Source organism: Neodiprion virginianus, chromosome 3 (genome assembly GCF_021901495.1).
Source record: "Neodiprion virginianus isolate iyNeoVirg1 chromosome 3, iyNeoVirg1.1, whole genome shotgun sequence".
Taxonomy (NCBI): Eukaryota; Metazoa; Arthropoda; class Insecta; order Hymenoptera; family Diprionidae; genus Neodiprion; species Neodiprion virginianus.
This window is the reverse complement of record NC_060879.1, coordinates 38,948,139-39,191,931: the sequence shown is the minus strand read 5'-3', so window position 1 is coordinate 39,191,931 and position 243,793 is coordinate 38,948,139. Positions and strand designations below refer to the sequence as shown.

Sequence of the window (243,793 nt, the reverse complement as noted above, 5' to 3'; positions counted from 1 at the left end):
ATTGTAAACATGAACCATGAACCACGGAGCGCTTATCCTGGAAGTCGAGTTTCACCGCGTAGCGGACCCGAAGCGCGGGATCCGGGAGGTTGAGAACCCGGTACTCGAAATACGTAGCGGACCCGAAGCGCGGGATCCGGGAGGTTGAGAACCCGGTACTCGAAGTTTGCGGAGCGCGACTCTCAACCGTCCGCTCTACTGCGCGGTTGTTACCAGACTGAGGAACTCGGCTAGCCGATTTTAGATTGGTGACGTCACTTTCCGAACATTCGAAAATTTAAACTTTGGTTTCGAACTGTAATACTAGGTATGATGATGTATGATGTATGATGTATGATGTATGATGTACGATGTATGATGTATGATATATGATGATATGATATGATGTATAATGATTCTAGTGTTCACATTTCATACAAGAAATACACACCTTATCTGTCCTGCCGATTCCAGACTCAAGCGGCCAGGCCCTTCGATGGTCAGCCGTTGACTGAAGATATATCCTTTACTTAACGGGTCAGCCGATAACGCTGCCGTTCTGCGACAGTTGGATGATGAAAAATTTTGCTCGTATCTTTCAAATGTGTGTTAAAATACACTCGAAGTGTTAAGAAGCTTCGTTCTTTCTCTTCCTATCACCTTTTCAGGTCTTTAAATCACTACGCAGCGTTAAATACTATCTCATATACGAAGCATCCATTTCATCTCGTTCAAAATTAGCGCATCCGTGATGTATTACAGTTACTCTGAATTTTTTTCCATCCGAATACTTTTCGAAAAACAATTTTGCTTCTCTACCCAACGTAGATACTTCACTCTCGACTAGCTAGAACAGCGTTTTGGTTATATGCCTACGAAAATTCAAGATCGAGAGAGCAAATGAAAAGTTGTTGAAATAATTATGAATACTAATGTTATGGAATACATCGAGCGCGCGTCGAATAGAATCCCATTTGGAAGTGAATAATTCTTCTCTTTTCATATAATAGCTAATCTAGTAATATAGGTAAATAGGATGGTTGGAGGTGTTCGGAAATGGTAGGATATTTCAAAAGTTAAGGCTGACACCCACTGCACCGCGGCGGACCGCGGCGGACCGCGGCGCAGTTACCGTGAGATGCGCCCACTATAGTCGCGTGACCACCCGCCGATACTGTTTCTACGAAAAAGAGATATTTATCAATTATCTGATGACCACGATTTGTCTCAGTCGTCATGGGCACACAATAAATAATCATGCATATTTGCCACTATTTCTTGATTACTCATTATGGATGAAGAAGTGTTTAACACGAAATAAAATTACTAACAATTGTCCATCATAAATTCGATAAAAAGGAAAAAAGGATTAAAAATCAACCGACAATGCTCATCTTTCGCCAGAATTTTTGTTTCTACCTAAACTATTTCGGGTGTGGCTCGTTGGAAAATCGTACATTTTTTTATTTTGAAACACCCTATTATACATATAATATATGTATAGTAAAAATGAAATAAATTTTAGCTCAAAATATACTCTCTCATTTCTTATGCATAAAAATTAATACGCAAAATAAAAAACAGTCTTCATGAAATCAGCATCATACCCGAACAATGAGAAAAAAATAAATTTTTTACATAAAATAATCCGTTGATCATAACTTGTTGTTCTAAAACTCACATTTACTTAAATTTCTTTAAAAATGAAGTAATTACTTGCGTAACATTTATTTAATATCCGTAGGATTTATTTAAGATGTAAAAATGAATACATTTATTTTTCGCAAGAACAGCGGAGAGAATGAAAAGAATCCTTGTAAACCATAACCATTTACATCAAAGTAACGCAGGTTTCCCTATTTTTATACTTGGGATGAATTTCGGCATCGGTCGGGTGTTCAGACTAGACGACGGCGATGCGCGGCGATGCGCGGCGCACCGCCGAAATATTCCCAACCTGGAACTCGCGAAAAATTGCCGCGGTCCGCCGCGGTCCGCCGCGGTCCGCCGCCGTCTAGTGTGAACACCTATATGGATAACTGTATGAGCGAAAATTTCGCCGCCGTCCGCCGCCGTCCGCCGCGGTCTAGTCGGCGTCAGCCTTCATACTCACAGTGCACAAATCCTCGTCATCCTCGTCCACCTTGTTCTCCTCGCCTTGCTCCTCGTCCACCTCCGAACACCTCCACCCACCGCCAACCACCTCCAGTAACCATCGATAACCACCTCGGGTTATACCTGGAATAGTAATAATCATTTTAAGTATTACAACACATCAAAAATATTGTGCATCGGAACTTTGGTTTCGAACTACTAAGTATGATGTATGATGTATGATGATGTATGATGATATGATATGATGTATAATGATTTCAGTTTCTACATTTCAGACAAGAAACACGCACTTTATCTTTCCTGCCGATTCCAGACTCAATCAGCTAGGCCCTTTGATGGTCAGCCGTTCACTAAAGATATATTCTTCAGTTGCAAAAATCAGCATTTCGATTCTATGCCTACGAAAATTCAATATCGAGAGAGCAAGTGAAAGGTTGTTGGAATAATTACGAATATTAATGTTGTAAAATACATGGTGGATCAGGGGGACTAAGAGGACGAAGGTGGTTGGAGACGTTCGGAAATGGTAGAAGCTGGTAGGTGGAGGTTGGAGGTGACAGGGGGTGGTAGCAAGTGGTCGGCGGCATTTGGAGGTGGAAGGAGGTGACAGGAGGTGCGTGGAGGTGATTGAAGGGGGTAGGAAGTGTTTGGCGGTGGTCGGAAGTGATCGGCGGTGGTTGAGGAGCACGACGATAACGTGGACGATGCGGGGGGGGGGGGGCGGAGGAGGAGCAGGCGGAGGACGGGGCGAGGTGGACGAGGAGGACGAACGTGGTCGGAGATGGTAGATGGTGGTTGGAGGTGCTTGGAGGTTGTTGCGGTCGTTGGCGGTCGACGCGGTGGTCGTCGGAGGCGTCTGGCGGTTGACGCGGTTGCGCGTCTTCTCACGGGGATGATCGAGCTGATCGACAATTCTAAGTAGCAGTCGCTAAGTAGTCTCACGTACTCATTTTGTACCGACACAATCTTAAGCTTCCATACCGACACTACTTTGGCTGCTACGAATGTCGGTGCGAGCCCGTTAGGTAGAGTCGATAGAGCAGAACCCTCCTACTCTCTCAGGCCCACCTGGGCCCATTTGCCCGACGAAAACTGGTCACAAATATTTACCCAGGGGTATTCGTCCTTATATTCTTCAGTCAACGTCCCCGGCAACGCTCGTAGAATAGTTTGCTGATATTGCGCGTTCACCGTGAATGCGAGACAACAAACGAACAACAGACGATAACCAATGCTGTTTAGTTTCGGTGATCAACGTTCTCAGGCTGTGCGATGATTGGTTGTAGTCTGTTGGTTATCGCTTAGTCGCGCAGGTCTGAAAATTGTGGATTCACCGTGGATCCAATCTGCGAGTCCCGTCGTACGGATGTAAATAGTGTTCTTTTTAATAATATTATTGTTTGTATTACTTAACGAAATATTTTTCGTTTGTATTGACGAGAGTGAAAATTAATGGATTTGACAGAATTGTTGAATAAATGCGCATTGGCGAATAAACGTAAAGTATACCAGCCAATCTTCGAATAAATACTTAGCAAGAATGATATGATGACGATATTAACACGAATCGTTGATCGTATTGTTGACATCATGACACTTGTTTACCTTTATAGCCGACGAAAAAAGCGTCCATGAACTCGAGAGGAAGGAGGACGAGCTATTTCAAAAAATATACAGAGAATGGAAAGGGACCAAGGCTGAAGACAAGGATCTAACCTATAAAGTCATACCAAAGTTTTATTTCAAGGTATATTACAGTCAATATTCTACAGGTATTTAAAAATTGAAATATACGAATCTTTGATTCAAATCTTCCACACGCCCACAATTGCACTTCGAATTCGACTTCGTTACTTACGGTCTTTAATTCGGTAAAAATTTTAGTTACCGAAAGAGGATGAAATCTTACCACAGAAATTACGAGAAGAAACGCGAGCCTTATTTCTTCAAAAACGGTCTCGCCAATTGCTCGATAACAATGAGCTCAAGGCTCTGTGGGTACTTTTGGACAAACACCACAGTGAACCAATCTTAGGGGACGAGCAATTGATCAATTATGAGGATTTCAAAAAAGTTGGTGCTCTCGCAGGCTCGAAATGTGCTCCTTACTTTACAGCGGTTGTTTTTGCCAAGCTGCAGCAAGGCGATCCTCACGGGCGCATTAGTATCATGGCATTGTTCAACTATGTCATGAGGAAAGTCTGGCTTCACCAAACTCGTATTGGTTTATCCCTTTACGATGTCACTGGACAGGGATACCTCAGAGAGTCTGTAAGAATCGACCCCATATTATTGTCAGTTACTTGAAAAATTACTGGGAATTCTTAAAGCAGACTAAACATTTTAATAACATTACGATTTCCTTTCAGGACTTGGAGAATTATATTTTGGAACTAATTCCCACGCTACCACAGCTTGAAGGGCTTGAGAAATCTTTTCATTCGTTCTACGTTTGTACCGCAGTTAGAAAATTCCTCTTTTTCCTAGACCCACTGAGGACAGGAAGAGTGAGAATACAAGACATTTTAGCATGTAGTTTTCTTGATGACCTTTTAGAGTTGCGTGACGAGGATCTGCCCAAGGATCTTCAAGAAGCCAACTGGTTCTCTGCACCGTCCGCCCTGAAAGTTTATGGTCAATATTTAAATCTCGATCGAGATCATAATGGCATGCTCAACAAAGAAGAACTCTCTGGGTAAAAATAATTACGTAACATTTTGATTTAATCGTTGAAGACTTTTTCTAAACAAAAAATGCCGTTGTTCTCGTGTTACTTACTTTTCATTTTGTGATATAATTTCATTTTGTGCAGCTATGGTACAGGTACGCTCACCGGAGTCTTTCTTGAGAGGGTCTTCCAGGAGTGTTTGACTTACGAGGGTGAGATGGACTATAAAACGTATTTGGACTTCGTCCTGGCTCTGGAAAACCGTCACGAACCACAAAGTCTCCACTACTTATTCCGTATTCTCGATATTAATAACTGTGGATACCTCGATACTTTCTGCCTCAATTACTTCTTTCGGGTATGTTGATGTATGATTATTATTAACGTTCTGTAAACCTGATTTTAACTTGATTAGTAGGCGATTATAACAATTTATAATTTAATACTTTCAATTCATGGTCTAGGCGATCCAAGAGCAAATGACGATGCATGGTCAGGAGCCAGTAAGTTTTGAAGATGTTAAGGATGAAATATTTGACATGGTAAAACCAGCTGATCCCTGCAAAATCACGCTACAAGATCTTTTATCGTGGTGAGTAAATTGCGAATTGTTGTAATCGTGATAGAAAAATTATACTCGTACTCCAGTTGGATCGGCGATTGGATTGCCCTTTCATCTGACAATTGTCATTCCTGTTTCCGTTACAGTGGACAAGGCGATACTATGGTCAGTATTTTGATAGAATTCCACGGGTTCTGGGCTTACGAAAATCGAGAAGCTATGGCAGCGGATAATGGAGATGAGTCCTCCCACGTTTGACGCACCAGTATTTTAAATACGCTACGCATTGTCCGATCAGAATTTTGATACATTTTCATCAATATTTCATTTTTGATTAATGGTACAGTTTTAAATATATCTAAATAATTTTCACCCAACCGTGAAATGAATATTGTAGAAAAAACTATGTAACAACAGTAGTAGGAATGAATAACAGAATTATGATTGTGAATTTGGTACACCATTTTCTTTTTTTTTTTTTTTTACAAAATTCATTTATTAAGGCCCACAATAGTGGATTTCGTTTTTAAAGGTTTGTACAGGAGGGGGAAAGGTTCTTTTTTATACAAAATATAATATGTAAACGGTAATATCTTAGTTCTCACGTACCATGTAAGATAGTACATTCATGGCAACGCGCTTCGCTATTTCTTTTACTTTACATATACGTAATACGTTCTTTGCTCTCCAGTTTTTTAATTTGAAAATTGAAATCTACTATATAGCCTGCGTGCGATGTATAATACAAGAACAACATGAGTTCAACATAAACCACGATTCAAATCAGTTCGTTCGTGGTTTTTTAATAATAATAATAATAATAATAATAATATAAATGGGACGGTTTCCCTATGTTCAATAATAATTTAACTTATACTTTCGTTAAGTGCTAGACAACAATATTACATATAGTTTACAACAACTCGTTTCATTTAGCGAGTTACTGTTTCTCATTATTTTATTTTCCTAAAATTCTTTCGCTTCAATTTCCAAAAACAATGCACTAAACACAGTGAAACCAGACCGACTTAATTGTGGCAGTCTATTTTTTGATTATAACAAAAATTGTTATCATTATGGTTATCCTTAATATTATTATCATTAAAATTATATACCTATGTGTATGTACAAGGCTACACAAGCACAGATTAATTTCTTTTCGTTCTAGTCTTCTTTTATTGTTATTCTGTACAATTCAGCAACGTGCGTATAAAGCTAGATGGAAATCCTGGCACAGGCAAAATTATCTATGTACAGATTTATTTCCTGCTTCCTCGTGCTTACTTGAATAAAAATTTATTTTTCACCAAATATTATATGTACCTGTATTCAATCATCAATAATACAGCTCAACACCTCGTCGTATACGATACATTCTAAATCTTCTTTTACTTTACACTCGTTTTGTCCCGTATAACATAGTTACAGCATACGTATATATTTATTAAAAACTAATCGTTTATCATACTGTACAAAAGTGGCAATGCAGTAAGGCAAGATGTAGTTTCATTTATATGTATATTGATCGGTATATTAAATTCCATTTCACTGACGAATGAAATTTTTGGAACGTTATATATGTATATGGCCACTTTTTCATATCTATCTAAAAGCTTTACAATGAAATACTGAGTATATTTCGAACTTTTGCGTCGGTCGCGACATTATATTACGCGTCTCGACCAAAATCACAACGTACGTATATATTTGTATTCAACGCTCATACCCGCGCTATGCGAGGTTCCTCAGTGAGTTCAGTAATCGCGAGTCCGATCCTACATAACGTATCGATAAGTCCTAGGAGTTCAGTCGTTTCTTATTCTCAATTATATATACTCATATTTACACCGTTAATAATATGTATATCGTCGCATCGTTAAAACAAATCCACACCGCATCGGTCACTGGTCAACAAAGTGATTTATAAATATCCGAATCACGCACACTTCACCAGCTTCGTAGCTGCCGCGTAGCAGCAGTCCAAAGTCACGGATACCTACTACAGTTAAAATTTGAAACATTGTCCTATTAATTTATCTCCCACCCCCCTTCAGCCTAGATCCTCAGCTCCGAATCCGCAACCGGCATGCCGCGCTGCGGCCCTTGGCTCGACCGCTGGGCCCCGGGGGGGACGAGGGGACTTATGCTGGGACTCCTGGTCGCGAGGGGCGAGAGAGAGGGAGAAAAGCTGGGGCTTAGGGCGGCCGACGGGAAGGTCGATCCGTCGTGGCTGATCGGCGACCTCGGAACGATCCCCCTCGCTAGCGCGGGGGCCGCGAGCGACCTGGGAGCGACCGATGTTAGGAGGGGGGGCGGGGGGGCCTTATGGACAGGCTTGCTCTTGCTGCCCGCAGAGTTCCCGCTCTGCACGCTGGCCGCGTCGTCCTTGAGCCTCGCGATCTCGCCGAAGACGTGGGCGAGCGGTTGGTACTGCGGTCCCCAATCAAGGAGGTAGTCCCAGTTGTAGGACCCTGTGAGCTCCTCCTCCGAGTGGACGATGGAGCTCAGAGAGCCGTTCATCGAGGGCTGGGGCGCCTCGAGACCGGAAGTTGGCCGCCCGGCCTCGCTGATCTTTCCGTATATCAGCGTCGCGATGTCCGCCTCCGCAGAGGTTTCGTCCTCGAAAAGGTGCAGGCTGTCCAGCGGGAGCGCTTCCGGTGGTCGCCTCGGCGTCCCGGTTGGCGGATCGACGATTCCCAGCCGAGCGAGGTACTCCTGAGTGTTGTGAACCGAGAGATCGCTCGCCGAGTCGCCACCCTGTTGGCCCTCGTTTATCATCCTTATCTCCTCGTCCTCGCCGTCGTCCTCGGCCGATCCCCGCCCCGAGGAGCCGGACTGATCGCTGCCCGAGATCTCGGATGTGGCCTGTTGTGGCGCCGACTGACCGGAAGTGCCGTAGGGCGGTATCTCGTCGTATTTTGGTGGCGCGAATTGGCTCGTCGCCCCCCCGCTGCGTATCGGTATCGTGTCGAAGGCGCTGGGATCGACGTAGCTGTTCGACGTCGTTACCGTGCTCTCGCCGTTCAGCCTCGGCTTCGCTCCCTTCTTGTGACGCCGGTTCCGCATGTGCAGGAATAAGAATATCCCGCCGAAAGCGACCACCACCAGCAGCAGCGCTATCAGCAGGCCCAGGGCCCAGTCGGCGAGGCCCCCGGCGGCCGCGACCGCCATGTTGGAGCCGATGTCAGCGGCCGATTCGTCGATCGTTATCTCGACAACGGTCATGTTCGAGAGGGAGCCCTGTCGTCCCGAGCTCGCGGACACCACGAGTCGCGATTCCTCCGCGACATTTGTCAACTTTTGTTTTACTATCAGAGCGCCGGTGGTTCGGTTAAGCTTGAAGGACGGATGCTGGGACGTCAGTTGGTACACGACCCGACCGTCGGGTCCTTTGTCCCTGTCGGTGGCGGTGATAAGACCGATTACGGTGCCGGGGGTAATGAGGGTGTTCCGTATCGCGAACTTGTACATCCGCTCCGTAAACTGGGGGTAAAACTCGTCCCTGGAGTCGATTTCCACGCGGACCCTAATCGCGGCTGTCCTTCCGCCGGTGTCGGTCGCCCGAAGGGTGAAAGCGTAGTGGTTCCTCTGCTCGTAGTCGAAAACGGCGCGGGTTGAAACGAGCCCCGACTTCGAGTCGACGGCGAAGAGTCTCCACGAGTCGTCGATTTCCGAAAAGCCCGACGCCGCCGCCGAGACTATGGAGTAGTTCAAGGCTCCGTAGATTCCTCGATCAAGATCTGTAGCTCTCGCGGTGAATATCCTCGTCCCTATCGACTCGTTCTCACCCACGATCTCCAGGTACTCCGAGACCGGGAACCTCGGCGAGTTGTCGTTCACGTCCTCGAGGTGGACGCGGAGTCTGGTCAGTGTGCAGAGCGGAGCCGAAGGGTGGAGGTCGCATGCCATGATGACGAGCACGTGGACCTCGGGACCGAGGTCGCAGTCCAGGCTGGCGTTGACTAGAACGATACCGGAAGCCTTCTCGACGCGGAAGAGGCCAAGATCGTTACCGGAAGTTATGTCGTAGGTGATGGTCGCCGCCGGTGTGTCAGGCTTGTCGGTGTCCCTGGCTCTGACTACGACGACGGTGCTGCCCTTTTCGGCGTCCTCTTTTATCGATACCTCGTAGAGCGCTCGATCGAACTCCGGATAGTTGTCGTTCACGTCTTCGACGTTAACGACGACCACCGAGGCCGAGGAATTCTCGCCCCGCGATCCGAGCCGCAGGACGAAGCGGTCCTTCGTTTCTCTGTCCAGGTTCTTAACCAGGATCAGCTTGCCTCGGGAGACCTCGAAGAGCCCGTTCTCGTCACCGGACAATATCGCGTCTCCGTCAATCAGGTCTATGTCAGAGAGTCTCATCAACGTCGTGCCCCGCTCCGCGTTTTCCGTAACGTTTATTCGGAACTCTTTGCCCGGTTGAGTGCTCTTCAGCGTGCTTAGCCTCACTACCACCGTGCAGACCGATGACCTCGACGGCTGCCCTGCGTCCTGGGCCGATACCGCGAGCTCCACGTCCTTCGGCAGCGGCCTTGGAAGCGCCGTTCGGTTCACCAGCACCATCCCCGTTTCCGGATGGACGCTGAATCCCTTTACTGGACTCACGAGGTTGTACCGAATCCTCGAATTCTTTTCCGAGAGGTCCTTGTCCGTTGCGTTGACCGCCAGGACTTCTTGAATCTCGCCTTGACCATCTGGAATAAAAAAAGGGTCGGGTGAACATCCGTCGATTCATGCACGTTGTAGAAACGTCTGTTCGAACGAACGAGTTATGTTATTCTTGTACTTATTTAACTACAAGAATTGAGGCGGCTGCTTTAGAAACTTTTTTTCATACCACCTCGCTACTACAGTGTTTGCAATTTATTTTTTCCCAGGTTATAGATATTTGTTACTGGATTTATCGTGGAGATCGAATCTACACCGTATTAAGTTTCCGTTATAAGAGAGACGGCTCAACTGAAACGAACTCGAGAAAAGTATCAGCAAGGTTGCGTCGCGGTGCTCAGGTTAATTAATCTCATCACCGTGATGGAGAGAAACAGAGAGAGAGAGAGTGAGAGAGTTGGGTTCAATATTATGCTTTTTACTCATGTATATATGTCTGTGCAGACGTCCTCGAGAATGGCGAAGGTCTCTTTAAACGGCTAATGAAACTGCACCAACGACGACGTTAAGCCTGAGAGTCCCGAGCGAGGTCGCTTTTACTAATTAACGCCAATGTCGGTAGAGTTGAATTAATATGCCATACGTAAGCCGCGTTAAGTATATACCATATAGTCGAGAGGTGACGCAGGTACAAAACTTGACGGACAAGGGTGCATAAGAATTGTGTATAAAAACAAACTCGAAACCATTTTTCTGACTGATGAATATTTTTTGCCGCGGCATCTGCTGTAAATCGATAATCGACTATTTAGACAAGCTATCATTACCTTCATGGATGTAGCGAAGTCGATAAACGAACTTGCTAAATAGCCTTTTTTCGCGTTGAAAAAAAAAAAAAAACTTGCTAATTTCGATTTTTATCCGGGTGTATCAGCCGCGTTGGCAGATGGCCTCCAGGATGAACGGACACGGTCGTGCAGGAAAGGCCAGGTCAGTACCGCCGGACCGAGCCCCAGAGGATAAGCTGTCCTGACACCAACTGAACGGAAGTATGAAATAATAACCAGTCGTATAAATCGCGGCAGGACGCGGCGCGGTGCTGCGGGTACAGTGCGAAAAAATCATTCCGATGCGTTTCAAATCGTTGGATAACTCGGCATTAATGCGCCAAGCAGACTCCACGATCTGAAATAACCCACCGCAAGGATACGATCCTCGGAACTAAGACGAGTCTCAGCCATACTCGCATCTCTCGGCAAGAATTTACCCAGACTAATCGGGCAATTTGCACCCACCTCGCAACGTCAAGACTCCTTCATCTCGGGACTTCCCCGATTTGTCCCCTCAGTTTGTTCAAAGTCGTTTCATCATACATATTAATACCCTCTCATGATGAGCGTGTCATTCGCTCTTGATTTTTGCGACAAAGGATACTGCGAGGCTGAAATTGCACGACGCTCGAAAATGAGATATTATCTCGAAAAGGGTCCGTTTTGGGGCCGTTTAGTGCGGTGTTGGCGGAGCCGTGACCCCGGAACATTTTCCATAAATTATCGACCGCATAACGCCATTCATTGTCGGGTGGCGAACGATTTGTGGTCCCGGTGTTGGGCACCGCGCTGTGCCTCGCAATGGGGATCGGAGTTGGAGTTTCGCATGAGGTTAGCACCCTGCATTCGAGTCCAGCTATACGTGCACCTCCGTTTGTGCAGTTCATTAAAGTGAATTTCTTAGAGCATAAACATTTAATTCCCCGTAAAGGGAAGAATTATGATAATACACCGACAGTGCGATCGTGCACCGCCAGCCTTTTAATACGTCTTAAACGTATCCGATATACCTGTACGTACGTTCGTACCTGCATGCATATATATTGTGATGTACCTAAACGTAGGCGTACACCAACATAGTTCAGGCAGTGGAGTCGTGATTTGAGTTAAAGTCACCACAAATCGCGGTACACGTATGTAAGCCGTCCCTCATCCCAAGTACGACGGAGAGCTAGGAATTTCTTTTTCAACTTCAACTTTTTTTCTTTTCTTCTCTCTTTTTTCTTTTACACATTTTTTTTTTTTTTTTTTTGGAAATGATTTCCTCGCCCCCCGCGTTCACTTTCTTAAATTACTGTTATGCCGTCGGGGTGTCGTATATACGGGCGATATGCATTTTTAATAAGTCTTAAGCCGCATTAAACAATCGGGACTGCAAAGAAACGCGGGCTGCATGCGGCTTCACGAGCGGTGCAACGTATCGCGCATGGGGACTTATTTATGTGCAACGTTCTCTCTTGGTCTCGTATTTTGCCGGCTCGTTCCATCTCCCTTCAAACAGCGACAGCGCATAGCGCGATACCTGTAAATCGCGAGCGCCAAGCGACTTCTCATTTCTCTCTTTCTCGTGTCCGGGCTTTCGCTCCTTCTCTCTTACTCTCTCTCTCTCTCTCTCTCTCTCTCTCTTGCTCTCACTCTCAGTGTCGCGCTTTCTCACCTACCGTACGTTATACGTTCGTTAGTTTGCTCGTTCAGCTTTTACACAAGTATGTTATCTTGGACCGGTGTCAATTCGAGTTTAGGACACGAGCAACGGGACAACTTGTCTATAATAAAAAAAAAGCCGTTTCTTTTCAACTCCCGCGCGTCTCCACGTCCTCTGCTAGTTGTCATTTTCAAGATAACGGGCTTGCGATATTGCCAGATGTCTGTAACGTATGCTTACGCAACACTGCCGTTGAGGCATACGGCGAAAATAATCCAGAATTCAGAGTCGGAATCCGAATTGACTTTGAGATAATTGAGAATATATCATGCAGATTGAGTTTCCTCGCAATTATTTTGCTATAAAATCTAACGTTTCAGCGTAAAACGGGAATGAAATACGAAATATTATTCGAAAACGGTATTTTAGTATTTGGATACAAAACGATTCACTATTTTGATAAAAATTCCTCCATGTATTACATTTCACGAGCCAGGCAATGGCCAATCTCGCGCAACAGCTGACACGTGGTATAAAAAATTTGTGAAATCTTAGGATTAATCTGTGATAAATAAATTCGATCTAATGAACTTTGAATCGAGTTCATTAAATATTCGTTTCGTCTAACGCGATTAACCGCATATTACTTTCCAACTAATTTCTGTAATTCTTTTTTTTCCTAATCAGTCAAGTCCCTTAGCCGTAGTTAAAACGCCATAAACTGCAAAAATTTCAACTGAATAGATTGGAATTTATTCATTTAAAAGAAAAAAAAACGAAGTATCTTTTAAAAATGTTTACGTTTTATAAAAGTTTTAGCAAACACGCTGATAAACTAATTGACGACTTAATAGAGGGTTCCTTGGTTGTATAATAAATCGCAGATCACAGCTGAAGATGTGTAATATACGACTGTTTTTTTGTCGACATTTTTTTTCTTAATTCTACTGCTGCGTGTGTAAGAACTGTTATTGATGCGAAATATTGGACACAGGTTATTCCGCATAGTTTAGGCATTATGAGATAGCTAGCGATAAGTGCGTGCTTTGAGTCATAATAAGTGTCCAATGGATAGAGCATAATATATTTAGATACCGTGAAGGATTGTAAATAGGCTTAATTCTTAATTGGTGTCGGCTCGAGGTATCGATGAGTCGCGTGAGCGAGGAACAAATTGCCTTACAGAACGTGGGATGTGTCAGGACGCGGGATTAAGAGGGATATCTCAAGAGAGGAATGAACGACTGCATGAGAACCGGCTGTGAGCGGGTGAGACATATAGCGCGTGGCGCCGATTATTGCGAAATTGCATCTCCCGGTGTTGAATGGCAAAAAATCAAACCGCTCGACAGGTTGTTGTCACATACGTGACACTAACGGCGACCACCCCGGCCGATAACGTAATCCCGTCCGTACATGTAAGTGCGGATTGGTCAGACTTTGCAAAAAACCACTGAAACAAATTATTCGTAATAAAAAAACTAACACGGCACAGTTGAAAAAGTGACAAGCTTTTCGTAGAAATTAATAGACGAGATTATCGACGCGGGATTTTAAGAGACAGCTCATGAGTTTCGGTAGAGTCGTGAGGCCACTGAGACATCTTATCATACTCTTCTATGATAAAACGATATTCTTGGTATCCAAACATAGTTTCTTCTAGATCGGGAGGCATTTTTAGGACATTCAGACAAGAAACCAACCTGGAAGCGAGGCCGAGTATGCAGCCTGTTCGAATTCTGGAGAATTGTCATTGAGGTCGTCGACTCTCACGTTGAGCTCGGTGAACGCTTCGTGGATGCCGTCACTGGCCAAAACACGAAGATTGTACTCCGGTTGCGTTTCCGCGTCCAGCTGCTTCGAGAGAATGACTTTTCCGCTATATCGATCGATGCTGAATGGACCAGGACCAGTGTTGTTATCAAACTGATAAACGAGGGCCGGTGAGTTGTCGACGTCGTTGGCGGTCAACGTTGTCAGGAGAGAGCCAACCTCGGTACCTAGAATGGAAAGAACACGAGGGTTAGACTTTTCGTGCCTGTGCTGGGACGAAGATGGAATCGAGTTCTCTTCTGTGAAATGCGCACAGTCAGTGTCGAAGACACTGTAGCGAAGACGTGTCGGAGACGGTATACGTACGTATACAACAATAATTCGCGAGAGTGAAAAGTGCGGGGTGCAGGTTATTTCGTTTTCCGTTGTCTGATGGCACGCAAAGGCAGCACAAGATACAGATAAGAATTAATTCCGGTAGCGTCTACCGCGGTGTGGCGACTCTTTCGCGAATTTAAATATCTTCGTTTGGTATGCATGAGCTGCTGCTGCTGCTTCTTCTTCTGCTGCAGCGCTGCTTGTCTCTGTGTGTATAATGTATAATACACTATATACAGTATAAACGAGCGAGCGATTTGAGCCGCGCGAGAGCTGATGCAGGTTGCATTATCCAACCACTTTGCAGGCATTGTCAGCCGCTGATTGTTTCCGACATCACGGCCGTAAGGACGGTTCGCCGACGAATGCGAATCCCGCCACTGACGCTCTTACACGTAGCGTTCGGCGCTACTCTCGTCCCTCGCGATCCATGCTTACGCTAAAGTTGCTTAACATGCATCGAATTCACGATATCGTCTCGTTTCATCTTTCAATCCCCGCATCATGCCCCTATGCGGTACGCTGACTATCGCACTCGACAAAGTGAACCGAGCGTGATGTGAGACAGAAGAAAAAATCATCATTGTTTTAAAAATTCCTGATTTGAACTCTCAATTCGGTTCTCTTCATTCGACTGAATCGCAAACGAATCGCAGACACAAAGGTACTGTAGATAAGAAAATCGTTCACCGCACTTCCTCCTGAACCCTTACTCAAGGTACCTTAATATTATAGACACTACTGCAGAGACCATTAATATTCATTTACTGTTCAAAAACCGTGCTGCCCGTATGGCAGCAGCACTTGTTGAGAGAGGCATCTGACGCGCCGTCTGACGTCTCAATTTCGTGCTGCCCGCGAAAAGCTGACCAATGGGAAAATTACTAATTCAAATCCTTGCGCCTGCGCACTTACCTGATCAAAACCACGTGCATTTATCGAATTTTTTCATTAGTAAAATCACGCCACAACTCGTGTAACCGTTTTTATTGGTGAAATTTCTCGTCGAGTTTTGCGCGAACCTCTCATCGTCGTCTCAACTCAGATCAATGTGTTAGCGAACACGTGCAAACCGCGTTCTCAACTACTTCGAAAAGATTTTTCATAATCTAACCGGTCTACCTCATCACCAGTATTTCTCTCAGAACATCCCAAACATTTACTATCACTGAAAATTGTACGGATCCATCCTTGTACCAACGGACATTTGGCAGGCGAGGTGGATGTGATATAGGAACATCGATGAAAAGATTTGGATACAGAAAAGAGCGAGAGGAAGTGGTGACTCGGTACGGTTGGCGGTCCGGCGCATAGGGGGGCCGCATATTCCAAAATCGATTTGGACATTAACAGCCGTTTATAATATATGGGCAATGTTTCCGCGTGCCACTTCCCCCTTCCAAAACTACCTGGCCCAACCGATGCAGGGCCCGTTCATCTCGCTTTTTTATCACATGTGCACGCGGCGAGACACGCACACATTGGCACAGAACGCGCATTTAGTTCTGGTCGCCGTCGCCCACCGATGTACCATCGATATCTCCACCGTGGAATCTTTTATTACACGGATTATAATATCTGCCTACCTACTCGCCTCACCCGTAATATCTACAAGTGTGTTACCGCAAGCGGTTTAGATATACGTATATGGTACTCGCTCAAAAAATCAACTGCATAACGCTCCGTGCGCTCGTTAATGCGACCGATAAGCTGAGTCGAATGTCGGCTGTGAGATCGAGCGCCTAGATCGCGAGGAAAGTTGCCCATTATTATAATACGGTAATACGAATGTCTACCGTGGAAAAATTTCTCCACATACCGTATTCAACGCTGCCATAATCGGGCTATGTCAAAGTCGAGATTTCCTAGCTAAACGTTGATTTGCTTAATGGGAGCTACAACTGTTCCCGCACATTGTACGCGCTCGTGTGCTCTGGATATCTTCGAACAAGCATGGCACCGTAATTGTTTGGCTAGCCTCGATTTCACGTACAATTAAACTCTTTTACCTCGATTGGATCAGGCGGCAAATTTTTGATCGAAACTTTCTCTTTCAATTCCCAGATCGCGATGTTTTTCGATTGTTAACTTTTGAAACGGGCGTTGTTACTTGCTAATCTTTAATTGCCGTGCACGCTTCGATTGGGCAGCAGCCGAAGTGCAGCGCTTGCGCTTCGTACGCCGTTACATCTGACGTGAATGTTCGTGCGGAAATTAAAAATTGCGGCGAAGCAGCGCGTGTACGGAATAAATTCTCGAGGAGTCAAAAGGGCTCTGTATGTGCATACATATCGGCAGCTATTAATAATAAGTCTCAAAATGTCGGATGTTAAGCCGAGGGTAAGGTCGAGGAACCCGAAGAATTTAACCCGGGTGAAAAAAAAATTTGAGTAAAAAGTAGAAGGCGAGTTTCAACAGAATCGCAAAGCGTAGAGAAAAAATAAAAAAAAATAGAAAAAAAATTTCAAAAAACGACACTCCCGAGTTTCGATGTAATTAATTTCGACGCGTTTAATTTGCATTAATAATATATATGCCAGTCGGTAAGCGGTGAAGCTGCAGCGCGATGTCGGCTCGTCGAAGCCTCAAATAAGGAGAGAGCTTCGGGTGTGCCGTGTATAGATAAATAAAGAACGCATTAAAACAAGATGCGTTCGCTGACTTTCGGTCAGGCAGAAATTCGAATTTGACGTAATTCGAGCTCATTTAAAACGAGGCGATACAATACAGGCACATCGGCACCCCGAAGAGAGCCGAGGAAAAATTTCTTTTGTCAGTATACGACCCCCGCAGTTTTGCGAGGATCTTCCACGCAACGTGGCTTGTCGCAACCGAGATTACAAGCTGGTTTAATTACGCCCTGATTGCAAGGTGCGATTGTTCACCGAATTGATATGCGCCGCGGAAAAGACACGCGCGAAATCTCTGCACAGCTGCAGATATTCCGGTTGGCGCGCGGCGAAACTTAACTCTTCGTTCATTATTTCTTTGTATTATGTGTGTGTATCGTGTGGTTCTTATTTATTCTTCTCGATCTTTTTCTTCTTCTTCTTCTTCTTCTTCTTCTTCTTCTTCCTCTTGGCAGCTGAGCACTTGAGGCGGCATCGAACGCTGGCAAGTCGAATAAGCCAGATACGCGTACACCTTGTTTTCGTTCAAGGTGAAAGGAACCCGCGCGCGGGTTGAAGCTTCGAGTGATTTACTGATGCTGCGGGGGTCGAGTTCCGTGCCAAATCCAATATCCACACCGAATTTCGTACCCGCCAAAAGCGATCTGAGTATTTCCTTAAATTTGTACGATTGACCCGAGTGAGTGTCCTCAGCGTTTCGGGATCAGGAGGCGGGAGTTACGCACCGTATTAAATGGTCCGTTAAGTCGCGCCACCGTGGGCTAAGGCCAGCCGGGGCCCGTGGGCCCATTGAATTGTATCTGTCACTGAGGAGCAATATCGGAGGCTCAAAGGCCGGAGGGGGAGGACAAAGACGATACGAAAGAAAGAGAGACGGAGGAAAGGAGACGCGAGGACTGTCGGTGAGACAGAAGGAGAAACGGAGAGGAGTAAGGAACGAGAGAGAAGAATCGTAGCTTGCGCCGCGGCACAACAGCCCGAGCTGCGGCTAAGTTATGCAGATTGTTCCCAACAGTTGGACTTTAATGTCGGCATAAATCCTTTACCACTTAACTTTATATTTCAAGAGCAGGACTCCTACCTCTATGCCTCTCTTTCTTCTTATCTTTCACTGTCGTGATCAGCATCCGCTTTCCGTAACCAGCTTAGCTATAAGCTGCAGTGTGGACCGGAATACATCCGGAAATTTCGCAAATGTGGACGATTGATGAGCATATCGACAGATATTATAAGATCTTTTGTTTCTCGTTCTGTGTAGCGCATTTTCCGTTCGTTTTCAAATTTCACGTTACGAACATTTGATCAGGATTCAGAAGTTGGACCAAGCTGCAGAGTTTGTATTCGATGACACGGTCATGCAGCGATTCGGTGTCATTTTTATTGGCCTCTTCACGTTTTGACTAAAAATATCAATACGATCGTCATGAACTTACCTTCGGAGACGAACATGTCACGGGGCTCAGGAAAAGTAGGCTGATTGTCATTGACGTCGATGACACGAATACTGAGAGCAGCAGTGCCGGTGAGCTGAGGGTTTCCCTGATCAGTGGCGATGATGGTGAGTCTGTACTTGTCGCGGACCTCACCGTCGAGAACGATGTTGGTGGTAACGATGCCACTGTAGGGTGGATTGATGGTGAACGCGTTGTCCGGATTGCCGTCGACGATGTGATAGAGTATGCGGCTGTTCAGTCCCTGGTCCGCATCGCTGGCCGAAACCTTAAGACATGGTCATTGAAAAAAGAAGTTAGAACCAACCGAATAACCACGACTTTAACAAAGAAAATCTGACTTACCGTCACGACGAAATCTCCTTTCGTGTTTCCCTCCAGCACCGTCGCCGAGTACTGCATCTGGGTGAAAATCGGTGGGTTATCATTCACGTCTGACACTCTGACGACGAGCTTTGCGTAGGCGATCAACGGATCGGGGCCAATCGTCCTGGCTACGAGGGTCAGGGTGTGAGTGGCCGAGTCTCTGGGCTCCTCCTTGGTCGGTTGTCCTTCCATCGACCTCCGCCAGGTGCTCCTAACTGCTTCGTCGTCGCGGGTCGCCGCGGTGTCCCACATCTCGGCGTCGAGTCTTCTTGGATCGTTGACGCGTACCAGGCCGGAGTTCTCGTCGATGGAGAAGGTGTTGAATTCGTCACCGTACTCGATTGAGTAGGAAATGTGCTGCCGTCTTCCGTCGGAACGGACGGCAGTCACGTGGATGACCTCAGAGCCTGACGGCGAGTTCTCGGTCATCACGATCTCGTAGGTATCGTTTTGGAACTTGAGCACCGGCGACATATCCAACGCTTCACCGACGCGGATTTCTATCAGACCCTTCGAGCTCTGGGGTGGACTGCCCTTGTCTCTGGCGACGACCTCCAGGTGGAAGACCTTCCCGTTCTCCTGGGCGAGGGATGAAGTCGCCGTGACGATGCCGGAGCTCGGGTGAATCCGAAATTTCGGCTTTTCCTGCTCGTCCAGGAAGGAGTAGACGACCTCACCGTTCGCTCCGAGATCCGCATCCGTCGCTTTCACCTGGAGGATGTTCTGCCCAGGCTGCGAGCCGATCGCCACGTGTCCGAGGAACGGGTACTCGGTGAAGACGGGTCGGTTGTCGTTGACGTCGGTCAGCGTGATTTGCACCGGGACCGAAGTACTCTTCGCGTCGTATTTTCCCCCGTCCGTTGCCACCACGAGAAAGTTGTAGACACCCTGGAATTCGCGATCCAGGGGGCTGCAAGATGGAGAAATGGTTTATTATACGTTCTGCATTCACACGCCGCGTTCGATTCTCCGCTCAGGTTATGCGCGCGATTTTGAATGGGGATTCCAGAGGGGACTCCGGGATCCAGGAACACGGCGCTTGTCTGGCCATATTGTACCTCGAACAGGACGCCTGCCACCGCAGAGGATGCCGCAGTCTCGTGTGTTCCCGATTTTTAATCGGCCAGTAACCATACCGACTGCGAAACAAGCCGCCGCTTTAGGACGCGTAGAGTACAAGACCACCGGAGCTGGCAGGGAGCCTTGGACTCGAGAAGCCAAGGTCGAAAGTCGCCGGGAAAAGAGGTTTCGGTTCCGGTTTGAGTTTGGCGGGAATTTCGAACCGCAACCCCGTGCCAACGCGGCCGACTCTTTTCGTCAGGACACTTCGAGTAGGGGCAAAAAAGAACCGGGAGGAGTGACGGGAGCCTAAATCGCGTATAGCGATCAGAATCCACGCGCGACAGCGGCCATTACCATAAGTTTGCGGGATTTTTGCAGGCCTCTCCGCGTTCGTTCGGAGTTGCGCCGCGGTTCGCCGCTCGACGTTATAGGTACACGTTAAAGTTGCATCTTAAATCCCGAATAAGGGAATGAACGCGGAGCCTAAAACTGCAGAGCGCGGTGCGTCGAATAAACTCGGTGTGTGTGCACACCCGCCGTTCTTATACGTTCTTATACCTCCGGTACGAAATCACTATCAGAGATTCGGTCGCGCGAGAGGTTCGGCCCCCGGCCCTCGAAGAATTATATGCAAATAATAAATATAACTCAACGAGTCCCGGACGGAGACTCGACTGTAGATCTTCTTTCCGCTAGATTCCTGCAGTCAGATCTCCCGTGGACCATTCGGGCTTAAGATTTGGTCAGGATAGGCGGCACGTAGAGACGAAGCTCGAAGGTAAGAGAGACGGTCCGCAACGCAGGCGAGATGAAGGCGGATGAGAGGGGGAGAGGACGGAGAGTACCGCTCTGCAACCCAGGAACCCGACCAACCGACTGATTTAAAACCACTTCTTCTATTTGGCTTGTATGACAGCCCGACAATGCTACCGTGTAGCTTAGCGAAGACCCGCCGCCGGCTTTTGCGAACCGTTCAAAAATTGGGACCCTTGTATCATGATCACCCGCAATAGCGTCGAGAGCTCATGAAAGACGTTTAGAGCCCGAAGAATAGGTGTTGACAAAAAACTTGCAATTTTTTCACGATATTCACTACCCGACTCTTTTTTTTTTTAAATAATATCTCAACTCACGCAAATGTTTCGAGTTATGGTCTCGGAAGGTGTTTTGATTTATGAAATAAAAGAGGTTGCTCACGAGTTCTGGAAATTGTTTGATGATGGCTTGTTTTTAGAATGTAAGATCAAAAAGATGACGTAATATTTATCTGACCACCCTACAGCGATGAGGTCGCATAGAATCTTGATGAGTTTCGGTAGTCGACGTTGAATGGCGATGTGATTATCCTAGGGATATAATTGTCGTGTATCGAAAATGAGCTGGCTCATTGATAAACTCGCTTAATCGGTCAGGTGTGACTTTTTTTTTAACATATATTTGCTTGTTTGGATTATTTTTGTCATTTTATCTTGTAGCTGGTAGAGGATAACGCAAGGCGCAGGTTTTGCATATCAGGATTTTTGCCGTCTTAAATAACGCATTGAAATGCCACACGTTGTCACGGTCGAATGACACACGGTTGTCGGAATAAAGAAAATAAGAAATGGAAATAAAACGAAAGCGAAATGATAAAGAAAAAGAAAAAAAAGAAAAATCGCCGTTGCCATCCTCGGGACGGCGATACACCCTCCGCTACCCGCCTACAAGATCACGGGACGTTCCGTTCTACGGATTAGACTGAGGAGCGGTGGCGCACATGTATGTGCGAGCGAAAGGAGACTACTAATAAAAGAAGGAGAGGACGAGTAGTTTGCAAAAAGGGAAAAGAGTAAAAGTAAAACGAGGAGAACCACGGAGACGACCGAGAAATGCAGATTAATAAACAAAGATCCACCGGCAGGGCGCCGCTGTCACCTCAGCGACAAGCGTTTCAGGTTTAATCTCTAAGCCCTCTTTTTACAAAGATGAACACGTTAAACAACGGTAGTATATTTTATCGCTCCACGGCAGGCCATCGAATTTCTCAGGTACCTCGCCGCCCGCCTGCCTTGATTTGCTTGGCCGCGGTTGACGCGATCCTCGAAAGTGAGAAATACGCCAAGCTTGCAAGCATTGGTACCGGGTGTGTGGCATTCGGTTTAGAAGACTCGGTTTCTGGGATTAATTTCAGTGAGATAAGCTATTACAGTATAGAATCTTCGTCCGTTTACGAAAGTTTAACAGATTCTCATTCCCGTTTGGTAATTGACTTCGAAATTTTATAGATAAGAAGATAGAGTGCACCTCAACTTTCACGTACAATAATCAAAGATTAGACGAATTTCTTCAAGGTTTTATGTAATGGACCTTACGCACATAAGTATATCGCGTGAAACGAAAGTGAGAAAGAGAGATACAAAAACCTTTTTTCTCTCTTTGTTTCTTCTCGAATGAAATTTTTATAGCAGGATGTTAACAAGTCAACGTGTCTATAATACGTGACTGTATAGTTACAAGTTACAAATTCAAATTTGTTATTCCTATTCAAATTTTATCGTATCAATTTTGACACAACACTATTTCGACGGACCCTATAACTTTACAACCCACAAATAGACTTTCCACCAAACCTTTGAGACCGTTTCGTCGTCCTTTCTATTTTACGATCTTTCATACCTCTGTATATCGCACGTAGTCAACGGCGCACATGTCATAATATCTGGGCTATTGCCGGCAATAAAGTGTATAATTGAATTAATGAACATCCTGAACTGCACATGTGGGCTAGTGAATCCTGCAGAGTACGTACAGGCACAAAGAGCGAAAAGAGTAACGCAGTTCAGAGGTCGTTGAGCTCAGTGTTGGCACAAACCATTAATTACAGACTTTTAAATTTCCATTCAAACGTTTCCTGATGTTTCCAACTGAGAAGAATAAAGTGATCCAACTTACCCAGCAGTAGTTATCACGCCAGTGAGATTGTCGACCCTGAAGAGCCAGGTGGTTTCATCGGCCATGGTGTAGGTGATCTTGCCGTTGTTTACATGGTCTGGATCGGTCGCCTTGACTGTCATGACGCTGGACTCGGGTGGAGCGTCCTCGGAAATGGTAGCGGCATACCTTTCGGAAGAATAGCCGGTCCGGTAATTCCTTTGGGTGGTATAGGATCCAAGGTTGCCGATATCATTAGGCTTGGCATTGAGGGAGGCGGTTCGAGGACGAGTTTCGGAGTATTGGTTCTGGACGAAGGTTGGAGCGTTGTCGTTTATATCGAGAACGAAGACGGTTATGTTGCATCTAGCCTCTAAGCTTGGGCGACCCTTGTCCTTGGCTGATATCGTCAACACGTACTTTGATACAGTTTCCCTGTCAAGGTTCGAGCATGATAAAGCGCCCGTCGCAGAGTTGAGGTTGAACTTCGAGCCGACGTTGCCACCTGGAATATTAACGTATCGTATAACCCTTATTGATAGAAGAAAAATAACAACAACGGGATGCTCACCGACTATACTGTAGAATATTTCTCCATTTTTCCCCTCGTCCAAGTCACTCGCAACAACCGTATGGACGGTGGACAGTTTCTGGTTTTCCGGAATGGTCAGGGTGTAGCAAGAGCCCGGCTTGAAGACCGGTGCATTGTCGTTCTCGTCGAGTATAATCACGTCCAAGGTTGTGAGGTCCAACAGTTTCGCGGACCTGGCCAAAATCGGCACCGAGTAGTGACCGGCGATTTCGCGATCAAGTGGACCTTGAAGTGTTACTACACCGAGTGATGAGACTACGAACTTATTCGACGCCAGTCCGTTCGGAATAAGGAAAGTGACGTTGCCTGAAAAAAAGAGTTCAGAAGATGAGTTCCTAGGCTTTACGATTGTTCTTAGTTCGTGACAATCGTAGCTCATGTTCAGTTAAAACGAATTAAATTCGAGTCCAACGAAACCTGTTCAACAAGGTAATTTTTCTCGAGGCGAAATACAATCTGACGTTTTTTTGAATGATCAATTCGTTTTCGTTCGTTCGGAGAGAGGAGGGAGAGGGGAGTGGAATCGCGAGGTCCAAAACCGAGTTCATACAGTGAGCTCGGAGTCGGGCGAAGAGTCGGATGAAACGCGGCGCGCGCTGGGCTTTTCATACAATTTAGTGTATACGTTTTTTGGTTAAATTATGGTAATGCGGCGAGTAACGCTTGCGCCGAAATCCGATCCGGCGGCGTATCTTCCCAGCGGTGCAAAAGTTTACGCGTCGATGACGGGGGCCGGTCGTCGTCGCCGCCACCGACGTCGACGACGACGTTGAAGAAGAGGGCATGTAGCCGAGGGCAGAGAATCGGCAGAGTCGAACTGCTCGATCTCGGGCCCCTCATACCACACCTTTGGTAAATACTTGTAGCCGATGCGGTTTGCGGCTCGAAGCTCTGCGTTTCTCTCTCGGGCTCTCGTTCTCTGTCACATCTCCACAGTCCGAAATAAGGGGACTGGACAAGCCGTAAGTTATCGAATGTAGAGCTTCGGGCTTCGCGAGAGTTCCAAAATAACGCGGAGCCTCGAAAGGAAGAGGTTAGGGAGGAGGAGGGACCGACGGGACCGACGCTGTCAGGTGTAAGTAGAATATATTCCCTGGGAAAAAACGGAGTGAAAAAACAGTAAAGGGTAAAAGATTCCGCGGGTATAAACGACGAACAAGATAAACCGATAATCTCCGCAACAAAGTCGTACAGAATTTATCGTTTCCCATCCAAGGAGTATTGCACAGTCCCGAGTTGAAGGTTTTTCTTTCGTTTTTTTTTTTTTACTTCCCTCAACGCGGGTCACAGAGTAATCTTTATTCAAATCTTCCCGAGCGTGTATTTGGGCGCCAGGCAATTACGTCGCGGAGGCGACTGTTGCAAATTTGTACTCTTCAAAATCACCGCCTTGTCCTGCTACATCCTGATTTAGTGCTACGCAAAATATGGTTATTACACGTCTCCGGATCGAGAGGCGAGTAAAATGTAAAATCCAGTGCAGATTGCCGCGATCAAGAGAATAACGCGATGTGTGCAAATCACCAATGTTTTTAGCACGATTCTCTCGCATTGGTTTCAAAGTGCGGAATTTGAAAGCTGGAGGCTGGTGCAGAAATTTAACGATAATTCTGAATTGTGTGCGTGAAAATTAGATCTGGCCACGCAGAAGCCCGAGTCTCTCTGACTTTGAACACCGTGTAGATGAGAGCTGCGTTGCTGGCAGCGCACTATGCCGGTCCTTTCTCCCGTTCTTCTTCTCCGATCTTTCTCGTCTCTCTCTTATTCCGCGGCCGGCTAATGCATTCGATTCTCAAATTCCAGGGGAGACGTTTAGCTGTTGCGATTTTTTAGCGGGTTTAGACAAAGCGGGACTCGCGCGTATTGGTGCTGTTGACAGAGGCGGTGGTGGGTATCGGTGTCGGTGGATGTGGGGTGGTGATTTGCCTACGCGTACAACGGCGACCGGTGGCACGATGATATACGCGGCCATTGTTTGCGCGCACCGGCAGGACTCGCGATCTCGCCAAAGACTGCCGCTGGGAAGGCATGTTGGTTGGTTCCTTGCTCTCCTAAAGACGCCCTCTGATTGGCGCCCGACCGAACGCAGGAGCAAAGAAAGAAGAGGAGCGGACAGTCGGAACCTTCGGGCAGCCCCGCAGCCGCCGTCTACATCCCGAGAGAGGCCTGCTGCATGGTGCTGAAAACGCGTTTCGCATATCTTATAATGTGACTAAGAAACTAAGGCGACCACCAGCCACCAACTACGTCGGCGATAACTCCCGGTTTTATTCAGCACCAATTTATGGTACCTCCGCGGCCTTATGCTCGAATCCTGCATCGTGTCTTTCGAAACATGTCCAAGGATGACCTGATAAAATAATGCTCGTTTTGTCACGGTGTGTTCCTAGATAAAAGTCGAAACAGGATTCTACATTTGAAAAATACTTTTTTAAATAGGTGTTTTATCCTGACACTAAACGTAGAATAGAATAGAATTTTACTACCATGGAACAGTGCCCCCTAGGTGGCATCATTTTGGAGAGCAGTTGGTATTATATCATTCGTTTGGTTTGTGGCTTTGATCTATTAAATCCATAAACTGCAGTTTTGGAAGGACTCGACGATTTGTAAAGTGGAAAAAGCGAATGAAATCAACAGTCCAATAATTTAAGAGCCTTGAAGGATGACGGAGTTTCCGGTTTTCTGAGAACGTTGAATGCGAGTGTTGGGAATCCCTGGGGTAGGGGATAAACGCGTCTTGGGCACGGGTTATGCCGATATATACCACTCGGGCTGCAGGCGCGTGAAGCGTCCACGCACGATTCTGCCGAGGAAGCTGCGCGGTACAGGTTTGCCGAGAGTGATTTAGCTGGCGTAGCCATAATGCGGGGCGACTGGCCCTAGCGAAGATGCGATGCAATTATTCGAGCTATTTTCATAGCAGAACTTTCCTATTAACTAGCCTAGCCTCGGATCCGCCGGGTTTCTCGACACCCTGATTATATCGTGCACACAGGCGCAACGGCCAGTTGTAATTCCAGTCTCACGGCTGCCACGCGAGGACTGCATGTGCTCCGGGAGAGCAGTGGGCTAAATTGACATTCCCTAGTTCCACAGGGGGGTACAGTTTATGCCCAAGTCCGCCGAAACAATAACCCCGGGTTCCCCGAGGACCGAGACAAAGGAAGGTACGCGTCGCGGTTTCAGTCCCTCCGACGTTTTATGTCCGACTATCGGAGAAAAGGAGTGCTCCAATTGCACCGCGCCCCTTACCTTGATCGGCCATTGCTGGACCGGCGACATTTGCCACGGAAGCGCCGACCTGAGCATCCTCGGATATCTTGGCAAACGGATTGGCCTGCAGGAGTCTCGGGGGTCCGGCGGCGTGTCCGGAGGCTGTTAGGTGTAGCTTCAGCGAGGCTTTCCTCGGCGGCGTTCCGTGATCGTTGGCCGTTATCTCCAACTCCGTTGAACCCTTCATTGGCCGCGCCAAGGTCAAGATTCCCGAATCGTAACCGACCGAAAATATGCCTCCTTCGTTACCAGATGTTATTATGTACGACACGCGTCCGTTGTCACCGCTGTCTTTGTCCACCGCGACAACCCTTGACAGTGGAGCGCCTGAAACGTTTTTACAGATTGTTAACAAGGACTTGAAATTGTGGTTGACAGCGAAGGTTAATCATTTTTCTCTTCCAAAAGGATCATCTCAGAGTCCGAGGTTATGGTTCGACGCTGGTCGTTAAGCGAGCGGTGCGCTGAATACGGCCAAAGAAATGATCCGTTGCAGACCGCGTTGAACCATGGATCTAGTTATTTCTTTCCAAGGTATAATTGCCGAGGCAAATCAATGCTCGAGACAAAATAAGAGCCGACTTGCCTGGCTGAAGGTCGACGGTGACGGCTATCCGTGGATTGTCGGGCGACACGAAGACGGGGTCGTTGTCATTTTCATCGAGGACAAGTATGCGGGCCGTTACAGTAGCCGCCAGTTGTTCGGCTGGAGGAGCACGGTCCGAAGCCTTGAGGACCAGAGTGTACTCGGTCCTTTTCTCGCGGTCGAGAGGTCGAGTAAGAGTCAAGGCACCGGTCAGTGAATCGACGGCGAAGTTTCCGGTGGGTGGTAGCTCGGTGACAAGGCTGTAGCGCAGGTCGCCGTTGGCGCCGCTGTCCAGGTCAGTAGCGGTCAGGTTGTAGATCGTCGAGCCAATAGCCGACCGTTCTGACACCCTGACCATTATTGGGTCCAGCGGCCACTTCGGTGCGTTGTCGTTCGCGTCCTCAACCGTGATCTTCACCGAGATCGCGATGCTCTGTGGATTGCCTATCGACGTCGTGTCCAACGCCCGGATCTCTAGGTGGTAAACGCTGATGTTTTCACGGTCCAAAGAGTGCGCCACTACCAGCTGACCCGAACCCCTGGACACGTCGAAAGCTGGAAACTCGCTGATCGGTGTCAACGAGTCCAACGTGTACGCCACCAGATGACTCGGTTCAGATACGGCTACCGAGCCAACTGCGAAACCGATCATTGCGTCTTCGCGGACCTGTGCATATAGAATAAGGTCATTGTAGAAGGTAGGTTTCAGACAGGAATACAAAATAGCTTTGAATCTGTCGGTGAAATTTGTCCCTAAATTAAGCAAGACTCGGTAAAGATTTAGGGAATTCGAAAGGATTCGTAAAGATGTTTTTAAATGATATTAGATAATTCCTTGATCGAGTTTCTATGTCAAATCACTTCGAAACCTATTTATCTGACTTATACGCAACTTCAAATTGTGTCGATCATTTTGAACGTAATCGGGTACCTGACTTTGAACGATTAGGAATGGTTTCAGATGGTTTGAAGTAATTTTAAGTGTCTTTGAATAAGTTATAGATAGCTTAAACAGTTCTGTCAGCGATGTTAAACGACCTCAGAAGGCTTCCTGCAGACATTTCAAAAGACTGTCACTAGATGACTGGGCGACGTGAAACGACTTTATGAAATTTCAAACGATCTTATCTGTCGACTTGAGAAGACTTTGAAACACTTTCCATGTTTTCAAGTGGCTTTGGATACACTTCCGTAATATAATTTCAGGTAATCGGAATAGATAACTGTGAAAATAGTTGGGACATGTACTGGATCGGACAACGAGAGGAATTTCTCACCGTGAATGCCAGACTGCTGCTAGTTAAGGTTGGCCTGTTGTCGGCGAGAGCCAAAACCTCGACACGTAGTGCTCTGACGCTATGTCGGGGTGGTCGACCGGCGTCACTGGCCTTGACGGACACGCGGTAGACGTTGTGTTCTTCGTGGTCGAGTACCGCCTTGGTCCTAATCATGCCGGTGGTGGGGTCAATGGTGAAGACATTGTAACCGTCGGAGTCACGATCTGTAATCAAAGCTAAGTTTAACCAAAATCGAACCGAATCAATCAACGTCTTCGTCTCTACGGCACGAAATGTCCTGACCATTCTACACCGCGGTTGATGAATTGGATGAATTGATGTACCGCCGTTATAAGCCGCGTACCCGTCCGATCGAATTAGACTCTGTGACAAATATCCCGGTAATAACGCAATTCCATTTCGTCAACGCGTATCACATCTACCATTTCACGTTATCCTTTCTCCGCGTTCGAGCTATTATGTCAATAATCCCTTCACCGGAAGGTACTCTCGAAGTTTGTGACAGCAGACTCGTGTGTTTGCAACTAGGAAAAGCATTAGAAGTAGACGCGTGCATAGCTCAAGAGACAGGAGACTGCTCGAGGCGTTGTTTGTCGGTGTTTGGTCCCCATGTTGAAACGCATCTCCCCGATTTCTGCTCCTGTTGCCTCCTGCTACCAACAATCGGCGATCGCGGCTCATTAAACGCGCTTTTCATCTCGCTTTGTTCGACACGGTTCATCATCCGGGTACGATAGAGTGTTGAAAGTTCAATTGAAAGAACTATCGTAAATTAACAATTTCAAGTCGTAATATCAGCGTGGCGTTGTCGATGGACAGCCGTGACTAACTAACCTTTTAGGATGCTGTAGGTGACCGAAGCGTTTTCGCCGCGATCCGTGTCCAGGGCCCGGACCCTGGCTACTTCCGTCCCGGGTGGCTGCTCCTCGCGAACGCTGACCACATTGCTCTGAGGATCAACGATTTCCGGTGAGTTGTCGTTCACGTCCAAAACAGCGACTCTGAGCGGAACCCTCGCCGCCCTCGACGGCGTTCCCTGGTCCCGAGCCTCCAGAACGAGTTCGTAAAGGGCGCGAAGTTCCCGGTCGAGAGGTTCGTGGGTCCTTATCTCCCCTAGTACACAAACAAGAAGAAGAACAGGTTATTGGTGAGAAGTCACACATGCCGCACAATGCCTGCGGTATCGATCTCCGTGTGATTTCCGTCTTTGGAGATGCTCACAGCGGTGTTTCGGTCCTTCGAACAACAATGAGACGTTTTGATCATGCGACCTCTTACAGTGCCTAGGGTTCACACTCGGGCTCACCAGGAGATCATCGGCGTGCCAGCTAACGGCGTGGCATCATGCACGGCACGGCGTCAAGCCGAACACAGTGAGCCTGGCCAGCGCAACAAATTATCCTAATCGTTCCCCGAATCGTGCCTCGTAGCATTTAATTATTTATTAATCCCCCCGCAGCCCCGCGACCAGAGATCATGTCGTACCAGGGCAGGTACAACACGCGGCGTGGCTGCAGCTTGCAGCTTGCAGTCAACGCGGCTATTTTGTTTCTCTGATTTTCCTTCATGCCGTAGTCGTAATTATCCCGGTAGCTCGTTACTTGGTTCAATGTGATCCCGGTTCCGCGTGTGCATGGGCGCGCATTGGCTTACCTAGGCCCGTTTATGCACGTGTCCGTAATGCACGCACACGGGTGAGAGTCCGTCGGTGTTAGCGGTCGGGTGGAAGCAGCACCGCATGGTTATTCTAGTACGCGGAGCACGCTGCACTGACCGAGCTGCTCCTGGCACAGGTAGAAAAAGACGCTAGCAATTATTATAATGCGAAGGGTGAAATAGGCCAGTCGGAGCACTTTTCGGTGTTCGTCGGGACTTTTTACGCCAAATCACCACTAATTATCCAATTTTCGCTTCCAGGAACGACCACGACGATGACCACGGCGACGCCGCCGACCTGCAGTCCAGGGCTTGGGTCTCCGTCAATTTACACGAAAGAGGAATAAAAAGGAGCGCTGGAAGTGGTTGAAAATTTCAAACGTAACAACGCGACGCAAGGACATCGGGAATTCTTCGCTTTACGACCCAGACGATTCAGCCTCTTGCGTTTGGAGTTTACAATAATAAACTGGAGGATGGCTAATGTGTGTGAAGCATCGGGAAATCAAACATCAGCCACAAATAGCTTTCCATTGACAAACGTCCCGGGAACCGTATAAATTTTAAGACCCGTGTACCGAGTACATCGGTCGCATTTGCTCAATCTATTTAATCACGACCAACCGTACGCAGCATGGTGCAACATTTATATATAAGAGGGACAAAATTCTACTCGATATTCCGCAAACAGGACTGTTCAATATTGATCCTTTCGTTGCGGTCGGCAGATCCGTCTCTTCGGGATATAATGTGTATGTACCACCGTCAGTTCACACAGTTTGCGAAAGGCGTGGGGGATGTCGGACATTCGAACATTTTCGTAAAGCTTTTCACGTGCCCCTGGGATTGCGCGACGCGATCAGGAGGATCGGAGCGTGGAAATGGGCGGCTCGCACCAAAAACTATCGGCGTGAGATAATATCTCTGATTCGGAGAGACCGAAGAAGCGGAACCGACGATTCTGCTACCACCGCAGCTGCACGAGGAAACGAGCATGTCTGTATAAACACCGATGGCCGCGTACCAACGAAGGACTTAATGCATTTTCCCTGTCCGTAAACTCGGCGGCTTCCCGGACGGCCAATAGGCGCAATAGAGGGGCCAATATTTGAAAATACGTGTCAACCAAAACTTGGACAAACTTTGCCTCGTCGTTGAGGATGAGGAAAAGGTGAGGGGGGAACGAGGAGGGACGGTGTACAGGCTCAAAACCGAATTTGACCAACTCTCAGGGATTTCACCGCGCGCAACTTCACCTGCAGCGTTGAACTTCTTGTGTTTAACCACCCCTTCCTCTTCTCCATACACTCGGTATTCCTCTTTTTACCCGGCCTCGGCGTCGGCGCAAGAACGGGAGGGAAAAAAAGCCGGAGATCATCCGCGCGAATGAGAAGATGAACTCGTAAGCCAGGCTACATTCCGACTGCGCGCACCGCACGAACGCTCTACGTTTATACAAACGCGAATTGATTTTGCCTCGCAAGACTGATTTACTCTGGCATTGTATTCGCGGTGGGTCCCGAAGCATCGCGAGGCGGCACTGCGTCGACTCGAGGTTGCAGTCTTCGATGGGCCCGGAGGCGTCGGTGGCCCGAAATGCCTGGGGAACTTGGGGAAGTCAGTCGGGGATGCGGAGCCGGCTGTAGAGGACGAGCTCGGGAAGCGAAAAGAATGAAATCAGAGGAGGCAGATAGCAGAGATGATGCCACGTCCGAACAATAGAATTACGGGCGGCAACAAACTCGAGCCGGGGTGGTCACGGATTGTTGACTCCGCCGAGGGCCACGTTCTCCAGCATCCTTCTTCTCTACTCGCCGTATCCTCGCCTCTTCGTCAGCTCGTCTTATTCACCTCTTCCTCCTCTCGTGCCGCCGAGGACTCACACTCGCGTAAGGGAGTTTATACGTAATATGATTGGCGGTATTTTTTTTTTAGGTGTTCCTGCATAGTCCCAGTACGACAAGTTAGATCTTCATGCTGCTCGTACTATTACTACCACTGCTACCATTTGTAGCAGGGTAAGCTACTTAGAAAATCAAACACAATGTTGTACGAAGATGAACTGTACTTTTTGGGTTTTCTTGTCTTTTTTGTCGTCACAAATTGACACAAATATCCGACATCTAATCGGTATTCTAACCATATCGAGGAAGTTTCATTTTAGAAAATTTGTGAATCGTATAGGAATAGATTCAGGTTTTCAATGTTTAATTTTGGGAAAGCTTCGGCCAAATGATTTGACAGTCAGTATTCCTTCTGTATAAGCTATATAACTCAACTTTGATCTATGATATGTAGTATGATAGGCTATTGTACACATATCCATCCATAGAATGGTCAATTTTAAGCAGATATGTCCTAACCGATCCTCTTTGAGAGAGTGAAAAGATTGAAAATTGGTAATGTGAGGCGGATTTGGGAGGCGGGAATCGAGGTGTGAAATTCGAGTCGAGGAATATGGTAAGTGCAGTACCGTAAGCACAAGGAGAGGATTTTGAAGGAGCGGAGGTGAGCGTGACCGAGGTTGAGGCGAGGGACAGCGTGCGTAGTCGACGGATGCCGGAAAGCTCGCGTCGAACGATTGAAATGTATGAGGTGGCAGAGGATTCACCGCACGTGCAGCCGAGGCGCCTCGTGCATCCAAAGCGCAGCAATGGAATGCTTTTAAAATTCCCAACCGACCAATAATATCGCATTGAAGGTTGGCCGGCTGAATTTAACACGGTGAGCCCCGGCTCGAGTTGTCTAGCTTCGCCGCCATTGTCACCGTGTTAGTTTTGCGTCTTTCCTCCCGGCTCGTATTTTTGCCACTTTTTATACCGCGGTCGCTTACACTTGTTAAGTCGCGTTACTTCGCGTTCCGTTACGTAACCCGAGAGCCCCGGTATTGAATATCTCCTCCGAAAAGAGCGGCTCCGGTTGGCCACACCGTGGATTGGACAAATTGAAATTTTTATGCAGATATGTATATACCTTCCACCTCCGTGCACGCAACGCGGCTCGACTCGGCTCTGTTCGGCTCAGGATCAGGCACCCGCCGCAGGAGGAGGTTACTTTTTACGGCAACCGGAGAAGTGCTTTCGTGGATGCGGGGACAACTACTTCGCATTCCGGAGAGCGTAGGCCCTCTTCTATATTCGTACCCACCTATAATCCTGTGTACTTGTTGTTTATGGACCGCGGGGACAGCCACGGAGAAGACGAATTTTAGTGAGTGACAAAACTACGCGTCAACAGCCGAGACCATCCGATAGATAATTAGTATTTCACGTGGCCACAGCGCATTACGTAGGGGTATTTTAAAACAAAGTTTCCCAGATGAAGCTCATTTGTGAACAGCGAAGCCAATCCGCACAATTGAGAAACGATTTATTTCAGCAGTTTCCTATTTTTCTATTAGCATGATGCTAGAGGATGTCATTTTATCGTCATCGCTTCGAAGTTGTAATTCGTGTACCTGATATACCAATTGATCAGGTTCGAACAATAACTCTAATAATCAAGTCTTGCAGAGTACACGAGACTTCGTATGTCAGTTATCAAAATTCACGGAATGGTTAACTTCGTGCTAAATATTCCGCTTATATATATTGTTTTATTATTCGTACAAAGAATAAACAAAATTTTGAGTTTCCATTGTGATTAATCCGACAAAACTGCAGACACATGTTAATTCAATTTGCAATCTATCCAATTCCAGGGGGTCCGGTTCTATCGATTCAGGTGTGCAATGAATAACGTCACGTCGCGTGGTGTTTCGGTCTTTCTGTTTAACGCTTCTCATTATACACGTATATTTTATCGCCGGGTATACCTGTAGAATACGGATCATGTCGACATTGTTATACGCCAACAAAGACGTGTGCTCATCATCCTCTATTTTGCCATTTGCAATTCTGTCCACGCCATTAATTAGCCTCAGAAAATTCCCCGAGTATTTCACAATTTCTTTTTATAACCATTATTCATTCAGCGCGATTCCCAGCGATGCGAAGTCTTCGCGAATATTTTTGGGACACCGATGGTAACGACGTATTTCTGTGCAATGCTCCTCGATCGTTTTTGTCTACGGTTTCATTCAACCACATCGATTGTATCATCAAGATAAGAGATCAGTTTCAATTAACCTTCCAAGGACCACGTATCAGAAATTGAAAAAAAAAAAAATGCCGGAGGCGAAAAAATCACTATCGCTCTGCGCTGGAGCTACGCGAAATTTAAGCATGCCAAATTTATCGCAATCAGTATATTCTTTCCGCCTTGTATCTCGGTGATTGAAATAACGGCTCGACATTGTTAGACGGTTTAATGTTTTTCGAGACAGTGGAACTTTCGTACAATAGAATACAATTATAAGTACACGCGGTATTTTAGGTCCAACAAAACACGATGTTGATGTTATCTCGCTTCGATTCGCGTTAGAGAAAAATAATATCGACGAACCGAATAAGAAATACCTGCTGGTGTCACGATTTTTTCAATCACAGATCAGAGAGATTCTGGTGAAATCGATCGGAACTCGTAAATCGAGCATCGTGATCAACTCTGCTGTACACATAATTTTTTACGTTCAGCGAAAAATGAGGCGAAGGTAATATTGTGTAAGAGCGTACGCGTCCGTGGTGAGTTTTTTTCCCGCCGCGCCAGGCTGTAGCTTAAGGTAGCCAGAAAGTAGTTAAGATCAATCTCGATTTCTCTATACGGTGAATAATTAATTTCCTAAACAGCTATTAACTGTCGACACGCGTAATTTACGTCTAGTGGGTTATTACACAAAGGAATGTGTTTTATATGAGGTTATTGTTCATAGCCGGCCTATAGCTGGTAATGTCGCAACAATTGCCAACATAATAGAAAACCGCCTCAAGTGCAGGCGATAGTAAAACTACGGTGCAGTGGCCGCGGACTCCCGACGGCTTACGCGGCACGTTCCCAATTACCAACTACTTCACATTTTCAAAATGTGTAACGCACCGTTACGGGGCACATAATGCGCATTACACCGAGCACAGAATACGCGCTCACACACGCGGGATATGCTGTAAGCGGGCATCCTCAAAAGGGCATTTCCACTTTCTCCTCCTTATAATTACGCGGCCCAAACACCAACCGACACACGCGTCTTCCGTCCCGACTCGCGCAGCGCGATTCAGCATCCCTCCGGGTCCAAAGGCCCTTCAACTTGCCCGCTTCTTTGATTGGCATACAATACGAGAGTGTTTGTGTACACAGCCAGCAACCCGGTCAGAGCGTCGACTCGCCCCCTCCCTCTGGTCCCCTTGGAAAAAGAGAAGAAACGAGTCTGGGAAGTCGAGCTGAGGAAATGGAACCGCGGAACCGCCGGTAATCGTATCTCTTGCAAATCATCCGCATCTTTGATTACCGGGAATTCGCTCTAGGTACTGCAGTGCCAATCGACCACCTTTTGACAAGAATATGATTCATTCCAAACAACACTGTTGCGAATGATTTCGAACATGATTTGTTGTTGTAAACTCACATCACGCTACTTTTTTGAGAAAATTGGTCCTGAATGCAGAGTAAAAACTGCCGTTGGAGCAATTTTTGAGACAGCGCAATCAAAGTAACAATCGTCACCTTTCTGAATTAAAATTTAAGACGACCGTCTGTACCATCGAAAAATACCGAATTTCATTGTCCACGTTCACTCCACAGCGTGATTTGGTGACCATTCGGTACCGCTAAGATGTTTCGATTTCACGGATCCTCCAGAGAGGGTGATGGGGGTGTGATTGAGAACCACTGAGGTCAGCAAGCGTTGCCGCGAGGAAGAGAGAGTGAGAGAGAGTGAGAGAGAGTGAGAAGCTGAAGAAAAGGTATGCCAAGAGAGAAAGAGAGACACCAAAGGCGCGCGAGCGAGTGCATTCGTATCTTTCCTCGGAGTACGATTCCTCTTGAGAGACTGGGCCCAGGCTCCCCCACACACGGTCAGACACGCGTGTCTGTGTGGGACCGTTCACGTCGAGTCTTGGTCGCGAGGCCCCGAGCTGGTCGGGTTTATATCCGCGCGGTGAAGCCGAAGGAGATGAGGAATCACTGACCGCATTGACCGCACTGACCACACACTGGCCACAGTGTAACTCTTCCGATTCATTGACTGGCAGCTGGACCAGCTGAGCCTCGACAATCCACGGTGATCAGAGGAGGCAACACTATTGTTAAATGTTATGATGAGACAGGAATCGAAACGTCTCTACAACGCCGGGGGAGGAGAAAAGAAGCGGGACGGAGAACCCGAGGCTTGCGCGACTACGTGTGGTCCAGGCTCATTTCGTCGAGACCCCTGTTCGTAAACACTCAACGATGACGGCTCGCGACGTTTGAATAAACTCAGCGGTGAATTCGTTGCGCTTAGCGCTAAACACCAATTCGGTGTATCGTTTTCAATGACTTTTCGAATCGAGTTTGCTATCCTCACCTCTTCTCGACCGCAGCTCCGTCCGCTTTCGTCGTTCCCGGAACCACGCGCGTCTCGTTCCACCCTCAGAGGTGCGGATGAAAAACAATTCGCGGAAATCGCACGTATGTATATTTTTGGCAGATCTGCTTGTTCTCTGACCCCGTTTTGATTCCCTAGGTTGAAAAAAAAGTATCAAGCAACTCACCGGTTTCAGGATCGACGACGAAGCTGCTGTTCGGTTGGATGATGGCGTACCGAAGGAGAGCATTCTTCCCAAGATCTGGATCGGAGGCAAAAACTTTACCAACTAGGGTGCCGGCTGGCAAGTTTTCGAGGAGTTCAAAGCTGTACGACTCCCTCTTGAACCGAGGCTCGTTGTCGTTGTCGTCGAGGACGGTGACCAGCACGGAAGCGTTCGCCGTTGCAGCTGGCGATCCGTTGTCGGTCGCTAGAACCGTCAGGGCGTAACGATCTACTGTCTCTCGATCGAGAGATTGGGCGAGGTAAATCCACCCTGTGTTCGGACTGATGCGAAACGAAGGCGATCCCTGAAGTCGATAACTGAGACGCGCGTTGTTACCAGTGTCCAGATCAACAGCCGTAACTTGCAGTATCTGTGGAGCACATGAATTCGATGACCGTTATAAGCAATCTTCGGGGTGTAAATTAGGGGATGACCATCGGTGGAGGTGAGAAAGAGAAGAAAGTACAAACGAAGAGAACGGAATTTGGAATCACGGGTACTGCCGAGGCGAGACATTTGAGGTATGCGTTACCTCGAGTTCGTCTTTTTTCTCGCCTCCCTTGACACGGCTGAGCAAGTTAAAACCTGAGGAAAAATATCTGAGACCAGTGAGCTAAGTTGCGTTGGCTGCTGCGGGAGATCATCTGCACCGCTTGGGCATTATATCAGCTTGTCCAAACAATCTAAACAATCCGGAGTTGCTGTTCTCCATTCCGTCCCGAAAACATTCTCGAGCTGCCGTGTTAGTAGTTCGACACAGTGAAATGGGACGAGGAGAAGGAAAGAGTCTGAGGAAGAGAGGCGTGAAAAAGAGAGCAAGATGAAGGAAGAGAGACGGTGTGCACCCCGTCCTTCTGTCTGTCCGTGTATTAATTAAATCACACCATACGCGGTCCGTAAACACAAACCCATCCATCCGGCCCATCAAACTTTCTAGTCTGAGTGAGAGAGAAGAATAAAAAGGAGAAAAAAGTACAAAACGGGGAAAAACAAAGGCCAAAAACTCTGGTAGGCAGGCAGGCTGCCAGGCAGTCAGTCAGTCAGTCAGTCAGTCTGCGCAGAGTTCGGACTGAGACTTAGGATCCTTGGTCGCAGGGACTAGGGGATTGAGCAAAGTGAGGCCGGGTTGAGAATGATGGATGAAGAGAGGGAAAGGAAGTCTGAGGGAGAGCATAGATGGAGGGCAGAGAGTACTGGATGAACGATCATTAGAACAGTGCCTAACATGGGAGCCACCAGTAATGTGTCTAACTGTATGCTATTAGTTCGAGGCGGGTGAAGGGTTACGGTTATACGGCAGCCATGTTATCCTGATCTCCCCTCCTCAGGAGCCAAGATATTGTCCGGAATCTTGATACCGGCAACTCGACCAAAGCAGTCGGTCATCTCCGGATACACGTATTCACCTCGACTCGCTTAATAATAATTCCCCTTCGTCGGAGAACAACGAGTAGGTTTGAACTCAAGTCTCACTGTATCATGCTTGTTCGAAAGACACGAGGAAAAATGATATAAGCTGTAGAAAGAGTTGATACTGGTCGAATGCTCGAGATGCAACCTTGTTACAGTTGTAGAACTCGGCGAAGAGCATGAAGCAAACAATGCATGGTGAGAAAGGAAGAAATATTTCAAGATATTTGAAGACCCTACGAAGATTGTATAGTTGGAAGATGGGAAGAGGTAAGAGGGAACGAGAGGTTCAACCTAGCTGGTAGAATGTCCATCGAATTCATCTTGATCACGGAGAAACGAGGGGATAGGTTTTTTGTGGGACTGGACGTGTTGGTACGGGGAGAGTCAAAACTTCAGCGGTCCGAAGGAGAGAGAAATTAATAGGGATATTACACACTTGAAAGCGTTGTAATCAGGCGCGTTTAGAATTAATTACTTTTCCAATTTCCAGGTTAACGTCGGTAAGATTAAATGTTGTTCGGTTCCCCTCGAGGCCGCCCGAGGTGCCAGTTATACACGTACAGGTCAAGGTTCACTTTTAGCAAGGTGAGACGCAGGTTGTTACATGCGCGCAAGATGTACGCGAAATAACTTCCTCGAGTAGCTCTGGGAGTGCAGAGATCGAGTTGAAGCCCGAGAGAGCGCGACGGGCGTGTAATGAAGATTTTTCTCACCTGTGAGTCGAGTCTGGCGCCCTCAGGAACGTCCACGTGGTACTCGTTTCTCTCGAACACCGGGGGGTTGTCATTCACATCCTGAACCTCGACGCTGAGGCTGAAATTCGCGAAGAGACCCGCGCCGTCCACGGCGCTTATCAGCAGGCTATGCCTCTGCTGGGTTTCGTAGTCGAGCCTCCTCACAAGGTAGAGCTCGCCGAGCCTCGCGTCGATCCCGAAGAGCTCGTTGCTGTTCTGCGTAAGGAGATAGCGGAGCGGTGCCGGTGGCGTGATGTCCGGGTCAGTGGCGTGCGCCACGTAGAGCGGCGTGTGAAGAGGGTGAGACTCGGGCACCGATATGCGCACCGAGGCCGTCGGAAAGGATGGCGGGTTGTCGTTCACGTCCTTAACCTCAATCTCGACCTGCACACGAGACAATGGGTCAGGCTTCGGTCTCATGCTCCGAGGAGCGACCGTCTCACCGAGTCAATTGGTTCACGGAACGGGTGGGACTGACCAAACAACGCTTGCATTACCGTTGACACATGCTTATGAGCTCGGAAAATATTACGTGCAACTCTTTTGGACACGTAAGCAGCTGTAATGTTGACGCCCGATGGAGTGCGCGGAGTATGCGGGTAAACCAAGTCCGGTTTGAGCGGTAAATTGATATTGGCTAACATTGACAGTGGCGTACAGGCATTGTTTGGTTGGCCTCAACGGAACCAGCCAGTCAGTAATTAACGCGGCGTGAGGCAAGGCTTTCAGCTTTGTTTGCCGAATAAAGTTTTTTCTTCCTGATTCTCCTCAACCTCCACAGACAACTTTTTGCCAGATTTGCAAACGAACGGTGGCGTACTCACTTGACAGTATCCTACGAGTACTTCGCTGCATGCCGCTATGCTCAGCATGTACGTCGACCGAGTTTCCCGGTCCAATGGCAGTTGGGTTCGCAGGAGTCCGGTACCGGCTTCGATTGACACATGAGGCTCCTCACTTGCTAGGAAAAATCGCAGAGCGCCACCTGAAACGAAAAGAAGATGATGAGCACGTTGACAGTCGTGACTTTTCCGTCATCGCCTTGTCACCACTCTTCCACAGCTGGTTCTCTTCGGCGTTTCACCGCAATGACCGGCTTTCATGGTTCGAATCGGTGATCGAAGGGCATTGGCTCTCCTGGGTATATTGTTCGACCGATGACTGGCGCATAAGAGAGCATTTATCTATTTGTTCGTAGCGGTTGGGCGGAATGGTTCGCCCCTGCCTCGGGCAGCGGGGTACCAGGGTTGATTGAGGACATTGTTTACAAATATGTACTCCGCGCTCGCTGCAGGAATGACGGGAGACAAGGTCGGGGTGATAAAGGAGGAGTACGTCACATAGGTGAGAACTGGATTTATACGAACATCCATTGGAGATTTTTAGCACCGTTCTAACAGTAGCTACTGATGTTTATACCCTGCAGGAATCGGCGTCACGCTCCACAGTGGAGTCCATGGCACATTTGGCCACGGAAAATCTATCAGAGCCAACTACGCGCTCTGCGCACTCGGTCAGTGAAATTTTTGCGCATATCTTTCCGTCCCAAGTTACGATACAAGGCTATTTATATCCTCGACTTCTTACATTGCCAGGACTTGACCGTTCTTTCCAACCATTTTTATCTCCAGTAATAGACCCTGCTGCGCGACCCTCTAGCCAAGACCTAGCGCTTGCTTGAACATAACCGTTCTCATCTCCGTTTTAACGTTCCACTTTTTGCACCGTTAAACACGCTCGCAATCGTTTTAATTCCAAGTAGTATCTCATTCGTTCAGCCGAAGAAGTTGAAGCACGTGTATAGGTACACGCATCCTCACATTCACAGGGTGGCCTCAGGAAAGACAAGAGGCACTTCTTTCCACCAACTGTTCGTGCTGGACTGAAGATCCTCGAGTCTGTGTTTTTTCTTTTTTTTCTTTGAAACTGTTTAAGGACTCGACTGGGCAAATAATATGACTCGCAGCAATTTTTCGCTTGTAATTTCCTACCTCTACATTTCAAAAATATTGAAAATACCGACGACAGAGAAAAACTTTCAGAATGAAACTATGTATACTCTGTTTCAGAATCAAAAGTGAAAGATAATAGTTGGTTTAAGGATGACGTGAGTGTCTGGTATGTAATGCTTTAGGAATCAGCGAAGCAAGGGGGACAGAACGATGTTAATGCGACACCGAGTGCATGGATGTATATAAAGTGATCTTGCATTTTCGTCCATTGCCACTTGTTGACAGAGTGGTGGTGATGGTGAGCGGGGATAAATGGAGTCTCCGGTGTGCATAATTAGGCTTTTTGTTGGCATGCTCGAGACTTGAGACCGGCCCTCGTGTTCAGGGCGTTCATGACGCTCAGGGCGCCGCGCCGCAAGACCTCGGACCCAATGGCGGGGACCTTTTGCGGCTTATTAACGCAAGAACCAAGGCCTTCTCAGCCTCACTGTACACGCGCAGCCACCCTCTCCATTAATTATATTCTCAGCGCAGTAGAGCTCATCCTAACTTTTTACGCCGGCAGCTCACGATGTGCGTGCCCGTCCGCGTCTTTCCCACTGCCTCTGCGTAGTTACCCGACACGTTCGATCGATTGGTCCAGTTGCGATCCGCGGACCAATGACCTCATGGAAATGCCAACAAATCACCAAGTTTTACGGCGTCGGTCCTACATGGGAATTGGGTGTAATTGAGACACTGAAATTCCGAGACCTGGGTGTCCAAACTCATATGGCTGACCGTTCTGCCTTTGTTGTACGTCAGCCGGTACGACGGATGTCTCTTCTTCGGTACGAGGACAAAAGACCCATGGCAATTCTGCAGCGCCCTGGCCTCATATTCTTCCACCCCACGCTTTTCGGGTCTTTTGATTGCCCGGGATGGGCCCGCACTTTATTATACGTTTCATGCCCCATCCTCCAGGAATGTACACGTGCTTTTTATCGCTGTGAAGTCGTTTTCCCTGACGCAGACTTTGTATCGAACGATGAATTTTTTTCGTTTTTGTGACCTAGATCAAGGAGAAAACAAAAACGCTTTTGAAAATATTTTCACCGATACCAACGCGGTGTAAAAGGACTCGATGTTCACTAGGAGTTCATTGCTCGATCGCCATGGGCAGCCATCATCGCCTAGTGATTGATGGCCAACAGCCGATGCGTTGACCCCCTGACTTGACGTGAAAAAAGAAAATGGAAAGGAGAGAAAAAACTAAAAAATCGTTGTATTTAAGAAAAAGAAAGTAAACGTACATACGGATACTCAGTGATAGAAACGAGAACAATGGGTGAGACAAAACGAGGAAGAAACTAACGCGATGACCCCACTTAAAATCAATTAATAGGCAAATTGGCTTGGGCATTACTGCTGGCAGATGTAATTTCGTGATGAATGATTTGACGGTGAGACGGAGGCCTGCGTGGTATTCGAAATATAAACAGTGTTGTACCTTGTCCACCTACGCCACGAGTACCTCGGGATCACCGACAACAAACGACTTGACGCACGAATTCCTCCGCCCCGCGCATCATGCAGACTCCCGAAAATACCTTAAAGGCTCTAACCGAAACTGATAGAGCGAGATGACCATCGTTCACAGTCTCTCTTTACCTACATACCCACGTATCAGGGTAAATGGCGGGGTTGTCGCTGGTCACCGTCTCTCACAAATTTTCTCTGCACGCGCGTTACTCTCACACATATGCCGATGATTTGTTAACGCTGAAATAAATTTCACGCGTTCACGGAGAGAAGAGATAACTCGAAAAAAATTCTTCTCGCGTCCCCGTCTTCAAAGGAATAATTTTCCCTAACCGCACGCCTTCGTTTAGAATGTCCATTGCAGCTTTGACCGGAGCTAAAGAGCTACCGTTTTAAGAATCTTAAGAATCGCTGCACAGTTAGGGAGCAGATTACAACGCGCGGTACCCACGACGCAGTCTGGCGTTTGGAGAAATTCAACGCGAGATGCAACGATGACCCTGGAACCCTGGAGCCAGCCGACTTGTTCAATTGTAGGATGAAAAACTGGAGCAGCCGATGCTGCAGTGTCTCGACGAGGGACACCCGAGGCCCGATCAAGGCCGTGAGTTATTTCCACTTCTATGATCACCGACAGTCGACGGCAGGACGACATTGGGATCGCCTTAAAGACGACATGATCATGCCTTGCGGACTTAATTCTCTGGCGATTACTCGTCGTTTTGTTTCTTCCGACTTTTTCCCATCCGTCGAAGAGAATGTTCCATGTAAATCGATCGGCATGCACCTTTACATTCGTTCGGACTGTGTCCAGTCGGATGGACTCACTTCATGGCCATTGAGCGGTGGCTGAAAATGGGCCTGCATCACTCCCGCGATTCGAAAGTAAGAAACTAATTTGGCATTTCGCACGCAGCGTCCACCTAATGCATGCGCGCACAAAGGTACGTGCAATATATCTTATTTTCAGACTCGGGCCTCTGGCTTGCCTTTGGAAGAGAGTAGAGAGGTATTCCCGCTTGAATAATGACGACATCCAAATCCTGTTTAAATCAACATCCTGACAATAGCTTTGCGGGCGGCTACAACTCATTACAAGATTACCTTGAGAGGGTATCTCGCCCTGGCTGCATAGAGCCAAGTATTTATTGACTAAATAAATTACAATTGCAAGACTTAAGCGTTTTTCCATCTCCCTGTACGCTCCACCGATTCACTTCGGCTGAGATCAGGTCTCGCCGTGCCTGTTTCGTCGACACTCTTCCAGATCCGCTTTCTCTTCCAGGTTCTCCTCGCTTCCGCCCTCTGCTCGGTCTAACGGAGACAAATTGCTCGCAAATTCGGTTGCAATTCAAGAAATTGCCCCGCAGTTCGATGCTATCTTCGAAAAAATATACGCTAAGCGATGAAATCTCTTTCGGGTATTATTGTTATTCTCGATAAACTGCTGCGGAGAGAATCGCGGTTGAACGTGAGTATCGGCGAATCGCTCGCACCTTATTAAGCGCCCAATCCACGTGCGAAGCCCGGGAAATTTGAATGCGCGTTCTCTCCCTCTCTCTCTGTCCCTCCGGCATTTTACCATATTTCTATCGGCCAAGCGGAATCCATTTCTAGTTCCTTGACTCCTGCACCTCCCGTCAGTCCCTGGACGCGGGGAAACGCTCGCCTGTAGAGGCTCTTCACGCACTTCTCTCCTCTCTCTTTCCCTCTCTTTAGGACGCGTCAGGTGTAGGTACCTCGAGTCCAAGAGACGCGGGGACTCTTGTTGCACCGGATAACAACTTCGTGGGCGTTGTAATTCCTCAGTCACTCACTCACTCACTCGCTCGCTCGCTCCTCCAGCTCTTTTCTTATGCGACTCTCAACGTCATCGCAGGTCGCACCCATGGATTTGCATGGCTTGCACACATCGTCGCCGTACGGTAACGACTCGACACAAAATCCCCGCTTATCAACGCCACAATCGTTCAATCGACTTTTCGGCACCGTCTTAAACTTCGCGGGTCAAGTCAGGCCGATGCAGATTGAGATCTGTCGCGTTTCAACGAGCGGCCGATCCGGTCTTGTTGCGGAATAGCCGCAACCGGATCTCGGAATGAATAATTCCTAAAATTACTACAGCCGGTGTGTGTAGTAACGCATACACAGCTGCGGAGACGTGAAATGAGACCAGAAGATTATGGTAATCGATTAACCGATTCGTTCAAACATATCTTCCGGCATTTAAGGTCCATATCTCACGACTTTTGACCCAGGCAGTGAGGATCAGCTCGGTACAACCTTGCGGCGGACCAATGGATGGACTTAATCGGGTTTTAAACCACGCAGAGCCGGTCGGCCTCTGTCGACAAGGTGGAAGTGTGCCGCGCCATATTCAGATCATCGGAGCGCCGATGGGCCGGAGTTTCCACAGCGTATAATAAGAGCTGACAAATTCTGGTTATACATAGAATATAGCCGAGCTCAGTTTACGCGTGTGCACATATATTGCTGGCGTATAAAAATCGGATCTGCATAATTCTAGCGATTTTAATTGGCCTTAAGGACGGGGCGGCTGAAACGTATCTCGGATGTTTTGCCACATTTCGCCGCTCTGATCTTCCGTTCACAATCTTGTTCGAATCGGTTGATCGCCGCGCGGCTCGCGTCCTCGACGTTGTCGTGACTAAATATGAATAGCCGTTTCAGCCCCGACACTTGCGGCTAAAAACAATCTTGTAATTAAAGAATGATGATTAGCCGGTTAAGCCCACGTCGAGCAATGCCGCGAATGCGATGAAGAACCGATACGTCTGCAGCTTGGCTCCCTCAGGCTCCCGTCACTCCTGCGGGGCCCGACTCTCGCTCCCTCTAAGGACGATGGGCCCCGACTCTCGACGCACGCCGGGCCTCGTCTCCCGACGAACCGCAGGTACGGTCAGGTGTGCTGCTCGGACCTCTAGGAAGTGACCTGCCATGAATTTAAGGTGATACGTGGACGGGTTTAAGTGCACGCACGAATACTCAAAGGCGACGCGACGTCGGCTTCTTTCTCTCTCTCTTGCTCTCTCTTTTCCCTCTCCCCTCTTTCAGCAGCCGAGATTAACGTTTTTACTTTTTACTCCAATTGCCACGGACCTTCTGGAAGTGTACGTCGATCGACAATCCGATCACGCCTACGGTTCAGCGTTATTAAAAACCGGTGTAAAACACGATTCAAATGATAATTTGGGGGACAAAGAAAAGGGAAAAAGAAGTCGGCGCGCTGGTAATCGTTCTAGGGTGATGCAGAAGCTCCTTGGTCCGGTTTTTTCCTCGACGGAAACCAAGCAAAAAACCAACGAAGAACATTTGGCTAATGAAACAAAAATATCAAGTCCTTGCCGCTATGATTACAGTCGCGTGAATAGTCGATGACAACTAACATGTAGGTATAATTGAATCTTGGCCCAGGGAAAAAATATTCGAAAGTGCAGACTGCAAATGGTTGAAGAACACAACAAAGTTGGAATGCTTGAACAGTTGGCTGCAAATTGAACCACGCTGCTCCGTTACTCTCTGCAACAGCAGCCGGAGAGTACAAATGCCTACACATATTACCCGTCAATTAACCCTCGCGAGTTGACTATCGAACGAAATCTGGTTTGACGAGGGATTCCCGCGTTCGATCAAAGAATGTCTCGTTATAACGGGTACACAATGGACCCTGTCGTTCGGCCCTCTCGAGATGCTCCTCCGCTTCCGAAGGGGGACCCGTTCACAGCCTAGTCGAGATTACCTACATCCATTTAAGAGTCCTGCCTTAGCCGCGTCTAAGCCTCTTCCAGTGTTTCGCCTCTGGCTTCAGGTATTATTTTCGACTCGAGCACCCGGTCTTATTGTCGCCATCCATTGTCTTGTCGTTCCACCTTATTACCGCGTTCTCCCTGCAGCCACCTTTCTAGCTCAGCCCCGGCCCTCGTCTCTCCCTGAGAATCATCCCCCGTCCGAAGAGAGGGGAGGTGGTTGGTTTCTCTTTCTTTTTAGCTTATTCTTTTTCATTACTCTTGGACTGAATTTTGCCCCCAATGTTTATACTCACTTCCGAAAGCATCGAGGGCCCGGTCTCAGCTTCTCATTAACTGTACTTTCGAAATACGTACAAGTTGCACTTCCGCGTAACGACCTTTCGGTGTTAATTTAAAGGCGGTGTAGCACGCCGTAAACCCAATTTCGTTACAAGCGCACAGACCCGCGAAGTATTCGTACATTGCCACTCGGTTTCTCCGGGAGCATATTCCTCGGCAATTCAACCAATTTATGGGGTCTCGCGTATCGCTGCGAGGTAGATTTTGCTACCTTTACGTAATTACGAAGGTGGCGTGATATCCTGCTCGTGAAATTGTTCCCTCGAATAATCGCGGAAGAGGCAAAGATGGAGATGAAAGTAAAAAGTCTGACTCAAGAGGATTGAAAACGATCGTTCAGGATTCGAGTATTCGCAATATCGCGCACTGACCGATCGGAGCATCTGCGCACCAAGTCCAAAAGGAGGATTTCTTTCGCATTTAAATCGCGGATCTGACCCTGATTTTTACAGCTCTACAGACGAGATGAGATAGAATGCCAAGATAATACGGGACCAGAAATAATCAATGATCGGAGGCGAGCTCGATACCTAGTACTAAGTGAGAATAAAAGTGAACAAAGCAAAAAAAAAAAAATCCTCTAATACACGTACAAGGATCACGGAATAACGCAGCACAAAGCAAGGAAGGAATTCGCTGCTGCAGATGGTCGAAAGATACAGGTATAGATACGTTTAACTGGGGAGGGTGAGAGAGGGCGGAAAAATCAGCTGCGAGAGAAGGATCGATCCCCGAGCGTAATACGTACAGGCGCTCAGTTTGTTCGACGATTTCGTACCAACATCTCCGCGCAGATGCGGCTTTCGTGTGTAGATGCAGGTACGCGTCTATCTTCGCGAATCCCCCAGTTCCACCGACGAGAGAAGAGGGAAAAATAAAAATAAAAACAAGAAAAATCACAGTGGGCATCTCGTGGATCCCGGCACTCAGCATCGCCACCGCCGATGTAAGTATAAAGTACGAATAGTCACTCTCTCTTTCTCTCTCGGCACCCGTTTCAATGGTCCCCCTCTCCACCTCTCCATGTCTTCGGCTTCGTTCCATCTTGTCGGTAAGTGGAATCTCACCTGCACATGCACGCCCGTATACTGGGACTTAAATCTCCACGGAGTTCTATTTGTGCGTTGAATAATTTAGGAATTGATCTCGGATTTTGAGTTCTGAATTTTAGATTTTTTTCAGAGCTTAACCCTGCTGAATTCACACGTCAGGGTTGAAAGTTTGAAATTTGAGATCAAACGGGGTACGAATTTCCGTTAATACGTACCTAATGCCATCGACCGAATTATGCCAAAGCGTGCGCGGGGTGCGGATGCGCACATATAGGTATGTTCAAACTTATATGCATTGCTGCAGAGGCAGAGAAATATGCTGCGCGTGTTCCACTGCGGTGGCACCAGCGCGAGGATTTGCATTTGGCAGTAAACAGTCGCGTCGAAAATGATATAAACAGGAGAGGGGTTCGCAAGAGAGTATGGCAAGAAGAAGGCTGCAGAAGCAAAGAGGCGAAAGGCTCGTGAGCAGCTTCTGCACAGCTGGGATTATCATACGGAGCCTCGATTCCTCCTACCCAACCATCCGCCACCGCCACCCACCGCCTAACTTCCTTAAATGCTAATTTACCAGCGAGCTTGCAACCGCACCGCTAGAATCGCGTCTTCTGACAATTTTTTTCTAAAAATTTTGTAGCGAAATTGCGCACGTTTTTGCTCTCGATCGTTACTGCAGATTTCCTTACAGCCCCGGAATCGATGTCGTGACGCGAGTCGATCGAGCATATTTTCACTACATGTGTACGAAGAGAGCTTGCAGGGTGTGTCAAAAGCTAGCCGAAGGTGAAAATGCGAAAAGATTTGAAGATGCCGAAGGAACGATTTCTGGGAACATTGGAAGTTACGCGAATCTCTGTGACACGAGGAGCGGGATTTCTTTGGGACTGGTCGGAGGGGGAGGGTGCAGCGATGGTGGCGGTGGTATCTCGAGCGCATCTTTGGCGCATGGTGAAGTTGCGGGGTATGATACGGAGCGCGGTGTGGTCGTCGTCTTCGTTTGGTCGTAGCGTCACGGTAAAGAAGCGCGATGCAAGCCAGCAGCAACAGCCACGACGATCGTTGGAGAGGATTGAAATTTGCAAGTCTGGTGAAAGCGGTAGCTGGAAGGAAGCGGGGGAGGCGGAGGGTTCGGGAGCCGTCCTCAGCCCTCGAGGAGGCGTCACGACGTCGAACGGTTTGTATTGTTTCGCCCAAGAACCGCCGGGTGAACCATCATCTGATTTATGGCCACCGTATAGTCCGCCGGGTGAACATCGAGGAGTTGGTATATAGGCGATGCACGTCGATATAATAGACCGGGAATGACGTACTTCCACGAAGGTAGCTACAGAGTACGTCAATAATTTCCGTGATCAAGCGTCACATCGATCAGCGTGCAAAGCGCATGACGCGGATATGATCGGGACTGTTTGCGCGAGAGGCGATGATTTGCAAATGCTAAAGGTAAACATGACGCCAAGCTTACAGGCTTTGATCCCGCAGATCCCGATCCAGATCTAGATCGCGATCCCTCCCCATCGGACGCAGGTTATTCGAATTCGATAAATAAATTAAACGACTGGTGTAACACAATTAAAATAATCTCGGAATATAAAACGACGCTAATACAATCAGCCCGAGACACGGTGAAATAATTACCCGTTTGCCTGGCTTATACCTCCTCCAGCCTCGTGCAGTAGTCGCACCAATTAGAGCCTGCTCATGGTACACGCATTTGTTCGTATCGCAGCTCTCCGCTTGCTGCGCTAACCGCGAACAGCCTCCAACTCCAATATCACCTGCTCCAACAACCTCGTCCTACACCACGAACCGATTTTCCAACCTCCAGGCCTTCGGAGCACATCTCATTCTGCGAAAACTTGCTCAATCCTGTTGTCGACTTCCTTCAGGGTGGGTTACAAAAGCGCGCTGCGGTTCGAATCTTATATTGATTTTCAGAGCTGCTGTCGACTTACATGAAACGTATCAGGCAACCGGACTACAGATTCTGCTGAAACTTCTGACGGTGTTTTTTTGTGATGTGGAGTCCCATCCGTTGATCCTTTTTTTGCTTTACAATATTTTCCATTTTATACTTTACTATGGCTTTAAAGTGATAATATATCGGTTTACACCCAAATGTGTGAGAACCTGTCAACGAAACTTCAAAATAGGACTATAAATATTATTACTTCAGGCAAAATACACATCTGCTTTTGTTTACTAAGGCATCTCACTCATTAAAGTACTACTGTAATCAATTTTAATCAAAGTGAAGAAAGGCCCAATGGATGAAATACACTATCAGAAGCTCCATATTTTATTATTTGAATTTTAATTAACAATTTCAATTAGTTGAATCGAATGAACTGAAATTGCATGTAGAAATGAAGTGAAGCTAACGACTTCCAACGATCCGTTTTCGTCTCACAAACGGAATAATAATTCGCTCTGAACGCCTGCAGACATCCCGCAATCAGCTTGAATTCACTCAACGCTCACGTCAGGGTGGAATTTTTTATTTTTGTGACCGCCGTACGATGTAATGCGAACCTGGGTTCCTAATTACAAAGTTTGCGTTCTGCTGAGGGCTTAGGACTTCGGTCCGCCTATCATCCCGAAGAAGGCTAGGCGGTACCTGATCATGGGAACCGTAATTCGGGGCCTAGAACTGCTTTGAATTTCGGGACAAAAAAGCTGGCGAAACGAAGTATCGTCGCTTGAGTGAGGAAGAGTGGGTACACCTTGCGAACCTGAAAGCAGTCGCGAGCGGTGATATTTAAAGCGTATGTAAAGAGTAGAGCGGTGCAAAAAGGCGCGGACAATGGCGGCTTGAGCTGCGTTCGGCTGCCCGGAATCCGCCCGCGACGATTTATGCGGGCGGACGGCGTTCCCGCTTTCCGTCTCACTCGTTCGTCTTCCCAGACCTTCGCCCTTCTCTCTTTCACTCCCTCTTTCTCTCTGTTTCTCTCTCTCTCTCTCTCTCTCGTGCCGCGCAACTCGTTTCTGGATCTCGTATTTCTCAGGTTCGCCTCGCCTCTATAACAGCAGAACGGATACCTACACCGGAAGATTGTCCCCAAATTGCAACAGTTTTCCCCGCTGATCTTTGATAATCCCCGATGATACGAAGAGAGAGGGAGAGAAAGAAAAAAAAGTAAAACACTCAATAATCTAGCAAAATTTGATATTCAGGATTGTGGCCGTGGTCTGCGAATCCAGTGATCCGGTTCCTCTGGATCCACGATAAGGATTGACGCATGGTTGAATAGTCGAAGCCTTATCGGTTCACGGCTCGAGCTGTTCCATCGCAATTTCAGTTCTACGACAGAATTTTCGCTTCAATGATACACCCGATTCGATCGCAAGCTGTGCGATGACTGCCCCTGTTTCACGGGGAACTAAAAATGGTAGCGGCATGACTCGGAATTGAATTATAAGAAAAACGAAAAAAAAATATACACGAAAAATGGTCAGGGCGATTGAGCGAGGCCGCTCGCGACTTAATCTGATAATCTGATTGGCTGCTGTGTGTCAAATATTACAAGCGAAGGCCACGCAAAGTCCGTGCAACTCTTCAGGAACAGGTTTGCCCCTGGTGCAGAAATATCGGGTAGGTAGGTACGTCGTTCGAACGGCGTTCGCTGCTGACATCATCGTCCCGTCGTCGTCGTCGTCGTGGGCACGGCGTTCTTTGCGCGGCTAGAATAACCTCGCATAGCAGGTAGACGAGGCGCGTATATAACACGTATAACCGCTCGGCTAATTGAAGTGGTGAAAATTTATTATACCGGTCGATTGAGAGAATCATGACTTCACGCCGGCACTCAAACTATCCATGACTCCGGTGTACCGTATGCCGTTTCACGTTTGCATCCTGCTCTAGGTACCCACCAGTATACGACGTTACGTTCTACAACCCTCCGTCATGCAAGTCGCATGATCGATGAATCAGGTATCCCTGTGTTTCAAACGAATTCCACGATCTTGTCGAAAGGTCTTAACGTATCCGGGACGATTACGTTGATGCAGGAATTGAGCGCTCCTTGATTTTCTCCAAAGGGTATATTTTCGCATTCCAGAATAACCAATTGCTTCTATGAACATTCCAGGGATTATACTCACTTCTTTGTAATTCATCGCAAGCTGGAGTCCAGGCTTGTGGCAATTTTTTCATACTAATTTTAATTAGGGTGGTTTCTAAGGATCGGAAAATTTCAAAGCCTTCACTGGGTGGCAATAATGAGAATTTCGTGCCACTCTTCCAGTGTGACAAGAAAAGTTGTGTAGATGCACGCGATGACTTGTTACCAAGATACCCAAGTACAATCAAATCGTTACGATACAGGCGTGTTTATTTCAAAGAAGAAGTAGAGCTATTTTTTTTCCTACCCATACACGGTACACGTGTCACTAACAGTGAAGGGGTCAATCCAGCTTGACCCAACCGAAGAAAGCGTAAAGTGTTATTCCTACCGGACGTTGATCCATGCGCAGTAAAGAAGGCCCGAGTCGGTATCAGAGGGCACGTCAATATTCGCCGACATTTACGAACTGCCGTAGGTATTGGCACAACGCCATGCGATATAATGACATTCACACGGGGGCGCGTGTGCATCGTTGCATACAATACATGAAGACATGCGCACACAGAGCGTTGTGCATGGAACACGTACAAGAGTATCATGCGCACGTAGAGATGAGTGCATACGCGCAGGCGGAGGAGAGGCGGCGGCAAACAATGCGACGACCTCCGGTAAGGTACCACGACACTGACTAACCACGAGGTGGTGCGCCGCGGGGCCCGAAGAAGGGGGCCCGATCCTCACGGGGTCCGTCCACCCCGGGGGAGTCGATCCTGGAGCGTCGGGAAGAGCGCGCTGGTCGTGACGCGGCCTATCTTGCATCGGATGTACCACCAGTGTGGAAACACGGATACAGTGCCCCTCTTCCTCGGTGAGCATCGGGGGGCGCCCCGCACGAAGAAGCTGAGCACGGAACAGTCGCGCGCCCCGCGCGCTTTCGTATCCCATTTCTGCGTCTCTTTTATTCAAATTTATTTGTTTCCACGGGCGTAGCGCAGCGTGCTGCTGGGCCCTAGGACCCCGATAAGCTCCACGTAGCCCCGAACCTCCCCGAAGCCTCTGCGAGCACATTATGCCGAACCGTATACGGGAAGCGCTGCGCTCGATCGCGGCTTCGTGACCTCTGACAGCCGTATCGCTAGCCGGACAATTCCTTTACCGCCCGCGCTCCTCGAATCCTCGACGTATGGTGCACCACGCCGCTTTGACGCGACTCCCTCCTCCTCCTCCTCCTGCGGCTCGACGACCTCGTGCAGAATAGGAGATTCCCTCGTATGATTTACATGCCATCAGTTCCACTCGTGACGACGCTATATAACCGCGCTTTATGCACCGGTCAAACCTCCCAGGCGTCGAATACCGGCTGGCCAGATTCCACCGCTCTCTTATCACCCGGATATATGTTTACTTGCAACGTCAAAATCACCCGCATTTTTGCATAATTGACTTGTAAATGCCGCGTTCAATTGTTGACGAAAATCCCGCTAACTAAACCGAGCATTTCGAAACTTGACCTTAAAACTGTTTTTGACTATTCTTTACATTTTCTTGAGAAACCGACGATGAAGCTCTCCTCACAGTGACCACGCATTTTACGAAGCTTTTATCATATTCGTTATATACCTACGATTCTACAAAAGCGAAAATACAAATGCGATAATTATTATGCTAAAGCGATTAAAAAAATCGGAAAACATCGACTTACCGGAATCGGAAGCAGCCTTGACGTTGCCGATGATGGTGTTCTGGGGCACGCTCTCCTTGACGCTGATTGAGTATTTGGGTCGTTCACAAGCAGCGATTTTGTTCCCAGCGGATGATACGGATATCCTTACCTCGGCATCCTTGAGGCAGTTGAGTCCCGCGGCATCGGTAGCGGTAACGTTGAGATGGTGAAGTTGGGACCTGCCGAGCAGGCTGGGCTTGGCGACGTAGAGATCGCCGGAAGTCCGATCGATGCCAAAGACGCCAGCGTCGTTTCCGCCGGAGATTCGGTAAGATACCAGACCGAAGTGACCGGCGTCCTTATCGGTTGCCAGGACCCGGAGAACCGCGCCGTTAACGGGGTTGTCGTTCCGCAGGGTGACGTTGTACTGCCAGGGGTCAAAAACAGGCCGGTTGTCGTTCACGTCCATCACATGGACCAGGACTATAGCGGTCGTGCTGAGGCCTCCTAAGGAAAACGGAAAGAGAAAGAATTGGTGAAAATGGAGGAGTGAGCGATCGTCCAGTCTAGCGCTAGTCGGTAGCTTGGTTAATCGAGGGGGGAGGGGCAAGATTCCGGGGAATTGGTAACGAACACTGGGATGTGAAATCCATCGAGAATCCTCTTATTGAATTAAATAACGCCTCCGAAATTAGCCGCATACAGAGAGATCGAATCGGCACGGCTCGCTGGCACAACGCTGCATTGCACCTATACCTACACAGCTGCATACTGGCCCATAAGGCGAACTCAGACTGCTACGCATAAATCATAAAGACCACGTTCGATGGGCTTTTTTTTAAAGCCAATCAACCGGCAGTGCCCGTTGCAACACTCTCGCTCAAGTGAGATCGCAACGTACCGGGTGTCGGTCGAAAAACCCGTTAAAAAAACCCGCTCAAACACCCGGCGTTCATCCGCATCGACTCGCCATAACCGCGATCAGCCGGTATCTTCCTGCGTTCAGCACGGATATGCGCCGGTATAATGCCGTATGTAAATCGTATCGCGTTAAGTTCGAGTTGAAAATCGACGTTGTTGGCGTTTAGTGTCATTTCACGGAGGGACCAATTAAGTCGTAGCTGCCAACTCATTATTCACCTGCACTCACGCGCGCACGCAAACGCGTGTACCTTCGGTCGTCACGTCAGGTACGTAGGCAGAATTTTATAGACGTATCCATTGACACATAACTCCATTTTCGATCACCATGGACTACGGTAGTCTGCAGGTTCACGGCGAGCTTGCACCAGCTCTCTGCCCGCAGTCAGTCTCGAATACGTAATTTCGTTGGAAACAGAGACGTTGACCACCAACGGCCCTCCGTAGGTTGCTCAAGAGCTAATAAGTAGCCTATAGTCGAACTACCAAGGCACGCGTGTGGAGTTGGTTTTTATTTCCATCCGCATCGGACGACTCGGTGCCGTTAGCCTCGCTGGTCTCTGTACCCCGAGTAAAATGAAAATGAGCATGTCGAGTACGGTAACCGGTGGTTAAAACAAGGATTCCTGATCGGCTTTTGCGCCGTTGCGCAACGACTCTCGGGGAGAGAAAAATAGTAAAGAATTACGAAAATTAAGGATTACACGGGCCGAGGTCCATCGTCTATCCGTGGCTGAGGCCACGTCTCGTTTCTTTCTTTGTAGTGACATCGACGGTGGATGTGTCGAAACCGAAACTGGCTAATAACGCTCGAACGGTGTTGATCCTCCGCGATCCGCGTCCGGCTGCTGTGGGGTGACTCGGTGGGGCTTAACGCAAGTGTTAATATTAAAGACAGTATGTAAAACTGGTAATCCGCTGTTTAAACGCTTCACAACCGTAACTCATAGTAATGTATGGACTCGCACCGGCACAGCTCCGAGACTCAGGAGATTTATGGCCTTGGGTGTCATTGGAGTCATGCGTCAAGAGTCCCCCACCCCTCCATCTTCGGAGCCTCATTCGTTCCCCCTTCATTGCCCTTCACCCTCGCGGCGTTCGGAACTTCCTACAGTCCCACGAATCGTCGACCTCTCCGATTCCCATGGACCCAACTTGAGGACTTTTCCTCCCCAAGCTCCGATTCGATTAAGAAAACTTTGCGAGAACGACGCGAGCGCTTTCACGTCCGTGTCGCGTTTCCGATCAGTGCGAAAGCAGCGCTAGGTTGATGGTGAGGACGGTGGGAGAGACGAGTTGCAGGGCCTGAGCCGAAGGATGCGAGAGAAACCGAGAGATTTATAGGGCTGGTTCCTCTATCCTTGTGGAGGGCGTCCGGGGCTCTCAACCGTTCCACCACCTCCCCAAAGCAACTTTGAAAGGCAGCGCGGCGGTACCGGATGTGGGGCATTTCTTCCCTCGGTGCGGATTTGAGAGAAATGGGTTCGGCGTGTGGACATGGAATTTGTTCGCCTCGGTGTGCCCTGTGCCTTACCTATATACCCTCGGTTTGACGCATGTGCAAAATGCCGCGAACCCGGCTGTTGACAGTGATTTACAACGCGCCTGGACTTCGCATGGAAATTCCATCAACGATCAGCGTGCCACGAATTCCGGTCCTCTCTTCGCCGTTTTTCAATTCACCCTCTTCAATTCGAACGCGACGACTTTGAATAGGCACTGTCCGATAGCTGTATCCGCGATTGATGCCGAGTGTCTTATGCTACTCGTATTTCAGGCAGGATAATACCTGTCACAATTTTCCGCTGTGAATCTCTTTTTTCTCCGTATGGTAGGCTCACCTCCGTCTTAAGTATTAAAAATTATTTGTGAGGTTTAGTACTTGAACAGGTACATATATGTACTCACAAAAACGATTCATGTCCTCATCCACGAGGTGAAGTTGAAAGATATCTCACAGTCGGATTTTAAGGGATTATTTTGAGGGACTTCCGTGTCTCTCTGGAAAGAAAATTTCTCCACGATATTATCTTCTCATAGTCTAGCATAGAAAGCATCGTTGGGGTTGATTACTATCCACAAAATATTCTAACAAGCTATCCGATTTTCCATAACGGAATTTCGCTAGATCAAGTGTTTAATTGATACCACGGACTATCGAATACGTTTCAAGCACCGACTAGCAGCGAGGTACGAAGGACTCGACATCCCGAGGCAACTCCGCGTGGCACAATGGTACCGGCGAAACAATCGTGTAGGTATAAAGCGAGGAACAATTATAAGGAGAACGACAGCCACTTGCATAAAACGCTACAAAGCTGCGCGACAATGCAACCATAGTCGTTCAGCGGTTGCGTCGCGACGCAAGAGCGACGAGACGCACGACGCTCGTTGAGTCGGCCACGGTATAAGCTGTTGCAACGGCTACCGCCGCATGGACGATGGAACAGCCGCGGCTGAGGCACAATGAACCACCAATGGACTTTACCCATTGTCCTTACATATGGGCAACGTATACTCGTTGAAAATGGCCACGGAATACTGGCAACGTAAATCATACAGCCTATTATAGAACTACTAGATTTTGCCACGCCGATAGGCCGCCTGTTCTGCACACTACCCTATACTCACCATCGCCGAGAAGATATCGGCTCTCTTTAACGGCCCAACAAGAGTACCCAACCACTTCGCGCTAACTAAATGCCCACTCGCAGAACTCGAGAAGGCAATTCACACGCACCTTCGACTTATCGTTACAGTCGTGCCTTTTTTGAAGAATGAAACAAAAAAATAAACTCTGTGAGAAACTGGTGCACCGAATACTAGAGATTCAGAGTGTTCATTGCGATCGTATTTTCATTGTTAGTAAAAAGGCTCTCTTCGTTTATGGCCATACCGGTATGACCAACAAGTTCTCTATTCTCGATTGAATACAATGCCGGAACATGTTACGCAGGGTAGTTTACGCACCTCTGTCAGTTGCGATGACCGGTAATTCAAGAAAGGCTGCTGTTTCACGGTCCAAAGGTGCCCTGACGCAGATTTCGCCAGTATCACTGTGCACCATGAGTTGTTCAGTGGCGATTCCACTTCCTCCCAGAGTGTAGTTGACCATGGCGTTGACTCCGCAGTCAGGGTCAGTCGCTTGCACCTGAAACATTATAGAAAATGCGCTCATTAGGTTGGTAGGTTCGTTTGGCATGTTAGCACTGGGGGTCAGAGCTCAAATTGAATTGAAAAGATTTGGTCGTTGCTCGATACTTGAGCTGTCGATAAAAGAACCTGGCACCGTTCCCGCATCATGGTTTCGCTTGAATAACATGTGCGGACGTCGGTACGGCGGCTATGACGGACGCCGCGAGCTCAGAAGGCTGTTATTTATGTGGCAGGGTATCGCCACCTCCTTTCTCGGGGACGTCAGGTGAGCATCGAGGCGCCCTGGCCCACAAACTATTAAAGCAAATCAGCTGACTTCTTAATGCCCGGAGGAGAGACCTGCGCTCTTCATCCGCAATGTGCTAATCCCGGTGCCGAGTGGCCGTGGATTCCGGCTGACGCCTCTGCGTTGCTGCGTTTTCCGAGATGAGTGAAAACGTGGTCAATCGAGCCTCCGCGCAGGCATTCGAAATGCGCGAAAAGCTTTTCGGAGCGGCGATGCGGCGCTGCAGCTGCGGCTTGTATCTCGTTTGCGCTACTTGGACGGTCGAGATCTCGTATCTTTTTGAAAGGGTCTCGACGAAAGGAGCGCAGGGCAGCCTGCGCGAGACAATCTCAGAGGAGAGGTGAGGAGAAGAGAGGAGAGCGGGAGTGGTAGAGACGAGCGGATAATAAAGCAGGAGTCCGGTCCGCGAATGATTTAGTGGCGGTCAGTCGAATATCTTCCCGCCACACTGTTGCCACCTCAAGAGTGGATCGCAGCCCGGGTTTTCGTTCGGGGTGGCTTCACGGCCGCGGCAGGGGGACCGGGGAATGGAGACCAATCGGGCCTGTTTCTCCACCCCGACAATCATGTTAATGAATTACTGCACTGCCTTATCGGCGACGATCTGCTCGACTAATTCGGAACCGCTTCGCGGCCCCATTCGTTACGCTCCGGAGTCCGGCTATCACTTTCTACCAGGCCGTTTTTTCCTTTCATCGATTTCGAGATAGCAGCTGCGTGATAATTGATGGATTATCTGTGTTTTCACTCCGGGAAAAACAGGCGTTCGGAACGCACCTTAGGCTGAATCAGTCGTTGGGGCTTCGTACGGCGTTCACCTGCACTCTATGATTCTCACTCTTTAAGAAGCTCCGATTTTATCTCCATGTGCTTTTTCCACAGGGGCGCATCCGTGGCAATTAGCTTCTGCTAATTAAACAGTTTTATCTCGTATTAGTTCAGGACTTCACAGCCGGTTCTATACTAGTTCCACCCATTTCTGTACCTCTGGACTTGGGTATCCGGTACACCTTTGCATCGACCTGTACTTGTTATCCGCGCTGTAGACCCTCACCGCAGATTGTATAAAACGCATTGTTCTATTGGTTTTGTTTCCTCTGGCCTTGAGAGGAGAATATCGATTTCAATCGGAGCACCGAGAGAACAATCCGTTGCAATTCCTATGCGACTCTGACTACGCGGTTTTGCCAGTGGTTGCTCGAGACGAGATCTCCCGGCATTTCTTAGTGGCGTTGAAATAACAATTCTTTAAATTCCTTGCTTGTAAATTCGGAGGGGCTGATCACCGGTATGAATAATGAAACTGAGTTTCGGTAATTGCGATATTTTCTGGGTACCTTAACGCTACGACTTATAGATATTCAAACCTGACCGAACGGGCTATCGGAACTCGAAAATAACGTATTCCAAGACATGACCCGACGGTGTATCAACCTAAACATGATTAGTATTTTCGAAACGCCTCGCATAAAGCGTCACTGTGTTGTACGTGTTTGAAAATTCGATTGACCGTAGCTATGTGGGGGCGTGAGTGAACGCATGATAAAGAGACCTGTGACCGCTGAGGCTAGAACAACGCGTTCTTAGATCATTGAATACCAATCAGCAGTTCTGCGGTGCGAGTTAAATTTATGCGCCCAGCCAGTGGCTTCTGATCGGCTCCGCGAATGCAAATGAATAATTTTCGCGGATTTCACAATATCGCGCACCTGCGACGAATGAGGCACGTGTCGCGAAATAATGACGGTCATCTTGTCATCGAGTTTGGGATCGGCCTTTATCCAGGAAGTCGGGGACGAGGAGTTGGCGATTGATTTGACGAAACGGTGGACGCCTGCTCCGGGATTAAATCACGTGTTTAGCCGACTTGCACACCTATCTGGGTGGGCCGCATAGCCGACGTGGCCGCATCTCTCATCCCGTCTCCTTGGGCCAGCGCTCCGTTGGTCCCGGAAGGAAAATCCCGCGCCTGCGCGGCAGACGGTAGAGAAAAATATTTTTCCGGAATGCGGGTTAATTATAATCATCCATCGAGGAGTTGAGGCAATGGCTTCGAGTCTCGCCGGCTGAAGCACTTTGATGAATTAACTCCGGGTGTAATATTTCTCTCCATGGTGTACGCGAGAGGGACACCGAAGGGATACCGAGGATCCTCTCCCACGCGGGCGCAATAAAGGAGCGCGCGCCGCGCTCAAGAAAAGAGAGAGAAAGAAAAAAAAACGAGCTTATAAAGGAATCTATCATATCCCGGCGATATATGCGCGCAACCAGTATCCGAATGGTACACCTATATACCCGTGCAATTTCAGATGCGTTCGCCGTTCATCTCTATGCATGTACCTGCGTCATATATGCCTGTGTAACGCACAATCGCGCAACGGCGCGGCGGTTGTCTACACCGGTTATAAAGTACGGCGACCCTCTTCTGAACCAACTTGGGTCTGACGCGCTGCCGTCTTTAGACACCGTCTTTTTCTCATACAAGCATGCATAAAACGTGTATATAGTTAGGTGGATATCTGCAATGCCCAAGGTACCTGTTCAGCGTGTCTCAGCCCCGAGCCACGCTCGACTGATGCTGTGTACCTACTTTAAGAATTCTCGATGCAAAGTTAGTGCAAAAGGGCCCTTCTGATGGTCCCACGTTTTAGAAATACTGCGAAGATTCATATCGAAATTGTTCCAGTGGTACTAATGAAAATTTCCCGTCAGAACAGGTTGAAAAATCAGGACAGAGAGAAAATTTAACGGACCGAAAAAAACTTGTAATCTGTAATCAGTGACTCCACTGTACAATGTTTGATATAACTTGAAAACAGAGTCAATTAAGGTTCGTATTTATCACCGATTGAAAGTAGCGCTAAAGCACGGTTTTGGTTAACTTGGGAGGCTGAAAATGGTACGTACATCCATCCTACAACACAACTGTCGATTGAAGAACTAAGTAACTCCCCAAATGATTCACATAAGACAGTGACGTTCGTTATTCGAAAATTGAAGTTTCGTTACACGATTTCCATGGAACTTTGAACCAGGTTTTGGCTGTCGCTTATCGAAGGTATAATGAATTAAGCTTGTACTTGCGCACCGTTAGTCCGAGAAGCTTGTGAAGCCAGCGCGAGAGTTGCTTACCCAGCTGTGCTAACTACCAGGCACAGCAGAAGAAGGCAACAGTTACAAATTGTTCACGAGGAAAAGTTATCGCAGTAAATCGTGGAGGACTCGGAGCGCGATGCCTCTGGTATGCCGAGAGTTTTTCGCGAGTGTTGGATGCACGCAAAGGATGAAGGACGGGGCTGGTCCCCGTCGGTGGTGTCCGGATGTCCCGCACGCGGATAATTACGCACGGAACGCATCGCCACCCGACCGGCGTCGGCTCCCTTTGGCCAAGCCTGCGTCGCGATATACCGGGCCCGTGGAAGGTGGCGTGCCGATGTGCTCATTTTTAAACCCCCCTTCACCTATCGTCGGCCGTAAGACCGGCGCACCATTCATTCCCCCGTAGTGTTGAGCAGGCACTCGGTACTCGTATCCTGCGTACGCATCAGCGCTCACCTAGGCATTACGTAGCTGGTACCTTGTGTTCAACATCTCCAGATGCAACGGCAGGAATCTCGACGGAAATTGATGGTATTGGTAGCCCCGCTAATACGTGCAGGTCTGAAACGCATTCCTTCGAGTCCGTCTGGACCGTTTCAGCCGACTGGCAGCTCCGAGCAAGTCCGATATCACCGCTTGAATCTTTTGGCGATACAGACCAAGTTTTAGAGGTTCCAAGTCATGGACCAGGAGGAACAGGTTCCGGGGTTTAAAGGTCACGCGAGACGCGCGGTGGCCACTTGCCTTTCCGTTATTTGGACTCCCTGACACCAGGGTAACAAGAATGCCGGGTTGCGTTGGGGAAACGCGATTAAGTTTCTCGCTCAGGAGGACTAGATCGAAGGAATCTTGGCATACCGACGGGCAATAAAACTGGAAGTACAAAGGACCTGTTGACGGGAGTGTGCCGAGTGTTCGAGGATGACAGAACCGGGCCAGCCTTACGATCTCTGGTGGATTTAACGAGCGGCCGTTATAGGAGTCGCCTCACCACCGTGCCATGCCATGCCGGCGTCTTTGGATCAACGACGGAGATAGAGAAAGAGAGAAAAAGAGAAAGAGAGAGAGAGTAAGAGAGTGAAAAAGCTTGCCGTTCCCGAGTAGTCAAGGTTTGTGACGGACTATTTGCCCTGCAGAGCGAGACGCGATCGAGGTACGTCACTCCGTCAGCCGCGCGCCGCGGATGCCTCGGATGGCTTACACTTTACAGCCTCCGACGGCTCTATCCGCTCTTCGTGACTTGACATCGTGACACAAAAAGTCATCACCACGTGGCGCTAGCGGATATCCTTGGTGCCTTGGCTTCCGGTTCGGCCATTTCGACGCGGACGCGCTAGCGACTCAAGTCGGGCGTTTTTGGCTCCGGTACCAATCCATTTTATCCTTTTTCCCTCAAGATTGTTTAGGCTTGGGTCAAATTAATTAAGTCTGAAATCAACTTCTACTCGTTATCCGTGTGCGTTGTCGGTGTGACACTGCGGTTGGTTAAATCGTCGCGATGAGAGAAGGAAGAGAAGAAGACGAAGGCGATCCAAGATGTGTCGACGTGTGTATGTTTTCGGTGACGCAAAGCCCAGCCGCGAAGATTAAGTAGGACTAATACACAGTGACATATGTAAATGTCAATTAACATACCCATTGCGAAGGCTTAGTGAACGCTGTATATTGTCGAAGATTAGATATCCGCAGATGGATACTTCGTGTAATCAGAATTCCGCGCTTTTAATCGCTCTCTCTCTCTATCCCTCTCACGCTCCCTGTTCCTCCATATATCTTGATCCTTTTTCAACGCACATCGCACACTCAGTAGCGATCGTTTACCCTAATTATTTTATTCCGACGTTTGCATAATCTCCTTTCGTTTCCTGATCAATTATTCAGAGAATCTCTATTTACTTGACTACGATAAGGTCGAACAGCGACAAAAAGAATTAAGTAGAAGCTTCTTTTGCTTATAATTTTGTAAAACCACTTCCAACAACGATGTATAATCAATCTGGGAGTGCGTAAAACGCGCATATTTTAAATTCCGTAACCTTTATCCTGTACAGTTTCATGTGAATTATACCCAATAAATTTGATCACATCCTTAGATATTGTCTACATCTATGTTGTCACAACTAATCAAGCCAAGAACCAATCCTCGTTTATTGAAAAAAAAACGAAGAAACAAAAAAAAAAAAAAACACCGATCATACAACGATAAAACGTTTTGCCGTCGTTGAATCCACGGCTCTTTAATGGCTGTAATAGATACCTACGACCAAGAAGTTTCAGACGCTTGTCAAACTACGAAGGCCATCAAACTTTGATGAAATTTCGAATGATACGTACAATAGAAATGATGTTTAAGAAAACAATAGTTTTTACAGTTCCTGTTTTTATTTTCTAAACGTACGAATCAACGAGCCTATTCAGCGAGTCCTCTCAGGAAGTTGAGCAGAGGCCTTTTTGTCCGAGAAATTAATATTCGACCCTCGGCGTTGGTAATGAGCAATCGAATAGCATGAGGCGTACCGAGCAAGCGGCACAAGCCGCGTGTAATTAGCTGGGCACTATGCAGCACGTTATGCCTCCATTGTACAATAAATAAATAAACAAACGAGGAAGCAAAGAAGGAGAAGAAGAATAACGAGGCGAGAAGCTCGGCTAAAAATGTACTGGAAGGACCCCGAAAAGAAAAAGGAAGAAAATTACGCAATAAAAAACGATCGGAGGTCCTTGCGGCGGACGTCCCGCACAAAGCGGTTCTAAGCGCACCGTATGAAACAATCAAGCGTGGCATGATACGCGGGGTTCCGACTAAACGGAACCCGCGCGAGCGCAAGTCGGGGGCCTCATGTTGCACCGGGACATTAAAGCCGTGTAGGAAAACGACACGCAGGTTGGCACGCGCTTGTGTAGGAGTCTCTTTACTCAGGCGCGGCGGGTTATAGACTCGCGAGGGATTCCGCACAATGCTACCAGGCCCAACAGAGCCTACAACCAACGCTATAGAGCTGTCACTCACTCCCGGCTGAGAGGAGCTTGCGAGCAAGCCGGGCTCCCGTCGCGTAACCAGTTCAACGGCGCAGGACGATCCAGGACTCCCGGTCTCCGTGAGAGGGACGCGAATTTCCTTTTGCGGGAACCGGCCGAAGATTTTTGCCTAGAATAATACCCGGCACCCAAACTGCGTCGACATTTTTTCCCGGGACGAAAATTTAAGAGAAAGGAACCGCTGATCGGATCCTACGCTGGATCCTAATGAACGGAAATAGGATTAGTTAAACTGAATGTTTTTGCAAAGGATAATTAACAACTGTAGCGATCGGTGCGAAAAGGGTGAAGACAGAAATGTGTTGCTCCAAAACTCATGAATTTTATTCAAACGACAATTTGTTGGAATATTCGTTCGGCGTGAGGCGGAGCAGCTTTCATCTGATTTCATTGAAAGGGATTCAACGCGAAGTAAATTTCAATCTCAAAAATAAACTTTCCTTGCGAGTAAAAAAAGTTCTTAACAGTTGGTTTCGATTCGGGTGAAAATGTTACCTTGAGTGTCAAAAGATTCAAAAATTCAGAGTATGAACTTGAAATTATTACCTTTTCGGTAATTGACAGGTAACCACGATTAAAATTTCACATTCGTATGTTTGTTTGCACTGACTTTACAAACCGATTTGTGATAAATACATGCGAATTTAGTGAGTTTTTAAGGAGTTGGAATACAAGCCAAGAGGATTTGAAATATTGAAAATGAGTGTGGAGACTGAGAGTGAAAAGTGAGCGTACAAAGGCGGTCAATTCGCGTGACCTTAGCGAGAAACGCAGCGTGCGTGTTAAATCGCGAGTGGTGGATTGGGAAGCATGTCGCGGCCACCGCGGGTAGCTGTCGGTTAATTGCGTTGAAAAATCGCAGCCACCACTCATTAAAATAGTTTAATATATATTTGTCAAGTTACGGCGACGCGAAGCATGCCCAACAATTTGTTAGCTACTCCGTTCGACGTGAGCTCGGTTTTTTGTATTTCGTTTCCATGTTATTTTTCGCCCCGTAGTTTGAGCCGTATATATATTTGAAATCGCCAGCGAGGTTTTTTTTTCCTCGATTTTTCACACCTCCTGCTTTTTTCTTTTGCCAATTCGGCGTTCTCTTAATGGCGCTTGTTTGTCTCGTTGTCACCGGAACGTTTTTCGCCGGAGGTCGGGGTGGATTTCTCTGAATTTATTCCAGTACACGTTATTCGGAACGCAGGCGGTGCAGAAACGCGCTTCGATCTCGCTTATGCGTCTCTCCCTCGACGCCCGGCGCGTATAACCTTCTTCGCTTTGAAATTTGAAACTTCATGGGAGATCTTTTTCCTCTCTCCGGGTACCGAGCCCTCGCACACACAAACACCCGACTCGCAGTCTTCGCTCGGACAAGACTTTAACCAGTTTTCTTATTATTGGGCAACCGCCCACGCTTAGATTGATCTTGTACGTTCCGACTCGCGGGGGCCAGGCCGATGCTCAAAACCTGGCTGAATCTTGTCCCGAACTCGGAAGAGAGAACGAAAGAGAAAAGAGAGAAAAAAGAGAGAAGAGCAGGCCGCAACTCAGCCGCGAACCCAACTCCCCGCAATTCTTTGCCGGGTTAACGGAGGTCGCCGATTAAGATACCTCTCTCCTGCCTCACCCTCTTCCGTTCCTTCGGCAAACCGAAGGGGAGGCTTCTTTTTCCAAGTATTTTTTTCAGGAAGTTCATCTCCTTTCCTCTCATGCGTCCCGGACTCACGGCGTTCCATCGTTGCTCGAAGCCCGTTTAACATCGTCCTCGCAAATCCTTGGGGAGCCAAGTTTTACGATTTACCGTCAGTTTTTCATACATATTCCAAATTTTTTAAATCCCAGCTTCTCTTCTATTGACAAGCCCAAGTATGACAGATTTCAAAATTCCGCATACAATACGATATATCGATACGTTCAAAAGTATTCTTTGTTGCGGCAACAAAAACGCAATATTTCCTATTACACGCATAAAATTTTTTGTGTTTTGTAAATTTTTTTTCCATATTGATCGACGATCGACCTCAAATAGAAAATAGAATGGTAAAGTTTTACGAAATCGGGTGAATCTCGGTTGTTCGATCGAAATCAATGGATGGTAGACGTCACATCCGAGTTGATGGGGTCAAAACATTGCCCAAGATTGAAGTGAGCGGCGTTTGACATGTGAGAACGACGATGGCGGCTGGTTAGTTAGGCGCACACGCAACGGTACGCAATATAGCCGACAGAACGTTTCTCGTTACGATTATATTAATCGTCGTCGATTTATAATTACCTTGGAATATTTTTACGCTTGTCTATAAATGATAGTGGTTGAGAAGGCCCACGGAACTACTCGGTAGAGTGCAGAGGCAAAGTCAGGGGGGGCAGTCGTAGCATCGAATAGCCGAGAAATTTATTACCACTAAGTGCCGGTTTTTATCTCCAAGACGTATCTTTGGCGTTCTATCCTCTCGCTTATAAATACGTTCACCTGCGGTCCAGCCCACTCTCCCCCCTCTCACCGCCCCTCGGCATCCTTCTTCCGATCCTCGGCAAAGTGTCAACGCCTCTCGTTATTTCCTGACAAATATTTTAATTCACGTTTCAGTCCCTGGTCCCTGTATCATTCAATTTCATTTTCAAGGTATCGCACAAATTGGTATACCTAACTATTGTGTACCTTGTACGTTTCTTTCACTCGAATACATTTTTATTACTTCTCATCGATCGCGCTATTTCAATTTTAGGGAAGAGTTGGATGTAAAACCGGTACCGTCGTCAAGCTGGACTGGTAGCGATAGATAATTGATTCGATACAAGATGCGGCGGCTTAAGATTTCAATAAATGTAGGCAATTAATCAATAGTGATTATTCCCGGTCTCCCGAGGGCACGGTCAATTCGCGCCAATTAACGTTTGTAATTAACAGCTCTATTGTGGTACGTAATTACGTAAAGCATTATGGCTGTACATTGGTTATATATGGTATCGGTTCCATTCCTTGACTGGGTTTCCGCACCCAACTCGGTGCAATTATAGCGTATAGGGTAATTTTCTGGAAGAGATAAAAATTTCGTGTAAAGGGGTTGAAACTCCGTCTGGGAGGTGAGAACACGCGTACGGTGCGTGTCTTGCACTCTGATCCTGATAAGGGCAGCTTCGCCTCGGGCTGAGATAATTGTTACGCGGTAATTAACGCCTCTTAACGAGGCGACGACGCTGCAGCGAAGGGTTCCAGTTTTCTAAATTCGTGTAAAAAGACGGGGAGACAGGGAGTGGAAAGTAAAACGACGTATGTATTAAAATAATGCTGCGAAGCCTGCACGACAGGGTGGAATTATTAATAAGCCGTAAAAAATTACAGTCTCGTTTCCATTTTCATGACCTTCAGCCACCGCACGTCGCAAGACTATCTCACGCCGCTTTTAAGTATGGTAGATTAGAAACGGGGACCAAGCTACGATCACGAGTGGGGGACTCTGGCTTAAAGCCTTTTAGGCATAAAAATAGTCCCGCGGATAGATTAAACCTACGTAATAAGCCGCGCGTACCCCGTTCGCGCGGGTAGCGATCACTTATCTTAATAGATTCCTGCCCGGTTTCGAATAATTTACCGGCTTCTGATTCCGACTCACCGCTACGACGGTGCTACACGTTCATTCGGCTGATAACACTCGCCGTGATATTCTCTTAAATTAAGCCCCTCGATTTCCCCCTTCTCAACGTTGCGTTACCGTCATTATTCGATTTTTTATTACGCAAGAAACTATAACAACAGTTGATACGAGATACGATCGATCTTACGTATCTTGAATTTACGTTTTTTTTTTTTTTTTCTTCAAACGTCGTCGTCGTATCTGCATCTGAGGCTCTTACCGTAATTACACTTCAATTTGTCTCGGATTTTCACATCATTCTTTTCATAGAAAGTTCAATGAGACCTAAAAGCCAGCGTAAAAGTATCTCTGTAAAGTTAAGACGAAAATATTCTGGAGCGTGTTTATCTGCACGTTTCTTTCATAGAAAATTAGAGCTTATACCGTAGAACTTTGGTGTACCGCTGAAAGTAGGAATGAAAATAATTTGAAACTCCGAATACATGTGCGATCTATATTTTAGATATTTAAATCCTGTGAATATCAGCACTTTCTGCAATTGCGATCCACGTTTTATTATCGCAATAATTTGGTTATATACAGGCTTTATCCCCTTTCGCTCACTTTATGAGAGCGTTATCAAATATTACCGAGCACTTCGGCGTATGGTAATATCAGTTTCGAGAGTAGCGAGCGGGGTGTAAAGGATTAATGCGCGTTAAGGCGATTCGACGCAGAACGGGTTATTCGCCGAGGAGTAACGACAAAGTCATTAACGAACATTAAACCCGGGTTCACGGGTTTCCTCCCGTTAGCAAGAACAACGATTTAGAATTGTCACACGGAATGGTATGAGAATACGACTATTTCTTCCGCGGTCCGTTCACCAAACATCGCCTAGTCTCGCCGCCTTCTGCGTCGGTTAATTTTACAGCGTTGAAAAACGACCTTCCTGGTTCAGTAGGACGTTATTAGTGACGCCGATAAGAGAATTGATAGGACGAGGCCCCATCGTGTTATACCTGGCGCTCGTGTAATGACTTGATCTAAACCCAAAGCGTCTTACAACCGAGGGTTTCCTTACACCCCCGAATGGCGTCTAAAATTGTGCCATGTGTGGGAAAGTAAATCATGCGGTAAATGCGTCGTGTCGTCAAATTTTTACCTGGGAGACTTGCAGATACAAATGAAATAAACGAATTCAGAAAATACCCGACTATTGCAAGAGAAAAAGAGGATTCCTAAACTTTCTCAAATTTTTTTTCCCATCCAGTCAAGTTCTGAGGTTTCACAGTAAAGTTTAAACGATCGTTACGAAGATAAGAACCCAAGCGGTTGATGAAAACGGGGTTCCGCTGAAATCTTCACGTTGTAACGTAAGCGTGTGAGAACCGAAAGTATACATATATAAATATTTTAATATATATAAATCGAGGTTATCAACGAACGGTGAAGTGGGTCGATTTAACGGATATACTGCGATCGGAGCTCGAGAGAAATATGTACATATAGCAAGAAATAAACACGCTTTTTTCGTTTAATTAATCTCACCGTCTTAATAAGTGTACGTGTATAGGTATGTATATAATATACCCCGAGGATTACCATAATATCCTCCGAAGCCATGAATTACCAATATAAATAATTAGAAGGTGTCTTTCAACACTCGGGTTGACAGTCACTAATTATCTTCCTAATGTGACCACCGCGAGTCTGCCCGCAGCGCGGATCCACCCAGATGTACACGAGGAGCGGATGAAAAAGTATGAGTGAAAACATTTTTATCTATGGGATTGAATTAACGAGGTATAGTCACCGGTCGAAAGCCATCTTCTGGGTGAAAACGGTGCTCCGCGCACCGGGTTCGACGGATACCCGCCGATCTTAGAAATTCGTCCCACCGCCGCGGAATCGCGTAGGCGGACGGCTTTCGCACCTTTGGCATTTCTTTCTCTACGAGGCGAGGGGCTCGGCCCCCCGTCGGACCCCCGTCAGGCCCCCCGGTACTTCACGCTGATCTATAAACTTTGTAGTTTCAGCTAATGCACGTCGTATACAACGCCGATAACGCCAGAGGTACTCGAACTGTTTATGACGTAAACCTACGCCGGAACGTGTGTTGCCTGTATGCGCGCTGCAAGGATATATCTTCACCTCGATTTGCATCGAATTTCCGCTTGTAAAGGGAGATCATGACACTTTCAACAAAGTTGCATGACCGGATAAATAATTGGCTAATTCAGATCTATTGGAACGATTTTAATACCATTTATTGCGCTAAAATTGGTCCGCAGAATCCAGATATTTCATATCACGGATTCGAAAATTTGCTTGAATTTTACTGCGAATTTGACTTAAACGCAGGTCAGCTATTCCCAAATATTGTTATAGTAGGATTTTCAGAAAAACACAAACCCTGCAAGCACAATGACGGCACAGCATCTCCCATTCATTATTTCACTCCTATGTGTGTGGAATGAAGAATTCTTTCTTGATTGTTCTTTTTCTCCATTGTATGAATGTAACGGGTTACTCGAGTTTATCTATTCAATAAAGATGATTTCAAATTGAAAATAAAGAAAAGTAAATTAATGCACTAAATAATTCTGTCCCGAAACGAAACCCTAGCGTTGTTCTCATAAGAAGCATCCGCTGACCGAACATACAACTGCAGTAAGTGTAGAGAAAGAGAGAAAGAGAGAAAGAGGGAAAGAGAGAGAAGGGACGGCGAAGAGACGCGTGCAGCGTTCACCTATAGTTCGACCTATAGTTCGAAGGTATAGAGATACCTGCTGGTATATGTCGGTATACCGCAAGCTGGGTACGAATGGCCGGCCGCCTCTTCGGGTATATTAGCATAATTATTGGTTGTTCGCTATCAGTGCCGGCGGGTCTGTGTTTGCCGATTTATGATTTCATCGCCATCTCCCCGGAGACGCCCGCGACGATGCGTCAGGGGCGCGGATCGTTGCTGATGGTCTATTGTACTCTCGAGCCTGTATAAGAAGAAGAATAATAAGGAGAAAAACACAGAGAGATCGCAAGATATTTGTCTCGTGGTCCAGAATCGGGCTCCAAAAAAGCCCAAGGCGAGGCCAGCGATTCGAGCTCAGTCTTAAGTAATCCGGAAGTGAAGATCGGGATTCGATTGGTCCACTTTACGATCAAGATCTGCTGCTAATCCCGGAAGAATTACAAGCACGAGTCCTGGCACCTTTTAGCGCAGATTTAACAAGTGCGATAACTCTCAGCTATGGCGCGCACCTCACGTAGGTACCGCAACCATCCGAAGTTCTTACCTCGATTTCTTGCCGCACTCAATCAGCGTGTTAATCAAGCATTTAACAGCCTGCCGGACGCTGGCGGGCACGATGATGGCCTCTGCGACACTATGACGACGACGATGAAGACGGCGGGTAGACCAGCGAGGGGCTGGGCACACATTCGCATTCGTTGTTACCAATTAACGCCTGCACATGCGCCGAGGCGTTGCGCGCGGCGCGCTGCGCGTCAGGCATCGAGCTATTCGCCCGAGCGGATCGCACATGCGCGAATGTTGCGCGCAGCTCTGCGGCAGCAGCCTTGGGCCGTCGCGCGAAGCGGTAGTGGAGCGAGGGAATTAGGGATCATTTAGTAGTGATTTCTCACGAAGGTGCGAACTCGACGTTCCGCAGCCGCCGCGCCGCGTGGCCGCCGAGATAAAGGCCCGCCAATTCATCCGCGCCGAAACCTGAGGGCATTAATTTTTGCACGCAAGTAAACGCGCGCCGAGTTGATCCGCGTATGAAGTGCGATTCGCTCGCGCGTGCAGATACCTACCTGTAGCAGCAGGCAGAAGCAGCAGCAGCGGCAGCAGGACTTTCCGATTATTACTTACACCCGACGCGTTTTTCTCGCATACCCTTCACCGCCGAGATTAGTTCTAGTCGTATAACGCGCACCCGCGGTTCGTTTTTGCCCACCGCCGACAATCGCTCGAGTTAATTGGGCCTACCTGGGAAAAACGATATACCTAATTTATGCGACGCTTCTTATCGATGCGGCCTAACAATAGAATCATTCTCTTAGCAATATCCGAATATCTTCACATCGGTACGTTTCGCATGTACAATTTTCAGCTATCAGAATTGTTATTAATAAAGGGATCAACTATCTGTCAGAAATTCACATATTAACTCCTAACTTTACAATATAAACATCACAATAAAAGCACTGGCATTTTGAGAAAGTTCAATCACTGAAATAACTTTTCCTGAGGTCTGGACCAGAAGGAAAAAACGATTGCTCCGATTGTGAGTCAGCAGACGCTAACCTCCAAGTTTAGAGAACCGAAGAGAGCGACGAGGCCGTCGAAGCCTGGAACCAAGTCGATTGCATTGTACCACGGTACCTGCCTATATCTACCCATCTGCGGCTATGAATGTGTGGGATGCTGACTGAGCGCGAAGTATGAGTTGATATTGTGATAAATAACGGGAGATGGTCTTCACCGCGTTGCTTGGCACCTCGGGCTGCGCTACTGTGCAAATCTATACCTGCATGAGTCGTCCGTGCTTTCCTAACCTCACCTTAGCCATTATCCTTAATTCTAAGATAATCCTTGCGGAAATCGAAGTTAAATTTAAGAAGCTGCTCTACTCGATTTCGACGTTGTCATATGTCTCCAAATATCAAAGTCCACGTATATCAAACGCGAAAAAAGCTCAATAGCCCCACTCTGTACGCAATTCTGCACAAAAACAGTCCAAGTTAATTTCCCTTGATGCAAAAATAAAGAAATGGCGTGAACTGTACGAATTTATTATTGCGAATTTCTTTATCTTCTGCATCAAATGGAAATGTCTTGAAGTATTTTTGTTTAGAATTGCGTATAGAATGGGGCTGTTTAGCTGTTGTTTTTTTTTTTATCTTAAATACGTGGAATAAGGTATTTAAAAATATATACGTTAACGTCAAAATCGACCAGGACACCACTTTAATCGTAGGAAAACTCACAAAAGGATAATTCTTTTTTTGAGGACATCGTTTTTTCCATGTTTGCTAACATTTAGCCGGTTTTTTATAGCGTGATAAACACACGAAATAATTAGCTGTGTAGAAGATGTAGTTAATGAGTTCGATCCTGTTATGTGAGGATTTATTTTCACCTTTGAAATCGAAAACTGATGAAACGCGATCGCGTATCGCGAATGTACGTGTTGGTATTCTCACGCGAAATCAAAGAGCCGTGGAGAGCAATGAGAGAGTAATAACATCGAAACACCGAGAGAAAAAAGGTGAAGAACAATAACGTACGAATTTAATGGTTAACTTAAGAAAAGGCAACGTTGTGGACCCGACGAAACTCGACTCGCCCACTCTCCTACTATTCGGCGAATAATCAAGTTTTATTCTCTCTCTCTCTCTCTTTCTCTCCTTTTTTCCCCTTTGCTTTCTTCTTATTTCTCTTTCGAGCCATTCCCATCGTCGAGGGGGCTGCAGACAAAACGAAGCGAATAGGCTGAGGCGGCGAAGGAGAATAAGGGGGAGGAGAGCAGGTATCCCGACTTACCCAACATTAATCAAATTCTGCCAATAAATTTTAAACATCTTTGCGTCCTCCTATCTACCCAATGTGTCAGGGACACGTCTGCACACTTTTCGCTCGGTATCGTGTCCTGGTATACGAACGCACTTCGAACTGCGCCGGGTGAGTTCGAGGTAGGCGTAATTTTTCCCGCTTGAATTGATGAAAAACCAGTGTCATTTTTGGAACGGTAGTAGCCATAAGCCACGCGAGTTTCTCCTGAAAATATTATAATTCAGTGCTCATTGTTGGACAGCTGGGTTGAGTGATGGCGAATTTTAGTTTGGGAAAATAAAAGAGCTCTGTACGGGGCCTCATGAAATTAGCATAAGTGGGCCCCGTGCTAAAGCATAATAAACGAAGCTCCGGAATATCGGCCTTTGAAGAAAGGTGCCCGAATTTAAAGGCTCTAGCTGCATGGTGCAAATTCAATCGGGGGAATTCTTACTCACCGTGAAATCTTCCTATACATCAAAACGCTTCTAATATCACGGCGAACGATTTTCAGCGCATCAATTTTGCTCGGCTTAAGTGTGCCTGGAAAGATTTATTATTCTCGCGAGAGAAAAATTTTGATAGCGTTGTTTGACCACACGAGAAGAAAAAGGTATAGAAAATAATGGGAATGAGAGAAAAGAAAGAAAACCTACTGTCGGAATCTTGTGATATGAAATTATCAAAATACACGCTCCAAAAATAAATTATCGAGGAATACGATAATAGGGCTTAGATTTTGCGACAGCTGCTGTTTCTTCTCCGTTTTGCTCTAATTCTGGCGTTATAGAAATACGCGTGACGCGGGTAAAAGGTTGCATCTTAGGAGAACCAGACAAGAAAAAAAGACACGCTAATGTACCCGAAAAATTTATAGTCTCGCTTAGGCGGGGACGTCTATCGTTTGAAGCTCTCCAGGTGGGACCGCCGATTAGATTCTGACAAAGCGAGGATTTGTAATTAACACGTATAGCTGGTACGTCAAGATCAGTGGCCCTGAAACTTGGAGAGCCTGGCGACAGTAGGAGGTTTGAGGAGCGATCGAGCGATGGCCGAAAGCATACATATATATTGCGTCTATCTGCCCGCGGACTTTCACGTTTGATACCTACGTAATTAAACACTAAATCTAACCGGAGCCGAATCATTGATTGGATATAATGGCTCGGCGAGTCCGGCGCGCCTCCAGGACCGCGTTAATGTAATTGCAATTTATGGGTAATTAACGAGTCATTTTCGAAAAGTACTCTCCTTTCCATCGAGAAGCATAAGGGAGTTAACCAGTTTTAATTATTATTTACAACGAGAAGAAACGACCGCACGCCGTTACCGCCTTGTTTAAAACAATGATATAATTATCCCGTTGCAGCCTGATTTCATCCTCGGGCACGTCGCGCTTCGGGACAAAACCCGCGGTTCCTTCGGGCGCTCCGCATGCTGCCCGGGACGCTCTCGCACCTTTGGTTGGAAATAACTCGCCCGTTATTGATGCGTCCATTTGTTTATCGGTAGCGCGAGCGAGATGACTAATGTCGCGCTATTAGTCCTCGAAAACTTACATCTTAATACGTCCAAGGTATAAAGAGCTCTCTCCTGCGCAAGCTTTTGCCCTCTTTTTAACGATTCACTCCCGCAGCACCATCCTTGTTTCGATTTATCCTATTTTTCAACCCCCCCGGGCTTTTTCCCTTTCGCACGGGATTTCGGAGGAACGCGGAACTCCACGGGGCGTCGTTTCGCGGCTAGGTTCACGCTGCTCAGCCGGTTTTGGAACTCATTCCGAGGACTCATCGCTCCGGAGTGTCTCTCGGTGAAATTTGAATACGCGTCCTCTTCATCCTTATTACCGACGCTTCCTTAACGCTTGAATCGGAATAAAAATGGTCGAGATGCGTACACGCCCGGACGGTAATTAGGTTATAATTTTTTTTCACCCTCAAAGATCCGCCATTTACCTGATTAACTGATGGTTTCCTTGTACTTATACGCCCAGCACATGCGCGGCATGATTATCCCGTAAACCCCGAGTCGCGTGATAAAACACATGCAGACTATATGCATACTCCCGAAACTGCCCGAGCACTAATCTCATCCGGTGAATTAATTAGCATTCGTTGCGTGAAGGAGCCGGCTCGTTTCTCTTTCCATTACGCTTATTACTCGCTTTGGAATTATTGCCGCATATTTCTATGCCTAGAAGCATTCAACGAATGCATCACTAGGTGACTTCGACACCGATCTCGTACCTATTCAGCCCACCCACAGCTTGTTCCTCATTTCGGTTCAGTCCTTTTTTTCCAATTGACAATGATATCTGCATCTCGCGTACACCGCGAGAAGCCAGTCAAAATATGAATGACGTATCATTTGCATTTCCGATAGGTGTGACAGGATCTCAAAATCATTGTTGAAGTCAGTCACGATGAAAGTCGTTCTAACATGATATCAGATTTACTTCCAACGATATTTACTATCTTGGAATATCCGAAATTTTGATTCAGTGAAATTTTGCGATTCTGCAAGGTAATTGTACAACTACCCTGTGGTCAAGATGTGAATATGCCTTGAAAATTTTTTTTCCACGTTTCCAGTATTCGCGAATCGTGAAACGATTTGGTGAATACTTCGGTACAAGCATAGGTGCAGGAATCCCAGGGTAGATGAACGTCGATACGGAAAGGCAGCGCGATACGTAGTAATTTACATAAACGCAGGTACTTTGGGGTGAATAGGATAATTTTCATCTCATTACGAGTGGCTAGCGGTTAGCGGCCGTTTCATATAGGTGCTATCCAGGGCGATATACGTTTCATTACGGTGGATCTCGGAGACCGAATTCAGGAACGGGGTCCGGTCCCTATGGGCCAGCTCCTCTTCTTCGGTGAATCGGTGCAGCGCCGCGGATGGACAAGACCGGAGGAGCAGTTATCGGTGGGTAAGTGCCCTCCCGTGTCGAGATAGCGACGACACTACCTCGACAACATCATCCCGTCGACCAATGAGGTTCAGATCGTGGTCCTCGTGACGCCGGGCGGCGGCACCGAAAAGGAGACTCAGGCTGCACCGGAGTCGCGGTACCTGCAGCGCCCGGTATCTTTAAGGGATCAAAATCAAACCCCGGAGTGAATATCGAGGGTCAACAGTCGCCCTGACAATGGAAACCCGGCCAATCGATCAGCGCCGATGGTCCTTCTCATCCTCGACATCCCGCACCGATCGAACATCTCACTGCAGTGTTTGCAGCAGCAGCAGCAGCAGCTATGAGACCGACGGTCTCCGATTCGTCCTTGCGGCCGCGGTTCGATCCCAACGCGGAGAAGAATGACCGCTACTATCTTTCGAAACGGCCCCGTTGCACATGACCACGTGTCGCGTTACACAGAGAACCCGGCGTCGTACGTGAGGAAGATACGCCTGACGGCGGGGTTGAGAGGCTCCCTCGCAAGCAGGGAGGAGAAGAGACGGGAAGAGAAGAAGCTGGAGCCGTGTATCCCGGTATTGGCTGGTCGACGCTATCAATGGGACCCATCGCTTTCAGTTCCTCGGGCCGTGTCCCATGTCGGTCATTATCGGCCCTCATTATATTGGGACCGATCAATCAACGCGCGTCCAAACCTTTTCTAATGTTGTATAGAAATGTAAGGAACGAATAAGCGCTACAATGTACGCCCCGCGTCCTAGAGGAGCAGCTCACACGCCGGATAAGGTAGCCCACTTCATTACCGCCTCGATTCTTCTCTCTTCCGTTTCTCGATCATCGTGCTCGGCTTCGAGGTGTCGGTTAAATTCGGGATTTCGCGGCGGATGTGTAGAAGCCGATCCGCCACGTGAAATGGATAAGGGCTCGGAGGTTAAGAGCCGACAAGTTGAATGCTCGGCTGTGTCGTAACCCTTCGCGGCGCGTGTAATTGTAACACAATTAGTAACGGGTTTACAGGGTCTTTGAACGAGAGGAAGACTCGCTACTGGCTGCTGTCCAGCCTCGACTTTGCGCCTGCCTCGAAGCAGGTACCCGGCTACACTCTCTGGACAACTGTCAAGAGTCTTGTTTCACGTCATGTCAGCTTGTCAAAACTTTTGAATATACTACGGTGGAAAATTAATGATGGCACTGGCGTAATTATGCTAGAGCCTGCGAGCCTAGACCGTTTCGAAGCCTTGGTTAGATCCTCTTTTAATTACCTTTGCATGTACGTATCTACGTTCACACGTACGGAACCGGCTGTAGGTGTAACGCGATCGTGATCACTGGCGGTTCCTTTCACTACGAAAGAGAAAAAATAAAAATTTCCACGCGTTCCAAGGCAAACCGCGCATCGTCCGAAGTTCCGTCAAAAATCCCGCGATCCGCGTCTGAGTCGTAAAACCCGGGTCGAAGGCTCGTGGCGAGCTGGCCCAAAATTGATATTAAATTGTACGGGCTGTATATAGCCGAGTGCGCAAAATCTCACGCGTAAATAATAAGCCGAAGAGGATCCCGCGTGACGATGCTCGTGGGTTGATTAGCAATTTTGAAAGCGATAAAAACGATTTATAATTTGTTGGCAGAAAAACCGCCGCGTGCGTCGGACCCGCGCGCTAATGAGAAACTGCCGCAGACTCGTTACGGACTCGTAAACCTATACGGTTCCCCGACCTATGCCGTTGCTCCGGTTTCTACCCGGCCTCAACAGCGGAGCCGAAAATTTGCAGTTCCGAAAGGTCCGAAATACGCGCAGATCACTTCACACGGGCGAGTTACAGGCGTACTCCCTCGACAAAGAAAGTTAGAACGCAGGGACGGTGTGCGTTCACAGTGATAGTCTCCGGATAGATGAACGCGGTTCCTCGAAACGTTTTAGCCCAATTTATGCCGCCTCTTGCGTCCGGAGAGATTTATTACCTTTCACGTTAAAGAAAAGAAACAGTGGTGAAGAATTCCCATTGAATCAATACAGACCGACCGCCCGCGTGAGTCAAGTCTCACAATCACACCACTGTTGCCACAATAGACGCTTATACAAAAGTTGGATCACATTCGGTAAGCATATTAACCACAGAAGGCTTATCCGTTCCGTCAAGAGTATCTTTACTTCTGACCCTCGGAGATGCGAGTATCCGCCTGTATCTCCAGCAGCCATTTTTGTGAGCAACTGCCGTGTCTTGAGTATTTTTTGATTCAGGGTCTCGTTGAAGTCGTTTGTCGATCTTTTGATATGGAATAGTTCGACGTTCTCACTTATTGCTGCTAGAAACGTTTGCCTGAATAAATGTTAACCACAATGAATATGGTGCGGAAAATTTCCGTTAAACAGTTTCAATCTGTAAAACATTGACGATTTGTTGTTACAACGTTTACGATATTCTATCCCAAGAGTTTGTGTAAACGGTTTCAATAATATCTCTGCGCCTCTGATCCTTTCCGGAAAAAATAAAGGTACTCGTAAATGATTTCTGAGGATTCAGAGAATTCCTACGGTGCGAAAATTACTCATATACGACGATCTCACTCAAGTGTGTAAAGAATGTGAGAAGCGACTGAAAAAGATATTTCTAGAACGAAGGACCCGGGTGTTGGAAGCAGCGATAGAGCGTGGCGATTCCGATCGGGACATTGAACGGTCGGATTTCTGGGAAGCTGTACGGAGTCCGGCGAAGGGGCGAAGGCGAGTGACAGATAAAGCGAGTCGAATCCTCGCCCTGGCTGCAGCTGGAACGCCAATCTACGGTTCTTTCGCGGTGTTATCTGGATAATTAGTTACTCGGCAGCTAGTAAGCTCTCAGTCCGGTGGGGTATCTCGGGGTTTCGGGTGACTCAATCCGGCGGGCAACAGGGGGCAGGATCCCGGGACTAAACGCAGATATTGCGCCCGATCGGCAATATTTCTTTCTCGGTTGAAGCAGCGAGCGGATCCCGGGTTTGCGCTATCGTTCATCTCGGTGTTTTAATTCCGCCACACGGCCGCCGCGCCGCGAAGACGGAGAAGACGCAGGGCCGAATTCTCCGCGCCTCGTTACTCGTCCTCGGTCAGGACACCGCGCGCGTCACCGGAGATTGGCATCGTCTGCGCAAACGGCCGAGCTTTCGGACCCGCCGGAGTTTCCGACGACGTCCCGAATTCCCCGCACCTCGCCCAGGTGCAGCTTCGATCCTTTCAGCCAAATACGAACGACCGGCAACGCCGATAGCCTCGCTAATTCACTGTCGATTCCGCCTTATCGCCATAACAAATTCGACAACGTCGCGTTTTCGCCTTTTTGGGCACGATCGCTTGAGCCGTCGAGCTGCGGTAGATCGCGGTATTGTCTTTTCGATGCGACTGATACTTTTCGAATCGCTGTTTCACCCCGAGTTCTACGTAAACTGACCAAAATTTTCATATCGTAAGTCAATTGTTTCGTGAATAACATTGTGTCATCAGCTTCTTGTGTTAACCGACGAGTTTTTAGCGCGGAAACGTCAACAAGGCCAACAAAAAAAAAAACAGAAAGCTTTCGTCTTCGTGTTCTGCTGATTCAAGAACTACTCAAACAGTTACTCACGGATTCCGCATGGATTTCACTTTCCAGGTAAACCTCGAGTGAGCATGACCTACGTACCTGAAACAGACGAAAAAAAAGGTTTAAAAAATTAGTATCGAAGTCGGAATCGCGACGCCTGCACACGCATGTGATAATCGGCAAAGACGAGTAGATCCAGCGACCGAGCTGCGGGGAGGATAATTCCGGGGAGTCGTTTAATTGGTGAAAATATTGTCGCACCGTTAATAATTTATATTTAATTGAAGAAGCGACGCTAGATCGGGCCTGATTGCGTATTTCATCATCAATAAAATTCATGCGCGGAGTGCAGCTTCGGCCGCGGCTCCTATCGCTACTCATCTCCGAGAGTACGCCGTGTCCCCTTACCCGTACCCACGGCGCCCCCTGTCCACCAGGTTCGCAGTCCCGGCTACCACGCATTAATATCAACGCGATGATGAATTATGTGAAGCTAACTCTTATTCCCTCCAGACACGATCCGCTTGTCGCACTTATCTCGATCCGATGAACCAATCTTAGTTCGTATTAGGTGAGTAATCGCAACAAGAAATCTTAGCTAACCCCTTCAGTTATGTGGAAACAGGTATCAATGCACGAACCTAAGGTCCACAAAAATCGTGTTCGCGGCGCCAGCGAAATGATGATTGGATACTTTGAGGAGCGTTGGATTTGTCGAACCGTGTGTGACGGAGGATTGGAAGGGCGAGGAAGGGGGTGGAAGGGGGCTGAAGCGGCAGGCGGACTCATCTGTCGTTAATTAAGTCGTTGTTCGTTGTAAGCGGGACGAAGTCATGGGAAGTGTTGTCTCTTTATTTTTCGTGTTCAATTTTTATTGGTCTGCAACAGCGATGGCGAGCCGAGAGGCGCGTCGCTGCATCGGTAGTGCCATGCCCATACTCATATTCTGGGCTGGGTCCCTCTCTCCAAGTATTCGGATATGTACACAGAGAGAAGGCTCGACTAATCAGCGCGCTAATGTGCCGATCAGTCATGTCATAACGACGCCCAACCTGAGATAAGAGGACGACGACTGAGCCGGAGCGAGTCGTCGGTCCTGAACGCCATGCTTGAATCACGGTCCCAATGCGTAGTGGAACCGACGCAAAGTAGGACCATGCGGTGTTGTTGAAGAGGGGCCCAAAGGGGCGGGAAATCTCGTTCGAATTTCAGCTGCCGTGGCCGGGCTAGTAATGAGTGATATTTAAATTTCCCTTCGGGGCCCGTTTCGAGGGAGACCGGAAAGTCTGGCCTTCATCGATCCCAGTTTTCTTCTTCTTCTTCTTCTTCATCTTCTTCTTCTCTTGGGACGGTATTTCCAGCCGGGCGGAGAAGCGCGACCTTGACGCACACCGGATGCGCCGCATCGATGCATATTTCATAGAGAGCCGCGCGGCTTTTAGCGCTGGCCCAAACACGAAAAGGGCTGCACGCGTGTCCATGTTAATCTTTCGGGCGTCCGTCAGGGGTGGGGCCATCAGTGACGCGTCGACCGTCCCCAAAACGTCACTAGCGGAGTCCCAATAGCACGTGACGGAATTTGAGGCCTGGTTTCCCACCGTGACACTGTAGAGGAGGTTTTTCTTTTGAAATATGGAATAACGCCCTCCCCGCCGTGTCTCGCGCTTTTAGGCTGCACCCCGTGGCCGTGTCACGGATGCGTCTGGCCAGTGGGTGATTAAATCGGTAAGGTCGTTACCACCGACTCTTCGACGAATCTCCCTAACCGCATCTCAATGGTGTTCCGCAACCTGTCCAAGAGCAGAAGAGTCCCTGCGACGATAACTTCCCGGAGAACGGTACGTTTACATCACTGGAACTATTTCGACATAGGATTTCCCGCTAATCAAGCGTCTCGCAGTCACGCATGCGCATCCAGCTGCCGATCGTAGATCATTCGCTATTGGCGTGAGCGGAAAATTCATCGTGATAGCCTAACGAGTACCTTCAGGGAGTCGAGGTACTCACGAGCGTAAGTTCGTCATTCTTATATAGGCCAGCAAATGAGAGTTAGTCCATATTTATCAGCGGCTTGAACTGCGCCGCGAACTTCCTGTGCATGCGCGATGATGAAACCCAAGTCATAATTTAACTGCAAGCTGCGCAAAAGGAGTAAAAAGTAGCAGTTTGCTACAGATGAAAATCGGCGCTAAATTGTTGCTTCCCTGAACGCCCGCCTCGCCGCGACCTGCGACACGCAAAGTAAGGAGATACCTGTCCCATTCAAGTGATCGGAGATAGAGTATTCGCGAAGAATTATACCGGTAAAATTGCAGCGTGCCGTTAAGTGTTATACATCTGCAGCGGCACCTGCGACTACCGACCAATTGATGCGCAAACTGCATCGCAGGTGTGGGTGCGCGGTGAAAACTGACAAGATTTTTCCTGTCAAGGTTGAACCAAGTCGCCGGTGAACGCGGGGGGCGTCGGGGTACCATGACCGATTGAATCGTCCAACTGCACCGCGCGTTGAAACGAAAACGGCATGACGTCTCGTTGGCACGTCACTTATTGCAGCGATACTTGCCGCAAATTTACGCCGTTTCACGCGCTTGTTGAACCCGATTCACCCGGCCTAGAATCCAGAATTCTCGGCCCGATTTGAGCGTAGGAAGATACTTGCGTGCCGCATCCTTTGCTCTGGGCTACAATGTCGTAGTGTACGTGTATGTCCGTCTCCTCGTCGGGTTATGTAAGTATGCGAGTACAGGCCGCAGCAATCTCGGTTTGCATCTGCATAAAGTGTTAAACGTTTTCAACGCGTTCACTTTTCACCGCGTATATACTCGGCTGGAGCGAGATGATACGATTTAAATACCGGCTATAAACGGAGACTACACGACGTCCGGTGGTACTACACCGATCTTTGTCTCTCAGTCCATATATACGAAGCAAGCAGCCCGAGAGAACGATCAGAGTCATCAGGTCCCCCGATCGCGAGTCGGCTTTTCAGCAGGAATTGGCGCACACTTGGACATTCTGTTTTGCAGAATGATTGTATCTCGGGTCAGCGTAAACTGCCTCGCGTCGACTGAAAGGCGAGGCCTGCTTCTTACTCTTCGGAATGAAACGAACATCGTTTACAATTTATATAGAGGAACGTTGATCGCTCGGACATTGGAGTACCGACTCGGTTCATCGATTCATCGACTCTCGACGTGGAAAGAAAATAACTTGTGGGGCATATTAATACGGCCGGCATGCGGACAAGTGATGTATATTTTTAGGCGAGTAGCTAGAACGCAACCGGAGATGTCCGATATATTGGAACTCCGAAGTAGGCGGTACCAAATTAGCCGTAAATCTACCCTGCTCGACGTATTAACTCGATACATGCACGCATGGAAGATGGCCGAACGAAGCTGAATCCCGAAGTAGTATCGAACTAGTGTGTTCTAACTATGTACGAAAGTAATGCCGAAGTAATATCCAGCGGTCGCTACTACACTGCCGCCTAGCAAAGCTCAGCCGGCCTTCCGGCCTGCCTGCGTACCTCATACATGCCTCTTGCCAACTTATGATCACTAAATTCCAATTAGCTGTGCAATAACCGCTAGAGGTTTAACGGTTCTAACTCATTCAGCGTGCATACCTACATGCGGACCAGGCCATGTAGCTATCCGACAAACCTCGTATACCACGTTGTGATCAAAGGATACGGTATAGGGTTTGAAATCCCGCCCGGATATTCTATCATGTTCGTTATGAAGAAGAGAACAATACCTCACATTTTTATGAGCGTTGAGTTTAATCTCAACTAGAAATTGTCCATTAGCGCGTAGGAATGAAATGTTTAAAACGATTACGATTCATCAGGATTCATAAACTGGTCGGACTCGGATGCTACGCAAAGTAGTTGATTGGGACTGAATATAAAATTCATTGGCAATTCCAAGTTCTTGTCAAGGTACTAACAAATGACAGTGTTTCTTGGATGGTTACCGGATTCGAAACACCATTTATATAATTCGGTTGATATATTCCAGAAGATTGTGGGTGCCCATTATCTTGACATCATAATTGTTTTCAATTTCAGAGGATTCATGCCGACCCTTTATGAGTTCTCCGAAACATTCGCGAGCCGAAGTGGTGTGTAATGGTTACTGAAGTTATCTACCCGTGCGAATTGATGTAACAATATCTTTTTTACAGCTCAGTTAATATTTAACCAGCTCTTGGACGGTGGGCAATATTTAGGCGTCTGATTGTCCGACGCAACTCGACTCGACTCGCAAGGAAAGCCAACGCACCAGTTCGCGTTTATACGGGTTGTGGTAACGGCGGAGGTTAGGCCAGCCCACTGCCGTCTCACTCTCGCGTGAGGCGACGTAATGAACCAACATGACTTGCGGTTTACAGAGCCGTGTTCTTGCCTTATTGAAACCAGTGTCCCTCATCCCGATGCCACCGGTGAGGTTACGGAGGAAGATCCTCTCGGAGGATTGATGGCGACGTTCAGTACTCGCCGGCTGCAAGATGGACTGAGCTTGCGATCTAGACGATCATCGCATTGCGGCGAACGAATGCTGCGTACGAGTGAAACCGATGTTTTATGGAAAATTGGTGGGGGTTTTACGTCCGCTTGGTTTAAGGCCGAACGATGAATAAATACCCCGATGAGCTCGATCCTGGGATCTAATCGAGTTGTTAATCGAGCCCCCTCCCAGCAGAAGCTCGTTCGATTTATCCCTCCGGGCTGCTGCTACCGTCAGGCCTGAACTGTACGGGTTATACGGAGAAAAATCCTTCGTCGGCTCTTTCAGAAGGCTCTCTTCATGGTCTGTCGGTCAGGATCTAAATCCGAAAGTGCCGGAACGAATCTTTTTCATTCTGTTTAAAAATAAACATTCACAAATAGGAGCGGAAAAACAATACATTCCTCGAGATCAATTGAATGATGCCGAAGGTTTCTCGCTAGATGTAGGTACCCGTGCCTCACGCCCGACTCTTCCGTGGCTCAAATTAGACATCATTTGGTTTAATCGCGGCTTTTTCCCGCGTGCTGCTAGAGGTTTGCCTCGTTATGGAAAAGGAAAACCATCGCAAGAGGGACACGGAGATCGATGGAAGTGTAAACTGTAGCAAAGTAGTTACGCATTGGACAAATGACCTCTGGAATATCATCCATCCATCGATCCAAAATGACAGGATGGAATCACCGTATCGTGAAAAGGTAAATCGGAAGAAAAATGGCACTTTAAAACTTTCTTGCATTGAGATATTCAATCGTCTCGCACGATATCGGATCAGGCAGATAAAAGAGTGGAAATTACCTCGATAACGGATCACCCAATTTACCGGGGTCCGACTCACCGGGTGTGGAAGAGCGGCGAGAAGGATAGAAAGTGAGGAAATCGGAGACAGAGGCTGGCGACGATGCGGCCCGTGGCTTGAGGGCCGAAGGGGCATGACATCGAGGATCCAGACCGAGGAGGAAGACCTAGGGTTCGAAAATACCAGGGATTCTGGAGTTACGGGGCAGCTGGAGGTGGGCCGGTTGTAGTTCACGCTCTTCTAGGAACTCAAAGATTCAATCAACGCGAAATAATCCACATTTTTACGGTGTCGAAGAGCGGAGAGCCTCCAGACTGACTTCTGAAAAGAACAGTTTGCCGTTGGATTTAGAACGGCCTAGCCTGTGCTACAGTTGCTCCTGGACGGGATCGCGGAGTGATTGCTCGATAAAAGTCACCCGGATTATAAGGCTGTTGACTTTTATACGCACCACCGTGGATTTTCTCCGACCCATCTCGCTCCTTGACGATTATATTCGATTCGATTCAATGTACACGCACTGTCCAAATATGGTTTACTGTCTCTCGCATTTTAATAGCACGATTAGCGTCACATGGTTATAATCCCGAATGGATTTGCGACTGCGAACCGTGCTCAACTTCTTCGTAAAATTACACGAGTCTACGGACGATACTGGTAACCGGTAGCAAATGCGGAAACAATTTTGCAACGCTGAGCCTTTGTCACATGGTGACTATAGCGTGTAAGATGTGAACGGAAATTGATAATAACTGTAACATGGTTATGATAGCTCGGTACGAGATTGAGCAATTTCGTGACTCGTAGTTTTGTTACTAATCATCGACTCTTGTTACGGAGTTTCGTCTGAATTAGTGTCGAGCGTTGTCCGACCATAGGCGCGTGAGACGGAGCTACTTTATCTCGTTGACTTCGTAGAAAGTATAAAAACGTAGGATGGGTTCGGTACTCAGTGCCGATGATTGGGTGCTGCCTCTCACCATTTATCTCTTAATAATTGTCCAACTTTACAAGATTCCACGGGTGCTCCTGAGTAAGTAGGGCGTTCTGAGAAGTCCGGGGGCATATCAAAAGACGCGCTCAACGAGTGCCCGTCTCTCTTTCTATCCTTCGAGAGCTGAGCGAACGAGTGGTCAAGCATTCCCGAGGCTGACCATGGCCGGATTAAAGGGTTCTTCTTTTACTGGGGAGGTTGAGGTTATCGGGGAGAGCACGGTGAACGGGCCTAATTTACCGTAAGTAACCCCAGCGAGCACCGGCGTACTCCGAATCGTCCATTTTTCACCTCTCGGGGACTTAGCCGAGATCGTGTTGCGTCCTCGTCGATTCAGGTTGTAATACGATGAATGGTGAAAGGACCAAGCAGCCGAGAAGCTCCAGCACACCTCGATCCCTCTGCACGTCTCTGCTCAGACTTTCAGGTGCAAAACTCATTTCACTCCTCTGACCGGTAAGGCTCCGAGTTACGGTCAAGCTCCAGGAGCGTATAGGGGAAAGCTATTAAGGGTCGAATTTGAATTGGAAAGGCATTAAACATGTTTTATGATGCCCCGGGGCGTGCTCTCGATATACGCGATTCCCCCCGGGCATATTTAATTATCGAATAAATAACATTAACGCTCATTTTGTCAGTAGTAAACCATCTGCTTTCGGTTTAATCTATACACTCACACCATGCGCTATACTTTCCACACTTTTTTGGTGATCGGGCTTCGCACACCGAGAAAACCGCTTCGCTGTATTCCACTATTTTGGTTCATGGTACATGGATTGAACAATTTCTCGGTTGTATAAGTCGTTGCCGATTTATCTCCATGCTGATATTCTTGACGTTGCACCTACCACGGAAATGACAAGCTTCATCTTTCGCTGTTTGAATTTTACCTGCTACGAGCGGAGAACAGAAACTGGACTTTAGGTATCCCGTGTGCCTGCCTCTCTCGCTCTCTCTCTCTCTCTTTCTCTTTGTGTATACGTGTGTATCGCGATAGAGACGGGTGTCGAATTATTTTGATAGCGGTGTGCCTCGGCAGACGTGCCGCTCGGTATGAAAGGATCAGAGAAGAAGATGATAGACGGAGAAGTTGTATACAAGAGAAAGAGAAGGCTGTATAAATTAATTAGTAGATACGCCAGATACGCCAGGCCTCCCACCGATTATCGCGACTTCTATCGGCGAGTCAGTCTCCGTACGTGTTAATAAAATGAAGGAGAACCTCGCCACGAATCCGCTCTCGATCTCGTCGCCGTTCGACGCAAACTCGAGATGTTGTCATCAGGTGTCGTACTTGCACGTCTTGGAGTCACCCGGAGAATTCAAAGTTCGGATTCCACGTGGAGGGTGAAAGTCTGGAGCACTCCGAAACGTTAAGGTGCGGAGGAAATTCCCTGCGTGATTTTTCAGCCTGGTTTCTCCACCGGCTGTAAGGTCTTTGGGCCTTTGGTGTGGTGGACGATTAAACAAGCCGGGCCTTGGGCGGCAAATAAGAAGAAGCCGCATGGAGGCTCGGCGGTCAGCGGAGCAATGATTAAATAAATTAGTTGCTCGACAAAGAGGAGACGGGATGACTGGATGGGATCCATAGAAGGGTAATCCCCGTTGAATTCCTCCTAATTATGCATGGTTTGCCACCACTGCAGCTACCAGGCTGCCATGCGCTTTGCCTTCCACGATGCCGCTGCGGAGCTCGAGGCTCTCGCTATCCAGGGACTATTTTCTCCGGGGAACAAACTCACGCCGCGGTACAAACTACCAACCGAAAACCAGACTGACTCAGTTTCGAGGGCCGTTTACTTACAAATTCAATAAGCATATATCATATTTAACGTAGCCCATGGAAGAGAGCAGCTTCGGTCCGACCGGCTTCGCTTCGCCTTGGCTCTTTCGGCAGAGCGTGTGTGGCTCTCCGTAGGATCTTACACGGATTGGATTCTCCGTGCGAGAGAGACACTCGGAGCAAGAGAGAGAGAGAGAGAGAGTGAGAGAGAGTGAGTGAGTGAGTGAAACGGGGAGCGGGAGAAAAGAAGAGCAAGAACAAGAAAAGGAAGAATAAGAGAAGGAAAAAAAGGAGTGAGTGGAAGAAATCGGCCTGAGCGCATGGCTCAGGGCTTCGGCAACTTATCGAGTCGGCTGTATTCTCAATCTGCTGAATTCTGGGCGCCGTAAGCGGATAAAAATTCGTCGTCCGTAGCAGCAGAAAGGCCGCAGTGCGTGCGTCAATTACTCACGCACGTACCTGTACCTGTGTTTCTCAAAGAAATTACCAAAACAAACACAAGATATACCTAACAGATGGAGTACGGATACGGCACCATACCGTACAATGAATGCCCTTTTATCATCGAGATTTTAATTGAATAGCCTGTTAATAGATGCACGTCGGCGCGATTCCATACAGCCAAAGGCCGTGAGTATATATACGGGAAGCAGCAGCCGACGCCAACGTCGATGCCGACGGACCTCACACGACGCCTTAACATCTCGGCTGCGCTGTGCGTTCGTCGATATCACACCATCGTTATGACATCTAACGCATGGGTGAATAACGTTTCTTCTGCATCGCGTTGTTATTAAACGCGAGATCGTGAGCTTCGGCAAGCCGGACGGAATGCACGCTGGTTCGCTGGAAGATTAGAATACAAACGAAACGAAAAAAAAAGTCGAAATATTTTGTTCACGATTTAAAGAACAATTTGTGAACATTTACATGCTCTTTGCGTCGCTGTTATCCCCTAAAATATATAAGCAGATGGCGCGGGGTTCGATTTGAATTTTTATGAAAATCGAAGCGGAATATATCGACGCCTGTACATCGTTTCCCCATCGGCATCCGAGGAATCTCTTTCACCCGAGTCGGTATCACCGGTATGCCAGAAGGTCGTTGCTAATTTTCCCGTGATCCTGGAAGGCTGCCGGATTTGCCTTCTACGGGTCTGCGGCAGTGTGGGGCAGGAATTTGTCCTTGAAAGAATTAGCGAAATCAGAATCTCGCGCGCAGCGCTCGGCGAGGATTCGTTCCATAGCTGAAGAAGCTGCGATGGCTCCGCAAGAATTCCTGCGGTACAGGCTGCACGGTTGCTACTGGTGCGACGGTCAAGGCTGAAATCCCGGAATATTTCGCAATTGGCCAATTAGCCGGTAGCAGCGCGATCAATTAAATTGATTTCCACATCTAATTGGGTAGGTGCCAATCACCCGATTTCCGATGTCATTCAAACCCGCCTGATCGCTGCGTACACTCGCTTCACGCACACACGCACTCGCCGATCGTTACCCAACGGTGCAGCAGCGGTGCGGCGGCCGTACGCACTCGGATCGAGATGTTAATCTCGATACTTTTTCCTTTCATAGAACTCCAGAACCTCGGTGTACACGAGCAGGCAGGTACCCACCTCCGCCCGCCAACCCGCCTGCACGCATGTACGCGCTTGCATACTCGCGGGGTCCGTGGGCCCCGTAGGCCCCGACATGACTGCACACATGAATAATGAATACCCGCGCCCGGTACAAGTGTAAGTAGTCCGTTTCCCGACTCGCCCCGCCATTCGGCGGTGCACCTGATCGGTGGCGGGGTCGCGATCGATCGGCAATGATCGACGGATCGATCGATCCATGTGCGCGGAGTTGAGAACCGCCGCCGGCGACATGCCGGACCCGGGGTTTTATTGACAGACGAAGATTGAGATGGAATCCGATTTGGGACAAAACCCGATTGCCGATGTGTGTTGACAAATTAAAAGAGTTGTGAAATATTCACGGTCGAGCTCGGACTCACGCCTCATCGCTGTATTCCTGGATTCATTTGCCCCTCGAGATTTTCGACTGGATTATACGATACGACCCGGCGCTGCATCGCGCGTCATGTTCCAGCCTTGCCGGAGCTGGAAGGTTGCAGCCTCGGTTTGCAAATTAAAAATAATTTTCGGCCCGGCTTAAGTCCGGTGTTCGCGGCGTTCTTGCCTGAATTATCGTTGACTTCCAACATGGACGAACACGGCCCCACGGGCAACGGGGAGAATCCTCGTCCCTGGACCCCGCGAGAAACCCGCGGCCGCCCAACCCTCCGGGGGCCCGAATGGCTCCCAAAAACATTGTTGCACCGAATAAATTAATACCCGACCACGAATTTTGTTTACTCTTAACACGGGCGAGTTATTCCGACGGGAGAAGACCGGACGGACCAGCTTCCATGGTTGTTTAGGATTATTTATAGCCTTCGAATATTTAAATGCGATCTAAGTTATCCTCCTCCGCGATACAACATCTTTGCATCTGGAGATCTTCTCGCGATCTTGGAATCGAGACCGACGTCGTGTTTCCAATACCATACAATAAACAAAGGTCACTAGATCCATGATCAACGATCGTGCAACCTGCACTCATATCGTGCCAAGCTTGCAATGGAACTTGTTCTATTCTACGTTCAACTCACAAATTTGGCCTATTCAAGATCATCGATTTCACCAGACTTGTCAATTGCCAATCAAACAAAGATGAAGAAGTATTCTGTCAAAGAAATTTTGATTCCACTAATCTGATTTAGCCATAACTATGTATAAGTTTCCCAGTACGACGAGGAGGATTTCAACCATTTCACTGTGTTTTTGGAGTTGATTTACAAACCATTGAAAGGTTTTAACCCCACCGTTTACAAATCGACAGTATTCGGGGATTGCGATACTACGGTAATAATTTCCGGATTAAATTCTCATAAAAACGAGCAGGTCAACTCACATGTGGGTGCCACCCAGGCTTCGAATAAGGTGAAGCGAGGTGCAGGTGACCGAAGTGGGCATCGATACGTGCGTTCGCGTGCTAGATACCCGATCGTACGTGAGCTTGCCGCAGGTGTGTACATAGAGAAAGACGAAGGCGCAAGGTGTGCAGGCCTCCGTCCATGTGTGTAAATAAATATAAGCAACGGGCATCACCTTCTTGCGGGGCGCGCGAGGTAAATGTACGCCTTGTCAGCGTGCGTTCGAACCAGGGATCTTAATTTACCGGCTATAATTCAATCCCGAACATTAATATTTTATCCCTTCTGTGGGGGGCGCGGTGTGACACGAGACCGTGCGAGGCGAACGAGGCGGAGGAACCGCCGCGGTCTTGTATGCCGTTCCGTTTTTTCCGTTGGGAGCACCGCGGCAGCTAGAATAAATTAATTATTATAAGACTAATTATGTAAATATGATTGGCGATATACTGCGCCAGGCGAGACACGGCTCGTATAATTACGAATGAAATTGTAAGTAATGTACGACGGAACATGATCCGCCATTTATTACCCGACAATCGTCGCGTTGCCTACGACACAGAAATCACACGGGTGTCGTCCCTTCCAACAATCTCGGGGACCGAGAAGCTCCTCGGTTCAATTATCGCGTCGAATTGCCTCATTACAAATCACCCCGTGACGTCACACTTCTCTTATACTTGTAATCACACGAAGCCTGCAGTTGTAACGGCGAGAACGATATTCGATGACCGTAATTGGCTCGTGATTTTTCATTTCTTTTTTAATCCTCTTTTCGATCATCATATACCCGCACGTGTGATTGTAGCAAGTAATTATTGGATTCGTGTCACTAAAATTAGCGCAGTAAACTCTCGGTAACTTTCTACCCCCGGGGATTCGAGGGCAGTTTTCCTAAGATCTGCGAACACGGGTATATAATAAATCAAAAGAGGTCATTCGAACGGGCACCTGTCATTTTGCATTGCAACATTTAGTCGAAATATATATTACGCTACGGTAAACACCAGATCCAAAGATCGCGCTGAAATCGTTCTGTCACTTCGAAATTGATAATTTCACGTTTTCTTTTTTTCATCTCTCAGAGTGCGAAACGCGCACATTACGGGAGCAGGTTTTCAACCATAACAAAGCGGTACGTGAAACCCAGCGTGAAGTAATGAAACACCCCGAGATTAACATCCTTAAACTGGCGTATACATATCGCGTTTACTTTTCGGTCAATTAGGGTGAAGTTAAATCCGCGAATCGAGCGGGCAAAATTGCAGGAATCATACGCGAACGGTTGAGGGATCAACCGTGCACCAACACATCTACGCTCGGGGGTTCTAATCGCACGTTTTGGAAAGAGGATCCACGCGGAGCCGGCAAAAAGTTACCGTGCAATCTGCCCGCGTGCATCTCGCTTCGCCGGGAGTCCGGCACTCCGGTGTCATCTGAATTGAACAATTTGGATCACGCACACGGCCGGCGAGCCCCGGGGCGTACTTGAGTCCTTTATCCCGCTCCTGCTGAACTCTCTCGCCCTCCTTCGGCGAGTAGCCGGTGATCAGTTTCAACGGAAGCAGCGCGCAGCAGCGAGCCGGTTTCATTTCGCGCTCCCTGAATCCCGCGGCGGGGAAAATATGCGACGGGAGACCGCGAATTAATGTCTCATATACCTACGTGCATACGTTATGTGTAACGCCGTCCTGTTCCAGCGTATCAAGAGTTCGCGACTCCCTGCGAAAATTTGCAAAGGGGACTCTTGCAGGTGAGAGAGAGAGAGAGAGAGAAAAGAGACGAGTAAGGGGGGAAAAAACAGAGAAAATTACGGTCTAATCAAAGTTTTATCCGATTCAGATCGTTTACCGCAAATTTCACCCGAATTATTTTGATCAGGATTATGTCGTTTCTCGTGTTTCGTTTTTCTTGTACTTTCCGTTTTTGTATTCCTATTTTTCTTTTATTGTTTTCTTTCCACGACCTCCTGAATCCCCCCCGTCATTTGCGGTTGCATTATATTCAATATTCAGAACCGATTCGTCTCGTTGTAGTCGGTAATTTCGCTCATGTGTAAATACACAATTTCTCTGCCCTTCTTCGCTCTTCCTTATTCTTCTTATTCTCGTATCCTTATTCTTGTACATACGTACGAGCTTTTGTTCACCGCTAGAATCGCTGAAGGGACCTTTTTGTCCCACTTACAAGGTCGGACCTCCCTGAAACTCCAGACATCAATTTGCAAGGGCCTTGCCACGTCGATTTTTGGTGTGTATAACGTGAGATCGGTGTACAAATGATCCTTTGCCTCCGAGTGAGAAGTCCGTCGGAGGGGGAACGAGAACGAGAAAGAGAAAGAGAGAGAGAGAGATGGAGCTTTCGGCGGTGTATATGCACAGCGCAAAGGGCACACGTGAATGGGAGGCTTAGCTGGGGGCGAATCGCGGCCCTGCGAGCGAACCTCGAGAATAACACTCCGGCGTATGGGATCCGACGGGATAGGACAGTGACGCAACCCGTGTAATGAGACATTAGTCGGTAGGTTCGAAACGCTGCCCCGTGGTAACTGTAAGCTTAATTACCAATTAGATGTTGCGCAAAGACACGCTTTCGCCCGGTAAATTGATTCGTGCGACCCGGAGTTGGTGCGCCGCAGCATAATCCAAGCCTAGGTGCACTTAGGTCCTCCTCCTCTGGCGCGTTATCCACTCGGACAAATAGCCCCACGCTACCATGCGACCGCTGTCTTTACACCGGACACTGCGCCGACGCCTTTATGCAAATAGTGAACGCCAGGTTGCACTCTGAACCCTCGTACACCTCTCGCGACACGGGCATCGCTGGAACAATTAAACCTGCGCATGCCGCGTCTGAAACTCCTCTCATTGTCAGTGAGACTTTTACCTCGAACCCCCCGGGGATTAAACTGGCTTGTTGCTAAATAAGGAGGAGCATGTATCTACTTGTGTAACGAAAACAATGAAGTACGAGGTAGGTACCTACATGCACGTAAACACACATCAGCGAGATCTTCAAGTTTACCCGTTACACGCCGCAACGTCGATGCTGGTACCCCACCCTGCTTTCTGCCATTCCTCACTCTTTTACCTTTCGTTCGGTTCGTTATGCGCATCTACACGGTGTTCGGATATTAACAACCGCATTAAATTCTTGAGGAACTTCATTCCGCTTACATTTTTTTGAATCTGATGTAGACCGTGGTGGACTAGCTTCTTTTTCAAAGAGATCATACTGTACTTTCTGAGAACTAGGGAGTCAATCTAAACAATTTGAACCGCATTGCGGACAATCTCTGTTGCACCGGTTTGATCCGGTACAAACCATGCAAGCCGATAAAAGGTTTGTTTTTCATAACTCAACGACGAGCGTGCAAAAAAGTGGAGAGCGTGAGGTAAATGAACACTCTGTAGACAGGGAACGGGGAAGGTATAAGCAAGGCCGAATCAGCGTGCCGTCGAAGTAGACAGCCTCGCCTCTCGATATGCGAACGTAATTAACGACGTCTCATATTCACCGTGTGCTCTGGCGCATCGTGTTCCCGGTAAGATCGCGGTGTTTTAAGCCTGAGGATGCGGTCCTGAAAGCGTTTTGTCACAGAGCGATAAGTTCATTCCAGGTAAAACGGACTGTAGGAATAAGTTATGTAGGGTACCAAGGAAGGAGACGAAGAAGCAGAGGCGTCAAATTGACACTGGGCCGGACACGAGCTCGATATCGTAATATATTGAACCACTCTGCAGCGGCTGAAACTCCTCAATACCTCCTCCGATCCCGACTCCTCGGTCTTTTGGCGAAGGGCATTGCCGCAGGGGTGAGAACACATAAGAGCCGGAGATCTTGGTTGGAGCGATTCGCGATAGCGCCCCCCGCGAGGAACCCATAAGTAATTACGTGATAGAAAAATGCGCCGTTGCAGTTCTGACAAGTAATTTACCGGGACCATTCATCAATCGCATTCAATCCTTGACGAGCGAGGCGTATTTTCATCTCTTCACCTCTTCGCCGCCACCGCCTCCCTCGCCTCTCGGCCCCTGCCGCATCGCCATCTCCTTCTTTCTCTTTTCCTCTTCTTTACTTCTTATATATACCTCCCACGTACGCCTCGAAGCCAACTTATACTTCACCGCATACCGCCAGTCACACATTGTCTCGCAGTTGCTGGCTCCTCACGTTCAGCCAGAGTATATTTACCCACCGTTAACGTACCTCGCCACTTTTACACCCGGAGATATATGTTTAGTCAAAACTACTGTATTTCAAACAAAATCATCTCCGCTTCGGCACGTTAACGAGTCACCGATGCTGCCGGACCGCGTTGCGTAGAAAAGAACGGAAGGTGATTGTGCCAGCGTAATTTTACAGTCAAAAGTCACTGTAACTCCGCTTATTTCAGGGTACGTGCGACATACCGGTCCATGGCATTCGTTGTAATTCATCAGGTTTTGATAACAAAGCGAGTGGCTATCTAGATGAGGGTGAGAAAAAGGCGAGGAAAGCCGTTTTGCGCGTAGGCCGATAGATGAGAATATCAGATACAGACAGTGCAGAAATTTCGATGCATATCTAGTGTGGGACTGCAGGTGATATTTATTACTCACTAATTTCATGATCGGGAGTGGCGCAGGTTGTGCAGCGGCGAACAGAAGCGGTCTCGCCAATGGATTACAGTTTCGATGCAAACTGGTTTCTTACCTGTAACATAAAATGGACATTTTTACCGCCTGGTTCGATTTTACGCCTTCGCGTTCTTGATCGATACAGGGAAGGTATATTACCGTTCCATAGGTTAACGGACCGACGGTCAGATCGAATTGCATTTGTCGGGGGATGAATAAACGCCTATTCATCGCGCCCAATGGCCGCTACACGCACGGGGATGAGCACTCGAGCAAACTGCTAACTCGCGTTCAAGCTTACGCGAGCTTTCGCGATGTATGTACACGGCCACCCCGTAAAGCCGCGATTATAGTCGTCCAATTCTGCAATGGTGGCTTCTAGAAGAGGGAATTACTGTCGCGAAACATCAGGCGGCCGACAAACTCGACTTCGGACCCCAACCGTCACCGGAGATTCGTGTCTATTGCCACAGTGTGATATTGAATAGCCTGGAACTCCTGATCGCGGACCGTCTCTTTTTATCTCTCGCCTCGGTCCAGTCGGCGACTGACTCCTGGGGTGTGACGAGGATAGAGTGCGGACCCCACCGAGCCGAGAACATGATATTATATATCGACTCCCGCAATCGACTGATACAGCCGACACCTGGTGGTCAGTGGCGGTCAACCGCTGGAGGGCGCAGCGTGTGAGGCGCGGTTGGAGAACCGAGGCGAAGGTGGGCGAGAGAGTATGATATAATTCACGTCTTTTATCTCGGGTTGCAGTTACTTTCGCTCGAGAAAATTATGCCAATTAGCAAAAGAAACGGCGACGCGATTATTATTTTACACGAGGTCGATCGCGGCGATGCTGCGGATCGTAAACACAATGAGGCGAGAAAAGCGAAGAGTCGAAGACGGTTGCTTCCCTTTTCTCTGCATCTCGGAGGCTGTAACGGAGCTCTCGAAAAGGCCATCGACGCCGGGGCATCAAGACCCGCGATAATGGTACGAAATCCCGGTATTTATTATAAATTAATAACCTTTACAGCCGGCTACCACCACCGATCTATTAATTAACGAGACAACTGACCCACTGCTACTTGACTCGGCTTCGATCGAACGGAGCAGTTCCAAGTACCGAACGGGTCCCGCGGTTATCTGTAACATAATCCTTAACTTTTGAAAAGGTCGTAAAACGAGGCTAGCTAAGAACAAGTCGGAGCAAAGAGGAGGACGCTCGACTCCCGGGTGAAAAACAGGGACTCTTTTGCATTTGTTTTTTTAATTTTCATCTCGCATCTTCGACGAAGCCGGGAATCAAACAGTCTCGGGTGTCGAGTCAAAACGGCTCTACGGCGGTAACAAACACCGACGATGAAGAAGAACGTCGGCTCCCATCGTTCGTTGAACGGTTTTATTAGCACCAACCGTACCCCCGCGCATCATTGTACAGGTCCTTTGAGAGATCCGCTTCAACGGAAGTTCCGCAGCGCCCTTCAATCCTGAGTCGTTCCTGTCAGCAGCAGCGACCTCTCCGAAGCTTCTATGTAGATGATGTATTTCATCTCTTCGCGACCTTCTCTACCCCCTGTCGTTTATGCTGTACACACTGTCCGGATTTACGACTGCTTCGGCGGAACTCCGCAGCATCCATCCGTCAAGCCTGGATGACCCGCTTCAAAACTGGTCGACGCGACGGTGTGAATCGCATAAATTAATTCGGATTTAAGGGAATATTTTTCCGTTTTTTGGTGGATGGGTTGATTATTGGGTAATGAACTCGTCTGCGAAGGATCTAAGGGTTGACTGTACTCATCGATTTTGGTTGATACCAAATTTTAAGATTTCACGTCACTTCTAGGGTTTTAAAGGATTTTAGATTGTTTAGCAAAGCCAATGAAATCTTAGCACTTGACTGGAAAAGTGGTCAACACCATATGGCTGGTGTAACTAATTCCGATGTGTAAACAGAGACAAATGTTAGCAGAAGTTCAGTTGCATTTTGTATTGCAGTGGAATTCATGGTTTGACGTCGTTGCCGATTCGGATTGAAAATTCAAGTACCTACTCAGAGCAAGTTGCTGTGAGAGCGGGTCTCGTCGTGTCTCGTTTTAACGACATGGACGGAACGCGGGTCCGCAGGAGACGTTAAGAGGTGAACCAAAATGCCTGATAGGATAGAGAAGCTCGGCAGAATAACAACGCGACGTAGTTCACGAAGTCGGTCTACTGTCGGGTATTTCTCGGTAGGGTGGGTATCTCGTGATTTAAACAAGCTCTAGGATTAAGGTTCGGGTTTATGGGACGTGCAGGTGACGCGTTTAGCGAGTACGGGGCCCGTTTGAGAGCGTGGGGACAGGGCGGCTGGATGGTCTGCGATCTGACGAGGTATATATCATGCCGCGGACGTGGCACGTAGATCTCCTTCGTGCGGTACGACCTGGTTCATGAGATTCCCGGGGGATTTTAGTGAGTTCCAAGAACGGACTCGAGACGCTATCGCGCGACACGCTGCTGCGGTGAAAACGCGACGGGAGAACTTCCGTCTGGCATTCGATTCCTTCCAGATCTGGGATGCTCGTCACTTAACGAATCCGTGATACGCGGATCGAGAAGATCACAAGATGTTCGATAGGTGCAAAAACAAGTCGAAGGAAAACTAAAAATCAACGGAGGCCGGTATCTGCAACCTTGAAACTCCTTGAGAGAGAGAGGGGGTGGGGGGGAGGGGGGATATTTTTCCTCGTATGAATCTTGCCGCAATCGACGATGAGCTGCAGGCGAGGGAGCGGTAATGCGAGTAGGTTAACACTCCAGACATCGGTAACTCGATACTTAACCCCCGCCTGCAGCCTCGATTCACTGGCGACAGAAGTTTTCTAGTAGCCTGTAATCGAACACGCGGTTCATCCTAGCCAATACCTATACTTATACACGCGCCACTTATGCGGACAGGTGTCACACATGCGACGCACACATCTCTCGGCAAGTATACTCGAAGACACGCGCTGTTTAATCGACGCGATTGAGGAGAGTTGAAAAAGCCGATAAAGGACTCTGCGCGCCTTCGGGGGAACTGGTTTAGGGAACTTTCCTTGACGCTTAGATGAATTTCGATAGAATTGATCTTACTGTGGAGAGTCCATAGATTCGAATTAATTAAGTTTCGGAAATGGATGGAAGCAAAGAAGGACATTCCGACACGACTTACTTCAAACCTTTAAGTGGTATTTAGTGGTTTCAATAGACCCGAAGTGAATTCATACGACTTGTAACGACTTCATTCCATTTTAACTAACTAGATGACCATTAGCGAACTTACAAAGAACTAATTCGTCGTTTCAACAGGGTATAAGTAACTTCGTACGACTTGTAACAACTTCATTTGACTTCAACTGACTAAATGACTACTAGTGAGGTGGAAAAGAACCACTTCATGGATTCATCAGACTCCAAATGAATTGATTTAACGTGTCAGAACTTCACATGATTTCAACTAATTATTTTCCACTGGTGACCTCAAAAGAAAGATCATCTATTTCAACCCTCAAGATTCAACGAGATTCATAAAGAATGCTTCATTCATTTGAAGGTAGGTATAGCACATACTTGGGCATGGATCGATTTTTTCAAATAGAGACAAAAGACGAAGAATACACGACAACTTCAAAAACTCTTTTTCCAGATAATTATTCCGAGACGATATATCTGAGTAGAAGTGGTGGAAATCAGGCTACCGTCTTTGGCGGTAGTAATAATCTGAAGAGATAGCGGAGGAAAGGGCGCAATTACTTAAAGAGCAAAGAGCGAGTTGTTTTCCCACAACGACTACGACTCCACTCGGCCACACCCAAGCCTCGGTACGTCGGAGTTGAACGTCATATTATTCTAATCGTTCTGGTGACCGCGCCGTGAACGGGGTTTATGCTCTTTCGGCAGTAACGCATTCCGTTTTGCGGCTACGGCCGGGTAATAGCTTCAGCGAATAATTGCATTCGTCGACGCGTCTCACGCGCGGTTCTCCTTGTGAAGCCACGAAGTAATGTGGATTCTCTCCTTCGCCATCTTACAAGTACCTACTCTGAAATATCCGTCGCGGTCGGTTGCGGCAGAGGCGTCATTTCTTCTTCCCTTTTAAACTCTTTAATTTTTACAGTGATTTATTTTTACATTCATTCCTCAGAGCTGACCATCCGCGGCCACCTGAACGCACAGCGCTCCGTACTGCGGCTATCAACGCGGACGACCCCCGAAGAGGAGCAGCGTGAACATCGTGTTTTTGGAAAGCGATAAGATCTATCTTGTACACGTCTAACCGTGCTCTGCGCCGCAGTGAACCTCAGCTAAATAAATAGCTGGGAGAAAAGAGTTACGTCTGGACAATCAGGGAAGAGAGCTTTGAAGTCCTCTTATGTAGGCAGCATCCTTGCAGGTCATGCCGCCAAGAAAAGTAGAAGTCTAATGAAAATCAACCGAGTAGCGGGGACAAGGTTGAAAGTCAGAATTCATTGTACCTGTCATGTCAAAATGTCGCACAATATGCAGATTAGAAGTCAAGTGCTATGGCAAAATCTAGAATAATTTCAAGCCCATTTCACCGTGACTGATTTGTGTGAAAGATTTAGTCCGATGGCGATTGATTCGTCAAAAAATTTGTTTCTAAATCGGAGAAGTGATAGAAGACTGGGAATTTTGGTGAGGAGTCAACGAATCGAACATCGGTGAAGTGATTTACCACAACACTCAATCTATAACTGCTAAATTACCGTAGACGAAAATTTCTGTCGAGATGTTCATTTCGAAACTGTTCAGAATGTGTGAAATTTTCATGCTTATTTCCGGTTCAAAATATCAGGCTGTAACCCAAAGTGCGAAAGTGAAACGAAAATGGCAATCGAATAGTTCGCAGAAGAGAAACGAGTATGTATTATACGAACCGCAAGTGAACGATGTGTAGTGCTACGTTCTTTCTCTCGTCAAGTGCGATTCGTGAGTGGTTATATGCATGCGCGAGTATGGTAGGATATCGTTATCGGTATCGCATCGCTAAAACTGTAGGTGTACATGTAGAAAGTGTGGATTGCAGGAACAGCCTGAAGGCTTGGATAGCAGGTAGAGGTATAATACGAGGACATAAGTCTGTCAGGCAGCTGTCTTCGAGTCGTTTTCCTCAAGTTTCTCAGCTTTTCTAAATCCCGTCGAACTTATGGGCTACAGCGAAGATTGAAGCGCCGCTGTATAGAAACGTGCGCTATCCTGCCAAGAGCAATTATCACCAGCAGAGATCTGCGGAAGGCTGCAGCGCGGCTTTTGCTCCCGCTCACCATGCGCTCGGATCTAACGCTAATTACCAACTATATCTCTGGGTACGTGAGCGAATGGATACTCTTGTTACATCTGTAGCTGCACAAGTGACCGCAATGCCTGGTTGAATTACAGGAAGGAAAGACGGATTTGCGAAACCAGCTTCCCGCCGCGCGTTTCATGCTCGTAAATTTCCCCCGTCGATTTCATATGGCAGTGTGATAAATCGGCACAGTGACAGGAAGGTGTTTTTATCGGGGTTCAGAGCTTGAAATTGTTTCCATTCGACCGCGTTGAGTGATTTACGGATTCTTTCCCGATAGATTTGATGTCGAAGATAGACGACAAATGCCCTAGCATTGAGCGAGGCGGACCTCGATACGTCTCTGCGTTGTTTGAGCACGCTTTAATCTACATGTACTTAAAGGCTGAAAACTAGTGTAATTAATTGGCCAACATTGTAATTTAGATTTTAACTGTCGGTGGGTATTTCTGGATATATATTTAGCTCCATTCATTTTGAGTCTGACAAAATGTTCCTTCGGTCCTCGTGAAGCTGTCCGTTTCATTAAGCGCTATTCGACGACGACAGAAGCGAGAGATCTCGAGATATCAAACCTTCGAGGTTTCAGTAATTTCAAATTACTATTTATTTCCCTAACATTTATTTCGTATCTGGCTAATGAGGTTAGACAGTGACGATGGCTGGATATTCCAGTCGTTCAAAGCTGGGCATATACATCACTTTCAGGATTACACGATATTTCGGGGTACCGAATCTGGGGCTTAAATTCCTTAGAATTCACCTCGGCTCGTACGATATTTATATTCCAAGTCAAACGCGCCGCGGAGACGGAAGCTTAAAACGGCGGATTCGATATTGCAGTTTCTTCGGAATGCAGGGCGGTAAAATTACACCAAAGGCGATTCCTCGACGCTTCCTTCCTCTTTTTTTTTTCATCGCATCAACTCATTCCCGCGTCTCCGAATGGCTCATCAACGAATTCGCGCTCTGCGTATTCCTCTATGGAAACATGTCATATCGGTATATATTCACAACGGCGAAATTCATGAGAGGTGATCACGGCGAGAAAATAGTCAGCGGTCACGCAAAACGATCCTACCGCGATAAAAATCGTCTAGGTCCGAGTGGCGCGGAGGCGGTAAAGAAGGGCTGGAAGGAGGAAAGCGCATAAGCTGCAAGGCCATGGGATCCAGTAATAGCTTTTAAATTGTCTCTCGGTTTAATGGGAAATAATATCTAAGAATTTTTCCGCGACAATATCTCATTTGCCGCGGTCGTCTGCAAACGCTGAACCGCGACTGTGGGATACGTAAGAGGTATGAGGTACGTACGTACACGTACCTGGTATACACACCAAGTCTGTCGAGAAACTCGTGGGCAAAATTCTTATACGGTAGTTTCTTGTATTGAAATATCAGCGACATATCCACTGCCAGAGAGCAGGGCTTTGCAGTAGAAGAGCTCGAGGCTGCGCCCGCGGAGGAGAGAAGAAGAAGGATGCGGTGTAAAATCCACATGCGCACTATAACTTTTTTTGCAGTTGTCGACCGACTGAGCCGGTAGCTTCGCTGTGCAGCAATGACATCGACATCGGCAACAGCAGCAGCAGCAGCATCGGCACGAAGTAAGCAAACGTAGTAAAAGCGTGGCAACACCATCTCTTAATGGACAGTTCAGGGCCAGAACCATTAACAGACGTAAATTTACACACTTTTTGCCCACCTTTTGCGCACTGTTATTATACACGCATATACACGCACGCACAGTGTGCTTTTAGCCGGCGCATATATCCGCCCTTCGCAGAAGCAGCTCTGCATTCGCGACCCCGGTCGAAAGATTTCGCAACTTCCGGCGCAGAGGAATTCCGCGATCGCGAGATCATTGATTACGAGAATCGGAAAAACAGATTTTCTCGTTGAGGAGTTTTGGGTCGAGTACGTTAGTCAATCGTAGCTACGATAAATTGAAAATCGTCTCCTCCTGCGAGGATGAACAATGCGGTTCAGTAGCTAGTCAGAGTAGCCCAAAGTGGCGATTGGCTTTTTGCGCGGAATATCTAGAGGCGCATACGCCATAAGGTGGATAGAAATATTGTCACGCGTTGTCCGTTGGATACATGCGAGGCAAACATTAGGCTGGTATAGACTAGAATTACGCCAACTCGGCTTCTTGCATGTCTCGGTGAATTTTCTTGCAAGCATCAGTGCACTCGGTTCGTTATGCGCGCTGTATAAGTGCGCGGTACGTGCGTTTCGCGGGAGACATTTGTGTCGAGGCGATTACCCTCGCCTCGTGGAATAGACGACGCTCTTACGTGTTGCGAAAATTTGCAGCACACGACACCCGTTTCTGGTTGGCGAGATACGTCGATCACCGCGGTTAGAAAGACGGTTCGTCGAGAAAAAAACGAGTCGAGGAAGAGGGAAAAACGAAAAACTGAGACCCGAGGAATCGGTACAACGTTCCATTAGGATGTACCGAGCCGGCTTGGTGGCGGCTCAAAACCACGTAACAATTTCTCGGAACCGGGTGAAATATAAAACCGCAAGAGCAGTCGTACCACGATGGCAAAAAAATTCAAGGTTTGCTCGAGGGATTTCCGAGCCTCGTTTCTCTAAATGGTGACGAGGCTCGAGATACTCGCCTGCACTTATCCTATCCATCAACATTGCGCGGAATCCTTTTTACCTTGGAGTCATTGTTCGATACGCTCGCCTGAGAAACTAATCTAAAAGTTTACACCAGTTTAGCTGTACCTACGCGATGGCTCTCAGGCTTCTTTCGCCTGTCGCTACCGCGGATTAGTCACATTCGCTCCATCCACGTCGTCTCCTTCCTCTTGCAGATACATCTTCCGGCTGTCCACTTGGAGGCGTTTTGCAGGGAGCCGCAATCCTCGGATTATTTAATCTCAGAAGCTCGGATCCATCGTAATTCTCCGTATGCTCTGTCCCAAGACCGCGTCATTCAATTTTCTCCTTCGCGGGAAAGTTTTCCTTGGACTCTTTCACAGAATCTTCCATTGCGGACAAGTGAGGCCAGCTCAGCTTTCAGATAAACGTTAAGATTCGCGTATTTGAATTTGTCTCACGTGCAGCATAACCGAGATAGCGGTCTTTTTTCCTCCCGTGACGTTGACTGCGGAACGAGGACGCGCGTCGTGGGGTCTAGGTAAGATGGTACGGATAAGAGAGAAGCGATGCTGAAACGTAGGGCAGAGAGGGGGTCCAGTGACCGGAGAGGTCGTTGCGGGTCGTTTCGTGTGGGCAGAGATCATTGTTTTACCTCAAACCGCACGTGAATGTTCAGTAATTCCATTTCACTAATATGACTCAAGCTCTGGTCCGGAGTTCAGAGCGTCTAGACCGTACAAAGGGAGAAGTACAGGCCCCTTATCGAGTCTGGGATGTGAGTTAGAAACGGACAGAGACCCGTGCCCATGAAAATTTCAAGCTCTTGTTCCTCGCCTCCGGCCGATCGAGAGACGAACGCATGTGCGTGCATCCACTTTGTGAACTTGAAAGCCCCTCAGCCGGGGATTATTACAACATTCACACACGCGACTGCATGCGGGAAACGCTATCATTGACGTTATGCGTGAGGCACGTATATTTCCCGATGTCCAGTATAGATCATTATTTTATTTTTATTTTTTTATTTTTTTTCGTCTTACTATTATCCGATCTCTAATTTTGATATAAAATTTATATCTGTTCATGTCTATTCGATCGTGGGTTCAAATTTCTGGTTTTATTTCTTTTTGTGAGCGCACGCGCATGCCTCGGGGTTTATTTGAGAAAATGAAAACCAAATTTCATTACATGAAGTTCATTCAACTATTTTCACAAACTTTTCTTTTATCTCGAATCTATACTCATAACTGTACCACAGAAAAATTGTTAAGCTTATATTTTCACTCCATGAGTAGTTGTGTTTTTGGTTTGTAAGTAATCATTCTAAAGCAGTTCTCAGAACCATCGGACAATATTTATCCGATATAACTGTTATTAAGGACTCTTGTACAAAAATAAAAAAGATTCGATAGAGAATTTCTGGTTCTTCGACGGTGTCTTTACTCTGTGAATTTTCTTGAACTTCCTGATTCATCACGCGATCGCATCGCGCAAACACCGAAATTTTCACTCATACCTCCTGAATGTCGAAAATATCGAAGAAGCGAAAAACGCTGTCGTTCGTAATATAATCGAGCGGTGGATGTTCTCAAGTTACAGATGTAGATGTGGTAACGTTATATAGGTATCCGTCGTCCTTCTCCGGTCTGATGGTGCAGTGCGACGAGGGAAGAGCTGCTGCATCACACATGAACGGGGCACCGACACGATCTTCGGTTAGGTGTTCCAACCGGTAAGTATATAATAATACAGGCGATCCGCGCACGGACACGATAGCGAGCTGCAAAGTGACTGAGAGCGTGTTAGTGTGCGTAGAAGCTGGTAAGGCGTTATCGCCGTTAAGTTTCACCGTGACGAGGAGCAACATAGCGATTCAAGAAGCGCATCACCAGAGCGCGGCAATAATTCTTTTTGTAAAGACAACTCCGTTTGCAGACAGAAGGGAAGTTAACGGAGCAGATAAAACCGAGGATAATATACCGCACGTTTCGGCCTACGTTTTAATAATAATTCCCATGCTCAGGGGACAGGTGCCCCGCGTGCATGAGCCGTGCGGCAATGCTGGAAAAGACAACACCGGGTCGACCAAAACCGCGCGATGTGGGCCGACGCACGCGTGGAACGCGCAGAGCGCGCACGCGTCCTACACTCGGGCGTAAGCCGCGCGCGTTGCGCGCAGGATAGGAAATGTGTGTACCTGCACGCGAGCTCACTCGATAGCGGCGAGCACTGCCTTACCGCTGCGTGGGGACGGAATAACGCGCGCGAGGGAACCCCCGTCGAGTTCAACGCTAAAAAATGACCCCGGGGCTGAACCCTCGCTCCTTTCAATGACCAAAAGTTACAAGAATGTTGCACCGGCTGTGCGCCGCTGCGCTGCTGCGCTCGGCTCGACACAACGCGCACGTATCAACCGCTCGGTGGGTAACGCGTGCCCTGCCACCGCCCGCACAAAGGGTTGCCTGTTGCTGACCGGTTCGCGGCCCCTTAATGACTCGTAATCACGGAACGATGACGTCACTGAGTTACGACGCCAGGCCCCCCTGGCTAAGAGCACAGCTCGCCGACCCGAACCCCCCGATATGGGTTGCGCAACATCTCGGCTCACCGGGTCACCTCAAAATCTATCCTCAAATTCCGGTGGAACTTGTTTCGCGCTATCTGCTCTCGCGCATTGTACAGGTGCCAGCACCTTCTACCCCTGCAAGTTCGCATTAACTCGGCCCAGGCGATAATTATCTTGTTGGAAATTTCTGCCCGCTATACTAGATTTCAATGCTTCGAGAGAGAATTGTGAAGGATGTACGAAAACACATCGCCAAGGGGTTTTTGAAAAATTTCAGACGATTTCACGCTATGCGAGAATTTTTTCGAAATTCGAAAGATATTTCAAAAGACTTTTCGACTTGGTGAAGAAGATTTCGGAATACTTGGTAAAGTTTCACGGTTTGCCGCCCATCTCAACATAGCGAAACTGTCTCTGGTTGCACAACTTAATTATCACATACAACATTGGATATTGAATTGATTGAAGTTGACCCAGATAACAGGCTTAAACGAATGATAACACGCTTGCGTGACTTGGAGTTATGCAACCGTACCCTTAACGCGGATGTGTGAAGATAAGGGGCTGACGTGTAGCGGCTATCCACTCGACTAATGATCCTGGGATGCGTGAATACGCGTTGTGTAAAAGTCCTGAACCGCCACCGTGATAAAGGATTATCACGAAAAGCCTATTGTGCGATTAAACGAGAGAACGACAGAGCGAAAATAGCCCCGTCAGAGCCCCCACACCTTGGGCCTCACACCGGCGATCTTGGGCCCAACTGCATCCGCCGACACCGAGGAGGTATGCGCTGCTCCTCCTCGATCCGTTGCACCGCTGCAGTCGTACACGAAATGAAAAAGAACTAACTCGAAATGATATTCCCGGGGACTCGAATCGAATATGACTTTCAAATGACCCCGCTGACCAAACCGGCGTTATATACCTACCTCGGTTCCTCCTCACCGTGAATCCGCCTCCTCCACAACTGCACACTGCCAGCGTTTGCATCGAAAGGGTATAAGAATACTTATCGCCCTCGCGAAAAAATCTTATACAGTGGGAGAAATAAAAAGGAAGAAAAAAAAAAATCAAAGAAACAAATCGACGAAAAAAGGCGAGTCGGGATCGAGGAACCTGTAGATCTGCTGCGTCACGTGTTGGCGGCTGGTGGTCAGTTTGACCGACTTCTCGAACGATTTGAAGAATCTAATTTTTGCACAATCATTCGCTAACATCTGATTGAATCAACAGAACTTGAATTCCTGTATTATATTCTTTTCCGAGTCATCTCGTATCTTTAACGAACGAAGAAGTTCGCACATTCACCTTGATTGCATCCAGTCACCCTCGAACGCACGTTACTGGACGTCAGAGAACTTGAAGAATTTCACAACTCTCCGCAAGAATTTTTCCCAGAATCCCTGTGCACGAATTTTCGTTGAAATCTGACAGACCCTCAGCGTTGCATAATTGTTTTCTTCGTTTTTTCCTCCTAACTGGCCCAATGCAGAAGCGTGTGTGTACATTACACTGACAAGCAAGGTGCACGGGCGGTGCATTTCTGAATCTCCATGGAAATACTCGGAAGGAGTGTCCCGGTGCATTAGTATGTGAGAATCATTCAAATGACTATTTACTTTGGAAGGTTCATCGACTTTCATGAGCTTCCGATGAGGACTGGCTGCTGCAGTCTCTTTCGTTCGCTGTGACTTTCATCGTCGCGGGTACGCACTACACTCTACAAACGGGTCGGAGGTTCTCGCAGGTTTTTGAATAATGACAACAGGAATAAAGGCATCGTTCCCCGTTTCAAGGCATCGATAATCGCGCCTAAGAGTGACTGGAAGACACCGAGACACTGGCGTAAAACACGTCATCGCGCAATGTGTTTCGATGAATTCCTGGGCCTTATTCGATTTCCTTAAAACACGGAGAACACGAGGATGAAATACGAGGACAGCTCTCGTCGCTGCGGGGTAAGCCATCATCCCCGTGAGATCGGAGCAGAAGTTTTCCGAGTCGCAGGCACGGCGAGTGGAGTGAAGAAGCACGCAGTGAAGCGGAGCTCGTTTGAAATCTCGACTGTAGATGAGGCCCACGGTCGCACTCACCGAGGCTTCGACTCTAGACACCCTGGAATGCAGACAGTGCGAGTTGCCCGCGGAGAGCCCCTCAGACACAGCCGAAACCCAACGAATAGATTTCTTCCCAATCAGACACGCGGCAAGTGACCCGTTCGGTTTTCACGTAGGTGGAGTGAAATTGAAAATGCAAAAAAGCGTTTCAATGTTACGGCAATTTTGCAAATTCGAACACGCGTTAGGTATAGCCTTGCCTTACCGCGTGTGGAGTTATTCAAATCCGCAATAATACCACCGCGTAAGAAGTGTGAGGGAGAAACAAGGACGTTTAACATAAATATTGGCCGAAAGTATTTTGATAGGCCCGCTGACCGGTAAACTGGCAACTTAGCCGGGGGCTGATCAGCGCACCCGCTGACACGATGGTAATTGAAAAACACAGTGAACGGATCGGGCCCCTCTTCATCTCCCTCCGACTTCCCGTGCCTCTTAGAGTTTCGCCCTGGCTTCTGGGACCGAAATTTACTCCGCGCGGCACACAAGCAACTCAAGGAGTCCCGGAATGGCAGGCCCGAAAGGCTCGAGAATTCATACATGTAACATGCAGTCCAATGCCGGTAGGTTGTTAATAGCTCTAAAAGTGAAGTGGCATTTCATCTCTATTCATATTCGGTAATCACTATGTAAAACATTGTCGGCACATTTTTGAAATAGTGAATACTCAATTGCGTTCTGGATTCCAGTTTCAGCTATCGTGTTCACGAATCGTTTGAAACAACGCTGAAAGTTTGGTGTTGAATCTTTTGTCACGAAACGATGTCAAATAATCGCAGGACGAATATTCCGTCATCAAAGCAATGATCACGCAGACCGTTCAAGCGTATCATTCGACGTCCACTACCTTTTCTCGCACGAGTTCAGACCTTAAAGTTATGCCCGTCATTAAAGGAACAACTAAAATGGTCCGATCGTTAGCTACCATAACCAAACACGAATATACCCTCGGTATTCCGTGATGACAGTATATAGGTATGTACTTTTCCCGATAAATATATATTCCGGATCTCGCGTCACCCCATAGCCGAAGATTTACGAAGACCGTTTGACGCCGAAGGTCGTTCATCAGTAGATGCGGAAAGGCGTGTATTTATCTTGACAGTCGGTGTACAGCCGCGGTGTGTATGCACATACATACATGTACGAAGCATACGGTACACACAGTGGGTTTCCACCAGGTATAGACTCGGAGTCGAGGCAAACTGTACCTACCCTGCACTCCCATTATATACCTGGAGGTCGTATGCTCCTGGGAGTTGAGAGTAAAGAGCGGATCCTCGGAGCTCGGAGGCTGCGCAGACGACCGGTAAGGTTAGACTTATTGGAGAAGAGAAGAGGCTGCGGCGACTCCGGAGCAGAGGGAGCGACGGGATCCTAGCTCCGGCCACCGCTGCGCGTTGCGGTTCTCTCCGGGTCCTTCCTCCGCGGATGGTTTACGACGATACAAAGCAAACACGACGCTTTACCGCTAACTGGCCACCTAGCTACTGGTGAGCCTAGGCCGACCTGCCTGCACTCGGATGGCACGTGAACCGAGGATATTCATCCTCGCGACCGCGCGCCGGTTCTCGGATTTCACCGGCAGGATCCGCGTCGAGGTGCAGCCTGAAATGGAAAATCGGAAGGAGGCCGGGCCGTGGTAACGGGAGATCGAAGCCGCCTCTCGGAGGCTGCAGGTTTAATGGGCCGGTTTACCGCCCCCGTTTTCCCCCGTCTTCTTGAGGCGAGGTGGCTGACGTTTTGGATGGCTAGAATTACCGCGTTTAGATCACTTGCGCTCGGAGGCGCGGAGGGCTCCTGATATGTTGATGGTTTGGAAAACACACTAGTAGGGGTGCATCCCCGGGTTCTCGATCACGCAGGAGTGAAAGGGGTAGGAGGAACGATTGAGATTTTCGGATGATTTACTCTTTATTCATTTGAGTCACACTGACAATTACGCGAATGCTATGGAGGCTAGGGCACGAGTGAGTCTTGCTCTCGTGTTGTACTCTCCACGACACACCATTACACACTTGCGTCAAACCGACGCTACTGAGCCCACTCACACAACAGCTCCGTAACTTCTCTAAAGTAAAAACGGCGCCGGAATGGCCGGGGGAATCGATTGCGCTAAAACCGCCAAAGAGGGATGCGGTCGATGGTTGTAGCACGGGACCAGACATTGGTCCGAATTAATTACGAGCTCACTTCCGCCCTTTACGAGCGTGTAACAGCCTATAAACCTGATTGCAAACTCTGGGAGGAGACCCTCAAGCCAAATTATGCATCACACCCGACGTTATGTACCTACCTACCTATATTCTACCTGAGAAATGATCACCCCGCGCATTTTTCGTAATGAACCATCGAAAAGAGCTGGCTCGTTGTCGTTTGTTGCGAAAAAAGGGATCAACGAATCGCCTGCTTCGCCATATGCAAAAGTTCCTGCAATGTTCCATTTCTAGTAATGGTTACCCGCATGGATCGATATTGAAACAGCGTGTCGAGCTCAATGGAATTGTTCTCGCTCTCATCGGGGTTGACTCAAGAAATCTACTACTTGGAAAAAATGAGAAAAAGGTACTGAATTGACTTGTTTCCTCGTTCCATGATCCCCCTAATTTTGATTCCAGACACTGCGAGGTCGTTCAGGAACCCATTCAACTTCCAACAATTGATCATAGGAATTTCGAAGAAATTCATAGATGGTGAATAACGAGTTGCCGTGACTCTGCCTTCCTCAAAATTAATATTCAACGACGGTGCGTGCGCCTAGCGGTGCTTCTTGGAAAATAGTTTGTCGTACACAAGTTTGAGCACTATGATGAGAGGAGCCCGAACATCAACCACCCGTATTTCACAATCCCTGAATGAACGTACATCGTGCAGACAAAGTCGTAGCTGCTAAGTGCCGTTTGTAACCCTTCAAAAACAAAAAATAAACAAACATCCCAAATCGATTCCTGTCTTGGTTGCAGCGATCGCGGTTTCGCCCTGACGTGACCAACCTGAAGCGCGCATCCATCAGTCCATTTTCTTTCCGGTGCAAAGCTGCAGCCGTTACGACGAGTAACATGGAACCGGGTGACAGTGTAATTGTGAAATAGTGGAGAAACCGATCGCTGGCGAAGCGAGCGCAAAAGGCCCAATGCACGCTGGTAGTTACCAGCCCGTACAACGCAAGGATGCGCTTGCGCTGAGCGCGCGTAAAACAGTGCAGCGAGCCCAGTCTAGATATGGTAATCGGACATCTATCTTATGCAAATGCAGTCCACATCTATTACAATATATTACATTGATGCGTATATAATTCCGTAATTTGGCTTCCTCGGAATAGCTTTTAACCGCGCGCTCCTGGCAGCCGCGGCCAATTGCGCGTTCAGCTGCGGCATCCCCGTTGACAAATGTCCCTTCTCTGTAACGTTAATTTTCTTCACGGCGACCGGTGATTGAATAAAAATAATGAAATCACTGCCATAACTATAATACGCCGCTTATTATCACATCGCTGCATTCGCGCGCCGCTTCGACTCCACTGCAGTCATGCAGGCTCAGAAAACCCTGGCAACAGGGCATGAATGACTCATTGACAAGTTTACTGCTAGTGGAACTCTCTGCGTTACATCTATAGATGTACATGTACAGGTGTATAATCGGTACGAGCAACGAATGGCGACGGTATAAAACGTACGGATTATAATGGGACTTGGTCACTGGGTAATTCATCGAGCGTTGCAAGCTGCTCTGATTCTCAGATCTGAAGCAAGCCCCTTTCTGCCAGAGACCCGCATACTCGTACAATCATTCGTACTATCTTCGCTGTTTGTCCGTAGTCCGCAACTGAACCTTCTCACTTTCTTGAATTTTTTTTTCTACCCCAATTACTGCACCATCGGGCAGGTTTTGTGCGATCGTTATACTCGGATCGTTAAATCAAAATCAATGGTGTCAAATTTGTCAACTGATTTGTTCTCCGCGCTCTTGGATTACAAGGATTCTGTATATAGCTCGTTAGAGAACATCGCGCGGTGTCGTTGCTTTTTAGCTGCGTTTAATTTTTTTATTAAATTTTTTCTTTTTTTTTCTCTCTTCTCCACTTCTCGAATTATTATTCACCCGAGGTTATGTTTTAACAAATAATCGTTATTAAAGTAACAAACTAACAGGTATACTCGGGCTCGCTGTCACGGTTCGAGATTATCATAACCAGAAATCGCCGGCCGTGTACCCACACGCCTCGGGTGGACGAATGAGAAAATATGAATTTTTCCCGGCCTCACGCGTTATACGCGCAAGGCGATTTGTACTTAATGATGTGTCAAAGTGATCGGACAAGGCTCAAAGTGGTGAGAGGTTTGAATTCGGTTACGAATAAATAAAGGAAACGAGCCGAATAAACAAAAATTAAGAAAGGCGAGGGAAAGTGTATGTGAATAAATTATAGACGTTGTGTGCGGTGTTGATTATATACCGGACTTGAGTACAAATAGAAACTTGAAATCTTATTTTCGTTTCGTTTTTTTTTCTCTCTCTTTTCTTTGTAAAAACTCGTCGACACATCGTAAAAATCTTCGTCGTTGTTGGTTCGCTTCGCGGCTTCTCGCATGCATGAAAATGAAATCGAAAGTCGGTAAAAACAGGCATGAAAAAAAGAGAATGAACGAAGATGCTTAAGAAGATAAGAAAAATGGAAGTCCAGACGTCTCGGACTACGGTACGGTGAATAATTGTTCTATAATTTAGTATTCCGATCGTATTTTCTCGATTGTCAAAATCAAATGGGACTTAATACCGTCGTAAAGCCTTGTCTTTAAATACACATCTATCAAATTCTGTACAATACCATAAATTCATGCCCCTAGACTCAGCTTATCCAGGCCCCAAAAACGTGGGGCCCCGATAGCAATTGATTATTTCCCCTGAAATGCGCGGGGAATAAGCTCGTTCACGCTTATCAGTAATGAATCGAACAAAAGTTGGACGAACCTCTCGCGCATTCTCTCCCGCTGCTGCCTCATTCGGACCGTAGAAAGATGCGCGGCGCCCGGAGCGTAAAAAATGTTTATGGGCCCCCCATCTTGCCCCCCAAGACTGGCTCAATCCCACTCTCGAGAGATATAATACGCAGGAGACGTCGTGTGTGCATCTCGGGCCCCCGCGTCTTTGACGTGCCACATTGATTGGCACCCGACATCGGAATTGACCAATCCAAAGGCCACCGCGACGCTCGGTTTTTGCCGATCTTCGCCTCCATTGATCGATGTGCTGCTTGCGATTTGCTCCTAATTATACAGTACCTACCGCGCAACTGTCTCGGACAATTTGACCGGGTGAACGGATAGATTGATAGAGACGGACGGATGCCGGTGCCGAATAATCAAGTCGGTCGATAGCGGAGATATTACGTTCTTGTATATAAGCACTGCGGGGAGAGAACGAGTCAGCTTCACGGTATCTGTGGCGATGATTAGTCTCACTAGCAGGTATGACGGCCAGGTGCACGTGAGGTAAAATTGATAATTGATATGGAGAGATGACTTGTTTGGAACAAACACGACTTATTCACCGCAATAAATAAAACTCATCGGTCGCGTGTATATTACGCGGCACGTTGAACATTCTCTGATCATGATCGTTTTGAATATTCAAATTTATATCCAAATACATATACGCATGTATATACGTATATTGAAAATAATTTATTCTAATGTGATTTTACGATTTATTCATGGCAATTATTAATGAGCACTTCTGTGTTGATTGTTCTTGTACGGTGAATTATACCTAGTCATAAACTGTCAATTTTATTCTACATATTTTGGTTTAGGAGCAGCTTAACAGAAAGATAAAAAAAAAAAAAAAAAACGTCAACGGGTCTTTGAATACTCGCAAACCTGCAGCGGCAAGAATTTTTAGCTCCTTATCGCTTCTATATCGTGAGAAACTTCGCAGGTCTTGCTTTCTGTACGGTCCGCATCACAGACAGTTGAACTTTTTTTAAAACCAATAAATTGTTTGTGTTAAAAAAAAAAAATAATAAACGTCACAAATAAAATGCACGGGTATAATAAACTTTGTCTTGTTGATTCTTGTTTTGGCGCAGACGACGATCATATCACCAATCATGAACTTAGTTTCATATAGAATAGATTTATTATCGGAAGAAATGAGACTTCATGATCGCGAAAATATTGTCACGTATTGCACGAGCTGTGGAGGAACGACGACAAAGTTGAAGAAAGATCACTCTCGACTTGTTTAATGCGAAGTTACTCAAACCTTTCAGCATATTTTTGAAGCTCCTATAATCGCGATATTTCCAAAGTGTCCCACATGCAATAAACCGCAGGTTGTGAACGAGGCGTCGCAGCGAAGCGGGTTATTTTGTATGGGCCTTACCGGGCCTTGTGTTATACGCAGCGCAGGGAGCATCTGGGACCGTCCAGTCGACTGGCCGGGCAACCGCGTGCCCCCCGTTGGGCATTATTACACATTTAACTAATTTCCCTGTCTCGTAAACCATGAGAAGACACTCCGCGCCTTGGTCCTGCCGCAAAGCGGGCCGCCCTGAGTTTACTGGCTGAACTTTCACCCGGCGAACCAATCATCCCTATATTACCCATCCCCCTCGGAGCTTCCACCGAATGAAATTCGCACTCGATCGAATTAACCGTTTATTCAAGGAGGCGCTTCGGTCACAAAATAAAAATTTTCAGTAGTTTGGCAAGCAACTCACTTTTTTTTTCTTCTTCGTTATTCATCCTACATTGTGAAATAGCTTTGAGAGAAAGGCGAAATGAAATTAAACAGATATATTTCAAAGGAAATGATGAGAATTTCAACTAAAATCAACTATTTAGCCACTTCCCCGCCCAAATTTTCGTCATTCAAAATTTTTTTAAGCATGGACCGTCAGCTCGCCGTTTACACGGATTTTTTTTTCTTTTTTTTTTTTAAGCCAGGTTGAAATCTGCACCGAGTAAAGTTTGAATGTCAAAAATAGGAGTGTCGAGGTGCAGAATCAGTTGCATTTTCAATCTTTATGAGTATCACCATTAATCCGACTATGTTATGAAACAGGGATTGATGACACGAATGATTAGGTTGGACGTGGATAGGTGGATGCGCGACAGGCTAGGAGTGAATGCTTGCCCACCACGTGAACGAAAAAAGAAAGAGGAACTCCTGGATCGGACGGCGGCGCGGGGCGGAAGTACGGGGGGCAAGGGGGCAGAGGGTGTGGAGGAGAATGGACCGGCTGGAGCCTAGGGACCACTGTCCGTCAAACAAACGAGTGTCAGAGGCCCCAGGGCCCAGTGGCAACAGCTACTTCTGCGCTATGCGTCATCCCGTCAGCTGGGTGCGGGCCCAGCATTCGCGCTGTTGAAGCCGACACGAGATCCGAAGAAGAGCGCTAGCTTACCGGCTACCGAACTACTTACGCTGGACTCGCTATTACGGCTAAGGATATCACGCGGAATTCTGAGTTATTATTCGCCGTGGCGAGGTTACGTAAGGTCGTAAATCAAGGCCCCCTGACCGTTTCAGGATGGAGGAACAAATTACCCTGAACCTGCAGGGCGAAGAGCCGATCGTCGTTTTCTATGCTCGATAACAAGTTCTAGGATTCTACGGACTGAGGAATTTCGTCGTTCTCCACCGCGCGGCTAATCCGTATTTCATTTTTGTCCATCAGAACGTTAATTACTTGCTGATCATTATGTTTACTGGGAACGGGTAATGGGGTCGACGGTTACAGGCAAAGTGGGAAAGTCGAATATGGTTTAACCCTGAGGGCTGATCGCCGGGATAGAAATGTATGCGTTGCGCACTGACGCGACGCTGCGAATAATTTTATCTTGGTGGACGTCAAGTGGATTGTACGGGTTTATCTCTGACGTAATTTTGTCGTTTCATTCTTACCGAAAGAGTTTTGAGGAGCGATATTTTTCCGCGTGCTGCTACTTGATCCCGAAATTAGAATTGTAAATTAGAAATCACGAATTGTACCTCCGTGTATTACGTGTAAGCGAGTTATTTGTTTCCGTCATGCATAAACGGACCAATTAATCATGGGTAACAATTCTTTTATTATAATTGTGATTTACTGCCTTGCTGTAAGCTGCGCAATAAGTCATGGATTTGATTTGTCAGTCAGAATATATTGGCCGCGTTGCACGGTCGAGAAACATTCTTAAATATATTCTCAAATTTTTATAGGACATTATTTTCTTTCACGGGAGATATTATGACAATCTAAACGTGGGCGAGAGAAACTTGGCTACCCTTGGCACGTAGATATAATAACAACCAGTGTCGGGAGCACCGAGTATTCAAACAAGTTTATTACACAAGCGATCATGATCGACTGGACTAGAATTTCAAATCGTTCAGATATTTTAATAATACCCCGGCTGGAATTCCCGAGCGATCAAATCGTCGTGGCATCAATGTTTGAAGATACGGCAAATTTAATGTCAGTGCGGGAATAGATAGATTGAAATTACAGGTGTAGGAAAAGGAAATAGCAGAAATATCCCGCATATCTCGAAACGCGAAACGGTTCAATTAACAGGAACGTCTTCATTACCCGGTAGAATACGGAATAACAAGATATACAATATGCATATTCATCCTTACTGAAATAAAATCGACGAGGTAAACGCCGCAGGCTGCTCGAGGCAGATCGGTCGATTGTGAGCTGCTTCGTAGCTAGTGCACGTGGCGATTTGCCGCATGCCTGCGTGGTGCTCGTTGCACGATGCTCCGGATCGGTACATATCGTTTTGCACGGCAAGTTATACACGGCAATTGAGCCTACGACGTGGTAACTAGGCTCGGCAAGCACGTAACCCTCGTGTGGAAAAGCAACAACACCGCACGGAAGTAGAAAAAAAAAAAAAAATAAAGAAAAAGAAAAGAAAAAGAAGAATAAAAAAGAACGAGAATTACTAAAAGAACAAGAAGAAAAATGATAATTTTGATGATGTACATCCCGACCAACCAGCCTCTCCTCCGAGGTGCTTGCGTCTTCCTCGGGTCACTTCTACGAAGCAATCATCATTACGTCCTCCCGTAGCTTTTCCACCATGCCCGCGGACCTACGCTGCAGTCGGTAATTCGAGACCATCACCTCTCGGTCTGTCTACGTTATACGGACGGGCCTTCGATCGGCTGCGACACCGTTACGTCAGATCCACGAGTGAGTTCCGAATACGCACACCAGTGTGGATTACACACCGAATGACCTCTACCAATTGCAATAAGCGTGCATAATTCCACTAGAGCAGAAGATAAGAGTAGAATCAATTGTTCCAACGAATTTTGGAGGTGGACCCTCTAGCCATTTGTATAAGGTACTGTATTATACCCGCAATAATTTAGTCATTTATTTCTTACCATCCGTCGTTTATCGGAATAAGGAATGATCACCGAACAGACGTGAAGAACGAACTTCCGTGAAGGTTGGTTAGACGGTACACGGCTGACGGGCGGCGTTAAGTTTGACGAAGCGCCATGGCATGGCAGGACTTGATGGACGGATGCGGAGGGTCCGCGTGACGGACGTGTGGCAGTGAGAGGTTGAAGCTCGTTGGGCAGAGGACCGACAAGCAAGAGGGTTTCAGTTTAAGACGTTCTTATCAGATCGGGTACGTCCTTGCACGCTAATCTATCACCGCGGATAATAGTTGCGCGTATTCCAGGGCAAGCCTGACGGTATAAGCCGCGGTCTCGTACCCACCAACCCAGAGTTCGGACTTCTCTCGACACGAGAAACTCGATCCAATCTAACTAAGGGGATCTATGTAGACCGAGCTGCTCATTTGTCTACCGACGTGCTCTCGCGGGTCCTGCGTTTGTGTTTCCAGGATACACACTCGCCGGCTCGCATCCGTGTGCCCGACGCCAGGGCTCCGGGACTAGAAACTCTTCAAGATCCACCCGTATACCTGCCTCGGCGTATATACACAAGGTGTATACATTTGCGGGCACGAGATACCCACCGGCCCGTATCCATTCCAATTACGCCACATTATGTTAAACCAAATCCTCTAATTCGTGCCCGAGATATAACGCTAATCCTTGTCTCTATCTCCCACTCTTTTCACCCGTTACTCAGCTCCGGTTACAATTATACCCTGCACGGAGGGTACTTCCGGTTCCTCAGCTCCGCTAACGCCGTCACTGATAAGCTCTAATTCACAGGTATCAGGTTCGGCGTTCACATTCCATATATCAACCTAGGCATACCTTTAACCCAGAAAAGCTAAGCGTCGGCTGAAATGCGAACGGTCTTTATACGCGAGTCTGAGCGTGTATTTACGAGCTAAATTGATAATGTGGAACGCTGAAGTGTTGCTCGTGGGAAGTGAAAAAAATATTTGAGCTATTTCGCGCAGTCTTAATTACTTATCGCGGTCGAGCGGGACAGCTCACAGCAACAGCAACAGCAACGGAGCTAGAAGGTCGGAGCGAACGAAGCGGCAGGGAATAAATCCTGGGTGCATTGCTATCGGGTTTCGCACAGCGTACCAGCGATTCCCTGGAGCGAGGCAAACTGCTGATTATCTCTGGGAAATTCTTTTCGCCCCATCGCTTCCTCGCTTCTATAGATGTAGTGGAGTGCGGTAGTATGTACCCGCAGCCTGCACTCCGTACCTTCGTCCCGCCATCTCAAACACGACTGATACACGCTCACCTGAACACACTCCCGCTGTTTGTCCACGTGTGTGTGTATTCTACGGTATTTGTACACGGTGAGAACGGAGTGGACACTCCCATGCGCGGACCGCTCGTACCTCAAGCGCTGACATCGAAATTCGGAACTTTCGCACGGATATTCTCCACCGGCGCCGTGCCATCCGCACAAACGAAATTAACCGCCTGCTGGTTCAAAGTCGCTGCCACGCGAATTCAACTCTGGGTAAAAGATTTTTTTCCGGAATTTTTAAGCGATCGCGATCGTTGGTGAAACATTCACGCGCTCCTGGTCGACTGCGGAGGTGACGTACGTGCCGGAGAATCGATTTGGGACGATAAGAACGAGGAAAAGGATCTTTGAATCTGTTTTCAAATTGGGAAACACAAATTTCTAATCGGACAACCTTCGTTCCTATATTTTTAATTTTAATGTCACGTGGTCGCATAGTCAGCAGTAGTAATCCCAAAGCTGAAGGCTAATCGAATCGAGCTTTCTTCGCACCAGAACGTGTCTCTGCGGATCGTATTTCGTGTACCTGTGCCTAATGAAGAGGTACGAGTAAATATAAGAAGATCGTGCCTAGTTTACAGCGTTCAATCTGCCGCAGGCTGAATGAAACTGGACTGGTGACTGCACGGCTACGTATTAGGATATGGAAAACTATTTGAAAGAAGAATAAACGATTGCGTCGTCTTTCATACACTATTGTATAAACCGTTAAGGCGCACGGTCGACGGCACAGAAAAATTGCAGAAAACGTGTAATAAGATGAGCTCCGACTAAGATCCGCAGATTGTGTAAGTCAGGAGCTAGGAAGAGGTGGATAGAGAACAGAGAGACCGAGAGAGAGAGAGAGAGAGAGAGAGAGAGAGAGAGAGAGAGATGCGAGAGAGCAACGGCATCGAAGAGCAAATACACCGTTCCTTGAAAAACACGAATCTTCCGGACACGAAGCCCGCGTTTTTGTAGCGTATTTGTAGCAGCGCAGAAGTAGGAGTAAACGCGAGCAACGCGCGAACAACGGCGCATACTGCAGCGGGATGCCAAAGAGGATTGGAATGAGGAAGACGAGAGAGAAGGTCGCGAACGACGAGGGTACGCCGGTTGGTGTGGGTGCTGCCGGTGCATGCCTCGGGAGGGATATAAAAATTATGAGAAAACAGAGACATCGGCGAGAATAGGAGAAGAGAGAGCTGACGATAGAGCAGGAACAAATGCCCGAGTGCTTGCGGGAGAGCGGATGATCTCGGGTAGCGCGGTTATTGTCGGCGCAGGGTACTCAACTCCCGAAGCACAACTGGTAGCAGACTAGCAGCATGCAAATTAGACAACCGGTACAGTTGACCAGCGCAGGGCGTCGGAGAAGCAGAACAAACTCTTCGATCCTCGTCGCTGGGCTCATAACAAATCCCCAGCCATTACCGAGGCCTGGTTCCTTCCCTCTCTCTCTGTCTCTCTCTCTCTGTCTCCTTTACTCACGCGCGAGAGTACCGCGAGGCGTAAATCTCCGACTCTGACGACTTGAATTTGCAGCTAAATTTCCAGTAAATCGGATCCAAGGAGTGCTAATAGATTCTCTAAATCAATTCGACGCCTCGAGGTTCCTCCGCCGGTTCGAAAGCTCGAGGTACCGGCATCGAGCCACCGCTGCAAAATGTATCCCATATGGCTTTCCGCGGGGCTTCTGCGCTTCGCTCCAAGCTTCGCGCGGTTAAATCCACTCGTATGTTTCATTCATGAGCCATAAAGATCCGGGGCCCAACACACGACGCTTCCTGAATCCCCGCAAACCGAGGATTCTCTGAAACGTTGTACCGAGCTGCTGCTTAAACTATCGTGCTTTACAAATATTAGCATAGGCATTAGCCCGCTGCGCCGATCGAGCTTGGTCGAATCCTGCGCTCAGGGGCGAGCTTGAGTTCTTCCTGAATCTCGGCTCTAGGACTCGATAACCTCGCGTTGTAAGTCTCTCACCACAGTCCAGTTGAGAACCGAAGAGTGAGCCATCTTCTTGGGTGCGGACTACGCGAAGAGTCTGCAGTCCCAAGCACCAGCCGGCGTCGTGCTGTCCTGTCACTTACAGCCGATCTTCCGGCTGGATTCTTCGTTTCCTATCTCATCGGTTCCCGCGCAACGACGTCTCATTCTCCGGTTCCGTAATCCCCATCACGCTAATGGAGGATGTGGTGTGCTCGAAGCGCAAGATCACGGGCGAGTCTGAATAGTATACCGGGCCTTGATACATCCAAACAATGAGTGAATTGTCAAAATATTGAGGGGCATATATCTGGTCTGAATTTAACACGGTATTCATCTCGCACTCATGCTTAAGCACGCGTGTGGGATACAAAGAATCCAAGCGATCCGGATGGCCAGCCATTCAGCGTGTGTATTATGCAGCCTTTGAAGTGGCCAGCTCTGAGAAGAGGCTACACGCGGTCTTTGAGCAGCGATCGCGACCTCCCGAGAATGTTGGCTCGTCATATAGTAAGCCACGGCAAGAAGCTCTTCGCCGGGTATTCGACCGCTTAATATACGGGTCAAGTGGCAATAACGCCCGGTGAAACGAAGACAATGAAAATAACGTGAAATGGATAAATAAACTATGACAAAACACTGGCGGGGAATAAAAAGAATTCCGGGTCCCACACCATCCTGGGCTCTTCCTTACCGAAGGAAGTGACGCTGCTGGCGGCCCACAGCGCAGAGCCATGCAGCCGGTTGCGCAATGGAATTACGACTGACGTGGGTGCCCTCTTCCTCACCCATCTGGTACAACCGGGGAGAGTCGTTCCGTCATCGCTGCAGCAGCCTGATTCCTTCTATTCACTCTACCGAGATGCTTAATGAGAGAGGCAGATGAAGGCCAGCGACGCGGCTAATTTGTTACGCTCGGTTCTGAATGGGGCAGAAATAAAGATGAGATAAAGGTTCCTTCAGTCTCAGTCGTGTTATAAAACGGTTACAACGACCTCCTAGGAAGTCGATGCAGGAATCGAGTCGCGTGGTTCTTCCGACGCCATGGTTAGAGGTGATTAAATGATCGACTGGCGGGTAGCGTCGTCAGGCATCAGGAATCGAGGCAGTATTCCAAGATTCGTTCTCGATGGTCTTTCATTCAACACACCGTAAAGGCGCCTACTAGCAATCGGATAAGATCGCGACTTCGCGCGCCGTGGTGGAACGGCTCGCGACCAGGTGGGTCAGGAACTGTTCACAGAATGCACAGCATGTGCTTATGAATGCAAATATTAATAATAGGGACTCGTTAGGCGCGTGCGGTTTCCACGCATGCATTTCATGCGAGCCATTCTTTCAACGCCTCATACCCACCAGCTCTTCTAACTTGGCTGACAATGAGGTCAAAAATCCGCGCAAATCTCACCTCCCAAGGTTGTATTCATAATTAAGTGCTTTACTAACTACCCCCATTGTTCCCATTGTCTCGTACATTGAATGATTTCATCCTTATACGCTACGAGGTATGCTAACGCAAACAAAGCTAGGAAAAGTTCCTTAAATGTACTAATATATGGCTATCGAAACACTTTCTCACTATCTTTCCCACAATGGCATAACAGTCTTGACTACAAGTTTACTACAATGCTCCCCGACAGAATGCGAAGTACGAAATTTAATATTCGTGAAAGTGCCCGAGTGGCATATATTACGTTTATTTTCGCTTACAATCCCACCAATGATTTTCGCTAGTAATCAGTGTTCAAGTATACAAAAAGCAACAGTTCGTGAGCTCGGTATTCCAATAGATTCTATCCGCAATGTTTGAATTTGCAATCATTCTCAGCATTGCTAGAAGCCATCGCTATTGCTCAAAGCGGCATTTTACTGAAGACGCCTACGTACATCCAATTTGTTAATTTCCTAGCGAGTGATAACTAACTCTTGATCAACGACAACTAACAAGACGTCATTGTGTGTTTACCACGCGGCATATTGACCTCCTGGATGAAATTGGCGCGGGGATGAGTTGTTTCTAAACGAGTAAGCATAAAGGTATTCAGAGATGGTAGATGTTCCCGCGCTGCTATAGTCAGAGCAACGCGTACTGCCGGGTGAATTGGCTAGGGCAGAGCCGTAACCCGACTGAACAAGAAGGAACAACTAACTGCAGAGCGGCAGGATGCGGCTACGGATTGTTTAATAACACGAAATACGGTACTCGGTGATACGCTGACTTGATGCCTTGCCTCCGGGTCGTTTGCCTCGTTCAGACATCCATCAGCAGCTGCGGAAGAACGGCTGAAATGCCTCCACGTACAAACGCCGGGATCATTCGCACATGTCCATCCTCTCCGCCCCCTCGTAAGCGAACGATACCCACCCATAAAGGCACATTACACCGGTGGATGCCCCTCTCTCCAGTGCGTGCCTGTGACGGCTTGGCGTACGAGCTAATCCGCCACCATCGTGATCATTGACACCCACGCGCTCTGATCATGTATGCTGCCTGGCGCTCTGTTGTAGATTTACAACCGTTTCAATGGCTATGGCGGGTTGAGGGGGCAGGCGACCACCGAAGCTACCTGTAGTGCTACCATCATCTTACACGGGAACACCATCGAACATGTGGCGCAAACTGGTTGATAGAGATATCTGTGCGGTTTTTCACACCTCGAGTACTTCTTGTTTCGATTGTCCGTCATGTCCAACCCTACATGTCTTCGGACTTGGCATACTGTTTCTAAAATTTCCTTTGCTCGGTAGACTTGGTATTTTGTTTTCTGTTGTTTTGGATTGTGGTAGCTTTGGACCCCGAGTGATCGGTTACTGGTTCTTCATATACTAGCAGTGACCTACAGCGTGGCGCCACGCTTTCAGCAGTACAAGAGGTCAGTGACGTCATGTCTGGTGAAGAAGTATCGTAACGGGAAGGTCCTGGGAAAGGATCGAAGACGCCAAGACGCCTGGTGTTATCATAAAAGGATAACGTGAACGGGCAAAACGGAGCATGGTTGCGCGTTTAACTGTCGGTTGGAAGAGGCCAAGTTACCGGGGTGTCCCTGAGGAATGGCCGCTGGTTATGCGACAACACAAACGACGATGCGCGGGTGCAGCGCATTGTGTCTTAGATCGTGGAACACGGAAGTGACCGGGACCACGCCGTGGCACACCGGAGATTGACTCGCGCGATATAAGCCAGTGCTCGTACCTGACGCCTGACGAACACCGGCCAGAAGCCCGGAGCCAGGAGCTAGTCGACGGTCGAAAGTCACTCAAGTCAGAGTTACACGAAGGACTGCTTATACCTACGCCGTTACGAGCCCATCAAGCACCCTCGAACGAGGAGGTTAACATCGGAGATGTCGACAGAGGTAGAGATATCTTCTAGTTATCACTATACAGTGACACTCACGAGGTGGTAAAAAAAAATACCCATATCGTGTACCAAAGTCACTTTAATAGCCAGCGTCATTTGAAAAATGGATCATATCTCTTTCAAGGTGGGGAATTATTGAGAGACGAGCGACGAGCGAACGAGACCCGCATTTTCAGTAGCCTCGAGTTCTAGTCCAGTAAGTCCAGGAGATATTGACAAGATTATGATACAGTTTACGCTGCGACTCTGTTCACTCTTAACAAAAAATAAATTGAAACACTTTTTTGTGATACTTTTCATCGCAAGATGCGGCAAGTCTCGATTTTGAACCTGCAAATATGGTTTCAAATGACACTAGCCGATATCAACTGTTTTACTATTAGTACTAATATTCGTTTTGCTATTACTACAACTCTTCAGCCGATACTACTAAGTTAGAGTTCACGCCACTTTACCTACTGAGTTACAGTCCCATAATGATGGTGTAATCCGGGCCCGAAGAAAGGCTCGGGAAATGATAAAAAAAAATTAATCGTGGGAGAGTACAGCTGCAAAGACAGTCGATTGTTACCTGAGTTACTTTCATCACACTTCTATTAAGTGAAGTCATGATCTAAGAAACAGCAAGGACATTTCATACGCTACTTCGTACTCTTGACGTAAGCACGATAAATCAAGACGACGAACAAATAATTCATTCGGTAAGAAGTCACCATTCGTCGGACACCTTTCGTCTTTCCTTTCACGAGGTTCTGTTTCATTTTATCACTTGTAACGTTTCGTTATGATGATTGGTGTTACATCGTCTTTCGTTCAGCTTATACAGAATTTCAGCGCTGTAATTTCTTTCAAGGATAACGAAAGTTTTAGACGCGCTAATAACTAGAAACATCACTCGAGTAGCTCTTATCGGTCACTCAATCCCGAGGCCTTCGAGGCCAGAGGAAGCTGATTCGTTGCGATCGGCTGAAGCCGCTTGCGCTTCCCTGGGTACTATCACATAATATACATGTAGAGACGTTGACGAGCTTCAAAGCAGAGTCCAGTGAAGGGCGATGTAGTGGAGCAGACAAGGCACGCTCGATCTCAGGGGGCTTTCAGGATGGCTAGGAGGTAGTTCCTCGTGACCTCAATGACCACCGGTCTCCTAGAGGTGTTACTAGGGTCATACTTCGTCCTACTGAGCAGCAGCGCCGCGCCGCGGCGAACGTATACTCAAAGGTATCGGGATGCAGCCGCTGACTAGTCCGGCGTGACGGGCAATGACCCAGAAAATCATCCAAGATCCGTTAACAAGTGCTCAAGTTATACCCATTGGGTGAACTCGTTCCTCTTCCGTTTCTCATCTCTGACTTCGATGGTCCGCATTTTATTTGGGTACGCATGTGTGCAAAAGTAATGCGGGTTTGGGATGATGGACCCAGTGGCTAGGGACTCGTTGATTGCCCAGATTTAATAAGCATAGCGTGAAACTTCTATGATTACGAATTGGCGAGCGTGCATCGCAAGATACTGCGCGGGGGATTTGACGAGAAGGCCCTCTTTATTTTCAATTGGCCACACAGTTGGTTTCATCCTCTTGCTTTGACCCCAACCCTCGTACTTCCAGCTCTGGATTATAGCGAAGAAGAATTATTTTTAATGAGGAGACCAATTACGCGTCCTCGCCCGGTGATCCAGTCGCCTTGGTCTCATCTCAAATTTCGATCTATAGGAATAAATATCAGGTACGCACTTTTTATTTTCAGGCCCGGGATTTCTGAAATCCGTATTTCCTTCATCATATCTCACTCCGTCTATGGCAAAAAGCGGGAATGAAGTTAGCAAATCCTTTGCTATGTAATCATAATTAAGCCGCAATTACATTTATGAGCCACTTTGCTCTCGTAAATTGTCCCCAGGAGTAGTGATAGATGGTAAGTCAGGCAATTCTAGCTCAGCCCTGACTGTCTAGACCTGAAGATATAGACCACACTGCAATTACAATCATCATCGTGGTTCTTATTGTCGTTGATGCTGCTTCAGGGCATCTAATTGCGTCTCGTATCTTCGTTTCCTCCTTAGATCAGGAACAAGGTCCGGTTCCCGCCACTCTTTGTTCGCTGGTGAATCCAATTCCACGTATCACTAAGAACACTCGATATTACGACGCGGAAGTACGATTGCTTCTTCCTACCAACTTCCGACCTTCCTTGGGTGCGAGAATGACGTAAGCTGATAAAGAAAAAACTGAACTCACACCATAAATACTTACGATTTGTGATAAGCGGTATTTCAACGATTTTCTATCGCAAAGTGTTGCCAAGACCCTGATTAATATAACGAGCAATCAAGGAAGCCATGCACTACTAGCTGGTTAGACCGTTGTTAACCGGCTGGTTAACGTCTATTTGTAGAAAAATGGCTGCGAACGGTAATCCAGAGCGGTTCTCGCGGATGAAATTATCCGTCCCGAGAGAGTTGATTTCAATACTTTTTCAGCGCGGACGAGGCCGCGTTGCGTGTCCAATATAAACTGTACTCCTCATACCACTAGGCGGGTCTTAGATAGTTACAAGCTATCGTGCAGGCTGTGTGTATCCGACGAAGCGCAACTCGAATTAGCACAATTACTTCCCGGGGGCCCAGCAGCCAAGGCCCTCGATTCAGGCGGACGTTTCATTGTCTCGGTAACGACCCCGGCCATTAGCAGGGACTGCGGAACCTCCCAAAAAAGTAGGTGAATTATTCTTAGACGACGCCATCCGCCGGTCGTAGCGATTGCTCAATCGCTGCCATCTTGGCGGAGACTTCAACCCCGTCGTACACGTCGACGCTGAAGGATAACGGATTTTGTACGCGTGTGACGAGGGCCGTGAACCTCTCTCGCGATCTCCACCTTCTCCTTCTTCTTCTTCTTCTTCTTCGTCTTCTTATTTCGGAGGTAGGTACACGCGAGAATTAGCTGGGCGTCAGTGTGCCGGAAACGCGAGTTCGGGGAGGGAGGAGTGTTCGCATTCCTGATGCGGCGCAAGGAAGCTGGACTCGAAGCGGTCTCATTGGCTCCCGCAGGACGGAGCGTCACACCGGTTGGCCGCCCTAATAACACGTTACGGTGTGCTGCCGCCTGCCTACCTCCTGCACCCAGCTTGCCTCCGTATTATGCTGGCCCCGTACTCCAAGTGTACTTATCTCTCGTACTCGGCGTGCTTTTTGCGCTGCAGGGATGCGGGTCTCGAGTTCATATTTTCCTAGGATCCTTGGCCCACCGATTTCACACCTGTAGACGGGATCACGTTGCGGCAATGCGCACCACCGGAGTACGTGATATTTGCGGACGCAGCGTTGTGGGTACAGGGCGCATGCGTGCATGGATGTATGCGGAGGAGCGAAACGCCAGCGCGCACCTCGTAGGGTTATGAATACAGATATATTATGCACTCGAATCCGGTTAAAGTCTTGGCCGAGAATTATTGCCCGGACTTTGATGTTCGCTGTCTGTTTGAAGCTGCAGCGTTGCAGAGACGACGCGACATGCGGAGGGCCGGCTTGCGGTGAAAGATGGTTTATAGATAATTATTCATTCACAAATCGCTGACACACCGCTCTCTTATCGGCTCGTGGCGATCTGCTCAGCTATGAGTTAAGATCATTGGCATTCGCCCTGTCCCTGTGTTGCGAGGGCTATTTGGGATTCCGTAATACCATCTTATCTGCATATTTTCACCATAAACTCACCGCCCAGTTATATACTCCCAAAGACCCGCGGTAAACTTCCCCACCGCAACGGAGTTACAAACGCTCGTTCAAATAATGAATTATGCCTCCTACGAAACAAAGAAGCGAAACATCTTCATTGGCGTCTCTTTGTTGTATACCCTCTGACATCATGGCTCTCTGCATGCAAATTGACCCGATCTTAGTTCCCAAAGCGTTTCCCTTGTAGGCGGCTCTCTTCTTTCAAGCTCCGGAAAACATTGCTCAGTCTTTTCAGAAAGGTTGGATCATTCAACAAAAGTACCTCATTTTGTTAGTCAAGTAATGGCGAAGTCGAAAAGAATACCTTTAATTAGCTTGTGGCAGGGCGCTATACTTGCGGACAATGAATCAGTTCAGGTAGCCACGGCAGAAGATCACTGAATAAAATATTTCATCGATATATTCACTGACAGAGAGTGATTTAAATCTGTGAAATACTGAGATATCGATAATTCACCGACGTATGAATTGTAAGAATCGAATGTTGCTATATCGAGCGATTTGCGAACGGACGCAAGGCTTATGCCGGCCTAATAATGGCTTCCGACAACCGCAGACAGATGAAAGAAAAGGAAAGAGGGAGCAGCATGGCCCCCCAAAATCGCAGCAAACAATTTTTGGCTACGCGTGATCTCATTAACTCCAAAGCCGCAGTGTGCGGGCGCTGGCTGTGAGAAAGCCGAAAAGGATGATCATTATTTTAAATTCGGCCTGTATGTTATTGCAAAATAAGAAAAACGTGAAGAAGTATAAAATAAAATAAATGAAATAAATGAGGATGAAAAAAATCTGTATTGCTTCTTGCGGTATCGTCGCGGGCCCCGAGTCCCCGAATTGCATGGGGCCCGGCATCGATTCACGGTGTACACTATACCCTATGATTGGAGGGAATAATTCAACAAAGAGGAAAACAAGGGTACCTGCCCAAAATGGCGTCGGTTCACATATAGTAGCCGAGTAAGACTGGCGATTGAAACAAGAAGAAGAGAACGAAGAAGAGGAGGAGGCCGTCAAACATTACGTACATGTATGATATAATGCGTGTATTCGCGTAAGTGTATGTGTACAGATGTACTATATAATGTATACGTAAATGTATGTACAAGTATAGATGGCGGTCGATGAGAAGCTGAGGTGTGGAGGTAGGGTACGGAAGGGGCGCAAATGGAAAGGAGCATGCGCGCATAAGCATGCAAGCTGTTGGCGTAAAAATCAAGTATTATGATAAAAAAATATGGCGGATAATTTTGTGGGGAGACGAACGACTACCTCGCTCGGGAGACCCGGTAGGAAAGCAACAACTCGAAAGATACGCCTTGGTTGCTGCGGCAGCGTAAAGATGGTCGTGTAAGATAGAAGCTAATAACGGACGGATGGACGAGCCGAGGAACGAACGAACGGATGGAGACGAAGTGGGGAAACGTAAGGAGCATCCTCATCGCGATATTACCCCGTGTGTACATATGGGTATTTCAATTTCCTTCTCTTTTTTTCACGTAGCGTAATTCCAACTTTTATCTACTCAGTGTTTACGCGTAGGTAGGAATATTAAACCTTTCTCACGTAAATGATATAATGTAGCTACGTATAGAAGGAACGTTATAATTGAAACGTTTAAATTTATTTTACGCCGCAATTTATCGCACTTTCCATTTTTTCATTGACTGGAATTGAAAACTTAATCATCGGTTGATCGGAGGACGCGATCGGCGCCGACCTTTCTGTCAAGTCTGTTCGAATGCTGGCTACATGCGAAAACTTTTTATCGAAGGCGAGTTTAACGGCTGTCTTACCGTCACTGGGATCGACTGAATGCATCTGGTCGACAACGTCGCTTATGGTACTGATCGAGACGGTGTAATTAGTGAGATCCTTACCTGTAACAAAAAGCAAGAAAAGACTTTGAGAATAATGGCAATTTACCTTGGTCGGTTTCACCTTGGCTCATGTTCAATGTTAATTAGTTATCAATAGCGAGCGATGAAACTTGCAGCGTGTCACCGTGTCGTTCTCCGACACTTTTCCGCACCTCGAGAGTCGACGTGACTTCCATCGCCGCTACTCCTAGATTTTTCAAGCACTCAAGCTGAACGTCATAATCTCAAACGACTCGCGACTAGCATCCGGGGGTTCGAAGGCAGTTCCCGGGGCATAATCAGGCCTCTTTTTGCGCGCTCAAAGACGCGTCTGTCAATACCTTCGTACAGAGTGACGCAAGATCAAGGTACGATTGAGACCAGAGTGACACTCGAGAGTTGTCGGAACACGCCTCGAAGAGGACGAGTCTGGTATTAAAATAGTGAAAACATGGAAAGAGGTGTTCGGATCGCTTCGTCGGTAGCGTAGAGATCAGCGACGAGTAGAGAGTGGTTGAATCATGATTGCGGTGCGAGAACGGCGATAATTCATTCGGTGGAACGTAATCTTTCGATCGGAGTCATTAAACCGAGGGAAATAACTATGGGATTATTGCAACTCTTCGCCGGACACTTTCCACGTCTTGTTCAAGCATGGCGTTGTGCAGCGCAATGCAGGCAAGCCGGTCGGTCATATACCCATCTTGCGCTAATATCCATTTGCCCAAGATTTATGGTTATTAGAACCAGAAGTGCTACCCTGCGTAGACTACGCGTAAAAAACTCCCGAGTCTCTCTGGACTCTGGCAAGTCGAGGCTTCTTTTCGACCGCGGTAGTCTGCGCGGTAAACGAGCAGGTGGCAGTTTGATTGGCTTCCCTGGGCACCGGACTGCAGCCTCGTAAGAAAAGAATCGAGTATTTATAAACCGTGAGCGGATACCAGATGCGATTGACTCAACTTCATTCGAAACCGAAGCTGCGGCTCTTCCGCGCGAAGAGGAAATCGCGATCCAGCAATTTCCCGACAAAGAGCATAATTGAGTAGTCGCCGAATGCACCAGCTGAAATAACTCATTCTCAATTTCTTCATTTTGTAAGCTGCCTCCTCGAGGTGATTTATCTAGCTCGATATTACATGCTCGTCCTGGTCGAGCCCACACGCCTCATAACCAGGCCATTTTCGACTTGGGTGGATATCCTTTTTTTTCGGGGGTAAGTCGGACTTTTTTTTTCCACTCGTCGGAGAACCGTCAACGGTCCGCAGTCGCGCGCAACCAACTAATTGGACGGACGGTTTGATAAACTGCGATTCGTTGTGCGCAGGGGGCTGCTGCGAAGAAACACGCGATATTCTCCACTCGTACTCGTCTACGAGCTGCAGGGGACCGATGGCGCGTGTTCAACCAAGTATGGGCCTAATTTTAAAAGCTCATTTTTTAAGGTAGTCAAAAATCTCGCGAATTCGTAACCGGAAACCGTGTATAAAACTGTTACCACACGTACCTACAGAGTACGTGTCCATCTAGCCGTGGCGCTAAGCTACTAAAATTGCAATTCGAAGATTACCAGGAACCGGGAGCAAGGGAGAAACGCAGCGCTTTGAATAATAAATTGATCCCCAACAGCCGATGTTCCCGACCAGTTGGAAACAGTTGTATTTTGATTGCACTACAATCACACATCTTCGTGTACAAGCTTGATCGGATCATCTCTTCATCTCCATCTTTGTAAGTGCAGGCGTCTATTCTTCATCAGGCAGCTTAATTTTTTATAAGAAATTGGTGCACAATGGTCGTTGAGTTCCAACTGACTGATCGTGTCTTAATTCTTTTCCTCCTACATGTATAATTAATCCTGGATATGTTTGTTAGCCAGTTTTGACTGGGTCTGAACAATAAAACTAAACAAGCAGTACTTTACGGTATCGCCTTGCCTGTATGCGAACTGATTTTAGTCATTATCAACCATAGGTCGAGCGGATATTCGAAGCTAATGATTGCCACAGCACCTCGTCGGGTTGAATAATTGCTGAAGAAATATTACCGCGTGGCATGACCTTATCCGTCATACCTATTTTGATTCGGTTTGTTCTCTCTCTGCTTTATTTCCCGGTCAGAAGTTGTTAATGAGAAAAATAATGAATTTGTCTAATTCGAAGAGTCACTCCTTGCCGGTATTTGTCATATCACAATACTGACGCGCCCATTTTCAAAGCTCTTCACCGGTTTCCACATTGTCGCACATGCAAGAACTACTCGCCATTCGCTATATATAATATTATACACGGCGATCGTAAATTGAAACTTGCCACCGCGTACATTCGCACACGTACGAATAGACTCCCACCTAAATACCAATCAACTTGTTGGCTTCGAATAGCAGGAGGCAACTGGCTGATGCTGCTGCTGCTGCTGAGTGACTCCGCACATAGCGCTCCCCACATTGCGATCATTTCACAGGGAGGATGTGACAGCCAAGTCCGCTACCGCACATGCCAAACCCGCGGACTCTCCGCTCTTCGCTTGTATGCTCTCAATGACAAATCCTTCTACAATCTTCAACTCTCTCGGAATTGTCATAATGACCGTGGAATGATTAATTGGTCCCGACTTCCTAACACTTTTCCGAGTACATTATATAGTGGATGCTATTTCAACCTTTCGATGATGAAACGAACACAGAATACGTGGATACAAATTTTGATGCAGACATCTCAGAAACTCTGAAATCATTCTGTTCTACTCGCTATCCTGATTCTTCTTCACATTTCTGTTGGGACGCAAGTCTTTTTTGAATACTTGGATAGATTGAGTAAAACCATCCGGATATTGTATCACAGTCGATAGATTTCAATGAAAACGTTAGCGTGTATTTTTACCAAAGTAAGAGTAGAGAAGGTGGAGGTTGTTGATAAACCGCGGGTTGAGGTTCGTGACTAGTGGAGACCGGCCGCGATGTTTGGTGTCGACTTCTTGCCCCAGAGGGTAGCCATAATAAGAACTTAAAATCAAACCCTGAGACTTGGGAACGGAGGGAATTCTCTCAACAACACACGTTTCGGTGTTGTGTCTGATTACCGTACTAAAGTACCAGCGCAACGCACGGTTGCTTCGGTGTTTTTCGTAAAGTTTTTCGTTCACGAAACATTTCAAGAATTTCCAGGCCAAACGATCGAGCCTATTTAAAGTGTATTCCTAAACATCGTTAATCTCCTCGAGTTGTACCATTCGAACTGGCTCGCATAAAACTGAACGTGGGTCGAATTTACCATTTCTCTATTTCTGCTCCTTCTTTCTATCTCGTTTTATTTTTTCTGCCTATAACGAAAAACCGGACTGATTGATACGCGATGACCCACGCGGTTTGGTCCTGGACCACGTATGCTCGCGACGGTATGGAATAAGCGGGATCGAGGAGTCGAGAATGCGAGAGTGGCGTAGACGAGCGGAGGAATAGACGAGAGAGAAAGAGACAGATCGGCGGAGAAAGGCGATCGGACCGAGGCGGGAGAAGGACAGCATTGGGATCCAATCACGAGGTCAATCACATTGGTGGGCAGGCGCGTTTACACACACATCGACAACGAGCTGGCAGAGAACGTTCAAGTTGCTCACGCCTGGTCGCTTGCCCAGCTTGATCGTGTAGCGTTAGAATCTAAGTATTGGTGTACATATTGGGGATGACAACACCGAGACGAGTCTATTACGCAGTCGATCGCCACCGATACGTGCACCGAACGGACTATCGGATCCCCCATCAGCATTCCTCATCGATCCAACAATTATTTATCACCTGCGTGGTCCATGCTCACGTGGCTCTTACATTCGTAATCAAACCATGTGAATTATAACCAGCAGGAAGATTTACCACTAACCCTTTAAACCGCAGCTATTCGTAAGTATCCTCAGCTCATTGCCTTTGTGACACAACTCCTTCCGGTTCGCCGAGGTCAGGGTGCAGTCGAGGATCATGCAGAAGAACAAATTACGAGCCGGCCAAGTAATTGCATCGAATTCAGTTTCTTCTTGAAGGTACACATACACGGGCGACTTTGCAGCGTCAAGCCAATCGGGGCGGGCGTCTAATTTCGGTAACAACGATCCTTGGAAAGAGTCCATATGCCTACCGGTCAACTTACCGTGAGGCTTACCTGCACTGATGGGTGACCGCGTCGAATCGTCGCCAATAAACTCAGTAAAATATCGACGCCAACGTTACCCGACGGTGCCTCGTAAAGAATTCAACCGAGGGCAAAACTCGAGCAGCTGCTCGACTGCACGATCTGTTGCGAGGATTATGAGCTGTGGTGAATCCTGAGATGGAAAGAAAGAGAGAGAGAGAGAGAGAGAGACAGAGAGCACTCCTCGTGAGAAAAGAGCGGAAACGTACGTGGGCAAGAACCAAGGGCCGATTTTGGGTTGCCTGGCTCATCGTTTTCGGGGTGAGGGAATAATCAAACCTTGATACTACGTGACATGGTGTTCTAGATAGGAAATGAGCAGGCTGAGACTAAGGAGATGAAGAATATGCTCAACGGGGTCACGTCGCTGTGTCTTCGGGGTTTCGGTTTCCTCTTCTTCACGGCCATCGACGCACGCGTGTGTAATATTGTGCGTCTGTGGAAGAAGTTCGATCCATTTATTTCTTCGAAGCGGCCGTAAGGGTCTCTGGATACATCCTCTACCCACAGCAAAGCACTGCGTAGAAGCGAATAATGATGCGGAAAAAAAATATACCTGATTGTTTTCCGTCCAACCGCAAAGGCAATTCGTCGACCAGAGAAAGAAATAGAGAAAGAAGAAGTGGCCAGAGTCACGGACCGCGCAGCAGCGGCGCCATTCGACTCAACCAACTATCAACTTTCCTTTTGATCACTAAAAATTACTCGTCGGCTAGCTCTTCCGCCGGTTTTCGGCTGTGGTACCCGAATTCGATTCTCGAACTCACGAGAAGAGATCCAATTGCCGGCAAACGCGTGAACTATTAAAGAATTTAGAACTGCGGATAAATGTGCAGGTAAGCCTTTGAAACGATTTTCTCGCAGAAAAGCGTCGAACCAAAAAATTAACGATCCGATGGTCAGCTCACGCGTGGTACCAGTTGCATCGCCATTTTTTTTTTCTCGTGCAATGCATTCCCTTCTCCATCATCTTCTCGTTTTTAACACGCTGCATACTTGATAAAACCACCGATGCATATTTGCGGGATCGGTGATGTTTTAACCATGAGAAGGAAAGAGAAGCGACCACGGTTATCTACAACACAGGTTGTCGGCTCATGACTCAAGGCCGCAGTAATTTAACTCAATTTTCCTGCGAAGCGGTATAAGAATGTGCGGCTCGGTTGTGCTCACGTCGGTTACCTGTAGCGCCGTTAAGGTCGGACTGAAAAGGCACTGACGATGAAAAGCTCCGAGTCGGAGAAGACGGAGAAACGGAAGAGAGGAGAAGAATCATCCGCGTTCGTTCCTCGTCCCATTGTCGTTTAAGTCCGCAACCGCTAAACCATCCGCGAACGTTGCGACGACGTCAGCGGCGGCGATGGGGCCCCTAAGCCTGATAAGTCCCGATTTTTGCACGGCGGTCTAGCCGCGACCAGTAACGACCTCTGCGGTCCGCTCTTCGCGAGGCAGTTTCCGACCTCAGTCGCTAATTGCGAGCTTAAAAAGCTCACGTACCGATCGGCGAGCGTTACACACGTATGTGACCGTAGCAACGGTGGTGAAAAAATGTCAGATGGAAAATAAGAGGCGAAAGAGACGCTTCGCTCGCTCGCGCGAGCAGCTCGAGATAAGGAAGGACGGACTGGCCACGACGCGACTTCGGGGTCGGCAGGGTCGCGCGAGGGTCGTCCGGGTCTCGACATCGTCGCCCTGCCCGTCGCAGGCGCTAACGAACGACTCGCCACCGCGGCACCGCGGCTTGCATACGCTTAGCGCTGAGCCGTAGGGACCTTCGTAAATGTAAATTGATCAAAGCAATGTTCATTAATTAGTCTCGAGGTGGTACGTCGGCTCTCGCCCTCGCCGCCTGGCCGAGTCTACGTCCTCGTACCCCGAAGCTCGTCTGCTCCCAGGGATCAGCGCGTATCGGGTAGGTACCAATGTCGTCGCGTCCTCTGCGGACCAGGAACGAAGATTTGCGATCCTGCTGCGGGAGTCTGCCGGTCACGATCATCCGGTAGCTTCTACCCTATCGCAGCTGGGCAGCATCGATAGCGTGTCTGATTTCGGATATTCGAGGTCAGATTCTAGGCGTGGAATAAGAACAACCCATACTCGATCACCGTCCATTAATGTCTAATGAATGGTCCCCGTGATCGAAGGTTAGTGTACGACGGTTTTTCATCAAATTCATTCCGTTCTTCTACCCTCGAGCAACTCGCTTCAGTATCTAATACCGGGAGAACCGCTTCGTGATTTAAGTAGCTTATACTAGGCCTAGATGCAAAATTACTTTTAATGATCGGTTGTTCATGCGATTTTTGATGATTTAAATTCTCACAGAGTATAGGTTACACTCTGCCGAAATGATATAGACGAGAATAATTGAAGAATCGTAATATGAACGGCTTATGACACTGAATATCCGAGATGAAATTATAACCGCTGGTAACACGCCTTTCGGAACGAAAACACCTCGTAGCGGCTAAACGAGTACGTACAAGGCACGCGGAATTCTCTATACAATTAATTCGTTCCCTGTCTCATCGAGTGAAAACTACGAGAGAAGATAAAACCGAGCTTTCGCTATGTTCGTATCTGATTGAGTGCGTATTCGCAGATTCTTTGCTACGGCTACAAATTGTATATATTCAGGACTGTTACGGCTTAACGGTGAGGCTGCCTCCAGGCGGGTCGTAAAACTAATCAGTCTCAAAGCTAATAAAAATACCCCCTCGACCGATGCGCATGTGCGAAAGCTAACGCGAGTTCTCTACCGCCTTTTACACGTCTCGTTCAAGCCTCGTGCCAGTGACGTAAACAACTGTATTCGATGGATACAGCACGATACTTGAACTTAGTTTTCTAATTTTCATGCAAAGTCTGCTATTGTGGGTTTCAGGTTGAAAAATCGCTTCGAGATTGAGTCTGATATCCAGGGATGTTTTCAATCACGTGGACTCTCTAGAGCAGATGGATTGGAGCATGAAGACTGTAAAGCAATTTAAAAACCATGGGAAGGAACGATTTCGAACCAACTTTGGAAACTTTGAGTCCTGTGGTCAGAGGATCCGTTTCTCTCACCGCGTGTTTCAGTATTCGGCAGAATTTATTAATCTCCCCCATTCAGTTATTCCCACTGACCTATTCAACAGACGTTTCATGCGGTCGTTTTGAATCGGGGAGTTTTGGTAAACGGGACGTACGCATATAGGCATAATATAAAATGAAGCAGCACAGCTGTCAGTAGAATATCCAGAGTAATTTATCCACCTTGTATATTTACAACGGGTAGGACAGGGTCAGTTCACGTTTAATTATGAGCAGAGCAGGTGAAAGGACGACGCCTCGATTCAACCGTACTCTAATCTAACGAAACCGGAAAGCTCGTGCCTACCATAACAATGGCGAAAATCACCGCCGAACAGTGTTCTCGGTGATTTGCCTTTCAAGCATCACCTTATTTGCCAACCATGTGTACATGGGACGTTGGGACGACTCAATGTGGGGCGGAACCATGTGACGGTAGTCGCAAATCGATTTCTACATGTCATTATTTGTGCTCCCTTGTATATGTAGGGCCTCCGTTACCCACACCTGATCAAACTCTTGGTCAACTCTTACTGGAGGTGAGCCTACGCACATGTTATACATTTAACCCGAGGTGACAACAATCTAAGGTGAAAGGATCGACTGGCATCGTTTCCATTCCAATTTTCCGGCTTTCATTTTCGCGGGAAATCCTCAAATTTTGATTAAGGTATAAGAAGTTAGCAGTCATTCGTAATGAGATGAACGTTACATCTTGTGACGATGACCACTTTTAATAATGCTTTCTTTTCAGAAATTGTAATGGCCTTTAGTGATATTCGGGAACGAGCGTACTTGAGGAGAACGTTTTGCAACGGCAATTTACCGTCCACTCAAGACTAATACAGAGTTACTAGATTTGTCTACTATGGTTCGAGATTATCTTTAATCTCTGAGAACTCATGCCGATTTTGCTGTAGGTATTCTGAGAAGCCGTTGAAAGTGGATTGACCTCTTCGTGTTCCTACTAACTGATGTCATCCTCATTGCTTAGTTGAAAAGAAAATTATAATAAACGAGTTGGAAAACATTAAGTGAAAAGGATCGAGTGCCGCGACTGCTATTTACCATCGGCGAGTATCCAAGCTATTACGAGGATTAATTGGGATCATGAAATGGAATCACGTCAATGTTGATGCTTGGGAATATCTTTAGTATGAGGATACATATATATATATATCTTCTTAATAAGGATCTAAACGAGATTCCGAAACACACCCGCTCCGATATGCAGGTTAGATAAGAAGCTTAAAAGAGATCTTGGGCAAGACCGTGGAAACGGACCGACGACAAAAGAAGTGAAGATAGAAATATAGCGGAGAGATCTCTTTCTACAAATGCAACTTCGGCGAGCTCGTATTATTATTTTTATAGTCCGGACTTTTTTTTTTTTTTTGAATTATCAACAAAAGCAAAAGAAACGAAAGTAATCCATGGAGTAAACCGCGGTGGTAAGGCATCACTGTACTAGGTACACACTGCAATGCGTTCAAACTATCCGCAGCAATCTTCATTCCCGTAATTGGAAGGACTCTCCGGAGCAGCTACAGGAGCTCTCAAGCAGCCCGCGGTTCTCTCGTTTCGCAAGTACGGTGGAAGAGAGTGAGAGAGGCGGAGAAACGTCTTGTTCTCTTGTATGGGTTATTTAGTCGGGGTTTCCGTCGCTGGTAGTCGAGGCAGGCATGTGCGTGAGTCCAAACAGTCGGCATTTCAGTATTCAGCTCGCACCGGATCATAAACTGTCCGCCCGCGGTCTCCGGCTCTGTCCCTTCAGCCGCTGCGCCACGCAGCATAAGAATACCTCAAGGAGGATATCCAGGATCAGGAAGAAGGAGAGAAACATGGGACATCAGGCAGGAGGCATCCTGCTCTCTAGGCGTCCCGGTGAAATTCATTGCGTCCGGGAATCGACAAGTGATATCAGTCCACGTATTTTCCTGCTACGAACGAATGCTTGATAAACGCACCGTCGAATATGTCGCGTCCAAACGTCTCGGTGCTAATTTTGATCTCTCGGACTTGAGTAGCCACACTTGAATCGGTAATCGAACATTATCGAACAGCGTGCGAGGCGTAAGGCTGTTGGAAGCGACGGTGTCCCGTTTGATGCCAACTTTGGCAGTGATCGATTACCGCGCCCACGCCGCGGCGGGTGTAGCCTGTTTTTTATTCGAGGGTCCGATACGCGCGGACCTATGTGTTATAAATAATATACAAAGAGTCGCGCGCGCGAGCAGGATATCTCATTAAGGAGCCATAGATGCGGCGGTAGCGTCGACTCTGGTTCCCCGTTCCACGAAGTGGATTGCTTACTGCTACTTATCAATGCACGAAACTCGATTGGTTAGAACAGACAATGCTCGATCGCCGCTCCCCCTCCCCCCCCCCCCCCCCCCCCCCCCACCGCGGCGCCCTCAGCGCCGTCCCGCCCCTTTCTCAGCCTCCGGCGGATCTCTGCCTTGCGGAGGCTGGCCGCAAGCTCTAATTAACGTTGACAGTAATTAACATAAATACGACCGCTTCCAGGCTACTTGCTAGAAAACGTTACTCCGCTATCGGATTCACGGTTATACCCTGATTGTCTGCTATATACCGCCGATCGAAACGAGGAAACTGGGGCCTCGGACCCCGGACCCCGCTCCTATTATGCCAGAAGACCCCCCTAACCCTCCCCCCCCCCTTGCCACTTCTGACCATAATCTTAACATTCTATCGCTCTAACTTATCGCGCATGTTGCCTCGATGATCGTCGCTGTGCGATGCTGCAGACCCATTCCGAACTGAGTCAATTCCTTTTATCAAGACGAGTTTATACTCACCCTTCATCGAGCGACTCGACCGAGTATCTTACTTGTATACCCTTGATATATACCGAAAGGGTTCAGCTATTCTCAAGACTCGAAGCGACTGGAACTTACCTGAAATCATGTACAAAAACAAAAATTATTATCGGATTGAAGATGATCCAGATAATTGTTAGTGGTAACATGCTAGTGCCGCAGTTTGAAGAACAGCAAGTCAATCTGTGCGTCGAAAAGTATTCTTGAATTACGAAATTCTAAAGGTGAATGAACTTTTCTTCAGAATAAAATGAAAATAAACATGTTGAATCGAATGAACGGATGTAATAATATCTTTGGCAGTGTCTGAAGATTAGCAGTGGCTGTTGGCCTTCTGGAAGAATTGCCAGTTATAGTCGGTGGCAGCGATAGATTCACAAAATCAATTTCCACGGACCGTCGCGCTGCCGCCAAAGTCCAATAACGTCTTCGGCATTGCAAAGGGCCAAACTGGACCCCAGGCATGGTAGACGGAAGTTTTGGCTCCGGGGTGAAATTAAACCGCCAGGGCAATCAAACTTTTCAATACCGCTGTTCATGTCGCGTATACTATAAAACGCCGAGTTCTCGCCCCTTTCCGGTCTCCGCCTCCCTGTTAGCTGGCCACTTCTGAATATTTAATATACCTACTTGTCCGTCCAGTTGCAGTGGAACTGCTGCCACGCACTTTGGCCTCTGAAACTCGGGAACACTGACGCCTGATGTTTCGAGTGAACTCAAGATCAAGTAAAAAAAGATCAAAATCAATGCTGGACAGTTTTTGCGACACTTAGGTACGTAAACATGGGCAGGTGCGTTACACGAAGTGCGTTACACGAAGCTTGGATTTTACCTAGTTTTTAATTTCTATCCTGACTTCTGACGAGCAGGCCCGAGTAATTACGTATATAATTATTTGAAATCTCCCGCACAATTACGCACCGTAGAATGCAATTATTTTATTGCAACGTTTCAAAGTCGATTTTTTTTGGCCGGTGGTGCTTTTCCTTGACAAGAGCCAATCGAATGTAAACTTGTTTATCTCCCTGAGAAAGTACCCGTGGTATTGGTGGTTTGATGATTCAGTATACCAATTGCAGCATTCTGACGACCAATTTTCATATCGAGGGAACGAAGCATTGGATTGCCTACGTACCTCTCGAAGACGATATGATCCTCTGGGGGCGAATAAAGGCCCAGAAAGAGAAACGGAACGAGAAAGAGGGGCGGGAGGGGGGCAGGCGACAGAAGATGGTCCCGGGGACCCAGGGAAGCTGACTTGGTCGCGAAGAGCAGCACTGCTCATTAGCCTACACCGTCGCTAATGAAAGCTCGTTACCCGGTGCATGCCAGCAACGTTGCTTGCGTCCCAGTGCTTGCGACTTGCGCCAAGTTATACCTGCATCCGCTCGCCCCCGCAAGCAAATCCCATTCGAGCTCGGGGACTATCGGATCAAAGGATCTGAGTTGATTGGGTGTGAGCTACAAGACCGTCTCGCGCCAGCCAAGGAAACCCAGACTCTCCTCAACAGTCGCGAATTATTCCCATACCAAGAGACCGACTCGTATAATTCCAAACAAAAAGACGAAGCCAAAGGCAATGAGGGGGAAGGTTAAGGTTGAAAAAATATCTCCGATTTACCACCGTGCCACCGCAACTTGTACCCGTAATTGCTTTTGTTACAAACCAGAGAGACTCTCTTCGGCAATTGCATTGTCCTTTCATATTTAAATTTATATTCAGCGTTTTCAAGCAGCTTCTATCATCTAAAACTATTTTTATAATCACTCATCGTTTTCCGTACTGTCCTTTGAATCGATCATTGACTACAAAAACTGGGTCGTGTGTAGAGTTGGACCAATAATTCCGTGCATACTGCCCCGCCATTCGGAAAGGTGAAAATTGATGGAAGCGACCTGAGTCTAACCTTCGGCGAGATGTGAATAAATGTGTCCGTTCTTGGATCTCGTATGTAATGTTGTGTGATAGCCGAATAAAAGGGGCCGCTTTTCGGTGACGATACGGGGTGTCGAAACTCCGTAAAGTCTTCATGGTCCTCTTTGCACCTCGGTTTCTAGTCCGTTGACCGAACGTCCCTCCGCGAAGCTTCGCATTGCTTCAGCCGGTTTATGACCGCTAAGTGTACCCAAATCTCATTTCAAACCATAAACCCCGAGAACCTGTCCCATTCGGAGAAAACGTCCATTGTCACGTTACGACTGGCATTTTTATTCATCTTTTTTCTTCTTCGTTTTTCAAACTTGTCCGTTCTTTTTTTATTTATTCTTTTTACTTTTTTTCTACTCTTTCATTTATTCCAATCGTATAATTTGCGGCGAGGTGCGAACATTTCGCATCTCAGACGCGAAAAAGAATAATAATAAAAGGACCAGGCATACCATAAAGAAAAAAAAAAATTAACACCGACGTCCAACCGGTGGCGGAAAAATGCCGAAGAAATTTATTCCAGGATAAAATTTTCCAAGCAAGTATCATCGGTTTTTCATAAGGATCCGGAGGAGGAAAGGTGCAGGGCGCGGTGAAACGAGAGGGAGACGGAGCGAGAAAGAGGGTAAAAAAGGTCCGTCTGGCGCGCCATCACGTCCGACTGTGTGCCGCCTGCACCCCCTATCACCGACAATCTCGATACAATTATCTCAAATTTCGGGATTAATTATATATATTTGCCCCGTCGAAGCGGCGATCTCCGCTTCGGACAAAATGCGATGTTTTTCAATCTAAATTATAACATCGCTTGCCTCGCTCGCTCGCAACGGGGAGTATATATAAGGGTATATGCGCCGCGGTACACTGCATGCAGCGGGGAGATCTCATAGAATTTTTTTACATTTTTGCATCGACTTGCAATAGCTCCCCCCCTCCCCCAATTCCGACTCCCAATCTGCCCCGATATTAGACGGCTGGACCGCCAAGGAACTCGATCGAAACTCGAAATATTACCTCCGTACAGGCAAATAAGTGCTTTTATACTAGCTTGATGTCGTGACGAGACAACGTTACTCCATCGGAATAGTTAATCCTCGGGAAATGTTTGGTATAATCTAGTTTTACCGAGATAAAAATTCTAGTCGATAGCAGAAAGAAGTTTGGTGAACCCGAATAACAAGCTTTTAGGATAGAAATGTCGCTAAAGTCGAAAGCCTGAAACCAGAAGGGTTTCGGAGATCTGTGGAGGATCTCATGAAATCATCATATCGTGTCTACATGTCGTCATTCCAACTATTGTCATTGCACAACTTGAATAACATACGGTATTTATTTACTTGCCTTTTCCGTTCTAATGTCAAGCTCAGATCAAGTTTCCCTGCAGTAAGAAAACTTCCTCAGCAATACGAAGTTTCGTATACGATGATTGAAAAAAAGTTTTAAACGGGCAGAACGAGAGAGAAACGATATGAAACAATTTATCGAGGAATTATTTCGTGAAGCTGGTAAGTACGGTTTTATAGCGACTCGAGTTTCTCTCTTTGGACAGGGGTTGACCGCTGAAGGTATTATGGTTGTATACCCGGGTATTCCGACGGTGTATCATTATGTACAAGGGCAAATTGCTCATTATTATTATTGCTATTATTATTATTATTATTTTGATCATGATTACAATGCTTGTTGTTCTTATATTTCGCGGTTATGGGCGCGTGCATGTGGGTGTAACGTGGGTTTCCACCGACGGAGGGTGCCATCGGTGTAAGGGGTCGAGCAAGAACCCCGGCGAAAAGTAAGAAAAATCGACGAAATTAATATAAATAAAGGTACGATGGAAGGAGCGACGGGGGTTTCCGATATAGTTATACCAGCCTCCGCTTCATACGCGGCCTATAGAGGCTGATATTAACAATAATTATTGGTTCGAGCCTTCGTCCACGATCTTTCGAATCTCAAGATCACAAGTGAGATCAATTATGTCCGTCTGATTAGCCCTCCGCCTGCTGCTTCTGCTGCTGCTGCATGTCCAGGCCGTTATCCAACAACGTTCTCCTCGCGAGTTCCCGGTCCTCATCGACCAATCTCCGTTCGCCAACTTATATGGCAGCTATCAAGATTATTATATGGGGCAGACGAGATCCTTGCTGAATTCCCTCGCCATTCGCTACTCTCGCTGTCTTTTTATGCCCGGCCGACGACAAATACGTACTTAAAGATTGCGGCGCGCCTGCAGCATCTTCTGCCCACGATCAGGGTTAATTGCGGATCGGGGCATGTGTTAGCGAAATTTCGGCGCGTGTTGTTCCTTTTCTCCTCCAGGGTCGTCGGCCCGTTGATAGACCATCGGAGACGAATTGTTCGTCGGCTTTTGCCACGTGCAACCGTCAGCATTTCGAACGAAGGCGAGAGCTGTTCGCGAGCAATTCTAACCGATCTCGAACGCTCAGCGATGAACGGTAAACACCAAATGTACCCCCATTAATTCCGTAGCGATACTTTATGAAACGATAACGCCCTCTGTTATTATTTCGTCGAACGTAGAACGCGCCCGTCACGTACAGCATAACGGCGGTCAGGATCGAGAGAGGAAATGGCTCAGGATACCCAAGTGATCACCGCGAATACCTGCATCGCACATGCTTACGGCATTGGAAACGCAACGATGTTCAGTTGCGCAATCCAGGGAATAACGCCACGATTCTTCCAAATGGTTAATTTGAATTTTAACGATGATTGCTCACCGTTTTTCTCTAAATCCAATTAATGTTCTTACGTGCAGTTAAGCGCAATTGCTCGTTCGGCTCCACCCGGGACTCTCGGTACATCGGTGGAAACCGTCGATTATACCCCCAAGTTACCGATGCTATTGCATGGCGTACCGCCCTCCGTAATACGGAACATCGCAAAAACGGCGTAAAAACGTCAGCGTATTTTACAACGGAGGAATAATAACAAAAAAATCTCAGCAAACCTCGTAAAAGGATATAGCCTTAGCCCCCTCTTTTCAATTCTGTTAATATATTATATCCTTGTGCATGTGGTAGATGTACACAGCGAGAGTCGTGAGAGTTTTTATACTTGGAGTGAAGCTATTGCAACGGACGTAGTTTATTCGATAGGTTGTATATGTATATGCATCTTTTTCTTTGATCCTCGTACCGTTTCGCCTCCTGCAGAGATATGATGTTACGCAAAAAATAAGTTCGACTTCACATACCATTCGATGCTTTCGGACCTTGCAAGGTTAATTCCGTGTCAATAAATCAACTATTTTTAGCATAAAGATTACAATACCTAATGAAATTCCAGTCGAAAATGTGAATGATTTTCATTATATTCTTGAGATTTTGATATTTCCCATGAATCCCTGCTTGACCGTGTAAGATTCCAGCTCTTCGAGTATTCTCTAGTGTCAGAAACCTTTAGACTATTTAATTATTTTTCAGGTATAGTCAGCTACATCATTACAAAAATTAACAGTTGATATTGACAGAATTCATTCCGTAAGAAGAGTGTTGACTTTTTCAAAACAGTTTAAGTTTTCCAAAATTTATCCCACGACTTATTTCCGACAAACGTCATCCTGGATCTATGAAGCAAGGCTGTCAATACCGGTGCGAAGTTTCGTGTGAAAAAATCCGTTAAAGGTATAACAATCGACGAAAAATTAAGAAGAAAAAGGAAAAAATAATGCCGATGTTTCCGAAAAATCATGAGGTCGATGCAGTTAGTTTTAATGTTTCAGCGGTAAAGTGCCAGCAGAATCCGCTCCCCCCCCCCCCCCCCCCCCCCACCCCCCTCCCCACCATCGATGCAGCGTGAGTATCCGGTATATTTTTCCGAACAACTTGTCGCCAGGACGATTTGTCCGACGTGGCACAGCGGGGCGGCCACTGGGACAGCTGACTCTATCGTGAGACCGACAAGCTAGTAGGACATATCGGATCGCATGCTCAACATGGTGTACAAAGAGTGGAGCATTCAGAGCGGCTGCGGCCGATCAGTGGTGGAATCAATCGTAAGAGGAGCGGCGAGGGTCGACGGGAGGCTGAAAGGAGAGTAAAAGCGACTCCGAATCACCCGGCACCCTGACATATTTATTTGGTTCCTCCCCGAAGCTTGCGGACGCTTCGAATGAACGAACGCGTTGCGTATCGGCTATCCTGGGATCCGGCGTGTATAAGCAACATAACGTAATAACAATTTAATAAATAAAATAAGAGGATCGTTCGGACGAAGCGCGCCCCTCTGGACTCTACAATAATTACAACAGAGAATTATGAGCGGCTATACTTGATTGGATCTACTCCCGTCTCTCTCGGACGCCCGCGAGGAGCTCTCGGCCGATAGTCTCTCCCTCTCGCTCTCTCTCCTTGGCGCAGCATCCTTTACCCAGAAGAGAACGCCGGCGAATCGAGAGGGGCGAAGAGACGAGAAGGATGAAAAGCTTCGAACCTCGCTCCAACCCGCTACTCCCTTCACTCCAAGGGCTTTACACGTCTATGCGAGGCCGTACCACATCTCGCATCGCCGGTGTTTCGATCCTGCGAAAAACGCGCGCCGTCTATTCGGTATTTCCAATCGATCAACCGACCATTTTCGCTTGATATTGCGATCGAATGCCGATCAAAACGCGGTTCGAATACTGTACAACCAGGAAAAGAAGGATTCATTGCGTATCGATGGTGGAGACGTTTCGGTATTTTCCCACAAACCCTAAATCCATGTCTGGGAAAGAAGGAACGGGAGAAATCAAGGTCCGACGTGATGGGAGCGTTTAAAGTACGGATAAATTAAAATTAAGAGAAGAAGATTGGGGGGAGATGGGGAGGGTCGTTATTCCTTTCGGTAAATAAATGTGTGATTAATATCCTTGAGCTTAGGCAAGCGAATGCGATGCAGGTTGATATCGGGGTACACGGGGACGCGTTAGCATGTCTGAAAGCTCTTTACAAATTAATAAGTTAGCGCTTGAGATCCGCGGCTTCAGGGGGAGACGGAAGGAGCTCTGGGCCTCTGAAGAGCTCTCGAGACGAGAGGTACGTCGGCTTAATTAATATTCAAGTCCCGATTTTGATTATAATTAAACAATAATGACGGAATAATGATTTATTACGAATAATTACTAGTTGCCGTTAGAGATCGGCCCTCTCACTCGGACCAGTGCAACCCTGAATCGCGCTGCCTCTGTTCCTGCAACCACACGTCCAACTGCAGCGGATACTAACACACGTACTAGCCCCTAACCTTTGAGTCTCTTATACAGACGAAAAAAGAAACGCCCGGAGTTTCAAGAGCCCAATGACTGACGGTGGTCTGCTCCGTCTTCGAACGACCTTGACGAGGTCAACTCGCATCTCCAGGACTCGGAAGAGGTTACGTAAGCGTCATGATTTTCACTTTTCGACCAGCTGCGAGCTACGAACTTTCGAGTGCTTGGAGAGAAAAGATCGGGTATAATGGTAACCTTGACCGATCAAGTATGTGGAATTCTAATGGAGGAGGGTTGATTCGAGACGTGTCATGCGAACTGTGAACCGAAGTAGAGCAGTTCAGCGGCGGTAGAGATGAGCGTTTGTTACTTCCGTATACGGCAAGCCGTGCTATGCGTTTATCTCACAATCAGAACGGAGGAAACCGCTCTTTGAAGAACCACGCTCAACTCGACACGCCATCGAAGCGAAACATTGGATCGTTGCGTGGTGAGTTGAAACGATATGATTGCAATGTGAGTGGGGAGTCTTGGCAGGGTTGGCGGGGAAACGAGAAGATTGGAAGCAATGCTCCGGCCGAGGATGAGAGTCGGAGACGAAGAAGAAGAAGAAGAAGAAGGATAAGGAGCAAAGAAGCTTACGGGAATATAATATTACGGAGATTGGAGTTGGGGCGCAGCGACGCGGAGGGATCAAAATTACTCGACGCGAAATTCCTGGGCTACCAATCAGCGCCAAGATAATTAAACGAGGGGAGTGAACGAACCGGAGGAGAAAGAGGAAGAGGGACCAGCAGGAGGGGGCGATAGGATCGCCACGGGGGAGGCGTGGCCCTCCGGAGAATGATGGAAGTAGTGGCAGCGGCGGCTCCTCAGGAGGACGAGCGGGAATATTAAGAAAAGACGAAAGAAGAGAAAAAAAAAAATTAGAAGGAAATGCACGTGTAATGAGCGCAACGAGAGGACAGCGCGAAGTTACGTAACCAGTGCAGCAGCATGCAACTCTACCCGACCCACCGCACTGCATCGCGCTGCACGTTGCATACATCCTGGACAAAACAATGCAGACCTTGCAATAACGAGAAATGGCGAAAGATTGCGAATATGCTAGCGGCTCGCACTGTGCGATACCCGCGTTCAAAGTCCACTGAAAGGGACCAGGGAATGCTTGTTGTGACATTTCATCCTCTTTTTGCACGTGTAGCCGCAAAGTCCATCCTCCTCCGGAGGTCGCTGAACGGTTTGACTTTGAATGAGTAACGTTCGGCGGCTGTCAAGTCGTACAAGAGGCCGACCATCCGTGCTTCTGCGGGGAATGAATCGTTCTTCTTCCCTCTTTAAACTCCTTTTCTAACCTTCCTAGCCTGCAGGTATACTCCTGGTTACAGGGGTGTTCAATCCAAGGGTTCAGCGTTCTTGGATCCAACCTGAACGGTGCTGCTCTCCTGTTACCTTGACGCAGGAATCATCCGACGAGCCCAATTATCGCTCCAAGGTGAAACTTCATACCTTTCACTGTGAGATAATTTCATGTGTTCAGAGAAATGCACAACTGGCTTTGAATTTGTTCTTAGAAACGACGCAGTAATTTTATTTACGGTTAGTTGTGCATTGGACACCCCTTGATCCAGAGCCACAGCATCCTTTTGACTCTGCTACTCGGTCCTCCGAGGGAGAAAGGGATCAGTTTCGGGGAGAAGGACTCTCGACGAATGTCTTTCAGGCCTAAAGCTCCGCGGGACTGGGAGTACTCTTCTTCCAGAAGGTGGTAATATACGAATGCCCGGTTTTACTGGCTGGCTGTATCCGGCCTCATTAACGTTGCGCGTGGATCAGGCCGGTATCGGGATTGACGAGTGTACGTTTCGCTGGTGGTCTACGTGCGGTTCTTGGTCGCGGTTAACTGACTTGAGAATCGAACATAGAAGAGGAGGAGGTAGCCGGACCGTAAGCGGACTAATCTGTCGATCCGATTGCCATCCGTTCCCGGACTTTGTACACACCGTCAGAATGCAGTCGGGATTGGCTAGCCTTGTTTGGTCTATAATCAAATCAAAGTGTTACACCTAGCTCTGAAGTTCGCGCTCGAGTCAGCTCTTTCGTCTTTCACGTCAGCGGCGATCGTCGTCGATTACTCTCGAGGCCGTTCGACGCGGACGTCAATTGTGCGAGGGTAAAAGGATCGCCGCGGAATATAAGGGACAAGTATGAGTGAAGTCGGGTAGTATCTGGAAGCGAGGCTAAAAGAGAGCGGGGTAAATATTATTCGCAGGGTTGTGTGCGTTGCGGGAATGGCAGTGCGGTGGTCGCAAGGCATCTCGGGACGCTGTGCTTACCTTGGAGAGGGTTATAAACGCCTAGCCAGCGTCTCTTCAAATACGTCTAAAAGGTCAAATATTTGAGGGGATCCACAACTCCTGTAAATACCAGAACCGCGGTGACTTCAAATCCTTTGTATCGACGGCGTCCCGAAGGACGGTTGGAGCCGAGTAACTCAAACGTGACTACTAGCAGCAATTGACTTTGGGGAGGCCACTTCCACGGAGGCGGACCATTCGCGCCTATCACACCCACTCCTTTCATCGCCCTCGTATTATTCTTTCCCCACGCGTCCGGCAATGAGCACGTCATCCGAAGTTCGTAGCTCTGATTGCGACGTGACGCAACTCTCCATCTCCCGTATACTATACTTGTACGCAGGTGTTCCGCCGTATCGCAATATCATACTGGACCAATTTTTAGTCCACGCCTACCCTCATAATCCATATATCCTGCTTCTGACCGCTGGTACCCAGGCTTGCTTATTCCATTGCTGAGCCACGGATTGGAAGAATTAATTACGCGTGGGTGGCGCGTACCAAGCGCCTTGCGTAACCGACGGATGGATTTGGTACCTCTTAAACTTTCATACCGGCGTCGGAATGATTCTCTATCATTCCGGGATGCGGTTTTCACTCATGGTGCATTTAATACTATCAAAAAATAAAATTCGCGTACGATTCCTGTCTCTCAAAAGTGAATTAGATAAAAAAAAATTACAACAATATTTCATTGCTGATGAGGGTAACTGAGGATCGACTATTCCGTTAACTTTTTCAAAATCGAAATGTAATTTGTTGCTCCTATCTAGATTTTCTTAGCAACGGTTGATCACGTTTAGTATTGTATTGGGGCTCTCCTTCCCCCGCAACCCCTCTGCGACCAAACAGTAAAAGTTATTGTTCAAGTTATATTTCGTATATTTTCTGACAAGTTCGAATCAAAGCTGGTGTATACCCGTTTTGCCACCACGCGAGACCAAGGTACACTGGCAAAAACTTTTATTTACCGATGTGAATCGCCCACAGACCTCTGTGGCGGTTTGAATAAGAATGAATAAAAGAAGAAAAAATCAGAGTTTGGTTGAAAAAATTCACCGGTACGAATAGCCATTCCGTGTTATTAGCACTGTTAGCACCGTTGACGTAGGAAGGACGCGCGTGCGGGTTGCCGCGGTGGCACTCCAGGGTGCAGGTTTTAACTCCGGAGGGATAGTAGCAATGTAACACGTTGGTGCTAAGTCCACGGGACCAGGACGGACGGGGTATACGGCGGCTCCTTTCTGGATGCACTCTGCGGCGCTGTTTGCTCTTTGGTTTATGCCCATAAACCAGCGCCAACACCCGGCGGCCTCCGTGTTCCTCGCACTAGAACCTCCGAAGCTGAGAAACCGAGCACTCTTATCCCCCCTTTCTATAATAACGATGAGTCCAGCTTCCTCGGTCAGGGTCTCGATTCAGAGTTCGGAGTTTGATTAGCGCCGATGCTAAGGGTCTCACCAGAGGGCTCAAAGATCCTTTATTCACGTTGCGGTCTTGCCTACCACTACGCAGCTGAATTTAAAAACGTCGCGTTCACTCGGACTCTTCGTCAAGCGCTGCCGAAGGTGAAACGCAACGGTACAAAGTTCATTGGTTCTCCCCAACTTGAATTTCATCATTTAGTGAGGTGGATCAAGGTTTGGTTAATCCATGGGCACCGGACAATCTACTTTTCTGAGCGGCGAATAATTGGAATTTTTAAAAAATCCAATCAGATCCTGACATTGACTCGATCAGGAGGTGATAAAGAAACCTTGTTGCGGACGCGACAACAAATCCGGATTGGAGCTCTAACTTGTTCAGAACCTTTTTAAATAAATCGTAGAACCTTTCTGTGATCTTTGAAAGGATGATAAGATAACTAATCGACTCCTATCTCATTCAAGATTCATGAATTTGGTTTCATTCGGACCTAAATGAGAAAATTGGATTTGAACCTTGCTAGCAATATAGGATCGCCTCACATCAATTAATTATAAAGAAAACTAAGCAATTACCCACGTGAAAAGGCGACTCAGTAGCCATACAGAGCCTGGGAGGCGAACGGTTCGGACTCTGGGTGATTCCGGGATACTAAAGAATCAATTGCGAGAGCCTTTAGGCTGGAAGGAACATTAAATATCCTGATAAAAGCGAGACCCTAGAGTACCAGCCATTTCAGTTCCTCGCGTGAGAACACGGGGATCGGTGAAGCGGTAAGGACATTAGCCGGGACCTGGAATTGAATTACAACTCGAATGGCGGTACCTCCGCCCCTCCGAAAACTCTCGACGTATTTATTTAAGGGGAGGAGGGTGAGGCCACTTAATCGATTGTTCGACGTTGGTCGAAAAGAGTGAGAGAAAAAGTGGGAGAGAGAGAGAGAGAGAGAGAGAAAACGTCGTAGGTTACCTACATAAAAAGGGAAGCAAGTTTGTTTTACGACGCGTATAGAGTGCGAGCTCCACGGCAAAGAACGGTGCGGGTAAAATCATCCCTGACGTGCAGGAGTAGAGGTGTCAGGGTGCTCATTAGGCGCCGGCAGCAGCGGGCAATAAAACTCTAATGAGTTCTTTATCTGTCCAGGTTCGATGCGCCCAAGTCTCGCGTTTCGGGCGCTGTCCTGAAGCGGGGGTGCAGAGAGCGGGATTTAAAATCGAGGACGAAGTGGTGGAATGTGTTTAAGCGAGCTGCCGAACTAAGAGACACTGTGTAGTTTCCCGTATACCCTCGTAAAATTTGTATCGGTGTTCGTCGACCGTTTTCTCCTCTTCCCTTCTTTTTCTTTCCATTCTCCTTTCACTGACAAGGGGAAAATTATAGTTTATTTATAACACTGCGGTTGCAGCTGCACAGCGCCGCGGTTCCCTTTGGTCGATAAGAGGAGACGTGCGCGCTGCACTTCATGGACCAGATAGCTGGGATTGAGCCATTCTGGTGGCACTTCACGTAATCTACGGAATTCCAAATTATTCCATTGCCACACGACGCGAGATGCGACGACGTCCGATGACGTCTCCGGGGTGTGCGACGTACGTGGCATACCTGCAGCTGCCTAAACGCCACGGGTCAACTTCACTCCGGTGCCCCAAAAAACCCCCGAGTGTGTTGTGCCTTTCCAGCGGCGTAGGTATAACCCAAGACGGTGGAAAATGAGCCCTGTTACGTGTCACGATTGCGGTATAAATCGTTGAGTACAAAGTTATGTTCAAAGATACGGGATCTCGGCGAACGTACCGAGACGCCCGGCTTTCTTATCAAATCTAATACGCGTCAGCTTGTATTAGGGCAAACAAGCGTGAACCCTGATTGCCAAGGCTCCGATGTATTTACGTTATAGTACCTGGTCAAGTTGCTTTTATTTCTTATAGTACTTTTAGATTTATATTCCTTTATTTTCCGATGTTAATAACCAGTATTTTACGACCCAGCGGCGTATATTAGACTTCCGATCATCAGGTGTCGATGCCCCGCGAAGCTGTAGGCTGCGGCTTCTATCAGTCGGCAAACAAAAACAAGAAGCTAAGCATCGTCCGAGAAATTTCCAATACCCATCACCTCGCTACCGGTATTTATCCGCATTTTTAACAGCTCCAAAATGTCCCCCATTTGCATAGCACGCGTCTTCCCGGATAAGTGAGCTGCGAAAGAAGCTCGATCGGGGCGAAGAATTGACCATTGCTGCAGTCGATTATAACGCAGTCGAATATGTTTCTGTGAAACTTCATTTCCTTTCATACCGTATCTCGAGGCGATGTATAATTACAAACCACGCCCTGCAGACCGTCGATTCACGAAACTTTATGCCGGTGAGAGGCGGCAAGAGAGGAAGAAAAACAGAGAAGAAGAAGAATAAGGAAAAGAAAATGAAGAATAAGAAGAAAGGAAAAAAAAACCGTCAATATTTGAGTTTATGACATTCGGAATACCAAGGCTAAATTTCATGCGTACATGTACCCGCGGTCCGGCGGGGCGATGATATCGTAATACTTTATATATATACTTTACGATCTTACCGGACCAGATCCGATCCTCGTATCACTGACATCAAGCGGTTCTCAATCATTCAACGCGATGGCAATTCGGCAAAAATGACAGGCGGAAAAACGTGCAAACTGTCATGCAGGCGCTCAAAAATTGGTAGCTAAATTGCTTGGGTACGTAAAGCGTTAAGCTCTCAAAATTCCACGCTACGTTTCCTCGATAACTGCTCGAACCCGCGAATATTCCACCGATCAATCCCCGATATCGCAATTCAGTATGGCGGCAAGAGTGGGAGATTTATGCGAATTAAGTGCTGCTGCGAAGCGTCGGCAAAGAGCGCGGCTCCGCAGCATTGAACCGTGAAACGTGCGGGTGAACACAAGCGGCGTAATTCACTTGTCGATATTAATTATGTTCCCGGCGTTAATTGATCGATTTATCGATTCGCCTTTCGCTCGCCGTTACCGAGACACGCGATTATACGTGTTACCCCGTCGCCGCATAACCAAAGGTTTTCCTCTCTCGCGGAGCCCGCGCTTCCATTCCGCTCATATTCACTCGACTTAAATCTCACGCATGCAATTACTGCCCCCCCCCCCCCCCCTCCCCCCGTACCTTTGAGGGTCGGAGGTCCAGCCTGAGAAACGGTAAATCACTACATTGTTTACCGCTGAACTTCGCGTCTTCGGTCGATGTATTTCCCGACCATTTTCATTGTTCAGAGATAATTTCGCCCATATCATCGCGAAATCGACGGTTGCTTGTTTTAGCAACTGGAACCACATTTTTTGACACATATTATGTTGGTATAACATGTGCAAAATTTGTTCAGAAACCATTTCTCGTTACTCGATCAGTTGTACTTTTCTAATTGGATTTGTCGGCTGCAGAAAGTAAAATAAAAAATAAAATAAAAAAACACAGGAAAACGCTTTGACTCTTCCCGCCGAGACTTGAGTCAATGGTGTACAGATAGCGAGTGCATTGGACGGCTACGCGACTGCGTCTGGTCGGCGAAGCTGCAGGAGCGAATGAACGAAGCGGGATCCGCCGCCTCGGCATCGAAGATTTTGAGGTTCGTAAAACCTGAGGTTTTATGGGTCGACACGTGGCTCGAAAGGGATCCCGACGATCCCTGGAGATTCCTGACCACGACCCAAGACTCGTTTTCCACCCGTCTAACGGCCCACAACCGAGCGCTAAACGCCCGTATTAATTAAGAAACCTACATAAGACTGCGAAATCTTGATTCTCACGATATGCCCTCCGCCACCTGCGCACTGTTACTCTCTACAACCCCGAGCCGACGATTATGTTCGGTTATACTTCGAGAGAGATAAGCCGGGAAGAATTTTTAAGGTTTTAAAATAATTACACCGCGACGTATGCTCCGCGAATGTTTTCGATTTCAGGAGAAGAAGAAACGGTTGAATAATTCTGGAGAGAGCATGGGAATGAACTCTAAGCTAAAGCGGTTTATACGTGCGGGGCGTAGAATTTCGTTTTTTTTTTTTTTTTCTACTTTCCTTCTTCGTTTTTATTCTTTCTCCATCTCGAAAATATATAGCGATGAGAATCAATAAATATCCATCGACATTATGGCTGTCAAAAGCATTTAATTTTACGCTCTATAATCTTTTTTTTGTTTTTTTTTTTTTTTTTTGTAGAGAGATTCAACTGCGGTTGTTTTGTCTTGTTTTATTTTTTTTTTTTTTTTATTTCTTTATTTTTACTTTTTTTTCTCCGTTGCTGTAGCTTCATACATCACGCATACGCGGTCGAACGATCGAAATAAGAACAAAAGCAAATTCCTACTCAAGACGTATCAATTTGGTAGATTGCTTCGAGCTCGATCTCCTTCCTTCCATCCCTAACTATACTCCCGCGCCTTTTTCATGATCACTCAATAAAATCGGAGGCGTTGCGTGGGCTCGTGTTCAATTTCACTTACGGCGACCTCATGACCGGTTAAGGCCAGTCAAATTTTTAGGACATTTTAACACTTGGTGAGAAAAAAAATCGCACTTACAGTCCGAGGTACAAAAAAAATTTAATTTCTGCTATAACGTGCAGCTATATATCGGCGTCCGGAATTTTTTGCTCGCAGACTTTCTTTGCGAGACAGCATTCTTGAACGTTATTCGCCAAAGTGTGGAGATAATTTTAGCCCTGTAATTCGGCTCGCAATTAGGCAGCGCGGGAGGATTTCGAGGGAGAGGAAAGAGGCGCGGATCCCGAGGGTCTGTTACGGGAACCCCGATCCAGACCCCACAACTCAGCTGTTGTTGGCATAAACGATCCAGACGTACAACATTTTAATATAAACTTCTTTACGATCGGGGGCCGGGCGAAGTTCGGTTGGGGCTTGTGCCCCGCAAATTCCCGACGAAGCGGGCGTGCGGTGCAGTCGAGTCCACCGGACGCGGGGCGCTCAGCGTTGGCATAAATCGCGGCCCTCTCATAAATTGCGATACGGTAGCATTAAAGTGAAAATAATGTATGAAATTTGCGTTTTGATCATTTTGCGGGCCGCCGGCGCAGCTTCCGCTATGCTTGCTCGTCGAGCTGCTGCAGGTTCGGGTCCCTCCGTCGCGTCGGGCCCAACTGGCCGGGTCCGCGGCACTCGCGCCACGCGGGGCCCCCTAATCTCGGATCGGACCCGCGGGCCTCGCCGCTGCAGCTTCCGTGCCGCGACCGCCGACGTACTCCCGAACTTTTAATTTGTTGCAAGCTCTACTTTGTTTCGCATTACTTCTGCGCGAGAAAAGCGCGATCGGTCTCCTCGGCGGAGTGACTGAATCTGAAATTTAGCCGAGCGAGGGGGCGGCGGAAACCAGACCCGCCATTATCGTTCTTGTCTTCAAATTATGCAACTTTGTTGCTGAATTCTTATGCGTCCGCCCGAGGATAACCAGGATCGTGATGCACCTGCAGCGCAATGTTTATCTCGTCCAGAATTACTTGCAATGGTGTAAAGAAAGAGAGGCAGTTTTTACGCCGAGTTACACTTCTGATCAAACGGTTTCAAATCAAATTTATAATAAGGAAGAGGTTGAGTTTTGGGAACTGAAATTTCTGACCCCAAAAATATCCCTAAACTTTATTTTTGGGATAAAGAGTTTTCATAAAAAAATCAAAGTAGCTACCCGTATTTTTCGATCTATTATTCGCCCCTCTTACAATTTCTCCGTCTCGGACTTTCACGCCTTGGATCTAATTAGCAAAGGGTATGCAATTAACGATAATACAATGAACTTTTCAAACCCAATCAACTACCGAAGTGTTTTTCCGCGGCTCGACCTCTGACTCGTTGATGCGGCTACACACAATACACGCCGTCTGAGTAATTTCTGAAATACAAGCTTGCTAATTAGTAATTAATATCGCTCCATCAAAAGCTTGTCGAGGTCCTGTAAAACGTGATCATACGCGGAGAAGGACGCAGCTCCGAGATTTATGATGCGCGTATTTATATCCTGTATCCTCAAAGCAACGCGTAACGTATTATACCTCCGTCTGGCATAGCGGAGTTGTAATTACCGCGCGGCGCGTCTATACTTGGAACGCTGCACATATATAGTAGGGTGAATCGAAAAACCACGTTTTTCGAATTTCGATACGGACTAGTGTGGAAAATTTCTGTCTTGATAAAAAAAAGAAGAAAAGTGGTTTCAAGGAGAACATTTTTGGTCAATATATTCAGATTGAGCAAAAGGTTTTAAATTTTGGAGATTCCTATTTCATTCCCCTACAGCTAACTATTGAAAAAAATGTATTAAAGATATTCCCAAATTTAACATCGTTCGCTCAAGCTGAAAATATTAACCAAAAATGTTTTCCTTGAAACCACTTTACGTTTTGATCAAGACCGAAGTTTTCCTCACTAGTCGCCGTCGAAATTTGAAAAATGTCATGTTTCGATACACTCGAATATATATGCTTGTCATTACTGCCCAGAAAGATGGTAACGTAGTCACTGGACTTCATTCGATTCCTGTGTCGATATTTTCGCGCAATCGTTGAGCTCGACGATTGGACAACACCGATAAAGTAAATCGACGGTCAGCGTTAAATACGTGCAAGTTGATAACTCACGAATGAAATAAATCCGAGATACTTTCGCAGTTTTTTTCCCCGAATGAATACTGATGTATTATGACAAATGACGAATTATTCGGAAATCATATCCAAGCCTTTTTCATTTTCGTTTACAAAATATGTTTTCACGTCGTGTCTATTGCAGCCACCTTAATATTATATATAAGTATAATACTTTTAGCGTGAGTTAGTTAAATCGAGAAATAATTAAGGCTGTATGAGGACGGTCTCGAGTGAGATCGAAGCGCAACGGGGCCAAAGCGTCTAGACAATATGCAAGCTCATAATTGATTTACCAGGGCTCAGGGGACGGGAGATCGGTAATTAACAAACACCGAGGCGGTGCCTTCTCCATCGCTTGGATAAAAAATATATTGACTCCGTGACTTCACTGACCCTACGTCAGACCAGCTCGGTAACCTTGACTTTATTAAAATGTACTTCACACAGCTCGATGGACGCCAAAGTTCTAGGATCGGTATCGAGTAACCTATTCCTGGATCATACAGCGGTTCGTTCTTATTATCACAAGGAAAAAAAAATTGCTAGATTATCTAGAGTCATAAAAGGGTCAAGGAAATCAATACCATCTGACCTTGCGACAAGCGTGAAGAAGATTCCGCCTTGACGACCAAGGTGTAATTGTTATCGGCAATAAAAATCGGCGAGAGTTACAAAGATACGCTCGCTTCAGGCACGACTGATTCCGTATTTTTCATTCCGCTTACGCTGCTTCCCTTAACAGACCGTGATAGTTTGTAGAGTAGATCCGTTCGCAAATGTATGAATAGGACGATCGGTAGTTGGGATCAAACGCCTCATCACGCTGCAATAAACCGTAGTGAACTGTCGGTTAAAAAAAAAAGAAAAAATAAATATAGAAGAGAAAAAAAGACGTTGCAGACACTCGCGGTTCTCCTCTAGCCGATAGTTCATCGCCTGCCTCGCTACGTGCAGGAAGATAGTGTGTATTATAATTATTAGCCAAGTGGCCGATCTCGACGATCGCGTACGAAGGTTCGCGGTAGCGGGGATTGGCAGTTGGGCCGCAAAGAGGAGGGACCCGCTTAATTTCCCCCGCATCGACGGCCGCCTAGCCTCCGTTTCCAGCCTTTGCGGGTTCCGCGGGTCTAACCTAGGAGTCAAGATACGTGTGGTTGGATAGGAGAAGGTGCGAGTTTGCGTACGTATGCGTGCATGTATTTTCTCGCGGCGACTCATTAATCTCCGGGTATAATTGCGATGGTCTTTCGCGGCCACGGAGGGTTTCGACGATGCGGTGGAGAAATAAACGCTGCGCCTCTATCAATAAGCGTGCAGGGTATCAAAGTCGCGCTCGATCACTGCTCCCTGAGTGCATCCACTTGCGACCAGCTCAGGTGTCAATGCGCGATAGTCGGGGCACCGTGGAAAACGAGAGAATATAACCAACCTTCCGGCTATCACGCCGGCCAGACAAAGACCTGGCATAAACCTTGAAACGGAAAGGAGGATGGAGGAAGAACCTCACCCGGACTAGCCTGCGCGCTGCGTGCAACCAACTGACCCCAACACCAGCGTGATAGATCACTCGTAATTAGTTATCTTCGTTCGGCAGTCATCTATAAGCGTTCGTACAGTCGACGACGCAACTCACTTCCACTACCTATCTTCCGCTGCTTCTACCTCCAGACTCAACGGTCAAATATTCGTCCAATCATAACGCGTTGGCAGTAATTCATTGTATCATAGCAGATTCGAAACACACGTGTCTGAAAAAAGTTTACGATTCGTCGAAGAAAAGTATGATTGTTACAGTAAAACATCACTCGTCAAATCACAAAAAGTAGCTGTCCTTTTCTACGGTCGGACAAGTTTCAATCACACTAAACGGAGAAGCACTTGCGCCACGATCGCTTCGGGAATTGTCACACTATCAACGTACCTGCAGTGTTTTCATGAGCTTGACATTGTCGTAACACCTCATGAATGGTGGCAGAAGCTGTAACAGTGGTTCGACCACCGCAGTGACGCCCTGCAGTAGGTGAGTTTAAGAATGCGGATGAAAAGACGAGGAGTATAAATGGTAAGCAGAAACTATCGTTAAGGTACAAGTTGATGTCACCCAAGATCAGATGACATTTGCACCGGTGCGAAGGAGAGAAGAGCTGCTGGAGGAGAGCGAGTGGTAACCGATCGACCATTACGGTATGTTAAACAGTTTCTACCGGAGTGTACGGAGCTCCCGACAGCCGGCTGGCTCTGTTAAACACCCGAAAAAGCTATTAACCGATATCCATCTGGGGTCATTTCTTGGTCCGTTCAAAAACAGAGGGAAGGCGGAGGCGCTAGGCGGCGCGGGAGTAGAATAAGTCCTGGTCGAAGTAGCAGGCGTCGAGGTGAACGACGCACGCGTGTTTGCCTCGAACACGAAACCGTCGATAGGGATAGTCGTGAACCAAACGTTGTGGCCCACGACCCGCACCGCGCTGCTATCACGGCCTCGTGGACTCGGGAACGGGCCGCGCATTCCGCTATCCCTCGGGGTCTAAATGAATTACAATATTTCATTCCCACGCCCGGTATCCTCCGACAGAGAGAGTATCGGATGCCTAATTGCATTTAACTCATTATTAGTCTACCGAACGCGCGCGCGCGCCCGCCTTGCAGCACCAATATCACGGGCAGCCGCTCTCGTATTCGGTCATCGATTAAAATCAATCCCTTCCATAAAACTTTTCTTATTACAGATTACCCGGCATCACTGCTCCGGTGCGTGCCGACGTCTTACTGCACGGTCCGTACCTCCTAAATCGTGCCCTGATACGCTTTGGAGCGCGTGCATCGAAGGCTCGCTGTGCGTTCGAACCACTCAAACTCGAACTTCCCAAATGGAATGCTTACCAATAATCGCTATAGCGTAAATCACAGACCCACCGAACACAGACTTGGGCTTTTTTATTCAAGAAAACCGATGGAATTCTACAACACGAATTATTGTTTTTTTGGCGCCAATTTCGCATTAATTCGTGCCTCGAACAATGTGAAGTGATTGTAATCTCCCCCAGTGTGTAAAAATTAACACCAGCGTGACGGCCTGGGTCAAGAACGGGTAGTGAATTTTCTAACGTCACTTTCGAAGACGACAAAGTATTGAACTGGAAGAACGAGAACGATTTTTTGCCTACACGATCAATTCCCGCGTAAAGTTATTGCGTGCATTATACAACACACATCCTGTATATGGTAAAGAAAAACGTAATGAGTTAGGAGCGGATGCACACAGATATACACGTACAGGTATATCAGGATAGCCAGTCGATTCTCCCTCGAATATGCATATAAGAACAGGCTAGCATTCCTGAGCATCGCGTGGTACCGATAATGACGTAACCCTTGAATAGCTCAAGATTTCAGTAAAATCAATGCGTTTAGGCGTTTAATGGAGCGCGGAGCCCGACAATGCGGCCCATTGTGGTCTACAATGGGGACCGCTCGCACCCCTGCAGGTCCCACCGATCGGGCCACGATCCTCTATACACAGCCGTGTCAACAACCATTGTGGACCTAAGGTCCCGCAACGACGGCCGATGCCAACAAAAACACTGAGAGGCGATTCGTGTACGTTTCTCGATCCCTGGACCAGCCCGTGGCATCCTCCACATCCACCGATCCCTTACCTGTGGTGGTGGAACCGATGGCGTCTGACGAGCTGCTCGATGACTTTCAGCCGCTCTCGAGTATCGCCTCCGCCTCCGGCTCTACGGGGTACCAAAAAATGTCAGAGATTTTGGAATTTCGGGTGTTTTCCAGGAGATAGGAAGCGACTGCAGCCGCTCTTCGAGAAATAAGAAAGTCGATAAGATCAGAGCTCGTATCGGATCCCAGCTTGCAGGGCCTTCAGCATTTTTGAGCTCAGTCCATTGCGCACGCGATTTGGCTCAGCCACTTGGCTTCGAAGAAACCTTGCCCCGGCATAGTAAAGCAATTTCGGTATTATTATTCCCCGGAAAAATTCAATAGGCGAGCCTCGTAATCCGGTCTAAAACCGTCGTACGCAATGGCGCAGTTTTTACTCAACCGCTGAATAAGAAGTATCATCACAGTGGTCCATCGGTTTCCTACCTCGAATGACATTTCGGTTTTACCGGGATGCATTATCATGCGGCGATTCGTGAGCACCGCGCATTATATACACCTTTTTAAGGTGTACACATGGATGTGCATTGTATATACATCGTGTACCGTAAAAATTATTATATTTTGTGGCTTATATGTAAGGTATTATACGCGCGCGAGAGAGAGAGAGAGAAGGGAGAGGGCAAGGTAAGGAAAAAAAGATATGTAAAAAATTTTATGCCCGAAATTACGCCACGTCCTCTCGCGCGCCCGAAGAACCAACGAACCTGCAACGCCATATTTAATGACGACCGAGTACCGCGTGGTGGTACATTCGGTGAACCCGCCGCGAAATGGAGGCGCCACAAAGCGAAAAGCCCCTCAGGTTTAATGCGAGCGCCCAATTTTCGGTCGACCTGAGGAGAATGGAAGAAAAATTCAAATTTGGTACGGTGCTGGGTACGGTGGTAAAATTTTTATTCACTTTTTCAATACACAATCCACAGCGCGTCTTGAAAACCAGATTTCAATATCGGTAAGTATTCCGTTACTTTTAGCGAAGATCCATATGTTCGGCGTATCGCGGATCGCAATTTTGATGAAAACAATTTTAGAACGTTCCTATTCAATATCCTGTCGTCGAAGAATTAAGCTGACGCGAGGTAGCGGTCGATTCTGTTTTCCAAGTTCCCTTTGTCGGTGTCCCTCACAGAGGGTGGAAAAAGGGACTTTGGCTCGGTCCGACGGTCTGATTAATAGTCCCCGAATGGAAAGGGACGGTCCCGATGACAGATCGAGCCCAGTTATGGAACGCGGGGTAAAAATGCCGTGCTCACACTTCTCGGTGATATTATACGGCCGCCCCAGTCTTCGACCGACTCACGATCCGGCCGTTCCGCTACCGAAACGACGTGGGTGACATTTCTCTATCGCTTTTCGACGACAGACGGGGCGAAAAGGGATTCTTCACGGGGTTGGAACGTCCAAGTTGCGACACCGTGTAAAATCGATTGCCAAAATGCGACTACACCGCGTCAATTATCGCTTCTCGATCCAATGAACCGCGTGTAACGCAGCTCGGTAAGTAGTCGCGAGAACGACAAGGACGTTAGTTTCACGCTTACAGGACGAGAAGGGTAGGTCCTGCGGCACGAGGTGCAGCCTTGTTACCTCGCAGGCTCGCAATGATTTACGGCCACTGTAAGATTTCGTTTCACTTGACGCTCGCTTACCCAATTAGTCCCACTCGCGCACAACTGGTTTTCAGCAGCTAATACGCGCGACGTTCGGAGGGTTTCGCATTCGCCGATATTGCCTAGAAAGTCTCTTCGGGTGAAGGAAGAGCGTATGATTATGCATTAGGAGGAGTGATAATTATCGCGGATAAAAATGGCAGTCGACGAGAGCCGCGGCCCGGGAGGAGAGGAAAATTCGGACCGTAAGGTGTGCGGGGCGAGAAGTGAAATGACGTAACGAAAAATATGGCATAATGAGGAGGCCATGTTCTCGGAATGCCGGGTTGGGTCGGGGCCGAACAGAGCCCAAGAAGCGCGCCAGCATCTATGGACGGTCGGGGCTGAGCCCTGTAATTTTGAGCCCTGTAATGGGGCTCCAGTCTCACAATTAGACCTTCCTGCAGTGCCTTCCTCCATCTTTTACCCGTTAAAGGCACTTTCTTTTCCTCGGTGGCGAAGGGAGACTCGCGCTCCTTCGACTGTATCTCAAAAAACAATCGTAGGTGTGCACCTTATGGACAGCTCGGTTCTTTCACCCCCTTAAAAACTCGCCCAAACGGAGCCCGCCTAACCCTGATTCAAGTAGAGGGAAAAATAACCGTCCGAAGTCGCGCGAGTTTTCTATTTTATGAAATTTCACTGGATACCCGAGAAATTTGAACTCGAAACTCCGATCGCTCAAATCCGTATCTCGTATTATCCATTCGGCTGATGCTTTTAGGCACCGCCGATGCTCGTCAGGTGGCAATCTCCCTCAGCCAGGCGTCATGCCATCATGGCAAAAGGTTATTTACCGACTCGGTGAGTATAAGTACCGCCGCATGAGCAACCGCAGCAAATTTTCTCGCATCTGGGTTTGGCTCGCGGTGTTCAAAGTCGTAATATACGAGTCCGTGCGGTGGGATGAAGAGCGAGTCAAGAAAAAAAGGGAGGAAGAGAGAGGAAGACTTTTCTTTTTTCTTTCTTTGTTACTTACTCGTTTTATTTTTTTTTAATTTATTCACTTATTTTTCGTTTTTTTTTTCTTTTGTCACGTCGAATATACCGTACGCGGTTACCGGCGCGTGTATAGTAATAAATATTTCGAGTCAATTGAACGAAAAGCACTCAAAGACGAATTCAGTCGGTATTCCACGCTTAATCGACTCATTCCCAGGAATGGCGGCTAATCATAATCATTTGAAGGTGAGGCAAAATGCTAAGTATACCGTGGCACCACTATACTCCCCCTTCCCCTTTCCACCTCACCGTCTCCCCTTTCCTCTCCACTTCTCCGACCCTCTGACCAGTCATCGTTCTTAACCGCCCTGCCCGATAGCCTTCTGCTTTTTTACCATCAGTAGCCAGACCAAGTAACGAATTATGCGCTCGCCCAGCCACGGCCATACCTTTTCTCTTTACCCGTTACACGGACCCAAAGAACAACGAACAAACTAGCCCCGTATTCTCTTTTAATCATGGAATTCATCACAGCCGCACGGTCTCCTTTTACGCAATCCATCTGTCTTCCGTGTCGCCTTTCGTTATTCATTATACTCGTCAAAAGCAGGACGTGGAAACGTGGCTGAGAGGGTTTGACAAGGGAACTGGAAACTGTACTTAAAATTTGAACCGCAAATTTTGCGACTCAACCTTGGATCGTAATACTTGTGAGATGTTTCTACGCAACGGTTGTGCCTCTTGTTCCCGCAGGAGTTGAGATTCCGAAGGGAAACAGGGCGACGGGCCCAAAGCGCACGGATGACTCGGCGCGGCCGCGTTCTCGAGGCTCAAAACCGAAGGACCCCACTAAGGATAATTACACAGTAGGCTGCCCTACCCGAGGCAGTGACGGCCCGAGGAGGACGGGTGCCCGGTGGTACCCGGAACAGGTATGTAACGGCCGTTAGGTAGCAGAGGTATAAAGTAAGAGTTAATCGCGGGCGGCCGGATTGCCCTGTGGTTGTGAGTCTGGCGACACAGCGCCGCGGCTGTCGGTTGCATGGGTGCATTAGCGCGATCGGCATTAGTTCGGCATTAGTGAAGGCGACCGGGTACGTCTGACCCTCGGGACCGAAGACGTATAACGCGGCTGTTATTAGGGCGCAATCATAGAAATTATTACTCTCCCGGCGCGCTCGACGAAGCGAAGACCCGGAATTTAGCTTAAGTTACATAACGAGGTCCTACATCCTTTCTTTCTGGCTTTCCTATGCATGTCGCTGGGACGCTGAGCGAGAGGAAATCGACGGGTGTTGGGTCCGGGGGGGGATCGAGAGCAAAAGGTAAAAACAGAGTCCGGAGATAGCGAGAGCGATATAAGGGCAGGAGGAAAAAAAATATGTCTGCATATATGTATACGTATATGTACCACAACGGGGTGAAAAACGAGGAGTCGAACGTTATACGTGTACCTGGTGACAAGTTTCAAGGAATTCATTCATTACTTTTGAAATTAGCGCTCGGCTCGTTAGCCCGACAAATTATTCGAGCGCGAGTCTGATGCCGTGGCGCTTTCGCACCGCCCTGCAGTGACCAGCTCTTATATACCTGCCCACCGGACTCTGTTAATTTATTTGTCGGTATCGACCTGTTTGTCATTTTGGCTCAAGCTCATGCCTCGCTGCGGCGCCTCTGCGCAATGCGAGCAGCATCGAGGACCGTCGAACGCGCAACTCGACCGGCCGATTATTTATAATTAAGGAAAATGTAACGCTTTATCACTTACCGAGACTACCGACGGTCGGACATGCGCAGATACCGCGGCCGAACGGCTTTGCAACGCCAAGAATCGATTCGACCTTACGCTGAGTTATACCCGTCGATTATATATGTATACTGCAGCTTTGATCGCCTTACCTGCAACATAAAAAGAGAAATAAGGAATTTCATTAGCGATAAGAATCGGAGTAGAATTATTATTATCTTATTATTATCAGTAGAATCACACACCGATTGACGCGCGAATTTATTTCCGGCAAAGGGCGTCGATCCTAGGGTCAAGTGTGCCGATTCAATCAAGGGCCTTACGCCGGCTGACCCCGCGTGTCCCGCGTTATTCGATCGTGTGTCTCATCCGCGATTGCGCGGCTTATCTTCCCGGTAGGCGAACTCGAGATAATCTCTCGTTAGCGCAGGGCCATCTTGAACTGTCGCCGCAACGAGCCGAGGGCGAAACGTTTTCCGCTTCTCAGCCCCCGCAAGCGCAGCCGCGCAGCGGTAAATACCCGTGCACACGATGCAAGAATAACACATCCGCAAACGAGACACGGAAGTCTGCAGCGCACGTATTATAGCGTTATACCAGCACCCGACCGACGGGATATTGTCCTCGGGTGTACGAGACTTGTTGCCGAGCTCGAACATCGCGCGGTATTATCGTTCCTGCTTTATAGAGCATTGTTACTTCGGAAAATTCCTCAGTACCGCCGTTTCTTAATAAACCCGCCTCCAGCGCGCGGTTGTTTACCGGATGTGTCATCGTGGGTGAATAATCGAAGATATTGCCTTGCAACTTTTTAGACCTTGGTATAATCCACGGGAATTTTTTCCGCGGTACCTTATATCAACCGATTGCGAGAGAAGCTCTCTCACGATTAGTTCGATACCCCTTCGATATCCGGTGAGATCTAGATTACGCATTTGCGTATGCATAGAAATTCATTTTCAGCAGATCCGCAGTCACCGAAATTTAATCCTTCAAAATCCGTTAATGACCCGCGCAAATCGATCACCGATGAGACCCTCGAGCATCGCAGCCGGTAGTTAGAGGCGATGCTACTCCTCCATTTCCGCGTATCGCCCTGGGGTTTAATTTAAAGGAAGAATAGTTGTTGCCGGGACGAAGACAATGGTTGTGGGGGTAGTCCGGGGCGGACAGGGCTGGTTTTGTACACCCCTCTATAGGGCCGGAGGGAAAAAAATAGAGGACCCGAGTATAAGGGGCCGGAGTGAGAAACTCCGTCGACTTCTCATGCAGTGTTCGGGTATACTCTGGGTAAAAGCGAAGGCATAGGGCAGGTAGAGAGACTGCGGCCCAGGTTACCACGCCCAAAAGCGACCTCGAGACCTCGGGACCTCGGGAACTTCGGACTCGGAGGCCTGTCAGCGAGCCTCGAAATAATATTAGAGACGATGCGCGGAGTGCGAGAATTTCTTAACAGAGTTAAAGATTGCAGGGTTTTGATGCGCGCGCGCGCACGCGCTGACGTCACCGCGCACCGGCGAGAGAAATTTTACGGTTAAATTAGTGCCGAAAATTTGGGACCGAGACTCGCGGGGCCCGTTCGGCCGCTCCGTGCACCGTTGCTGCTGCTGCTGCTGCTGCTGCTGCTGCAAGACCCGTACGCGGAGCGGGCAATGCATCACGTGGATCGAAGACAAGCGAGAAAAAATCGACTCTCTCTCGGTTAAGGCCCCCGAGGAAGAGGGGTGGCGCATTGACGCTTGGGCGCGCGACGAGGACGGGATATGCGAGCGCCGGTGAGTCCCGAACAAAAACTCTAATCGAACTTTCCGAAGCCGGGAGCGCGTCTTGGTCCTTTTTCCACTCTCCTCGTCCGGCCCCCGCCGCCGCCCCGCCGCCTGGGCTTATTTATATTTTGGCTCTTGGTTATTAAAGTATGGGCGTCTCCGCGGCAAACGATATTTATTTATTATTTTCTACGCGACGGACGCCGACACATAACTCAATAGATATGCTCCACCCGGCCCCCGTTTCCAAGATGTTCAACTACACCGCGATTCACTTCTACCGCTGTAACGCGCTATCCGAATTAACCATCCTCCTTATCTCGAATCGTATTCCGAACCGATTGTACGGGTCTACGTATCCGCCGACGGAAGTTGTCCCGCAACCCTGTTCACGTATTCGATCGACATTTATCTCCCCCCCCCCCCACCACCTTCCTCGCACACCTTGGGATAATTAAAATAGAAGAGAAGAAATCTATCCGGCTAATCGTATCGTACCCGCCGTTAAATCTATCGTTCCGAATCCCTCGTATAGGAGATCGGTCCGATTGTTTTTTTTTTTCGCCTTCACTCCGTTTCGTTCCTCGAAGTTAAGTTGCGTCCATGAACTACCGAAATGAATTTCAAACCCGGACATGATCAAGTATAAAGTTAATTCACTTGCAATCTTTATCTCACCTCCCGTGCAGGTGGTGTAATTTTTATCTTAATTTTTTGTAGAAACAGGGGTCTACAGCCTTGGGGTTTCAATTTTTAACTTAGACCTTGGTCGACTATTTAAGCGCGCTACCAGCCGTTTGTACGTTTCCGTCAGAACTTCTGGCAAATGAAAATTTGGTAAAAAAAACTTTAACCGAATTTCCTAGAATCGAAAGAGGCACATCAATGATGTACGAATGGCAGACTGAAAATTATACGATTTTCGTTGAAAAATGTACAGACCTAAAGCTAGATAGACTGCGGAAGGCTACATAACTGTACGAATATCAATAGCGAGGAAAGGCTGACAATAAGAGAGAGGAGGGAGGGAATGGGAAATTAATGCAACGTGGTAGACAGTAAGGTACTTGTTTATGGTGGAAGGTAACCTCCTAATTACCTTTTGTAAACAGACATGTGTATACGTAGGTACGCGTTTCTTGTGCTTTGCATAGGGCTGCACGGAGTTGGAGCAGGGAAAAAGGAGAAGGAAGAAGGAGAAGGAGAAGAAGTTAAGACAACGAACCGCATAACCGGGCTAAGTAAACGCGCCACGCTACTCGTGCAAGCCGGGCAAGCAGGCAAGCAGGGAGGCTGGCAGGCACATCCAGGCGCTGACGTTACTTGTTTTAAATATTAATTATGTATGCCAGGGTCCTCGCGCACACGCACCACCCGGGCCCCCTTCGTGTAAGCCCCATCGGTGCAGATTCTCCAACATTTGAAACCCAACCTGCAGGGGGGCTGCAGGCGCCACGAAATACCGCCGTGGTTTCCTCGTCTCGGAGCTCCGGAACGATTTTGCCTCTTGCGAATGTGCTTCACCGGCTCTTCTCGCTCCTCAATTACAACCTTTCCCGTGATTATCGTCACTGCAAACATTCGGTTGAATATTGCAGAGGTTCGCATGTGGGAACGGTAGCTAGACTTTAACGCACAAAGCTTTCGAACGTTTGCATACGTGCAGAATTTTATCTGCAGGGGATACACAGCTCGCGTTGAAGATGAGAAGAAACCAGCTGCCGCAGAGAGACTTTGTCTGTTTGACGTACATGGGAAACTGCGGACCGTTCGAACACAGATGCAATTCCGGTTCAATACCAACCGACGTATCTTAATGCCAAGCTCAATTTGTCCAAGCAGTTAGTCATCGTGCCGAGGCGTTCGCCAACTCGGCGCTAAGGATCCGACTATGTGGCTTCCGTGACAGTGTTTAGTGCCAATCTCTGTCTAACTACTTCTAACCAAGCCCATTTCACGCCCGTAACTACCATTACAGAATAGACAGCTTATATAATGTTTGAATGGTTGTCACGGATGAGTCAATGCGAGATGTGATCAAAAACCACAAATATGTAAGTCTGTTAAATGGTAAAGTAGTCTTTAACTGCAGATAATAAACTATATCTATGTATATGTATAACTTTGTTCATAGGCTCAGAAGAAGGCCGACCTTGATTTAACCGAAACGTCAGCCAAATTAATTAACAATCCGAGCGCATAGGTATACAAATGAAAACTTGATGCGCTTCGACACCGATTATCGCGGAATCAGGAAACACCGAATTTCATGCCTAACAACCCAATTTCATGGTGAGAAATGTATCGACATTGCACCTAGGAATTGCTGTTCATGCGTTTTTCAGAATTTCATAATTTCCAGAAACCCATCCGATATGTTCTCCGCAATATCGCGGATCCGCAGAAAGGTATGAGGTGTGTACAACTATTTAGCTAAACGGCGAAGAGCGTTGGGTTCTTATCTTTTTGGTGTAGCGTAACTAACGTGAGCGAGAAGACGAGCAGGAAACGTCGGACGAGAAACTTGATATTGATTGGATACAAGCGGTGGCTGTTTCTAGCTGCGATGATGTTATATTGCTCGTAGATCTCGGCGGTCCTTCGATCCTGGCAGGATATCTAGCCGAGTCCGCGAGGATCGGGATCGAGTGGTGAAAAAACCAGAGAGGTAACGTATCGTTTCGCCCATCGCCATCCTATCAATTTCCACGCTAACCCGGCGGATTATTATCGAAAGATCGACAAACCGCGCGTCGCGATTTAACCCCGATATTCCGTCGACGATTCGCACGGTCCCGGCTAACGACTAGAATAAACCGTTGCGCGGAATTGCGTGCCGCGTCGCGTCTATTCTGTTATACGCTTCGGAACGCTTCTCCTTTTCTTCAGGCCTTGTTTCGTTCCCTTTATTCCTACACTTCTTATTCGGCAGCGAAACGATCTCGGGCCACGTCAATACTCGTTGTGTTTACTAATTGAAACGACTTCCTCCGCATCTGCAGAACAGCGGTCTGCAGGCAGAAAACGCTACGAAGCCGCGCTGCAGCGGCGTTCGTATGCGTGCGTATATCTTATCTTATCGCAGCTCGCTCGATAGAACGATTCATCCAATTCTGTTTTATTTATTCTCGAACGCGTGCAGCCGAAGCCGATTCCGTACAGTTGTTCCAGGCGTGCTACAGTGTTTGAAAATCTGTAAAAAAATTTCGACGATTTGAATTCAAATTTTATTACGTCATTAGGTCATTTCAACTTGAATGACGATCATCGTTTACCGAAAAAATCATTCTCTCCGATCGATATCAAGTTCCAATTTGCATAGGATAATTATCCCAAATTACAATTGAGGACTACAGCAGAGAAGAAAAAACTAAAAATAATTCAATAGTGATTAACGTAAACTGGTGTGATAAACATAGGTGCTAATTACGATTTACTGACACAATATCTGATCGGCAAAAGAATGAATAATTAATGAGCTGCGAAGAAAGGAGCGTGAGTAATGTTCTAGTAAGGTCAAGTGCTGCAGCTGCTCGGTGCAAATGCTGAGAAATTTGATTGCCCCTGTACGCGCATATAGTTACACAGTATCGCTTCCGTTCGACGGATAGAATCTCGGTTTATCTTCTTCGACAACCGACGAAACTCGGGTTGAAATTGTATCTTCTTTTTTTCCGGTACAAAAATCCTAGGTATCCTAAATCGGTGTGGGTGGGTGTCAGAGATGAAGATTGAATTCGAATCCACACCGTCGTAGACAATCGCCGGATATTTCTAAACCTCAATCCCGACTTCCGATCCCCGAAATTCATCGTGACGTCGATATTGTACTCCGAGCGAGATAACGGTATGTAAAAACGATAGAACATCAATTCGAAAGCATCCTCTCTTTCCCCGAATTAAGAGAGAACGCATCTTCTCGGTAAACGAATTAATGACGGAGTTGCAGAGGGTACAGACCGACGGACCACGCAAAGAGCGCAACCATTGCGCAGAGACGGCATAAGTCTTGGGGGGGCCTCACCGCGGTCAGCCGCTCCCGGATTTATTTAATTAGTCCTCTGTACTCCGTGCATGGCTTCTGCAGCATCGACTCCTCGTCAACGTGTCCGTCCGTCTGTTGCCCCAACCTCACCACCACCCCCTCCCTCCGCCCCCTCGTCCCCGCGGTCGCTATCCTCTCGTCTTCCGATACCGCGATGCTAATTAAACGAAACACCGCAGTCCTATCCCACGTCCCTCCGACTCTCCCCCGGATCGCGTTGACCGCAGCCTTGAATCGCGGAGGAGTTTCTGCCCCCGCCGGCGTCACGTGACCACGCGGAAATCGCCGCGACCGCGGCGACGGCGGCGGGGTTATTACGCGAAGGCTTCGGAGGAACTTCCGCCGGAGGCGGAGGGGGCTGTAATCGCGCGACGCCATTCGCCATTTCGATGCAAATGATTTCTTTGCTTTCCGCGCGGGTTCGGCGATGCTGGCTCGGAGAAAAAGGATGCGCGAAATACGACGAAGCGGGGTTTGAAAAATTCCGGATAAATAAATGAATAAGCAAATACCTCCGCACGATGCAGGGAGACACGTATCCGTACGGCACTGTGCACGCACCTTCGGAAATTCTTGCCCGGGTTTCAACAGTCGAAGCGCGGGCGAGCATAAAGACCGGTGACACTAATTAAGGCCCCGGCACGTACGTATGCTCCTCGTTTCCGCGAATAAATCTCGGAGTGCGAAAACTGTTGTAATTGGACCCCGAACAGGGAACGCGGGCATTATTATAGCTACTTACCCAACCGGCGACGAGGCCCTTGTTGTCTGGGATCGCGGCATGGCTCGCGGCGATATTAGCATCGAAAGCTACCGCAGTAAATAAGTGGTCAGCATTATGCGAATCCACCCGCTAAAGCTTAGGACGGCCTGGATCGGGAGCCGCTACATACTTCGTGCGGAAAAGGGACTTTACCTATGGGGGAGAAAATGCGGACCGGGATCGGCCGCGAGCTCCTTCGTCTTCCTTCGGGGCGAAAACGCGACTTCCAAAGGACACTTTGTTCTTCCCCGAAATATGCACGCGAAACGTCCGACGGCTGCGGGCTAATAAAGATTTATGTAATTCCTTTCGCGATTCCTGCGAACGACGCATCGGTGACTCGAATCGGAGGAAATAAATTCGGGGACCGATTCGGTAAAATGTCGGCATAAAGTGTACGCGCAGATAGTACTGTGTCAGCATTAGAGATTTTTCTTGTGTTCTTACCACGTTTTTACTCCGGTATAAAGTTTATACTGAGAAATGACTGAGCTTGCGATTGTTTGAATGATAATTAATATTATCGAGATCTGATTCGAGAAAGAAGTCTCGTACAGAAATCGGAATGAAATCCTTCACGATGGTTCAATGATTATTCGTATTTGCAAAAAGAATTTCAATTTCGATTAAATTCAATAATGATTGAAATCTGAGCGTAAATTCGTAAACAGATACTAGATAATCATTCAATGAAATTGGATGAAAAAATGTTGGATATTTTCGCAATAAATTTAGACAGTACCAAAGATCAAAAATCGTGCTTGTAACGATATTGAATGCGTATCAAAAGCTTGATTAAACCGTAAGCAAAAACTACACGTATCGAGAATTGAAATCGAATTCAGAAGAATACACGGACTGGGATTGAATAAAATTCCCAAGGATCAAAATCTCGCGTCACATTTTTGGATGATCTGCGCCGCAGAATGGTTGCCCGATAAAGAGGACGGCGATATTCGAATTGAGTCAAATAAAGCAATACGCCAATTTTCTACCAAGCTGTATACATTCGATAGCATAGCAAAGATATCTGGCCAAATTCCCCGCAGACACGGTGGTAAGGAACGAATACTCGGCAAAGAGGAGCGGCGGACAAAGGAAGAAAGCTAGACGGAGAGAGAGGAAAGACGTAGGAGGGCCGAGTTCTGCACGGCGGAGGCCGTTGGAGGGGCGCATTGTGTGTTTCCAGGAACGCTGCGCTTATCGCTGGATCTGTCGCGGTAATGAGGTATCAGCCACCAGCAAATAAACAAATAAACAAACAAATAAAGAAGAAGAAGAAGAAGAAGAAGCACCAGAAGAGGACGAGTAGTAGGAGGGGGAGAATGAGGAGGAAGACGACGAAACAGAAGAGAAGGAGGTGGAGGCGGAGGAAGAGAAGCGAGCGAACGGACAGCCTGCGCCAAGCGGCGATACAATGCTTCGATTAAACATTCGCTGCCTAAATAATCAGGCCTCGGGACCAGTGGCAACCGAAATCCTGGGCCAGGCATCGGAGAGGCGTCATTCCTCGAGGCGGAACGACGGAACGACGGAACGGCGGAACGGGGACCGAGAGGGAGCTGCGCGCGTTCCGTCCGACGTATGCAAAGTGGCCGTAGGTGGGCCACCGCGTTGCGGGACGGTGGCCGTAATTAATACACGGCACGAGCTTTCCTCCTGCAGAGACATGCGAACCCCCTCACAATCGGTCTCCGACTTCGCAGACTCAACTATGACCCCGGGCACGTCCGTGCGTCCGTTGGAAAGTGGAGAAAAAGCTCGGGAAAAACGGAGCCTGTAAGCCCCGAGGAGATTCCGGTCCTATTCGTGTGCCGAGGAACGCGAGGCGCGGGATTAAGTTATCTAGAATTTAAAATCAGCCGGGCCTAGACCCACGCTTATCGGACAACGGGAATCCCCGCGGTGCGGGATTTGTGGGCCCGGAACCACCCGAGTTCGATGGATTTCGAGGAGATCAACGGCACCCACGAATCCGGGGATTTCGTCGCGACGTTTGTTATTTTGTTCTCTACGTCCTTATTATACCTACGGCGCCCTTGAACGCGGAGCCAATTCAATTCCACTCGACTCGGCCACCGCGTGTTTATTGTTGTTGTTGTTGTTGCTGCTGCCGTGATTATTGATCGGAGATTAGGAGCCGCGCAGTGCTCACCACGTGGTCCTAGCAACTCTTATTCTACGTAAGCATGTATTATATTGTAAATCTTGCCCGGAAGGGAGCCGCTGTACGTGGCTTCTCCACGTTCCTTTTTTATTTTTATAATTATACAACCGTCCGCCATAAACTCGTGAACGTGAACGAAACCCTTCAACAATCATCTATGCGCTCCACACACGGCTATAAGATACGGGTACAACAATGTTCGACTCGGTATTACCGTGCGACGTATTATACACACTGTTTAAAAAACCTACCATTATTTTCGCCACGGAACACAGCGATTAGGACCGTTTAAAACTCACTCAGTTCTTAAAAATATCTCGTTCGGTTAAAATTTGCTAACACCGTTGTTGGTCCCGTCTCTTTTTTTTTTTTTTTTCACCGGTTTCTGGTTTCTTTCCTGTACTCTCTACTTCTCTTTCTTTTTTCATTCGCGATACAAGCACACTTGTCGAGAAGCTAGAATTTTTCATCGAGTTACTCAGGCGTACCGAAACATGCGAAAAAGCTTTTGAAGCTTGACAAAAATAACCGCACGCTACGTGAGGTAATTTTTATCTGAGCTTGCACAATGAGAGCCAAGCTTCGAACTATTGAGCAAAACACAAGCTTGTTGTTAATCACTTCGACGACGCAAAGTGCGACGAAGGATATATAACTTGACTTGAGACTAGGAAATAATAAATAAAGAGAAAAACGCAGGTATGAAGATCGTAAGCGTGATGCACGTGATCTCTTCCTCCTCGAGTAAGTGCTCCGGTATAAGGCGAAAGTTCTTTTAACGATTGAAGAAAAGGGGTCGAAAAAAAAAAACCCAGAGAGAAGTGAAAAAAGGGGCAAGAAGTAGAAGAATGAAAATAAAAAAAGTGCCCGCTGGCCATTCTCCGTGTATTTAAAATTCAACATACGCTCGGTGAGCCTAGCGAGCCGCGCGCACCTCGTGCGCTCTTATGTTAACAGCTTATTAATGCTCTGATACAACGCCGGGGAAACGAACACGGCACCAACACGGATTCGGTCGGCCCTAGGACAATACGCGCACGCACCATATCCTACTTCTTATGCCCGGCGCAGGAAAGACTCGGCCCAAGAATACTAAGCGCTTCGGCGAACGAATGTGTGTTAGCGCTCGGGGATAACCAGCGTGCATATTCGTCTCCACACAGCCGACCAGGTTCCACAAGTCTCACAAATCACATGGACGACGAAATTTTGAGATATGACGGTTCCGATTCCGGGGAAAAGAGCTGGGATTTATTACCGGCTGAAATACCCGCAGCCTGTTTTCGTACGCAGGAGCCGTAGCATCGAGCGCATCCTAGAACATAGGAAGAACGCGGGGGAAGCTATCAATTAGACCCATGGTAACGGTACACGCTATATGTTTTTCACTTCTTGTTGCGTATGCCAAGGCTCCATCACTCCGTTTCACAAGATTCCCATTTTCTCCAAGGAAACAACAACGCGCCTCGATCACGGTCCTTGTACTCGTCACCTCAGACCCAAATCGTGAGGCAACTTGCACGCATCGCGAGAAGGCAAACTGTCGTTGATGGAAACCGTTTTGGAATTGTCTAGAAGTGAACATCCTGTGATTGAGGAAATCTTAAACACTTCAGAAGGAAGCATTCCCTTACGTATCGTGGAGTGTGACAGTTTCTGAAGAAGGGTTGATCCGCACTGCACCCCAGTGACATTTTGCGAATCTCTCGGGATTGGTGTCTACAATGTGTCTCTCAATGACGAAGAAAGGGTCGAATTCGTATTGCGAGGAGAAGGTGGATGAGAAGGAAGGAGAAAACAAGTTGCAGGCGGTGCAGGACGAAGGCACGTGCATTAGAATGCAAGCGGACCGCGGCAGCTCGGAGGAGCGGCATCCCGTTTCAAGATGGAGATAGGAGCTGCCGTGAGTGCGAGAACCCTAGACTCGAGGGCCGATTCCAAAGAGGGAAAAGAGCTCCCTCGACGGACATTTATCACCCTCCCCATTGTTGGTGGAGCGCGATCCCAAACATCCGGCCCGCGTTTCTCCAAATTGAACCTTCTCCGCGAAACGCATGGCTCGCGATTATAGCGAAGCACCTCGCATTCCCCGAGCCTCTTCGCAATTCTACCTTAATTGCGGTTCACATGGCGGAGAGTCAGCTGCCGCGATTCGTTAGAAGGGAATCGCCGCCGCACCCACGTTCGCAAAACGGGCTTTTAAAAACGAAGGAAAAGGTTGAAAAACGCGCTCCAAATCCGCGCGCATCTTCCGAACTGCCAATTTTTAACAACTGGGCCTGGTGGCGAGGCCGAGGGAATTTTCTCGACTTTTACCTCGGATCCAGCATCCCGAGCCTCCGGCATCTTCGGCGGAGATTTCGCGACGGAGAAGAATGCGTCCATCGTCGGCACATTCGTTCACCGTTTCGAGTGACATCTCGGTGCGCGCGCAGCGGGGAGAAGATATTTAAGACTGTGTGCACGGCGCTGGCCAAACGCAGAGCCGGAGGATGCGGTGTGTGCACGGGGGTATAAAATACGTGTATGGGAGCACATACAGTGGTTTCGAGTGCGGGGAGAGAATGCCAGATTGTATCGACGGGGCCAACATCCCGAGGATCAACGCACCAAAGCAAAGGAGCAAAAAGGCGAAAAAGCGAGTTACGAAAAAAAAAAATAAAAAAAAAAGAAAAAATGGAAACGAAAAGACGAACGACGAGAGAGACGGAGGGTGAAGGAGAGAGACGCTCGCGGAAGAAAAAAGCACGGACAGGTGTGTGTGTCCGTGTGTGGACACATTCACTGCGGCAGACAAGGAAGTCATAACAAGGGAAGCCGAATATAATGCGCGGATGGAGGGAAAAAATAGAGAACACAAGGGGTAGAAAAATACGGCAAAGTGATCAGCGCGAGAGTATAACGATTTAACGTTGTACGGGTTGTTTTTATTATTATTTTTGTTACGGGTGTTTCTCAAATAACTTTCTACACGGCGTACACAATTCATTTTCGTTAGTATTAAAATTTTTTAATCACTTTCTCCGCGCGCTTTATCGCAGCACGAATGGGCGGTAAGTATATTGTAACATACGTAAGTAGCGCGCGTGATTCGCGAGATCGACCTGCTGCACATTCGATTTACGAAAAATTTGCAGCTGGTGAAGCGTGAAACGTTAAGCCACGGGTAATTACTAACCAATCAGAGCCGAAGTTGTACTCGCACGAATCCCTCGAATCGGTTTTCAGGCGAAATTGAACCAACGATCGTCTGCTACGATTCATTACCAACAGAATCCCGAGTTGCGTGCAGATGCGATAACTTCACCGGAGAATCCCGGTCAAATGACATCCCCGAAGATGATTCCCCCGCTCGATTTCCCGTTTGCCATGCAATACCGCAGCATAAGACAAACGATTTTCTACCAACGTTAATTGTAAGTATCTTGTCCCCCGCAGGCTTATAATATAATTAGAAACGCAGTTGCGATAGTTATAGTCGCATCCGCGATGCATGCAGTTGTAACAAAAATCGCAACGTACGTGATTAATTGAACGCATCGATTGTCGGAGATTTCCACCGATTTTTCAATACTTTTCGACAAGGTTGAGGAATTCTTTCCTTTCTCTGTTATCGTCGCTTCTTATTCTCGTCGGTGCGGGAAGAATAGCCTTATAAGTCGGCGAGAGAGCGCAAGAAAATAAAGCAAGTGAATGGGTAAGACAGAAGACGGTATGAAAAAAAAAAAAAAAAAAACAAGACAAAAATAAAGGAAAAAAGTGGACCCCGAACGGTGGAAGGGGTGATCGAAAAAAGGAGAGAAAGAAGAGAATCGAGGAAAAATAAAAACGCAACGATCGTCGGCGCGTCTACTGTTCGTTCCTTCGGGCCCGTTCCCGATCTCCGTCTGCATTGGCCAGAGGGACCCGTCGAAGAAACGACGAGGTGGCGGGGAAGAGGTAAGCCGCAAGGTAAGGGGGGAGGGAGGAGAGGGTGAATCGGCCCTCGAAGAGAGAAGAAAACTGTCCGGCGATCAGATATCAGTTATCAATTAACGGGAGCACACGGAAGCCGAAACGTGCAGTTGCTCTCCGTCTTCTCTTCTGCCAGCCGGGGCCCTACGGTCCGTAATTTAGGGACCGACGGCTGTCCGCGGGCCTTCGCGAAAAGGGTCGAACGGAGAAACGGAGGAGACAGCCGGCCGGGGAAGCATCGGGGGAACCTCCAAAGAACGGACACCGCGCGATCCCGGATCAAGACTGCAAATGCAAAGTGGGCGTCTGCCGCTGCCGCGTACATTTGCGGTCCATTAAACGTGATCGGAGAGGATCATGGAACGGCGATGTATACTCGGCCCGGTATACTCGACGGCCATTATCGCGATCTTTCCACCTTTTCGACGGACTCGCTCCGGCTTCTATTCGAATTTTTACGGCAAAAAGATTCCGCCGCGTTGTTTGTTCGTGACGGAAGTGCGGCGGAATCGGGATACGAAAGCGATTACTGATTCTATATCTGACGCATTTCGTCCTTCCGATTCATTGCGGTGTAAAATAAAGGTTAGAGGCTGAATTTGTCGGAACATCGTATGTGTATTTACAAATTTCATTTTTTATACCGTTTCAGGTTGATTGAAAGAGTTTTGTTAAGTGAAAGTAGATTTATAGTGAAATGATAACACTTTCGTTGATCTGTCTTTAAAAAGACAACCCAAATCCAAAGTACCAAAACAAATTTCATAAATTTTTCATCGATAACCGTAAATTATATATACGTTGAATTTAAAGTTAGGTTAGAAATAATCAGATCCGTACCTCTTTCGTTGCGAACTACGTCAGATTTTCAGAAATCAAATTTACTTATAATTTTCTTGACGAACATTGCACGCAAAAAAAAACAGCCGTGGGGAGCGTTGATAAATTCATGCCTGAATAAAATGGTGGATGAATCAAGGGGTGCGGGTGAATATCGTTATTTCAGAAGCCTGTAATAAAATACAATGTGAAAGCAAAGTCGGGTATAAGGTACTCTGTAAGGGCTTGGCTCGCATTTCCGAATAAGAGTATATGGTATGTATAATCGAAGAAAGAGGTCCTTTTCTCGGCACTGCCGAGTATTGGTATCAGGATCTTCCCAGCGGCAAGGACTGAGAGGAGAGGAGAGAAGGAATCGGCGATCGGCGCTGCCCGGTTTCTCCGCGAAAGCAGCGCGAGTAGATATCTCGAGTACATACGTACACACGCACATGTATATAATACACATGCATAGGTATCCGGTCGAAACTTACGCACATACGTCGAAGGTGCGTGCACGGATCGGTTGATGCGCGGGTCTGTGACGGTGATATTTAGGGACCGATAGAATCAGCCGGTTATATACGTCGCCGGGCAGCGAGAAGCGGCTGAAGGCTCGAAACTGCCGAAGCAGTAGCAGAAGCAGAAGCAGAAGCAGAAACAGCAGAAGCAGCAGCAGCAGCGGAAGACCTGCCGGTGTGCCGAGAGCTTTTTTTGCGGCTTCTTCAATTTGAATTGAAAAAGGCTGCGGACACGAGGACAATAGAGTGGGGCCCGCGCTCTGCCACCCTCTCGTCCTTCGTCCTTCGTCCTGCCGATCGTCCTCGTTCCACGCTCCTTAAATATGCTTAAGCTAAGTATTATCATGTCAGGGGTAAAACAATCACCAGCTCGAGTTGCGTCGAGACGCATTCCCGGGACCCTTGGATCAGATATTACGCATGCAAGATTCGGACCCCTTGCCCCCTTCCACTCGCCTTGTGCATGAATTGGATTTTTCCTTGTTTTCCGGCCTCTGATGCTCCAAGAAATCATCCGTTTCTTATATTTTCGCTTAGGTACGGGAACCAGACTCGCATAACGTTCACTAAAAGTGCGAAATAAAAAATTATTATTCAAATATCTATCCTGCAGGTGAAAAAACTCACTGACCAACAATTCGCCTGGATTAGTTATCTCGAATTCATTGACTCGCATAGAATAAGTACTAACGAGAATTTGGAATCGCTTGAATCACTCAGTCATCGACTCTCTAATTCTTCTTCCTCTGTAGTTCTCAAGCTGACAAACGGAATTTTGATTCGAAGCAACCGAAGCCAGCAAGCGTGTCATTTGTCTACAATCGAAAGCATACTTCTAGACGTACACAGATGAACATAAGTAAATTAGAACCGCCTCCAGCTTCGAGGATACATTCTAAAAAATACCTTTTTCTTGTATCACCCAATTATTAGCAGTGGAAACAATTCCCCGCTTCCTAGAGGAAATTTTATTGCTAATAGAAACGGGGTCCCGGTCAACTTAAGGGACAAAACGTCATCCGGCTTTTACGAGCATCGCTTTTCTGCCCTTCGGATTTTCGCCCCAGGACAGGGTCAAATGCTAATCGCGTCTTCGCATAGATAAAGGGAATTTATCCGGTCACGCTAGTTCAGTGGTACTCCGTACTTACATCCATAGACGAAATCGAATTCTACTTCTGGGTTGGGTATTCTGTTTATAATGATGCGAGATTTGAAGAAAACTTGTACGAACCGGAGAAATGTAAATGAAAAATTATATCCTGATCGTTTAACGAGAAGTTGGAGACTAAGAAAGAATGACAAAAATGAGGGACGAAATGAAACATATACGTATATGTATATGTGTGGAAAAAATGTAAATTACTAGTTATAGCGACGAAGTGACGAGTCCGCTCTCACGACGCGTAGCCGAGTTATACGAGTACTACTTCCGGTCTGGGCGGGTTGCAGACGGCTGCGAAGGTATCGCGCGTTGCATTGCGCGGCGGCTTATGGTTGGATCGTAAAACAGGCCGCTGAACGTACGCTGTCCATTTCTCCGTCCGTTTCTGTGTTTCGTGAATGTCCGTGCGCATACAAATCACTTCATTTTTCGCCCCGCTCCTTCGACGCCGAAAGAGAGCCGAGAAATAAGAACTGAGAAGACGTAAAATCAAAGAGGAAGAGGATTAAAAATTGAGAAAACACAATTCGACAAATACGAATACGATTCTATCACCGTCACCAAATTTTGTAATCCTGGATCGTAAAATCTGTTCACGAAACGAAACCGGCGTTTATTTTCACTCCGAGATTCTTCTTCGGGCGTTTCTTTTACTCAAGCTGAAAACTGCAGTGCCACGCAATTAGCCGGCGTCTCAGCCGAGGTCAATTCTTCTGAAATTAACTCAGGGAAAGGATCGCGTGCGCGAGGCATGAAGACGAGCAGAACTTCGTCGCGAAAGATTGTAAATGCGCGTTCACGGGCCAGGGCAAGTTTCCTCTCGGTTCTGCATATCTGGGCTAATATGATGCTGAGGATTCGGAGTTTGTGCGAGCGTTCCGTAACGGGTTCTTCGGTCTTATAATGGCGGGAGGGAACCACGGGTGTGATTATCGGTAATTCAGTCGTCATGGGTGTACGAACAATTTTGAAGCCACGAATACGTATTTAAATGCGAAATTAGTTCAGTGACATCATACAGGCTCATAATTTAACAGGAGAGATTTAGACCCGCGATGATTCACGTATCTGAAGTTTTGATTGGTCAAGCTTTTTATGCTCAAATATACTCGTCATTATTTCAATAGAATAAAAGGATGTAAGCCAATTGAATATTTAGCCTCAAATTCACCATTTCATGCTTTTCGATAACTTTCCGAGTTTCAAGACGTTGTCGTTAGAGCTTTCGGTTCACCTTGGTCAACGGAAATTAATTCAGGTACAAGAATGTACCATCTACGAATTTTGCACGGTTCACAGTCCGATTCAAAAGTCGTTTTTGAATGACTCTTCCATCCTCGAGCTAAAATATTGCGAAAATAAATTAAAGTACGAGATTAGGGAGTTATGAGTGAAGGCGACGAGAAGCGCAAGGACATCGAATAAGGATCAGGACGCCGCCGCCAAGAAGCGAGAGTGTTCGAAGGGTACCGTATGCGACAGATCAGAAGGGAATGGGAACCCGGTAACCTTATACTCGATAAACTTGATATCGTCTCGACGCCGCGACGGATGGAAGAAGCGTTTAGGGTTCTTTCGCCACTCAGCGACCGTCGAGCGTCTATTGGTCACTTTTATTTATATCACGTTGCAGAATAGCAGAGACGACCTCCTCTTCCGACTGAAATTACAGCGAATAATAATGCGTGGCCGTTCTCGTTTTCGCCTACATCTGCAGACACTAGCAACACCAGCAGCAGCAGGGGGAGGTCTTGTCCAGCTCCAGCGAATTACGCCTTGAAAAACTATTTTGCTTTGAATTTCTCCTGGAGAACGAATATTCGGAATCTAGAGACACGAAATCTTTGAAACTGCAACGCAGCATTTAGCCAGGAAATCGGATATCAAGATTGGGCGTCGTACGGGGAAATAATCAGATAACTCTGTGAAGAAGAGAAGGATGAGAAGAAAAAATCCTCCGCGAAAGGAAGATACACAGCTGCGGTAGCCGCGCTCGGTGCAGGAAGATCCGTTTGAGAAATAAAGGAATTAGAAGGAGAGCCGGGGAAATAAGATAAGTGAAAAGACACATGGCCGAAGGTCCGCAATCTTCTCCCCCCCCCCCCCCCCCCCCCCTTCAGGCTAATCATCGGGATCAGAATATTTAGCATCCAAGTTAATTTGGTAAAGGATTCGCCAAATTCGGTCTCGTCAGACTATCTTTTCGCAAGAATCTCCGACTGGTTCGGGATAAATGAGAAAGTCGAATGCTGAGGGGGAGCAGCTCACGCCTATAAAGACTCCGCGAACTGCGAGGGTCGTCCGGCCGCATGACGCGGAAAACTTACGGAGTTAAAACTAAACTGCAGCATCCCGAGAGCTGTGCGACTAAGAGCATGCACCCGAAGATTCCCGCCGTCATAAGCGCGTGGGCGAGCCGGTGATTTTTAAAGTAATTCCCCGGCTCTTAACGGGCCCAATTTAAATTCCTCCAACGTGCACAGCGTATAAGCTGCAGTTTCGCGAGGGGCAACATCATGTATGCAGAGAAACGGGCAAAGGTAATGCGCGAGTTGCGGGGTGTGGGTGACCCGCGATTATTATTATACGTATAGGTACGGACATTATAACTCTAGCTAGGGGAATGCCGTGCAGGCAAAGTGCAAGGCGCGCCTATACTCACCGAAAAAAGCAAATTGCCTGAAATAAGTGAAAAAATAACTTTAGCCTGAGAAAAATTCTTATCGCACTGCAGTTCTGACCGTGCACTAAAGCTGCGTTCCCTCGCAACAAATTAATTTCTTAACAACAAGTTTTGGTAGAATTATGCGTCCGTTTATCAAACGTGCGCTCTAAAAGTCCTCTTATGAATGATTCTAGTGAAATGGCTATGGTTTTTTGAAGCCACAGCTACGAGACTCATTTTCATTTTGCAAGCTAAGGGTACCAGTTATTCACACGTTTAGACCCAATTGTGTGCCCTCTTATTTTATAAAATTATAAATTGACGGCATAAATTGTCAATTTCTCGATGACTAAAACTGATTGCTGGAAGCTCAGACGGTACAAATTTTTTTTATTTTCTAATTCCAGAACTAAGAATCAAATCAGGATCAATGCAACAAAAAAAAGTCAATAATTGGGACAGGGTCAATAACTGGTACACTTACCTTATATGTATACCCTAAAAACTAGAAATTTCTCGCACAGTCAGTACGGTCAGATGATGTAAAAAATTGAAAAGAAACGTATCGTTAATGAAAAATGTCCCCATGACATCAGAGCTTGTTGGTCGGCGCCGTTTGATCGTCACATAACCTAAGTTTTCAATTTCAATGAAAGCAAACCTCAATTATGATGGTTTCAAGTTGCTCATGCCACGTAAATCGATGAGACGTACTAAATAACATACTTATACGCGAAAAAACACGGTCAACGGTCGACAGTCAGTCTGGTTGCATTGGTATGATTTTTTTCCACCAGACGCCGCATTGCAAAGTAACAATCCGAACGCAACGCCCGAATTGTCATCACCCGTGAAAGAAGGGGATCACCTTGTGTTTTGGAACTGACGTCAGTTTTGGTTACCTACGATTGCTGGTGTATCGACAAGGAGGGCGGAGAAAAGCCGCGGACCCGGTGGAGTCTCGACATTTGAATATATCCTCGGCATGTCAGAAACGGAGGATGGGGAAGCCCTGGCCGCGGTTCTCGACCGGCTGTATCTCCGTCCAGCTCGGTCCTCTCGTTTTCTCAGTCCGCGACGCCCCCGGTGGAATAAGCAGTCGTACCAAGAGAATCGCGGAGCTAAGGGGACCGCGATGCAGGACAGCAGTGGCGGCTGTCCAGAGACACATGCCACGGATATCTCGCGCAAGCGCTACGACATCCAAGCATTCCGACGTTTAAACCGAAAAAAATTCCCGTTCCAAGGGACAGAGAGAGATCGAGAGAGAGAAAGAGAGTCGCGGAAAGAAGAGGAGAGCAAGGAGAAGAAACGGATATTGCGGAAAGGGGCTGCCCTGATGGCGTTAGCCGAAAGATAAGTGCCGCGCGCCCATCTTCGTCTGTGTATTCACGCGCACGCGCAGACGTCGACCACACACGGCAGTCGTCTCTCGTTATAAGAGCGGCCTCGGGGCTGTGGGGGAACGTATTGTGGGTAGAAATCGTATTTCCGGACTCATTTTTCGTGTGTACCGTGTACCGAATTTATTTTTCACCGCCGCGTATGTATAATTCCTTCTGCTTTCGACGGCCGTCGACTTCTCTTCGTGGGTTCATATATCTCTATTCCGAATGGTCAGGCGTATAATCTGTTTGATATAATCTACGCCTCGACGGGTGTAAAAAGAATTTTTAATATTTTCTCACCCACGCGTTTCGGGGCGTTCAGCCGGATTCAAGAACATGCAGAGCCTGTAGGAAAATACCAACAACGGAGAGCTGGCAGGGCGAAGACTGGAGACGATGTCAAAGTCCTAGACGCAGGAAGCGCCATCGATCTCGAAGACGGCAGCTAAGCGACTTGTCGACGTTTCACGGGTTACTACAACGCCTTCATCCTGACTTATGACAATATTAAATAAATAGCCGCAGTTCAAGAGACACGGGAGACAAGAGCGCCGACGTGAGATGGAAGGGAGAGAAGAAGAGAGAAGAAACCGAGGGAGGGACACGCGGACTTGCTCGTCTCCGGAGTCCTCCGCGTTGAGAAATGACAACACGATAGCCGACACCTCTTCTCTCTTCCCGTCTCTTCCCTTTGCTCTCTCCTCCCCGCCTCTCTTTCTCTCGGCTGCTCGTGCTTCGTTTTAGCTTATTACGGAACGCGGCGCCTCCTATATAAAGATGAGGACAGCGCGATGCGTACGGACTGCATGTACTCGCGGTAAGCCGGCTCCACCAACCACTTACCAGGATTGTTTAGCAGCGTTTACGCGTCAATTCCCAGCGGGAGGGCAACGAGCGAAGCGAGGAGTGACACGAAAATTGTTCCCTCCTACCTCGGTTGTAAGATTAGATTATACCAGGAGTTTTCAGTGAAACTTGCCGCTGGGCGCCGGCAGATAGGCAACCAAAGGTGCGTCTGGAATACCCGCCATTGTCGAATGCAGCCCTGGTTGTCTATCCACCGGCGTTGAGCAGCAAGTTTCACCGAAGTCTCCCGGCATACCTTGCGATCAAAGTGAAAATAGATGTTTAAGAAGTCGAGAAAATTAGAGACTTTTTCAGGGTTGCAAATTTTTATCGAAATTTGGATCTCGGGGGCGTGCCATACGCGTTGCGCATCTCGACGGGCGAGAAAACGAAAGGGATCGAGTTAAAGCGAAGGTGCCCTAATCCTCGAAAGGCGACGGGAGTCATGCCGCGACGTTCACGCAGCGAAGGTGTCTTTAAACCGATTAACGGAGGTGGTCCCCGAGTCCCCGAGACCCCGGGTTTCCGTGTCCCCTCGACCCTGCAGCAGAAGCCCCGGTTGCACGGGCCCCACGTGTGGATGTGGACCGAATACGGTCACCGACGCCGCCTTGGCTCCTGGATATTTATTCAAAGAATCGGATTAAGAGACGCAGGTAGCCAGTCTCCGCATAATATTAGGACGAAACTTAATAATTAACGAACATGTATATGTATGCCTGCGCTGCGCGGAGATGAATGGATGGAAATACGGGCTCGTGGTGCGATTTGAAGGAGTGCGCAAAGGGTCCTGGTCGTATCGCTCAATAAACCACTATTCGTGTCTTTGAGTGGGTAGGTATGAAAAAGAAAAAGGGCTCAACAGCCTCATCTTTTACGTAATCTTGAAAAAAAATACTCCAACATATTTTCATTTGACGCTGAAGTAAAGAAATGGCATAAATTCTACTTCGTATATTATCCATGCTATTTCTTTATTTCTGCGTCAAGTGAAAATGTTATTGAGTGTTTTTGTTCGGAACCGCGTAAAAAATGGGGCTCCTCCGCGTTTGAGGTACGTGAACTTCGATAATTGGAGATGTATACGACATTGTCGAAATCGACTTGGGTAACCCCTTAAATATTGATGACACCACTGAAAAGAATAGAAGACAAAAACATACGTCAAAGAGGAAAACCTCCCCACAGTGACCGCAAAGACGAAAATAAAAAAAAAATAAAGGAATCAGAAAAACCAACAACACCGATTACGGGTTAGATATATACCCACAGAGACATATATGTACGTATATATATAACACATACATACAAAATCTGTGGAACCCGGGGAATTTAAAACATTTTAATGACTTAACTCCGTGCGGGTAGAACAATCCGCGCGATCTTATCAAAATACCGGGAGTGATTGATGCGATTTTTTTGTCATTTCCGTACGGGTGCGACGCGTCTGTGTATCGCGCCCGCTATAACAGTGAGGCGGATGATCTGCGCCTGAGAACCCCTGCCTATGTTGAGGGTATCTTCCGTCACGGCGGCGGTGGCGGAGTGGGATGGACGAAGGTGGTGGTGGAGGAGGAGGAGGAGGAGAGGGGAGCCGGGACGAAGCTGTAGATGAGAAGAGGAGACGAGAGAAAAGGCCGAAGAGAAGAGAGGTGGGCTACGCAGCCTCCCGCGGAGTAATATGCTCTCGCCGCATGACGTCTTCGCCCCCCTCGGCCGCGCCGGTCAAGCCGCAACGGCATCCTCGCCTAGCTAAAGTTGATCAATGTTTTAATTGCTGTTAATGATTCAGAGATATCTCACGTGCCAGAGATCCTCAGCCCGTAGAGGGCACTCTATTATTAGACGATCAACTCGCCACGGCTCACAATGCGCATGCCGCGATCATGTACGTGTGCAACTTACTCGTACTAACTGCGGTACGTGTATGTACTTCAAGTGCATACTCGGACGAATCAATTGTTCTTCTACGAGGCCGGCATAAACACAGTCAACTTTGTACCCGCAATAAAAAGAAGCCACTCATTTCCTGCCGCGCCAAGCGATCACCGGTGTAACTTGACTTTTCACAACATACGTCGCGTGATCGAAAGTTGAAATTCAATTTTGTTAATAATTACTGATGATCGAAGAGAGCTTCCATAAATTACGTAACGCGGCTCGAGGAGACGGAGGGGGTGAAGGAATTACATGGGTGAAGGGGGGGAGGAGTTGATATCGTCGTTACGTAACGATATTTCTTCATTGATCAATACATTTTATTTCTCATCAACAATTGGCTTTAAATATTTTCGAAAAAAAGGTGTCGCTAATGGAAAGTATTATGTCACATTGGAGGGGTGCGAAAATCTAAATTTTCGCCTTACTTGATTTATGGAAGCTCCCGAAATGGTTCTTGTCCATCCACGGAACGTTTCTCTAATGTCGTCTTCGGAACAAATATGGTGAGATTAGTGATTTTCAGGTCTATATATAACGAAGAGATAAACAAGAAACAAACAAACGGGCAAATAAAAAAAAAAAAAAAGTAATAAAAGAACTCACATCAAATATTAATGACGTCCGATCAAATTTACCACGACGTGGTTGCACGATTATTGATCGAGCGCTGATGTATAATCGTGACTAGAAAGGAAACGCGGTTTTGTGAAGATGAAAGCATAGTGGGACGCGATTGATGAGAGATAAAATGCAGGAAACTATCATAACTTCATTTCAAGCTGACGTGTAGAGAACCGATTGCATGGCATGGTGTCTGGGAAGAAAGGGAGAGGGAGGTAGAGAGAAAGAGCGCACGCGTGTGTAAAAAGTACAAGAAGATGGTAAAAAGAAACCTGCAAGAATTATCATTACGAAAGTAGGACCTAAAATTCCACAGTAAAAACTGATTGAACTACGAGAGCTGTGCACTAAACTATGGGTACTTTAATTTAAAAATTGGTTGTACCGAATCTTGGGAAGCGTATACGCAGCAAATGAGGTATTAGATGCCTTAAAACTTGTCTGAAATAATGAGAAGAAAAAAGCAGGATGGAACTGAAAAAATATATATATATATAAATTAGGCATTTGTCAAACCCATAAACTACAGTCTTAACCTGAAAATCGAACTCAAAGAAGTGGGAGAAAAATTTTGCAGGGAACCAACGGATCTGATGATCATTTAAAAACCAATAACCACCGATTAAGAGTTTTGCAACCTATTAACTTGACGCGCATAGATCACTCGGTGTCATCAAGTGGCGACTACGGGGATATTACTGATTCATTTATTCATTGGCTGATTTAATTATTCACATTTCTGATGTTAATAACGTAAAATTTGTATATTAATATAAATAGCTGCCGCAGCATTGAGACGACCATTTTGGCGCTATTTCCTCAAGGTTTCAATTGATATTGTTTGAAAAAATCAATATCCCGAGGATGAATTCCAGCGTGATTCGTACCAAGTATCCCCCGACTTCCGGCTCCGCGACGATTGCGCACAATTTTCTACTAGGTTCAGGTCGTTCACCGCGAATGCTCGTCTTGCATATGCGGTTGCAGCGCGGATGCATGTGCATCGGCGTCGATAAACTGCAGGTATGTACGAGCGCACACACGAGGACTCTTGGGTGCCTTACGTCAGCGTATAAAGCGAGAGGAGGAGATCTACGTGAAGACTTGGAGTGGAGGACACGCGCTTTATATATACAAATATTTATGCAGCTGTGGAGAAGTCGGAATAGTCGAAAAAGTTTAGAAATAAAGAAGGAACTTTCTACCCGCGTATACCGGGACAGGTTGAGAGACAGTTTTGGGAGGAGTCTTGGAGGTCGTTAAGTGTCCGTAGCCTCGCGGCATCCGAACTTCATTCTACGGAGTAGACAAATCACCCGAGGTGTGATTTCAAAATCTGCGGTGTTCCGGCCGCTCGTAATTCGATGGATTTAATCCGACCGAGGCGCGGGTATTTCGATTATGCAACCGAACGAACGCCGGGTGAATCAATTCTTGAAATTAAACCCGTTCCAAACACGCGTCCAGCTGCTGGTGCTGCTGCCTCTGCACCAGCACGAGACACTCATATTCCGACAATGCGGACATGGGCCACGCGCAGCACATGCGCAGGTAGCATGGATGCAGACCCGCATGGCACCGCGTTCTACCGACTAGGCGACTCTACTACAGGTTCTTAATCGCATTTTATACGGAAGTTTGGGCAAGAATGACACCGCGGGAGCCCATGATAGTTATAAAATAGTAGCTGTCAGCGCGTAGGCCACAGTTGATGGCACATTGTCGTATTAAGCCAAGGGATAATTTGTCCGGGATCTCTTTGAATGCGCGTCCACCATCCAAATGACGTTGCTCGCTACGCCGAACCAACTAGACTCGCCTTCCTACGCGCTTTTACCTGCCAGCCACGTCCGCTCCGCAAGCCCTCGAGGTCCGCGTTACCAATGCACCAGGTGCCTGCGTTGGACTGGGCTACGCGTCGTGTTCTTCGTCGACGACGCCACTTCCACGACGTTAATCGTTAACTTCCATTTTTGAGGATTGCACTTCGTCGGGAGATGTAAAATGAAGCATCAAAAATGTGGAAAAAAAGCGGAACGTTTTGGAGCTTCACGCATGAAGTGGACTTGACGCGTTGCCGCATCGCGAGCTGTGGTGCCGTTATAGCCGCGGAAAGCAAGATCGTCGGACGAGAAAATCACCTAGCGTGGTTGACGAGGCCGAATGGCCTATGGGCAGGATCTCGATCGGCCATAATATACAGTTCCTAAGTATAAAGCGATAGCTCGAAAACTCGCTCCTGTAGCAGCGTTGCACCTGAGGCAGGGTGTGCAGGGTACCCTATATACAGGTAGCGACGCAGCCGGGTGAACTAGCCGGAGGGTAAAGAATATCGACGCCCAAATCGAGTCTTCCTTCATTTTACCGGAGTGACTCCATAAAGTACGTGAGTTATACACAGACTTGTGTTGTGGATGCGGAGAAAATGAGCCGGGGAAGTAGAAGAAGAAGAAGAAGAAGAAGAAGAAGAAGAAGAAGAAGAAGAAGAAGAAGAAGATCGGCTCACCTCACACGCACGCATGATATGCGTTACTCTGTTACTCATTTACCGAGGACCACGCAGTCTGGCCTCATTAATAGACCGATCGACCCTCTCCTCCCCGCGCTGAAGCGTATGCAAGAACGGCCATGGGAATTTATGGAAAATCGACACGGACCCGACCAGCGTCTAACTATTAACCGTCAGATCCACTCGGTGCAGTGTTTCGATGCGCTTCATTAGGGTGGCCTCCACACACGCTCATCGATGAATGGACTGGAAACTTTGTGCTCTTTTGATTCGAGCCTTTTTCCTCTTGCTCGACTTTGGGATGCTGGGTACTCGGTCAACGCTGCAAGAGAACATTCCGAGTCGAGACTGTCGAGAGCCATGCAACCGCACTATACTGCCTTCCGCTGAAATTCTTCCAGACCATCGATATGAGATCTCTGTACAGACTATGCGGTAAAAGCTGGCTGTACCAAACGCGCAGGATTTATCTCTACAGGAAGAAACCTTCGTTGCATCATACAACGACTGTAGTTGAACGGGATGTATATACATATGTCGGTAGATTTTTATGCTAAAACAACAGGTTCCTTGGTTTTCCCGATCCCCTGTAGCGATTAAGTGATAACATGACGATTCCGTCCGAGCTTTGATGTTCCCAAGAACGAAGCCCGGATTAGTCGGAAATACTGATCTTCGAATTTGTTCTCTGCAATAGAAATAGCCGCATGCTGAGAACGACGTGTGACAAAATCTCCTCTCAGCAAGACGTAAACGACCATAAATGGCATGATATGTAATGATTATTGATCAGGATCGCTTTCAAGTTCTCATCACCGTTTGAACGTGGACACCGCGAGAGGTGTACACGTATGTTGGCTAAGTGCTTTTTATGTTGATTATTTTTCACCGTTGTTATTATTCGTTCCAACTGTATACAGCCTCTCGAACAAAGAGGATCGAGCGCCGAGGGCCATTTGGTTATTAACGATTCAAGCAATCGGTGTGATTCTAATTACCTGATAACCGTGAACAATTGCAGCAGCTGGTTCGTGTGGCGTGCTTCGGGTATAAGGATGAACGCAGGCGTCAAACGCGGCAGTATCGAATGATCCTCGGAGTATTTTAACGATTATTTTTCCATCAAAGAGAGAAGCGATCAACGAATAAAGGAGACCCGGTGAAAAAACAGCGACCGAATAGACGAACACGATACGCGCGAATCGATTCAGCCTTGGCTTGATATCCAAGAGCTAATTACATGCGGTGACTGCGAACCGTTTACGATTTCAAGATTTTAATTAACGCTCCAGCAACCAATCGGAAACCCAGCGTTAATTCGATTTTACAGACGAAGGCGCTAATTGCGATTCGGTGGTGTCGATTCCGGAGATTAGATCGCGAGGCGCGAGATACCGGCACGTCTCAATCGACCTCTTCCATGCAACTCGAGGAAGAAAAGGAGAAGGTGGAGGAGAAGGAGGATCAGGTGGAGGAGGAGGAGGTCAGCAGCTCAGACGATTCTGATTTCGGTAAAACGGTAATGAATTTAAAATACCGATTTTCGACAGTGCGATTCATCGATATAACATCCCCGCACCGTAACAATAATTAAAAAAACTCGGAATGTGCAATGCACCTGAATTCCGAAGATTTTTATCGCGCGTAAACCCGTGAAAGCGAATAATCGTGAGGCGTTTTCGAGAAAATCCACTCGCAGCATCGTGATCAACATTCTTGATCGTCTGGGCAGCTTCTCCGGATAAATAGTCAGACACACGTCCAGCACGACGTATAAGGAGGTACTGGTCTCAATTACAGAATCCTTCACCCAGGAGTAATCCGAAGACTTAAGCAACGGGAAAGCAAAACCCGGCGTTGAAAAGCATACGGGAATAGTTGGATTGCCGGAGATTGCCGAGGCTGATTCTAATTACCGCTAGTTAGGGGTATCGAGTAAGTGTAAGTAAAGTGCCTCCCGGATTCTTGCCGGGGTGTTTTGCGTGCGCGTAATAAACAACAAGTTATCTTTACGAATGGGGCGGGTATACATATATATAAACCCGGCCTTGGCGTTATCCTTTGCAGAGGGGGGAAAAATAAAACCTCAGACTGCACGGTGCTAATTACCAAGCGTAATCACGCCGCGACGACTTACCAATGAGCTTAACGACATCGGTCGGGGTTCAGAGCTTAGACGTTAGTTCGCTACTTCGTCGGAATTTCCGTTTGTAAAAGAAATGCGCAGCTGTACGTACCTGGAACAAAAAAACGAAAGAAAGTTGATAGATTATTTATATTAGCTGCCTGCGCAGGCGCCGAATGGACGGAATATTATATTCGCGATAATTAACGACTGGCTTGCTGATGATGGCTAGCCTGACGCTGTCGCCATTAGCGAATCCTTCATTCTTACACAAGCGAGAAACAAATACGTTGCGATTTTCGTTACAAGGTTACAGTGTTTATTAAGTCACGGGTGCGGTGTTCCTGTTTCTTTCGGGTAACCATGAGCTTGTTGAATTTTTTCACGGCGCGGCAATCTGTACCGCTTCCAGAGATACGAAGGTAGCGATAGAACCGCATGAAGAATTCGAGAAGAGCCAGCACCGAAGGGGAGGAAAGGAGGAAGCGGATTCGGCCGCGGTGACCTGGACGCAACCTCGTAAAAGATGAGAAAGATGAACCGTTGATAAGGTTTACGATGGAATTGTAGTTTAGATTTCTCAGGGTTTCTTTATACGATATGCTCGGCACGAGCTGCCGGAACGTGTACGAATTTCTTATAATATAAACGAAAATGCGAGTCATAACGCGGATTTATGCGCGGACACACGCGTGCGTCCCGCAGCGTGCAGGCACACGTATCAGCGTACAAATGATATTAAATTTTTGAGCCAGTAAAAAAAAAAGAAAAGAAGGAATTAACAGAGAAAAAACGCGGTCGAAAAATACGCTCGCCGTTTCTCGGAATATACACATACGTAACCATGTGCATCATCGCATCTCGGTTACCGACCGAGCAACGCGCTCGCCCCGTCCTTCTGCACGACCCGCCATCGGATGCAATTTCAATCATTACACACCGCGCGAGCATTGAAGGAGGATGGAAACGGTTTTATTCCCTTTACGGGCGGTGAGTTCGTTGCCTCGGCACAATGTTCGACACCTGGCCCCTAGTGCATCGCGCGAAGGGGCCCAGCGGCGTCTCTCTCGCTCATCGAGCGGGGGCCTCCTCGTCTTCGAGGTCTTCCTCTTCCTCTTCTTCTGCTCCTTCGGCCGAGGGCCCGAAAGATGAGAGCGCCCAGCAGACTTGATTGAATCCCAGACGAGCGACCGCGGGGTGCAGCTTCGGACGTACGTGAACCGGCGTAGATCGCTCAGATGTGCGTGAACAATGCGGGTAACTGAAGCAGTTCCTACACGGGAGGCAGGGTTTATCTCACACGGTTTTGTCCCGGATTTTTACAAAGCGGCTCCTGCACCACCACCACCACCATCACTACCAGCATGGCGAAGCAGAGGCCAAAACCCGTCCAACTAGCTCAAGAATTATATTCCCTGGTTAACTTTCTCGCTCGGTTCCTGCAAGTTAATCCCAACGGCACCATGCGCCTCGCTCTACACGCACGCGTAGTACACACCTATGATGTGCCTATTCTCAAAGGGACTGCGCACAACGTTGCATAACTCGCAACGAGCCTCCTATGTCCATCACTCGTGTCGAAATTTGTTCGGAATGGAGTCGGGACCGTTAATGTCACAGTCGGGATTAGTTATCCCTTCCACAATTGCGTGTCCCTGTCACCACGTCATCAGGTATCTAATGGATTTCCTTCGAAGCACGGAATCATGAGGTTCTGCTGGAGAGGCAACATGCTGCACCGTACCGGCAACGTATTCAAGACAGCTAAAAGCGGTTGTGAGTTCTACCCTGATATGCGATTCCACGGACAGTGTTTCGCTGATAAATGTTCCAAAATCGTGTTCACTACGGACATTAAAAAAAGATACTCCCGATCAACGGTACATGAAAAAACTACTGTTATAGCCTTACCTAAGCCCCTAATGGTGATATTGTATTCATGGAAACAACTATGTCCGCCAAGTTTATGAAAGGTCCTATTGGAACCTTACCGCAGGATGCAAGTCAGGACAATCAAACCTGTCCACGTCACAATGCAATCTTGCAGAATCACCAACAATTCACAATCACTGGACTAAGCAGCCTGAAGCAAGGTGGGAAAATTCGGTGACTTGAAGTAAGGATGCGCGGTAATATTGCCTTTTCGTGCCCCCTTCTCCTCTGGATCAATTTTTTATTCTCATTGCGTAGATAGCCGGAGCCGGGTGATCAGCTCAGCACACATCGTGCGGCTCGATGTATTGTTAGCCAGTGGCGACGTAGCCTGTAGGGTACCTAGAACGTACCCACATGCGAGCAAAGCCGCATCAGCCGTGTGGCTGGGCCTCACGGGATGTTCGTCGAGGTTGAATAGCACACGGGGTCCGTCCAGCAGGCCCGTGCGGCCGAGAGGCGCGGGGTTACGGAAGGGAAGGAGTGAATCTATTATCGAGAGAGAGTAACGAAGGCGATGGGATGACTCTGCGATACGGAGGACACGAGAGAGGCGTTTGGTTTCAACGGGGGGTAACACCGACTCTACTCGACTCTCGACTCTGCTCAGCTCTGCACTCGGCGCGACTCAACTCCTTCGCACGGGGCTCTTCGGGGCCCGGGTATCGTGACCCCGAGCGAGGAATGGGGTCCCGAATTCATCCAGTCGCAAATACTTCCACCGACCTTGACTCCCCCTCGACTCCCGATAACCCCGACGATCCGGAATAAGAGAGAAGAAGCTGAGGCCCGATGACGCCGATACCGTGTCGCCCTCTGGTGACCACCCGAAATATAAATGTGGGCACGCCGAAATCCGGGCCCGTCACTCCACGCTGCTGGCGTTGCGACAAAATATTGGCCGTCGATCTGGGACCGCCGTTCCATGCCGCGTCACCTCCAATGCCCCCACGACTGCGCAGCTGTTGGCTATCTCTTGTTGTATATCTGGTATATTGTTAAGTTAATTGAAAGGAGTGATAAAATCACAATGTTTTTGACATTAAGCGAGATTAGCTCACGGGGGGATCGACCCGCGCTCGGATCACCAGAAGAGAGGAGAAGAAGGAAGGAAGGAAGGAAGATTGGAGACCAGCGCGGTCAACACCCGCTCCTTTCCTACCAGTTCCGTTCGCTTTCACTTCTTCACACGCTCATCGTCAGGCGAATTTCATTTCGTTTCAATCATGTTTCCTCAAAATATCAATCCAATATCAATATCCAATGATGAGAAAGATTGGTACAAGTACTATAATGGTAACCCAGTAGAGACCTGTAATAAATTGAACATTCACAATCGTGGGTGAACAAAGAGATACATGGCGATGAGAATCAGAGTATTGAAATTAGCCATCACGACTTTTGTGTAACGTACACGTACTGGAATGTGCATGCTTATTAATCGCGTTGTCGGCACTCGGAAGACCTCGAGGAGTCCGAGGTCCGTGTTCGCTTGGCTCAGAGGAAGCAACGGCCGAGGGGAAGCGGCGGATGAAGGAGTAATTTAATCCCGAACGGCTGTCTTCGAGTGGCTCTTCGCGACATGACTGCCGAGCTAAACTGATCCCATTAGGTAACTACTCCCGGGTCTTACGGTTCGAGTGGCCTCCGTATTCTATTAGCGAGCCGGCGATATGCCCGTGCATTAATTCCAGCGTCATCGTGCGAGACCGGGGTCCGACCCGATGCTCCTCCGTTTGGTACAATATCTGAAATTGAATCGTTCTGAGATATTTCACCGGCCCGGTTGCATCATCGCCGCCAGTTCTCGCCGCAGCGGTTCGCTTCCAGACCATCGTACCGCGAGACTTTCGCGTCAACAACCGCAATTGGTGCGCATGTATACATATATAATAATTACACGCGTGTTCGAACAAACTCGGTCACGCACGCACGCGTGCATGCATGGAAGTTAACCTCCTTCGTACTCCCAGCAACTGCCTCGGCTGCACTTGTATCCACAAAAAACACGGAGCCGTTGGATTTCACCGAACCTTCGAAGCATTCAGCGACGACGTAAGAGGTGGTGCCAATCAAACTTCAATAACATGATTTTCCCTCGTTCCTGAGACCATGGTATCGCTGTAATATAAAGAACTATGAGTCAGTATCTTTTAGGGCAATTTATTCGTACCATTTTTACGAATTGGCTACTCGCAGCTTCTTGAATCATTTCGAAATCCATGAAGTGACTCAGCCATTTCGACTAACCCGGAATTTTTCAAACTTCAGTTCAGAACGTTACCACTTTCGGACCGAATGCCACTTTTTCATCCCACTGTTTACCTTCTTTCCCCACCTCATTCTTCTCCGAGTCCACTCTCAGCGCGTTATCCATTGGGACGTAACGGTGTTCCGTGTTCTCCGATCGTCGTGGCACCACGTAGTTATAAGACAAGTAAATTAGGCGGAGAAACGAACAGTCGACTAGTCCCGCGTGTACATTATATGTCGTAAGATCGAATCGATCGATTTATGAATTTACAGCGACACGAATTTACAATCGCGGCTGAACCGGCACGGTACGGCCGGAGTAAGTGAGCCTGAGCTCTCCTAGGCCAGACCAGAGCTCTCGAGTAAAGATAATTATCAGGCAGCCTATACCGTGTTTTACGAAGGAATGCGTTTCTTGTATCCACCAGTGGTCAGCGGCCAGAGTATAAGGAGACCTCCACCACCATTACTTCCCCTCTACTTCGAACGCCGCTTTATATGTTTCTACGACTATTCGCCAGTCCTGCATCGATGATCCCAGCTCTTTCAAACGTCAGCATAGACTTCGCACACGTCATTTTTAGCTCGTTTCGATGACGAACATAACACTCTCCCCGGGTATTCATCTCTTGCAATACTATTAGAACATTAAATAATTTCATATCTGGAACTCTAAGACTTCTTACAAGCGAAGAGCTCACGGGACGCGGAGGTCGCAAGCGCTGTGAAAAAAAAGAGAGGAAAGCAGAAAGAGAGTGCACTGCAGGACCCGGAGGACCGGGTGAGGAGTGGATAGAGTTACTCGGAGTTAATAAACCCAGGGTCGAGCGCCAAGCTCGGGACCCTCGGCCTCCTCACCGCCTTCTCTCGTCCGCGGGGCTCAACCACAGACATCGCGAGGCGGACATCGACAAATTATTTTCTCCAGCGAGGCTATCTCGAGCTACAGCATCCCTTGCTGCGGTTGCGTGTGAGAGTGAGATTGTCATCGGGAAAAAATGGGGAGGAAATTTACGAACGGCAGTCGGAACGCCGATACGGTGCAAAAGACGCGACTTCACCTCACACTGGTTCCGATCCGAGGCATCAACGGGGTCTTGTAAACGTCAGATTCGATCCGGCTGCTTCGTCTACACTCTACGAGCATAATATACCTAGATAGGCATGTGTGTACTCCCCGGGAGGCGAAGATCGCACCGAATCTCTTCTCATCCGGCGTCATCAGACACGCGTGCTACCTACTTTTGGCCTCAACACTGCTTCGAGTAATTGCCTGCAAGACCATTTGATACAGCGATGTTTGTGACTTTATAAGGACACTCGGGGAACACGCTGCAGTGAATGTTGGCCTCAACCTGAACTCAACGGTGGAATAACCCTTCACAAAGATCATCTTGGCGGTTATAATGGTCGTGAATATCACGTTTTAGCTCGGATAGACCATCGATTGAAAGTTTGAGACACGCGGAATGGTTCTTCACGGTGTCGGACCCACTGCTGATCCGATCGAGAACTCGTTGCGATTATTCTGACTTTTGAGATAATTTCGCATCCATGCGGTAATTGCTCTTGATTAAGTTAATTACGGTTAAGCGGATAAAGCCGTGGGTTTGAGGGTACTAAATATCGAAGAGAACGACGAAGCGAAGAAGCACCCTGCGCGGCTACGGCGAGTCCTTTCTCGTATGAGAGACTTATTCCATACTCGTAACTTGTTTCCGCGAGTTGTTCGAGATTCCTGAACTCCTCCTTGAAAGAAGCCACTTTACGGCGTGGAGACCGACCGGAGTGTAGCCTTGGGTATAAAATACGGTGGGAGATATCTTATTGGATTACTGGCACATCGCCTGACTCACCACACGCGTAAATTAGCTTCGATTCCCTTAACGAATCCTGAAACATTCCCGCACCATCTTCACAGACACACGTAGGACAGGCTGCAGACGCGTCCGCACTTGCAATCGAGTCCATATCCTCGCGAGCCGCTTGATATACATATATGTGGGTATACCAGAACTACTTTTAGCCTAATTAACGGCTTCGAAATTCCACCGAGATAAATCCACCGTCCGTTAAATTAAGCTGGACCGATTTGTGATATTTTCTTTTGTACGTGTTATCGGCATTGATCGGTGTCAATTTTTATGTACCTACTATGAAGATTCTTATGTCGGTATTCAAATTAATTACCAGTTCAGCGACACCGCGAATAATGTTTGGGACTGGGCAGCTAGTAATGTACTATTAAATTTGAAATGCATTACGAGAATCGTTTCTCTACTTTTGGTAACCTATGTAATTTGATAAATGACGGTCGTTACACGGATCGTCAGTGGGTAAATCGATTTGTGAAAACCAAGCGCTATAGTTTCCCACGCTCTGGGAAAATGAGGCACAATTTGCGGCGCGCCCATTTTGAGCTGGCAACGATTTAGCGGACCTAGATTATTCTTCTAAGAAAATACTAGCGCTTTTACGCTATGCTGCACCACGATCTAACAGCTACTATTAACTTGTCCCGATTTTAACCGATTTCAGATGCACGCAGAACTATGCAGCAGATGATTGATCGGCGAACAGTGCCTAATCAATTCTGTAAAAATACAGTTCGACAATCGCTTGCGCAAAACAAAAAATCGTGTCAAAAATTTTCAGAGTTTGGATCATGAAACAGGTGATCTTGCTTGACTACAAATAACTTCGACAAGATGAGTGTATTGTTTCACCGGTGTAATGGTCGAGCCTTGTGGCCATCGTTACTTCAAAACTTGATATAAAATAAATAATTTTTCTGAGCTTGCAAAATATTTCCGATCAAGATCGATCGGATTTTTCAAACCGATCGCAGTTGAGAAAAAGCCTTTTCACGTGCGAGGGGAAAACGACTACGGTGTGAACAAGGGGAGACCACGACGATTATACGGTTGATTGAACAAGGCGAGGAAACCTGCAGTTGTTGCAAGGTGTGGATAGCCATGCAGGAATAGGTGGCGGTGATTTACCGGTTTTTCACAAGTTTCCATCAGCCGCAGTAGGCTTTGTGTAAACACGAACTTGGTCTAATTAAAGCAAATCAAAACACCCGTGTCTCACGTGTTCCAGCGACATACAACTTCGTGATCTCGACATGTTCGACAGACGCGTTCCAATGGCACACATTTATAAACAGCACACGTACCTCGGAGTTGCGCCTGGTTCAGTGGGCTGTGAGACTGCGTGCGTGTAACTTCGCATAGGCAGCCCCTGCAGGTATGTATCGATCGTTGTGTGGGTGCGTACGTCGAACGTAGAAACTACACATAGATATGGCCGCTACTAATTGCATCAGCATACCAGTTTGCCATGTCAAACTGCACCTGTGATTCCTACAAACTCTCTTTCGGAACGACTGGTGTGCGTACGCTGCCATGCAACTCGGTACTGCTGTTAGTGGGGCGTAGACGCTCTTAGCACGTGTAACTTTATACCTTTCTCTCTCTCTATTTTCTCGCTCTCCATTCTCCTCTATCTCGCCTTAGATGATAGCGCTCAATTTATTTCCTCAAAACCCACACGCAAAGGATTGCGCACATTGCGACATCCGTTGATCAAGAATTAATACAATCCACTACTCTCGACGTAATTCGCCCAAGGTGGGAAGCACAAGGTATAATGTCAGAAAGAGTATAAATTTTCTTTTATTTAAAATTCTGGCCAAACATGCGAACACTGGCTGGTAAATTTTAAGAGCTAATTTCTTAGTTATTGGTTAACATTTGGAGGTTCAATTACGATGAAATCAATCTTGCCATCTTTCTCTATTTTCAGAAATTTAATTCGTAAATTAGATACTTCCAGGAGAAATCTTACAGCCGAAACAAAAACGCAAGCGCGTCAAAGGCAGCCATATTGATTCTGCGCGGTTGCGTGAATTCTTACTTGTGCCAGTGCACGTATGAGAAGAACTTATCTCACACCCAGACGCGTATTTCCAAAGAATAAAAATTAAGAAAGCGAGAGTTATCGAGGGCTCTAGATTAGCTTTAACGCCACAAAGGCACACATACATTCATAACTAGTCAAAGTCTATACCTGCAAGGTTCAGTAAGACTCTCATGTAGGACTTGATTTTCCGTAGGAGTGAGCTAATTGTGGGTTTTCGTTTAATTAGCCTGCGCATACGTATGCCGATATAAATGAGCTTGGCCGAGAAGCGTGGGGTGGAAGGCGGAGAGGGGAGAAGCAGCTGTGCGTGCCTCGAGGCAGTATATCACTGGGGACAAAACGCGACCCGTCAAAGTGGTGGAAAAGCAGTTTCGCCATTAAATGGGTATAATATCGCATACCTGCCTCTTCATTTCGTGCCTTACATCCCATTCACTCCCTTCACGCGGTTCACCGTGGTTATAATGCGACTTATATATATAGCCGGCTGCAATGTTCGATTCGCGATCATCATCAACGCTCGACGAGGAACAAATATTGTAATATCACGGTGCTCGCGCAGTTCCCTATACAGCGTATACATGTACATCGAGAATTAATTTATACTCCCCATGCGGCTTCGCCCCCGTGCAGTGAGCCCGATCACGTCGCTTACGGTAATGAATCATACACACCGAGTCGACTCAGGCCAAGATGACTCTTCTCATGCAGATTCACCCACGGAGCGGTTCAAAATCCAACCTCTGAGATCAAGGCAGTGGATTCGTTTTTTTTTTTTTCTTTTTTTTCTTGTTTTTGTCATCACCTCTCTCGGTTCAAATACTTCGTTCATCTCTTTGTAGAGACAAAAATAAACCCGTAACTTCGGCTAATCTCACTCGTTCTTAGCGACTAATTGATCCGACGGTTGATTGAATTTTTTATCCCTAAATTTTTCAATTATAAAAGTACGATAATTGAAGAACGGTCTTTCAGAAACAACACGCGAATTGACTTATACACACACAGACACACTATCGCACGTCTCGGTTCACCTGCCAATTTATCGTCCGATCGTGCGATTGTAACTACTTTGTACGCCGCGCAATTGCATGATTTAGAAAGTGAACCATGGTTGGGATCTGCGCAACGAATGAACGAATAATATCGAATCAAACTGATACGTGATCGGGGTTAATACATCATTGAACTGGCGAGTTTGTTTCAGCATGCAAAGCTCAGTTATGTACGTACACAAAGATAATCGAACCAGCGGAGTATCTCTTACGTTTCGGAACGAACTGCAGAAAAGAAAGAAGAATAAAGAATAAGAATAAGAGGAGGAGGAGGAGGAAGAATGAGAATGAGGATTATACGTAGAAGAGAATTATTCGCGAAACAAGACAGCCAGAGGCTAAAAGGCGTCGGGATGTGAAATTCTTGCGTTGCTGGCCGTCTTTCGCGTTCGGCACGAAATTATACAATTATGTACATAGCCAAGACATTTTGGCGTGTATTCTCTGGAAGGCTGCAGCCAGAACGCGGCAGGACGATTAGGGTGGTCGATTGGCGCCAGAGGAATAAAGGAGCCGGAATCTCGCAATGTTATACGGAGGTCTGAAAACGAAGAAAGCGAACGGCTTCATTCCCGCCGGTACCGATTGTTATACCGCCATAATATTCTTATTCAATTTTCGCGAATTCTCGTGATTCAACACCGGTTCTCCGTTCTCGTATCATCCTCGTATCTCTGTCCCCCCGGTATTTAATTTCCGATTTGAAGTACGCTCGACGCTTCGCTCCGCGGCAGCGGCGGCGGCGGCGGCGGCGGCGGGGGCGGTCATTTGTAATCATTAGCTGGCAACGGGCACAGGAACCGGATATGTGAATGTGCTGCGCGCCGCTCTCATCCTTCTCGCGCCTTTAAGTCCGACGCGTCTTTATAGATCTCGGACTGCATATCACGCACTTAGGGAGGCTGCGGCCGAGTGCGCGCGTTTCACACGCACGCGCATCCCGTGTAACGCATTATTATACCGTTCCGTAGAGTACGTAATGTCCGCGTGGCTTCCACCCAGCCCGCGCCTCGACTTTGTTGGCATGTAATTCCCATCTATCGGGGAACAGGTATACAATATAACACCACTAATATCTCACAGTCATTATTGGTTTCGTATATTAGTTTCATGGAAATATCAATAAACCGGTCGTTCACCGTTCTCATATCCACCACAGGTTCTTCCATCTCTCTGTAGCTCTCCGGATACGGAGAGTCTAACTGCTTTAATACGTAAGCAGCTTCAAGTGCTCGATCCTCGATCTTTTATGTGAACGTTATAAGGCTGCATATTCTTCCATCTCCATGAGTACACCAGTTTCATCTTCGTGTTACTCCAGCGTTATACATACAGAGAATATCGTTATGGGTATAATAAAAGATTGAGAAAAGAAAAGAAATCTATTACATGGAAAAATTTTCCAGTAAAAAAGACCTCAATGCCGTGTAAGAACTTTGGGTTACTGTGCGTACAAGTAGAGCTCTTTGATCACCTGCGTTACAGGTTTAGCAAATAATGTCGACGCTACCGCCCGTATCAATTATAATATATTTATAACTAAAACTAGCGAAGAATAAACTGCACATCGAGGACTCCAAGCATAGATTTTTCAAAAACGTTGTGGAATTTCATCGCAATAAATTACTGGCAGCATGCATGCGTGTGCCGCATCGCTGCAGTACATGAACGGCTCTCTCCCCCGGAGCTGACTCGCTCTCTTAATTTCACGCTAATTTGCGGCTTCTTAAAAGAAATTAACCAAAAATCCTAGCCAGTTTATGGCTCCGGCTTGATAGCCAGTCCTATCTGCAGCATCCGCCTGTCGGCGTCTTTCTTCTCCCTCTCATTACCCTCCTCTTTCACTTCTTCTGGCTCGAGTCCGAATAGGAAATAAGCCTGCGCTGCACTCGACGCTTTAACCGTCACCACCGTGACTAGCTGAGCGTGCCCTGCACAGAACCGCGACTTAATCTTCTGTAAACAGGCGCTAAACACCTCGTAAGACGACTCGTCTCTTTAAGAATGCAGAGAAACCTGCACATCCTCCAGGATTGCATATTTCGGTTTTCGCAGGTCGTCTACGACGCGTTTTATACTCACACATGCGCGAAAGCATATCCGCACCGCACAACCGCAACTGCGCAAGCACCTTTGCCGTGGTGATAAAAATTCCGCAACTCCCCCAGCTCGACGGATAAATCACGTTCTATCACTTTGCCGCGGTAAGCCCTCGGGTACTCGCGTGTTATTCATAGCTACACATATACACGGTGACTTGAAAAGCAACATCTATCGTCAAGTTTCTCTCGAATTAATAGTTCCACTTTGTTATAATTCTTTTGTGATGAAATATCAATTTGATTCAACACTTTGTGAGGTTGTATACAGAGTAACTAGAAGTTTATTGCATTCCTACGTTGATTAGTCTGACACGAATGATTACAAATTTGAAACGACCGGATAACTTTAGTGACGACAAATTTGTGTTGACCTCTTGTTCGAACTTATGGTCCAATATTTAAAGATTTCGATGATTTCATGTGATTCCGTTTATCTACTGAAAGATAATAATGCGTGGACTTACCAAATTGAACAATATGAATCTCCTTCGCTATGATTGGAATGATTGATGACGTAAATTACAATTAGTACGGCATATCGTACCGTAACGTACGGCAGAGCATACAATACAATAGCAAAGCAGAATAGGATAATTTTATCAAGTCTGGTCTCACGCTTCGTCAGCCCGAAGCAACCTGAGTATGAAAATTAGTCACGTTTTAATTAATCCTCCTTCTGCTTAGACGCGACGTACGAATTTCACCTCGTGGAAATCATTGAAAGAATACGCTGCGGTGATATGAGATGCACGAATGCGCGGCATCCTCGCCGAGTAGATGTTTCATTCGTACACGGATTGGTCGGCGCTTACAGAAGAGGTGGAGATATACGTGTGATCCTGTGTTCACAAAGTGGCCTTATATACCTACAGCGGCAAGGAAGAGGAGGACGAGGGCCGCCGCCCCCCGTGGCGAACAGCTATCGCGGTACAAGCATTTTTCCCGTAATACCTTGTAACGTTAAAAGACACAATTGATAAATCGTAGGACGTTTCGTTTTGCGTGTCCGGTTGTCCACTTCGAAGTCACTTCGGAGGGGGCCTTCGCTATGCCTGCCACTGATCTCACGACCGGAAGCACGCATGGGTCCCCGATACTTCTGTTTTCACCTACCGTCTCCCATCGATTACCTTAACTCGATGTATTTACATGTCCCCGACATAAAGATAGGTGGACTGAAATTAGTGTAGGTATATTATAATAGGAAGAACAACAAACATGGTCGACTTCACCTCACCTCACGTAATGTATTGTAATTAGCTAACGAATGCGATTGATATTCAATTTCGTTTGTAAGTAAGAAAAAGATTCCGATTACATAAAAAGGGTGGGGGGGCTCATAAAATTTTTTTTTTTTTTATTCTTCCTCCTCCTCCACCCCGCCATTCCGGTGCCACTTTTTTTCCTACCAAGGTAGAGACTATATTGTAGCACAGTGTATTACAGTGTATTCTCACAATAACCCAGGGTAGCTGGGGCGCCTCAAACGGCCGTGTGAATGACGTGTGAGCGGTTTGATCCCGAGCGATTGCAAGCCGCACGACTACTCTGTGGCGTGATCAGCCTGTGAGGTATAATGAGTGTAACAAGAAGCGAACGAGCCAGCGATGGGGGAAAAAGAAAGAGAGAGAGAGAGAGAGAGAAAGGGTGAAAGGGGGGGGGGGGGGGAGGAGGAGGAGGAGAGACACGGTAATTAAAACCACGGCGCTGCAGTTGGGGAACGCGATAAAATAATAAACCATGATCGAATCACTCTTAATTGTGAACCGCGCGTTACAAATTGCGATGCGACAGTTACAACGAATACACATGTATATGGTTAGTATAACAGTAGATATGTTATAGGTATGGCGTGGATCGTATAATTCGAAGGAAAATAAATATTGTTACGAGGAGAAGATAAAAAATTGGATTTTAATAACCGTTCAACTCTACGGTTCAACGGCGCCGTGCGTGCAACAACATGTATTACATACCACTGTTCGCGAACGCGTTACATGTGCGTTGTTTTTAAAGTAATTCAGGCTTCTGTAATCTTTCACTTGTGTGGGATTAATGAGCATTGATTTATGCGGTTCGAAATTTCTTGCGGACCAAATTGATCGGACTATTAAAAAAGTGTAAAACACCGCCTCTTCGCCTCGGGAGATGGCTGATTCATTTTCATTGAATCCGACTCGATCTTTTCATCTATTTTTGTTTTCGAATCCGTGTGAAATACATATGCGGACAATAAGCTCGAGCTCGTCGAGCGATTCGAAGCCCGTAGGTACAAACGTAGCGGGCAGGTCGTTCCGTTTGATTGAAGGGAAATTTTCGCCTCCGCGTGTTGGCGCAACAGACTTTATACGCGCGGGTCTAAAACAGACGGTTTGAATCCCGGTAACGGGACGATAGCAAATTGGTCGCAATTACTGCGAAGAACCCAAGGATCACGAACGAGAAAATAAAACGTCCCACCGTTCGTTCATTTATTCGTCGGATACGAAAGCTGCAGCGCCGAAAACGGACAGAAAAATGAGATCGATCAACCCGGGGTCCGTTTCGACGGTAAATAATAACACCGCGCTAAGGCTGGCGTGCGGTATCGGGGCCGCACCGAAATATATCTTTAGTGGGTATATTACGTGAAAGACTGTTTTCGCTAGGCGCATCAGACGACGATATTACGTGAAAAGCTTTCAACCTCGAATCCCAACTATTCCCACACAAACCCGCCGCACGCTTGGACGTATTAAAGACGATAGCGGCGTATATAATCGCACCTTATTACCACTGGAGCTCTCATTAAAAAGCTTATTTCCTCCGAAACCGCGATGATGGGAAAATTTCCGAGCTATTACCCCGCAGTGTTCGTCTGCAGCCTCCGTCAACCGGCAGATCACAATCTTTTCCCATCTCGCAGACCGCGACCCTCGGGGCTTCGCCATCGCCCGGAATTAGAAATCGCGTTCCGAGAAGTTGCGGTCGAAAAGCGGTCGAGAGTTGACCGGGTGGTTTTCCGAAAGAGGGTAAAATTTGATCACAGAAAGGAAATTTAACACCCGAGCTTGCGAGGCGCGTGAACGGATAATGAGGAAGTTCCAAGGCACAACAGACCGCGCAGCGCTACATTGTAAATAATTGTATTTCATCAAGAGAAGCTGCCAAGGAACCCGTGCTCGGTTTGAGAGACTGCTAATTACGCACCTACCTACCTACCTACCTACGTACCTTCGATGAGCGACCAGGAGTGGAGAATGATGAGAGCGGGTTAGAGTTGGGGAGTGCTGTGCAAAGAGCCCGGCCTTCAAGGCGTTGTCTTACGTGTGAATACCCGCATGACAGTGTGCACGGAAAATAAAGCGGGACGGATCGAAGCTGCGCTTTAAAGAGCCGAGACAGAGAGAGAGAGAGAGAGAGGATCGCGGCGCGAGTCCGAGAGCCGTCTCTTTTATTTGCGCAAACAAAATACACCGGTATGTACAGCTATAACGAAACACGGTGCAAACCGTACGCAACCGCACCCCCTGTCTGTTTACGGTTTACACGCAACACTCGAACCATCTCCGACCATCGCCGACATCACCGGCATCATCGAGGCCGCGTAAGAAGCTTTCACCAAGTTTTTCACACCGCGTGTTCCTTGCCAAGCCCCTCCCAGCATCCTCGGGAGCTTCAAGGTGGCTTCAGGGAATGCAATCGTGCACTTACGTCCCGCAACTCCGGCTGAGAATTGCGAATTCCCCCTGTCGCCATCCGCGCGTGCACTCATCCACGAGATAGCCGACGATTACGTCACGGTCTCTGTATTAATTTTTCCACTCTCAGAATGACCATTGAATCAAATCCGGAATTTTGAATCCATGATATTTTTTCAGGTTTCAACAGAGTCTATATTCGTTGTTTCGCTCTTTCAGCGTTCGTCAGTTATTGATGATCGCAAAGCGTCTGATCAATTGAAGAATTCAACCTCAAGGATCAAACGAAGATATTGGAGTTCGATGAAGAACGTACTTTGCGACAATCGATCGCACGGTGTTTACATCGAACGGAAACGAATGCCGCAGGATCAAATTTTTGATTGAAACGAGGCGCGTAAAACATTCAAACATGTCATATCGCAACGTAGATCGACGATCGACAGTGTCACCCATTGCCGATAATAACGGTTTGCATCGATGATACAAAGACCGCGATAGAATCCACGGTGCAGCTGTGGCGCCGAGGAAGCCGGCTACGTAATATTTCCCTCGGACGTATTGCATGCGTGCAGACGATTGTCGAGTATCGGAGCGACGCGTTCCGCGGTTTACGTTACGTCGACGTACGCCGCGGGACGCGGGCATGCCCACATACGCGGGGCCTGATGCCCCAAGGTCCTCAACCTCGCATCGTCCCGGGCAGCTCGGCGTGTATTTTTCACTTTCGAACGGTAGCAGCGTCGCAGGAGCAGCGAGGAGCACTGCAGGCTCGCATGTGTCAGTCGGGCCTCCACCTCGACGAGTGCATCGCGTGCCCAAGAATGTCGTTGCATGTTTAGCGGGTTGGTCGCAATTACGAAACGGCAGCGGATGCGGACACCCACGTTCTGCCCCCTCCTCCGACCCTTCGCCCACATTCCCGAGACGCTCCCTCGGGAACAGGGGGCGAGGAAAACGAGAAAAGGAACGTAAACCGGGGAACCGATCACCCCGTCCGCAATGCTACCAGTATTTGGTAAATTTCCGAAACGGTTTGCGGCGAGGATATGGGAGGGGAGAAAAAGAAGGTGGCGGTGCGGTGGCGGCGCGGTCACTCTCCCGAGGCAATTGACGGGGCGGCGGCTGCCGGTCGAATCTGAGGACCGAGGAGCGGGAGCCCCGTAATCAGGAGCGTCGATTTGTTTTGTCCAAATGACACGAAATTATACGGCTGGCTAGAAAAATATAGCAGAGCTCCGTCGAATTACACGAGCCGGATTCGATACGAAAAAGGGACGCTGCCTCCCTTTCCCCCCTTCCGCAACGAGAGAGGGACCGGCGAAAAAGGACGACGCAATTATGCTTCCAGGCCATCCAGGCTCCGGGCTCGAGGCGGCCGTAGGCCCTCCTTCGAGGGTGATTAGAGAACGATTCTACGATTGCATTCTAGTCAATTACCTCCAACACTACCTACACCCATGATCGCAAGCAAGCATGCCAGACGGCGGTAATCCACGGTGCCTGCACCGGCAATTCCATTCTTCGACTTCGAATGCCCGAGGGTTGTATCAATTTTAGAAACGCTTTGTCCGACGTTCGATTTTCAGTATGCCGGACTCGTCTTCTTTGAAAGACACTTATTCTTGTTCTGTTTTTTTTTTTTTTTAACTCCCCTTCTTTTGCCGTCTTCTTATTCGGGGTAAAAATTAAACACAATAATCGCTTCTTCCTGCGCCTCATTACGAACGTTTGTTTCGATTCTATTCCACCCTCAGACTTTCAACGTGGACGTGCTAACTGGGCCGCACATATATATCTTGTAGGCACGAGTTGTTGTTTTCACCATTTCTCGGAATACACGATAAACGGTGTAGGGCATCTAAGGACCGGACTGTTATTCTTTGTCATTCACACCGTGCTCGTAACCATTTTACATAAAGGAATTTCATCGCACAAAACATTCTTTTTATTATCCTTCCATCCCTCTCTGTCTATACGTTTTCCGGGAAACAGGATAGAAAGCTTCGATTTCTTCCTATATATTCGAGCTTGAACGCTCGCTTGATAAAATAGCTTGAATTTTGATTGCCTCAGCTTCTGAATTTTCAAGAATATTCCAATTAAAAAAATGCTTGCGAATATTTTCAAATTCTTGCTAACAGAATTATTGAAAAAACAAACATAATTCCGTGGTCGATTCCCGCGTTTCAAGCAAGGTCATAACCGGTTACTTAATTTCTGCGCAGCAAAATTTTTTCACAGCGTATGTATCTCGAGAAAGAACAAAAGAAGGCAAAAGAAAAGAAAAAAACCGTCGAATCTGGCAAGGTAGGAATGAATAAAGGACCGCTCGGGAGCCGGGGAGAAACGAAACCGTGACGTACAAACGGACATCGAGAAGGAGGCACCGCAGCAGTCTAGGCTTAAGCGTCTCACGTTTCTCTCCGGAAATTCAATACCGCCCCTCCCGCGGTATCAGGGAGGCAGGCAGAAGGGTACAAAACACAAGCTATACACGTATACCTGGTAGCCTCGTGAAATGTCCAGATCATAGAGATATATTTTGCGGCTGCAGAAGCCAAGCGCGTATAAGCTGCACTTTCCTCGACGATTATCTCCGGGGCTTCCATACGTAACTTGCGCATGCACACGTGCCCCCGAAACTTGGCATTCCCAAAATCAATCCACCGGGGTCAGTCGTCAAGGCCCCGAATTCGCGGGCCTCGCCTACTTGCGGCGTCACGGCCGACTTATCGCGCAAGCGGCCAATTAAAGCTTAAGGACTCGCGTGTTTCACGGTCAGGGGCGAAGGGGCCCGGGCCCCCTGGTACAGGGGGCCCGACCGACCGACTCCTCGCTGCAGCATCGCCGAGGAACAAAGTCACATCATTTAGCCGAACGCATCTCCGGGTCCATCTCTGCTGCAGGATCCCCGGCGCTCGCTACCCGCGGAGCGTTAACCCCGGTAGTTGGCAGCACTGCCATTGGGACAACCGGAGATACAGATATGCTAATTCTCGTGTCGTTTACACGTGATATACAGCTGGACCGACGCGGACTGGAGTGTAGCTGACTCTCCTGCCGGCAGCTCGCCCGCGAGATCCGCGATTCAGCCGATCGTAACTTCCCCGCCATTCTCGAAAGCGGGGGAGTCCCTTCTGATCGAGATCAACTGTCCTTCGCCCCTCATTGCTGTTTCTGGTATCCGCCAACCGAGCGCGCACACTTATTATGCACTCGACCGCTCCTCCCCCCTCCTCGTTATGGCAACACGCATTGCTTCGGCAGCGATCATTCCCGAGCGGAATAGTAACGCGACTAGTTTCCCCGCCCTGTGGGAATTCAGGGAATTGCTAACGGAGAAATTTTAATGGCGCGGAAGCGCGCTTTCCGTTTTATCCAGTCGAAATTCAACCGTGTTTGAGGATTCTGCCGCGGACGGTGAACCGGGGTCATTGACCCGAAACGAAAAGATACGGAGATGCAGAATCCATTTTAGGATGAGATTCTCATGCTTTGCAATGGAGCGAAACTAGAATGAATTCTGAAGCAAAACCAGTTCCTTTCAGCTCGTTTTAATTCCTTTCAGTCCGCCGAGTCTTTGGAAATTACAAATGACTAAACGGTTCCGACTTTATTAGCGGACACGACTGTACGCGATGACCGCGGGTCTCTGTCTTTAACCAGCTACTAACGTCCGTTCGCTTTGTTTGTATAAAAATATACAACTAGGTTCAAGCTAATGCGAATGTGGCAGCCGCGTGAATTTATTGCACAATAATTTTTTAGAAGGATTATACCGGAGTGAAAGAGGTTGTACAATGGCGAGGATATAAATCATACATGTCTGGTAGAAAAAAAAAATGTGGGAATACATCCCGTCTTCGACGCACTCCGTCTGGTTCGATTGCCAATGCGAAGTATAATCGAAGCGTGACAAGAGGCAATTGAATCGAGGATGAAATTAGGATTCCCGGAGTAGCGAATCCCGAATACCGCAAGGCTAGATTGATTCCTCGAACCGGAGTTACAAGAGTCGTTTACCCGCGGTGTGTGATCAGCGGCGTTGCACGCGGAGTACACGTGAAACCGGCGAAACCGAGTCGAGCAATTTGAGAAGCGAAGACAAAGATCGCGTCAGAGGTCGCGAGGCGAGTGCTGCGAGGGTTATGATTCCGGGAAAATGACAGAACTTTTACGGACCATTGTCCTTCGAGGAATAAACATAAACCACCGAACGACTATCGGGACGATGCTAAGGTAGCCTTTAACGTTTTTCGAACAGCGCAGGCGCTGAAGCGATCCTCCGGGCAAATGGATATCGGGACCATCGCGAGATGCGCGGGCAAAGCGGCCAAACTAAGCCGGGAACCCCTGCCAGGGATAATTTTTAGTATTTCCAAAAGACACGCCGATCAACCCAGCCCTAATCACTACAATTACACGACCGACACCAAACCCGGTTCTCGGAAACTCGGTCTCGGGAGAATTACTGGCCGTATATACGTCATTTTATACGCGGACTTCCGTCTGTTGTGTTACAAGATTACTGATCCGATAACGAGGATGTTGAAAAAAGTAATAAAAAAAAATTGCGGTCGCACTCGCGTTTCTTCCGATTCTCTGAAAATTTGGACCAACGTGACCAATTTCAATTATTCAAACGTACCATATAATATACTCGACTTCTTTTCTCCGGTTTTTATCCCCGCCCGAGACGATGAGAGATTACGAATAAAGAAGTGAAATAATGACGATGTCTCGACTGTAATTTCCAGCTCGAGTCATCGGACGCCCAGCGTCCCGTTTCTTATCGCTTGGCTGATGAAGCGAGCGGCGCCATGTATCTCTGGGACACGGTTCGACATCCTCCCTCGATTGCAGGAGTAAGACGTGGATCACGCGGGGTAGGCAAATCCCGGTCGGAGAATCCCCTGTCGGATCCTCGTCGTGGCAGCGCGCAGTGAATCATTGAACACCGCGAGCCTGCCGAAGGAACACATCGTGCCTTTGGCGAACACGACCTTGAAGTACCGACTCGATCCGTTGCAGGCATAATACCGTCGGATTTCCCTTCGCGGTTGCCGCCTCCTGGACGCGGTCCGTGGATCGAGGTGCGTAGGCGCGTCAGCCGAAAAGCACGCGCGCGTTCGTCCGCCTTTGCTGCCTACATACCTCTTCCTCCTCTCAATCCCTTCGCCGAGTGGTTATTTACTCGATCTGTCGTTGGGGCCCGATGTCGGACACAACTGGCACGTCGTATTCGGTTGTAATCGACAACCTATGGACTTCGGAAAGTTCGCCACCCCATTGCAGGCAACGCTCATCGATGTGCGGCCAAGAGTCGTCTCTTCGCTGCGTGATAACTTTTTTCCACCCCAATTATTTTCACTTTTTTGACATTTTTTCATGCTTCTTTTTTTCTTTGTTTTCCATTTTATTTATTTTTACTTACTACGACCCGGCAATCCGTTATTACAGGGTTTTTAACCCGCTACACTTCTTTGTTTAGCGAAAGATATTTTACGACATTCCGATACTCGCCGCCGTCCCGATACCCTGCAGGGCTATAAGCTCGGAGTCCCTGGGCAATTTAACGACGGGAAGAACTATGTTTCTGAGAAGTGATCGTGTGCCATGCGGCGGGTTTTACGCGATCTGAAGCTGGGTTGGGTGCCCGGAATAATCTTGTTTTTGAAAATTTACGAGCGCGGCTCGATACGCCTGCGCCACAGTTAGCCGAACGCGTTTTGTAGAAATTCTTTGGCATGACGAGTGCAAGAGCGGAACCGCAGCTCGACCGCTTATGGAGTAAGGTGGACGACCTCGTTTACGTCATCTCTGATATATATGTATATGAGTGCCTTATACTATCCCGTCATGTTAACAGCTTCCAACTCAAGAAAGCAAACCGCACGTTAATATTACCCTACGGGATGGGGAGAATGACCGAGAAGTTGGGTCTTACCGCGGTTAAATGAGCATTCTAGCTCGGCTCGTCTTATCGTTCCGGAGACGAACGCGTATAAGTAAGCGCAATATTATCCTTGGAAACAGCGATTCCGTATCGTACAAAGAAACGCTTTACTGTGGATAGGATACTGATTATATGCGACGAAAAAATCTCACCGTCCCATCGCAGGCTTAACCTCGTTATTCGGTTTTTCATGAATCTATGAATTTTTCATACTTCCACAGCAAGACTATCTCTTTTTCAACTTTAGCGGTATTTCTCAAGTTCCCACACACACGCTCGTTCCATCACTAGATATATATATATACGTTCAACATCAGAACGGACAGCACAATACTCTGACAAACAAGTTCCTAGGATCTTTCATACTCGTTGAGACAATACAGTCGAAAATTTTTAGTAAGTCATCGTTTAAACTAACTGCTAAGATGAAGTTTGATTGAATTTCAGCCGAGCAGCCCAACTTGAGTTCATTTTTATACATCTACAAAATGGTCAAACTTCACACCATCGACCTGAAGAACACTTGTTGGATTTCAGGGTTTGAAAGCAATTGGATAAAATTGCAATCAGCATCGAGCCCGTGTCAATTTTCCACATGTTCAATGACGGACTGCGAATAGTTGATCATCAGGTTGATGATACACCGTGCGACAGAATGGTTCGTCTTCCCGCAAGTATAAAACCGACTACTCTGGAATAAAGTGGATGCTGTAAGAGTGGATACTCAAGTACCACGGGCACTGCGGCGAGGAGGGGGGGAGGGGGGGGGGGGGAGGAGGTAAAATAAGTGAAAATAGAACTCAGTGTCTATAGATAAAAATAGCGTGTAAGAAGAAACAGCAATGGGAACGAGTAGGTAAGTATAATGCGTACAGGAGAAGAGAAGAGCAGAGTTGAACGTTGGGCGAGGGTGGGAGGTGGTAGGGGGTGAAGGGAGGGAGGCAAGGAGGGAAGGAGAGGTTCGGAGTGAAACCGCTCCGGAGATGAGAGCCAAGGCTCACGGGTGAGCTGCAATAGGAAGAAGAAGAAGAAACGGCGCGTATAAGGAGAGCGAGGCAGGATTGAACCGTAAAATGAGAAACAATTAAGCTTTTATAGAGTTACAATCCGGGAGGCAGTACGGCTCGCTCCTTTCTCCATCCCCGTCTGCGAGAGCAAGGGTGGGGGGGGGGGGGGGGGAAGGGCTCTGTTACAACTTGTTACAGCCTTGAAGATCGGTAGGAGGTATACGTATACAATCTCTGCCTAGCATAATGCCAAAGACCGAAACCGGGTTTTCCTCGCCTATCAACCAGCTCCAGTTTCTTCTTCCTCATCGCCTTCGTCTTCGTCTTCGTCCTCGTCTTATCCGTCCGTCCTCAACTCGCTCGAGGCTCGCCCTTGCGGCGGCGTCGGAAAATCTATATCGCGTACTGCCGTAGCGTTAAAGAAAAGCTCTCAATGACTCGTGGACCAGTAATAGTAGATCACGGTCAGTGTCGGCGGTATCGAATCGATTTATGTTTCCGAATAGCGAGTCGTGTTCACCAGCGGCCAAGAACGGGAAATGACTTAATAATCTTGGTTAATTAACCGCGTTTTTAAGTGCATTCCTTGAACTGAGTAAAGTCTCGAGGATATGGGGGGGCGAATATCGGCGATACTTGCAACGCGCTCGCCGCGCGCTCCACGTTGAGCGCTGCACACTCCGGTGCAGCAGATCAAAGCACTTTAGCGGCGCGCGAATGAGTTATATAGATTTGTTGATGCAATAAATTTCATAGAAACAGAGAGTACGCCGGCTCTGCGGGATCGCGAGGGTTTCGCGGGACTGCCGCATGCGGAATCCGGGGATGAGAAACTCGCGATGCATATAAGCCTTCTCTTCTCGTTCGTTTCGAGGGCGCGCGCGAGAGGTAAGAGAGAAGATTAATTTGAAATCGGGTGTATCGCGCCGAGAGAGGCGTCAAGAGCGTGCAGAACCAATTTGTTCGCTTATATGATAAAACAGAGCTATGTGTGTGTGTGTGTGTGTGTGTGTGGATACAGGCGGCGTCTGGGATATACGCGGCACGGCGCAACTAATGCCTGCCCCCCAACACCACGCAGCGATCGAGCCGCACCGATGCCGATGTTCATAAAACTTGGGACTGTCTTTTATTGGCCGTTCGGAACTCGGGGGCAGCCGACGCATGCCGGGCGCGTTTCTTTTCACGGATATACATGTGTAGGATACCTTCCTGAAAAATGAACCCCACTCTTCTGCGGTCCGGTTAAAATTTCGTCCGATTCAAGACCGGCTCGGATTTCACTCGATATTCACCCCGGCATTGGCATTTCTAAAAACGAAGGCCAGTACTTACGCCGTGGTCTGATTTATTGCGAAAATTACATCATAGGAGCCACGCTGCCCAGTCAGAATCAATAATTACAGCCACTGCTTCACTGCTCGAAATCACGAACGCTCTGGAATTCTCTCTCTCTCTCTCTCTCTCTCTCTCTCTCTCTCTACTCTCTCTCCCCGCCAAAGCCATATACCCATCGATGCATGCATTCACGGCGTTCCGCGGCTCCCTCTTACATTGCACACGTCCTAATTCCAAACGCATCACTGCAAATTACGTCCTTTTGCCACGCATTCGATGCTTCCCGTTTATCCTACCCTTGTTTCATCTCGCGCACGTCTCATCACGCGTTCTTTGTACTCCACGTAACTCGCGGCTGCCACGCCAAACACCAATACGAATATCATTCGCGCATCCACTTCCGTAGGTCTCACTGGTAAACCTTCATTCTTTTCTAGCCCTTACAATTTTCACCAATTTTCATATCCAATGACAAAGTTTCAACCAACTCCACTCGAAACAATGTCCAACGTACTCCTTCGACAGATCATTAGATGTGAGATCCGTTGTTACTAGGACTCGTACTGGGGCATCGATTACGCAGCCACGAGTCACCTGTACGCTTATTGATTTATCTCAGCTCGCATCCCAGCAAATAATCACTTGTATACCAATAATTGCTGACAATTTATACCGCGGGCGTTTTTTTCTCTTCTAACCAAGCTTCTATATCCACCGCTCGATATTTCCTGACCCCGCAACCGTGGTGGAGCACACCAGCAGTGCCATTACACCCCAGGATTGGTGCCAGACTCCTCCACACATCCAACGGTCCTGGATGCCCAGGATGCCCATGAACGCGTCGCACCGATGTCAAGTATTTAGTGCTCAACGTTTGGCCGACTCTTCAACTTCTTCTCTTCTCTCCTCTTCGTCTCATCATTTTCTGGGTTCAGTTGCGTTGCCTGCAACGAATCGGCTAGTGTGCAAACATGTTTGTCCGGCCGATGCCTACTTCGATTTACGATTTTATAGAGTCGATCTATTTGTCTGCAGCGGTGCTCGAAGCTGTCAATGAAACGTGGATCTCCAAACTTCCGAAAGGGTTCATGGAGAGCAATGACTTCTGGAATTCGAGCGCTGGTCTGTCGCGTCAGTTTTGCGCTGGCTTTAGACCGTGGATTGGTCTTTGCTAGCTGACTCGATGCAGGTGGATGATCCCGCATTGACTTTAACGACTCTGAGTGTCACTGGCCTTGCTCGACCGCCCTGCACTCTGGCTGGTTCGACGCGACTTCAGGTTCGATTTTTTCCAACGGTCCCTGATGAGAACCCGGTTCAGGAAGAGCCGGCTCGCGCAGTATTAATTTCACCGGTTGACTTCTTAATAAGGGATTAGGATGATGGACGACGCCGCCACGTTCGGACCTTTACCACCGTACCTTCTATTTCGTAACCTAACAATAAATCGGCTCAACATCGTACGACCACCCTATTCTGTGAAATGTTGCCACGCTTTTCCGCCGATCGATCTTGACCAGAATTTCATAATTTGTCGTAGAAAAATCAATTAAATATTGATGTTACATGCTTGGAGTGTAGCTCGACACAATTCTGTGGACCACAAATCAATGAATATCTTGCGGTGTGTAAGAAATCGGGTCACCTGGGCACGTCACATATTTTAGGTCAATAAAAAAAAAACGATTAAGAAACTATGGCTGCAACTCTCATTCATGCAGATTTAATTCAACCATGTAATACATTCTAACCCAACGCAAACTCTTTGCAGAATAAATACGGTTTTGAAATTATTACCCCTTCGGTTTCAACCTGAATAGAAGCAATTCTGAGCGTGACGATAGGTTGTCAGATTTAAAAATTCAAAATGGGGTTTTTTACGTGAGTTCAAAAGTATCACACACCGTTAGAAATATGGTGTTAAATGTAACACCGAAAATATTATTCAGACGTCCACGCTATTTTTGTCTCTATTTTAATACCACTCGGTGTCAGGAATAGAAAGATTTATACCGTGATTTTTCCAACAGTTCACAGGTTGAATATTAAAAAATAAGAGAGAACATTAATGGCAAATCGAATTGTCTTCACTCGAAGAAATCAGTTCCAAGAAATTCTAAATATACAGATTTGCTGTAACAATTCTGTAAATAATCGGCAATTGCGTATCGATGGGTAACGATAATATCCAAGAGAAGGTGTGACTCGGTGTCATAGAGGCGCGAGGGCGGCACGCGGCTCAACAAAACACACTTGGGAATCTCTCTCCCAATGCCGAAGCTATGACAGGCATCTTTCTCCTTGCTCCTCTCTCGGCCGTCGAGAAGTCGTCGCGATCGTGATCGTCGTCTTTGGAGGAGGATGAGGAGGGTGAAGAGGAGGGGGGAGAGCGGAGGGCCGACAAAATCACCGATCTTGCAGCGGGGACTGCGCAGAGGTGGCGGGGAACCGCCGGTCGGAGAGACAATTAAACGGAGGTAGGAAGAAATAAAGAGAGCCGAGAGTCCGACGACGACGACGGGAACGTTACGCTCGCGCAACGTGATATTGTCGGCCTTCCTCGAGGGCATTGGGCTGCCGGTTCTTCCCGACGATCAACGGGAACCTCGGCTACCGACTTTGCGCGAGCTGTGGGGATTTTTCGAGGGCCAGCCGAGCGGGAAGCTGGGCATCGTCCTGCGGGAGTCGACCTTACGTTAGGAAATACGATTGCGGGAACATGCCCAAGGACGACATTCTTGAGAGGAAAGATTCCCCGCCACTCTCCCTCACTCTCGCCGTGTGTGCTTATTTCATTACGGGCTTCATGCGCTCAGGCACGGAGCGCCATCTCTGGACCTTTCCAAAAAAAAGAGGAATTTTAAGTTGGAAACCTTGTCGCGCGTCCTTTGGCTTTGAATTACAAATTCCTCGGAGCTTCTCCCCGTTTGAACCAATTTCAAACATCGGGCCCCCGGGGAACCGACCCAACTCCGCTGGACGGGTAGTACCACGGGCCCTGGGGTCCGGGGACTTCTATCGCAGGAACGTACACGCTGTCCTAGGTTTGCTACTGACCGTGCAGAGAACATAGCGTCGCGTACGGTTCGTTCGGCCAGTGCACGGCGGCTTGATGCAACAACACGTTCGTTGCGTAACCACGATATCGCCGATCCTGAAGACCGGGGCGTTCGGAAGGAGGAAAAGTCCTGCACGGTAAGCGGGCGGCAGAGGATCAGCGCGGTCCGGTCGACTACGGCACCAGTCAAGACTGAGAAACAAATATACTCGTGACACGCGCCCTGCGGCCCACGCTGCGAAAGCAAAACTCGTAAATTTATGATTCGTGAAAATATTTCACGCAGGGCGTGCAATTCAGATATCCCCGGCCGCAAACGGGAGCGAGAATAAAACGCACTCTGCGTGTGAGCCGAAGCTGCGGAATCTCTGGTCGAAAAGGACGATGACTGCACGGAAAGATCGAGAGAGAAACGCATCACTGCATCTCTTTAACGCTAGATGCTTTGGTGAAAATGATTTCAAATTAAACCCAGGGAGAGAAAAGGCTGCCCTTGCAGCGGCTCTTCTGGTCTAATTAAATCTTCAGGCCAAAAATAAACACGCGCCGGGATCCTTGCCTTAGAACAAGGCTGGGTTCTTTTAGCTCGTAAAACTCCAAGGCTCCTCGAAAAATTACTGCGGGAATGTTTCACTCGCAGATTCGAGCTCTCGAATTACGATTACAAGACGGTGATTTCACTCGTCGTTCAAATTCACGAACTTCTTGCGAGTCAAGTTCGAGTTCGCTCAAGAGGCACACACCGGGATATCCAATATCCCGGTGCTTGTACGAAGCACGTCGTTCCTGCCTTGTGAATAGCCGAGATTCAAGCTGCACCCACAAAAATAAAACGCCTTATTGCTGGGCGTCTTTTCGCGTGCCTACTCGCAACGTCTTGGATACGGAACGTAAGGTTACCGCATTCGCTGGTTGCGCCAAGGCGCTGCATGTAACCGTCAGAAAGGAGGCGGACGATACTCTCCGGGTTGTACGGACGTCGGTTGGAGCCTGGAATAGTGTGAACCTGTCCACAGTTATAAATAAGGTCTGCGGGGTCAGGGCGAAAGCCAGGTTTACGAGATAAATACCATAAGTTATAGCCGGGGGTCGGGGAATCAGCGATGGAGGCGTGAAGAGGGGGCGGGGTGAAGTCGGGAAAGACTAATTCTACGATTTAACGTGATCTGCTAAAATGTCCTTTTGCATCTCTTGACACGGCACTGCAGCAGCCAAGCTCCTCCAACGTTATTAACAACCCAAAGGTATGCCGTGTCACCTCGCCTCGGGCCGTTTCACTTCTCTAAACTATATACGCGAGTTAAATATCGCGACCTCTGACTAACGCCTCGTACATTTGCATCCGTTGAATCAAAGGGCTTGGTGTGAAAAACATCTGCAGAAAACTTGCGAAGAAATATTCAATCAATCGTCAATCTTCCCCCGATTTCGTGGATGAGCACGAGAGCTGTAAAAGTTTGGTACTAAAGCCAGAAATCGGTACCAACTCTGGTCATTATACATCGAAGTAGAGAAGAACCCCGACGCCGAGTCGTTGGTATAGCAGAGAAATTGGAGGGTCGCAGTACCGGGCAGAGCTTGAGCACCCACGCAAAAGAAAAGGGATGCTTTGCCGATGTGGCGGAGAGAAGAAAATCCTCCGCGATGCGGCCAGCAGGATGCTGGTAGGCGTGGATGTATTTTTTGTGCCTTCCCTCCCAACTCTCGGCTCTCGGATCTTCTCTTCTCTTCTCTGGCCTATTCGTGGTTACGTACACGTATTCCCGGGCATTCACACACAGGGAGGAAAGCACGCCTACGGAGGTTTGTGTGAGTGCGCGTATAATACGTACCTGCCGTTTCCCTATCCATTGTCCGGCACAAAGCTACATTTTTCTACTCAATCCTCCACCTAATGGATAATTAATTTTTGATAAATCGTCCGCCGGTGACTCGAACAAACTAAAAAAAAAACACCCCGATTCTAATTTGTTTTTCGATTTCTCACAACGGACTCGGGTTAACGCTGATCGTATCCTGCGCGTACCGCAGGACTTGCGAGTCCTGGCAGAGACGAAGAAATTGGGTCAGAGACACGGTGCCTGATTCGCGTCGCGAGGTGTGGGCCAATTCTTTCACCTCGACTTTTTGGCTACTTCCGAATCAAAGATAGACGTGGCGCTTCCATCATCGGCCCTGCAGATCCACGTTCGCGTCCGGATCGCGTGACTCGCGCATTAAAACCCGCGAATACAAAGTTTTCGAGCAGCTATGGCTCTCGTGGGGTCGCTCCTTGGAGAGACGCGGATAACAGAAGGACGACGAGGTCCAGGACGCCATATCTGGTAGAAGTAAAGGGGGGCGAAGACGCCCGCGGCGATCGCGTGGCCCCGACACTGAAATCATCTCACACGCCAACCGATGCTTGGCAAGGCAAGAAGCCCCGTCCCGATATCCCGGTTCTCCTCCGCCACTCTCTTACTCCAATACAACCGACAAATTGGTTCGCGGAAATACACGCAAACCGCCACAGGTATGCGGCCCACTATCGTACCTACTCGACTGTCCCTGACCTCAACCTATCTCGCGGTCACATGTAGGCTGAACACGAGAGTTCACTAGAATGATCCAACCGGTCGGCCTCACTTCCGATTTTGTGCGGCTTCGGTGTCCTTTGGTGAAAACTGAGAACTTGATCCTCGAGAGGCCGCAAATTTTAACTTCTTGCTCTATCCATCTTGACCAATGGGTTTATGGGAATTCTAGTGGAATTGGTTCGGACCACAGAACGAACGGTTTCAAATAATTCCTTAGAAACGGTAGTGGTCAACCCTTCTCATGACTTATAACCTCAAGACGATATCTGGATACTCGATACACAAAAATTATATCCACACAGGATTGCCGCACATCCATAAAGCCCGATGTATGTAGTTTCTTGTCCAGAAAAGCATCGAAAACTTTTAGCGAGTCGAAAACTCTGCCAATAAATGAGACTACCGACGGATCGCAAGAAGGGAGTTCCATTTTCTACTGATCCGCACCGCGGTGACTAGAGCACACGAGCGTGATCAAAAACGGGACAAACCGCGTTCGCCCCCGCACGCGATGAAACAACGTCAACAAAGCTTGCACGGCACGGACGTTGTTCCGTGGCTCCTCGAGGGTCCGACAGTCGAGTGTGCAGCACGGGACAGGGACAAGGATCCGGCTTACTGATACGTGTAAGAAGCCGCGAGAGGAGCGAGAATATAGGAGAAGAATTTTAAACGCTACTTCGGTGGCTCCAGTGGCCACAGCGGCCTGGGGTTTAGTGGTGCAATTTTACTAGGGGGCCAGGCCGGATCGCCGCCACAACCCAACCCAATCCAACCCATCCGATCCCGACCCCTACCTTCCGTCGGTCCTAGAGGTAATTTATTTTCCATCCTTCTCCCTTGTCCAAGAGGCTCTTCCTCGTTCTTCGTCTCGCTGTGGTCAAGTCACTTATACTTCGACCGAGCTAACTCTACGGACTCCGGACTCACTCAAGGCAACAACGTTGCGCGCCGTTTTTTCCATCCTCGAAGGCGCTCTCGCGTCAAACCTTCCGAAGAGCCCCTCGAATCGACATCGGCACACATCGGCTCAGTGCCAATTTCATTCGTTCCCGTTCCATGGTCACTTGTCCGCTTGACTTGATTAGCTTCCAACCATTATACCCGTGGCCATGGAAGCCCGCAGTCCAAGTACAAGAAACGACGATTAGCATGGAAGACGCGTAGCCGAGAACTGGAGTACCGGGGATTTTGCGACGGTGGAATATCCTACCGATCCAGTGCCGAGATAGGTGAAGGCGATGAAAAACGTCGATTCCTATCGATTAGTTAAATTGGACGAAAAACCGGAGTGGCCGGGATATTGGATTCCTCGCACGTGCGTGTTGCACGTATGGAAGGCAGAGTATAGAAGGTTTTGAAGAAAATAGATCTGCGTTACCGTACTTCCACTGTAGGCGTTCTCGTCTCTCTCCGACTAGCTTGGGTCCGGCGAGTCTCGCTTGCACTCGCGCGCATCACTGGACCCGGTATAATTAATACGGGCCCCGTGGAATGCCGGCCTCCTCTCGCTCGCTCGCTCGCTCCTGCGCTCTCGCTCTCTCCCTCGTCGTCTGGGCCTCTCGGGGCCCTCCCGAACCCCTGGCCCATCCTCGGTCCCCGCTCGCCGAGCCCCGCGCCACACAACCCCCAACTTGTATCTAAAGTTTTAAGAAGACCGTGTCGACCTAGCCCAACGCTCCAACCTCGACACCGATGCAGCCACGATCCTCCGCTGATCCGGTATACCCGAGTTCAGGGTACCTTATATACCTCCGGTCCTCACGGGCCTTCGTCCTCATTAAAAACTAGACTGCTGCATAGAAACTTGGGTGGACCTTGACTCATGCGGCACACAACCCGTCCGTCCGTCGGCTGCATGGATCACGACGCAACCCACTAAAGACACACCATGAAATATTACCGATTAACGATCGCATGCCTCGGGTCCTGTAACTGTAACCCTATTATGCAATTTATGGGGACCGAATGCAGTTGCAGCCTGGTTCAACGGGTCGAGAGAAGTCATTCAAGTTTGAGCGAACTCCGAGCAACCTTGACCCATGGGTGGAGAAGACGGCCGAGATTTTCGGCCAACGTGAACTACTCTCAGATTCTCCATTAATGGTGAATTTCAAGCTCCCAAATCTCGTTGTTTCCTTACTTCACAAAAATCTCTCGAGGTATGCGCGAAGAGAGAGACAGAAACGGAAGGTCTTCGAGAACCGGAGTGAGTGTGAGCGAATGGAAAAAAAGAAAAAATGGTCCAGGGTCAAGAGAGGTAACTATTTGATTAGGGGAATCCAGTTTCTCGGAGAAGGCAGGAGTGTCGCTTCGGCACAGCCTCCGCCTGACGTCGTCGCTTATCGCATGAGAGGACTGGGAACCGTTAGCCCAGGTTCTGGACTAGAATTCACTTTACCGCTTCCAGTGGTATAATGCACGATGTCGTAGCACGCCTCTGTGGAGGCCATGTATATTTTGCACGCTTTTCAAGAGCCGGACTGCGCGCCGCGCCGCCCGCGGTTTTGTTCTCATCATCACAGTTTTGACGTTTGTCCATTTGTAAAGAGCCGGGAGCCCGGATGACCCTGCATACACCCGCCTTTGTCTTAACCCGAGAAGATTAATTAAACCAACCAGCCTGCTGCACAAAATTTTTCATGACTCGACGATACGCCCTGGGCAAAGGTATATATATACTCATATATATAAGGTGCAGGGCAAATAGAATTCACCCTCCCTGCACATTGGTTCCAAACTAACCAGACGTTACGATGCAAAATCCTTTTTCATCCATAACCCCGTAGAGAGGAATTCCCTTCGCGCCCAAGATTCGAATGGATTTCAATCAGTCGCGAATCGCACGTTGAAAACCAGCTAGAATACCTGGGACCACTCTTTTCATCATTTCACAAAAACCGCAAGGTCGGCGGCACCGAAGTTGAAGCATAATTCTTTTTGAGAATTTTTTCATTCCACAAAAAATACTTGCAGCGTGATGTACAGCGATGAATAATAATTTGTCACGAAGAAATGTCCTCAAGGCAGCCGAAGACTCGTCCCTGATTTTCTCGAGGTTAGAATATACGCCTGCGAGTTCGACGCGTCTCGGTTCCGATAGGCCTGGGATAGCGAGGAGAAAGCATGCGCGCCGAGTCTGGGCGAGGGTGAAAAGGTGAAGCAATTTAGAAAAACTGCCAAAACATGTTCTCGCTAAAAGCCAATCTGTCATTGTACAGTTTGACCCACCCGGTTGAAAAAGCGCCGAACCCAACAGTCTTCTTCTTCTTCTCATTCTTCTTCTTCGCCTCTGTTCTCGCTTCTTCTCTCTTCCTCGTCCGAAAGATCGGTTTCTCTTCCCCGGCGAAGAAGAATGAAGGGTTGTCCGGACCCCTGATTTCGGCAATCAGATAACACGGCCATTACTGTGATTTTCCGACCTCTCGTCGCTCTTTTCATGCTGAAAGTATACGCTTCTGGATTCGTATCGATTCTTTTCTGCATTTTCATGCGGAAAGAAAAATCTAAATTTCATCTCAGTAACGTCCGATGATTGGCCAACACTTTGACACTGCGTGAGATGATAAAATACCAGTTAGTGAAATCGCATAAGCGAATTCGATTTGTCTAACCAGATTTTTATCCGATGATTGAAATCGGCGGACATTTCGAGGATGCCTCTCGCCTCTCGGGATAATCGTTACACATCTGCAACTGACAAATGTGTGTGTGTGTGTACACATGCATGTGAAAAGATGCAGGCGAGATCCGAAAGGGTTCACAATGAATCTCGTATATTATTTCAATTCGCTTCGTTTTTATTCACGCGACCGAAAACGCGCAGGAATTGGCACTGCGGCAGCCAAAGAAGAGGTATAAAAATGGCCGTTCATTTGCAGTGAGGAGGTTCGTGATGTTCTCTCAGTCCGGAGGTTGGTTTCCCTCGACGCGGTTCGCATGCCCGCGTATCTATATAATGTCGCTTCTTATACATACATATATACGTATAATACGCGATGCGAAGAACACACGTCGGGAATTAATTTTTTGTTTTTTTTTTTTTAATATTTTTTTATTTTTTTTTGTTTTTTTTTTCCACCGGATGAAGCAAATTCATAACGACTTGCAAATTATTGTTTCTTTTCCCTTTTCTTCTCTCATCGCCCCTTATTTTTATTTCACGTTTTTTTTTCTCCATTCTGCCTTCTTCCGCTCCGTTCGTTCCGTGGCTCTGGCATAACTGCTTGCAGTTGCAATTCCGTACGTTTGAATTGAAAAGTTTTAATTCCCCTTGGCACGCGGAGACCCGCCGGAACAAAGTGTAATTTGCAACTGTGAAAAAATCTAGTGAATTAACGACACACGTACGATCTCGCGACGCCAAAGCCGCATGCACGTTACCTCTTACACACAAATGTCCCATCTCATATACATACATATATATGTATATCTTATGCACGTACATGCATCTACACGCAGCTTGTAGGCGTATATGAAACGATGCACGCTATGTACGTACTTAGAATTTTCGAACAAATGAACAAAGTTGTTTCATTTTTGTTGGCTGCACACGTTCCTCGTCGTCTTTTTTATTATATCTAAAATTGCAGCGTTATGCCTCCTCTCGAATTTGACTATGGCCGAACCAGTGTTCCCGGTAATTAAGAAGGCAACATTATAAAGGAATTTGTATGACTTTAGATTTTAAGCCCGCGCTAGGTATAAATGTATATTAGATGCGAAACGTATGATTAGATTTAAATTCACGGACATGTATGTTTCTATAATTCAGTTTTAGAAGGACAAAATTCAAATAAGACGACAAAAAAGGCTTGAATTCAAAATACAGAGACGATCGTTCCAGCTCCTGCGACTCCCGTGCGCGCATCCGTGTGTGTCTGGATGCGTATACATCTCGTCGGATGCTGAGTTATGGCGGACCCCCTAACCTCAGTGGATAAGCAATAATTAAACCGAAGCAATCGTAAATTTTCAAATTAACGAACGTCATAAGCAAGTCCTAGCAGCGTTCAACTTTTGCTGGATAGATAAACCTGACGCTTGATTTTTTTCTTTGATCTTGTTTCTTCCTCGCGTTGAGAAAAAAAAACTTTATTGCAACCTGTTTCGTATCAATACATTCGTCCAGCGGTCCATCGACACTTTTAGGCCACTGTAAAAAAGGATCAAAGTGGTGTAAAAGGTCAAGAGAATCAGAGACAGACGAACAGACACTAACATAATTATGAAAAAATATATTTATGGGGGAAAAATACTCGAAACAAGTAGAAATAACCAAAAATCGTTAATGCTGACCCAATATAGTCGAATAAGAGGTAAGAGTTGGTTAAAGAGTTAAATATGATTCGAAACTAGTCGAGCATGGCCAAAGAACAACAGAAGAAAGACTCGTGGTCTGAAAACATCTAGAGTGATCTAGAAACGGTGAAAAAATGGCAAAAATTAAAAATTACCAGCTGACAAATATAACCCAAAAAAGACCTAGGTAAGTATAAAATGGAGAATTTAACCACAAAAAATATTATGAGAGTATATTTCAGAGTGTTTATAAGGAAGTTGAAAATTTTTCAGGTCGCCAAACAGACCGTAGATCTTCCTGGTGAACTTTGAGTTGTAAGTTACAAATATTCGCGACACGAGGTGGAAGAAAGCGCGATCGTCGCTCTCGGTGGTTAGATTACAGAGCTCGGTGTTGATCGTCAGCGCTAAGTACCTACACGATAGTCGTTAGCATTTGCCTGGTTTGTATTTCCGCGAGGTTGCTAAGGTAGGCGAGTAGGCCGCAGGTGTGTAGGTGGCACATCGGCCGAGCGAATGCAACTAGGCGCTGCTCAATGTTGCAGCTTTCAAGAATCCACGGTTTCGAGCAATAACTCGAGAACGCGCTGAAGTAAAAGCTGCCGAGAAGTTCGCCTGACCGTCTAGCCTCGCCTTTCCCTGCGTTTCAGGTCGACGGTAAATCTCGCCGCAGCTCGGAAATATCGCGCACGTATACTTCGTCCTGCACACATTCGCACGCGGCAAGATATTCGCGCGCTCTGCAAAATGCCAGTCGCGCGACTGATATCAGATACGCGTTATTCACTGGGACTCTCATCTCCTGTCTCCCTGGGGATCTCGTGAGTTTTGCAACCGAACCGCAGCAGCGTTCCGAACTCTCGAAGACGCGTTTGGAGCCGTTTCAGGTCTTGGACCGATTAAAAGAACGACAGGAATCGAGGAGGGAGAGCGAAATCCGATTAACGAGTAATTACGCAACGCATCAGGTTCCTTTGAAAAGAAATTTCAGAATCAAATTGCGAGGTGCGCGATCAAATCGATGAGAAAGCTACAACGCTGCAGTGAAGATTGTCTGTTAATAAACTTACGCAGGTTATGCAGGTTACAAGTTTTTTTTTCTTCCTTTTACTTTTGAACGAGGAATTAGAAAGTGCGAAAGTGATGGGCGTGGTAAATCATCAATGTCAACCTGAACGTCGCGTACGCGTATGAGGAGAAATAAAAATCATTGAAAGATAATTCTACCACTCGATTAAAGGATAAGGATGGAGGAAATTAATTGTTACGTCGATCGAGTGCAGGGAAATATTATGAACGAAAATAAACGAACGGAAAGTGTGTCGATATCGCTAATGAACTACATTTGCAACTCGAGATTGAGTATACGGTATATGTATAACCACAAGGAGAAATTAACGAAAGACGAAATAATTGAACGTGATCGTTGCTTGTTTTAAGAGAAAGAAATCGACCCAATTATCTGCCCAAGTGAATTACGAGATGGCGAATCTGTTGGATACCAATTTATTTCGTTACCAATTCGAAAGAAGCGTATACGCCCAAATTTGAAATGAACAAAACGATGTATTTTTTATCGCTCGTTCTGTGAATCACATTTTTCTACAAAAAATGGTAACAAAAAATGTACCAAATTTCGATAAGTATCGTTCAGCTATTCTTTAACCCACAAAACGGCAGAAAAGATACAACAAGCCTGTGCAGTTCAAGTCGTTGGCTTATGTAAAGAAGGAAAATAAAAACATGCCACAAAAAACATCAATGCTATACAAAACTTGTCGCGACCATCAATTCAGGCAATAAATTATCCCTGCATAATTTATTTCAGACCATTTTTTGTAACAGCGTTAAAGAACGTCTTAGCCTAAGTGACTGTGCATACTTATTACATAAAAATTGAGCATGACGTAAAACTCGAATAATTGCTGATTTCTATTTTTGGAATATGTTGGTTATAGGACTTTTATTGCAGACACGTGTAATTATACGTGTCTTTGTCAGGTATATTCCACGCATTTCGTTCTGTGATTGGATTTACACAACGTTCGATGAAATTTCGAGGAATTCAGTTTCTTTTATCAATCAGTCTGCATCGGCGAAAAATATTTGCTGACAACTCGTCCCAGCAAGTCCTAATAAAAACGATATTTTCACAATTTCTAAAACGTTGTACAAGTTAGTTAGATTTAACCCGTCAACAGTAGACTTTTTATCCGTCGCAAGATTCTCCGTCGACCGTCCGTAATGATCATGGAAGTAACCAAGGAGGAAAGAAAGCAATCTTATATACCGGACAGCAAGCGCGTAGAAAAAGCGTGATACACGCGTGCACACATCTATATTCCTTATACATCTGTGTATAAAATAGGAGATGAGAAAAAAAGTTGGATGGGGAGAAATAAGGAATAAGGAGGTGGGGGTAGGGTAAAAATCTAATGATACGCTTAATTAGAGAATATATATACGACGGACGGAGCATTAAACGCTTTAGGTAAAGCCGGGATCGCGTTATACCGCCTCGGCCATACTTATACTAACTGACATAAAGGTTATACGCTATAGCTGTTATAATTGGACGGTAGAAGCCCGCGAGGGCTTCGCGAATGGGATTTTGCACCGGGTGCCGCGAGTCGACGTCGCGGCATTTTGTTACATATGTTATGAAAGGTGTGAGAACCGACGAACCATCGAATTTTCTCCCTTTCCCCGCCTTTCTCTCTCTCTCTCTCTCCCTAACCCCGTTATTATCGAGTCTGCCACACTTTTGGGTCGACGTTTTTTCCCCCTCCTTTTTTCCCCTCGCCTCATCGCATCCCTCGAGACAGCTTTCCCGACTTCATGGAGTATGGAGATATCTCGCAGGATTTCACCGACTAGCTCTCGCATGAACTCGCCTACAGAGATCATCCCGGCGATCTTCCGGCCTGCCGCGGGAGGAAATCGCGGCTATCGTTGCACGTATCGGTTCCCGTGTTCCTGCGCCTGTGGGAGGCCTACTTGGCGCGCATCTTTACGGATATACTACGGAGACGTGTGGGTTTCACTAGGATTCGTACCTCTCGCTTCCTCTCCCGATATCCCCGCTCTTTCTCTCCTTCTATCCCGGTTGTTGCACATCAGGACGCTGGTGCAGCAACGACAGGTGGTCGGTCGAAGGCCTAGAGAGCGCCGAGGTCGTAAACTGTCCTCCAACGTCTGGGCGTCTCGGCGTCCGGCACATATATATATACGGCATAAAACGAGATGCTCCGGGTACATCTTAGCGGCTCAACCACCACCGTGTGCGGCATGATCGAGAATTGACGCGATTTGGAATTTATACGCGCGAAGATATCCGCCTACGATCGTTACGGATCGTCGTTCCGACTTGGCGGGAAATTTGAAACGATCGACTCGCGAACCGCGATATCTCAAATCGAAACGTGCAGGACTTGGAAATTTTTGAGTGTATAATATAGTGCAATTCCTAAATAACATAATTCTTAAGAACCAATTGTCGTTTCGTTTAATATCGCAAAGCATCGAAGGCGACGCGTAAAATGGAACCTCGATCAACGAAGAATGCTCGAATGAACAACAAAAATTTACGTAAAACGAAAAGTTCAATCTATTCGGATGCCAACAAACTTGAAAACCAAAATTAAATTAAGGGTAAAAATTTGATTCGATTCTGTTTACTTTTATTGAAATATGTAATATGGATCGATTTGCCTTGTTACGACTGATCACAAGTTGACCAAACAGAACTGATCCTCCGTATAATCTCCTTTTCAAAAACTTATAAATTACCGCTCGTAGTCAGTTTGGGAATCGTTTCGTGAGACTTTATTCTTTTTTAAAAATTTCTAAATCCCTCAGCCAGACGTACTTCGGTTTCACATAAATGAAAATTCTCCATTTCCATCAGTCTGCCTTCCTTGATCCGGACCGGTCGTCTCGTAATAATTGTTTGCAAAAACGACGAGAAGAATAGGTAAGAGAGAAAAAACAAGTCTATAACCAGTTGAAACGAAACGTCCGATGCAAGGACGCCGTTATAAGGAAATCGCGCAAGGTGCAGTCGGCGACCCGTCGAGATGGCTGACCGGGGTTAAGGTTGCGTAATCTGGTTCCGGTGACGTGTGACCGCGGCATTCCACGAAGCCTTGGTTGTATTCGGTGTTATACCACAGGTGAACACGACATACCAGAAGAACCGGGACGCGCGCGAACAGCAGGTGGTAGGGTCAAAAGCGTTCCCAAGAATCGGTTTAGCGTATCCGCCGTCATAACAGTCGGGATCTCGTATCCGCCGCAGCTCGCGTCCCTCGTTTCCTGAGGGAACCAGGGTCCAGCCCTGCATCTTGTTCGCCTATTTTGCGATCCAGATCGCGGCAGCTGCTCCCAGGGTCACCTCGGATAATTCGATGCTCAATAAAAGGCGACGAGGAGCTGAGCTACGCGTTGGCTAATGAGGATCCAACACATGTCGCATTACCGGCCCGCTGCTCCAGCAGCAGCCAAGAGAAAGCTCCACCTGCCACTGTACTTTTATTACCGAACCGCCAACTGTCGCTTTCGAGGTAGTTCAATACCGGAGATTCTTCGCATCCCTTCGCTCATATTCCGAGAGAAAAGGTCCGACGCATCTTGGAGGATACCGCGACGATCCGAATCTGCATCGGATTAATTACACATGTGCAGACTGTGAGAACCATTCGCGACGACGCTGCGTCGACGCAGCGTGCAGCTTTGAACTGACAGCGAAGAACGGCGTCGCGGGTGACGAGAGCAATTAGGGAAATGCGGAAGAATCTGCAGTTCTAGTCACGATAGCGCAAATACGTATTGCACGGATATGTGCATATCATCGGGCACGCATGCAACGATAATCCCCCGGCATATAATGCCTGTGCAAGAGTCGCGCGTGTGTGCAGTCCGCGTATACAATATACGCGATAAATCGTACGTGTATGCACTTGCAGTACGTAGCCAGCTAGCTGGCTGGAGCATGGACGTTGATGCGTTTGCAATTTCTTGTCCCGTCGTTGGTTAAAACAGATGCCGCGTTCGATATCCGAGTTTGAACTATTAACAGGCTTGCAGCGGGGTAGGTTGGTTGGTTGGTTGGTTGGTTACAGAGCTGATGGTAGTTATTATAACGATCTATACTCAGGATGAATTCCTCCAAGGCGGTATAAAGATTTTTTACGGGTAACGTCTTATATGCTGCTCTCAAGCTTGCTCGAGATTAATTGCGCCCAGCCAGGATTGCGAGGACTTCGTGAGCAGACTCTGCAGCTTGTTCTCGCTTAATACAGGAAGGTTACGTTCTATCTCATGCATCACCATGATTTGACGGTCTAATCATCATTCTATGTCGCTTTACGCGGCGTTGCATATTTTTTTTAATACCTAAACGAAATCTTTTGCCACTGTTGAAATAAATTTTTTCGGGACGAATGGGGAAAGGGTTAAAAAAACATTAGAATTTTGTCAAGAACAGCAGAGTCTAATAATTTCGAACCTCTGTTTCTCAAATTTTTCAATACCTTGGCTTGTGTTATTCGAATTTCCTCAGACTCGTTTCAATCACACAGTAAAAGGATATTGTTGCGTTCGTTACTACTGATCCCAGTAACATTGCTGTAGGTTAATATTAACTGTTTTTCTTTCTCATTCGTTCTCAAAAAGTTGTTGCAGAAAATTTCCATTCAATCCGAATAATATGCGAATAATGCCGATAGATCAATTGAAAATATCGAGTTCAGAGCTACCAACAAATATCAACGAATTGTTAGAAGATGCCTCAGTTTTAAGTCTCGCCAGCTATCTTGGTGTAAAACTGGTGAATCTTTGTTCGGAGGATCGCATCCTAGCCCCAGAAGAGGATGGAATCGGGGCGCAACGAGCCTTATAAACTCATTCCGTAACGAGCCTACCGCTAAATACGCCCCGGTAGGCCGGGTTCTCGATCCGAAGGAATATCAGCGTAGCCCGAGGGTGCAGGCCGGGGCGATAGCGTATCTGAACACCGGCGTGTAGGATATCGAGTACCGGCTCGGTGTGGGTGAAGGCGGTTGTTAATGCAGGAGTTATGAAAGCGTGGGTCGCGGAGAGGAGAGTCAAGAGTTTTCTCCCCGCTTCGTCCACCTCGATCTTCCTCTCTAGCCCTCTTTCGACGTCTCGCTCTCCTCGCTCGACTCACCACGTGTGCACGTGTGTACAAATCCTGCGGGAGTATCAGAGAACCCGGCACATACCGCTCGTGCAGCGGATAGTTCCGCATATCCAGCTTTAATACGCAATATACAACAGAAGGTGATACGGTCCTCGCACGTGAGATTCGCTCACTTCTTGGCCGGCTGTAACGCAAACGTATACCGCAGGGTTCACCTCGAGAAATGTGAGTCCTGCGGGCGCGCTTAATTTTTTTCTTTTACAGAAATTTCGGGGAGGATTTCACCGAGGAAAACCGTTTTGGAAAAGGTATTGCACTGTAGATTTGAAGGATATGAATTGTATTGACTAGAGAAAAACCCCCGTTAATGTTGACCACTTGGTTACGAACGATCAGGGCAGGATGGTGAAATAAAAAATGAAGGATGATGATAGCTATCCACGTTTGGCGAGAAGTATAAACCCCTATTCCGTGTCCGCAACTTGCGGACTACAACCGTATAATAACAACTACGAATATGCAGTTACTGCGGGAACCGGGATGAAGTGATCCTCTGGTGCGGGTATATAAGGAATTATACGAAGGTATATTGTACGAGCGCATGGCATGTACGATGTAAAGGATTTCGAATGAAATGCGCACGCGGTTGCTCGGCGAGGCTGGACAGCGCAGAAATATGAGGAGGTTGTTGGTTCCCGGTGTAGATGAACGAGTGATAAGGGCGATAGTGGGATGCCGGTAATCCTCCTTGCCGGAGTTATACTCGGGTACTTAGGACTCCGCCCGTGCCATCATCCGGCTAATCTGCGTTTCTTGGGGGTCTTTAAGGCGGCTATCGGCCGCGGACTGCGGGTGAAGATTCTCATCTGCACCGAGGCGAGAGAGGAGGGAAGGGGAAAGTATCGGACTAATGACTCTGGGCCCATAAATCGGGATCGGTACGCGCCTGCGAATACTTGCGATATTCGCGGGGGAGAATCGGTGCTCGGATGTGAGAATCTTCCGTTGGCCAAGCCAACGTTGGAAGATCACTCGAGATCGCGTAGTTCTGTAACACTAACCTCGTTTCACGTCGAAGCGTGACGTCTGGGGAAAAAATTGCATCGTGACGATCTTCGCCGGGTGAACTTACGACCGTCGAGATACCGTGATGCTTCGATATATTCCTTCCGCAGGCATCACAAGCCGACGCCGATCGGTTAATGAAAATGATTGGGTCCTATGAGAATTCGGTCTCGATCACGTAATACAGAGATTCACGTATGAGTGAGAATATTCGCAGCTTGCCGGCATTCCCGGATTCTGTTGGGAAATTTCAAATCTTCTCTCGTGAAAGAAAGCTCAGTCGGAACAATGTTTAATAATCGTTTTAAGGGCACTTGTCGAAGAAAGGAAAACTGAGTATAGAATTCTTCAAGTTACTTGGTCGAAGATTGAATATCATCGAGTTTGAGTTTTTTCAAACTTGTTTCTGAAGTCATGAGAATAAAATCGTGTATGCTTAAAAGATAAGAATAGCGACAACGATGAAAGAAAATACGTAACATATCTGCATGTTTCGTTCTACTTGGCTGGCCGACAGTGAAAGCATGACGTGGAAAATGTTTTCGATATGAATTTACCCCCGCGCAGGAAACGTTGGGTTGCATCGCGACCCGCCCACTGTCAACGCCGCATAAATTTATTCGCCATTCAAATAGGAATAGCCATTGTTTCGATCGAGCATAAGTGACAAGAGACGCGGGGTGTGAAACCTGGACATTCTACATATACATATTGGCGGAGCGTTGAAGCGAAGTGGTATAAGGTGATTATCCGATTCCCGCGTACCTAGTTTATGCAGGCATATATGGCTGTGAGGAATGTCCTTTCCGGTGTACCGGGGAATTAGCGTTAATTCCATTATAATCGACGTGTAGTCTGAGGATTTTTTTCCGGGGCCGCCTTTCCATTTGTAGGTGGGTACGCGGCATACGTATAGGTACTCCAACGCAATGGTTACGAAACTTGAACGTGTTCCCCGGACGTCATTCTTTGATATAGGTTTCCCCGGGTGTTCCGAGCCTCCATAAGGCGCACCACGTGAGCTCAATAGGTCATTCATGTCAGCGCCGTAACGCCTTAAGGGTGGTTCACACGTTCCAGGCATGCCTGGATATGCCGGTAATATACCATGGTCAGTTTATCCCCGGATTCACCCAGGGAAACCGGCCCGGTGAAAAAAGACGCTCGAGAGAAGAAAAATAGCCCAGGATACACATCCTCCCTCTCTCCTCTCCTGTTTCCCTCGGCTATTCCTTCCTGAGAGGATTAAAAAAAAATCTTGAAAGAAAAAAACAGCGCGTTATCTCGCCACGCATCTCTCGACAGTAAATACGCGTACTAATCCTTCGAATCACTACACTGCACCCAATTGTTCTACAAAAAAAAAAAATCCCTACGATAATAATATGAACAATTTTCCGAGCACGATAATTATCTGTGCGGAATAAATAGGTATAGACGAACAATTTCACGCATAATAATATTAAGGCGATAATTTCTCCAACTCAGGTGAAACGACGAAACTTAGTAAATCGTTCGCGAGTCTTGTACCCACGCGAATCGGTTCCGGAAGGCTTCACGTTTTTCCTGAGGACACGCGACCCACACTGGCAGCGGTATCGAATACGTGTGAATGTAAATGCTGATACCTGCTTATAATCCAAGGCGGAAAATGATGCACATGCATGTGTTACAAATTGCTCGTGATATCTGGTAGTCGCGAGTAAGTAAGGCCGCTTTCTCCGCTCGGCACCAACATAATCGCACCCTCGATTACCTTACGACGTTAGCCGAGGCATACATATACGCAACGTGTGCATCGTTGCATCGGCGTAGATAGAGAAGCAGCAAGAGCAAGAGCGCGATGCACACTCGTCGAAAGTTGTTTCACCGGGATATACTTGCGTGGGATTTGACTCTCCGCGTTCTCCCGTCCGCGTGGTATACCCACGGGGGATAGATCAGTCGGTCCTCGAGGTGTGCGAGGCCATGCCCATCGTCGAATTCCTTTACCCGATAATTTCACCCGATCAACATAATCGCCGGCACCTCCTGAATATCAGAGGAGAAAAATTTTCTATCTCTAAACGTTAAACTTTTCCGCAAGCTTCGCGGCGAGAGAACGCGAACGGCGAAATCGCTGGGCTCGAGAGTGCAGAACGCACTTCCGCCTCTCTCTCTCCCTCTCTCTACCTCTCTCTTTCTCTCTCTCTTCTCTCGGCAATATGCCGGTAGTGAGACACCGGCGACCTCTGGCCAGTAATGAGGAGCTAGAGAGGATCGGTCCGCGGGTAATTTTACATCAACATACGGTTAATTGAAAGAAATTTGCCCATGCGGTGCGTCAGAACCTGCACCGCCGCAGTTGTAATCATACCCGGTGGCGTTTTGCTAGTTAAAGACATATGCGGGATTGCTTCGGTGTTTTTTCGTCGCTCGTAATTCTCGTATGTACTCCGCACCGCGTCAACGACCTAGGATGTGTACTATAGGAGTTTATCTAGCGATGAACGGAAAAAAGTGCGGAGAGCAGTTTTTTGGAGTCAAATCTACATCAATTGCGGTATGTCTATCTAAGCATGTTGGAACTAGCTATTTTTTTTTTATTACTTTTATTACGGGATTGGCAACTCTCGCCACAATTACTGTAGATTTAACGCCAGAAGGTGTTGTCCATACATTGACCACATGAGATGTAAGATCTAAAATATTTTTTGAAATTAAAAGAAATGGGTTCCGCATATTTCTCGCAACTTTTCTACGCGCCGCGCAAAACGAACCAACCTGCACCGAGTTCGCAGGGTAATCGTCAAATGAATAATTCGGGGGTCTGATTCTTCTCACAGTGCAACATGGAACAGGAAGTAAATAATCCCAGGAAGAAGAAGATAAGAGGTGAAACCGGCATGTGCTGAACAATTAAACCGCAGCACAGATGCCTGTGCAATAGCTGTCTCGGCTACAGAAGCTAAGTCATGTATTATAAGCGCCGGAGACTGTTTTGCCGATGATAATTTATGAAACACAATATATACGACTAGCCGCTCTTTTCTTTCTCGCTCTCTTAGTTACTCTCGCTCGGTGCAGTGCGCATAGCGATGCCAGAGTAATTATATGGAAGATTAACTCGGGAGGTTTGTTCACCGGAGTTTTTAAACTCCCCCCTTCACAACTCGCGTGCGATTCCTCTATAACCATAACATATCCCCTGAAATCGTTCCTGCACAAATGGACAACGCACGGAGAGACTTTCCTCGCGGAAGCATATAAACGTTAATATCGCAGCCTCGTGTAGCATAAGCATTCGAAATTCATGTCGATGATCGTCTAGCCTTGCGCAAAAAAGCAAAAGAGGAACACAGAGGCTACGGAAGGTGATAAACGGTCCGTTTCTTTTGCCCAGGAATACTCGAAATTTTGCATCCTTTCGACGACAAGTCCTCGGCGTCTTGTACGACGAGTCTGACGTTACACCAGATGTCAGATGGTGGTTAACTATTGCCCACCACTTTGTACTGCCCTCTGGGTTATACACACGTAAGTCCCGGCGAAGGAGGCGACATTAATGTTCCTCTTAACTGCCTCCGCCTCCCGCACCCCTTAAGGATCCGACGCTGCCAGGTCGCCTAGGTTCGTTCCTCGAAGCTTCGGACGCGTTAAGAAACTAGATTAAACGAAACCGAGGACAGTGGCGATTCCGTTTATCGATCTATCTTGACGAGAATTTTTAAAAACCGAGGAAGAATAATCCGCGAAGGACGTTTGGAATGCGGCTAGGATTTGGCCCGCGTGCGTTTTCTTTCCACCAGTGTTCCAGGATCGAGAGAATTGGACCGCGAGATTTGCACGAGGTGGAAAAAAAATCGACTCGTTTATTCACTGACTCAGACTGACGGTGCCACGCTGCAGTAATGCGTATACGAATGTTCGCGTGGACGCGGAGTGCGTGCGTGCGAATGTGAGTGTGAGGTAAGGAGAAAGAGAGACAGATGTAGAAAGATCCCTGAACTAATGGGTTCCTCGCTAATTACAGTCAAACGGCAAATAGTTTCATATTAGTCAGAGGATAATGAAAACAACGGTCGGGTTTGCCGGTTGGTCGGCGGGTCGCCTAGCCGCGAATCACGAACTGCTAATTAATATTTGGCGCATCGTTCTTGAGTGTATATACAAGCGGGTCCTAAACCAGTTTCGTGGGGCGCGTCCAAGGCGGGTACATACATACCTACGTGTGTGTATACACGCAACGCCCGGTCAATTTCACTCGGTTCTCCCGGGCGGAGATAGAGAGGAAGAAAGAGAGAGAGAGGTAAGGAGAGGGAGGGGAAGACGAAAAATCTGTAATTATAATAATTATAGCCGACTTGACAACAATTATAAATCAACATTGAACTAGGTACTGAAACACACCAATAAAATATGACATCGGGCTAACAATTAACATCCAAACTTGCCGGCCTGGCAGCCAGCTCTCGGGCACCGAACGATACGGTGATCATCCTCCCATGTATAAAACCCAATGCACTCGCAAGACCGCAGCTTCCACTTTCGTATTTCCTGAGGGTATCCGGCGCTCCGTCGGGTATCAATGCGCGGATGACAATCCCGGCTGAATAAACTGACCAAACCGCGATCCCTTCCTTCGTGAATGATAGCCCGAACCCAACCGACGTCGGACGATACCAGACGTAACTCTCAAGCCTACATCATCCGCGTGATGTACCTCAACATTTTACAAGGAATAAACTTGGCGAGAGCTCCGCGTGAATTATCGCCGCACATTCTTCCTCGCAACCTGCACGCGGGTATTCACTCAACGGTGTAAAAAAACGAGCCTCGAGATATCCATCCGCAGGTTAACAATTATTTTTTGCACCGCTTTATCCGTACCCGTAATGTGCGGATACCGAATGAAAATCACGTGTAGCATCTCGGTATCGCCGATCCAATTTACCATACCATTGTGATCCCTCCTGTCTCCTGAATCGATTGTTTCGGGTATCGCGTGGTCCATTGTTCGCCAGCATTGACGTCGCGCGTGACGGTGGAATATAATAAATATCTCCTCGCGACGAGATTCTTTCGGACGAAAATTCTGGACCGCGACCACCGCGAGAAGGCGAAGAAAAATCGTCGCAAAAACTGACGACCCTGTGAGTATAACGTTGTTTTCACCCTTACCTTAATGAAGCAGCGTCCGGTTGGAAAGTCCTCGGATACGTTGACGTTGTACAACGGTGTTTCAAAGATGGGCTCGTTGTCGTTGAGGTCGTGAACGGTGACCTGAACTGTGGCACTACTGCTGAGCGGAGGGCGACCGGAATCCGTCGCAACGACGATAAGCTTGGGGGCGGGATCAGCCTCGCAATCGATGTGGGTCACGGTTGTGATAAGACCGGTGTACTCGTCGATGGCAAACCACGTGGTGTTGCGGATCGAGTATCTTATGGCCGAGTTCGGTCCCTCGTCAAGGTCGGTGGCGGACACCTGAACGACGGAATCGCCGGGCTCGGACGCCTCGAGGAGATGGGCCTCGTAGCGATCCTTGTCGAACCTGGGCGCGTTGTCGTTGACGTCGGTGACGACGAGTCTGAAGGTCCTGGCGGCTCGTAGCGGCGGCGTTCCAGCGTCCGTCGCTTCGACGGAGAGATCGTATACCGCCTGCTCCTCTCGATCGAGGGGCTTCTCGACCACCACGAGATAGATGATGTTGTCCCTGGTTGCGAGCTCGAAGTGTCCGTCGCCGCCGAAGAGGCTTACCGAGGCGTTCGAGTACTCGGTCCTGGAGTCGGGATCGCTTACGGATATCCTCGCGACGAACACACCGGGCTGAGCGCTCTCCGATATCTTTGGGGTGGCGTCGTCGGAGAGAAATATCACGGTTATGGCCGGCTGGTTGTCGTTGACGTCGGTCACCCTGACGGAGAGGAAGGCGCTTGCTTCGAGCGGTTGCGCGCCCCTGTCCCTGGCGACTATGACGAGCTCGTGTCTGTCCTTGGACTCGAAGTCCAGAGGCTTGTTCACGAAAACCATACCCGTCTCGGAGTCTATCCTGAACATCTCCTCCCTGTCGGACTGACGTCTGTTTATCGAGTACTCTATCCTCCCGTTATCGCCGGCGTCCAAGTCCTGCGCGTTCACCGCGAGAACCGCCGTTCCGACGGTCGCGTTCTCCGGCACGCTGGCCGAGTACCGGGTCTGATTGAATATCGGAGGGTTGTCGTTTACGTCCTGAATCGTGACGTTCACCCTGAGACGCGATCGCAGCGGCGGTGCTCCGCCGTCAAGCGCCTCGATCGCCAGATCGTAGTTCGACCGGGCCTCGCGGTCCAAGGATCCGGAATTCTGCAGATCCAGGTAGAGGACGCCGTCCCTGCCGCGGTGAGCCGCGAGCCTGAAGACCTCGCCGACGTTCCCGGAGACGATCTCGTAACGCTGAGTCGTGTACTGGCCCAAGTCCGGGTCCTTGGCCGGCGGCAGAGCGCGCTTCGCGTCCCGAGGCGAGTTCTCCGGGAATTCCACGTCGACCGAATCCACCGGGAAGACCGGCGCGTTGTCGTTCTCGTCGAGGACCTTGACCACCACCCTGACGTTCTCCCCGTTCGGCGGCAGCGCGACCAGGTTGTACGACGCCCTGGTCTCTCGGTCCAGCGGTACCCTCGTCCTTATCTCCCCCGTCGCCTGGTCCACGACCAGATCGGCCTCGACCGCCGATCCCAGAACCGGGACGATCAGGTACGGCGGACTCTCCGCGTCTATCATACCCACTCGGGTTCCCGCTGGAGCATTTTCCGACACCTCAAGGTGCCGCACGAGCTCGGCTCGAGGTCCCGGGACGAAGGACGTACCCAGGACCAGCAGAAGGACCACCTGGGCTGGCTGCATCCTGGTGCCTCGTACCTCGAGGATCACCTGCGAGATGGTTCCATTTTACCTCTCGCGCTGCAGGTTTCTCACTTTTATTGCGGGATTCTCGATCCTCCAAAATTCTTCGAGGAACTCACCCCCTTCGCACTTTGATCACTTTACTCAGCCGTCCCTTACCGAGTGCTATATCCTTGATAGAATAATATCCTGTCGGAGAGATGGATGGAGAGATATTTTTTAACACCACAAAACACTTTTAATCACGAAGGTTATATATACACATATATATACATGCATATATTATACACACATATGCCGTGCGGTCGGCAATAGTACATGTTATTTTCACTATATACATACATGTGTGTATTTACAAATACGAACTTCACTGTCACAGTATGATATTACGATCCGGACGAATAATATCTCTTCCATAAATTACAACAACGGTTGCTTTTCACCCGAATAAGACACTTGAAAAAAGGTCGCACTCATGAGTCGTCGAGAAAAATTTCGTACGTCCTGCAGTGTGTAAAATCCAACAAACATCTCGTCATGGCGAATGAAAACGCGCGAAAAACACCGGTACCGTCATAAGGTAATCCCAATCGCCCTAATTCGCACCAGATTGTGAGCTGGATAAAACTTCCCTCTACTTTCAATCTTGATACTGTCGCAGCGAAGCGAACGTGGAGAATAAAATCTGTTTCGTACAATATTGCGAATCAGTCCGAAGTAAACGCGGCGGTTAATTATCCCGTGAATAAAATTTCGCACGTGACCGCGGGTGGGATTATCGGACCGGGACTCGTTGGAGTCTGATTAGATCGAGGCAAGTGCACCGGTATGATCCTGAAATATTTTTCTGTCGTCCCTACGTATCTCGGTCGAGTCCTGCAGCCTGGGCAGGCCTGAAGCGGCCAGACTCGAGTATCACGTATATACATACACAGAGTATCATGCCGCTCTTCTCAGCGGGCCCCGATCGGCTCTCCGAGCAAGATCCCGAGTCGGTCCAGCGGCCGGCGTACTGGCAAACGGGGACTAAAACGAGGGTAAAGAGGAGGCGAAAAAACCCGGGTCACGCACGCACAAAACACTCTACGGTCTACACTGCGGCCTCGGTTACAGTACGAAGTATCGTACGTACAGAGCGATCGGACCGTAACTCGCACGCGGCAGTTTGCTTTTCGATAGGAGCGGCGTGTCGTTATCGGTATCGGCCGCGCACTCCAGCCGAGGATTCGGACAGCGGGCCCCGTTATCACGACCGGATAAACGCTTGCGGGGGGCCTTAACCGACGCTGAGGAATCCCGTGGTAACGTGGTGCTTGAGCCGCGGATTCGCGTGACTACGACCGTCTGCTCCACGCGGCTTCGAAGTTAGGCATGTACTGACATGGCGGCACCTGCGATCCGGCACCCTTCCCCTGGCACCAGCTCTCCAACTCCTGCCAGAGGGACCCACTACCTGGCGGCCATCTTGGAGAGGGGGTCCGATCAGGCCCAAGCTTCGGGGCCCCGGCATTCAACTCACCGCGTCGCGCCGAGAACTCGTACCTGCTTGCCCGCTTGCCTGTTCGCCTCGTGATGCCCCAGCCTCCAGCTTGCCTACGTGCACGGGCCCAGTTTCGCGGCTACCTACCGGCCCGTGAAGAGCCCCCTTTTACCGGCCCCGACGAGTATGTTTTCCTCCGTCGGATCAACGCTCAAACTTTGCCCAGTCTTTGCACCGGCATTGTTCTGGTATGCAGGCCTGATACGTGCCACGAGTACCGGCCTGCATGGTAAATGGTCTCGTTTGTACATCCGTCAATGTTGCCAATTGTCTTCGTTACTTTTTTTTGTTTTTCAGCTAATTGTTTAAAAAAATAAAATACATTCCGCAAAAGTTTTTCCATATCCATTCACACGCGAATACCGTATCGTCTTCATTCTACGTTTACCTGTATATAGGTATAATGATTCAGAGTCATGATATATTGCATTCGCGCCATCGATCGGAGTGCAGCGGCTATTTAAACGATTCGTCGGGGACGAGGCGGATATGCTCGTATGTACACAGCCTGCCTTTATTACCAATACAATATTAACCAGCTGCACTTCCAACTGACGCGAGACTAACGAGTTGTAAATCTTTACCCTTGCCAAAGAAAATGAAACTCCTACGTGATGCGTAATACGGCAACGGAGAACGATATTGCGTGCGTGTATATAAGGTGACTTGCATGCTTGCATACATGATCTCTTCAAAGATATGTACCATATCTGCGCGGGTTATTGGCATTTAATCACTCTCTGCGAATACTATCCGTTATGATCTTCGTATCTATTTAAATATTATACGTACACGTGTACACGAAAAAAATCAACGATGCTTAAAAATTGTGGAAATTTCGATACGCGAACTTGACACTCGTTTGCTTTACAATCGAAGTGTTCCGGACAATCTTTCCACTAACGTTGAGACGGTTTTAGCACGCCTTCGCTTCATTCGACGATTCTATTTAAACAGTATTATGGGAATTTCACATACCAAAGCCGACTATTAATACGAACAACTATAATCTTTTCAACAACGTAGGTACGTAACGTCAGTCAGACAGTCGTTCTGAATATCAGCCGGAGTGTTGTTTTTTTTTTCTTTTCTTTTCTTTTCTTTTTTTCCTCTTTTAATTTTCGTTCAAGTATAGTAATTTCGAGTGAAGACCTTTCTCCACAGTTCTGGAGGAATCCACTTATCCGTGAGTACAACCTGCAGCGTGTACTCCACACCTACGACCTGGGATACCGGCGCGTCTCTGTAAGTCGACACTCGAGAGACTGCAGCATGCATCGGTTACTTAAACACGTTCACACGAATACACACGTGGGCCGAGATTACTCCAGCTAGCAATTGTTATTAATTGCTTACTCCGTTAACATACCAGATGCAAATCTTCACTCCCGTAACGTATTT

At 47.6% G+C, this 243,793-nt stretch overlaps 2 protein-coding genes across 2 annotated transcripts; one reads left to right on the top strand and one right to left on the bottom strand.

Annotated features, from left to right (window-relative positions):
- Nucleotides 1-3,338: 3,338 nt before the first annotated feature.
- Nucleotides 3,339-6,635, top strand: LOC124301656 (serine/threonine-protein phosphatase 2A regulatory subunit B'' subunit gamma-like). Its single transcript, XM_046757005.1, has 7 exons — nt 3,339-3,592; nt 3,708-3,841; nt 3,979-4,365; nt 4,464-4,789; nt 4,907-5,120; nt 5,227-5,354; nt 5,471-6,635. The coding sequence occupies exons 1-7, from the start codon at nt 3,547-3,549 to the stop codon at nt 5,580-5,582; spliced, it is 1,347 nt and encodes a 448-aa protein (XP_046612961.1). The 5' UTR covers nt 3,339-3,546; the 3' UTR covers nt 5,583-6,635.
- LOC124301651 (protein dachsous) lies at nt 6,131-242,258 on the bottom strand. The gene is made up of 16 exons (XM_046756993.1): nt 239,149-242,258; nt 57,456-57,636; nt 53,604-54,071; nt 40,025-40,185; nt 39,180-39,584; nt 37,015-37,423; nt 29,567-29,845; nt 28,712-28,935; nt 27,435-28,101; nt 26,828-27,175; nt 23,552-23,878; nt 23,002-23,485; nt 18,988-19,918; nt 18,625-18,910; nt 14,114-14,410; nt 6,131-10,021 (listed from the first exon to the last, which is right to left on the bottom strand). The coding sequence occupies exons 1-16, from the start codon at nt 240,850-240,852 to the stop codon at nt 7,380-7,382; spliced, it is 9,813 nt and encodes a 3,270-aa protein (XP_046612949.1). The 5' UTR covers nt 240,853-242,258; the 3' UTR covers nt 6,131-7,379.
- Between the last annotated feature and the right edge of the window lie 1,535 nt (nt 242,259-243,793).

Coding starts and splice junctions, on each gene's coding strand:
- LOC124301656 (XM_046757005.1), top strand. CDS start 3,547: ATGGATTTGACAGAATTGTTGAATAAATGCGCATTGGCGAATAAAC. Junction 4,366..4,463: donor AGGGATACCTCAGAGAGTCT/GTAAGAATCGAC, acceptor ATTTCCTTTCAG/GACTTGGAGAATTATATTTT. Junction 4,790..4,906: donor AACAAAGAAGAACTCTCTGG/GTAAAAATAATT, acceptor CATTTTGTGCAG/CTATGGTACAGGTACGCTCA.
- LOC124301651 (XM_046756993.1), bottom strand. CDS start 240,852: ATGCAGCCAGCCCAGGTGGTCCTTCTGCTGGTCCTGGGTACGTCCTTC. Junction 28,102..28,711: donor GCAGCAGTCTGGCATTCACG/GTGAGAAATTCC, acceptor CTATATGCACAG/GTCCGCGAAGACGCAATGAT. Junction 10,022..14,113: donor ATACTCGGCCTCGCTTCCAG/GTTGGTTTCTTG, acceptor TTTTTATTCCAG/ATGGTCAAGGCGAGATTCAA.